General features: G+C 54.9%; 5 protein-coding genes across 13 annotated transcripts; 1 reads left to right on the forward strand and 4 right to left on the reverse strand.

The window, feature by feature from the left end:
- Positions 1 to 6,191: 6,191 nt before the first annotated feature.
- Positions 6,192 to 7,068, reverse strand: PHLDA3 (pleckstrin homology like domain family A member 3). The gene is made up of 2 exons (XM_075722487.1): positions 6,717 to 7,068; positions 6,192 to 6,313 (listed from the first exon to the last, which is right to left on the reverse strand). The coding sequence occupies exons 1-2, from the start codon at positions 7,066 to 7,068 to the stop codon at positions 6,192 to 6,194; spliced, it is 474 nt and encodes a 157-aa protein (XP_075578602.1).
- A 5,389-nt stretch (positions 7,069 to 12,457) lies between these two features.
- CSRP1 (cysteine and glycine rich protein 1) lies at positions 12,458 to 26,710 on the reverse strand. Of its 2 annotated transcripts, none has more exons than XM_075722379.1 (6): positions 26,686 to 26,710; positions 19,765 to 19,877; positions 15,545 to 15,713; positions 15,031 to 15,157; positions 13,075 to 13,168; positions 12,458 to 12,766 (listed from the first exon to the last, which is right to left on the reverse strand). In XM_075722379.1, the coding sequence occupies exons 2-6, from the start codon at positions 19,874 to 19,876 to the stop codon at positions 12,690 to 12,692; spliced, it is 579 nt and encodes a 192-aa protein (XP_075578494.1). In that variant the 5' UTR covers position 19,877; positions 26,686 to 26,710; the 3' UTR covers positions 12,458 to 12,689. The 2 variants fall into 2 exon arrangements, with proteins under 2 accessions (XP_075578494.1, XP_075578495.1); XM_075722380.1 differs by lacking the exon at positions 26,686 to 26,710 and adding an exon at positions 26,068 to 26,091.
- A 7,353-nt stretch (positions 26,711 to 34,063) lies between these two features.
- PPP1R12B (protein phosphatase 1 regulatory subunit 12B) lies at positions 34,064 to 157,416 on the forward strand. 7 transcript variants are annotated; one of them, XM_075722255.1, is made up of 25 exons: positions 34,064 to 34,351; positions 67,318 to 67,448; positions 69,577 to 69,695; positions 73,117 to 73,276; positions 75,702 to 75,846; positions 77,453 to 77,527; positions 79,991 to 80,070; positions 80,631 to 80,791; positions 85,176 to 85,289; positions 85,937 to 85,949; positions 88,485 to 88,668; positions 89,484 to 89,566; positions 91,285 to 91,410; positions 97,420 to 97,605; positions 110,541 to 110,631; positions 111,084 to 111,254; positions 111,960 to 112,143; positions 112,705 to 112,817; positions 115,213 to 115,257; positions 142,993 to 143,009; positions 143,517 to 143,661; positions 144,764 to 144,868; positions 145,135 to 145,188; positions 147,558 to 147,608; positions 157,330 to 157,416. In XM_075722255.1, the coding sequence occupies exons 1-25, from the start codon at positions 34,064 to 34,066 to the stop codon at positions 157,414 to 157,416; spliced, it is 2,928 nt and encodes a 975-aa protein (XP_075578370.1). The 7 variants fall into 7 exon arrangements, with proteins under 7 accessions (XP_075578370.1, XP_075578366.1, XP_075578368.1 ...); XM_075722251.1 differs by lacking the exon at positions 85,937 to 85,949 and adding an exon at positions 96,680 to 96,865 and having other exon boundaries at positions 85,176 to 85,285; positions 88,471 to 88,668; XM_075722253.1 differs by lacking the exon at positions 157,330 to 157,416 and adding an exon at positions 152,889 to 153,023.
- An 8,024-nt stretch (positions 157,417 to 165,440) lies between these two features.
- SYT2 (synaptotagmin 2) lies at positions 165,441 to 170,565 on the reverse strand. 2 transcript variants are annotated; one of them, XM_009486813.2, is made up of 8 exons: positions 170,400 to 170,565; positions 170,081 to 170,250; positions 168,466 to 168,582; positions 168,071 to 168,238; positions 167,741 to 167,908; positions 167,235 to 167,352; positions 166,332 to 166,465; positions 165,441 to 165,647 (listed from the first exon to the last, which is right to left on the reverse strand). In XM_009486813.2, the coding sequence occupies exons 1-8, from the start codon at positions 170,563 to 170,565 to the stop codon at positions 165,441 to 165,443; spliced, it is 1,248 nt and encodes a 415-aa protein (XP_009485088.1). The 2 variants fall into 2 exon arrangements, with proteins under 2 accessions (XP_009485088.1, XP_075578505.1); XM_075722390.1 differs by having other exon boundaries at positions 168,466 to 168,591.
- A 27,953-nt stretch (positions 170,566 to 198,518) lies between these two features.
- Positions 198,519 to 259,242, reverse strand: NAV1 (neuron navigator 1). Its single transcript, XM_075722572.1, is given in 33 exon segments — positions 198,519 to 198,614; positions 199,227 to 199,424; positions 199,644 to 199,762; positions 200,291 to 200,487; positions 200,761 to 200,832; positions 201,032 to 201,186; positions 201,294 to 201,529; positions 201,628 to 201,787; positions 201,950 to 202,045; positions 202,172 to 202,269; positions 202,486 to 202,660; positions 202,802 to 202,985; positions 203,053 to 203,264; positions 204,689 to 204,697; positions 205,109 to 205,230; positions 205,874 to 205,985; positions 206,169 to 206,252; positions 206,458 to 206,535; positions 206,629 to 206,652; positions 206,822 to 206,874; positions 207,419 to 207,589; positions 208,270 to 208,421; positions 208,599 to 208,640; positions 208,844 to 209,293; positions 209,408 to 210,101; positions 210,481 to 210,778; positions 210,991 to 211,129; positions 222,961 to 223,326; positions 226,866 to 226,968; positions 254,204 to 254,543; positions 254,545 to 254,930; positions 258,152 to 258,267; positions 258,656 to 259,242. Coding segments are annotated over 33 exon segments (6,324 nt in total).
- Positions 259,243 to 263,357: the final 4,115 nt, after the last annotated feature.

The raw sequence follows: 263,357 nt of genomic DNA on the forward strand, positions 1-263,357 counted from the left end.
GTTAGATGGATGTGGGCAGTTTCTTTCTCCCTCTGGACATGCTGAGTTCCTGGAGGGTGTTGGTGCTTCTTCATCATTGGGCATCAGCCCCACAACCATGGCTGGGGCTACCACACCTGCCCTCCGGCTTCAGGAGAGCTGCACTGGGGCCGCAGTGGTCCCTGGCTCCTTAAGATGTTGGGCCTCCAAACTCAAAGGTATCTGACCCCTGTAAGCAGTTCGGTTGCCCCACGTGAAGCCTATTTCCCTGAAGAAGCAGATGTGCAGCAGTGCTGGAGGGATCTCTTTCCTACCTCAAGGCCCCAGAGCCATCCCACCCATCCTGTCCTGGCCCTCTTCCAAGCACCGTCCTCATTTCGTCAATCCTGATGGCATTCACAAAGACAACGGGCTTCCCAGGGCACCCAGGACAGAGTTAGAAACAACAGCTGAGCCTCTGTTGTCCTTTGGGACCTCAAACACGTCCATCCCACCCCTCAGCTGCCACGCTCAGAGCCAGCCCCAAATGCCAGGGCAGATGGCAGGAGCCCGCCAGCTGCCTCAGGTTTCTCACGGGGCTGGGACGAAGGATGTCCCACAGGCTCATCTCAGGGTGGCAGGAGGTTTTCCGTCTGTGGAACAGTTCAGAGACACGGGGACATTGAGGTCACCTCCTACAAGCAAGGTGATTGCAAGGTTGCAGGACTGCAGCGTCCCTTTGCAATGAAGTCGTGAGGGTCCATGTGACTTGTCCTGATGAATCGGTCCCTGCCTGGGTGTTTCTCCTGCAGATCATCCGGCAGCTCTCACCCCTAATGAGCTGCCAGAAGGGATCCAGCTAGTCCCAACCGCTCCATCGATTTGTGACAGCAGAGGGTGACAGCCTCACGGGGATGCTCTCCAACAATCAATGCTTTTTGTACTCCTGCAAAGGATTTCCTCAGCCTGCTGCACCTGTGAGTCTTACCAAACCTGGGTGATGCCCCGAGGCGTCGAAGTGGAGCTGGCAGTGGGGACAGCGTGGAGATGGAAAGTGGACCAGGATTTGCATGATCATCACAGCCCAACCTGGGAACCAGCAAGGCTCCAGGCCAGACCCCAGACATGCCCCATGGGGCTGAGAGACCTCTCCCAGCTCGGGTCCCTGCCCTACTGATCTTCACCCCATTGCATCAGCCCCACCAGCCCCACCAGGTCTCCCGCTGCCTGGCAAGGCAGAGGGTCCTCACCCATTTGGGATCTGCTGCTCCATGACCTGGGCTCCCAGGGCGAGCACAGCTGCTCCTGCTGCCTGTCTTCTCCAGCCACGGCCTCCTGCTCCAGGAACCTCTACCTGGCTGGACACCCTCTTGCATGTGGTGCAGCTGTGGACAGTGCCTGTGTTCAGCCTCTTCATCCACGGGCATGAGACTTGCTTTTCCCACTTCGCACAGCTGCAGGCGGTAAATCCGTGTGGAAGCAGCTGTGGGGCTGGATCCAAAATCAGGACAATTTTCACAAAATGGGAGAACTATCTTCCACTTCTAGAAATGTTGTGGGACAAGTTATTTTTCTCAGCTTGAATGCTTTGGGGAGACTGGAAATGTTTGCAGAAGGTGCCAAAGCTGAGGAGGGGTCTCCCAAAGCTAACGGGTCCTTTACAAACAGCACATGCGCCCTGCCTGGTGCCACTGGCACATAGAAAAGTCTTCGTTAAATAAGGAGGAATTATCTACTTTGGGATAGTGGAGAGACGTTATTAAAATGGAGCTGAGCCACTCACTGAAGACTTCAACTTTCTGTGGTTTTGCCAAGTGACACATGAAACCTTCCCAATATTGATCTTGTTGACTCCTATAAACAAGAGGAGGATACTAGCTGTTCCGTCTGTGTTAATGGGCTGACACGGTTCAACAGCAATGTCAGTTTAAATATCCTAAAACCAGCCTGGTTTCAGCCTAAGGCAAAATATTTCACAGGAAAAAAAAAAAAAATACTATTCCCAATAATCCAAAATTTCAGGCCCAGGCAGGGACCCTGACACACTTTTTAGACATTTTCAGGGTATTTCCAGGCCTCCCTGTCTCTGGGACGCTTGACGCATCTCAGCATCCCCTTTGCTGCACGGCTGGGCTGAGCCACCCCCATCACCAGGGCAGCCTGGTGACCCCTGCTAGGGGACAGCGGGTGACGGACGGGTGCTGGCGTGTATTCAGCTCCGTTGCTGCCCTCTGCAGCTCCAGCCATGCCTGGCCACTATTTTTGTTTCTTCGTGTGGCACCAGATGGGGTGGTGAGCCCCTTCCCTCCCACCGGCTCCCGCAGCCCCAGCTCCACTGGTGGGTGATGCTCACAACCACATTCATCACCCACTGCCTCCTCCACCTCCCTGGGACACCCTCTCCAACACACCTCAGGACACTGGGCATGGGGAATTAACACACGTGCACTCCCTGCAGTCCATGCCTGGACCCCCCTCGGCATCCCAAGCTCTATGTTACGGACAACAGCATTTCTTCCTACACTCAAACTCACGAGGACTTTATTGGAGATGGCCAAACCCACTGCAGCAGTGGTGCAGATGGCCCGGCTGTTTGCTCCCCCAGAGCATGGGCGTGCCGACCTGGCAGGGCATGGGGCAGCTCTCCAGCCTGGCACTGCTTGGGGCAGGTTCTGGGTTCCAAAATAAAATCCAGTGATTTAGGAATTAAAATTAAGAATGATCAACAATGCAATAATTTTAGGAGCATCTGAAGGAAGCCAGACACTTGACCCAAAGCTGAAACAAAAATACTGCTTGCTACAACTGCGATTTTTTTTTTTCTTTTCATTTTTATCTGAGGAAAAACCATCCACAAACTACACCAATGTTTGCAGGAGAGGCGAGGCACTGCCAGCCTCCCCGCAGGGCACCCGGTAGTGGAGGAGGTACACACGGTCTCACCTGTCAAACAGCACTGGCACCACTGTGCCGCAAACCCCCGTCTCGGCAGCGTCCCCCCCACCTTCGCCGGCTGTCCCGGGGGAGTCCAGCCAGCCCCAAACTGACCCCAAAGCCAGGGCTGGGTGCTGGGATTTCATCAGGTGGAAAAAAGGGCCCTGAAGGTCCCCCTGCCACCTCCCCTGCACCCAACCGTACCCTCGTGGTGCTGCATGAAGGGTGCCAGCCCCAGCAGCCACGGGTGCTGGCAGAGCCCCTGGCCCCAGGGGCGGAGGCGCAGGGCAGCCCCCCTCCTGCACGGAGGAGCCCAGCACCGGGGCATCCTCCGAGCGGTGCGGGGAGGGTCGATGGAGCGGGGGCACCTCGGGGCTGGGAGCAGCAGAGCCGGCTTTTCAGGCTCCTGCCTTTGAACTCAGGCAGCTCCCGGGCACCTCTCTCCGTTTTGGGGCTCAGCGCTCAGCCCCAGCTCTGCTTGGTGTCCCCAGCACAGGGGTCCCCGGAGCCAGCCCCTCCTCGCAGCAGGAGCCGGCATGCTGGGGGGGGCTGCGAGGCCACATGCCTCCCAACCCTGTGCCGTGCCTGTTTCCCCATCTCCAGGGGCATTAGAAATGCTTCCCGTGCGTCCTCTCCCTGCTTTTCAGGCTGGCTGGAGGATCTCTGTGAGTTCCCTTGCATCCCTAACTCTGTGCAAATAGTCAGTTAAAATACTTTCACAGTGCTTGGTCTCCTGCAAGGCTCCTAGGGGGGCCCTTCTCCCCCCACGCTTGCTTTCCCCTGCACACCCAGTTGCTCTCTGAGCCCCTGCCTGCAGGAGATTTTCCCTCGGGTAAAATCATCCCATTTACCCAACTTCACCCATCAATGCTGAGCCCCATCCAGGCCAGCAACGTGCCCGCACCATGTTACTGGTGATGGAGGACGCTCCAGCCGCCGGCCCCAGCCCTGCTCGGCTGTCTGGCCGAGTCTCTTGGCTGTTTATTTGCTTTTCAGTCTCTGGGTGACCTTTTCCTCTGCATGAAAAATTCAGCGCTCACAGGCGGTGAGTGAAGCCATCCTGCCTCCCACCCACACGCCGCTGGCTCGGCTCTCACCCCCCGGCCCCTGCTCCCAGGGTCAGGCTGTGAATCCACCCGCCGAGGGTGGATCTGGCAGATTTGGGTGTCTGCGCAGGAGAAACTCCCAAACCTCGGGGGCTATGTGGTACAGGCAGGGGCTCTGGCAGGGTGATGAGCAGCTTGGGATGGGGATGGAAAACCTTGACCTTCCCCATGCCTGGACCTGAAATGCCCACACAGTGATTTGCCTTGCTCTTTCTGTCCCTCTCCCTCTATTAACCGCCTAAATGTCTCCCCAGCTCGTGGGTACCACGGCGTCTCTGCTGCCTCATCTGTCAGTGCACCATGGACACGTCCACGGCCAGGGCTGGCACTTACATGCACCCATCTTGACCATTTTCTTCCCCAGCTCCTTGCTGGCACTTGGAAAACAGAAAATATCTGTAGTGAGTGAGAGAGTAGAAAAGCTGAAAATGCAGAGTCAGGCCCCCAAAACTGGCTCAAAATTCAGAATACTTTGGAAAACCCCATGCACTGGTTGCTCCCACCCCTGGGTGCTGCCCTGCCGCAGCATGGGCTCAGGATGCTTACAGGACTTTGAATGAGCCTCACTGAATCCCCTGACTCCGGGGGCTGGGGATTTACGAGAAACCCTGGGACAGAGATCCTTGCCATGGAAATGCCGTGTGAGTGCCAGCACCTTCCTCTGACCACTGACAACTCCATTCCCTCTCGAAACGTGTGCGGGGACTCGGTCTGCGGGGGCTGGTCCATGCAGGGCTCCATGCCCAGAGCATCTCCCCGGGGGCGGGGGACCAGGTCCCACCATCCCTGGAGCCCAACGTGCTTCAGTCCCCCTGTCCCCGCCGCAGCTCAGGGACGGTGCAGAGCTCCGTCTGTGCGGGCTTTGGGTCCGGCTTCATCTGCACCCCCCCAGCTTGGACCCCCGCTTGCCTCTGCTCACAAGCAGGGGGGGTTCTCAGCAAACGAAGCTCTGAGGACCAGGGATAATGGCCAAGCAGGCTTCCTTGGGTGGAAAAACACCAAAATGCTTATTCTCAGGCTGCTCGGAAAAAGCCAGCACAAGCCTGGCCCTGCACGGTGAGCAGGCTCTGGCCGTGCCACTGTCCCTCCCCAAAGCCACCCCGGAGCTGCCCTGGCATGGGGACGGGCCTCCGTGGGCCCCAGTGGGGTCACCAATTCCCACGCAGCCGGGCAGTCTCCGGGAGGATCTGCAGCGCCTCCGGCCGCAGGGCTGGGGCTCAGGCTCCGGCTTGCGGAGCCCGGTGGCTCGAGGCGCTGGCGTCTGCGCTGCCTGTTGGGGCAAAGCCATCCCTTCGCCTGCCTGCCGTCCCTGCCTGCAAAGCCAGGCAGCGCTGCGCCCGGGTCGCCTGCCCACAAACCACCGTGGGAATCCCTGGGGACACGGGCACAGCGGGATGGGTGACTGGGGAGGCTCAGGGTGGCAGCAGGGGGCTTTGGAGCCCGACTGTGGGATGCCGGCTTATTTAGGGGGATGCCGGCTTATTTAGGGGGATGCCAACGACCAGCCAAGCTCTGTGCAGGATTTCTGTTCTCCCATACCCTGCGCGGTCCCACAAATCAAAGCAACACCAGGGTAAGCAGCAGAAGGTCCTGTTTGGGGACACTTTTGGTACAGGGAGTCGGGGTCCCCGTTGCCTTCCCCAGCATCCCCCATTAGCCCGAGGACAGCCCAGGGCAGGACAGCGTCCAGCAGCATGGCCACGTCACCGCGCCACCCAGGTATGGTGCCCCGAGGGGTCCCTGCTGCAGCAGCAGCTCTCCAGCCCCTTCTCAACAAGGGGCTCAGGGGGAGCCATGTCCCCGGGCACATCCATCTGTCCCAGTGTCACTGGCATTCGGGCAGAGCTCACTGTCACACGGCTTCCTTCGGGCTTGACCTCATCATCCCATCCCCTGTCCCGCAGGAGAGGCCCGGGGGTCCCCATCAGTCCACCAAGGTCCCGGCCATGTCAGCTGAAGGATGGTGGGCTCCCAGGCAGGGATGGCACCTGCTGCCATGTCCGGAGCCCCAGGTGGTGGCCCTGACGGTGTCCTTTGCCCCACCGTGCCAAGGGGATGTGGCTTGACCCCTGCAGCTGTGCCAGCCCAGCTCCTGCGGTGCCTCTGTCCTGCCACAGGACGGGGGGAGCCAGCGCCCGCGCTGGCCTCCCCGGGGCCACCATCCCCATCCCCGGGCCGCAGACAGCGGTGGCCTCACTTGCCCGCCGGGATCCCGTTCTCCCCACCGCCCGCCGAGCCGAGGACCACCTCCATCCTGCTCTTCGGATGCTGCGCGTCCGCGGGCTGTCCCACCGGGGCTGCGTCGAACTGCACCACTGCGGAGAGAAGGCGCTTGTTACCCACCCGGCCAGCACTGGGATGTGGGGCAGGATCCAGCCCCGAGGGGAGCTGGGGAGCTGAGCCAGCCGCGGTCCTCACTGCCATCTCACGTGCAAGATAGCAAAGAGCCCCACATCCCTTGGGGACGCGCCAGGCAGAGGGAGGGCGTTAGAAAGTCCCTCTCCAGGGACAGGGTAGGTGAAACCCAGCGGGGGATGCGAAGGGCAGAGCCCAGCCAGCAGGGGAGGACACGGAACCACCACCCTGCAGACCCATCCCCATCCATGGGACCCCCTCTGTGATGCCCATGGGGAAGCCGAACTGTTCGGAGATGGGACCCAGCAGCCATAGACCTCATCCTCCTGCACCCCGACCCACGGCACGGCGGGGGACTGGTACCTGCTCGGCAGCTGTGCCGGGCGCGGACGACCTGGATCGCCTGCTGGTTCTTGAAGCGGACGAGGCCCATGGTGATCTCGGCGTTCCAGCCCGGGTCCTCCTGGGCGCAGCGGAAATCAATCTCGTGGCTGTCGTCCATCACCACCGTGAAGTAGATGTGCCGCTCCTTCCACTCCACGCACTCCACTGCCTTCATGCGGGCGAAGCTCAGCTCCTTGCGCCGCGAGCCCTTGGGCTTGAAGAGCTGCAGCCCCTTCTCCGTCAGCAGGCACCGCTTCTTCTTCCAGAGCTGCAGCAGCCCCCCGCTCCGCTTCTCCAGCACCCCCTCTCTCAGCACCTTCTCGGGGGTCATAGCGGCACCTCGGCCCCCCAGGATCCTCAGCACCCTGTGTCGGTGCAGCCAGGCATCACCCGCCGGGGGATTTCCAGCCCCTCCACCTCGGAGCCGAGCTCCCCGGGGCCAGGACCCCCGCAGCAGCCGTGCTGCCCCTGGGGCACTCGCCGCCCTCCGCGCCCGGGCTCTCAGAGGGGGTGAGCGCTGGGGTCGCCCATGCCCAGCCCTGTTGCCAGGGCTCTGCTCCCTGCCCCGTGCAGCGTGTGGGATCCCCGGCGCCGCGCGCCCCAGGAGCTGTCGCTACATGCCCGGCCGCTCTCCCACTCGCATTCCTCCCCGCCTCGCCTGGCCCCTCCTGCCGTGCAGGCACCCTTCACGCCCAGGCGAAGCCCGGCCAGGCCCGGCGCAGCCCCGCTTCACCCGGGAGGCGTTTTCGGGGTGCCCGCAGGCAGGCGCTGCCCCCGGGGTCCTCGTGTGAACAGGCAGGGCGTGGGCACGGGCCTGCACGGCAGCGGTGCCAGGGCAGGGCTTGGAGGCTTCTGCACGGCAGCCCGGGCATGGGGTGCAGTGCCAGCTATTTGGGGGGCACAGTGCCAGCTGGCACAGGGCTGCAGGGTGCAGTGCCGGCTGGGATGGGGGGCTGTGGGGTGCAGCGCCAGCCAGGCACAGGGTTATGGGGTGCAGTCTTGTTTGCAGATGGGGGCTGCAGGGTGCAGTGCCGGTGGGGACAGGGGGCTGCGGGGTGTGGTGCCAGCCAGGCACAGGGTTATGGGGTGCAGTCTTGTTTGCAGATGGGGGCTGCAGGGTGCAGTGCCGGTGGGGACAGGGGGCTGCGGGGTGTGGTGCCAGCCAGGCACAGGGTTATGGGGTGCAGTCTGGCTTGCAGATGGGGGCTGCAGGGTGCAGTGCCGGCTGGGATGGGGGGCTGTGGGGTGCAGCGCCAGCCAGGCACAGGGTTATGGGGTGCAGTCTCGTTTGCAGATGGGGGCTGCAGGGTGCAGTGCCGGTGGGGACAGGGGGCTGCGGGGTGTGGTGCCAGCCAGGCACAGGGTTATGGGGTGCAGTCGCATTTGCAGATGGGGGCTGTAGGGTGCAGTGCCGGCTGGGATGGGGGGCTGTGGGGTGCGGTGCCAGCCAGGAAGGCACCGTGGGGTGCAGTTACAGCCAGGGCAGAGGGTTATGGGGTGCAGCGCCAGCTGGGACAGGGGGCTATGGGGACCCCTGGGTGGGGGCCCAGGAGGGCAGACACATGCGGACAGGAGATGTCTGGTGTCACCACCCCAAGATGGCTGTGTGGGGCTGCCCTGCAACGGGGACAGCCCTTGACACCCACCACCCCCGCGGCCCTGCACCCAAGGGTGCTGGCCCAGCCCTCAGCACACAGAGCTCCCGTTCCCCAAATCCCCTGGGACAGGGATTTGAAGCCCCCAGGCTGTCCCACAGCGAGGACCGGCACCCCCCAGCCTCGTGTGACCTGTGCGGGGGGGACGCTCCACCGGAGCGGGGCCGGGGCAGCACGGCACAGCCTGCTCCCGCCTAAGTCCACCCTCCCCTGCAGCGAAACACCCGTCTCCTTTCCAGTCCGTCTCGTTCCCGGCCACCGCAGCTTCGTCTGTTCCTGTGCCAGCACCTGCCGCAGAGGGGTTCACCGTGCCATGCCGGGCTGCCGGTGGGGACATCTGGGGCCTTCGTGCTGGCCGTGGGCTGCCAAAGGGGGTGATGGTCACAGGCTGCCGGGCGGCTGGATGTGCCCCCGGAGATGCTGAGGGTGCAGGTCCCTTTGCCCAGGTGAGGTCTGGAAGGGGAAAAAGTCCCCCCCGGGGGCACGCCGGGGTCATCGTCTGGGGCTGGCAGCCCGCAGGTCGGCCCGCGGTTCCCCGGCATGCAGCCGCTGCCCCGGCGCTCACCTCCCGAATAACCCTGCTCGTGCCCCTGCAGACCCCAACCCCCTGGGTGCCCCCCAGCTGGAGCCCCTCTCGCCCCAGCCCCTCCGTCGCCCCTGGTCCCTGCCGGGGGCATTGCCTGCAGCCGGCGTGGCCGGGGGGCAAGTCTGCAGCGCTGATGAGATGCACCTAATTATCCCTCATTAAGAGGGCAGGGCAGCGGCTGCGGGAGCCAGGAACTGGTTCGTGCTCCCCGGGGCCAACCTCGCCACGCTGGCAGAGATCCCGGGTGTCCCAGGAGACCCGGTTTCGTGACGTCAGGCGGCCCCGGGTCCCCTGCGGGCCTCGCCACCCCCGCAGCCAAAGGCAGCGCAGGGCCAGGCACAGCCGGGGGGGCCAGCACAGCCCCGGAGGTCACCCCTAGCACCCTAGCACTTTTGGAAGGGGCAGAGCAGATGTGTGGGTTCCCGCCCCAAAGGAGCATCCAAGGCTGTTTTCCCACGCACAGGTAAAGCTCAGCTCCAGGGATGCTGAGCCCTGGAAATTTGGGGGTGAGTAGTTTCGGGACTGTCGCTCCCGACTCTGCTCCAGCGAGCTGGGATGTCCGTAGGCACTTTTGGTTCACCAGCCAGCCCAATCTCCTTCCTCGCCACCCTGGGAAGAGCCAAGGGTTGCCACCCCCCCTGCCCCCAGAGGCCCCAGCTCCACTGCTCACTGCCTCTCCAGGCTCCAGCCACCGAGCGAAGGTCATTTTCCCATAGCCATGGATGTAAAGGAGCTTTGACAAAGTCTTTTTCTGCTCTGCTCTCCCCGGCTGTCCGTTCCCAGAACCGCAGGGCAGGAGGCTCGTCCTGCCGGGCTGCCCAGGAGGCCGCCGCCGCAGCTCCTGCCCTCCAGCAAACCCAACAGGACTCGCTGCGTCGGGCTGCCGGCAAGCAAAACGCTTTGCTCCACGGGCCGCCCGCAGTCCCCACGCATACCCCATCCGCAGAGCCCTGACGGGCAGCTAATGGGGCTGCCGGGGCTCAGCCGGGGGACGCCGTGCCCCGGGCTGGCTCAGCAGCCGCTGGGGTGACATTCCCACAAAGCGCTCACGGCCGGGACGGGGGGTGGCAGAGTGGCATCCCCTGCCAAAAGATCCCCCGGCACCGCTGGCCATGGGGCTCGGAGGGCTCCTGTCCGACCCCTTAGAGTGGCACCATCACCAGCAGCCTCGGGGCTGCAGGGTGCTTGGCCGCGAGCCGACCCTCTGGTTCGTCTCTTTGGAGGCAGGTTTGGGTCCCACAGCCCCTTTTCCAAGGGCTGGCAGCCCCCCATGCCGGCAGCAGGGGGGGGTGGGTGCTGCCGGGTGCAATGTGGCTCTGCTGCCTCTAAAGGGAGTTGGACAACACTTGGGTGCGGGTGTCCAGACAGGTCCGGCTGCCCAGCGCAGGGCCGTGCCCGTGCACGGGGAGCAGTAACCAGCAGAGGGTAGCAGATGGTCGCAGCCATCCCACCGCAGTTTGGGCAGGGGATGCCCAGAAATCTTCCCTAATCCCACCCTGCTCCTCCTGGGCCTTGCCCCACCACCTCCTCCAGCCCACCTCACGCCCTCTGCCTGGGCGTGCAGCCCCAGCGATGCCTGTCCTGGTCTCCCCATGCCGACACTGCGGATGTCGGTCCCTATCACCCCCTAAGCCGCTCTGAGGAGAACAGTGCAACTTCAGCAGGCAAGCAGCACCAACTGCAAACCCTCAGGGCAACGTCCCTGTCCCAGGACACTGCCCACGCTGTCACCTTGGACATTTGGGGCCGAAAGCTCAGCAGAGACCCACCAGCCTGGAGAAGAGAGGGCTTGGGAGACCAAACTTCAGTTTTCCACTACCTAGAGAAGGGTTGTGGAGAAGGGAGACACGGCAGCGCATGGCAAAAGGACAAGAGGCCATGGGCACAGGTGCCACAAGGGAAACTCTGATGCACATAAGGAAAATAACCTCCTCTGTGTGCACGGTGCATCGATGTGACAAGAACCATAGTGGTGGGACCTTCATCCTTAAAGGCTTTCCAAACTTGATTGGACCCCAGAGGCTCTGATCAACCTGACCTTTGATGCTAGCCCCGCTTTAAGCAGGAGGTTGGACTCAAGACCTCTTTGACCCCGTGAAACCCAAACTCGGCATTTTCTACTGGCTTTGACCAGGACCTCGACGGGGTCCATCACACTTGCGATACGTCGGTACCTCCCCTCTGTCTGACACAACCTCTACACGTATGGGAAAAAGAGACTAAAGAAAGACTTGTTCTGGCTTTATTGACTAAAAAGCGTTGCTGCCTGTGGCACATCCAGCTGAAATTCTGCAGCAGCACAGCATCCACCCCTCGCTCACGGAGAGAGCAGGCAGCTTCCTAACCCCCCACGCCTCCGCAGGGGAGCAGGGCCTCTGCCAGGCAAGGGAGCCAGGTTTCGGTCTCCACACCGAGGGTGGAACGTGAGCCCGCTGCGCTCCAGCTCCTGACCCACTACTGCACCCCTGAGCCTGGGCCATCTGCTCCGCGCGCCGAGTGCCATCTGCTATCACCTCACCAAATCCCAACCACAAAGCCCAGAGCAATGGGGCCTGGGTCCCAGGCTGGGAAACCTGGGGGGAGGGTTTCTGGAGATGCTTAAAGAGCGTACTCCCCCTCTCAGCTTCCAAAATGTCGTGTAAAAACTGAGGGCGTGATGAACGGGAGAAACTGTTTAAGTTGATAAAGGAGCCCAAATCCTGCCCCACGAAAGGATTTCTGCCTCTGTTGTGCTTCTCAAAACACTACCCATCCCATTTACTCAACCACAAATTTTATAACATTAAAAAAAACCCCAAAACTAAATTCCCTTTGGAGTTCACAACTGTAAGCTGCAGTGAGGCTGATCTTGTGGGTATGTCATACCGGTCAAACGAGAGAATCACAGAAAGCAAGTAAAGAGTTTAGATGAAAATGAATTAACCTGGGAAGCTGCCAAGCTGACGGCTTAATGATCCATGGCGCTGCTAAAAAGCCAGGGAGTAGGTGAAAAGTTGTTAATTATTCAGCACTGCTGGGCACGCCTGTTTGGAGAGGCGCCACTAACAGCACTGATAGGGGTTTCGATAGGGCGTGCACACGTGTTGTGCTACCGACACACCCAGGGTCTGTCCTGGGCCTCCCAGCGTCAAGCGCTGCTGCGGGGATGGTTATCCACCGCCGGAGCGGGGGACAGCTGGCCACAGCTGGGCCGTGTCACACCGCACAGAGCAGTTCCTGCCTTTGTGCTTTAATTGCAAGCCCTGATTGAAAACATTTCCTATCCTCCCTCTACCTCCCGGCCTCCAGCTCTGGTCAGCCAGTGCACCTCTCCAGCCCCAGATGGGAATAAATTCTGCGGCAAGGCCAGGCGTGGGTCAGCTTTGATGTTTATTGCTTGCTCGGTGGCACAGCATGGCACGGCTGAGCTTGCATCCCGGTGGGATGGGCAATGCGGAGCAGGACGTTTCGGGCACACGGGCCTTGCTGCAGATGGGTGCGAGCTGTCTCCCCGCCAGCACCCGCACCAGCAGGACCCGATGGGGACGATGCTGGGACTCCCACAGCTTCAGGGTGCGCTGGGTCAGGGCTGGGAGGAAGGGGCTCGTGCTGCGAAGCAGCGGGTGGTTATTCATGATGGTGAAGATGCTCACTGTGGGTGTGGGAAGGGTCGGGCAGCACAGGCTGGTCTGGACAAGCCCTGAGCGAGCAGAGAGCCCGGCTCCTGGTGCCTCACTGCGAGTGGACAAGCGCCCCGGCACCTTGCCCGAAGCCAAAGCCCTTGGGACCGAAGTTCTTGGCGTAGCAACCTGCAGAGGATGGGAAGGGAGAGACGGGTAAGGCCGGCAGCCGAACACAAGCAGGTCCTCCTCTTGAAGCAGGCACTGCCTAAACAGGACAGCGTTTGCTGTATTTGTCGGGCAAACAGAGCGGCCCCAGGCACAGCAGGAATCCCCCGGCCCCGTGGCCAGCCGGCGCAGCCAGCCCCCGTACACAGCTGCTGGGGCCACCACCTCCCCGAACCTCAGCCCCATCCTGGTTCCCTGCGCAGGGGTTTTCACCCCCTGCCTCCACCCTTCGGAGTGCAGCACAAGCCAGCGGGGAACGTGGCACTCACCTTTGCAGTAGATCTCCCCATCTTTGTCTGCCAGGGTGGTGGACTCCAGGCTTTTGCCGCACTTGGCACAGCGGAAGCAGGACTTGTGCCAGGACTGTGGGACAGGAGCAGAGCCTGGTCAGACAACACCCGGGGACAGGGCAGCAATGCTCTGGCTACCAAACGGGCTCACTTTTCTGTTTCTGACCCAAAGCGGCTGGCAAAGAGGTCTGAATGGGATGAAAGCTTTTCTCTGGGAAGAGCAGTCCTCCCAGCCCCAGGGGGAAGACACAGAGAGGAAACACCAGGTGTGGTCACTGCTGCCATGTTGATCTGGTTTTAGAGAGCTTTTACGCCGACCCGCAGCAGCCATTTGTACAATAATTTCTGCAATAATTTGTAAGGAGCAATCACCCCCCTCTTTGGAGACTGTCCTCTCTGAAGCACCGTGATAAATCCCGCGAGTTACCCAGCTGAGAGCCACTGCTGCTGTACGCTAGCCTGGGGGGTGGCAGCAGGGTTGGGGCACCTGCCCCGACACAACCACAGCTCCAAGGAAGGCAGCAAACAGATAGGAAGAATGCAGAAATCAGCCAGCGTTTAAAAATAAAACTCCCCCCACGACTCTGCCAGCCCTCTGGGGATAGATGAGCTCACAGCCTTTGAGCGACCTAGGGTAGCCAGAGCTGCTCACGGAGGAATTTAAATAAACACTCTGGAAAACATGAAACCTTTTTTGGAAGAAAATGTGAAATTAGCGGACTGGAGGAGGAGGCAGCACATGGAGTCATCCAGCAAACATTAGCACATGAAATACATGCTCTGGAATCCTCTCTGGGTTTGCTTGAGTGTAATTGCTTTGCCAGCTCCGGTTCCCCGTAAACATCCCTCCAGAAGCCTACCAGGAAGCTCAGCTCATGATTTTTAAAGGTAAGTTTGGCTTCTGACCCTGGGCTGACCCTCAACGTGTCCATCACATCCCTGCACTCCGGCTAGGCTATGATGATGCCAGGAGGCTCTTTCTGCTGACTCGATGCCTCCTTTCCTTGCTCTGGGGACAGAGGGCAAACACAGAAACCCCAGGGAGGACGGAGTGCAGCAGGGGTGACCCAGCGTCACCGGTGAGGCTTTCCCAGCACGGCCATCGCGTCCCCTGTGGCACAAAGCCAAGCAGCCTGACCCCGCTGCCTTGGCCAGCTCTGCACGAGTACCCGGCCGCGGAGGGAAGGCTGCTCCAAGGCAGGGACCGCACCCAGGGTCCCAGGGCTGACAGAGCAGAAGGCGTCCCCATGCCCTGCTAAGGCTTCCCAGAGCTGGGCCAGGATAAGGCCACAGCTCGGGACACAGAGGAGCCTGGTGAAGTGATGAACTTGACATAGGAAGTACCAGGGCTGTTGCAGAGCGTCCTTTACATCTGACCCTGAGCAGACCCAGTCCACCAGCAGAACAGCCCACGAGAGATGCACCGAGCCTGTGCCCACACCTCCAACCACCCTGCCCTGCCTATGGGCAGCGCTGACCACTGGAATTCATTCCCTGCCCGGAATTTGGGCTGCGGCATCCCAGCCTGTGGCAGAAGGTGGAGAAGGCTCGCTGGACGTTGCACTTGTTCAATTAGCGGTGGCAGTGGCCATGGCCACATCACTGCTCATCCTCCCAACACATCTAGCAGCAGGGACGTCCACTGTGACCTCTGCTGAGCACTGCTCTGAATATTTAGCATAAAATGCATTTCTCTCCCATCTACAAGTCTGTAAGAGTGATGCAGACTGGAGAACCTGGTTTCCAGGCATGCCCAGCTCTCCTTTTGGTGCCAGGCTTCCAGGTGAGCACAGCCACTGGACCCCAAGCCCAGCCCTGGCTGGAGGCGGTGGGCAGCCCAGCCTGCAGCAGCCCATGGGTCGGGTCAAGACCTTCTCTGAAGGTCTCCCTGCCACACAGCAACTTGTGGGGTCCACCCCCCCGACCCTTTCTTACCTTTCCAGCTCCAATCACCTTCTCTGCTGCATACACCGCTTGACCACAGCGAGGGCACCCATCAGAACCTCCGACTTTCTGGGCCATTCTGGATGCGTTAGGGTTGGTGGGTCGGTGGGGCTGGCCCCTGTGGGTGGGAGGGAGGTCATTATCATGGCTGCACAAGCAGGATGGAGGAAGGAAGAGCTAAGGGATCACAAATCCCAGCCCCGTTTTGAGGGGCCCGGAGCTTTAGGCACAATGTGTTGAGCCCTCACGGCTGCATGCTAGGAGGGGATGGGCAGCATGCTCAGGCAATGGGGACACGTCCCATCAAGCCCCATCCCACCCTGCAAACAGGGTTCAGGGGGTCTCCCCCCAAGGAGCAGAAAGGCAGGGCAGCCCACAGCACCGTCCAGATTAGGAACTGCTGGAAGTTCAGCACGGGCTACACAGTCAAGCATCGCAAGCGGACAGATGTGGGGGAGAAGGTGCCCACAACAGCCCCAGTTTCGAAAACAAGCGTTAAACTCACTCTTCATATTTGATTCCCAGAGACTCGCCCTTGTCAGTGCTCAGGGTCCCTGCTCCCTGCCCGTAGCCATAGCCCTTGGGGCCATACTTCTTGCCGTAGCAGGACTTGCAGTAGATCTCCTCTCCATGCACAGCAACAGTGGTGCTGTCCAAGTTCTTCTTACAGACCACTAGAAAAGAAGGGATGGTCGTGCCATTAGCCTGCGCATCCAGAGCTCGCTAATGAGCTGGAGAAAACAAGTCCTCACCCAGGGACAGTACAGCTCAGCTTTCAAGGAGCAAGGAAACCTGAGACAAGATCCTCCTTAAACGGAGTACATGGAAAACAGCCAGAGATAAGGATCACAACAAGAACATTGTCTGGCTTTAAAAGGAAGCAACCACCAAAGCTACAAGGTTGACACTAACCTCTTGATGCTGGTATCCTGGAGATGCACTTAACCCGGCGGGGGGTGGGGGGTGTTGAAATTTCCCTACAAATCACTGCGGGATTCACAAGCACAGGGATGGACATGCCCCACAGCAGCTCTGCCACACTCCTAGTCCACTGCAAATACGCAGCGATAGGCACTTGGGGGAAAGTAATGTAAGCAAATCTATTTTTCCTCGTGTTTAGACAGACTAAAAGCAGACCAGCAGCCATTTCCACAGCTGACGCACTGTAAATTTTTTGGCACATTACACTATTGCGCACAGTTGACTCTCCAGACTGCAAGACCACGACAGATGTTCATGCTAACCTGTGTCACCCCTGGTCCGTGACACGATTACAGTGTGTGCATAGGGCGGTCTCAGCTGAGGACGGCTAACTCAGCTGGGTGTTCGTGCCTTGGGGATCAATATGAGACGTAAGATGGGACAGGAGGAGACAGCAGCCAGGCTTGGGGTCCCAGCTGAGCCCATCCAGAGCTCGAGCTTGGTGCTGGGCTCAGGCCACACAGACTCTTCTCCTGATTTTTAGGTTTTCCTGACTTGCGTCCTAGCTCTGATCTCAGCCTCCATGTCAGCTTCCAAACCCCTCCTGGAACACGCCGCCCAGCGCCAAGGCTCCCAGCGGGCCGTTGGCCTCTTCGCCAGCAGAACAGCTTCTTGGCCTTTACCAATATCGCAGGAATGCAAACACAGCAGAGCTCTCTTGGAGCAGCGCAAACCACGGCACTAAATGCGGGGGTGAGAGGCAGCCTTCCTCAGCCCAATTACTAAATATGGTGCTTCTCCTCCGGGGCTGCAGAGAACCCCGTGTGCTGCTGCTGGGAGAAGGAGGTGGAAAGGGAAGCATCTCCTGCCACCTCAGGGGACCTGGCAGGGTCCTCCCCCAGCTACAGGCTCCGCTGTCCCACCACGGCAGGGCAGGGGATGAGTCCCTGTTGAGAAAGGCCAGCTCTGGTAAACCGGTCCCGTAGCTGCCAAGCTAAGGGCTTGGTGCTGGGGTTGTCTCTGCATTACGCTGGAGCTCATCAGGAGAAACGCTGCATTCAGACAGACCCCCCAGGCGGGTGTGGGCACTTTTACTGGCGGGTTTAAAGAGCTTTGTCCTAGGGGTGGGAGTGAATGATCTCAATGGCATCTGTCCTCTCCCACCCTGCTGGGTGGATTTAGAGCTCTAACCTAAGCTTTCACAGTCTCTCATCTGCATGAGCCACAGCAGCTTTGAGAGGCAGCAGAAAAATTCTTTCCCAGTCTGCTTCCTAGAAATCAGCCTCCAGCTCCCGGGTTTCTGCATTGCAGAAATTCCAGCGCACCGCACTCACCGAGTTAAGGACCCTTTGTTTTTCTAAGAGCAGCAGAGTTGTTCCACAAAACAATTAGACCAGAGCTGCTGGTACTTTCAGAGGCCAAATGGCCTCATTACAGTACATTTCTGCCGCGTACTATTGACTCAGTTGGATGGATGCCACTGAGTCAATCACCAAGTCACTCCCTGAGCCGATCTCCAGTTCTAGTGCACTGTGGTAGGTTTGGCTCCTTTTGATTATTTTTTCTGGCAGATCAGGTCAAAGTATTTGTTTTTCTCCCCTAAAGATAATGGCTTCAAGTTCCCTGAAGAGGCCCAAACGCAGCACTGGGGAACGGGCAGGGAACACAGGAGCTCGGTGCAGCTCAGCATCACCCACAGCCTGTGGCACAGGACCGGGAGCAGCAGGCAGCACTGCGGGCTGGCATGCAAGCCACGGCCTGAACTGGGGAGCCCACAGCCGGGACAGGCAGAACTGCTGGGGTACGTGCAGAGTGTGATCACGTACGTCTGCAAAGCACGGGGGCAGGAACCCCGGCTGTAGTTGGCTCTGGACCGCTCCCTGGTGACTTGCTTCCACGAGCAGACATGGGATGACCTTCTTCCCCGCTTTGGGTATTCCCTTCTTGAAGCAGGGATGAATCATGCCTTTTGCCTGATTTCATGGCTCTTGGAGGCCTGCCCCACACCCTGGGTGCCAGCATTGCACAGCAGAAGCTTTCCCTAAGCAATCCACCTCTGTGCACAGGGGTTGTGGAGAAGGGCAGATGCAGTGCAACGCAGTCTTAGTCCCCATACTGAGGTCCTACATTGACATGGACTCAAACGGCAAAAGCCAGTGGTGGGGGGGAGATGAGGGCAACATTCCCCACCCGCCTTATCTGAGGCTGCAGAAAAAACACAAACTTCCTGCTGCAGAGAGCAGCCGCAATAAGGACACAGCCTGCCACTCCCCTGCCCGCCCGGGGAAAGCCTCTCTGCAACTTCCCTTCTTAGTCCTTTCAAGCCAAAGCAAGGTTTCCAGCCTGGAAACTCCCACGTACAAGAGCTACCGGCCGTGCTGGCCACTCTTCACACTGCGCAGGGAGCAGGGACGCGGCAGCAGCCTCCCTCACATCTGCATCCATCTGTGCACGCTGCGTCCCAGGCAGGCTGGCCAAGAAGTATCCAGTATCCATGCCAGTGGACACGGGAGCACGGCAGGGATCAGCCCCATGAGGACACTGGTATTTCCCTGCTGGAATACATCTACTGAGATTAGTTCTAGCTGTGGGCCTGTTTATAGACCCTAGCTCTGCTTGCTACCCCTGTGGAAAAGATCACATCTGTGCTCCTTGCTGCAACAGGATGGTGCGACTGGGAACAGGGTACAGGGACCAGCTGAGAAATGTTAAACCTCAGTGGGACCTGGGCAGCTCTGAAGACACACTTCTACTCCTGCTGCTCTACGTTAGATGCAATGTGTTGATGAGCCATCAGCGGACACAGGCAACACGCACACTCCTGTTAGCACATGAGAATCACCAGTTCTGTTATGTGATAGTCTTCAAGGGCAGGGGACAGAAACCTGGTAAAACACAGGCTGAGGACAGCGGTCATCTTTTTATTCAAAGGTCCTGCAGCCCCCCTGGCTGCGGATGCCCCAGGTTTAAGGAGCTGCTCTCAGCAACGTGACCACTGTCCCCGCACTGCTGCCCTGGTACCCCAAAGGGACAGGAAGGGTGCCTGGGGACCCGCAGCGTGAACCCGAGAGGACTTGCAGGATGCTGCAGAGCAGGCAGAGGAGGGGACCTCTGCCCTGAGTCAATCCACGGCCAGACCCTGTCCTGCTGCCCTTCCCTGGAGGTGACGCTTGGGTCCAAACACACAGCAGAGACACCCTCCACAATAGCACGTTTCCAGGCAGGCCAGAGGTGACGTGTTAGCACTTCGCAGTAGGCCTTCCATCAGCAGAAGGGCCAGAACGGGACCACGCCTTCTTCCCGTCATCTCCTGGGACACGGGGGCAGATCCCATGCCAGTTCCCAAGGCCCAACCACCTTTTTAGTGTGGCAAAGCCACCTAGAAGTCTAAAGCTAGCATCACCTCAGAGCATTGCATGGGATGTGCCACCTCCTGCCACCATTGTTTGGGAAGTCCCTGTCTCACGCTCCAATCTTAAACATCTGGAGACAGTCTAGAGGACTCGGCCTAGCCCTCCCCCAGCGCAGGGACAGGCTAAGCCTTTGCGTGGGTGCTGGCTGAGGTCAGCCCTGACGGCTTGGACGGCCCCTGCTGTCCTGGGATGATCTGTGTTCCTTCAGCAGAACTAACTTCCAAGTCTGGAGAAAAGCAGAAAGCCGGCCGCACGGCTCCCGCAGCAGGGCTGTGCGCAGAGAAATCCTGAGGAGCGTTTACACAGCCCATAAACAGGACATGGTGGGGCGCCCAGCCGGCGGAGAGCCGGGAAGCAGGGCGGGAGGGGCGCGGGCAGGGCTAGTACTCACTGCACAAGAAGCAGGACTTGTGGAAGCTGCTGCCTTCACATTGCACCTCCTCGGCAAAGTACACTGCCTTCTGGCACACGCCACACTTCTTTCCTCCTCCCCAGTTTGGCATCCTGCAGAAAAAGCACAGGCAGAACCGGTGTCAGGGCGGGAGCTCAGGCAGGGCAGGAGGCGGGGATGGGGCAGAGCAAGGCCGCCGGAGCGGGCACCCGCCAACAGCGCTCCAGCAGCCGTTCCACATCCGCACATGCGGAGACCACCCACAGGTGTCTGCTGTTTGCACAGATTCACACAGCTGGTCGTTAGCAGAACTCAGGATGCCCACGGGACCCATCGCTACAGCACCCAGCAGTATCAGCTGCCTCCTAGGGACCACTGGTCCTGCCAGCCAGGAACAGCAGAAATCCCCCTGTCCTGGAAGCTGTGGGACCTCACAGCTCCTTTCTGTGCCAGGAAAAGGGAGGAAGCAGGACAACGATGAGAGACGGCGCTCACAGAGGTACCCACAGCGCCGGCACCTCATTAGATCACAGCCCTGCTACTACCCCTCGAGAGGGCAACGCAGCAATAGCCAGGGTGACTGATCCTTGGTGCTGGAGAGTGTACAGGTTGTCACCCCGCTGGAAACAGTTCCAGCTCCTTCTCCCTGCACCACTCTTCCACTTCTACCACGACAGGGCAGGGATATAGTCCAGGTTGCCCAAGGGGCAGGAGCTGACCCCTGATAGCACCAAACACAGCAGGCTCTGGCAAAGCATTCCCCACAGCATCACTAGCTTGTGCCTTGCCTGCTCACACGTCCCCCGTGCTCAGGTATCTCAGTCTCCTCCAGGACTGCAGGTAGCATCACAGAGGCTGGGAAATCAGCAGCCCCAGGGACACAAGCTCACATGCAGGGCAAACACTGAGCACCAGCCTAACCTACCATGCAGCTCCTTGGCAGGACATAAATGCTTCTATTTCTCTCTCCTCTTTCCTGAAACGTATCTGATGAAACATGATCAAGAGGCCCCTTGATCTGCAAATTTGCAGATAACCCCAAAATACTGTGAGCAGCTACGCAAGTAGCAGAGCTCCAACCCAGAGGGGCCTTGATACTTTTGAAGACCAGGCCAATATAAACCTCAAGGTATTCAAGCAACAAAGTCCTACAAGGAGATGCTGAGGGAGACAGGCTGGTTGACTGTGGCCAAGAGGAGGCTAAGGAGGATCTAACAGCAACCTATGGTTGCTACAAAGACAACAAAACACTTTTTGGTGGTGCCCAATGATATCAGAAAGGTCAACGGGCACAGCTCAGCTTGGGAGGTCTCTAGAGGCCTCTCTCCATCAACACTTCTGTGATTCTCCATCCTGTTCCTGCATGGGGACAAGCAGCAGAAGTCACCCTCCCTGCTGCAGGCACAGCTGTGTGCTTCCAACTCCTGAACCACTAAAGCAGCAGGACAAGGTCCCCAAAACCAAACACCATTTTCACACGACACCGTGTGCCCCCCCACAGCATGCGCGGGATCTCATCACCTCCCTTGGCTCAGCTGCACGGCTACGAGGAAGGGGATCTGGGTGTGCCGGGGCACAGCGGGGGCACAGCCTCTGAGCCTGCTCCTTGCAGCGGCTCCAAGTCCCTGGGTCACCTCGGGCAGCCGAGGCCCCATTGCCGGGTCTCCAGTCCCCCACCCAACGGCTGAGCCAGCGGCACTGCCCTGCCCGGCAGGCGGCTGGGGAGGTGGATGCTCAACACGGCAGGACTGGGGGCCACGCAAACGTCAGATGGAGCGATGAGGGAGGACGAAGCTCTGCAAACCCTCTGCTCACAGGCACAGCGAGACCTCTGCACCTTCCAGTATATGCGGCAGTTGAGCTCTTCCCTGCATGCGAGCATTTGGTCAGGCAGTGGAAGAGGGAAGTTGATCTCAGCCTGGTTATACGGGCAGGCAGGGCGCGGGTCAGGGCACGCTGAGGCTGCGCAGAGGCGCTGGCCCTGCTCTAGCCCGGCTGCAGCTCCCGGCTCTTGGATGCACGGAGGGTCTCGGCACAGGACAGACGGAGCTGTGCAGGGTGCCGGGAGCAGGGGCCGGAGGGGAGGCTGTGCCGGCTCCAGGGACCCCAAGAGCTGTGTTTGGGGTGTGATCCCAGCAGCCGGGAAGTCTCTTTTCCGAACACCCCGCAGGCTGGGCTTCCCTCCACTGCGCAGACTGCGCCAAATCCCTCCCTTCCAGTCTGACCATTCCAGTCCCAGCCTTTGCATTGCCTTAAAAGGACACAAACGGTTTCTCCCCAGAGCCTGTTTTTTCCCCCTGCACCAGGAGGAGGGCCTGACCTGGTTCAGGAGTTTCCTTGGAGGGCAGAAACATCCAGCAGCACCCCCCTGCCAGCCCAGGCAGCAGAGATGCCCGCGCCCGCACGGCGTAGGAGCCCACTGGTCCCTTTGCCACCCGCGCCCACCTGTGTCGGACCCCTCACCAGGAATAACACGACTCTGGATACAGTTTGTCTGGGTGCCCCATCCCTTTCCACACACGCCAGCTGGCAGAGCCCGTCTCTGGGACCCACCGGCCTTGATTTTGGTGGGCGGCCTCGTGCAGGCAGCCCCCTGCCCCGGTATTCCTGCCTCGGTACTCCTGCCGTCGCTCCCTGCTCCACAGCCTCCCCTTTGCCTCCACGGCACATTTTTTTCCCCTCTACAGCAGCAGCGAAGGAAGAGGCTCTGTTTGTCCTCAACAGCAGGGTTCAGCTGCCCAAACTGAGACATGGGCAGTGGTGACACCTCCTCTCTGCTGCCTGCAAGTCTATGGGGGAGAGAAGGTGCTTCTGGGTGAAGCTCATCTGATGTTTGCCACAGGAGATCAAGACCTTTTGCTGCTTATTTTCCTCCATCCACCATGGGAAAGTTGCAGGTGCCTCCACGCAGTTTAAACAACTTCACTGTGATTTTGGCAGGGGACTCCCGCCATGAAGCACCCAGCAGCACAGATGCAGCCCCAGCAAAGCCACATCCCAGCAAGACCTCCTGGCACTCGCCGGGATGGATTTTTTTATGGGGAGGGACCATCAAAATAATTTTGTCCTGGGGATACATGGGCTTGTGATAGCTCACAGCCGGGCACAGAGAAAGCCTGAGATAAGATTTAAGTTGCAGGGAATTCTGTTGTAGCCCACAACATATGCAGGCACATGCTGAGAGCCCGGCAGGCCACATGAGACCCCAAAAAGCAGTTTATGCTACAGGTCAGCATCAGCAGGAAAAAAAAAAAAAAAAAAGAATAGGAGCATCCTGCTTATGGAGCCTGGGACCTGCACCAGCCATCTCAGAAGCAAACTCCTTACAACAGCCATCTAGACAGACCCATCATCCCAAATCCCTAGTTAATGACGACTTTAAGACACATCACAGGGTTTGCAACCTTTTTGACATTTTTCAGAGTACTTTGCACCGTGGAGCTGAGCACCATATTCTGTCCAATTGCAACACGTACTGACCGCAGTCACACTTCTCCAAGTCACTATTAGACCCATGCAGAATGAGGAACAGGAGGTGACCGTTCTGCAGCCAAAGATCTCGCTGAGCACAGGCAAGAGAGACACCCAGGGCTGCCAAAAACTGAGGTTATTTTCCTCCCTCCTGCAGCTCCGCATCCCATGTACCACAGCGTCGCAGCAAACACAACCAGAGCCCTACAGACAGCATCATCTGTGCCAAGCATGCCTCAGCCCCGGAGATGGTCCATCATCTGCTCTGGATAAGGCAAGGGGCCTCAAAAAACAAGATCTCAACAGCTGCCTTGCTGGGAAGCACAGGCACAAGTGAGGCTTGCGCAGAACCACACAAGTCTGACACTTTTTGGAGATCAACTCTGATTTCAGTGTCTGGCGCCTGACACTGCAGCAGTGCCGTTCACCGGCTCAAGCGTAAGCTACAGACTCACTCACGTTTCAGATCAGCTTGTGTTGCACCAGTTTGGGAGGCAGTCTAAGCTACACTAAACAACGAGGCATAAACCAGTATGGAACCAGTACATCCTGGTGCTTTGGGATGTCACCTAACCCTGAGCTGCAAGGGAAAGCAGTGAGCAGATGAAGCCAAGCCATCAGGCACACGGCCACCCCCTCCTTACAGTGGGCTGAGGGATCAGCATGCTCGTGTCACTCCCACCAAAGCTGACAAACCACTGTCCTACCTGCCTGAGAGCAGCTGGTTTTTAACTGCTGGAGCTAAAGCAGCACCCGCTGCCGTGCGAACACAGCTTCCCTACGACAGGAGCACTCAGAGCAGTGCAGGTTCTCCTCCTTTGCCCTCTAATGAGCTTTACCTGCAGCCACTGGGATGTCAGCGCAACCGTTTGCGTTTCTGCAATAGCTGGAAAACCTTTCCCATGTATGTGCCCAGATGTTCTACTAAAATCCCACAGCAATTAATTCCAGAGCAATCACTTTGTGCTTGGAGGAGATCACTGAGGAACAGGAGACTCATGCTGGCCCATGTAAGAGGTTCTTTTTTTTCCCCCCAAAGGGAGTGTTAATACAAGTGGATGGCAGAAAAGCACCATTAGTGCTGCACAAAATTCACTCCTAACGATGTTCACAGCAGTCCACGCAGGATTATTACATGGCCTGGCACAGGGACAAATCAAAGGGGAGGAAACCATAGCAGGAGCCCCAAGCCCTGGGGTCCAATTATCGCCTTCCAGTTTAGAGAGCAGCTGGCACAGCCGTGAAACGAGCAGAAATTTGAAGAAGGAAGCACCAGACAGATGAGGCGTGCGGGCAGAGCAGAAAGGGACCAGCTCATGGAGATACATGTAACACCACGGGGGAAATCACCAGGACAGAGCATCAGGGGTTCAGCACCCGCAGCTGCGGTCGGGCCCGAGGGGGACTCTGCCCCAGACAAATGGCAACTGTCATGGAGCAGCCTTCACAGCGCCTGGGCATGAGCGCCCTACAAAAGGCAAGTGAGAACTGTCCCCCCTGCCCTGCAATCAGCTGGGTGGGGCAGCGACAGGAGACTCAGGGCTGCCAACAGTGTAATAAAGGAAGGTCATTTGTGATAGTGATGTCGAACCGGTGAGCAAGAGGAGAATGGGGTCCTGAGGCTGGTGAGCACTGGACGTGACAGAATGCTGAGCATCACCGTGGAGAAATCAAAGAACTGACCCAGGAGATGCAGCTGTATCAGATCAGACATCTCGGAGGGCTTTGCGTGAAGTGGAGGGCAGAAAGCGAGGAGGGTCCAAGCTCCAGAGTGATCCTCACACACGGCTCATCTGCTCCACAGCTCCCAAAGCAAGACAGCCAGGCTTTTGCTGCCGCCGCTAAGGCAGCCTTCAGGTTTGCTGTGCCAGGGAAGGGGCCAGCGCGAGGCCAGCACCGCGCCGAGCCGCCTGCCAGACGTGGCTATCGGCGAGCGCTCACCAGCCACGACGTGCCTGCGGACCAACACACCATTGCCTGTTGACCGCACTGCTCCCCAGATTTGCTTACAAAGGCAACTTGAAAGTTTCCTATCACAACTGAGGTCCTTGGAGAAAATCCCAATTTTATCCAGAACAAAAGCCAAAAGCATTTTCAGGTACACTAAGAAAAGCTACTGACTTCTGCAGGAATCAAAATGTGACCAAGCTCACTTCAGCTGTTGCAAAGCCCTTTCCTCCAGTCGGACACATCCTGGTCGTTTTGTGCTGCCTCACAGGAGCAGGGAGCAGAGCTCAGCCGCTCCAGAGGCGGGGGTCAGGCACCGACATCCCGGCCAGAGAGGCCCCGATCCAGGAGACGCCGGCTGCAAGCCCGAGGCTGGACAGACGCTGCCCGCTGACCCGCGGGAGCGGGGAAGGCACCACGCTGGCTGCGGAGCAGTGGCAAGCACCGAGCGACTTGCAAAGCAGCAAGTCCTCCCCGGGGCTAGGAGTGCCACACTGCGACACCTTTCCAGCCTCACCACCAAAATCCGCAAGAGCCAGGAGGCGCAGCATCCAAAGCCGATCTCACACCTACTACTACTTTAGCGCTTGCACCTTCTCACCAAGCACATCCCTCCCTGTACCTAATGCTCTGACTTGGCAGCAGCCGGTACTTTCGCCAAGCGCTAATTAACACCCCCTCCTACGCCCTGGCCCCGCTGCCAGCTCGGAGGTTTGGGAAGCAGCACCTGAAGCTGTGCTGAAGCGTGTGCCCAGCCAGGCCCTCAGCGATGCAAATCTCTTTACAGAGACACCAGTCCACGGCAGCGGAGCGGATCGAGCTGGCTCCGTCTCCCCGGGCGTAAGCTTTATTCAGGCTGCAAAGCGAAGCGACAGCAGAGCCCACCTTTTGGGAGGGGACGGGGCACAAGGACTCCGCTCGCAGCCCAGCCCAGGACCGGCACCCTGAGATTTCCCGTTGCAGAAGGGCACAGGAACGCTGAGTGGGGGTTAAGATTAACGCCAGCAGAAAGTTTGGCGTCCCAGTGGCAGCGCCCGCGCCGATGCCCGCTCCCCGCTGGGGCAGGGAAGTTCACCCGATCTGATGCAAGAGCTCCGGCTTCCGCATCTGGCGGCACGTACAGCCATGCTCGGGCCGTTCCGTGCCTCAGCGGGCCCCGCACCCGCACCCGCACCCGCACCCACCCACGGGCGCGCGGCGGGGTCTGCGCCCCTGCCCCTGCCCCTGCCCCTGCCCCTGCCCCTGCCCCGCATCGCCCCGCATCGCCCCGCAGGGGAGGGGAGGGGAGGGGAGGGCTGCGTGCGGGCAGCGGGGATGCAGCAGCCCGGAGGGATGGGGATGCAGCTGCCCCGGGAGGAGCGGCAAGCCCCCCGGGAGGAGCGGCAAGCCCCCCGGGAGGAGCGGCAAGCCCCCCGGGAGGAGCGGCAAGCCCCCCGGGAGGGGAGGGGAGGGGGCTGAGCTGGGCTCCGCGGGGCCCGGCGGCCGCCCCCGCCGCGCTCCTACCTGCAGCCGGGCCGGGTCGGTGCCGGGGCCGGGTCGGTGCCGGTGTTGGGGCCGGCGGCGCGCGGGGGCTTTTGCTGGCGGCGGGGGAGGGCGGGCCGGGGGCGGCGGCGGAGCGCGCGCAGCGCCGGCCCGCGCTGATGTCACGGCGGCCGCCGCCCCCCGGGGCCGCCCCAGGAGAGCAGCGGCGGCGCCGGCATCGCCCGCGGCCCCGGCAGCGGGGACCCCCCGGGCGCCGCCCCGCTGGCACCGGCGGCAGCCCCGGCCCCGCGGCTGGGCAGCCCCGGCCCCCTCCCGCGGCGGGGGGGGGTCTCCCGGGAACGTGGGTGCCACGCGTGGCGGTGGCAGCGCTCGGGCTTGGGCCGCTCCCTCCCTAGGCCGGGGGTGGCTGCGCCCGAGGAGCCGCAGAAGGTGCGGGGCGGGGGGGCGGGCGGCGCGGCTGCCGGGGGGGCCCCGCACGGCGACGCGGTGGCGGGCGGGGGCCGGGGGTCGGAAGCGGGGGGAAGGCTGGTGCGGGAGCTGCGGGGGGCTCCGAGCCCCGCGGGCCCGGGGCGGCCCCGGTGTCCGTGGGAGCAGGGGTGCGGCCCCCCCGCGCTGTCCCCGGCCCCCGCACCCCGCGTGAGCGCCCTCCGTGCCCGCAGCGCGGGAGCCGCCTGCGGGAAGCCCGGCCGCGGGCGCCTGCTGAGCTACCAAGCCGCTATTTCCATTTCTTCTTCTGTGCGTTTCTATGCCAGGGCAACGCAGGAGCCCACGAAGGCGCAGGACCGTGTAAAAAACACGCTAAGGCCCCGGGTGACGCCGTTTCCACGGTGGAGAGCCGAGGCTGGTCCGCGTGCACGCCTGCAGCGTGGCCCAGCACCAGTTTGTCTGTCAGACGCTGGCTGCTGCTGGGTGCTCGGTCCCAGTTTGTGTTTGGGTGTTCCTTGTGTGCTCGTCCCTGCCTGATTCTCAGCTTGCTGGGGTGCAAATTCCCCATCTCCATCCCCCTGGGAAACATCCGCCTGGATCCGGCCCCCACGGGCTCTCCCCCTCTGCCCGTGGAAGCTGGCTGCAGCAGGAGGGCAGGGAGGGGAGCGGGACACACACCACGATCCCCAGCAAACCCCCCACGGGGACGGGAACCTGGTGGCACCAGGTAGAGAAAGGGTCTTCCCTTTCTTAGGCATTCTTGGTGTCCTGGAAGATTCGAAGACGATTCAGTCCATCAAGACTCTGTCACCTGCACTTGGAGGCCAGCAAAAGGCAGCGCCTTCCAGGAGCAGCTCCCCAGGGAGCTCCGGGAGGGGCAGCCAGGAGAAGGGAACAGTTCTGCTGGTGCCTATAGCTGCTTCCCACCCCACCACAAGTCCCTGAGGCATCTGTGCTCCATGAGGATCCTCCGGCCCCTGTAGCGGGTGAGGATGGAGAGAAGCTGGATGCTCTGGTGCTCCTAATTGCTGTGGCCATGGACAGGGTTGTCAAGCCAGGCCAAGATGCAGTTAGCAAAAGCTGCTGTTTAATTTCTCTTGCCTGGGCTGGCCTTTCTCTACTTGAAAAATGTAAGTAGGCATTAAAGAAAAAAGGCAGCTGGCATGAAGAGGCTGTCTACTGCTCTCCGGGGCTCATGGGACCCTTCCTACTCATTCCCCTCCCTGAGCCACTGCGGCTCGCCCAGGGCGGGCAGCCTGGCTGCAGGATGGCTGAGGAGCCCAGGCTGCTCCGGCTGCTGGGAGCGCATTACTGAAATTGGGAGGAAGGGAGGAGGGCTGGGAGGGCAGCAGCAGGCAGGCGCTTCCTTTGGACCTAGAAAACTTTGGCATTAGATTCTACAGTAATTTTGCCCTGAACTCAGGGTAAGAAATTCCTGGTCCTGAGGGGACCAGGAGGTCACCGAGCACTGGGAATGAGGACATTCCCAGAGGGGAATGTGCTGCTCACGCCCTGTGTATAGGGAAGGCTTTCGTCACAGAGGACCAGGGTGCCTTTTGTCTTGCAAGTGGGAGAGGAGCCGCGCTGCCATGCCGGGTGTGCACAACGTGCATGGATGGCCATCGCTTGCTGGGGGAACCCAGCCCCTGACCGAGCACGGACAAGCAGAGCGGAGGTGACCTGAAGGACCCAGCCTTGCTGGGCATGGCCCGTCCAACAGCTTGGAGCACAGCAGGTCACCTCATCAGCCTGGAACATTAGGGACAGGTGGCATTAGGGACATATTAACCAGGCATTCAGGGCCCACCGAAGGGAACGTGTGTGTCTTAGTTAACAGGGTACAGCCATGTTACTGAGTGGGGCATTGCCAGTTGCCACGATGCACATTCGCACACTGTAAACAGGACAGAGCACCTTGACATCCCCCACTGCAGCTGGTCGTGATGGGTGCTGGTCGACAGTGGCTGAACATGAGCCAGCAGTGTGCCCAGGTGGCCAAGAAGGCCAACAGCATCCTGGCTTGTATCAGGAATAGTGTGGCCAGCAGGAGCAGGGAGGTGATTGTGCCCCTGTACTCGGCGCTGGTGAGGCCACACCTGGAATGCTGTGTCCAGTTTTGGGCCCCTCAGTACAAGAAGGACATTGAGGTGCTGGAGCGTGTCCAGAGAAGGGCAGCGGAGCTGGGGCAGGGTCTGGAGCACAGGGCTGGTGGGGAGCGGCTGAGGGAACTGGGGGTGTTCAGCCTGGAGAAGAGGAGGCTGAGGGGAGACCTGATCGCTCTGCAGCTCCTGGCAGGAGGGGGCAGGGAGGGGGGTGTTGGTCTCTTCTCCCAAGTAACAAGCGACAGGATGAGAGGAAATGACCTCAAGTTGCGCCAGGGGAAGTTCAGATTGGATATTAGGAAAAATTTCTTCACAGGAAGGGTTGTCAAGCACTGGAACAGGCTGCCCAGGGAAGTGGCGGAGTCACCATCCCTGGGGGTATTTAAAAGACGTGTAGATGTGGTGCTTGGGGACATGGTTTAGTGGTGGACTTGGCAGTGTTAGGTTAACGGTTGGACTTGATGTTCTTAAAGGCCTTTTCCAACCTGAATGATTCTATGATTCTGTGGTGGCCACAGACCTTCCACAGGGTTCCCCAAGGCCTTGTAGAGAGTTAGAGACATGCCCCAGAGCTGACATTGCCACAGCACGCGGGGATGAGCATCCTTTCCCCTGGAGGTTGGGAAACCTCTGCCAGATGACTCCGAGGATGTGTCGGTGCTCGAGGTGGTGCTGCAGATGCCAGCCTCCAGCAGATTCCAGCCTCCAGCAGATGCCGGCCCCCAGCGGACTTGGACAGACCTGCCCCCTCCAGCTGGCTTCCCACCCGTGTGAGGCAGGGGCTGTCAGGTTTTGGGGGCTCACATGCCCCTATTTCTTTTCTCCACGGGAGGTGGAGCGGGTGTATTAAAAGCTGGCCATCAGCTCCAGGGTCCCTGCATCCCAAAATTCAGGGTCCACTGCTGCAAACCCCGCTCTGATCTTCGCTCCGAGGCTGGTTGCTCTGGAGGGGGCTGGAGGAGGGCACCAGGCTTGCGGAGCGCATAAACCCATCCACGGCGGGCGAGTGCGGTCCAGGCCTGTCCCCTTCCCAGCACGGACGGCGGGACGCCTTGCCGTCTGGCAGAGGGACGCTCTCTGGGAGGGCAGAGTCCAGGGTTCCTCACACCTCGCCTCCCAGGGTCTCCCCACGCAGCAGACGTGCCCCTCTCGGGCTGAGCACCGCGGGGCTGGCCGTGCCTGTCCTTTCCCTCGGGCTGCTGCAGCCCCTGCACCCGCCCAGCGGCACCCAGCAGGCCCAGGGGTGCGGGACAGCAGAAGTTTTCTCTTCAGACTCCGGCGTGGGCACAGGGCGGGAGGCGCGGGCGGGTGCCGTGGGTCCCCATGCCATCTGGTGTCACACCGGCCGCGGGACGCGGGAGGGGGACAGGCTTCAGCCCGCCCCGCTCCGCAGGTCTGCCCGCGCCCCGGGCAGCTCGGGGTGCCACCTCCAGCTGGGAATTTTACCCGCTCCGGTTTTATTTCCAAAAAGAGCGGCTTCACGCAGCGTACTCTTGCACGCAAGGTTGCGGTTTAAGCGTGCCAGGTCTCACACGGCTGGGCGTTTGGGAACGGTCACGCCAGAGGATTAAACCAAACAGTGTCCTGGGCCAGCAGACTGGGACCAGAGGTGCCAAAAACAGTGACCAAAACCAATGAAGGCATCAAAAATGCTGTTAAGAGCTTGAAATAAAACCAGTTGTGTTCACAGGGTAATGTCAGGGCAGTCAAAACCTTCAGAGAGAGCGGAGTTCACAAGCTGCCCGAGTCTTGCATGCATCTACCACGGCTCTCACAGCTGGTGGCGTAAAACTATTTTTCAGTGAACATAAAGGAACCAAGAAATATTTTTTTTTTTTAACTTTGGAGAGACAGGCTACTGGCAGAAGTAAGAAGAACAAACCTAGACCATTCCAGAAAGTTATTTTATTTTATAAATAAAGCAGTTATTTGTAATAGAGCAGTTAAAGGAAATTCAGAGAGAGACTGAAAAGAAGGAAACTGGTACTTAAAGATATTGGCTGCTGGGAGCACACAGACATGGTTTTTGCTCAGGATCTGGGAGATGCATTGCCGAGCCACGCGTTCTCATGTTGATCATCCCGGGAGCAGACCTGGAATAATGAATTTTTGTTCAGAAACTCCCTGCTGAAATAGGAGGAAGGCCAGAGCTGGACTGAGTTTGAAGGGATAGATGATAGGAAAGCAGAGATGGGACAGTAGTCACACGTGTCAGGGATCCGGGGCGCCTGAGATGATGGAAGGATGGCAAGAGGCTTCTAGTCACAGCCAACAGCCTCCTCTTCCAGCCAAGTTTTTTTTTTTTGTCTGGGGATATATTCCATTTTCAGGAGAAGTCAGATCTGGAATAGGGCTGCATCCTTCTGGCTGCGATTGCTTTGGAGTGGAGGCAGTTTGCAGAAAGCAGACGTGACAGCCGATGTTTCCAGGAAGCACCGGCGTGCAGAGGGAATCCCGCGGGCTGGGGACACGTGCAAACCTGTGCAAAGCAGCGCTGCATCCCAGGAGCAACGGTAGGTAGGCCAGAAGTTTTGGGATCGCTGTTTGTGTGATTTACAGCCAGTTCTCATGCGACGTGGCTGTGCAGGACTTCTCGGCATCCAGAAGCTTAGTCAGATGTCCAGGAATCCTAGACAAATGCACAAAAGTCTCCAAATATGCCTGGGTAAAATTCCTGTCAGGAAAATAAAAGGCATGTTTTAAAAGCATAAGTGGCTGATAGTCTCAATCAGGCAGTTTTCGTGGGAGCATGGGGTGGTCTTGCCAGCTGCGGGGGCAGGCGGGATGCCCTCCCGCCCCGTTGCCACGTTGCACACAGGGAAGGCACTCACCAAACGGTCAGCTGCACCGCTAAGGTGGGTGTGCCCATCGCTGCGCAAGAGCGAAGGCCCACGGCAGCCTGGCGTGCAGCCAGAAGTAACGAAGTTCTTGAAGCAATGGATGCAAAGTCAAGGAGCTCCAGGCCTGGGCCAGCACGGACCCAGCACGCTCGTCATCGTGCATAACCGGCCCCGCTGGGACGAGTGCAACAGAAAGCACGGAAAGGCGGCAGCTGGTCACGCCGAACGGGACTCGGTACGCGCCCCGTCTCTGGCAGGCGCCGGGAGCGTGTGCTGAGGGATCCCGGCCTCCAGCAACCCACAGCCAAAGGCCTTTCTCGACCAAGGATGGTAACTTCATACTTATGACTCTTGACTGATTTACTGCCATTAATTTGTCCTGTCGCTTTTGAACCCACCTCAACAGCTAGCATCCTCACTGCCCTGCTGCCAGGAGCTCCATGCTAAACTGCGTGTGGCGTGAAGTGCTTTTCCTTGTTGCTCTTCTCTGAACCATTTCTGTACTAGTAATATATATAAAAAAAAAAAAATCCAGTTTTATAATTTTAGGCTGCTAATGAACCACGATCTGGCATTTCTATGAATATTTAATAGCCCTTTATGTGGCCCCTAACTGTTCATTAGAGTGGTTCCTGGTAATTTGCGTGCTGGTGGCATCAGATACACTGCGCTGTAGTTCCTGGGCTTTTCCCTGGAACTCTCTTGGAGACTGCTGGGGTTTTTTAAAACAAATGAGCAAATGCCATCTGGTCTGGGGGATTTGTCACCGATCGTTTAGCTCTGTGCTCGTTCTGCCATTCCTCTCAGGAACAATTTGAGGCAAATCCTCTGTCTGGCAGCTTGATGCCGCAGAATGACCCGAAGAAGAGGGGCAGCCCCTCCGCTCAGAATGCAAACCGTGCTCAGCGGTCTGCCGGGAGAGGCCGACCCCCAGCACCCTCAGGAGCTGACCCCCAGCACCCTCAGCAGCCGACACCCAGCACCCCAGCACCCCCCCAGCACCCCACCCCCCAGCCCCCCCAGCACCCCACCCCCCAGCCCCCCCAGCACCCCAGCCCTCCAGAACCCCCAGCACCCCCTGCAGTACCCCAGCACCCAGCACCCCCAGCACCCTCCCAGCACCCCAGCCCCCCAGCACCCCACCCCCAGCACCCCAGCACCCACCCCCAGCACCCTCAGCACCCCCAGCACCCACCCCCAGCACCCCCAGCACCCCACCCCCAGCACCCCAGCACCCACCCCCAGCACCCCCAGCACCCCCCCAGCACCCTCAGCACCCCCAGCACCCACCCCCAGCACCCCCAGCACCCACCCCCAGCACCCCAGCCCCCCCAGCACCCCCCCCCAGCGGGCCGGGCCGGGCGGGCCCCGCAGGGCGCTGCGAGCCGGACACAGCCACGAGAGGGGGCTCGGAGAAGGCGAACGGAGCCACCGCAACGATCGCGCCCGAGAGCGGTCGGGGTTCGCTTCGGCCCCGGCGGGCAGAGCTGGGCGGCAGCGGCCCGGCAGCCACCGGCAGCCGCCGGCCCCCACCGCGGGGGAGCAGCGGGACCCGCCGGGGGAGGGCCGGGCTCTGGGTGCGACCACGGGAAAACTGGAAACCGCCTCTCCGGAAGCCCGGCGCCCTCCCGGCCGCCGCACCGGCAGCTGCGTGGGCAGCGGGGGGGGCAGCCGGGCCGGCGGGGGGCGGTGGGGGGGGGGCAGCCGGGCCGGCCGGTGCCCGGGCGGGGGGCGGGGGGGGCGGGGCGCCGCGATGGCGGCCGGGCGGGAGGGCGGCGGCGCGCAGGGGCCGCCGGGAGCCGTAGTCCGGGGCGCGCCCAGGTGCGGCGGCGCGCAGGGGCCGCCGGGAGCCGCGCGCGCGCCGCGGGCAGGTGCGGCGCCGCCGGCCGGAACTACAAGTCCCGGGGTGCCGCGGGGCGCGCGCGGCGCGGGCGCGGCGGCGGAGCGGCGGCGAAGATGGCGGCGGGGGCGCTGCGCCCCGCTCCCGGCTGAGGCGCGGCGCGCTCCCTGCGCCTCAGTGCGGCGGCGGCGATGTCGGAGCCGGAGCACCTGGGCGGGAAGCGGGCCGAGTCGGCGCGGCTGCGGCGGGCCGAGCAGCTGCGGCGCTGGAAGGGCTCTCTGACCGAGCAGGAGCCGGTGGCGGCGGGGGGCGGCCGGGGCCGGCACCGCGGCGCCGGGGGGTCCCGCGTCCGCTTCGAGGAGGGAGCCGTCTTCCTGGCCGCCTGCTCCAGCGGCGACACGGAGGAGGTGAAGCGGCTGCTGGGCCGCGGCGCCCGCATCAACACCACCAACGTGGACGGGCTGACGGCCCTGCACCAGGTACGGCAGCCCGGGCTGGCGAGCGGGGGCAGCCGGGCCCGGGGGTCCCGTCCCTCCGCCTGCCGCCGGGCGAGGCCCCCCCCCCGCCGGGCACCGCGGCCGCAGCGGGCCCGAGCAGCCCCGGCCCGGGGCAGCGGGGGCTCCCGGCGGGGCAGCGCGGTGCCCGCAGCACCGGGAGCACCGGGAGGGGCGGCGGTGGGCACCGGGAGGGCTCCGGGCTGAGCCTCGTCCCGCGCGCTCAGCCCGTGTCTGCGGCGGGGCCGCGGCTGCCCGGTCGCTCCGCGGCTCGGCGCACCGGCTTCTCCCAGGGCTGTTAAGTAGCTTAATTAGCAAAATGAAGCGTTGGGCTGGCAGAGCTGCCAGCCTGGCTCGGTGGCCAATTTATTAATTTTTGGAAAACTCCTGGCTTCGTGCTTGGGGTCCGCTGAAACAGCAGCGGTACCGGGAAAATTTCCCGGGGGGGGTGTGGGGGGGCGGTTTTTGCAAGGTCAGAAGCGCCTTGTCAGCTCCTGTGTTTGTGTTACAGCGGAGTTGCCTTGAAACCCCCCAAGCTGCTCTTTGGCAGCCTTTGCAGAGACCGGAGAGTGCCTGCATCTCAGATAAGCGACGTAGGTTCTATTAATATTCATCCACATGTGCTGGGGAGCGCACAGAAGTGGTCGCAGAAGTTAGCGGCAGAGCCTTGCCTGTCTGGAAACCGGTGCTGCGTTTCATCTGTAGCCTTTGCTGTCGTGTAAATGAGCAGGAATGTGAGGGAGCATGTGAAATCGCTACCCTTCAATACTGGGAAACCTGTTGCGATCTGACTGATTCAGAATTTAGCAGGGCATGTGAAATCAGCGTCCCAGATTGTTGCATCTGGTCAGTGAGATGAATCTGATTTGAATCCGGGCCAGCCTCGGGAAGAAAATTTTCTTAGCTCAAGATCTCGTAGATTAAGCATGTAGTGTAGCGACGGGACCAGGAAAAGAAGCACAGTCCAGGAATAACATCTGGAAATAATGCGTTTGTAAAGAATAATGCTTTAATAGCACAAATAGCAGGACAGTAATTGAGTTGATTAGGCTTTCTTCTTTGCTGGGAGGGTGTTACTGAACTGAAGTGTTTGGGACATCTACAAGCTCGGCTCACAGGCTCGCTTGCTCGTGGCTGTCGGTGAACAAGGGGCAGTGATACCTGTTCATTTTGTTCTGGGGTTCCAAACACAAGTTATGAAGCAAAGAGCGTAGGAGCTTACAGACCATCAGGTTGAATAAGACTTCAGTTGGCAAAGCAGTGAACTTTGTATTGGCTCAGCTTTTTTTTATTTTTTTTTTTTTTGGTATAGCAATAGCAAATAAGTTACACTGCTTATCTAATCTCTAATATGGCATGCATACATTTATTATCAGATAAATAAGTAAATGTATAGACACTAGTAAGAGCCCGTTACTGAAGAGCTGGTTATTGAAAGCATTTTGACAAGCAAGAAGGCTGAATCTAAGGTGGATAGAAGTACGGTAGAGCTGGGGTGACTTCATGAGGGCTTTCCAGCCAGGATTGATGATGATCTCTCCAGAAGTATCCGGGTATCTTGCTGATGTACGTAATGTGACGCTTGGCCAAAAATGTATCGTGAACTACATTAGACTCATCAGACAAAGGGCGATTATTTCTGCAAGGTCAAACTTCTTGAATATATGGCAAGCCATATATTGACAAGCAGGCTGCAAATATAATTCTGTATATGTAAAGAATTGTGTCTTAGGAGTGAAGTATCGGGTAGCATTGAACAGGAACACCGAGGGCTTGATACTTGGAAGAGCTTTTGGGTGAGTGAGGAGTCAAGCAGACGCTGGCTGTACGAGCAAGTCTCTTACATGAAGTGTTTCTTCAGGAACTTTACAGGAAGGGAGGCTGACCTTACTTTGAATTTAATAAAAGCTTTGTTCCAATGTCCCGTTGATGTATTAACATTTTTCTCATCTGCGTATCTCGGGCAACACTGAAGAGTGCTGAGATGTTCTTGCACGCCCAAATGGAACAAGCGCTGATTTGTTAAGAGGTTTTGTTGTACGTGTGTATCTTGGGTCTGTAAATCTGTATCAGATGAAAATGTTTATTACCGTTTATTACCGTGGCTGAAGAGGTGGTTAGGAGTGCCTTATCGCTGAATGTGTCCAAAATGTGTTTGTTTTCATATTACTTGGGGAATGATACTGTCTATGGTAAGGTGTTGGTTGAGGGCCAGTTAGGTTGAGGGTCCCCTGAGTGCGGCTCGACAAATGAAATGAATGTGATACATGTGAGGATTTTTTTAATAACTTCTCTTAGTATTAGAAACAGAACATTATGAGATATAGGGCAGGTAGTAGTGACCGTCTGCTCTCGTGTAATACTTGTAAAACCAAATGGCCGTGCAGCAAGGAAGAAAATCTTACACATTAAAAAGAGTTTGCTTTGTTGAAGGAAAGATTGTGTAAATTTTTTTTTTTCTTTGGTTAGAGAACTTAATATTAAGTGAGACTTGCTCTGTACAAGCAAATGGAAGGGTTAACAAAGTCAATTGTCTTAATTTGTCAGAGTCAGCATCTGCTTCTACAAAACCTAAGACCAATCTTACAAATTGGTTTGAAGTGCACGGTGGCCCCAAATGTTGCGTGGCGTTCAACAAAGGTAAAATTACACTTTCTCTAGTATCTGGGCCACTGTGACTAAGAACCGTTGTGTACTTGCAGGGTGAGAAGCTGTCTTTGCTATTTATAGCTATGAAGCTGGATTTTGAAAATAACCATTTAAATTACAAGTGGTGTTTCTGAGCCTGCAGCTTGCGTCGTCTTCCTCTTTGGAGGCATCAGGTGCAGCATAAACCTACACCGCAGGCCAGCGCCCGTTATCTGTGCTGCGGCTTCAGGTACACGTGTGTCTGTACCCCAGTGCCTGCAAAATGCTTCTGGATGAGCATCAATCCCATATTTTCAGTGATTGACTTAATTCATTGAACATAGTGTATTTTTGGCAATGGTTTTGTGTCTGATGCAGAATGGAAAGGGAGATATTAGCTAAATGTGAGTGGACATTCAGAAATCATCAAGAAAACCGCTACCAGTGGGTGACACAACCTGTTGGTCACAGCTGAACTTTAGTGTTTGCAGACGGTGGGAAGGGGGCCTGAAACGCGCTCTCTTCCTCCTGAGTGCCAGATGGAACCGAAGCGTAAACTTTTACAAAAATTGAGTCTTAAGGGAAAAAAATTCTGATGCTTCTAGTTGGGAAGGCGTCGCCAAAGGTAATAGGCAATGCTTGTGTGTCTGTAAGGACTGGCTCACAAACGATGACAACAGAAAAGATTGTTTATCCTTTGTCTGCCCTTTGATTTACCTGCTGTTTGCCTGTTCTATGGAGAAGTGAGTTGCTCATGGAATAACTCCTGAGTTTCTGTCATTTACAATACTCTTGAAGTAGCTTGGCACTTGCGTTTGACTTATTTTCAGGTGCTGGGCACCTGTGGTTACTCAGAAGCTGCCTCACGAGAAGTCAGGTACTTTGTGCATGATTCTGGGTTGGATAGCGGAGGCTGGGACTCTGGCAGTCCCAGTTTAAGTTGCTCCTGCTTCTGAGCCAGAGCTGTAAAACTGCAGGCACGTCTAGTTGCTCTTCGGGGCTTTATCAAGTGGCATCCATGTCGGGCTAAGGCTGGTCGGTTTTTGGTTGCTGCTCAGCAAATTTGGCCCTTTACTCGCTTCCAAACGTTGTGTGCGGTCCTAGCGAAGCAGAAGGCGGCAGAATTTTTGGACAGTCCAAAAACACAGCCGGGGTGATCTGTTGCAGACCACTCGTCCTAATCACAGCAGTCTGGAGACTGTTGGAAGAATCATTGAGGTGCTAACACCGGAACAAAATCCGGGAGACTGAAGGGAGGGAAGAGAGGATTCTTATGTGGATTGGTGTTTTTTCTAGCTGGGACATGACTGCTAGAGAGCATGGAGCAAAGGGTTGGAACTGCAGTAGTGGCTGAAGCAGCCTGGGTTTGTTTTACAGGATGAGCGAGACAGATCCGACAGTCATTACCCACACAGTGCTCATGCGGCAACAGCTTCTAGGAGGAGTTTCTTAATCACCAAAAGGTAAAAGCTAGCTTCTGCATAGAAATGTGAGGATGTAACACAACGGACAGTGGCGCGAAAACTCTTGAATGAAGTATTCGGGTACTACATACACATACGTTTGGGGCATCACAGCTGTACTTTAGGGTAGTTTAGCTTCTGATCTTTTAATCGGTGATGATAGTGTCATACGTCAGGCTGCATTTTTTAAGATTGGGTGGCTGCATTGCCTAAAAATACATTAATCCTTGGAAGAAAGGTTATCTAGGGAGAGTCATACCTTTTCCACCGTACTCTGCAAAGTTCCTTCCTGAAGGTATGCTTCTGCCAATGAAAATAGAAGTTGCAAGCTGTTAGTACTGTATTTAACGCTGCTCATCAAACGGAAATATGACACTGTCAAAAATAGGGTTTATCACAAGGGTAATTGAAATACTGTTGTTTGGATTTCACTTATAAATGGGCGTACAATAGTACGTACTCTGAATAAAGTCAGAAAGCTTGGAAGCTACCTACAATACACCAGGAATTCATTAGATAAAGCTAGTTAAAATCTGAAGTGCTGTCTTACCAACCTAATGCTTTTATTTTCTTGCTTTTGGCTTACTCGGTCCCTTTTTTGGCTTCATGTTTTGTCCCTGTAGGTTAGTTCAATTGTCTGTCCCTCGCATCTCTATTTCAAAACAATCTCCTAAGCGGGCAGAATTAACTCTAGACTAAACAAACTAACCTTGAACCGAAATGAGCTGGAGCCTTGGAGAATTGCTGCTCCTTGCAGGAGTTGGAGGAGGTCTTCCTCTGTTTCTGTTGGGGCACTTTCTCAACTGGTTAGTTTGGCTTCTGGAAACCGAAGCCAACTGCAGCATTCACTCAGCTCCTGCATGCTGGGGGGAAACTTACTCTGGTTTAGTAAGTAGGTGGATATTTGTGATGGGAAGTGTGCATCTTCATTGTTTCCTTCCTCAGTCTCTGTCCTATCTAGTGATTAGATGAGTCAAGCTCTGTTGCTCCCCACAAACAGCGAGCGAGTGAACTGATAGGATTTTCAGCTGCGACTTCCTTTATGGCAGCAGCTAGACGTGATGACCCTGGTCCCTTAGTGCTGTCTGTGGAAAAGTTCTTGTCTCTACAGCAGCGCTGCTGGGCAGGCCACCGCTCTGGTCTCACGTGGAAATCTCCTTTGGGAAGTGAAGGTATTTTAAGGAAAGCTTGTTATACTTAATATAAGCTGAAAGCTTTCTGACTTTTGCAAATAAAATTCTTCAGCCTGCATTAGAGATGGAAACAAGTCTTTAATGCTGCATACTTGTCTGAATCAACACTGTTTGGTAAAATTGAAAGCCAGCTCAGCAAAACATGCGGGAATGAGCAATGAATGCAGTGCCTGGAACGGTCGCTGTTCCAGAGCGGTGTCTTGCATCTCCTGTTGGCATGGCTGAAACCCGCTGAAACGTTAAAAGGCAACGTTTATGTGCAGAACTCTCTCAGCTGTAACCTAGATGAAAGTACCGTCATCCTGGTGGTATTCTTGCAATTTATAATGCCTCTTGCTTATTTTAACGGGGAGCGTTAAGGGCTGGGAGCTGTTTCTGTTACAAACAGGTTTAGAGACTTAGAATTCAGATTAGGCACTGTGGGGCTTGTGAGACATCTTAAGTGCTGTGTGTTGTAATATACTGAGATAATAACTGACTAGTATTAAAATATAAGACTTTTGAGTTGGTATGCTAGCTCTCCATTGAGGATTATTATATACCGTAAGTCAGAAAGGCCTGTCAGACTGTGCATATTACAGTGGCCTTTTTAAGAAGGTTGGGAGAGGGGAATATTATGTAAGTGGTTGTATAAATTGAGATTTTTTTTTTCTTTCTAACTTTTGAATACAAATGGAGGCAGGGGCAGCATTAAATAGTCTGAAACGTCCACTCTGCTTTTTAAAAAAAGAAGTGTTTGTGCACAGGGCTGGGATAAAAAAAAAAGAGAAACCCAGACCCTTTCAGGGGAATAGCAGCCCCCACCCCCCAGTTGCAAGCTCTCCAAATGAGTGAGCTGTTTGACCTAGTGATAATGGTATGGCCCCAGCACGGTGAAGGTGCCCAGTATAAATCCTGGGATCTGAGTCTGCAGTTTATTTTCAGCTGTCCTTCTGAAGGGAGGTGCAACAGCTGTCCCTGCAATCTCCTTTATTGGGCTGCGGCAAACTGATCTGCACGGGGATGAAAGGTGCAGCTCGCAGGAGGAGGTGTTCAGTATGCCTTAGCAGGGAAATTTCAGTTTATAAGAATTTTGAGGGAATGATTTGGTAGGGATTTAGGTGCCTATTTTTACGGGGCTTACTTCAGCATGAATGGATTTAAGAACAACTTCATGGTGAGTATGGTCCATACAGGCCTGTGCAGAGAAATGTTTCAGGCTGCTGTCAGCTTCTTGAAAATGGAGGGCGATGGGATCTGCCTGCGCTGTTGGAGCTTTTGGGAGCATGACTGTGTGGTGGGGCTCCAACCTGCCCAGCAGGTTTGCCAATAGGTGCCAAATTTTATTTCCTCCCTTCGTTCCAGAGATGCATCTCCTACTGTGGTGGAACAGGACCATTCTTACAACATGTTTTTCAGAGGAAATTTGCGTTTCTAGATTCTCAGGCCAGGAGAATGATATCCCGCACGGCTGACAGCCGAATCCTGAGTCAGGCCTCTCTTTCCTCATCAAGCTGTTGACAATCACGAACATCAAAATTCTTGATTCAGACACCTACACAATTTCTCATGACAGCGTTCATTCATAATAATTACAATGTACAGTACTTACAAATTACTAGTATTTTAGAAAATACACCCATGTGCACTCTTGTTAAATATTTTCATGTTAAACAAATTTTTGAAAGATCAGTCTCCTTCCAGCTTTAAGGACTCGGCTTAAATATAGTCTTTGCTCATCTGAAAACAAATGAAAATTCACTCTTTAAGAGTAAACGGTGTCGTTTTTTTAATGCTGTTTTTTCTTAACAGCTTGTTTCCGTTGGCTGAAAAAAATAGAACAGTCTTAACTTGTAAGAGTCTCACTAGAAATGTTTCCATAATACAATCAGCTGACCTTGCAGAGGGACACAAGCAGTTTCAGCATTGCTTTTCCAGCATTCAGCCCTGCTCATAAATCTTTGTGAAATGTACAGAATGCAGAATGACCACCTGCCATTAGCCTTTTATGTGTCACTGCCTTTTCAGGGTAAAACTAGACCTGGCCCTTCTCTGATACTCTGAGCCAGAGCATTGATTTGGCACAGCGATTGCTCACCATCCATTTCTGGAATCTGTCTGAAGCCACCTCCTATTTATAATTTGCCATTCCTCACTGTCTTAGACAGTTAATGCCATTTCATTAAAGCTTTATGCTTTTTTGCATCTGAAATCATGTGATAGCAACAACTCGTAGTATCAGGCCTTGCCTAAGCGCACGTGCTGGTTTAGCAAGAGGTGACTCTAGCAGTGATTTAGTGAACTGATGCAACTTTGTGTGTGGGCTCTGCTGGCCTAACCTGGCTTACGTCTGTTTAGTTTGGACTTGTAAATATAATACCATAACCCAAACGGATGTAAGCCAGCTTGAAGCGGGGAGGGCCCGCACACGGAGCTGCGCCGAACTGACCGTAGTGTTTTTGCGCTTGAATTGGTGCATCCTGAAGTACTGCTGCAATGGTTTCGTTCTGAAGCCAAAGTGTGGAGCAGGGTTTCTCTTCCAGGATTTGAATTCGTATGAATTGTCAGCCTTACCCAAAACAATTATGGATTGATCTCGAGTGACAACTTGATACTTCATGCGAGACATGTTAATAGGGATTCTTCCCTTGGAAGATTTCTGGGGCAGGTGGACCCTGGCTCTACCAACAGAAATCATCAGAATATTTACCTTAAATACTGTTGTGGTTTTGGAGGATAAAATGTTCTAAATTTTTGTCAGAAGCCATTTTCCTACCCCATTTACTCTCTGGTTTCTCTAAGTGAGATGACATGCTCTCCAGCATAGACAGGTTTGGTGTTTTTTGTGGATAACAACCAAATCTGAGCTAAGTGGTTGCATTAGCACAGCCTGCACCTGTCCAGGAAGAGGCACGTATATATCCTGAGCCCGGGTAGGAATTTAACTGCACCCGTGACAGTCATACAAACACTACAGACTTGCCAAATGTCTGATTTAATTTTTTTTTTAAAGTGATGTGATCATGCCAGCAGAAGTTCCCGTGCTAGCAAACCGCATGCCCTTGCTTGAGTCTTTTAATGAACGTCGCAAGGGATGTTTGTACTGTTGGTATGATCTACACATTGCACTAATGTAACCAGTTCAGATACCAAAAATGATTACACTGGCAAAGATGCAAATGCTGCTTTCTAGCCTATTACCACACCACCTTCCTTTTTTGATGCAAGAGGTGGTTTTTAAGCAGTCTACAGCAAGTATTTCAAGCAGAATTATGAATACTGAGCTGAAATAGCTCTCTCAAGAGAAGGTTACAGAGTGCTGCTGACTTGCTTCTGAAGGAGGTAGCGTCTAGGTTAAACCTTCGAAGATGGTTTCATCACTTGGTGCTGGCTTTCAGTTCTTGTCTTGCTTTGTGCTTCTTCACTATGTTCCTAGGAAGCCAACTGAACTACACTGTGCTCCAGCCAGCTCACCTTACTGTGTGCCGATATCCCCATCAGTCTTGTTAGCCTTTAGGGGAATCTGTGTACCATGCACAAGCTTTGAAAGGTAGAAGTTGTGTTCAAAATTACTGTTTCAAAGACTTTTGAGAAGCAGAAAGTCAGCATTGCATGTCAGAGTCTCTTCCAGACAGTTATATTGATAGTCCATAAAAGCAGTTATCTTGACTGCCTCTCATCTGTCTGCTTTGCCTCTCTGAGAACTTGGCAGGGCTTTTTCTGCAGAGTTGCTTTACAGCCAGTTGCCCCAGTCTGTGCTGTTGCAAGGAGTTACTCTGTCTCAGGGGCAGGACTTTCTGTTTGCCTTGGTTGACCTTCACAAGGTCTCTGTCAGGCCGCTTCTCCAGCCTGTGTAGGTCCCTCTGAGAAGGATCTCCTGCCCCAGCCGCACCAACCAGTTTGATGTCATCTGCAAACTTGAGAGTTCTCTGTCCCATAATTGGTGTTAATCAAGTTTGTTAATAAAGACGTTGAATCGTATTGGCCCCAGTATCAACCCTGAGGGATGCCACTGGTAGTCAGCTGCCAGCTGGACTTTGTACGGCTGATCACCTTTTGAGCCTGATATTCTAGGCAATTTTCCATCACCTTATTGTTTGCTTCTGTAGTCCAGCTCTCGCCAATCTGCCTATTTAAGAATACTATCAGAAACAGTGTCAAAGGTGTACCACGCTCGCTTTCCCATCATCCGCCCAGCCAGCTTGTCATTGTGGAGGGCAATCAAGTTAGGCAAGATTTGCCACTGGTAAATCCGTGCTGGCTGTTCCCAGTCAGTACCACCTCCTGCACGCGGCTGGAAATAGCTTTCAGGATGATTTACTACATAGCCTTTCCAGGGACTACGGTGGGACCGACAGGCCTGTAGTTCCCCAGATCCTTCTTACGTGATGGGTGGTGTTTGCATGTCATCAGGAACCTCCCTTTGTCACCATGACCTTTGAAAGGTGACAGTGACTTTGCAGTGACATCAGCCAGCTCCCTCCTCAGCAGTGTCTGCATCCCACCCAGTCCCAAAAGTGATCCATGGCCATTCCTTCCCCTTTATTCCCTGGGCTGGGGCTCTGGTGCTGCACAGTGTAGCTTAGCATGACCAGTCTGCTTTTCCTGGGAACTGTCCTTCGTCCGTTCCTTCTAGCATGTGTGCCCGTCTTGTCGTACCAGACTTCTCAGCTGCAGTGCTTCTGTAGTATGCGCTGCATGAGACTTCAGCCTTACTTGCCTGTAGCTTTTTGCAGCGACTGCCAGACACTCGTGTACACAGCAAACTAAACATTTCTAGGATTTTTTCCTGATTTCCTCAACTCCCTGATTTCCCCCGCCACACCCCCTTTCTAAAAAAATTGAAGTTTTAAGGTGAGGTCCCGGCCAGGAGGGAAATAGGAGTGGTTCTTTCTAGTCCACTTGTCTCTTAACTTCTGCAAGACTGAACTCTGAAGGAACACGGCTGAGCAATTGCTAGTGAGCAATTGCTATCTCCTCATACCTGCCATGCCTTCCCTGCTTTTTGGTGCCAACTTGCACAATGACTTAACCAACAATTCAAAAACTGCTTATCTGTCAGCACCAGTTCAGTTTTAAGGCATGTCGTGACCTCTTTTCTTCAAGAGTAGACATGCAATAAGTAGTACTGCCAGGTAATATCTCCCAAGGGAGATGATGATTGTGGATTCCTGTTTCTTACTGCCACTTTGGTAGATGCTTCTTAACCATCTTGCAGTACAGACATCAGTGGCTCTTAAGGCTAGAGGTATTCTCTTATCTTTCTTGGCTGCCTTAGTTTTATTAATGGGCTTAGCAATTATCTTCCAGTTGCTGAAGAATGCTGCTTGCTGCTCCCATGTGCAGAATGGCTGACACCGTAGGAAATGCTATAAAGCAAGCTGAATGGTCATTTTTCGCTTGTGAGTCCACTTTAGTGGAGCCTTTTTTACTTTCAGTCGAGCTACCAATTTAATCACTGCTGCACTTTGAATATGAACTGTTGCTCTGTGCCATCTGAGCATGGAAGGGGGGTGCAGCAGGCACTAGGTATGGGGATGAGCGGCTGTAGCTGTTGCAGCCAGCCCGTGAGTGACGGCTGCTTGGTCCCTGTGGATCAGCTGCAAGAGCGAGCAGCCGTAAGCCGGCAGGGCTTAGCTCGCATCCTGGCAGAGAGCATGTCTTAGGGTGCAGCTTTGCTTAACCTTGGCACCCACACAAACTTGCGAAGAGTCGGACAGGGCTGTTCGGCGCCGTATGCCCAGCCTGTGCCCAGCAGACGGATGTGCTGCCCGGGGGAGCTGGGTTTAAGAAGTAGCTTTGGGTGCCAAACCTTTGTGCAGGCAAAGCACTGCTCCTGCCAGCAGGTGAGGAGACCTGGCTGGTAGGTAGGACTAAGCAGCTCCCGTGATTTGTAAACCAGCCTTTCTGCAGGCAGGGCAGTGAGGGGAGGGCGAGTTCTGGCAGCTTAAGTCCCTCCCTTGGGCCATGCTGAATAGCTTCTGGCGAGGAGCAGAAAGAACCGGTGAGGAAAATAGCACTGTTGGACAACAACTTGCTTTGTATTCCTTTTGCTAGTCCTGGGTGGGATCTGACTCCTGTTTGGTGTTCCTGGGCAGTTCCACCGGGTGCTGGCTGCTCCCGTGTCCCCTGGGTGTGCGTGCTGCTCTGGGGCAGCCCGGACGCTTTCTGGACCAGAGTGCTGCTCCAGGGCTTTGGACTGCCCCGGAGCTACTGGGCTGTCTCCAGTCCCCATGTCATTTGCCTACCCGCTGCCATTTGTTTCCCAGACCCTGTGTCACTTAGCTGCTCTCAGTCTAATTAATTTGGGGGAAAGCTGAAAGGCAGTAAGAGTCCCCTGCGGCTCCTCGGAGTCTGCACTTTTTGTCCAAGTGCCATCCCTACTGCGAGGCGAGCTGCGGCTTAGATGCTGGCTGTGTTAGACCTCCGTGCGAGGGCTCAGTAGATGAGCCTTCCAACTTTCAGGTGGGATTGTCCGCACCTCTCCTGCTAGGCTTTGCTTCCCTTCCCTGTTCACGCTCATGTTCCTCAGTCTCTCCTCTTATACATGAACTGGAAGGTGGAATATATTTAGAGAGGCAGGTGCATGAGGGTGAGTGTATTTGCTGCAGACAAATAGAAATTACGTAAACTTCTGCATATTGTATCTAAGGAACAGGGGGACTTTCAATAAAGCAAATTGAAAAGTGATGATTTAGGAGAATTCAAATCCTAATTATTTTAAAATTGGAAGAATGATACATTGTTCCTTGTGACATATCTTTTATATGGCATGGCCTGTGTGCTTTCTCCTCTCTAACACAAATCACCGTAATAGATCTATGCTGCATTCAGGGAACACACGGTATTGGGTTTTTTTCTGGGGGGTTATTGGGAGAGTCTGAATCTTAGATACTAAATAGTTTCAAATGACAGATCTGTCCCGGTTTTGCCATTGTGTGCTGAACAGTTTTGCATTGCTTCACAGCAATACTGTGTCTGCACGCCTTCAGTCTTTCCTGTATGAAGATCTTTTAAAATAAAAAAAAAAATTCAGCTTTCTGAGCTTTACCGAGCTGCAGTATTGATGACAGAAGAGATTCCAGAACTGCTCAGACAAATGAAAAGTGTCAGGTCTTCAGCACCAGCTGGTATTTGTTCAGGAGGAACTGGCATATGAAGTCTCTAAGCTATTACCCGCTGTGTATAACATATCCCTTCAAACAAACCAACTAGCAGAGGACCATCCCTGCAGCAGGACCATGTCAATGGGAATGACAGTTCTCCGGGCAGCACTAGTTTCCAAAAAGGACTCCAAGAAGAACCTGGGAAATGATGATCCCAAAGCAGTCAACAAGCATGTGGGGTGGAGAAATCTGTTTGAGGTGGTATGTTTGGATTTCCAGAATGCTTTTGACAAGGTCCCTCTATGGAAGCCCTAAGAAACAAAGCTGTTGTGAAATAGAGAGATCTTATAATTGATTAATTACTGTCTGAAAGAGCTAAAACAAAGGCTAGGAATGAAAGCTCCGTTTACAGGAAGAAGGGCGGTTATCCCATGCATCTCCTTTGGAGTCTGTGCCGCTCTGCACACCCATATGTGAGGTGGAAAAGGGAATAAAGAGTGAGGAACAGTTTGTTAATGGTGCTGCATATTCAGGATAATAAAATGAAAGCTGGCAGTGAAGGGTTTCACAATACTGGCTAATTTGGTGATAAAATGGCTGGCAAAATTTGGTCAGTAAATGGGAAGTAATGTTTATGGGGAAGCAGTAGATTCTAATCCAGCTGTCACAGGCTGGAAAAGGTTTTCAGGGGATTTAATGTGATAGCATGGAATTACTGCAGTGGGTAAAAAGCAAATCAAACATTAGGAATTATTAAGAAAGGGATAAATAAGTCATAAAGCCAGTATAAGTTCATGGTGCCCATCTGTGGATTAGTTTGTGCGGTCCTCTTTCTACCATCTCAAAAAAAAAAAATGTAGTCAATAGAAAGATACGGGAAATAACAGCAAGGTGATCAAAGTCGTGGAGTGGTTTCCGTACAAGGAAAGATCAAAACTGTCTACAATTCTTTCTAACTGGTGGAAAGCCACAAGCACGGATATGATACAGGTATCCAAAATTGTATGTAAGATGTGATTAGGTATGTTTGCTTTTTCCCACAAGGAAGAATTAAAGGACATCAGAATTTTAAAACATCTGTTTTTTCATCCAGTGTAAAATTCAGTTGTGGAACTAATTGCTTTAGAGCATAGTTCACTCCAAAAGCTTAGATAGTTCAGAAACTGCTTGATGGGTATAAATTCTATAAGTCTATAAGTTAAGCTACAGATTGCCAGGCTCTAGGATGGTGTGGCCGGAAGTTCCCTCTATAATATAATGAATAATTAAAAAGGCATTATTTATTACAGATTAGAGTCAAGAAGGGAAATAAGATAGGAGCAAATTAATAAGGCCAAATACCTTCTCAAATGTTAAAGCAATAGTTTTAAAATTAAAACCTGGTGATTTTTAGAAGGCTAAGTAATACTGTATTCCATAAATGGTGGGCAATTATGCTTTGTATTTAATAGGCAATTTTACTGAATTTTTGGGTAACTTGCTGCAGTGGCACGAAGGTTATATTTCATAGCATACTCTGACCTAGAAGAAAGACTGTGAATATGTATGGGATATCACCTTGCTAATCCATGAGTTTTTGAGCCTTTTTCTATTCCTGGCTTGCAGTAGCCTGAACTAACGCATCTGACTGAACACACAGTATCTAGGTGTTCTTGCAAAGCATGGATTTCATTTTTACTTCACGGTTTGCACTAGCTTTTCTTTTCTGTCTTGGATGACTGACAAACGCAATTTGACCTTCGCAGCCCTAAATGGTTTGTCTTTTAAACTGATATCACTTGAGTTATTCTGAACAAGCATTCCCTCACGCTGAAAAAGATAAGTGGTAAATTTGTCTGTCTCTTGATGAGAGACTTCAGGACCGTGCCAACCTGTATGCCAGCAGAGCCAAGGTTTAAACTTCAGAGCATATTGCATGAGTTATTTTTGATCCCTTATTAATAGCTGCTATAGGAGGAGCCCTATGCTTATGGCCAAATATTGTCTTATAGCTATTTTGAGTATTGGCTTGTCTTCAGCCTACAACTCAGTCGGTCCACAAAATCCATTCTTTTCCATTTAGTTTAGGTGCTGTTAATCTTTAAGAAAATTGTTCAATGTTGCAGAAAGTGAACAAGGAACAAAGAATTGATTGTAGTCATTGGGAGGGAATCCATGTGCTGACATTATGCCCAGCTTCCTGCAAATTGTGCTAGTGACTTAAAAATTCAAGCCCCGTCCAAAACAAGAACTGCTGCATTAGGGAAAATAAGACATTTTAATGTAATCTGATTCCAGGGTTATCTTTTAAAATACAGTGTTATGGCGATGAAACCCTGAGAGTCTTGGAGATTTGGGGATACCTGTTGTTGAGAAAGCTACCAGCTTTAACCACTCACCCCTTCTCCAGTCTATCTAAGCTGCTTTCCTAATCCTTTGGCTTCTTTGAGCAGTGTTCTCCTTTTCTGTGGTGCTGAAAGCTGCATCTCTTCCTCTACCATTTGTTTGTCTCTTTGTCATTTGCTCTTTCTGAGCCCAGCCTGTGCCGTCGCAGTGGTGAGGGCAGTCTGCCGCAGTTGTAGCGTTCCAGATGCGTGGCTGGAAGAGATCACAGAAGATGTTCTGGTCCGGTCCTCCGTGCTAAGGCGTGACCAGGTTTATCAGAGCTTCTTCCAAAAGACAGTTAGCTACTCCGTTCCTACACATCTTCACAAAAGGTTCGGCTGCACCTCCCCAGTAGCCAGCTCCAGCGCCTGGCAAGCCAAGCAGTTGGGAAGCATTTCTCAGTGTTTGACCCAATTCCACTTTCTTCCAAATGAAACCGAATTCTTTGTTTTCCTCTGGTTGCAATTGCTTTCCCTTTCATAATAGCCTTCCCACTACTGGAAGACTCTGTTCTCAAACTTTTTTTTCTTTTACCTAGATACAGTAAAGCTGGTTTATTTAACCTTTCCAACTAGTTGATGTCTTCTAAACCTGCAGTGAGCCTTGTTGTTCTCCTCTGGGCTTCTTAGGAGTGTGTTGCTTTCAAATTGAATGTGATACTTAAGTGGAGATCTCTCCAGCCCAAGAATAATTTTCTTCAGGGCCTTACTAGCAGCAGTTGTCTGTAATGTATTCCAGAGGGAGATTTGCTTTCTTCTTCAGCAGCACCCCACTGAGTCATCCAGCCAAGCCCAATTAAGGGGGGTGGGGATGGAGATGAGGGGATGGTAAAACAAAATTAGAAGTAATGGTGTAAATCATTAATGCTATAACACTATACTTAGCAAACGTTGCTTTGAAAGGCTAAGACCCGAAGCAAGCAGCGTGCTCCCTGCAGCGTGGGAGCCGTCGGAGCCGGTGCGGTGCCTTGGCCAAGAGCTGGCAGGGGCAGGGCTGCCCCGGCAGGAGCGAGGCCTGTCGCACAGCAGCACTGCATGGGAGCCATCGGAGCCGGCGCGGTGCCTTGGCCGAGAGCTGGCAGGAGCGAGGCCTGTCGCACAGCAGTGCAGCGTCAGAGCCGTCGGAGCCGGTGCCTTGGCCGAGAGCTGGCAGGAGCAGGGCTGCCGCGGCAGGAGCAGGCCTGTCGCACAGCAGCGCAGCGTCGGAGCCGGTGCGGTGCCTTGGTCGAGAGCTGGCAGGAGTGAGGCCTGTCGCGCAGCACTGCATGGGAGCCATCGGAGCCGGTGCCTTGGCCGAGAGCTGGCAGGAGCGAGGCCTGTCGCGCAGCACTGCATGGGAGCCGTTGGAGCCGTCGCCTTGGCCGAGAGCTGGCAGGGGCAGGGCTGCCGCGGCAGGAGCGAGGCCTGTCGCACAGCAGCGCCGTGGCTGGGCGGCTTTCGGCCTGGCCTCTCTCGAGTGGGTGTCTAGTCGGCGAGCCACTCGGCGCCGTGCCCTTTTTGTCCTTGTTTTGCCTTTAGATGCCTCCCGCCTAAGCGCAGGAATTTTCCCGTTTTGCTTTGTTGTAAGAACGTTTGTCGGGACCACTCTGAGCCTGGGTTCCGTTCCGTCGAGCTCTTGGCCTTCTCCGCTTTGGTTTCATCTCACACCAGTAAAACGTGATCTCCGTTTCTACGTCTTTGTTGAGCGGGAGGAACAAAGCTGGGCCTTGTTAGTCCGTGCGGATGAGACTTTCGGAGCAGCGTTTACGCAGGCTCAGGGTTTTGCAGCCTGTGCCGAATCCTGCGCTCTCCTACGTAGGGCGAGGCCCGGCCGGCGCAGCTGCGGCGGGTCGAGGTTGCAGCAGGGTGCGAAGCGGATGTAGAGCGAGTGTCCTGTTTTCCCCAAACCTTTTACAACTTTTTCTCTTCTTATCTTGCTGAATTCTTCTTTAGCCATTTTTTTTTTCCCAAAGCATTGTTTATTTCTGTGGCGCCCTACAAAGAGTATAAAACATATTTGTGATGCCACAGAAATCCATAAGTGCTTTTGGAAAATGGGGAAAGTTGTGTGGGGTTTTTTTTGCCATTGTTTTAAGTTAAGCTTTTTCTAATTCATGTCCCATTCACGTCTGCCACATCTTTTTTTAGTTGTGGAGACTGGAATTTCTTATGATACTGAAAATATAGTGTACCATTACATAGAGGCCTAATGATATTTTCTGTTTTGTTCTATTCCAGATAATTTCTAGAACTTGCTTTGATTTCTGAGCTTGGAGCTGATCTTTTCCTACAGCTATTTGTTATAATCCTAAGAGCTTTTTCCTGAATGGCAGTAATAAGCTCAGAGCCTTTCATTTTGTTACGTGATGTTAGGTGTATTTTTTGCCTGTGATTCACTCTACAGTTATCTGCATTGAATTTCATCTGCTCTTTTATCACCAGTTGCTCACTATTGTAAGATTCTTCTGCAAGTTCGTCCTTTACCCTCTTGAACAGTTTCATCAGCAAACTTTATCACCTCACTGATCGCCTCCTCTTCCAGATGCTTTATTTAATACAATAGGCGGCACAGACTTCAGGAAAGATTTCTGCAGAGATCTCCAGGAAGAAAATTTATCACTTATGCTGGTCTTCCCATCATGAAAACATGTTTAATCGTGCAAGGATCTTCCGTCTTACCTGTGCAATGCAGTGTCTTGAGGGGCCTGGCGAGAAGCCCCCACAGTCTCTGTGGATTGTATCAACCTGGATCTCCCTTGCCTTTGTGCTTATTTACCTTTCAAAGGACTCCAGTGGTTTTCTGTCATATGACTTCCTTCTGTAAAAGCCTCAGTGGCTCTTTTCCAATATATCACAAAATACCACAATTTCCATGATCCATGCATCCACTGTTCTCTATTATACCATCTGCTAATGTAAGCACTGGCAGCTTGGTTCTTTTTGGGTTTGATAAGATCTCCCTTTCTCTGTTCCAGGAGTTTCCTCACTTCCCAGTGATGACTCCTTTCCATCTTCTCAGCCAGACACTGAGACACTGGCCCCTTGTCTGCTTGTCTGGTCCTACACAGAGCTGGGATGCGATTTCCAAGAGTGATACCCAAGAAGTACTACTATCCAGCGTTCTAACATGAGCCATTTTGTTTCTTAGCCTCTCCTGGCTGTGCGTCTGCCATGCCTCCAGCAGGCCAGTTACCGCGCAGTCCGTGGTTACCACCACCCATCTGTCCGTATGCCTGATCACGAAATGACTTGCTCATGGCCCAGCTCTTGCTTCAAGCTGGGAACCCAGCCCACAACCAGGCGTGCATCCGTGGTCTGGGGGCCAGGCAGTCCTGTCCCAGCGAGACAGACCCGTGTGCAGGATGGTTCTCCCAGCCATCAGCTCACTGCTTCCTCCTGCGAGCTCTTCCTTTGCAGCTGGCACAGATGGGGCTGCATTGTGAGACCTCTGAAAGTCCTCCTGCATGATGCGCTTTGCTTCTCTCCCCTCTTCAGCAGAAATGGGGTGATCCACTCAGAAGTGAGACTGTTCCATGGCTCTCACAGCTGGGCTTTGTCAACAAACCTTGCCCCCTCCTAAATTTCTCCTGTTCACCATCCAGGTTATGGTACTTTGTTTCTGAGGATTACCTGTGCCACCCACCTGTGGGGCAGACTAATGCACAAGTGACACAGTGCAATAAACATGGAAATTGCCATCCTCTAGCTGGACTTCCACCAGGTTTTGTTTTGCTTTAAGGATGAGTAATTGCTGTAGGTCACCTGTAAACCTCGTCAGTCTGCCTGGCTGCTCCTTCTGTAAATGGTAGTTACAGAGGTGGAGAGCTTGCTCTGCCCCGCCACTCCTCCCTTTGCTGCATGCGTTCATTGCTCTATCCATTTCTGACTACATCCTTTTTTCGGCATCTGCTAGCCAGGGCTGTGTGACACTTAAGTCCTGACAGAGCACTCAACCAGGAGTTCATGCTGGGCTGCCAGTATCTAAACCATGCAGGGCATGTGCACGGCGTTGGAGCAAGTAACTGGGCTTATGTTGCTCTTCTGAAAACGTGAAAGTTTGTATCAGGTCTGTATTTCTTTGATCACAGAGACCACAGTTCTTGATTAGACTCTGTCATGGTTTAGCCCCAGCCAGCAACTCAGCACCATGCAGCCGCTCGCTCACTCCCCCTGCCCCAATGGGATGGGGGAGAGAATCGGAGGAGTAAGAGTGAGAAACACTCCTGGGTTGAGGTAAGAACAGTTTAGTAATTGAAATAAAGTAAAATAGTGATAATAACAATACACAAAGCAAGTGATGCACAATGCAATTGCTCACCACCCGCCGACCGATGCCCAGCCAGTTCCCAAGCAGCGATCGCTGCTCCCTGGCCAAGCCTCCCCAGTTTCTATACTGCCCATGACGCCGTATGGTATGGAATAGCCCTTTGGTCAGTTTGCATCAACTATTCTGGCTGTGCCCCCTCCCAGTTTCTTGTGAGCCTGGCAGAGCATGGGAAGCTGAAAAGTCCTTGACTGGCATAAGCAGTACTGAGCAACAACTAAACCATCAGTGTGTTATCAACATTCTTCTCCTACTAAATCCAAAACACAGCACTGTGCCTGCTACTAGGAAGAAAATTAACTCTATCCCAGCCAAAACCAGGACAGACTCAAAACGTCATTCATAGCGCTGGGGAAGGTTCACACCTTAGTTGTGTCCGTCTTTCAAACCAGCAAGGTATCTGGTGTCGTGCTTTAACAAGAGTTCAGTGCACGGCAGCATCACGTGCTTACAGCACTCAGTTACCCTATGAAAGCGTCTGTGCAGGGGTCTAGCAAAGAACTATCAGTCAAGCAGCACTTGTCCCTCTTCAGTGACCTTACCCTGCAGGTTGTTTTCTTTAATAGATCACTTGTTCTCGGTACCGTATTTGCCACCGCCTCTCTTTTTCCACCGGTAAACAGACTCCCCGACTTCTGTTTGGGCTGCTGACGGCAGCATGAGGGTGATGTGCTCAGAAGCCATCAGTGAATGATTTTGTTACTGGTGGCCATGCTGAGATTTGCTTTAGTTTGTTTCCCACAGGATTAAAAAACAACCAACCAACCCCCCAAACAACAAAGACACTTTCCTATGGATTGAGCAGCCCTAATAGTGTTGATTTTTTTTTCTTTTTTTCCTGTGAATAAAGGCAAGTTCAAATGAACTCTGCCTGAAAGTGTAGTTGATGTTTGAAAACTCATGCGAATTGGATTCTCAAGCATACCAAGCACACGTCTTTTTCCAGTATTGGGAGTTCTTGAAAAGTTTGTTACCCAAGAGATGTGCAGACTCTGTCACAGGACTGTGAACTCCTATATTCTTTCACCTACCACTCTGAAAATGCCAGCCAGAGTCCAGACCTGTGTTTAGATAGGGTTTTTTTGCTATGTTTTAATAAAATATATACCTTAACTTCTGCTGTAATAGCAAATGATATCAAGGTTTCACTAGCATTTATAAGAAAACATTTCCTTAAAGCTACAGCATGTTAAGTGATGTTGCAAGTCCAAGTGATTGCACTGGAAACAGAAATGCTTGCAAAATCTTAGCTATGGACCTGTCAGGAAGAAATGTGGAATCACTTTCTTTCTAAAAAGATCCTTTATCCAGCACCCTCTTTGTCTGCTCCATCATTTGTTACACTTCAGGGAAAATTCTGTGTCCTGTGTTTGACATGGTGCCTTTTCCTGCTGAGAATGACTTCATGGCAGCTGAGCCATGGTGGATACTGGTCTCTTGTTCAGTAGCGGGCAGGAAGAATGGCAAAACTTAGAAAAACCACTTGTTTATTTGAATGTGAAGCTCTGAGTTGCACAGGACTGGAAAATGACTGAGCAAGCTGCTACATGTCTGCCTAGTGATGATTTTTGCTGAGCCCCTAGGAGCACACAGAACTGCTACTTTGAGAGTATTTACCCACCTGAATCTTTAACTGTGAAGAAGAAAATTTAAATTTTCCCAGGCACTGCAAGGTTGGCAGTGAGAATGAATAAGTAGAACTATTGAGTGTATGTTTTTCTTTTTACAAACCAACTTTTTTTTTTCTTGCCACAAAGGTGAGATTCAGATCTTGAAATAAAACCTGGTGTGGCTGCAAGACAATGATGTGCATGAAAACCAAGGGCCTAATGTTCTGCTTCTGAATAAACTGTCTATGAATCCACCAAAGGAATCTCCTCTATCTTTTCACCTGCAGTCGTGTTGAGGTGTTTCTGCATACAGCCACTGTTTTTATCATCTTTGCCCTCATTTAGTGCTAATTGGGCACTTCCTGGCGTTTGCAGTTGCTCATGGTACTTCCCCTACATGAGGGTCTGTGAGGAAGAGCTGGGTTTCCGTGAAAGCAATACTAGCCCTGGTGTCACTTTGTTGCTTTCTCTGTTGAAAAAAAAGTTTTTCCCCGGGCCATGTCTGTCTGTCCTGACATAAGCAAGATGTCCAATGGTTATGCAGCAGCTTAAGACTATCTCAGTCCTGCCCTTCCTGCTGCTCTTGTCATATGCTTTTCATACCAGTGTAAGTGCTTGTCTGGTCCCACTGTCAGCCAGTTTAGCTCCTGGATCTGTTCAGCAGGGTATCAAGTGAGCGTCAGTGCCCCGTGCTGGGGCAGAGGGTCTGCTGGCCAGGTGTGAGACAGGGCAGGGCAAAGGCAGCCCTAGCTTCAGCCAGCAGAGCCTGCTGCAAAATCCTACCATGGCAGAGACTGAAGAAAGCCTGAAGTGACCAGCGGAGATTTCTCTTTGAGGTCTGTAGTTAGGTAACACAAATCCCATCTTTAGTTTGCCAAGCTGGAGCTAAAATAATTTGCAGCTGTTTTTCCATGTCTCTGACCAGTTATGAGAAGACCTAGAGGTACTTTTCCCGTAGAGGGTTGTTTGCTGGAGCACGGAGTGGCCCTGCCATGCCTTCCTACCTCATCTCGCCCTTCTCGCAGGTATGGTGCGAGTGGAGTAACCTCGCCAAGTGGGTTGAAAAGTGCTTTTCCCACCACCACCGCCTTATTGACAAAGTTAGTCTTCATTTGGCATTGGCCTTACCATGCTGCTCTGCAACCTCCAGTTGTCCTCGAGACAACGGGGCGAGTGTCAGCCCTGGGCTGCAGGAGACCATGCTAGTTTTGCTGAAGCTGATCTAAGGTTGCATCTTGGAAATTTAGAATATGTTTATGTAATATGGCATGTAATATGGCAGAAACTGCATATATATTTCACTTGCGTTATAAAAGTGCCTTTAGGAACTGTGTTAAAGAGGTACAGTAGCACCTGTAGAGCTGAAGAAAAGGGGGTTGTTAGCAAAACATTTCTTTGCTGAGCAAACCTGCAGCAGCTGAATTTCCTTTTTCCACAGAGGAGTGAAATGCTTGTGAGCTTTCTAATTATGAAATGTAGTTGTTTCAGCCAGAAACTAAAATTTCAGTAATTTAAGGGCAGGATTTTATATATACTGTCTTGATCCAGTGCCAGAGAGCACTGGCTTGGTGGGAGAGAAATGACATCCTTAGTGGTCAGAATGACTAAACTGATGAGACGTGAAAAGCTAATGCTGCTCTACACCATTAGAAAACTGGCAGTCCCTGCTTTTTAGTGACAGAAAGACTTCATTTTTAGTGTTGGCAGTTGGTCAAATACCGGACTCATCTCAAGATCTTCTCAGATGGTACAACGTATTGGCCTCCAACTGCTGTTGAAATAATGGGTATTAAAAATCATGTTGGAGTTAGGGGGATGAAGATGATGAAAAGGGAGTAACTCTGGTTTAGAGCTACGTGTTCTGGTCTGTGAATGCAAATGGCAAACCAGTCCATCGACTGTAGAGGAAAAGCACTATGGAAGTGGAAAATCACTGTATTGGGTCCTGTTTGAATGAGAGGTGAGTTAAGTGTAGGTTGCTGGACATAGGGGAACACAAATAATACGAGGCTGGAAGGGTTGGCATAAGGGGTTGATCCCTGTGGCTCTTTGCGCAGTGAAATACTTACATCCGTAGTCCTTCCTGATCTTCCTAGATTTCCAAAATGCTATTTGATTAGAAACATTAAATGAGGGGCAAAAAGATGGCAACCCTGCATGCCAACGCCTGCCGTCCTAGCAGAAGTAAAAGCAGGGCAATTTTGCTTTCTTCCCATTTTCTTCCTATTTCAGTAACATGGAGTGTGCGAGTGTCCAACAGACCTTCTCTTTCTTTACAGCAGTGGTTCCTCTTTATCCTAAAGGAGCAGTGTTGGAAGCTTTGGCATGCTGAGGGCTACCTCGGTGGAAGCAGATAATGTACCAGCCAGTGGTGAAGTGAGGCGTGGTGCTTCAGCGTTCCCTGGCAATACCATGGCTGCATAGCTAAAGCAGAAATCCTGATAATTATAAAGAATTCCGCAGACATTTAGCTAAGCCATCTATAGTCTAGTGCAGTAGATAGTTACATCTACCGCCTTCTAAATACGTTGATGTCCCCAGCGCATATATGAAGGTGTAGAGAGTTTCAAAATGTGGCTTCTATTCGAAGCAGTTCTCCACCTGACATTTCGTGCTGCTATTTCATCTTGAAAATGCTACATTCACGAAATAATTATGCCTTTGCACGTACTCCTCTCTTCCCTTGTGCTCTACTGGGTTTTTTGTTGTGCTAATCATTCTAAGAGATTTGTTGTTGGTTTCTTTTGATGACTGGCATGGATACTGCTGAGTACTTCTAGTTGTGGGTTTTTTTCCAATGGAAAAATCTGACATAATCCATATCTTTTCCTGCTTACATGAGAAGGATGACTCAACTGCTGTTAAAAAATGAAGCAACATAGCTAATTAATCAGATGAGAAAATGAATAATACCCTTTTTATCTCATTTCCCTTCCTTTCCCCCTGCTATCTTTAAAACAGAATTTACCTCTTTCTGCTCATTCTAATGCGATTGTGTCAGAATTAGATTTGCACAAGGATTTTAAAGCATAAAGATTTTAAAACGGGGTTCGTGGTACGGAAGTGCCTGTGCAGGATATCGTAGCCTAAGGACACCCTAAAGCTGGGGCTGAGAAGAGAGAAGGGAAGGTACAGAAGCTCCGTGTTTTTGCAGGAGCAACAGTAAGAGCTGTTTGTTGTTCCCAGAATCACTGGCGAGTGTAGTCTGTGCTGCTGGAGATAGAGGATCACTTGGAAGTGGAATTTTTGGTAGTGCTGGTTCTGACAAATGCCCCCTTAAGAGTAGAGCTGTGATCATGAGACACAATGGCAAGGTCATACCTTCCAGTGCTGACAATCGCTAGTGGTGACAGTTGCCGGGCTATTTTGGGAGTGCTTTTTTCTTTGTTTTCTGTGAACTCCTCTCTCTGTGTTCCCAGATTTAACCCTGATGCTGTTCAGCTGTCGTCGGCTTGCCTTCGTTTGTGGAGCGCTGGCTGGTTTGCAGTATATGTTGACATCATATATTTACTCTTACTTTGTATTCAGTGGAAGATTGACTCCCTTCATCTCCCGGCTAACCTTGCTCCATATATTTTAGACTTATGACAGGAGAACAGTAGAGAAGTAAGTCTTGTCATTTAATCCCTTTGACTGTGACCTATGTGTTGTGACAGCATGACTTAACTGGCCTGCTAATTCTTCCAGCCCAGTGTATTAACAGTTAACGTTGCTGCTGGTATCAGTGTCATCCTCTGGTTCGCAGTAACTCTTTAACCGTTTCTAAAACGCCTCAAAAAGCTCTAGTTGCACTAATCATATAGCATAAGGCTGTGGTAAAGAAAACCATCTCAAGCCTCAGGTTAAGGAGTGCCCTGGTAAATCTTGGCTCTTGGAGGTTTCTCATGTGACTGCTGGTAAGTCATTGAGGGTGGGATTCATCTCATCCTGTTGTAAATGGGTTTATGCTGGTCTGCAGGCAGAGGGAAAGGACAGGTACTGGGAGGGTAATACCTCCCACCTAGCTTAGACAGGCAACACCCTCTGGGTACATCTGTTTCTTTACACTTTGAAAATATGGATGAAATAAATCTTGGGCAAGGCAAGGTGCGGGAACATACAGCTGGGGCAGGAGGGACCCTGGCAACCTGGACTCAAACCTGCTTAAGCTGTTGTGGGGGTCTTGGGTTGAATTGAAGACTGCATTTGTATGCACACAGAGAATGTTCTGCTTTTAGTGCTTTTTATGGCCTGTATTCACTGCAGTAACTGGCTCTTCATTTAGCCCAAAGAGAACCTTTTAAGCAGTTTGAGTATGATGTGGATCTGTCCGATCTTGTAAAAAATGGTCCCACGGGCAGTGCTAGGAAAGGGTGTGCTTAGTTTGTATGAACAAAACCCACTTTTGTCACCCCATATCTAATGCAGAATCTTTTGTAGCTCATGGGTGGTGCAGCTTCTGCCACCCAAATGAGTCTAGGTCAGGTTTCTAGCATGAGAATATCATTTGGGAGGAGAAAACTAGAGGCTTGGGCACATAAAGCATCTAAGCAACGGAGGTGACTTGGTTCTGGATCAGAATGGCTGCAGACACATGACACAAATCTGTGTGTGCTAGTCCTTCCTCACCATTGTAAAGTTCCCTGGATTTACAAAGGATAAATACGAGTGTCTGTGTTTGCATATATGTAGCTACATGCACACGCATACATATCATAGACACGCTCATCGCAGCCTGGAAAGCTGGTGAGAAGTCACTGTAGAGCCTGCCTGGAGCAGGAGGCGTTAGACTAGAAGTCTCCTGAGGTCCTTTCCAACTGCAGTGATTCAGTGGTGTATACGTTGCTGTTCTTTACCTGACTGGCACTGTTGTGTATTGAGTACTGGGTGCTCTTTAAACAATTGGAGATGGTCCCTGCTCTGAGGATCTCGGTGTCTAAAACATAAACTGTTTCGCCATATGGAAGAATGGAGTGGCTTTCTGGGCAAACTGACGTATGGAGAAGGGTTCTGAAGAACAGGGATGCCAGGTTCCTGAAGAACAGAATGCCATACCGTGGATGTAGGGTTGTATGGAAGAATCTCAGAGGTGTTTGTTGATACTTTGACTTAAGAGTTACAGAAATTGGGATCAGTGATGGAACAGAGGGAGAGAAACCATGTCGGGGAGGGCTGGATGTATAAAGAGCTTTGAAGATGGTATCAACACTTGATTTCAGAGTTGGAGGAGAATCTGCTAAAAGAATTAATAATAAGAGTTTCATGAGCAATCTGATTTAACAGCAGCCTTTTGCACAGGCTAAGAGGTACCGTACTCCTGGGAGGCTCAAGAGATGAGTACTGGAGTAATTAAGAAGAGATGAAGCATGGCCTCTACTGGCCCGAGATCTCTAATACTCGATTAAAAAATCCGGCGTGTGTCCAACTAGCTAGTTTACGTATTGTATTGACGTGTGACAAGTGGAGCTGCCAAGTATGATTTCTATGTGGGAACCATGAGGACTGCTACCCGAGAATCCGACACGGTAGGATTACGAGATTTTCACTCTTCTGCACAGCAGAAGTCACTGAGATAGGGTTCTGTCACAAGACTGATGTGTTCATAGTAGAAACACGTAATGCAGGAACCAAGCCAGTAGCCCTTTCTTCTTTTCCTGCATCTTTCCTCCACCTCAAAAAAAATACATAGGTTCTCTTAAATTCTGACGGAGGGAGCGCCAGGGAATTAAATATAGCCAAAATTAAAACCACAGCAGTTATTACAGGTTTCCTGGCTGACTTTGATTTCAAGCTCTTGTATGCACACTGCTGCTATTTTATTACATGATCATATGACACTGGGTGATGTGCCATACTGTTTGTAAACTAAATATTTACTCAATGGGGCTGCATTTAGAAATGCAATGTGCTCTCAGCCAAGTTCACCCGTTAGGTGCGCTACTGTACGCAGTGCTACCGAGCTGTGCAGGTAGACGGCAGCTGAAGTGCGCGTGCTGCTGAGGAAGCTGTAGTGCTGCAATGTACAGCTGACACGCTGACAAGAACAGCTCTGCCTGAAGACAGTTGCACTGAATGTTCTTCACGTATTTATGTTAAACTACCGTAATACTGGGTAAGTTGTGGAGAAAACAGTTGCCTTAATGTGGGTGCCTGTGACGGCACTGCTGATGTGCAATTATTGCCACAGCTTCTGTTACTCTAGGTGTGTAACCATCCCTCTTTCTCCATGTAGAGGCAAAAAGGTGCTTCCCCCCGCCCCCCCGCTGATCCCAAGCAACTTCTTAGGAATTTGTCAGGTGCTTTAGTTGCTCTCTTCCCTGCTATCCTGTGTATGGTGGGAATGTAACACCAGTCATAGACTGGGGTTTTGCTAAATGTGATGCACCTCCTAGAAAGTGAGTGGTATTATAGTGTTTACACCTTGTTGGAACTTGATTCTTTGTCCTCTGAACCCCGTGGTCTCATCCCATCTGGCTCCTTTTACTCCGTGATCTTCCTACCTCTGTCCTGTGAGGGATGCCCAGGAGATATGCAAACCAAAAACCTTGGCAGGCAGTTGGAGCTGTTGCGTTGCTGATACTCATCAGAATTTCGACAACACTTGTGTGTTCTGTGTGCTCTGAGGAAGCAGCAAACACTGACAATACTATTATAATAATGAGGTTTCATTCAAGATAAAGATCAGATTTTTGTCTGGTCGTTGAACAAGCCTTGCCAGACGAGCAGAGTTTTGCAGAGTTGTTCTGTAACGTTTCCTGGTGTCCCCTGTTTCGTTATTGTAATGTAAACTTCATGCTTGAAAGAAGAATGCCTTGGCAATAGCTACTGGCAAAAAAAAAAAAAAAATAGGCAGTGAGTGGTGAGTGTCCCTGGCTGTAAAGGGCTACACCTGTTATCTCAGAGGGGAAAGCTAATATACATTATCTGCAAATTTTAGAAACTGAGTACTTCCTCCCTATGGAAAAACTGCTAAATGCTGGTCCCCTGCCAGGAGCTGAAGGAACACCGTGAGCTGTGGATGGAGATTTGCCCAGCGATGCCCGGGATTTAAATCGTATGAGCCAACTTTCTTTGAGCGGTTAGTGGGTAATTCTGGGCACTGGATGCAGTTTGCTTCAAAGACTGCTAAAACTGTAATACATTAGTGCTGCTCCAGAAGCACTTGGAGCTAACCAGCTGCCAAGAAAAATACAAGGATAGCAAGAGATTAGCCTGCTGAAGATCTCCGATTAGAGGGAAAGATAGTCACTGCGCACTCCCACCCTTGAAGGTTGCATTGTATCTTTTACAGAGAAAGAAGATAAAGAAGGAATTAAAAATTTAGATAGAAAAGTGCTGTGCTCTGTAGTTAACCTTGCTTTTAGCCTCTTCTACGTATGTAACCAAGCAGCTGAGGGTTAGCAGAGCCTAAAATTGAAAGAATTAAGCCTGTCCATGTATGTATTTTTCTTTACGCAAAGCAAATTTCAAGGGCAATTTAGGAGAGGGAGCGTTTCTTCACGTTAAATAACTAGGCACCGAAATGGCAACGTTACTTCTCAACCAACTTTCTTACACTTTCTTTCCTCCCTTTGGGGGCCGGAGGGGCAGGTGTCAGCTTTGTAATGTTGCTGTATGATGTACTTATTCTTACAATGTTCCCAAGGAGCACTGTATCAAATAAAAGAGGAGAACTTTGCATAGCGGTAGATCCTCTCGGGTTACTAAACTTAGCCACTCTCCTAAATTTAAGGTGGGAGGATTAATAGTACTTAAAAGGAGTAGACGTGTCCTCCTTTATTTCCTCTTTGTCCTCTTCTCCTTCCTCCGGTAACCTCAGGTGACCCATTTTGCTTAGCCAGAAGATGAACTTTACCCTCTGAATCTCAGTGAATGCTTTTTTCTTACATGGTGTTTTGCAGTGCTTAATTTTGGCAGGTACGCACAGTAAAACATGCAGCAGAGACTTTTCTGGAGGGGTATCGGCAGTCAGGGCTCTCAAAAATTTTAGGTGGGCAAGTGTGTGCCCTGAGTACTTCTAAACAGTGAGAATTTCTGTTCTTTAATTTATAGCTTGGTAAAATGATGTCGTGTATGAAACTATTAATACCATTAATGTGTGTGCAAGTATGAATTCTGTGATAACATACAAGTGTTAATCAGTTGGTACACAGAAATACATTGCAACCCCTAAAAGCTGCCATTTAATCTGTCATAACTTTTATACAAGTTTTCTAAAGTTCTTAAAGTTTAGAAGATCTTTAGAAATTACCAGTTTTACTCATTACCCCAATTTACTCATTATCCTCATAATTATTGCTCTAAGATGTGTTAAATATGTTGTAGCATATTAATATACAAGCGGTGTATTCTTTTAGGCTAACTGACTGAAAATGATGCAAATAATCCTATGTCTGGTAGTTTCTTACATGAGACAATGATGAGATTTTCAGAACTGAACAGGGGTTATTCAGTACCTCTGTCGAATACCATTTTCTGAAACTCCTTCTCCACCTTACTACTTAAACTCTTGGCCAATATGATTCGTATTATGTAGTGTTACAAAAATGCAAAAAATTCTTGCATCTCGATATTTCAGGCAGGCGAGAAGTCATACCTGCTAACGTTAATGCAGCCTCAAGTCATTTGAAAAACTGTTCATGTTACTCAACTCTGCTCATTTCTATTATTATGTGTCACTAACTAATATTAAAATAAATATTTGCCAAGCAGTGTCACATTGCTTGATCACAGAACTTGAACAGCATTTTTTCATGATACGTAGGTGCAGAAGGGTGGAGTGAGGGTTATTTTTCTTAGATATTAAAGAATACATTGCTGCTCCATTAAGGACTTAATACACCTTTGCGCTTGACTTTATGTTCGTGGCAAATGCAAACGGCAAGCATGAAATGCATTATGGTTCCCTTGGAAGCGAGCGAATGCCTGCTGTTGCCAGCACCCATGTAGCTTTGTCGCTTTGTCATCGTTTTATCTCTTCAGAAGCCAGGCGAGTCAAATTACTGCAGATTTCTGTGTAGGAACAGGTGGGGTTTGATCCCATTATCCCTTCTGTTTCTAGCATGCATTCCATAGGGACCATGTGAGACGGGGACCAGCAGAACAATGAGGCCAATAACAGGCAGAAATTTAAAAGGTGGTGGTGGCGGGGTGTGTCTTTTATGCACCTAAACAGATATTTAATTTTAGAGTCCAGTATATCCAGTGGCTTGAGCAAGAACTGGTCTTGTCTCTTGGCCAGTTCCCAGTATGTGCAGAGGTAGTGGGTGTACTTGGGTGGTTTAAATGATAAACAATGTAAATAGAATTCTCTATCAAATATGTACAAAGCTCATCATATAGAGACATTTTTCAGTCTAAAGTTAGATTTACACTCAAACTGCAGGTAATACTTAAACAAATACAGCAGAGCAGTAAGTATGCACAGGCACGAAATGTCTGCCTCACTGCTTTGTCAGAGCCACACTGATAAAATTCTTCGAGGCTATAATTCTTTAGTCAGAAGTGATCGTGCTCAAAAGAAACCACTGCGTAGGCGAACTTTTCTTGGCTATTCTCAGAGCAATACACTTTTAGATGAAGTCAGTTTTATTTAAAAAGTGATACCTAATGGTTGTGTTCCTGGGTTGAAATGTAACTAACTCATCGATAAGACTGTAAGTGTAATTTATATGAGGTGTGTTGGGGGAAAACTTGAAGTATATCACGGTAAATATGGAGGGCAATAAAATAGAGATTAGCTCTGAGTTTTGTAGGCTGAGACTTGAATTCCCCAAAAATTGCTCCTTGAACTAAAAGGGATTATTATGTTCCTCTGTGTATCCACATCCACCTCTGTGCATTGCATACTTCACCTTCCTACTGCATTTGATTGCGTTGTTATGGATGTAAGCCACTAACGTATTTGTTCGCATAGTTTGCAGGACTATGGAAATCAGGGGTGTATCCCTTCTAGAATATGTCTTAAAATTAATCACGTGCATATTGGGCACACATTAATCCCCCTGTACAGTAGGAATATTTGGCTTGTGTTTCCTGCTCTCATCACCCGCTGTGACTTCGAGGGTACATCTGTACTACTGCAGCAGGAGGCAAAAGTTGCAGCAAGAAGAATCCTGATTAGATAGTAGAAACGTGACCCACCGAGAGGATGGTGAAGCACTGGGACAGGGCCCAGACCGGCTGTGGAGTCTCCATCCTTGCAGACAGTGAAAACTGGCAGGAGCAGGCCCTGAGCAACCAGATCTGACATCAGATTTAGCTCTGCTTTGAGCAGGGGGTTGGACCAGACGATCTAAATAAAGAGGACCAAGGAACAAACCTTGCTCCTGAGGCTGGTGGTAGAGCCTAGTTTGCATCCACATTGCTCAGACCTAACCATGTCTTACCCCGTCGTGCTCGGACCCGGGACTCCTCCAACCTCAGTGGGATGCTCTTCAGTCCCCAAGATTTTTGTTTTGGCTTGTTGGTTTTTTTCTGGTTCTACTGCCTGAAATAATGTAAGGGAAGTCCCCCAGAGCTGGGTTTGCAGGATGAAGCTGTTTCGTGCCTGAGGGTGGGAGAGTGTTGATGGACTGAGCGGGGTGGATGGAGCCAACCCAGGAGCAGTCTCATCTGTTCTGGGTTTGGAGCAGTCCCTGAAGTAAAGTGTTTCTAGAATTATGCTTGTGCTTTTCTGGCAAAGATTAAGGTAAAACAGTCTAAAACAGGGCCAGGAAACATGCTAACACTTCAGCATAGGCTCCGTCAGGACTTGGGTGCTTGAGTCTGCTCCTGGGGCATCCTTTCCTAGTGCCATAGAGGTGCCTGTGATTGCAGGGTAACTGTACTAGGAGTTAGTTTTCTGGAACGTGCTTCCCTGGAGATTTAAAAGCTAGTCTTTTGCATGGCTACTTGTGAACCAAGCAAATATAGGAGTATCTTGTGTTTGCGGGGTAAAAGGCCTGGTTTGGGATTTGCAGTTGCAGTGGAATAACAAGAGTTGGATGTCCTGGATGTCCATGCCTCTCCTTTGGAACAGGCAGTGCAGCAGATGAACATGTTGGATAATATAGGATTGTCTCTTGGGGGGGTGGGGGTGGTTAGAGACAATTTCCTCATTTTCATTACTTGCTAGGACAGGAATGGATAGCCAGTGTTGCTCGTTTTAGAAGAACAATCATCTGGAAGTCATCTGGCTGCCATAACTGATAGATGTGCCCACATCAAGCTGTGCAAAAGGGTCAAGTGCTGAGATTTTGGAGGAATTTTGGCCAAGCTGATTCCCTCTCTAGTAGTGAGGAACTAGGTTGCTGCCTGTAAATGGACACACAGTAAAAGTCAGTCCTTTCGCCTCCTGGTCATGCTTGGTGCTTCTCAGCTGAGGCACGTGCATTTGGACGTATGTATTAAATTGCCAGCTCATCCTTAAATAGCAGCCTCCAGTGAACTGTAAACGCAATGCAGAACGTGCTGTAGCTGGGAATTTGAGGAAGGAGGAATTCCACCCAACAGAACTGCTGAGACTTGAAAATCTAGCTAGGTTTTCTTCTAGCAGCTTCAAAGCTAGCAGGTGTCTGTAAATGCAGGCTCTGGAATTAATACAGTGGCTAATAAAGGGTTGTTGTTCTCTTCAGTAGCTCACAGGGTCTGTAGAGCTAGCAGGGGAAGTCGCATTTTATTATACTCGAGGAAATGAATAGATACTGCTGAATAAAGAAGTTACTAACTTCTCTAAAATTCTGCTTTTGCTCTGGTTACATCTGATTACATCCAGTATACGGATGGTCTGCTTTAGTCAGGCTTCTCGAGCTCATGCTTTCCCTGCTCATCCCTACCACGAGATATCTCATTTCGTTCGTTGTTGTGACGTTATTTCATTGACATTTTGAGGGAACAGCGTAATCTCAATAAATACATAGATTGCCTTGCTTGGAGGAGTTTGATGCCATACCTAAAACTAATACAGATAGTTCATTTTACAGTGCGCCCGTGCGCCAGGGAGGTAACAGTGTGGGAGAGGGGAAGGAAACAGATGAATTGGTGAGAAGTGAAGCTTGAGCAAATTTAAAGGTTGTCCACTTGGGGACTCTCTGAGTTACAATTAATTTTTGCAAGTTCTGAAATTAATTCATTTTTGTTCACAAATTCATGCTACCTTAAGTTTTAAGGTGCGCTAGCTCACGGTGTGGGAAATTCAGCCCAGGAATTACCTGCTGCCAATAAACTGCCAATGGAGGTTGTACCCTTGATTTAACACCAACACCTTTTTTTTTTTTCCTTCCCTTCCCTTCCTCTTCTCTTCAATCCTCCCCTCCCCTGGATGTCCCCCCTCCCCTTCTCCCTCAGGCCTGTATAGATGAGAACCTGGACATGGTGAAGTTCCTTGTAGAAAACGGAGCCAATGTGAACCAGCAAGATAACGAGGGCTGGACCCCTCTCCACGCAGTGGCATCGTGTGGCTACCTGAACATAGCAGAGTGAGTGAGTTTCAGGCTGTTCTGGGTATTTATAACACTTTCCACGACTCCCTCTTTGGAGCAGATACACAGGCGATCGATGCTCTGAGACTTACACAATGTCTTGGGAAGCAATGCTGGAAATAGATGCATTTCTCCTGTTACTGAATTCTTAATTTGTGAGGACTAAGGTGGAGCCTGCAACTGGTTGCCTTTTGCTGATCCCATTACAGTGACTTATGATGCATTAGATACTCTCGCTACAATGCCAAGCAGAAGGGAAACACGGTGGCTGGCAGGCAGGGACGCTAATCCAGAGACGTGTAACGAAGCACAGCTCTGCTGCTGCTGGCTGCCTGCTGTGCGCTTCTGTCAGCAGGAAGCCCGTGTAGAATTTTAAGTGTTACCTGAGAGCAATTTGGGATTTTAGTCCTCTAACTGAAAAGAATTCTGTCTCTGTACAAAGTGTATGTTAGTGTAATTACATATATCTAGCTATTCCGGTGTAAACCCCAAATAGTAGATACATGGCGTACTATAAAACAATTCAAAGGGGGACTGCACCAATGCTTGCCCTTCTTCTGAGGCTTTGCAAAGCAGCTATGTTTTCTTACCATAGACAGGCCTATGTGAGCAGTACTGCAGTTGTGTGGAGACTTTGGAGAGAGAAATGCAATGTGCTGGGCTCCACCATCACCGATATGCCAACAGCATCGTTTCTTTTTCTTCAAATTCAGATCTTATGTTTCTGTTTCTTGCATACTGTCTGACAAAAGATGGAGAAGTAGATAAAAGTAACTGCTTGTTACTTAACCCACTTACAATTGGAGCATTATCTTCTTTTTTTGTTGTTGTTTTGTTTCCAACACAAGATACTGGGTTCAGTTTGGACATAACCAGGTGAAATTCTGCGGCCTGCCATAGAGAGATTAGATGATCTAGTGAGTACAAACATAAAATCCAGACGAAAGAAGAGACAGTAAATATAACACAGTTTTGTCCAGTAGATGTTTAAAGCAAAGCAGTAACCTGCTGTAAGTGACTCCCACAAAGATTTGACTCTTCTTGGCACAGTTTCTGATTCCAGGGTTTGAAATAACATTCCGCGTCTGATCTGAGCGTTCATTATGCTCACGAAGGACTAATAGTCTGTTTGTCCCAGAGAAGATACTGATACCAGGCTACTTGTTGTGCACCAACGAGTTGCTCTGAGATTTTGAGAGTTGCTCAAATATATGACTTGGAGCGCTAGAATAACTGGAACCAAAGAGCAGGCAAACGTAAATGGTAGTTTCCGTAGTGAAATCATTTTTCTGAGATAAAGGCTGCATTGTAGGTTAGAAGAATAAGGGAAAACAATAGTATTTCTCACGATAGTCCTCTACAGTATATTCTAAGCAAAAAAATATCTTCTGTGGCTCACTTATTTCTGTGTGTTGTACTCCTCCTGGAACAATTCTTAGCTCTTTGGATGATCCATTATCAGTTTGGTTTTTCTTCTTCCCAAATACTAGTTCTACAAATGAAAGATGATATTATTCTTTACCAGCCATACTGTGCTTGTGTATTTAGTCCACCACAGCTACCAAAATGTTACCAAAATTTGAATACTGATAACTATTTCTCAAAGGCATTGAAAATAAATTTTAAAACAAAACCAAGCAAAAATATCTTCTCCTACCTCACCCTTCTATATTTCGGTGTTTAAACAGATACTTCTTTCACTTCCCAGAATTTTACTGGTTACAAGATGTACAAGCCAAAGACAACGTTAATTGTTCTTGAAAGAAGTTCTGGTATAGTTATAAAAAGACTAATTAAAAATTTGATGATGGCTTGGCTTATCTTTTTATTATTATTATATCCTTTTTTTTCCTAAAAAAAAAAAAGGCGTATTCTGTCAGGTTAGTGCAAGAACTAGGGGTATTTGAATAACTAGAGAGAAACACAAACTGTGAGTCCAGTGGACCTTGCATTTAACAATTAACTTTTTTAGTCTAGAAATGTGATAAGAATAAGATACTCATTTGGTAATTGAACTTGAATGAGAAAGCCAAATATTTTGTTCCGCTACTTGGTTTTACTGTATAAGTCGCACTGAAGCCTGCACGCAAGGTCTAATAGATTGGCATGGGTCTCGTTCGCGTAGGTACTTAATTAGTCACGGAGCCAACGTGGCTGCTGTTAACAGTGAAGGCGAAGTCCCGTCTGACATCGCGGAGGAAGCAGCCATGAAGGACCTGCTGCTGGAACAAGTAAAGAAACAAGGTAAACCAGTAGCGGGGCTGAATATGTGAGTGATAGACCTCTACGAGTTTCTGTAAGAAAGTTCTGCTGGCTTACGCGCTGTAGGTGAAGAGATCTGAAACCTGGCCCAAGAGGCAGCAGGCGAATTTTGCTTTGGTAGCAGAGGGGAGGAGAGGCGGAAGGTTTGTGCGGTGCAGTCTGTCCTCAGCGGGATTGCTCATGGCCAGGCACCGCAGTACTGAAAGCTGGTTCATGAGATCTGTTTGCTTTTGAAGTGAGATGTAATTCTGGCCTCTGGTATCAATGCAAGGCCTTGTTTCACTGAGGCCTTGTAATACAGAGGTGAGATTTACAGCCCTGCCACCAGTAGGACCGGGAAATGAGTGTGCCTGGCCTGGAGCGACCGGCTTTGTCCTGGTCCTGCCCCAGACACCTCCGCAGCCCGTCCGCTCCGCAACCCGTCCGCTCCGCAGCCCGTCCGCTCCGCCGTTTCCCCTTTCTCATCAGGTGCGCCTGGCTGAGGGGCTGCTCTCTGCTGTCCCTGCAAAAACGTCACTGGTAGGAGAAACGTCTTGGGCAGTGTAACTTGTGGCTATGGTTAAGAAATGCTTCATCCGTGAAAAATTTTCTTCATGCTCATGAAATTAATCTGTGAGTGGTTAGGTGTCTGCACGTACACCTAAGAAGTTTAATCCCTATCTACGAAGTTCATCAGGAATGTTTTTGAAGGATGCATTTATCCCAGCTATGTGGGAAGTGAGGAACTGAGGCAAACTGAGCTGATGCAGCCCAAACTATCCACGCTGGCTCTTAGGGACTGCAAATCGGGCCTTGGGAAGAGAACGCTGACGGGCGTCTAATTCCTGCCCTCCGGCGCCTTGAGCGAGGCTGCGGAGGGGCTGGGGCCGGACTCTCAGAGCCGCACAGGACAGGGTGAGGAAGCAGTTGTAGGCTTGAACAAGGGACATTCTGACTGCATGTATATGCACATGGGGCAAAATGTTTCCCAGGAAAGTGCTGGAACAGCAACCCAAGGAACTTAGGGAATCTCCATCCTTGGAGGTAGTCAAAACCCAGCTGCACTCAGCTCGAGCAGCTCGATCTGGGATTGAAGTTGCCCTCCTTTGAGTAGGGGTTTGGGCTCGAGACCCCCAAAGAGTCTTTCCAGTCTAGATTATTTCATGGCTGCAGGTCGGTGTTGGGGCTGTTTGCATGCTGGTTTGAATCCAGCCTTCTCACAGATGTATTCTGCGTGGCACATGATGGTTACTTTATTTTTGAAGCTATTTTCAGGTATAGTTAGGAAGAGATCAGTCCCTTGCTGCTGTGTCAACTGTGTTGCTGTTCCTCTGGTGAGTTTGTAGCTGTCCGAGTGAGAGCTGGTTGTCGTTGGTGTTACTGTTCCTCTTGGAAAATTGATGTGGGATCATGTTCCTTCTGGTAAATAGAAAATTCACTTTCTAGTCTAGTGGTATTTGTGACAAGGGTATTCTTATTTCGTTCCCCTTTTCCCTCCACTTCGAAATAAGCTTGAGTAGCCCTCCTCCCTTGTATTTAGTCTGCTCACGTATTTAAAAAGAAGAATTGTGTCTACGGCCCGTGTTTGTTTTACTGAGCTGTCCGAACCATGCCTGTCTCCTCTCTGCAGTCAGACTTCCTTGGGTGCCCAGAAAGATCGAGATCCTTTCTTTACATCAGTGTAACTTGTCTCTCTTTAAAGTGGGTATCAAGAACTGTACTTGGTAATAATATGGTTGAAACCTCACGGGACACTAAGGCACTAATTCTGCCTCAGCTGCAGATATTTTGCCTGACACTTCTTGGGATTCTGCTGGGCTTTTTCATTGCTTCACCACATTAGCGGCGTCCTGCTAAGATGCCCTGAAACAACCATCTGTCTCCGCCAAGAAGCTTCCCATTGACACAGTTTAAAAGGATCGTGACTGCTGGAGTAAATGTGGTATAAACTTTAAATAAGCATCTGTCCAGCTCCGTAGCCTGTCTTCAGCGGTAGCTATAAGCAGATGCCTGCTGCAAACTGTAACAACAGGACGAGTGTGTATGATTCCCCTCCCAAACGTTTTCCCAGCATCCAGCCACTGTGCCTCAAGGAATTCCTGAGCCAGATGGGCTTTCTGTGAATCCCCTGTGGCTTTCTGTTTCATGAACTTGTGCAGTCCTTCTTGGGAACTCCTGGCATGTATAGCATTACGTTTAATAACTACAAATTTGTCTAATCCTTGTTCTGAAGCCAGTTGTATTTTTAATCTTTGCAGCATCCTGCAGTAATGGGTTTCACAATTCAGACTCTGAGTTGATAAGTGTTTTCTTTTGTTCTGTTTTAAACCTAATGCCCCATAATTTAATTGGGAATCATGTCATTCTTATACTGAAAGAACTAATCCATAGGGGCAGTTGCTCTTCAACACCCTTCTTGATTTTTGAGATTTGTCAGCTTCTCCTAAATATTTTTTCTTGAGTCAGTGAGCTCTATCTGATCAATCTTGTATGGAGTTGTGTTGTACTTCTGATTGATACACTGTCCTTACATGACCTTGTTATCATGAAAACAAGTCCAAGATAGTTTAGCCTCTTGTGGGTTTAGTGACAATTGACACAGCCCATCAGCCAGACCGCTCTGGCCTCTCCACATCGCAGCAGTTGTTTCCCAGGGTGGGAAACTTGTCCCTCTTGTTATTGGATAGCCCCATAGTCCGTAGCTGTTATACCAGATCTGCGTATTGATGAACTTACTCCATCTGACTTCATCTAAAGCAGATCTCTTAAGCCATCAGAGTGGATTTTTTTTTTTTTTGGCCTCCTGTCCCCAAAATGATTTAGAATTGTATTTTGTCAGAATTTGGTGGTTTGCTCGGTGGAATTAACTGAATACTTCTTTTGGCGTGCCTGGCACGAATGGCTCTGGTGCAGTACAGTTCTCTGTGTGTGCAGCTTGCAGATTGCACTGAATTTTGAGTGACCATACAGTTGGTGTTGTGCTGCTCTTGCAGGAGGTGTCTTAGGACCATGTCTTCAGATCTTCACTGTAGATTATACTTCACCATAGTTTAATTCAGTTTGTTAAGCTGTTGTTCATTACTTTGTTATTTCGATCTAGGACACTGCATATTTAGAATGCAATCATTCCACTCATAGTGCACAGTTCACAGTTGCGCTAGTAGTTAGTTGGGCTGGCTTGCAACCAGTGGCTCAACTTTCAGATTTTTTAAGTCAGACAGCTTTGAAGTCTCTGTCAATGATGCAGGAGTTCTCCCAGCTCCTAGAAGATGCTTTTGTTGATTTTTATTAATTTTTTTTTTGGTGTGGAAGATTACAAATAGTTTACTAATACTGTGTAGCAAATGAAACATAGGGTAAGTCTAACAAGTACATGAGAGCTTTCACTTGATAATCTCTCTTCTTCTATGCTTCACCCTCTTAGGTGTAGACCTAGACCTGGCAAGAAAAGAGGAAGAGCAGCAAATGCTACAGGATGCCCGCCAGTGGCTGAACAGCGGGAGAATTGAAGACATAAAGCAGCCTCGAACAGGTGCCACAGCTCTTCATGTTGCTGCGGCAAAGGGCTATTCTGAAGTCATGAGGTAGGAGCTCCTTCCCAGGGCTGATGCACTGAATTAAGGCTGGTTTTCTTAAGGAATACATATAGCTTTATAGTTGAGAGAAATTTGTTTCATACTGAGATTTTCAGGCTGCTGTTTCTCAAAAGGCCCTGTAGGTTTATGTGCTCGACCAGGGTGGTATAGAAATACATAGGCACTGGAAGATTCCCTTTCATACCTCTAGGCCTTTAAAATGATGAAAGCTTTTCAGAGAGTGAGATGTAAATTAGAAGGTTTAATTTTCACTATTAGAGTTTTAGGACTAGCAAGTTAAATGGTATTGGGGGATAAAAGTATAATTTCAGCCTGCAAAGTGACAGTACGTGCTGCATGACAATCACAAACACCCCAACAGTTTACATGACCAGTCTAGTGGAAAAATGCAGCGTCCACCCTATCTCCCTGTCCCCTGCTCCTTAATGCTATGGCTCCTGCAGCCGTCAGCGGTGACAGAGGATTCCAACACGTAACAGTTCTGCTTCTACTGCTCTGGCACCAACAAGCTTATGAGCAAAAACTTGCCCGGTGTAGTATTTCCTGGCAATAAAGCATTAATATTTTGACAGATAAGGTCAAATTAAGGTTTCCAACAGTAAAGTGTTCTTCTCTGCTCTTTATGTAAGGGTGGAGCTGCCCATAAACATCAGCAAGGTGACTCTATTGCCCACAGTAAACCCCCTTCTGGAAGCCTTCGTCTGTCTTGATCCTTAATTTCATACTTTCAAGCGGCATGACTTGATGTGCAAGAGCTGCTTCTTACCAAGCTCTAGTAATTCTGTTGTTCTCCATGTTTCCTATTTGTATTCATTCATTAGAACTTATAATTGAGTTAAGCTGTCTGTGCCTGTACCATGCCCAAGAACACTCATCTACCACAGCTCATGTGGAGTAGAAATGTAATGTTTCCTGAATTTGAGGTGTTGGTCCCGTGGCCTTTCAGTGGAGGGCTGTATGTCCAGTACTCGTGAATGAAGGCTGCATTCACTGTTTGCAGGGTGACTAGTTCTGGACAGCTACTCCTTGGCATTAATTGTTATAATGATAAACAGATCTCGCGGAGAGCTGACATTGTTTCACTCTTGTGTATTTTATGGCCACCCTGTAAGTTCAAATACAAAGCCTCAGTGACTTAAACCAAAGGGGCTGAAAGCCAGGAGCTAGCTAACTCTCAAATGAGACGTGGAATTTGTCTGTGACCTTGAGTCTCTTAGCAGCTATGTTCCTCCCTTTTGCCAGCTGGAAAATCAACATAAAGTCAGCACCTAATTTAAAATTTCTTTCACAGAGAAACACACTGCTGCTATAGGATGACTGTGTTTTATTTAGCACAGTAATGCATCGGTGTAGAGCTGCAGGAGTTTCAAAAATGTTGGTGCCATTCTGGGGTTGTGCTGCATTTCCCGTGTGCTGCAGACAGGTGGCTTTGGATGGTGGAGTTCCCCATGATGGAAACTTTCAGTAGCAGTTTTACCAGACTTGCGGAATTCCCCTGGGATGTTCTTCAATATTCAAGCCATTTTGGATAATAGTTTTGATACCTGAGCTGCTCAGTACTTTGATCTGATCACTGGTGTGCCACTGTGCATATGTCTCTGAAGCTTCAGACTACAATTGGCTCTTCTCTGTTTGTTTTGTTTTTAAATATTCAAGCTCCAGATGCTATGCAACACTAGCGCTCTGATCTGATAGAGAAGGGAGTGGGTGGAAGGTGCACAGCAGTAAATGCGATGCGAGGGCGTTCCCAGGCAAGTTCACTTGAGTAAGATTTGCTTTAACTGTGCAAGGACTGGTCTGCAAAAACTCATTTTGGGTTGTTTAACCCAAATGCGGGTTATTTAACTTAGAAATTTCACATCTGTCAATCACAGTTATGTCACCACTTCTTACCTGGCAGTCCTGCTGGCATCGTCTCCTTACGGACTGTTCCTGTGGTGTGGCCTCGTTCTCTGGTAGAACCAAGACTGAGCTCCAGTTACCAAATGTCCTTTCCATGCCAGGTGCTGTGCTTGGCTCCCTGTTACGGAGATGGCAGTCTGCAGAGATGTTGCTCACGTAGTGCCTCAGCAAGTCTGGTGTGTCTCATCCATTGGAGCAGGAGTTCAGACGGGGTCACTGATGCCAGATTAGCAATTAAGGTGTTCTCCCAGTTTAGGACATGCTGAAAGGGAACCTTATCAATTAGACACATTCCAGCAGGTTTTACAGCGAAGTCACTTTTCATTTACTGCCCTTTTCTGTTACAGTTGCAAGCGTATCGAGTGGGATGTTGCTTAGGTGAATAAACCAGCTCAGAAACTATGGGCTCATTGTGAACCACATTACCTACTCTGTGGCTCATGGTGTGAACTCTTCTGTGTTGAGAAGTCATTCTCAGGTGGGCAGAAATCAATATTGCTTCTTTCCTCAGGCTCTTGATCCAGGCTGGGTTTAATCTGAATGTCCAGGACAATGACGGCTGGACTCCGCTGCATGCTGCTGCACACTGGGGAGTGAAGGAAGCTTGCTCCATCCTGGCTGAGGCACTGTGCGACATGGACATCAGGAATAAGCTGGTTAGTATGCATGGATGTTGGCACAACTTAGCCAGATGAATATCAACTTTATTGCCTACCGCTTGATCCAACGCCATGACAAAGTTACACAGTGAGCAGTTCTCCTAGCTTGGGCACTGGAGCATTTAAAAGCGTCAGAAAATAAATAATCTTGACTGGAGGAAGGCAGAAAAGATTTCAAGTATTAGTGGAAAAGGTCAGTGACTAAACTTCAGGACTAAGATTGTAAGAAAGGATGGAGACTAATCTGTGTCTTCCTGTTCTAGTGTAATCCTGACAAATTAAACAACAACAAAGACGACAGTCTTGGAGTGCAAAATAATATGCTTATACTAAGGTATGAGGCACTGAAAACTAGTGAACCCTTGAGAAACTGCCAACTCAAAGTCTTTCCTGTTCTACTATATTGGTCGTAAAAAGGGAAATTGAAAAAAATGAGTCAGATTCGTGAGAAATGAGTAAAGAAAAATAGGATGGAAGGAAAAAAAAAGGAAAAGGAGAAAAAAAAATTCCTCTTCCATCGTAATAGAAGTTTGTCCTTGAAGAGCCCATGGATTTTCAAGAGCCGACGTGTGCTTGTCCAGCGTTGTTCTTTGCGTTCACCTCCCTGCTGCGATGTCCAGGCAGTGTCTGTGAACCGCTTCCTGCTGGAGTGGGTTCGGTTGTGCTGTGGCTGCTTCTGGGGGAGGAAATGAGGTTGTACGTACTTGGAACAGCACCGGGGAATGAAAGCAGGCGAGATAATTTGGTAGGAGAAATGTGGCACTGTATGGCTTGAGTGCATCTGTCTGTACTGGAAACCTATGTAAAAGAAATGGCTCTAGGAGAAGGAGCCGTTTTAGCATGGTGAGCTCTTTGGTGTCCAAAATATGTGGAATCTTTTTGTTTTAAGTGCCATCAGGTGCTTTTCCAAAGTGTGTGTGGCTTTTGTATTGTGCTGGACTTGAAAAGAAGCAGACGCGCTTGTATTTGCTGCATTCCTGCTCTTCCCACTCAAGGATTGTTACCTGGCTGGGTCAGGTGGCCAAGGCAACCCGTAGTTACTCGATCGCTAGCCAGCAGGTTTCATTATGTGGTGTTAATGAAATGGTTATTATAGCTTTAGTTATGGTGAAAATGTAACTGATTTCTTGGTTTGTGCCCCAAAGCGATTTTTTTTGGTTTGTTTTATTTTGTAAATGCCCATGGATGTGGAAGTGGCTCCCAAATTGTTTGGCATGCTGATGATTGGCAGCCTTTCAGGAGGTTCAAATACATAATGATACAGTAGAACAGGTTGGTTGCATTCCTTCTCAGTACAAGAGTGTCCTTTTTAGAAACCTGGAAACTCAAATATATTAGTCCTGGCTGTTAGATTTGACCAGCGGCAATCAGGGAACTGCACTTCCATGATTATGGAAGGATCGTGGATTGAGTTGTGAAACTACAATCGCTGTCGTGTGGCTTTCCCTGCTCTGGAGTGAAACGGAGTATGTTACTCAGCATTTGGGGAGGGAGGATGTGGAGCACATTCACTTTTGTTCTTCACTGGTAAATAGCGCTTTTTTTTTTTAATATTAACACCATGCCATATCAGATATCCTCTTGTCTTCTCTTACTGCATCAGGGCCAGACGCCATTCGACGTGGCCGATGAGGGACTAGTTGAGCATTTAGAAATGCTGCAGAAGAAACAGACTGTGGTGAGTTTCTGACAGATCATTTTCCACCTCTCCAATTACCTTTTCATGCATGGGTGTTCTCTAAGACATATGGCATCAACAGACGCAGGAAGCTGAGGCCCAGCTATTTTTTTTATGTTAGTCATTTGGAATCTATAATTACACCAATATTTTTAATAGCTAGAAATCTAGAAAACTGGATGACTGCATCAAGAAGGTCTTGATGATATGCAGAATTATTTAAACTGGTAAAGAATGTATAGTTCGTCTTTGGAATTGTTATTCTGCAGTTGCTTTTGTTAGCTGGCAAGCTCGCTAGCATCAAACTGCACTTTTCTTAATGAATGATTACCCAAGTCAACTTTGTGTTTGCATCTAAGGAAATATGCTGTCAGTGTTGAGAAAGATCTGTAACCATGTCTGCCTTTCTCACAGTAGGGAGACTTTTGATTGAGTGAGAAGAAATTATAAACTTCCGGGAATTCTGGACTAAAAAAATTGGTGATTTCAAAACCATATTAAATTGCCATTTCATAATGCAATGGAGATATTGGAAGGGGTTATAAGCAGAAAGTTGGCATAAAAAGGGAAAGCAAAAATATATCTTGATCAAAGTAAAGCAGAAAGTTGGGTTTGGGTTGCATTTTTTCCTATTTCACCTGTTCTACTCAATTATCTTATTTAGGTGCTTCCAAAAAACCAAACCAACCTTCTTTAAAAAAAATAAAAATCAGTAAGTATCGTTTAAAATGTTGGATTCAGAAACAGACATAATGAGAACACTGCTGATAAAACCCAGTAAAGTATTTTGAGGAACTGACAATGTGGGTGGTAGAACTCAAGCTCTGATCATAACACAGCTGCTGTCATCCTTAAATAGCATCCTTAACACTCACAGAAACGTCTAAAAAATTATTCAGCTTCTCCCTAAATGAGGTGTTGATAAATACTATCAGTGTTGTATTTTGGATTTCCTCCTGTGTCACTACATCAAGATTCTGCAGATAACTGCACTCCTTAGAAGAAAAGAAAAAGAAAAAGCAGAACAACAAGAATTTTTTTGGGTTGGGCGCTAGCCCATTTTTAGGCCTGCTTCGCAGGGGCTAGCAACCCCCCTTGTTCTCTATATAGTAGTACTATAAAAAGGCCTTCTCCATTTATTAAATTAGTGTAGCAAGCTGTAGTAGAACTGGGAAGAAGGCAAGAATCCAGACTTTATCGCACTTTTTTTAGTGGATATGATTTTTTTAATAGAAATGCCATTTTATCATGTGTGTTTATCATGTGCCATTTTTATAACTTAAAATAGAAAACTTACATTTGTTAAGGATGAAATAGGCAGTTCCACAACATTCCTCTAAGTACATTATTTCACTTTCAAAATGGCTCTCAAATCAGAACTTTTTTTAATCTAAAGCTTGTAGCAGAACAATATGGTGTCCTTGCTAAAAGATATGCTGCTGTTATTGGAGAGAAGAGGGGACTTTTTTTGCTGGAAGCAATTAATGTGCTTTGGGTTTGGATTTTTTTCCCCCAATCTCTGAATTACCTGTGAATGGAGCAGGTTGTTTCCTGCGCCTCCCTTTCCTGTGCTCCAGCAGTTTGTTCTATTTAACAACATGCTGTACCACAAATTTTGGCTCTGCTGGACTCCACGTGGCTTTTGCTGCATTCAGAATTTGCAGAGCTTTTGCTTCTTGTGCCTGGTGTCAGCTCCTATCAAAAGAGAAGGAATAACTAGGCTAGACATGACACAAAAGAGACAGCCTTAAAAGCCAGCCTCTAATTGCCATCCCTTTTTCTACCTCAACTGTGTCTGTGCTTCTAGAAGGTACTGAAACAATTTTTTGGTTACTGTTTTGTCCATCAGTGGTGACAAAATTAATATTGCTGTTCTCTGGGCAAAATATTTCCGTTGCTGTGGTGATCACAGGTATTCTTGTGTGATGACTTAGTGCTGGCATTTGAGGGATTTAAGAAGTGCCCCATCCTCATGGGAGAGCCGTCGGTTGCCTGTAAAGGGCATCCTTGAATGCTTTCCTCTGAGAGCAAGTAGATAGTAGTTACAAAGGCAGCAGATTTTTGACAGTCGAGCCTGATTTCATGGGCAAACGCATGTGGACAGACCTCCAGCGCTGCGTCTGCGTGGGCAGGTGCAGGGCAGTGGTGTGGAAGCCGGGATTTGACTCTGGGTCTCAGCAGGGACTGCTGCAGACTTCTCGGAAGGTTTTATTAAATTGCAGCTTGAGTCTAAGGGCATGCTGGGTGTGTAGCTGTGCCCTTATGGAGCTCTAGTCCAAGACATCCAGTGCTCTTGCAGATGTGCATCTGTTGAATGCTTGGCTTGTTAAACAAATCCACAGTATTTTTCATCTAACGAGGTTGGGATGACCTTATGCTGTGGTAATTATTGGATTGTGCTGAGGTGGCTTGTTAAGATGTCTCTTTTCATTCTTTCTCCAATTTTTTTGGACTTTTTGACAGTTGCGAAGTGAGAAGGAGACGAGGAATAAGCTAATTGAAGCTGACATGAACGGCAAGCCTCAAAGAGGACTCTTCACCAAGTATGTCTCTTTCCTCTGTTGAAAAGAAGCTGCACAGAGAGTGATGGGAGACCAGCCTCATCTGTTAGCAGTCAGCTGGCATCAGCTGGTTTTAAAGAAGTTCACTGCTGTTCACGTTCATTTCATGGTTTCTTTTAAATTTGAGCTCTCTCAAATACAGTTTTAGCTGTTTCTTAACATACCTGCTGAATAGTAGGACAGGAGTTGGGTTTGGCCCCCAGCTTCTGCTCTTGCTGAGTATCAGTTTGACCTTTGGGCTGAGAGCTGCACCTCTGCAGCTGCACAGCCATACAGCCCAGCTGACGGGTTGTGTTGCGCTAGGAAAAGAGACACCACGTTTTTTTGACCGAGAAATGCTTGCAAATTTAGGAAATGCGAGGCTGGCATTGGAATCCATGGCAAATCGGCAGTGCTGGAAATGCTGCGACATTGAGTCTGGAGATGGATTTTGTCCTTTTGCTTGTTCTGTATATAGCAAATCATGTCTGTGTGTTCCCGAGAAGTAGAACTCAGAAATAACTCGCTCGCCTGGCAGTCCTTAAAATTTTTGTGTCTTGCAGCAAAGAGAAGATCCTTTATGAGGAAGACACGCTGAAGTCCATGGAAATGGAGGAAGAGAACAAGGACTCCAGCAGTTCTAGTTCTGAAGAAGAAGAAGAAGAAGAAGAAGAAGAAGCTGAAGAAGATGAAGTTTCAGAATCAGATGCTGAAAAGGAGTCAGGTAAGACTTAGTACAGACTAGAATTTAATAGTTAGCCTAGCAATATTAGGGGATCAGTTTAAGAACTGCTTTTTTTTTTTTTTTTTTTTTTTTGGCTTAGTTGTTAAAGACATCCTGAAAGTCTTACTTCCAGTGTATATGTATAGAATATGGAGAACTCTGTAGCTAGTGTACTAAGAAAGCTGATCTAAATGCTGACTCTCAAGTCAGCATAATTTTTTAAAAAAAAAGCTGCAGATAGTATTTTAATTTTGACTTCCAGCTCACTTGAATTCAAGATAACACATTGTTCACAGGCTGTTCTTAAACAGTAGGTTTTTTCTTGTTGGCCGATTTCAGGATGAACACTTCAGTTACTATGAGATGGTAGAAATGCAATTGAACACGTAGGAAGGTAATAGCCTGTTGTATTTGGATCAGAGAAATGAAATGAAGGGCTGAAGCTGTTCTGTGTAATTATAGAGATGAGGAACTTCTTTCTGACTGTGATGTATAATAATTGCAGAACATAGTGGAAAATAAGGATTAAGTACATTGAGTCACGTTAGCCTTTACATTATAGCATATTGCTGGCATCCTACTTCCTTCGTTTCAGTCTCTTTTTCCATAATTTCTAAGGCTTCCTTAGTTTAAGCAGCATGTGTATATATATATATGTGCAGCACAGAAAGTTTAAATGAAGATACTTAGTTTTACAGTAAGCCAAGACTTATTTGTACTTAATGTTTCTGCAAAGAGAACTTGGACTATGATGTGTTTAATGGTTAAACTACATCAGCTTACTTGGCTTATATCCCAGGATACTTATAAGTAAGTCCTTGCAGAGAAGTGTAGTTTAAAGTTTTGTCCTGCTTCTTGTGCCAGTAAAATTGTCACCTGCATTCTAATTGTATCAATTACGATGTTTATCACAGCACGAGAGGTGTTGAGAATCCTGGCTGGTCTCTGCAGAGCTGGTAATTGCAGAAGCTGCGTGGGTATGACAGTGACACAGTGAAATGATCTTTTGGCTTTTGAATCAAGCAAATGCGGTGGAGAAGTCAGTGGTAGAAACAGGCATGAAGTAGGAGGCACATTTATTTGCTCCATGGATTTATGGGTTTACAAGGCGGCAGCCCTGTATAGCTATGTGCCAGTTCTTGTAAACATGGGAGGAACTTGACCAAAACACCTCTCACGTATGTATAGCTGTAAGAAGTGGAGCTGTGCGGTGTTTAACTGATTCAGGAACAGCCTAAGATCCTTCAGCAAGGGAAGTGTTACAGCACTCAGCATTAAATTTTGTGTAAAGTCAGAGCAGGTCTTTTTACTGAGTGAATTCACTGAGCAAAGCACATTATACTAATCTATTTCAAACCACTAAAGCTAAAACAAATTGAAGACAAAAAGCATTCAAGTAATGATTTAAGCATCAAGCTTCAGGTTTTGTTACCTGTGCTGTCCTTTTCTAGAGAGATTATTGGCTCCTTTGAGAAATTTCAATCAGAATTGAAACCTTACCTTGTAAATCTCTCAAATCTCTGATAAAATGAACGTCAACTTGTCCAGCTGGATGTAGACATCGTTGTCAGTTGTTGCATATGTGCGTAGGGTGCACATTTTCAATACTCTTTAAAACAAGGTTCATGAGATAACATCAGCCCACATGTTATAGGAGGACTCCAAAGAGAAATAGGGATGAAAATAGCTTTTCACAGAAAAGCATAAATGTCACAGTATTACTACTTTCAAACACAATCTTAAGAACAATTATGCTTTATTATCTGCTAGACATTTTAAATGCTTGGATGGATAATAGGAGGCATGTTTTTGAAAACATGGAAATTATTTCCTTATTCCTCTTCATTTTCTTCTGAGATTTAATACTCACATAGCTTTATGATTCTAAACAGTGCTGGACAGATAGAAGATGACTGTTGTCCTAAAGCGTTCAAACTCCGGGGGGGGGAAGCCAAAACATTGTTATGAGTGATCCTTTTTAAATTAAAAAAAAAAATTAACTCCTTTGGTAACTGAGCATAAGGTGGGCCAAAGTAGAAGCTGGCAGTATAACACAGAACTTTGCTTTTAAGGTATGTTTTGAAGGGTCTCAGGTTGCAATAAATTTGTGGAAATTGCAGAGAATGTGGGAGGAGAAGAAATTTGAAAAGGTGAGCTGTGAAATTGTTGGAGTGCCTCAGAGTACCATGTTTTTTACAGTCTGTAAGAAATTTGTGTTCTTCAAACAAAAGAAGCTAAGTGCAGTAATGCCATTTTATTCATCTTAAGGACAATTAACAATTTGGCATTGGGTTGTATATAAACAAGAGAAAGATCCGTATAAAATCCTGTGGTCATTATCTGTGCAGGTAACTATTACAATAGGTAATTATTGTGAATTAAAGCAGGCCAGGGAAGCTTTCAGTGTTTAGAAAAAATAAAGCAAGCAAAACAAAAAAAGGAACCCCCCTCAAAAAACCCTTAAGAAAAATGACATTTATGCCACATTAGAGAACTAAACTTTCAGTCTCGCCAAATTTGTTTTAGGGAGATGGAGCTAATCCTGACCTGTTCCCCTTGATTGGAATTCATAATGTTTATTGCTGAAATTTTAGTAAAACACAATGTGGGATCCTCCCCTAAAGACAGCGATGCCTATGGTCATGCAGTCTGTCACGCCGCCCGTACAAGGTACTTCTGCCTGTCCTTCATCTGCAATTGACTCCTTTTGGTCACATTGCTCACAGTTAGAGTTCTTTCCAGCCTGTCATTACCACTTAAGCTTGTGCCCTTGTAATTAGGTTTGACTTTAAAAGTTGACCCTTGTACTATAAACTTCCAGAACGGGCTACAGTCACCATCTAGCCCAGCCTGTAAAGCCTGCTGGCTGTCAGGTCAGGTCTGTCCTTCCCTTCCTGCAATGTCAAGGGTTCTCCTGTGTTTTACAGGCTTCACTCTCAAGAAATCGGCAAATGGCAAGCATGTAATTTTTTGTCTGTATGCATTTCCATGGACTGCTGAATGCCAGGTCAGGCCAGCAAGGAGAAATGGGTAGTAATCTACTGCCCCTTCCTAAAAGGGCTGCTTGAAAGTGCAGTGCCTCTGCATGTTAGGCTCAAGAAATGAAATACTCTGTTTAGATGACTTTGATGGAAGTTCTGAGATAACACAGAGAGAGGGAAAGGTGGCTGAGACTTCAATATCATGCAGACCTTGTGAAACTTCAGTATCACGCAGGGGAGATGCATCTTTGTCTCTTTAATTCTGGATCTGTCAGGCCTGCTAACTGCCTGTTATTTTTAAATGTTTCTCTTGGCTTGCTCTTTTCTGTTTACCATGTCCTTTGAATCCTATATTCTAGGAGTAAGAACATTTGTTTCAGAAAGATTGATCTTCGTGCTCCAAGGTGCCATCCTCACAGATGCTCCATACCAAACTGCTTTTTATATGTAATAGAAGATCTTTATTCACTGCACATACCTCATTTACTAGTACTGTTTGGGTGGTTACACATAAAATGACTTTGTTTTTTCAAAACCATGACTGTGTGAGGCACTCATAGCTGGGAGAGGAAAACATTGTTCTGTTGGTGTAGGCACATCATTTCTCAGGCACCTTGCATGTGGCTGTGTTTGGTAAAGTCTGTCTTCGAGTCCTGTGCACTCCTGTCAAGTGAACCTATTGCCTGAGACATAGTTTCTGCTTACTGTCCCCCTGGTAATGTCTGGTGGATGTTCTTATGTCAAGCATGGTGCATAGATACAAAAAAAGCATTTAATACTGGATGGTTGCACTTGTCTAACAAGCAAGGAGTCAGCTGTGAGCTTTGATAGTGTTTGCTTAGCTTGCTTTGAGCCCCGTTCAACATTTTTGTTGGGATTCAGTCCTAGCTTCCTGGAGAAAAACGGATTTTGCTGTAGAAGACCAGAAATTCTGCCCACCAGCATGAGCAACTGCAGCGGAACCATGCAATGAAATCCACCACCAGGCCCACTCGGGGACGCGTGCTATAATGCATACTTGCGTACTGCACTAGGGATGGCTTGTTCTGCTTTTCCTGAGTGTACAGGGAACAACAGTCCCTCAGAGGAAATAACATTGTGAATAAACAAAAAAAATCGGTTTGTCCTCCTTACGGTGCTTTCTGCAAAGATTTTGCTTGTCTGTGGGGATGAAGTTCAAAAGCTTTGCCTGACAAATGTATCCATCATGTTTTTCAGTAAGTAGAAAGCCTCCTTGCAGAAAGCCCTGGTTAGCCTTCGCACTGACATCATCTGTTTGATCTAAGGCGTACTGAGGTCACGGCAACTCGGAACTTGAGTTTAGTGCACACTGTGCTTGTAAAGAAGGGCCTTGGAAGTGCAATACTGAAACATTTGGTTTCTCTTCTTGTTTAAAATTGTAGAAAGGAAGGAAGAGCCCTTTGCCAACCACTCCAGCCATGAAACCAGGCCTAGCATCACTGAGCAAATACCACCACCCGAGCCCAACTCCTTCACTGCATCTGCCAGAAGAGTAAGTGAATTTGGAATCAATGGGGACTCCAACAGAGCTTGAGAGCAGTAGGTTTTTGTGGGAAATGGACTCTGATTTTCAGAGGAGTAGTAAGACCTGAATTTAGGAAAGCATGATAGTATCCAATTTTGATGAAGATGCTGTGTTAACAACAGTATAGGACTGGCACAAAGGAGGATGTCTGTACGATAAGGTTCCTCTTGAATCTCCTACCCTCTGAAGCAAATTGCACTGTTCACAAGAGAAACCCCTCTTCACCGCGAGTGCTTTGTGTCGCTGTCCGTTCTGAGACAGCTGATGCCAATCCCTTACCAGCAGGAGATCTTTCACCAAAGCTGGTTCCTGCTGATGTATCAGCAGTGAATTTGGCATCATCATCTGAAGTGCCTCTGACTTGCCAAACTCACTTGATTCAGTGGCGTGATGTTACAGCCCAGTAAGCAGAGAAGGTAAAGTTTGCATCTGACTAGCTAGCTAGGCTATGAAAGCTTTTTAAAGGTGAAGTAGAGTTACGGAAATGTTCCCTGAATTCTCCAGCTCTCACGTCACTCAGCTAGATGGCACCAGGAGACTCTCTTCTGCTGAGGACTGGTATCTTGTGCTTCTGGTTTCTTTTTGCACCAGAATACGGAGGACAGCTATACAGTGCAGGCACATTGCCAAAGTCTGAAGCACTAGGTACATGTTAGAGGGAAAATGTTTCTTGCTTAGTCACAATTTTTTATTTTTGATGCGCTACGGAGTCTAACTTCTCGTCCAGATCAAATGAAATAGAGCTCCTCTGGGCGTTGTTCAACTCAGGCTGACTTAGCAGGGGAAGTATTAAAGGGAGAAGGATACTGGGAAGTGTGAGCACTTCAGTTAACCTTTTCCCAGCTGCACAGTATTGTTCTCACTCATTTGAGCTTTTTAGCCCTGAATAAGGCTGTTAGGGTATAGAAGAGGACCTGTGTGCAAAGCAGTTACTAATTTGACTTCAGTCACTTAAGATCGGCTACTTTACCTTCTCTTACGTGTTCGATTCTTCTGTAACTCTTTTTGTCAGATTGGGTTTTATATGGGAAAATATGAGTGCTTGTGTTGCCCTCCATTTGTGGAGTATTACTATTCGCTGTTCCTATGCTGTTCAGAAATTACAGAAGGCAGCCTTTACTGTGGATTTGAGCTTTCTCTGAGGAAAGTGTCAAAACTACATTGAAGCGTTAGAGCTGCGTAGCTCCGTAGACTGGAAGTGCTAGAATTAGTGGAGTACAGATTAACTCTGTGCATCTGCATTAAAATAACATTAGCTGAGAAACACTGCTAAAATACTGCAGTGATAATTTTATCTTTGCAGTCTTGAGTCAAGAGTTTGAGAGCAGAGCTTCCCAGTAGCTTCATTTATTCTGGATAATGTCAGATATTTTGTGTTATGTAGAATGTGGTATAATAATGCTTATATCAGTTTTGACCGAAAGCCTTGTCTACCCCAGTATCCTGCCTTTGACAGTGACCATCAAAAGATACTAGAGAAGACAGAATCTAGGTGGACTTCTCTCCCACCTTCTAGCAATTTGCCTTTCAGGGATTTGCTGAACCTGTAGTATTTTTTGTATTCAGTACACCCTGTTAGACTTTTCGTCTGTGAATTTATGCAGTCATTTTTTAAGTGCCCATAATGTTTGGGATTCTGTAATGTCCAATGACAAAGGGTTCTTCGGCTTGATTACATATTGTACAGAGCTTCCTGCACCTGTTTCTTTAAGCCTACCACATGCTGGTTTTGTTTGCTGCCCCTAGTTTCTTTATGGGAAGGAACAAGGAATAATTTTCCTTATTCACCCTTTGGTCTGCCACTGAGGACTTTGTGTACCTTGGTCATATCTCAGCCTGGAGACTCCTGATACACTGAATAACTCATAAAAAAGCTCTCTTGCTCTACTCACTCTTGTTGCCTTTCTCTGAATCTCTTCCCCTTCTTCTATACTGCTTTTTGAGCTTGGAGCCAAGCTGTGTGTGATATCAAAGGTGTGATTGTACCCTGCAGTAACACAGAGGCATAATGGTGTTGTGTTTCACGTTCTATACATTTCCAATAATTCCTGTTGTATAGGAAATCAAGCAAACAAAACAACTCGTCTTTGTGGAAGCATCTCTTGCGGTGTCCAGGCTCCATTCTTGAATAGCAGTAGGCATCTTTTTGTAAGACTCGGTAGCGATAAATGAAGTTGTACATTTAAGCAGTTGTATATTTGAGGAATAATATATGCTTGTCAGAAGTGCCTCATGTTACAAAAAGCAGGAAGGAATATGTGGTTACCTGACCATGGAAAGGTTTAAGCTAGAAGGGGCCTCTGCAAGCCTGTAGTCCAGCCTCTTGCACAAAGCAGGGCCAACTTCAAGCCTGTGTCATGTTGCTTTGAACTACTTGAGCTCAGCTGAGTATTGAAAAGTCTCTGAGGATGGAGGTGCCCCACTGTCTTGCTCCCTGTCCCAGTGCAGCATTGCTCCTACCAGGAGGTATGTCTTCCTTCATGTCAATTGGGATTTCCCGTGTTGGAACTTGTATCTGTTCCTCCTTCTTTCACTGTAGACTGTTGAGAAGTTGTCTGGTTCGATAGCCTCTGTAATCCCCACCCCCCAAGTAGCAGAGCGATTAAATCCTTTCTTTGCCTTCTCTTTTCCATGCTAAACAAGCCAGGTTTCCTCAGTCTCTCCCTTTACATGTTGTGTGCTCCAGCTCCCTAATGATCTTAATGGCTTCTTCTGGACTCTCTCCAGTTTGATCTGTGTAAGGGTTTTATTTGCAGCTAGTCTCAAAAGAGCTGATTACTTTTTTTTGTTTTCTGCCTTTCTTGAATAATTCCCCCGTTCTAAACAGGTGCTAATAAAAGCTTCATTGTTCCTTATATTCTTTCTGCAAAGCTGGAGGAGGGCATTGTGTAGGCAAAGAGAGCTGCACGATGACACAAGATTTCTTTCATTGTCTGTCCTTGGGGATGAGGGCGCTACGGCAGTTTGCATCCCTGTGAGTTCACATTGAGCTGTGTCCTGTAATTAAGCTAAGCAAGAAATGAAAGTCACTCCATCTTACATTTACAGGTGTAGCCCAACAAGAATTGGGGCTTGTTGAAACACTTTCAAAACTTAGATTGTGCCTTGCAGTGCTCTTCCTTCTTCCCAATGTCCCTTTTTCTCCTCTACAGTTCAGTTGGCTCAGCAAGTCGGACGAGCAGAAGGATGAGTCACCTTCATCGTGGCGGCTGGGACTGCGGAAGACTGGCAGTCACAACATGTTGAGTGAAGTTGCTGCTACTCGTGAGGCGCAGAGAGATAAGACTTCTTCTATCTATCGTTCTTCGTCAAGTCCTCGGATATCTGCATTATTAGACAACAAAGAAAAGGTTTGGCTTTCAGCAAAGACGTTTTAGTGCTTCCCGGTTGAGCAGACTTTACCTCATAGGTTTAAAACCCCTTCCCTTTTGTTTTGAGTTATTGCTGGGTTTTGTATCCATAACAAACTTAGGTATCTTTCATTCTTTTTCTTTTGCAAATTATTCCTATCCTATCAGTTGTCCTGGCAGAACTGGAGTTCAGTTCTTCGACCTAATTCCTGCTCGGTTTGGAGTGGGCTGCCAGTGAACAAGGGCTGCCGGTCTGGCATGGCCCATTCTTTACCAGAAGATATCTAATCCAGACAGTAGCACATACCTGCAGTGGAAATTCTCCTTCACTGTCATCTGTATGGATTCCTCCTGGATCCACCAGCTGTATTTGTGAAACCTGTCCCATGTATTCACTAGCTGTAACTTTACTGCCCATGGATAGATGCCCCATCCCTGGAAACATTCAAGGTCAGGTTGGACGGGGCTCTGAGCAACCTGATCTAGTTGAAGATGTCCTTGCTTGTTGCAGGGGTGTTGGACTAGATGACCTTTAAAGGTCCCTTCCAACCCAAACTGTTCTATGATTCTCTGATTTATAAATAGTTCTGGTTAGAAGCCATTTTTATTTACTAGCATGCTCTTCAGGAAATCATTTTCAGAACTGATACTTTTATGCTGCGTTCTGCTTTGCCCAAGAAAATGCCTTAAATCAGTTGTCCTTAGACAGGAGAATGCTGTCTTGGTTGAAGAAATTTGAACATGAATTTAGTTGTCACTGAACGTGCTGGAAGTGTAACAGATGTGCAGTTGAGGTACTTCTTTTGCTTCACCAGGATAAAGACAACAAGAGCTATCTTGCCACAATAGCCCCCAGACGACTAAGCAGTACGAGCGATATAGAAGAAAAAGAAAACAGGTGAGACTGACTGAACTTAATGCTCAGCCTCTGTCCTGTCGATAGTTCCTCCAGAATACCTTTTTTTCTATATTCATGCTTCGTATTTTCTCAGCAGTCCCAAGTACATGGGAATTCCCAATATCGAGAGCTATCTCTGATCTATAAAAGTTCTGGTATCTTGCTTTTCATTTAGGTGAGCAGGGCAACAGGCTGGTTTCTCCACCCCTGTATTCATACATACATGGTCTTCATCCAGGAAACTAGATTTATGCATACTTTTTCCTTTTATATGCAAGTGCCTCATTTTGTAGCTGGCACCTACACTTGTACTTCTGTCACTTGCTCAGGAGTCACCTTCGGTCCCTTTGTTCACACATCTGTCATTTTTTGATTCACTTGAGTTTGTGAACTCCCTCGTGTATGGAACTGCTTCCATTGCAGGGGGTGTTTTTATGGTGAATGTGTGTAGTTGCCCCTGGACAGAACCACAGTATAAATGCTATAAATATCTACTATCTCAAGATATATTTGAGGAGCTAATCTCTACAAACAGGTTCTTCACAGTTTGTGCTGGAAGGAGTAAAATTTGAGCTTAGCCTCACTTCCAGCCAGTCCCACAACCGTGGTGGAGAGGCACATATAGAGAAGTCATTGTGAACTGTAATTGTTGTGAAGAAGTCACGGCAGATGACCACCCTGAGAGAATTTCAGCACAGTTTGAGATTCTTTGCTGATCTTTTGCTGGAACCTCCCTGCTGTGTTCTTGCTTAATCTCAGCCAGTCACTGTGATTTGGAATTTAGCCGACAATTTGCGTCTGTTGATAAGCTTGGGCGGTTTTGGCAGTGGCTCCTATTGAGTGGCATATCCAGCTGACTGCTGATAAGTGTCCTTTGCTGGGTAAAGTAGGGAATGAGGAGAACTGGCCCGCATGAACAGATGGTTCCCAGACATACTGCGTAGTACAGATTTTTCCCAATATTCTCTCCTTTCAAAACAGCTGAGTTTCACTTCATGGAACCCACAGGTGTCTGAAAGGGCATCAGCATGCACATGGCAATTGAAAAATGAAAAATAATTGCAGGCTGACGAGTTAATGGATTTGTGTTGCATCTGGTCCTGTCCAAGGCCAGAAAAGAATAGGACATACTGCTAAAGTGTGTGTTAGGAAAAGGAGCCCCGATTTCAGATAACTATGATAAATAGGACTACTAGTAATTTATTGATAACTTGTCAAGTAGTTTTAGATATTGCAAAATATTTTGTTGTTTGTTTTCTGCAGCTAAGCATAGCAAAGGATTTGCCATGCTGAATTGCTTTTCTGTCATTGCCTGGATACCTCAGAGAATAAAACCTTCCCCTGCAGTTGCAGTATCTGTCCATTTATGCAACGTTGTTTGATAGAAGGCGGCAGAGAGAATATCAAATAACGTTATTTAATATGTTAAATCACTTTTATGGACAATCGAAATTTCAGTTGCAAGTGTTCTGACTAAAAAGGGTCTTGTTTCTCTTTATGCAAAACATTACATCATCTGGTGATTCTTAAGCACTACAGCTGGCAGTAACAGACAGTGGTGGTAAGGCCAGAAGAGGTGTTTTGGTGGGTTGTGTCACCTGCGAGCGACGGTGCGCGTAGGTGTAAGGGAAGGATTTGTGTTGTGGAACTGTAAAGGAGCCAAAAGCAGACTCCAAAAGTTTTTTTATAAACAAACCTTGTGCTCTCTCCTGCATTAGAGAATCAGCTGTTAACCTAGTGCGGAGCGGCTCTTACACCCGGCAGCCGTGGAGGGATGAATCAAAGGGAAATGAAGCTCCCCATTCTGGTGCACCTACTACCTACGTATCTACCTACTTGAAAAGGTACGTCCAGTTGTGTCTTCCATGGGCTCCCAGGCAGTCAGTTCCGCTCTTAACATGCCTCCCAGACTTCAGCCTTCTGCTTGCCGCTTACTGCATCAGTGTAACTGGCCGTGGGACACTCTTCTGCTGAGAGCAGGAAATAAAAATTAAGATTTGCCGACATCTGTCATGCTAAATAGTATTTTTAAAGGCCATCATTTTTGTTGATTTGTAAGTTGCTGAACTGAATTTAAATACTCTTGCTCACATAATTCAATTGCAAAGTGTTTTCTCAGTTTTATGCTAGTATTATGGTTAGATAATAAAAATTGATCATAAAAAGAGAATAATTACAGTCTGAAAGCATTGTTCAAGTAGTTATTGACAGGTAAGTTGTAGCTCATCTCTAATTTTGTTTTATATTAGTCCATGTTCTTGTGCATGACTTACAGCACTTGCTAAGGAGTGAGACTGATGTCTCCAACCATTTTTTTTGTGGCAGTAAGGAAGCAGTTTCTGCACAGTGTATGTGAAATTGTAGAGGCTGATTGTTGGTAAACTAGCCAAGCAGAATTGGGAAAGCAGTCCTGTGCATAACTTCGTTAATTGGCAGTTTCTTTTACCGCTTTGGAAGGCAGAGGCTCAGTGAAGTACCAGATAATGCCTGTCTCTGAATGAGGTGAATTGTTTGCCTTAACGGAGCAAGGCATTCATACATTACTGAGTTTTCATCTCAGTTGTGAGAAGGAGGATCAGTCCTTTGTGCAAAGTACAGTTCCATCGCCTCACCTTTATTTTAGCTAACACTGGAAACCATCAAAACAGCATGTATAGACATGTCACGCTGCAAAGCCATTTGATCTGTGCTTAAGCAAAATGCAGAAATATTTCAAGGGCTTAGATTGTGTTTCACCAAATTCTAGACCCTGAACTAAATAACTATTCTGAAGACAGAACAATTGCTTGAGATATTTGGGAAGAGGCAGATTTTTTTGTGTTCTAGTGCTTATGCTGGTAGAGGTAAGTTGTGCTCAAGGATACGTCTGTCCAATTGCTGAGCATATACAGACCCATTTCCACAAAAGGTGAAACAGCCACTTCAAGCAGTAGACTTCTCCTGATCTGCTGATCCATTCCAGTGACTTCACATCTATCCTGGGACATGATGACAGGCCAACCTCCATAGCTTGTCTCTCTCCAAAGGCAGTCCGACAAGCTGCAGCTGATTACACTGGAAAACTTTTGCCTCTTGCTGCTGGCATGCCTTACTGCTCCCTAATCTGAGAGACCGTCCAGTCGCTAACGTCACTAACGTGGCTGTCCATTAAACGGCCAATGTTTGTAAAACTTTATCTCAGCTAATCCTGAACCAGATTTAGTATTCCATTCACATCGCTGTAATGTGTTTGGTTGGTTAAACTGTACAGAGACTAGCGAAGGTTTTGGCTGGCAGTGGTATTTCACTAATACCGATTTATTGTCACAGAGGCTGAATTCTGGCCTTTCGCAGGAGAGTGTTGGTTTACAAGCAGTTAGGGAATAGCTTTGCCTGGTAGGAATAAAGTGTATTTTTTTTAAAGAGATCAATGGTTTTGCATTGTATGTACAAACAGTAAAATCATGATCAGTTTGATCTCTATCCTGTATGGTTTTCTATAGAAGAGCACAGAGAAATTAAATATAATTGTATTGAACTTCTGATTTCTCCAGCCTTGTGCATCAGCCTCTAAGATGAGGAAGGCAACCTGGTTGCTTGTTAAAGGATGAGCTCTTTGTAATTTCCAAGTATTAACAAAACTCTGAACACAACTCCAAAAGATAAAAGCTCGTTCTGAGAGAGGAGTTAAAGTGAACGTGGCATACTTGGATGTTACTGGGAGGACAACTTCTGTACATCTGCATTTACCCTTTACCTTAGCATTTAACTAATCTCTATAAAGGTACCTGGTTATGTTCTGTAAGCGCTTTATACGACCCCCAAACAAAGAGTGAACAGCAGCAACAGATCATCTTAATATGTTGAAAATGGCTTTTCTTTTAAAAGGTGAAAAAATAACTTGCAGCAATGTTGCAAATGTTCTTCAGCTTTAGTTGAAGCAAATGTTAAAGCGCTATCTGTAGTAGTAGTGACTGTCATTCATTCTACTTTATGGGTGTACCACTAGCCCAAAAATTCACAGAACCCTGTTCTGACAGCCTGTTCTCCATTTCTGTGCATACTGGCCTTCAAACAGCCAGTTCACATCGCCTGTATGTGAAAGGATCTGGAGGAAAACCGGCATGGCAGATTGAATTAATTCACCATGCTTGCTTTGACATCAGCCACAAGAGATGTCTCACAGGAAGGGATCACACACACCAAAATGAAATCCCTTTTTCACACAGTTAGTTTCTCCTTCATTTTACGTATTTGCAGATTCACCTTCTTACTGGTTTTGTTCACATAAAAACCATCACAGCGAGTCAGGCCAGCAGTCCATACAGTCCAGACACTGTTTCTGACAGCAACTGGTTTGGAGGGACAAGTTGCAAAAGCTGGGATGACTCAAGAGCAGTCTTCCACCTCCCACATTCTCCTTGCTTCCAGCAATCAGGATGATTTTAGGAGCCAGGGGTCGTACTTAAACATTGTTCTTAACAGCCACCACTGTGGCCAGCTTCCATAAGCAAATCCTGTGTTGATCTCTGCAATACCCTATGGCAGTGTGTTCGAAAAAAAATACTTAGGTGTTTTGTGCAAACCTTTTTTTATTAGCATGTGTGGAAGCTTTTTAAGGTTTTGGAGCCTTTTAAGATTTTGAATTCTACTTGCTTTAGCTGTTTTCGGAAGTATTTTTTTTATTGATTTGAAATATTGCTTTCCATTTCATTGCTCATTCCCTGATGATTATGTTACGGTGATTATGTTAGAGAATGAGTAGCAGTGTGTCAGTGCCTTTTCTATTTCTAATGTTGAATTCTTTAGCATAAATTCATAATCCTCCTTTTTGCAGATTCATAAGAACACAGCTATTAATTAACAAGATTCCCTGGCTAACCATTTTCTTGCAATTTTCTGGTCCTGTTCACATCAAATGTGAACAACTGAATAAATGCTTTAGAGTCCTCCTCAAACTGCAGTGCCACCCATGCAAGGTGACACGGTGGGGAGGTGAACTCCTGTAGAGCTGGCAATGCCTTGGCTCCCTTCTTGTGAGCAGGGGTGTGTGCATGATGCCCCAGCACCGCATTTCTCCGCCCCGGGGCATGTGCGTGTAGGAGTTAGCACAACGCCATCGTCGTGCTCTTTTCCTCCATTCCTCCTTCTTCCCCTCTCGGCTCCCCCACATCTCTGCTCTACCAGGCACCGGGTGCTGCTTCCACCCTCTTGTCTCCCCTTTTCACCCATTACCTTTCCCTTCTGAAAGACAGTCCTTGTCAGGTCTTACTTAATAACCCTCCCGTGTCCTCCCTTCCTGACCAAGTTCCTTCTCTTTTTTGCAGCCACCCCTCGTGCCCCAGCCTCTCTGCCTTGGGGTCTCCTGGGACGGTGCCACATCAACCCTGCTCTCCCCAGGGTTGCCACCACATTTTCCCCTGCCGCTCCTCTTGTTCCTTCCCCTGGTGCACGCTCCACTTACCATCATCTTCTCAGTACACTCATTTCTGCAACTTCATGGCTGCTTGCTCTGCACGCCCACATCAGCCAGGCTTAGCTCCCCGCTCTCGCCCTCCTCCCAGCCCATCTCCAGGGCTTGGCCTTTCCCTCTGGTGCAGAGAGCCAAGAAGGGAGGCACTTGCTTCCAACAGGACTTCCTGCTCCCCAGTGCTCCGGGCAGAAGCCGGCTTTCCAGAGGAAGCTTTATTCAGGGTCCAGTGGAGGTTGCTACCTGGTGACAATAAGTTGCTTGTTCCTTTGTGACCTGGATATGGCAAGCAGCCATCAACTGAAGAGCCCAAGTGTAAGGCTGCTCCCCACGGACGCCTTCCAGGATGCCCCAGTCTCTCCTCTGGCCGTCTAGGGACCAGCTCCTTGTTCTGGGCTGGCTGGGGGCCTTGGCTTGTAAAACTGATTTGTAAACTGGGTGCCTAAGTGGATTGGACTGGCTCCTTCCTCCGACCCGTCCTTGGCTGTTGTCCTGCCCCTTTCAAGTTTTATTTCGTCCTTGGGCTGCTCTCTCTGACTGTGTGTTGACTTCCAGTTCCAGTCCGTTGTCCCTGGCTTTCCCATAAACCTGCAGCTCTTTGTCCTGTCTGCTTTTCCTCTAGGTCAGCTTTTATCCTGGTGCAGCCACTTTTCCCCATGCTCTATGTGCGCTGGCATGGGAGTCGGTAGGATGCAGGAGGTGAGAGGCAGCCTTCCAGCCTTCCTAGCCTTTGATCCTGCAGACAGCCCAGTCTGACCAGTAGCAACCAGGAATACCAGTTGCTGGGAAAGGCGTGGCAGGGTCCTAGGTCATGCACGCATGCTCGTTTGCTCTGTGCAGGCAACGAGCAGCCCGTATACGGGGCTCTGGCACATGCAATAAGGAGGTTTTGCCAGATTTCATCAAGTCTGTTTTTAGAGGTGTGCAACTTATCCCACTTAGGGTGGATTTCCTCTGAAAAAGCGAAAGGGTACATCCTCGTATGAGCGCCCTTCTCCTTTCCTCCTGTCTCTTCTCCAAAGTATGAGCACTTAAACACTTACAGCTTTTCAGTAATAATGGTTTTAAGGGTTTTGTTTTAAACTGGCAAAATACGTATTTCCCTTGCTCATTCTTGAATATTTTTTGGACAGTTTTGCTAGCTATTTTCCAGAAATACGGAGTTCGTGCCAAACATGCCTTAAAGAAAATTAAAGCCTGAACTGATCATCTTTGCCAAAGCTTTAAGCCACTGAAACAAGTTCTTAAAACTGGAAGTCCTGGGCATCTTTAGGAGGTGATGCAGCCAGACCTGCTTATGTCACTCTGTCCTTCCCTGCTTTAAGCAACCTCATCCTTGCTCATTGTTTCTGCCTCTCCCCAGAACACAGGGGTGCTCTGTGCGTGCCGCTTTCACCGCGGTAGTTTCTCCCTTCCCCGATCTTCACCGATTCGCCTCCACACCGTTACTCTCGCTGAAACTCGGCTGGGCTTAGCTAAGAGGGGTGCTGCTAGTGCTAGCCTGCGTGAGCGACCCGCAGCGACTCCGCTGTTCTCTAATCTCCTTGCAGACATTTTGCTAAGATGTAATACTTGCTCCCTTTCCAGCTGAGAGTCCAGCTGTGGTGATGTTCTGTTGAATATTTACTGTGCTCTGAAGGACGTGATTTTGTGATGTTTTACAGTGCTTCATTTGGTAGAAGTAGTGACCTCAGCAGTCCCTACATTTCAGCCAGTCGCAATACATCTCTAGCTACCTCACCCACTACCATTGGTTCATCTACCTCATTGGGCACCCCGTGGCAACCTGTCTCTTCCTGTCCCACATCTCTCGGTGCGAACACTACTGCATCAGCCCGCCAGTATACCAGGTAACGGCTCACAGCTGAGATAACGCTGCAGAAAATCAGCATTTGGGTTGGAAGTTCTGAATTCTGGAGTGGATTATGGATTGGAAATGTGCTTCCACGCAGGAAGCGCTGATTAGAAATCCCAGAATGGTTACGTTGGACGGTTTCAGTAGTGCGTATGCACCAGCAGGCAGCTAACAGCCCGTACGTGACCGTAGCTTCTTCGCTCACTGGAGTGGTCAATTGTGCCCTCTTGCTGCCCTGTTAGAGACACAGTGTGTTGCTCAGGCTGCTCTTGGGCGTTCAGTGTACAAGCTCTTGGAGTTCATTCCTTCTGCTTATTCACCAGGTACATTTTCTAATCATTTTTGCTACAAACAGGGCTGTGAAGACTGAATTCCTCCTGCTTATTCTTCTACAAGTTTTTAAAAACTCGTTTTAATGTGTGCTGTTCTCTACAAAAACACGAGTCTAGAACGAGGAGAATGAACTGTCGATGCTCCCTGGAGGTGGCTGGTCTCAGTCAGCAGTTGAGTTCACTTGCTTTGCTTTCCATTATGTCTTCTCTATTTCAGAGCCCCTTTCAGGCAACAAACTGATTCTGCTGTAGAGAAAAATACAGAGGGCATCTCTGCTAGCACCCCCCTAGGTGTAATCACAAATCGTGCTATACTCGGCTCTGCTAACGGTATTGCGAATGCCGGTGCTGCCTCCACTACAGGAAAGGACTTCTCAGCTGAGGAAGCCAGGGAGCGCAGAAGGTTAGTGAGCAGAGTGCCGGTGTGTGTTGGTCCTCCTCTCTCATCAGGTCTCGTGGTGGTGATGGGGGGGGTAAGAATGGTTCCTTAGGTGCTACGTGGAGTTAACAGGCTGCTGCTGCTGCTCCATCTTAAGGTTTTGAACCGAGTCATCACTGGACTGTACATTAAATTCAGTTTCATAATTTTCTACCTGTCTTTTCAGCCTCTCAGCCTTTTTCTTCAGTAGTCATCTCAGCTACTAATCTCAGTCCCTAAGGCTTCTATGTATAGAGGGACAGACAGCCCCGTAGCCGTTGGCAGCAGGTTCTGTAACGTGAATCCCATCCAAAAAAGAGCATTGGGCTGAGAGACATTCAGATAAAATCCCTCCCTCTGATTCTGCTCAGCTAAGTTTACGTATGCCCCGATGGAGACATCTTTGCTGTACAGGTTCCCTAGGTTCCCTCTGTAGCTAGTGGGAGAAAGCAAATGTTCCTGCAGCGTGCATTTCTTTTGATTGACTATAAGGGAAGACTTAGCACAGAGGTAGAAGTCTACCATGTGCAACCGAGGCTACTCCAGCAACAGCAGCGTTTTGAATTACTCTGAGTCTAGGCGGTGGTATCTCTTTCTTATTGTATGATCTTATTTTAAGACTGTGGAAATATAAATCTGGGGTAGCCAGTGCTCTTTTCAAAGGATATTTACCTTGGGTATTTAAGTGCAGAATATCAAATGATTGATATTTATTCCTGCAAACAGGTTAATTTTTGCAAAATCTGTCTCTTCTGCTGAAAGTAAATGGCAATAAATAAAACGCAGCAATGAACTGTGTATTTCTAACTAGCAACCAGTTTGTGGAGTGTTTTCAGCAATTGGATTCTTCCAAACTAAAATAATAACTTCTTAAAACACAGGCCTTCCTGAGTGGTGATAGTCCGCTGACATATTTTAAATGGCCTGAAGCCAAAGGATGTGAAAAGCAGTGATGGAAATTACCAGCTTGCACAGATACAGGTGGCGGAGCTCAGCAGTGCCGCGTAGTCTGCAGTCAGCCACGTGAACTCTCCCGCGGAGGGAGGGCGTGCTCGCTGCCGGCTTCTCCTGCCTGCAGCTGCAGCAGATCCAAGAAGGAAGGTGGTCTGTGCTATTTGGAAAATACTCAAACTTTTAATGCTGTTCAGGCAGCTTTTTTTCTTTTTTCCCAGAGCTAGCACAGGGAGTGCTTTGAAGGTATTGCAGGCGTTCTACATGAGCCACATTTATCAACTCGTTGCAGGGGCATAATTTGAAATAGCTACTGCAGAGTATCTTTGTCGGTAAGAACACTTATGTTTAATATTAGGAGTGCCTCTGTACGCTCCTTGTCATGTTGCTAGGGGTCACTTGGCTTGGCGTCGTGTGCGATTGAATTGAGATGGGCTGCCAAGAGATACTCCCGGTGCAAAGTGAGATTGTGCAAAAGAGGACAGAGTGAGTATTGTGCTTTCAGTTCCCACTTCAGACCGTTTCACAACACTGTCTCCATTTTGGCAAGCCCAGAATCAAGTTGCAGAAGCTTTAGATTTTTCCCTGGAGAAGTGGGCTCCACAAAACCCACCAGACTTCTGGCACTGCCTGCAGATGGGGAATTTGACTGTGATAGTACTTGCAGATGCCCAAAAGAGCATCTATTAATATTACTGCATTGGCATTTATTGCCGAATCAGTTTCTATAAATAATATAGAAGATCTGTTTAAGTCTCCTGCTTTTTTTTTTTTTTTTTTTTTTTTTTTTTGAGAACCATCTCCTATGAATTATGGTAATGTAAAGAGAAACACCAGAAAATTCCTCCCACCTTTAACTGATGCTTTGAAACTACTGAGAGGAAAAAAAGCGCAGCAATGATGCATTGTGCTTGTGGAGGAAACCTTAATTTATGAATGTATGTTCTAACAGCAGGATATACTGACTGGGGAACTGCCTGCACATTTTGAACTGGGAAACGTGGACCTGGAGAAGCAGAAGAGGTCACCTAAATGGGAAAAGCTTATTTTGGAAGGAGACCAATTCCAGTAAAATAAAATAAAAAAGGAAAATGGCCAACAATTGTCAGGGAAGCACTATATGGATTTCAGTTCCCACCGGCAGCTGTTGCAGTAGCATTTGGTCTGCTTCAGTGTTTCCAAAGCTGCAGCTTTCTCTTAGCAACAAAAACATAAACAAGCTTATCTAATATTAGATCACAGGGATGTCTCCTAACTTGTGGCCTTAAATTATCTGTGTGAAGCCAAAAGGTTAAAGCAGAAGAGGCTGCTGGGCCTGGGGAGGAACAACTAGCCAAGGGCTCCGGAGTGCTGTTTTGCATCCTTCGGTGGCCAGCACGCCTTACCCTGGCCCACCGCAGCGTTTCATCCGTGGTGTTTTACCTGCTGCTTGTTTGCTGGCTGAACTGGTCAGCAAGCGCTCCAGTAGCGGGATAATAGTGTGAATCACGCCTCATGTCGTTACAAAGGGGAGGAAAGAAAAAACCAGAAAAGGCAGCAGCGCCGGAGAGATGAGTCTGGAGGAGTGCCGTGCAGTCTGCCTACCCGGACGGGCCGAGGCCATCGCTGCCTGGTGGCAGGGCCACGTGTCTTGGACGTTCAGCCAAGCTGCTGCCGTGCGTATTTACGTGTGCCCCGCTGCACGTGCAGCCTCCCTTAATTCCGCTGCAGCACTGCGCTGTGCTGGTGCTGAGAGGCTGGAAACATGCCACCTTCCAGAGCCAGGATTTTTGCCAGGTGATTTCTATTTCCTTTTCATGGGAATTTTGGAGCTACTGATGAACATTGCCGTTTGGCCATTTTGGTGATCTCCTGCCAGCGTCAAATTGTCTCATGTTGCAGATGCATTTGTCTGGCTGAACTCAGAGCAGCGCTGGCTCTGCTAAGGGTGAATTCCAAGCGCGTGGATGCTGTGCCTACAGTCTCTCACGTAGACCCTTTCTGGTGCAACACTACCATCCTTTCAGTTTCCTCTTGGTGCAAGCAGGTGGTGGGGACTTGGGGGTGCTGTAGGGTGCAGCCTGCTGCTGGATTACCCGCCTTCATCCGGGATGACAGCGGCCTCTAGTGCTGCCGAAAGCTGCTTTGCAAAGTTCATCTGCGACCTTGTTCGTGTAGGTTCAGTGCAGGGCCCTGTGGCCACATCTTCTCCCGGGAGTCCCGTGCTGCAGCCCCTCTCGAGAGGGTTCCTGGTGTCCCACGGCTCCTGCGCGCTGAGGCTGCTGGTGGAGCTGCGTGGAGGGGCGTCTGCAGGAGGTCTTGGAACGTGACTTGTGCCGTGAGACGCCTGGTGCTAAAGGAAGGTCGGGGGGGTCTGGGTCTCGCTGGAGCCTTTCATGTTACATGAAAGTTTGGTTCCCAGGACAGACTGAAAGGCCACCACGCAGCCCGCAGCTCGTGGTTAGCTGCCACGGGGCACAAGGCAAGCTTTGCCCGAGAACTTCTGCAAGGTAGATCCCAAGTCTGTGTTCAGTTGTGTGACCAGTTTAAAAGGACACTCCTGAATTTGAAATCTGGGCTAGTTTTGTAAGAATTAGGATTTTAATTTGTCCTTCCTCCCCCGCCCCTTGTTTATACAATTGCATTCTGCAATTGTATTTGTTCTTCCTGTTCCTCAGGAAGGTTCCAGCAAGGTGGTAGCACTTGCCGTCAGGCAAGCTGTTAGAGACAGGAAGCACATCTCTCTTCCTTGTTTTCTCATGTGCTCTGACCAGTTTTTCAGATAAATTAAGAACAGGAGTGAGGTGGGCTTGTTTTCCTGGCAGCTTTGGGGCTGATGGCTGTGCTCAGCTTGGCTTCTTCCCCCCAAGTGTCCCCTAGAAATTTTTTTCAGATGAAGAAAGTTCACTGACGTGCAAGGTGAATGTGTCTAGCAAACATTTCTCTTTTCTGCTTCATTCCCAAGAGGAATTTATTTTTCATTCTTCATGCCTTCATTCTAAGGATCCAGCTGCTAATTATAGTAGCATATATTAATAATATATTAATAACTGAATCCTCCTCCACCAGTACTATTAGATGAACAATTTTTGGCAAGTCCTTTTACCTCGTGATTCTTGTCCTGTCCAAATTCAGAGCATGACTCCTCTAGGGTGGACACAGATGCCCAGTATGTCTGTTAACCCTTATTATCTGACAAAAAAATAAGAAACCCTGATCTCTGTAACAGTTAAACTATGGGATTTGCATTCAAGGGGTATTTAAATCTCGCTTGAGAGGAACTGGTAGTCAAAGCTGTGAGCTTTGTGTCGCTACCACCTTGGGGTTTTTTCAGTGGTATTTGGCTCTGTAATCCTTATCGCTGACTGACGTGGAGCTGAGCGGTCTTAATTCTCCTGGGAAGGGTCCCTGGGAAGCAGGGTGGTGGGGATACTCCGGCAAAGCTGCTGCATGGCAAGGGACAGATTCCTGTCCACGCTGCGCAGCGGACAACAGAAAGTTAAGAGGTCTCTCTCTTGTGAAGGGCTGAACAATCATCTGGCACCTGCTGCTGAAAGCATTTCTCTGCCATGCTTCTGCACTTAATCTCTTTCAGATAAAGTTGTCCTTTTTTTAAAAGGCTGCTGCTGCAGATGACGTGGGAGGGCAGCAATTCTGCTGCCCATCGGATTGTCCATGTTGGGAAGAGGCGAGATTGCTCCTGCTGTATCAGAAATCGGGCTGTATTTTTATTTGGAAAAAGGTCGAGGTGTGGGATGAGGGTCACTGCTGCTGAGCCTCGCTTCCTGTAAAGGCGGCGAGCAGGTGTGCTGCTGCGTGCTCAGCTGCCGACTGGCTTTATCCAGTGCGCAGGGGATGGGCGGGGGGGGAAATTTGGGCATTTGCTTTGGGCGGAGGAGCCCAAGCTGTAGGTTGGCCTGCTAACTCAAAGCAGGAATATATGCGGGATCCTCCAGGAATGGTCAAGGAAGCGAAGCAGGGACCACTTGAGCTAGCCAATGTGAAAGAACTGCAGCTTGACAGCATGGAGAAAGCGGAAGGTAACGCTGCCTTTTCCCATCCCTGTCTACATGCAAAATTTGTGTGCGGTTCCTCTTTACTTACTAATTGTAACCACTGACATGTTTCACGTATTTAATCCTTGTGTCTAACAGCACATTTGTCTAATGGCAAGTTCTGTAGCCAGGACCCCAGTTCCAGCTGGGTACCGTCACCTGGATGTTCAGGGTATGGACACCTACTAACTTCGACACGTTCAAATACTTTTCTGTGTCCAGAAATGGCCATTAAACTAAATACTACTGCCCAAAGTATTTGTGGAGATGGTGTGTGACGGTATAGCCGAGAGCTAATTCAGCACAAAATCAGCTATTCTGTTAAATTCTTTGCTCCACAGCACCGGCCCTTGGATGTTACAGGTGGAGAAGCCAGGTAGCCACCCTGGGATTTCTATAGGAAAAATTTTTGAGTAAATGGAATAAATCTTCTATCCCTGAGAATAGCGGACACTTGAAATTGAACCAAAGCCGCTGCCCCATGCTAAGAAATTGCAGTCTTAGCTCAGTAGGAAATGGAAATCTTTTATACATTATTAATGTTCGGCGATGGTTTCTGTGATTCGGCTGGGGCCGACTCGCGGCTGTCGTCTTGAAATGCCCGGGCAGCTCTCGGGGGCTGCTTCCACGAGGTGGCAGTGGAGGCTGCCTGGAGGGGCTTGCCAGCCAGCGCTTCTCAGGCTTATCTAGTTCCAGAGCTGAATCTTCTTTATCATCATCAAGTTTAGATTTTATTTTATTTTTGCAGTTGCAAAAGGCAATTTCCCAAATACTCAGATTTTTGCCGAGTGATTCTCCCTCTCCCCGCCCCAGGAATTTCCTGCCCTGTTTCAGACTGTAAACTAGCTTTTGGGAAGGCTGTAATAGGTCTGCTTCAGGTTGTTTAAAATGTCAGATTGTGTTGGCTCACTTGGAAATGAGAAATACTGATAGAGGCGGGACACTTGCATCTTTGCCTTCATTTCGTTCATCAGCTGGCAGGAGATGGAGTTTCATCCCACTCCGTTTCATGCAGCAGGTTTTTTTTAATGCAAAGATTCGGCCTCTGAGGACTGCAGACAGTAGCGCCCGTTGTTCCATGATGCAGTGACAAACTGCTCGGTGTTGGATATCGACACCCAACGTCCTATGCTGAACACAAACCAATTGCAGAATATTCCAGCCTGGACAGAAAGCTTGTGGCAGTCACAGCTAATGCATTCCGTAACTAAGGGGAAGTTTGGTAGGGAAGTGGTGTTGCTGGCTTGCTTTGGTTTGTGTTTGCAGCACCCTTCCCTTTTTCTGGAAGAATTTTAGAGGTCTAGGATCACAGCGAGAGCAAGCCTTCTCCAGACGAGGCAGCCAGTTTAAGGAGTGTGAGCACCGTGATGTTTGTTGCCTTTTCACTTTTTACCATGACATTGAGTGGCATTAGTTAATGCAAAGGGATAGCATTGATCACTTAAAAGCTTCCAATCTATGTGCCGTCTCCCCCAGCCCCAAACTTTGAGTTCTCAGTAGGTACCAGTGCTGTATTTTGCTCTTCTGGCAGAGGAAATACAGAGCACCTGGGCTGAGAGCGAGCAGGGCTGCGCTCCCACCTGGGTCTGCAATTAGAGCACCGCTCGCTTTGTACCGCGGTAGTCCAGCCTGCAGAGGACGTGCACTGAGCGAGCTGCTGTAGCAATACAGCCCAAAAGAAGCAGCTCTGCTTTCTGAAGGGCATAGGAAGAGATGAACATGGGCAGATGGGAAAGCACATACAAAATCATCAGGAACTGTATGATGGGAAGTGTTCTTAGAGCGTCAGCTGCCATACGTGTAACCTCAACCCATTGCAAACATCACATCAAAGAGTGAGTTTTGAGGAGGGATAAAGGGTACTTGTTGTTTTGATTAACAAGTGACAAAGATCACAAGTCTCTTAATCTCTCGGATCAGCACCTGAACGTGTTGAGCAAAGCAAAGCTGTTGCAAATAAAGAATTTCGTCTTGTGCTTGTTAACCTGCTAATCATACTGTAAATAGATGATTGAAATTCAGACTTTTAAACTTTCATGAGTTGAGAATTCACAGTCCAGATTGAAACACGACGACAGCTCACAACAGCCAGAACTAACTTGAGAGAGAAAAGCGAAGGCCTGAAAATGGTGAATACTCAGCCAAGCCTTTTTGAGCCAGCTGTGAAACCCTTCAAAAGCATGATCCTGAAATCTTGTTACACCTCTGTCCTCAGCTTATTTAATAACTCGGCGTTGTCTGGCTGCCTCTCCCCTCATTCCCAGCTCCAACACTTGCAGAGTCTGTCGTGTTGTCCTCCTCTCCTGCCTGTGGGATGGTCTTCTCAAGTTATAGTCGGCCAACTTTTCATGGCAGTTTCTCTAATGAGTATTTTTGGTTGCGGTGGGCCGATGCATAGAACGTGTTAGCGCAGGGATAAATACAGTGAAGAACTGAAACCTGTTGCTTGCTTGGATGAGAGAGCAGGAAAGGTTCTTTTCCTGACCGTTTCCATGTAATTGTCAGTGATTGACTTGCTGCTGGGTACATACCTTACTATCTAACTTAAGGAATTGTATTTTGGGAACTGCTGTCAGCATTGTTGCGCGCAAAACTTGTGCTCGCTTCTCTTCCCTCCCCCAGCTTATAGATAGTTTCTAAGCCAATGGCAAATTTCCAGTTTGCAGGAATGCATCGCTGGGATGCTGTACTTTTCCAGTTGTTTCCAGGGGAACAGTATCAGTACTTGAGGCTTTTGCTGGTTTTTTTTTTCTGTCTTCCTTTTTTCTCTCTGTGTGTGTATGTATGAGAGATAGAGAGGTATATATGTACGATGACGATTTTTGAAATTACTGCGGTGTTTGGAATAGTGATATTGTACTCTTAAGAAAAGCTATTCCAAATATTTTAGAGTCTGTGTATCTGTATGGCTGTCCGTATGCTGAACGTGCCTTTTTGTGTGCAGGAAGCCAAACCTGTGCCTGGCTCCCCTTACCTGTGTTATCCAGAGCTGCAAGAACCAAAAGTCTGTCCTGGCTTCCAAGAAAACTGTCACTGTAGTTTCTAGTCGAGTGAGTGTAGTTCAGAGTCATTCCTAAACTAGAAGGAGAGCCTGGGCTGAGATGAGAGCAGTTGGAGAGGGCCGGCGGAGCGGCGCCTGCCCATGGCAAGCTTTCCTCTAGAAGAGCCACATCGAGCATCGCCCCAGGTCACGACCAACAGTGCCGCATTCGCAGAGACCACACGCTCTAGAGTTACTGTTTGCCAGCTTGGATTCTTACTGCACTTGCTACCGGAACGTGGGTTTATTGGAGAAGGACCTGATGGAGATGGCGGGGAAAACCCGTCGTGGCCCGCTACAGCTCATGGGGGTGTGCATCTGAATTTTCGGTGTGCTGACAGCACGACGAAATGCCTTGACTCTGCTTTGACAAAAGGGCAGCTCTAGCATTTAATGAACATTTAGCTTCCAAATTTGTTGCCAAGTTCTGACGCACATAGGTGAGTGTCTTTTAGGCAAGTGCTTTCCCAGTGCTGGGTCACTGAAGTGTGAAAATGTAAAACCTCAGCAAGCCTTACAGATTCTTGGTGCTCCTGCTGGGACTGGCCGGTGTCGTTCTGCCAAAGGACTCTACGTGGTGGTCGATGGTGTTTGCCGCAAATGCTTCAATCTGTAAGTGCTTGAAGGAGTTCAGGAAGGAAAGGAAGGAGACCAGCATTGTAAAAAGAGTATCAGAAGCTTCTGTGTTTCTTGGAGAAATTAATCATCTGTTCTTGCTATCTGTGCACCAATTAATGGGATTGTCATTTCTTTTTCTGCATCGTTAACCCTTTACGTGGGAGGAGGTTCTCTCCACAGTATGTTCTTTTTTTTTTTTCCCTTTGGCACAGGTTCTCTAACATAAAAACTTGTTCTTGTTTTCTTGGTTTACCAGCTTGTATATCCAGGCTTACTATTGCCCTGGTCTGAATCTCCCCTCCTGTTAGTATTTTATTGCAGCTCCTTTTGCCTTGAGATGGTGATGAGTAGTTGGGATCCATCTTTGTGTTGCACTGTCCTGATTAAAAGAGTTAACAGAGAAAATAGGTGTTTTTTTGACAATAGGAAGAATTAAGTGGGAGCCAGATACATCATTCAGTTCCCAGCTTCTTTCTAGCTAATGCACGAATCAAAAGCTCGTAGCTGTCTTGTGGCAGCAGGACACACTTGTCTCTGTCTCTGGGAACTATAAACTTCAGCAGTGGTTTTGCTGACTCTCACGTACGCATCTCTAACAATTTATACTCTGCTGCTTGTACTTGCAACCAGAACTCTGGGAAAAATCTGTTCTGCTTTATGCGTGCCTTGAACTTGGCATGATGGCTGCTCTTATTTCATGCATCTCAGAGAAAGCTTATCGCAAGAAAATACAACGCATCGGACCGTTTCGCTGAAGATCTGCTTAGATCATGTGATATTTGCTTGAATTAATAGGATTGTACAGATGCTGCACTTCAGCAAGCAATGTGTTTCTTGAAAACATAATTAAAAACTCTGTGGATTGTTTACAGACTGCCTCATACCCCATTTGCTGTCTGTCCTCCGCAGCTTGCTGTGATCTGCAAGTTTTCTGCTTTGGAGAGCAGCGTATTGCTCTCCCTCTGTCATCCAGCCCAGCCTTGCTTTGTGCCTGCATCACACTTGCCATCTCCTTTCAGTGGATTTGTTCTCTCTTTCTTCCATCCCATTTAGCACACTCAGCCTCGTAAAATTCAGCTTGTAAGCAAAGTGAAGCATCACCTAAAATTGTAAAATCTGTCTTTATCCTCCCTCCCTCCCCCAGAGAAGAAAACAAAACACACACAAAAAACCCAAGTAGAGCAAAAATGTGATTGAATTGCCAGCAGGTATGGTGTCTGCTGTTTGCATTTGAAATATTTACAGCACAGCCACCTTCTTTCATCACCAGGAAAAGGCTGTCGCTGCTTAGTCGGGGAAACCAGCTATGTCACCGTGCGGTGGCTCTGCCGACTTGTTTCAGAAAATTCAGTTATCTCATGCTTGTAAAATGGCTTTGGGTGAGCTCCAAGAAGTGGGGAATTGTGTAAATGGAAAGAACCCAAAAGTTCGCAATCGATAAAGGCTGCAGCCCAAACTGAGCCACTCTGACTTGCAAAATGTGCTTGTCTGAAGATAAGTCACTGTTGCAGGTTGGACACGCAAAATTGCTAATGATGTTTTAACACATTCCTGGTCTTATATAAATTCTGGGAGAGCAGAGGAAAAAAGCCTGGGAGGATGACGGGGTAGGAGACACAAAATGATTTTTCTCTTGCTGTATCTGTACGCTGCTGCGCACAAAGCTGTAGCTACACGCTGAAACGAGGGGAATCCTGCAGCCTTGCTGAGCTCTGCAAACCCGGCTCTCCTGACCCCGCCACGAAGCCGCAGTGGCTCAGCAGAGCACGCCCGGCCTCCTGTTCAGCAGCTGACGCTGACCTGTTCGCCACAGCTCTGCCTAACCATTTTTGAAACTACTTTGAAAATGTGCTTTGTCCTCTCTCACGTCCTGCGGCAGGGAGTTCAGTATTATTTTATCGTGCGCAGAAGTACGTCAGCTGCCGTAAGCGTGACCTCGTGTTGCTCACACGTGCCAGGAGCGTTCCCGAACAGGCAGAGCGCGGCCCGCTGCGTACGTGCTGTTGTATGAGCTGCGTTCCCCCTCCTTGGGCAAAGGCAGGTCTCGTCTCTCCTCCTCTCGTTCCTATCATACGTGTGTAGCTCCTACACGCCTGGGTCCTTGTTGCAGAGTATGGGATGTGAATTCCACTGATTCAAAGCTGTTGCAGTAAACTGTCCATCTTACTTAGCTACAAATTTACTTGGTTTATATGTTTCAGGAACTATGGTTTGGTTTTTTTTTTTTTTACTACTCCTCTGAACTTAATTTGCAGTATATTTTGCAAATTTGTTCTTCCTGTAGGTGGCTTATTACTTCTGGATGCTGTGCAAATAGCAGCTCTTCTACTCATGTCAAAAGCTGCAGAAAATGCTTATTGTCTCCTTAATGTGCCATTACCTGGGTAGCACATATGCCCTGCATAAAGGAGAGCAGAAGAGAACTACTTGTCTGCAAAATTAGGAGTTGCACAGCTTTCTTTCATTAAAGAGCAGCTTTTTTTGTTCATAAACCAGCAAATTCTTGGGAGGCAATCACCCCTCTGAATTTTAGGTGCTTCCCGTGTTGGCGTATCCATCACAGCTAGTGTGTCTGGATAATCAGTGGGAAGCAATGAGCTCCTCTGCAATGTATTCACATGATCTGCGCTGGAGGCTCTTTCTGAAGGTGATAAATTGCACCCTGGAAGTGCAGTTCACCGAGCCTGGCCAGCTCGGATGCAGACGTCTCCGTTGTAGCCAGCTCCCAGAGCATGATTCATGTCCTCCAGAAGCCTGCAGTGCAGGCATCGCCAGCACAGACGATCGGTCCTTCGCACGCTCCTTGGAGTCTTTGGAGATCAGGGGAGTTTGGGGCATGACTTAGCGGGTCAAATACTTACACGAGTTTTAGGTGAGAAGTCTCTCATGTGTGCCTCACCAGCACTTGAAGTGCGAGGCGCCTCGCTCCCGTGGACGTGCCTCCAAATAGCCCAAGGAACCCCCCGTTAAGTGATGTGTCTCTGAGCGCTGGAGGTCAGGCTGCATTTGGCCGCACACCGAAATCAGCACTGAACCGAACACGAGATCGTGAAGGTGGATAAAAGCCATCATGGTAGAAGATTTTAGAATGATCCAGATTTGGTGATTCTTTGAGGTTTTGTCACAGTGCAGCAAAGTTAGTAATCTTTCTAATAAACGTCTTAACTTACTGGATCAGATGCAAAATCTGTTCAGCCGATTGCCTTTTCTGTGAAAGTGGTCTGTAGTGGAGAACCGGGAAAAGAGTCCAAGGACAAAGTAAGCGTACTCCTTGATAGGTCTTAATCCCTCGCTTGGCTAATTGTTCTTTGAACGCGTCTCGGTCTTTGATGCTCTCTTAACCTGTGGCAGTGATAGACCTAAACACGAACATTGCTTTCAGGCACCCTCATCCTTTTACGGTGAGACAGTGTTAATAATCGTTCCCTATTAAGCAGGCTGAAGAGTCCAATCTAATTAATCTTTCCTAAGATGGAAGCCACCCCACCAATACGGAAATCAGCCGTACTGCTGTGCGATCCCCGACTGCGGGAGCACTGCTGAATTCCTCTCCAGTTCCTCCACAGTGAATGCCAGTGCAGAGAGTTCAGTTTATGTATTTTCATGTGTGTAATTCTTTCGAAATCTCCCCAGTTTAATGAAATCCAGTGGTGACCAGCTCTGTATTTTAACTGTGTGGTTTTCAGTATTAAGGGACTTGGTTTATTCTGGTATGTGAAGGTTGCTTCTTTAATTTCATAGCTTTTTTCAAGGTGTTTTGTCTGTATAAGATGCCTGCAGTTCAGCCGTTTTCTAGCATGATGGATTTCATATTGATGAAGACAGCAGATTGCAGGAATATGATCATGAATATAATGACAGGAAGGAGGGTCTGAGGAATGTGCCAGTGCAGGATTTCTGTTCTTGAGATCTTTATCTGAATGAGAGGTGGTTTGGTGTTTTTTGGTTTGGTGGGTTGTTTTTTTTTTTAACTAATGATGCAATAAGACATGGAATGGGGCAAATAAAATATTAAATAGTGCACCTTTTTTTAACAAAACATGTCCAACACTAAAGAGTTTATGTAGAGACTCTGCGGAGAAAGTAATGTGAGCATTTTTGTATCGTGTGCTCATAAGGAAGTTGTCCCAAAGCAGAAGATGACAGTAGCCTTGGAGCTAAAATGATATTTGTCCATATGAAAAAAATATTTCAGCTCAAGATCTTGCAGACAGGAAGGCAGAGCGTGGCAGAGCATCTGTTTTTGTTTTAACCTCTCCTGCCCTTTTTTTTTCCAGGTCATATCTGACTCCGGTGCGGGATGAGGAAGCAGAATCGCTGAGGAAGGCACGATCCAGGCAGGCCCGGCAGACTCGCAGGTCTACGCAGGTAAAGCATGGAAATACTCACGTTTGTGTGTAGGATGAAGAGAGCTGATGTATAGAGAGGCAAGAATTTCTTTTGCTCTATTTTACTGCTTAGGACGAGGGGCTTGTCTACCCTCACACTGTTGGAGAGGTTCTGGCAAAAGTTCCTGCAAAACGTTATTGCAAAATACACCCCCCATCATACACAAGTTAGATTTCAAAGTTCTCATGTCTGCAGTATACCTGCCTTTTAGTCTGTAGCTTGATCACGTATATTTGGGTTGCTTTGAGTCAGTGATTAGTTGGTACACTGAGAAATGTGTTAAAGGCAACAGAATTCTTTTCTTTCTGTTAACATAAAGATGAAACATCAGCCTGGCCAGGTATAAGCCTGCTGGGCATTTTAAACTGACCTGGAAGACTTGAAATCTAATCGCATACATTTAAAAATTCTCTCTTTTACTTCCTCCCCAGGGTGTGACACTGACAGACCTTCAGGAGGCAGAGCGAACCTTTAGCCGGTCTCGGGCAGAGCGGCAAGCTCAGGAGCAGCAAAGCGAGAAAGCTGAGAGCTCTGAGCCTGCTGAGGACAGCAGCGAGAGGCAGGAGACCCGCTCACGGTGGAGCAGAAATACAGATGAGGAGGTGATCCTCCTGGCCTCACTTCCCGTTGTTTCAGAGTTAATGAAACCATTTAGGATAGCTGAGTTCAGGAGAAATTCTTTTGGGGATGTCTGTTTATTTTAAGGGGGGCAGACTTGCTGGAAAGAATCACACCGAGGAGTAGTACCTCACCTAGCGACCTGCACGAGGGATGTGGATTATGTAGGTGTTAGAGGTTAGCTGTTCCTTTGCTCTCTGCTGGGAATTTTACTTTGTCTTTTGCCAGAAAAAAAACCCCTGTGTAAATCACAGAAAGTGGAATGAGAAGGCTAATGATAGAAATGTGGCTTGGATCCATCCTTGCTGTGCAGACTGGACTGAGGCTTTGTGTTCGCATTTTTCCACAGACGTTCTGTGTGTAATGGAAAGCTAGAGAGACCAGTTTTCTCCCCCTGCCATCACTTCTGGTTTTTTACTCTAAATCATTCATTTCTATTAGATAACTTGTCTGTCCTGCCATTGGCAGTTCCCAGCGAGGGGAAAGTGCTTTCACGTTGTAGCTGTACAGTGCTTTTAAGATTCATCCCAGTCTGATGTAATGAACCTGATCTGGCGGGTGGAGGTGGTCGCTTCCAGCAGCAGTGAAGGCAATGTTACGCTCTGAAAGAGTACGCAGTTCCCTGAAATCCCAAATCTGCTAGTTCCTCTTCATTCTACTAACCTTTTGTCATGGTTCTTTGTTTATAGACTGTCTATCGGCGATTAAGGTGCCCAGGACACCCAGACAAACCTACGACACCTGTATCTCCATCGACGTCAGCACCTCTCCTTTACACAAGTTCCTACCTGACTCGAACAAATAAGTATCTAGGTCTTGACTCTGTGAACACCACAGACTTCAGAGGTGCAGCCACGGAGATGGAGAAAAATGGTATGTACCCAGGAGAATGAAGAACAGTCAAAGCTCAGGGATTTTCATGAGTTTTAGAACTTTCAATGTGTACAGAGAGAATAAGTTTACTTGTTATTCTGAGGGGAGCGGTATGGGGAGCTGCCACCTCACCAAACAAATCTTATTTGTTTAAATGGAAATCCTAATGTAGGATACAGCCTGTTGCTTGTAACAGAGAGGGATAAAAGGATGTTTTCCATTTTGGATAAGTAAATGAGATAGTAATCCATGGAGCATTTAGATTCTTAGAGCTGGGGGGAACGATTCTCCTAGTACAGTTTGTCCTCAGAACAGGAGTAAGTCAGGATGATTTGGGGAGAGCTGAGAGCCAGGGTGACCTCTCTGGGCTCTGATAAAGGAAGGAGTGTGAGTAACCAGATGTAGTAGGGCACTGAGATGCCATTTCATTTGGTTTAATAACTCCTTTGTAATATAACACAAGCCAAGATGACCTTGATCAGCTTGAAAAGAGCCCAGTACCTTAGGAAAAGCACAGATGTAAATCACTGAAACCAAAGCAGTCTTTCTTTGCTTGGCCAGAGTGCGAAGATCAGGATTTAGATGACAGATCTCCGAACAAACAGTCAATCCGAGAGAGGCGGCGGCCAAAAGAGAGGCGAAGAGGCACCGGCATCATTTTCTCAACAAAAGATGTAAGTCTGAGTTCCTTAGAGAAGGGAAACTCATTCTGTCGTATTCAGGGTGAATTTCCTTCCAGTTCCAAGCTTCAGATTCTTTCCTAAGTCAGTTTATTTCCCATTAGTCCTTCTGTCTCCGACTCTGTTCCAGACTGGCACTTCCAAAGGAATCACATCCCTGTTTGGCCCCTGTAGAACCCAGGCAGCAGGCCCTGGGAAGCCTGTTCTTGAGCCATAAATCAGATGATCCTTGCACAGTTGTAAAAGAGCCCACATGGGAGAAGAGAGATTAGAAGTCTAGTTTCTTTGGAAGAAGGCGGTCACGAGCCGCTGAAAGTATTTTCAAATTCCTCTGAGCCCAAATTTGGCTACACTTTAGGCCCCCTAGAAGGAAGACAATGAGGAGTAAAACCTGTGTCAGGATACCCTGACCAGCACCAGAGAACACACAGAGCAGAAATGCAGAAGAGCTGTCTGTGCTGTGGTCGTTTCTCTTAGTCCAGGTTTCAAAAGGATTTCTTCATTCTGAAGGAAGAAATCCAGCCCTCCTAACCTTGGTTAGAAACTCACGTAGGAAAACAGATCACCTTTTTCAGCAGGAGAATAAGTATTATGAAATCACGGTTAAGTAGTCTGCAACAATTCTAGTCCAGCTATGGACATATAGCCTTCCTCATACACCTCAGGGTAGAGGCTTCCTGCACAATACAATGAAAGAAAATCCTGTGGTCTTCCCTGTGGCAACAGTAGATATGTTGAATATTTGGAGTTACAGGCAAGTTGAACAGGGTCCTGCTGGAAACCTCAATTTCTATTGAAAGACTTGTTGCAAACACCCCCTTTTTATTATTTTCAAATGATTCTTACATTTTTTCATTTGCATGCTAAATGTGATTTTTTTTTTTTCTTTCTTTTTGGGGGCTTTTTTTGTTAAATGCTTTACAGCTTGCCCACTTGTCTTCCACGTCATTGTAGTAATATTACTAGCTTCAGAGCAGAAGGCAAGTCACTTCCCAGAGTTTTAGTTCATTTCCCCGTTGCCTCTATATGAAACCACAGCTAGAACTTCTCCAATACCTTGAGTTCAGTACGGAGTCGGATGTGATGCCATGGTAGTTCACCATTGCTCCATGAAATCCTGGTGCTGTTACAGAGAGGCTGTGTTAAGTGCAAGCTATCTGGGATAGAATCAGAATGGTTTGGGGTGGAAGGGACCTTTCAAGGTCATCCAGTCCACCCCCCCCTTCAGTGAGCAGGGACATCTACAACTCCACCGGGTTGCTCAGAGCCCCGTCGAACCTGATCTTGAATGTTGCCAGGGATGGGGCATCTACAGCCTCCCTGGGCAGCCTGTTCCAGTGTTTCACCACCCTCGTCATAAAATATTTCTTCCTTAAATCTAGTCAGAATCTACCTTCTTTTAGTTTAAAACCATTACCCCTTGTCCTGTCGCAACAGGCCCTACTAAAAAGTCTGTCCCCATCTTTCTTACAAGCCCCCTTTAAGTACTGGAAGGCCGCAATAAGGTCTCTCCGGAGTCTTCTCTTCTCCAGGCTGAACAACCCCAACTCTCAGCCTTTCCTCACAGGTGAGGTGTTCCAGCCCTCTGAACATTTTTGTGGCCGCCTTTGGACCTGCTCCAACAGGTCCATGGCTTTCCTGTGCTGAGGACCGCAAAGCTGGATGCAGGACTCCAGGTGGGGTCTCACCAGAGCAGAGCAGAGGGGCAGAATCCCCTCCCTCGACCTGCTGGCCACGCTGCTTTTGATGCAGCCCAGAAAGCCAACCGTATCCTGGGCTGCAAGCGTACATTGCCAGCTCATGTCTGGTTTTTCATCCCCCAGTACCCCCACGTCCTTCTCCGCAGGGCTGCTCTCAATCCCTTCATCCCCCAGCCTGTGTTGATACCGGGGGTTTCCCCAACCCCGGTGCAGGACCTTGCACTTGGCCTTGTCAAACCTCACGGGGTTTGCATGGGCCCGCTTCTTGAGCTTGTCCCGGTCCCTCTGAATGGCATGACTAGTCTTTCCTCCTGGAGTCTATTTGAAGTGGAGGATATTCTTTGAAAGTCAGTATTATGTCAACATTTCAGACGTGCAGTCCTCTGATCTATCAGATTTGTTCCCTAAATGTGTTAAGGAAATACTTCTACTGACTCTTCAGGAGCATTCAAATTACGGTAGCTATCTCAAGAGAGTAATTCTGGCCCCAGTACCAAGATCTTCTAATGGCCATTAGGTTACCAAACCTGATTTGATAATCAGCCAAAAGCATCTAGACAGGCATTTCTTTTGACAGAATTGTTCTTGGTGTTAACATCAAATCACAAGCAATAGATTATCTTTTATCCTGTGATAAAATTTTGTTGTCTCCAAGGCTGCCTAATTATATTGTTTGCTTTTCATCCTAGGATGATGATGAAGTTGATGGAAATGAGGAAGTGAAGGAAACTCGGGTAAGTGCAAACATGTCTAAATAGTTGGTGTTTCACTCTTGAGTGCTGGTGGCAAGAAGTCTTCTACGGCTTTACTCTAGTTTATATGAGAGATTCAGGCTCTGTTCAGGAGCCGGGTATGACCTGGGAGGTAGCTCTGAGTAGCAAATCGCTTACTGATTCTTGTCTGAAAGATAAAGAATATCTACAGACTGGCCTAAGTTCAGAAGCTGGCTCTTCGTGAGCTGCATAGGCAGTTCTCAAACCTGGAGGGACTGGAGCAGGAGCAGGGGTGAGTGCCTTGCTGAGAGCGCTGTCGGAAGCTGCCACGGCTGGGGAGCGTGGCTGTCAGGTGTCCCGAGGAGGGCGCGTGACCTTGTATCTCAGAGTCACCCTGACGCTGTTATTTTGGACAGTATGTTTTGTATTTCTAAAATCTGCACTCTTGTCTCCTCATGGATTTGTTTTCTTGCGGGAAATTGTCTCGGCAAGCAACACATCAGAGATTGTTCATTGTTCCCCTGTTCTTGCAATAGTCTCATCCTTCGAGGCCCTTTCTTTTCTTTTCTAATAATGATTGAGTCCTTCCAAATTGCCTTGGTTTCTTTTGGTTTTCTCTGTCTTTGTCTATTTGAGTCTGACAACATTACTTACTCTGACAATGTTAAAGCTAAATACATTTCCAAACTATTAAAGCATGATGTGCAAGACCTGGGAAAAATGGCACATTTAAGATTGCTTAGGGGTCAGCCTGCCTGCCAGAAAATGTTGAATTTATGGTAGTTTTTCCCCATACTTTGCAATTCAGGAGAGTGATTGAGACATCATTTTATTGAAAAGTTAACCGGTTCTTTGCTGAAAATTTTCAGTAACGCTCTTCAGAGTGTATTTTTGTTTTTCTTTTTGCAATACTCAGTAAAATGGGGCAAAGTCACGGTGAGCCTTGTGGGGACCAGCGACTCGTGTGGTGCTGGGATGGCTCTTGGCATGTGCTTGTCTTTCAGTGCCAGCCTTTGCTTTCCCAGTGCTTGCTGCGCAGTGTGAAACGTGGGATATTCCTTCCCACGGAAGCACCACCTGCTTTGAGTAGCCCAGCTCTTCCCATGGGGGTTTCTGTTCGTAGCAGTACACAGCTTCGTTAAATCTTCCACTTACCCTGCATGAAAGATTCAGCCATTTATCACCTTCAAAGTTGTTTTGACATTTCTGCCATCTCACAGTAAAACTGAAGGAGGGGTATTTTGTAACGTGTAAAAAGTAATAATAATAATAGGGACACCATCTTTCCAGCAGTCGTGTTTTGGACTTGCTGGGAATGTCTTGTTCTTCTGGGAAGTTGTCCCAGGTTAGCTAAATTAAGACAAAAGAGTATCTGAGGCTGCAGGTTTGGAGGCTTCCTAAAATTGCTGAAAAGTCTACGGAGCACAGTCCTCGCTGCTGTTGTAGATGGGTTAACTGCACTTCCTAAGAACCACCGTATGTTCCTGCCCAAAAATTCAGGGTCACCGAGTCTCTTATAATTAGTGATGCTGGTTTTCCCCAAGTTAATAGCAAGGAATTCTTTTGTCTTACACTTCCCACCATTTTCTTGTGGGTTCCCATCTAACAGCAGAGCAAGTTCCCTTCAGTGCCCTTGGCCCCTTCATGCGCGTGCTTTACGGCAACATTCCCCCGTTTTCTTACACACCTCGCCTATCTGAGACCCTGGTTTAGACTCTCTTTTCACTCTGATGGAGCTGGTTTTCCCATTCTCCCAGTCCTCTTGTTTTTATCTAGTTTCCAGTTCATTTTCTTTACTGCTTGCCTCCTGTGTCTCGTCACTTGATCACTCTTCCCCAGTTTATTTTACTTCTGTCCTGGTTTTGGCCCACAACAACATCCAAATTGGAGAGATTTCTGTCCTGCTAACTGGCCATCAGTTTGGCAAGAGCCACAGAGCAGCTCCTTGCTTTTGGTTCTAGTATCAAGTGGGAAGTGCAATTAATAATCATTAATTCATCAATAACAATAATAATTATAATTCTAGAATGGTAGGTGCCACCATCAGAGTTGTGAACTTGAACACACTAAAGTGTCCCATTTTGGTTGCAGACCCTCACCAAAGACTGTCCTAATTTCAGAAGAGCAGTTTGGGTTTTTTTCTTTCAGTGTTTGTATCTTGGCTGACATTAGGAAGATTTTCATGGGAGCCAAAAAAGGCCCTACTTGAATTCCCTCCTCCAGACTATGCAGCGCTGGAGTTTAGCAAAGGGAAGGTAGATGCAATTTTTGAAAAAGAGGCAAATACATGTTGTTCTCATTCTCAGAAGTGGATGAATTATTTTGGCTGAAACTTAGGAGCACCAGCGTGGGAAACCAGCCCAGACGCTTTGGCTGAGCTTAGGCAGCTGCGAGCAGTCTCGTAAGAGGATGCGTCAGGCAGCCTTCACGTGTTTCACCGACCCCGCCTTCCTCCTTGCGATGCAGACTGCTTGGGCGCGTTGTGGAAAGTTGGAAGAGCAGACAAAGTTTTATTGTGGAATAAATGTTCAAGGGCACAAGGACTTCAGCTGGAAAAAGCCTCTGGGAAAGCGGCTTTAGGAGAGTTTTCTGCATGGTTCCACTGGGAAGGATGTGTAGAGGAAAGAGTCTGTTCGGTCTGGGGAAACCTGAGCTCAAACCAGAGGTGGGGGAAAAATGTTTGGCCACAGTCTAGTCTCTCTTTCTCAGAAATTAAAAATTGTGAGAGTCCAGAAGATCCCATTAGCAGTGCCAGTCCGAGCCACGTGGGTAGGCGGGCACCAGGAAACCTTTCCTGCTCCCGGCAAGGCAGTGACTCTGAAATGCCGGCGAGAACTCGGTCGTGGTGGGGCAGCGAGTACCAGTGCAGTACAGTCGGTGCAGGTAGAAACCAGCGGCTCTAGTCTGGGATGCAGCATTTGAAGGCTAATGGTGAAAACTAAAGAGAATGGTTCGATGTTACATTTTGGAGAGGGTTTTCCTTATCCCTGGCTCTTCTGGCTTTGACTTACACCTGACTTTGGCCATCACTATTACACAGCAGGAGAAACTGGGAACAGATCTGAGGACAAGTGTATTTTAAGTGACATACCATACACAACAGAAACAGAAAAATGTTTGTAATCATTTAAAGAATTTTATCTCCTTGCCTTTCTCTTTAGTGGCATGACAAATGTGCCTCACCTGTGTGTTAGATAGTTCATCAAGGGAAAGCTTTAAATACCGGGGAACGCACTGAGTGTCATGTTGGTAAAGTAACAATTTCTGGGCAGTAAAAGTGTCATAGAAAACATCTGTTCTCATGAACTTCTTCTAGGACAGTCTGTATAGCACAGTATAAAACTGAGACTTTAATGGAATTAACTTTTATACAGGAATAACTCTGAAACATATGATTATGGATTATGATCACAGTAAGTGTATTAAATAGGCTCCATTCTTGTCTCTCTGTACTTTGATTTACGAAACACGAGTGTTTTGAATTCTGCAAAACACTATTCAAGCTCACTCTGTTTTGTAAGTGTTACGTGTTCTGCCTAGTTGTACTATTAACATGAAATCACCAGATGCAACTGGGTACTAATAAAAGCTAAATCTCTATCTTAGAAACACTGAATTTCTAAGGTTGATTCCATGAATTCTAAGGGAAGACCAATGAACTGGAAAATTCCTTATGCAAACTAAATGTCTTAATGTTATAGCTGTTTGGGAGTTACAGCTTGGGAGTCCTGATTTTGGTATGTTCTATTTCTCACCTATATTTTTGCTTTTAGTGGCATTTTATCTTCTACAGAGACTTCCAGTTTAGCTTTTGTAATCGTGCTGTTTACCTTTTTTGAAAGATGGATTTGATAAACAACTAAAAGATCAGAAACAGCTTTAGCTGGTGTCTTGTGACTTGCCTGTTGTAGCCAGACTGCGTGTATCGGGAGCCCTAGGAGTCCAGGCAGCTACCCCAGCTCCCGCTGTTTTATTGCCCCCTTCCCCGCGGCAGCACAGTGGAGCACGGTGCTGGCAGGCTGCACACATGCCTGTGGACTGTCTTTGAAGCTAAGGAAGGCTCCGGGTCCTGCTTTCTGGACTCAGATTGCCTAATAAGGTAAGGTATGTCTTCACGGCCGCGCTGCTCTGCCGAGACACAAGGGAAAGTTGACCACTGAAAGGGAACAAAAGAGGGTGAGCTTCTTGCTAGCTGATAAGAAAATAAAATCTTTTCATCTAGGTGGCACTACACGGTACTCTTCATCCTCTGCCTTATCGCTGCTAGCCCAGGGTCCCTTTGGGGACTAAGGATGCAAGCGTTTGTCCCTGGTTTTACCCCTGAATATTTACTTCTAGCATAGATGCGGAGTGACGTGGGAGGAAGCGAGCTGGCCCATGTCCAGGGTAACGTAGGTGGTACTGTGTGTCACTTGCGTGACTACGGTTAAATTAGAGAGCGTTTAATTATGTGTAACGTAAGGCTGTGAGAGATTGGCTCTGTTTAGTCCTGTTCATAAACAAAACGCTGTAATGGGTTGTGTATGCCGCGGGGAAAGGGGATCTTTAATACGTGTATAACTAGCAATATAAAGTTGAGTCTGAAGTAGCAGCAAATTGCTGCAAGAGCATGAGCTAGTTTTTTGCCACAGAGCTTTAAATATGGTGAAGAACAGTTTTATTGTTTGGAGTGCCCTGGGTTCTTTGGGAGGTGGAGGGGGAAGACACTACAGAAATTTAAATTCATTCTGCAAATACTTCTAGAAAAAATTTTCACGTCTGCACAGATGATTTGCCTCATGATTTCTCCAGCCTAATATGCTTGTGTTGTTTTTCCTTAACCTTGATGTTTTGAGAAGGGCATCAAGCCTGCTGTCTACTGTCCCCGTTGATCCAGCATTTCAGTCATCGGCATGGCTGCCCAGCTCCTATTTACGGCTCTGGGAAAACATTGTTTGTGCTTAAAGCCAAGCGATCCAAGCCCGCTATGTAGACTGCAGGGTTACAGCTAAATGCGTTCAGGTTAATTCCTCTAATTCACCAAGTTGCTGAATTAGGAAGGTGTAATGTGAAGCAGTGCCCATGATGGAGATGAGTAACACAAAACCAGCTAAAATCCGATCTGCCAGTCCCAGGAAGATGAAGCAAAATAGCGAGTCCTCCAGGAACGATTTACAAGGTCATGGACTCTTAACTATTTGAGGTAACTTTATGCTTTCACTTCTTGTTTAGTAAATTACTCACAATTCAGTGTAGTCTGAGGTGACTAATCTTTCAGTTGTCAGCAAGTAATTTTTCCTGGAGCGGCGGAGCCGATGCTAGCGATGCGTCGGGTACCCGCCAGATACCTTGGCTTTTGCTGGCATCGCTGGGAGGCCGGCGCCGTCAGTTCGGATCACCCTATTTCACCCCAGGGTCCTGTCCCTTTGCCTGCACGGCCGCTATCTCACAGGTGTCCCGCATCCTTCTGCTTTCTTCCCAGAAGGAACGGGGAGCGGTGTGATGGTCCCGGTGGCGGCAGGATCAGCGCCATGCCTGTGTGTCTCCCGCTCTCGTGCCGTGTGGATGCAGCGCGGCCCCTTGGCCTGAGGAGCAGTGCTGCTCCCTGGACCGCATCCCAAAGACGGGATAAATCTAACTGTTGCTTTACGTCCAGTGGTGTTTATCATTTTTGAGTTTTTGAAGGTTAACAGCATGTGTTTGTGCTTATACGGGTAATGGAGCGTCATGTTAACTTTTGTTTAAAACTGTCAAACTCCTATCGTGACACGCTCAAAACTGGAAAGGGAAAGTATTTCGAACTGCTCCACTACTCATAGCAGGTTCTCCGCCCCTCCGGGAGCTGGCGATCGCACTGTGTTGTCAGCCTTCCAGCAGGCCCCGGGGAGGATGTCTCTCCTGATGTAATTGAAGACATCCTACAAAAAATCCCCTCTGCTGGATTAAAATTCCTGCGCGCAGCAGTAGATGTCCGGGCAGCCCTTCGCGCTGTGCCGCGGCGACGCGGCTGGCTGCCTCGGAGGACAGGTGAATTGCGCGTGGGCAGGCGGAGGTGGCTGCAGCGGCCGCAGCTCGAGTCTGTCGTGCTGGGGGTTCCTTTCCGAAGCCCTTCTCGCCACTCTGCCGGTGGGTGCTGCCTGGGGGCTCCGTGGCGGAGCCCCCGTGAAGCCGGCAGTCCTTGTTGCCTGCACGTACGGCGCAGGCTGGTGCGGTCCCGTGTTTAGGTAGTAAATGATTTCTCTCCCAGATACGTCCAGAAGGAGCAAAAAGCAGAAGCTGTATTGCCAGATGGCTAACAAGGAATTGAAGAGTAATCTAAATTTGTTTGGAAAACTGAAGTCCAATTCCCTGGCAATAAAACATCCTTTGGAAACTGCCACTGTAGGAAAAATTGTGTGTTCCAGTGATGCAAGTATGGCGATGCTGTTTGTCCCCCTTGTCTTTAAAAGGTCACTTTTTGTTCTGAGTTCATATCCTCCCACATGCTTTTCTTCGGAAAAAGCCTCATATTTGGAAAGTCATTGTTAGTGTTTTGCTTTTGGACATGGAGTTGCCTGCTGGAAGTAACATTGCTTGGCAGAAGCTACTTCATTATTTGGTATGTCAAGATGGAGAATTCTTAAGCTGCAAAACTTCTTCCTGGCAGGAATTTCCCAGCAGCTTTGGTTTAATTCACACCTCGGCACGTTTTTGTTACTCATTATAGTAGGTACCTAGCATGTAGCTAACGCTGGCCACTGTTGTGGGTTGGGGTTTTTTTTATATATATATATAAATAAATATATATATATAGTATATAAAAATATATAATTATTTTTTTTTAGAGAGAGATATAGAGGCTTTTTTCATTGCTCCTAGATTTCATCCTGGGGAGTGAACGTAGCCTTCTGCAGCACAGTCCGCTGCTGCTGACGGAAGGCCAGCAATAGGCTTGAAGCGCAGTCGGACAGCGACGTACTGACGCTACACAGCTGTTTGGCCAGTGGCACTAGAATGCTGGTTTGTGTCAGCCGGCTCTTGCCACAGGCAAGCTAACAGAAAGGTTTTATAGCTGTGGAGCGGCTGGGGCGGGCGGGAGGTATGCAGAATCTGATGAATTTAGATAAAGAGCAAAATGGATCATGACTCTGTTGTGAGTGCCCCGAGATTTCTGTTTCTCTATGTCATATTTTGGAAAGTCCCTTAGCTTGAAATAGCTATGTGTTTACATCTGGTTCTTATATTAGTGTTTGCTTTCTCAGTTTCCCTGTCATGGCCTGTTAATATCTTTGCAAATTTCTGCTGCATTCCTCCTTTGTAACTCACTGTGTTTGTGCTTCTTCATCCTTTGCAAGAAAGCTGGCTCGGGAAGAGGGAACCTGTCAGTAAAACACTTGCGGAGCGCGACTGCCGAACTACTTCAACTGGAAAATATTATGTTCTAACACTGCTTTATCCTTAATGGTAGTAACTGGCTGAAATCACTCGATTTTTGGTGTGCGCAGTGCTCTAAACTGGACTTCTGAGTGGACAGTATCTCTCCAGATTTTATCATGCTGCTTTTTCTTTTTTTGTTTTGAACAAAACATGGTGTTGAGTTCAGGAAAGAAGCCTGACTGTGAAAAGCCAGAGCCAGCTTTTGGGTGGGCATGAAACAAATTATCTGTAGACATCAGTCTTCCCACTGGCGTGTAGACATCGTGAGGATTATGGCATGAAAACACACAGCGCTGGGGTCCCCCAGGCCTCCGGCTTTGTAACCGTGGTTGCATTTACAGCCTTGAACGGAATCAAATCTGTGGTCTCGGAGACACTTTTGGCAAAGCAGTGACTGCCACATCTGTCTCCCTCTAATGGGAGGCTGTTGCTGCAGCGTTGTTTTCTCGTTGCCGATTATTGCTGCCGTTGCCCTCCCTTTCTGTAAGCTCTCGCCATCATCCCTGCTGCAGATGACGAACTCAAGATAATGAAATGCTTCTCCCTCTTCTGCAATCTTTTCTTTAAATGCAGTTCTCAATTTGTGAAGTTAGGGAGGTCCCCAGAGGTGTTGGTGAACACCCCTGCTTCCCGTCCTGTTACAAACACTGGATTTGAGTGTTCAAGGCACCTTGTCCATTCTTCCAAAAACTCAGTTCAGCTCTGCAGAACTGCTGGAAGACTCCTCTCCTGCATGCATAGTTTGGCACTTACAGGTGCTAAAATGATGTTCCTGTGCTCAGAATGGTGCTGTTTTAACCCTCTTCGCTACTGATTTTTATTTTCTATATTTGTAAGAAAGCAAAAAGAAAAACATGTTGAAGTTTTATGTTTAAAATGTGCTATTCTCAGCCCACACTAAAATTACCTGCTCCTACTGCTTCGTGCTAACCCAGGTATGCCTAACGGGTATAGCTTCCAGCCTTTTTATGATAAATTTAGTGATGGGAATAAGAAGTGGGGGAAATATGATGCTGTATGTGCAATTATAGAGAGTCAGCTGCCCTGTGTGTGTTTGGGAGGAGAGGAAGATCCTTTCCTTCTGCTTCCTATCTGCGAGACTTAACGCCAGATCTGCTCATGGGAATCCTAGTCAGTGCACTGCAGAGGAAAGCCTGTTCGCTCCTACGGTTTGTATTCCATTTATGGCAAACTGCTGCAGTGCCTTCACATCACGTTTACAACACAGCTTATTGCCTGGCCAGTAATTTCTTTGCTACAGCCCTTCAGCCTTCTGTTGCCGAACATAACCGTTACTGCCTTTTTCAGTTCTAAATAAACCTTGCAAAGCTATAATTGAACTTGTTAAAGCTTGCATATAATTTTAAAGTGATTTATTTACAGTGTTTTGAAGTGGTTTTTATATAGCATGTATTTTCAATCAACTTTTCATTATCCAAAATAATAGTGGGTTGGGTGTTACAGTGAATACAGCTGCTACAGCTTTGAACCTGAGTTGTCCCACGTAACAGCAGCCGCTCTTCAGCCCTCTGGATTCTTACAGTTCATAGATAATGGAGTGTTAGCTGTACAAAAAAGAAGGTTTGTTATTACAGCTTTTAAAGACTGGCTTTTCACTGCATCTTCTGAGTTAAGTAACAGTGCTGCTAATTCCAAATCCACTCTCTGTGCACTGAAATGAACAGTTTCTCTACAGAACCAGCAGAATTCCGTTGCACAAAAAGCGATGGCTACAGTGAATCAAGATGGGACAGCAGGAGGGTTAACAAGACTCAGCCTTTTCTTTGCAGGTGAATTCCTTTCCACATGTTTTGGTAATACTCTAGAGACTTTATATGGTGAGATCCCACGTAGAGGAAGAACCGACTGGTGTGCCGGTACCCGAGGTGCAGCGAGCACCGGCACTGTAGCCTTTCGTCTGACTGTGGAGCCCTGCATGTTAAAACAAACCGGTATTCCGGGCTTGTCAGACCCGGGCTCAGATTGATCACGGGCTTTTCGCGTCTGACTTGAACGTTATCAGAAGACAAGTGCAAGGCAAGTAAGGAAATCGCCTAGGGACAAAGCAGTGGTACCGTTTAGTGTGTGCAAAGACTGGGCGTTATTTAGGGCTCAAATAATCACAAATAGAGGACATCCTGAGGTGAAGGGAATCACAGGATTTATTAAACTTTGCCCCCAGTAAAAATGTTATTACAAAGGGGAGGTACAGTACTCTTAGACTATGGATTTCAGTTTTGTATGCCAATCCAGTAACACAAAAGCAATAGAAAATCTAATCTTGACTCTGTTCTCTGTAGCCTGCATCAATTGTTCAATAGTTAATGGGGTTTTCATGTTTAAAGTAAGTTTCTCTGGATTTTTTACAGAACTACTTCAGACCCAGAACAATTATTTTATGGGAATACAGTGCTTTGTAGCCTGGCTCTTGGAAACAGCTGCCAGGAGAGTTTATTTCGCTCTTTCTCCAGAGAGGTGTCATGCGAATAAATGTGGCTTTAGAATTGATTTAAGTATTGCATAAAATATGAATTGCACATTTAGGTGTTTCCCTGGACAGGAACGTGACTCAACACACAAACAGCGCACGCTGTTCCTGCAGGTGGGAAATCCAGAAGTGAGGGTTGTGAAGATTTTTTTAATTGAATAGCAACTCAACTCTGAAAGGGGGTACCAGCGGTGTCTGGGGTTGCATTACGCAGTTCGGGGGAGTTCTCTGCCTCTCAAAGAAAAAAGAGCAGAATGATCTGAGCAGTAGGTTCAGAGGAAAACATGAAGCGTGTCGCCTCTCGCTGCTCATCCAGTTGGGCTGCAGTTCGCATCTTGCGTCCCTGCAGCACGGCCCCGTTGTGCTTGCATTGCTTGGCTCAGCGTAGGAGAGGGTCACAGAAAGGGCTGTGCCACCGGTGAGACCCCATCCTCAAGGGCTGGGTGTGTTAGTCCCAACGTAGCTGAAACCATTCTCTGGCGCCGAGGCCAGCTGGCGAGGAGGGCTCATCCCTGCTACCGGACCCTCTTACCCTCCAAATCGGTGTGGCTGCGTCCAAGGCGCCTGGTGGGAACGCTCCCCGCGAGGGCCCGGGCTGTGCGTGGAGGAGTGTTGGTTGGCCACAGACAAGACCGTGTCAGAGACCTTCCGGCAGCTCAGTGGTCCGCAGGCGTGCGTGCTGGGGGGCAGGGATGGCCCCTGATGGTGTTGAACTTCACAGATGAAGCCAAGGAGGCCCTGCGGGAAGGCGCGTGGTGTGGAGAGCATCCTGGTGCCGCGTGGCCCCGGTTCGTGTCTTCAGCTCGGGCCTCCCTCAGCTGAGCCTGGTGTAGCTGGAGGCAGCGCCGTGCTCTTGGGTACGTGCCTGCGCTGCGGAGGTGGGGGGTTCGGCTACGACTGAAAGAGGTCGGCTGAGTTCAGTGATGCACAAGAGTGTGGTCAAGCTGATGCAGAAGATGACAGCTAGGACTTTCAGAAGATAGTTTGGGGATAATTTGTTCCAAAAATACCAACTACTCTCCCTCATCCTTCAAGTTTTATTAGAATTCTGGTCTCCCAAGAGGGCTTCTCCTTCCCTTCTCTGCGTTCCCAGAGAACGTGCCGTGGGCTCGCGTCACCTGCGAGCATCTCTGCAGCTCTGGCTTTAACTCCTGCCTTCGTTTCCCGTTTTTGTCTGCTGCAGGTTGGAAAGTTACAGTGCTGCTTAAGTTTGTTTTATCAGTGTCACATTCTGTAGGCGAAGACTTTCAACACAAATAAAAGGGGTGTCTGGCTTTTCCCCTCAAATATTTAGCTCGGGGCTTCATCCTTTTTCAGGTATGTCGTTTTCTTGGATATGGGTCCTCCTCTCTAACTAACTAAAACAACTGGGTATAAACAACATTACCAAAGAAAAGGAGAGGACAGCCATCTCAAAGGAAAAGGAAAGGTGTCTGAAAAGGGTGATCACAGTAAAGACCATTGCCCTAAGTGTAGGAAATATGCTGTACTGTAGTACACTTGTGCTGCTGTACTCCAGGACGAGAAGAACCTTTAAGGTGATGTTGCCCAGAAATACGCCGCAGCATGGAGTTACAGCCTGGGCAGTCTCGGTGTGTCCGGGGGTTGTGGAAGTGCTCGTGGAAGATGGGGTTTTTGCAAGTCTTTCTGGTAGCTGTATAAAACTCCTTTGCCCAGTAAGCAGCACCACAGCTACAGCACAGAGCAGGCTGCTCTTTCTTACTGAAGAATATCCTTAACACAGAAACAGCCAGATCTAAACCATGACCTTGGATCGTCAGGACAGCAGCACTGCAAAAGAAGAGCCGGGTTTCATACTCACACAGGGGAAAACTTGCAAGCAAACTGTACAAAATGGCAGGAAGAAACCCCTAAATTAGGCACCTTTGTTGAAATAATGATGAAACCCAGTGTGTTTTGCCATATTGCATCTCGTTCTGCTGTCTTTCTCCAGGCTAATAAGGATACTAATTCTCATACCACCCCTTCTTTTTAAAATGCGTTATTGTCCACCAAGATGCATTTTGTCAATCTGTGAGGCATCTGCACTGGATGACTAATTAACTTTTAATTAGTAGGGAATAGAAAGCTCAGTTTTTGTTTTGGTTTGAGGCTCGAGCTGTGAGTTCTGAAATGTTGATTTTTTGGAGCTTTCTCACCCCTCCTCATCAGAATCCAGACCGTGGAGGGATGCGGCAGCAGTTCATTTAGGCCTGGATGGGAGGGGAAGCAAAACCCTGCAATTTAGAGCTGTTGAACTCCACCTTGGTGACTAAGCTGGGCTTTGTCAGCCTTGTAATGGTGATTGAGACACTCCAGTCTGCTGGTGGCCGCACGGGTTAGCCCGGTTTCAATTACTCCTACGGTTTTGAAACCCCAGAAACTAAGACTAGGGCAGAAGGATCACGTGCGTGTGCAAGTTCTATAAATAAGCAGTTAAAATGTCTGAATTACCTTGTTGTCGCTGTACGGCCGCCGGACTCGGAGTGCTGGGAGAGGTGGAGGGTGGGGGTGATGAGGGCAACAGATGGAAGCTGGAAAGATCAAGGTCCTGCCACAGTCTCCTGGAGCAGCGGGGTGCCTGTCACTACCTTCTTGTGTGTCTGGACTTAATTTCCATACCTATAAAAGGGAATGCAGAAATATTGCCGGGCAGAATGAGACCTCTCCAAACTTTTCTCCCCCCCTCCCCTCCTGCAGTCAGTGAATAATGAATCTCCTCCTTCCCCATGATGAGGGATCAAGTAGAAACCTGATCTCCAGGTGACTTTTCTAGAGACGGACAACCCCGCAGCCCCACTTCCCTCTCTCCATGGTCACACAGTGATGCTGCATCGCCCCTGGATAGTGAAGATGCTGGATGGCAGGAGAAACGAACGCAGCTGCTGTTCCAGGCACCCTTCCCCAGCTATGGATGTCAGTAAAACTACACAGTTGCCAAGCAGCGTGCAAAAATGGGGCAGTATTTCAGATCAACAGAGAGAGACCCAAGTGTAGTAATACTCTTAAGATATTTTTATGTAGATACTCTTCTGCACTTGTTAGGAAATGTTTCGTGATGCAGCAGCCTGTGGAGCTGGAGCAGAACTTGCGGTGCAGATAGGTTAACCCCAGGCACGCAGCGACTTGGTCAGCAGCCGGTTCGGGTGGGCGTGAATGAGGCTGGATGAGGACGCGTCCCTCGGGGTGGTACTGGTGCGTTAATGCTGCTGCGCTGGAGCCGGGCCAGGGCAGATACCTGGGCTCTTGTCTTTCCAGCAAAGAAAAAAACGTGGATTTGCAACCTTACAGTTGCAAGACTGTATTTATGTATGTAAGCTATTAAATCGGTGCACCCACTGCGTGTTTGAGGGCATTTTTCAAATGAACATCCCGTGTGTTTATTTAGATGGGACGTGAGGGACACGCACTTGCCTTTGCAGCGAACAGTCTTGCCATCTCCGAGACGCCGCAGAGCGTGGTGGCTTCCCAGTGAGCTGGCTTGTGCAGCAGCCGCACAGCTCAGCAAAGTTTGAAGTTTGTTGAGAGAGGTGCATGCTCTCCCCACCCTTCTTCCTTTCCTCCAAGCTCCTCTCCCCTCCTCCTCAATCCCAAACGCTCGTTTGAATGCGTGTGCGTTACACAAGCTCTGCGTCGCCTTCTCACAGCTCCAAACAGGCTTATAAGCAAACAACAAAAATCCTGTTTTGCTGCATGAGTGTGTCCTCCCTTTAATGGTATGAACTGCTCCGTGTCCTTTAAAATATCTCCCTTTGTCACAGCCGCAAAACGCGTGCTGGAATTTAAGCTTTGCAAAGTGCCATCGATTTGCCTCCGACCTCCCGCTCGCAGCCCGCCAGGCCTTGGGAGCTTGTAAGTTATTTTCTTTTCTCCCCCTGCACGCCCCCCCCTTTTTTTTTTCCTTTTTCTTTTCTTTTTTTTTTTCCCCCCTTTTTTCCCTACAAGTAGCAGCCCAAATCCCAAGCTGAAAGCGAATCGCTGCTGCTGGCTGCCCTCCAGCATTCCTCGCGGAGCGAGTCAGGATCTGGAATGTCAGAAGGCAGTGGCGGGGAGGGCCGGGAGAAGCCTGCGCGTGGGTAACGGCGCCCGGGAGGAGGAGGACGGAACAAAACACAACTTCATCTGGACTGCCCCTTTCCAAACCAGCGTTAGTTCCTGATTTATGCTTTTGTGTTTCGCTTAAAGCATGCAGCTCTGCGCAGTGACGGCAGAGAGCTTGCAGCAGCACTCCAGAGTAAAACAGGGTTTGGGTTTCTTTTTTTTTTTTTTTTTGCCTTTTTTTTTCCTTTTTTTTTTTTTTTTTTGGCAAAAGCTTCATGTGTAGATAAAGCCAGCCGGTTTTCCGGTTGAGCCGGGAGGTTTTGCCTCCTGCAGATCTGGGGGGAGATCGCTCTGGTCCTGCGGCACACGCTCTGGATGAGGGGAAATGTCCTTTCGTGGAGAAGTCGGGACGGGGCCCGGCCGGTGAGGCTGGCGCGGAGCAGCGCCCGGCGCTGGAGCACAGCGAGTCCTTGACACTTTCTCTTCTTCTTCTTGGACAAGAAGCATTGTGGAGCCTCAGCTCTCCCTGCAGGAGATTAATGCCTAAAATTATACACCCTAAACAGCAGGGTTTAATTACCAGAGCTGTGAATAGTTTAATTAGTTTGTTCTGACCTTGGAAGAAGGACCTGCCCGGCGCCGTAGAGCGACAGGAGAGCAAGACTTGTATTGCTTCCCGCAGACACCCAGCCCGAGAGGCCATGTCGTCCTTGTACACCAGGAGTAAAGAATACACTCGCAGCAGGAAGTCTCAGTCAGATTCTCCCCCGTCCTCTCCTTCCCCGATCGCAAAGACACTCAGAGTAAGCAGCCTTTTCCTTTCTGTATTAGACGGAGACCTGCTCGGCACATGCCCCGAGCGGAGGCCGGTGGTGGTGGTTTGTTATCTTACCCTTGGAGACCTGTGGCTGTGGTTTGCTTTGCAAAGAGCGTGGTTTGGACGAACGTTGGGAAGGTCCCTCTGCAGCAACAGGTTTTGAGCAAGCTGCACGAGCCCTTGCACTGGGATTCTCTGTGTTAGCGGCTGTAGGGAGTTGCTGCGACGGTAGTTTCTGCCGTACCCTGCTTTTCCCAGAAACGTTGCTCCCCTGGTAGGCTGTGGCTGGCAGAACACCTCGCCGACAAAAATGAGGCAAAACCTGACCGGCTCGTTAAACGCTGCTCTTCCCAGAAACGCCTGACGTTGCTGGTGAAGCAGGGTTTGCTGTCCGGCTTTCACCCTCGGGGCTGCGCTGCCCTGTGGTGTAGGTTCGTAATTTCAACAGCCACCAAAAAACCCACACCTGTAGCAGGAGGCGAGGCGAGGCCGCTGACTAGTCCTCCTCAAACCAGAGCTGGCGTCCCCCTCCACCGAGGCATTTGGAACTTGGGAACATTTGTAACGCTACTGCTCGTGGTGCCGCAGTCCCGTGAAGGGCTATCACGAAACTCTCCGGGTCCCCGTCGTTGCACGGGCAGTCCCTTCGCCATCCAGAAATATTGCCATGCCAGAGGCAAAGCCTGGAGGAATTAGTGTGGAAAAGGCAGGCTAATTTTAGATGTAAGCATTAAATTAATCTGAGCGCTGGTGTTTGCTCACATCAGATCTGCATCGTCTGCTCCTTTTGAAGTGACAGATCTTAGTCTGGAAAAAGCATTGCCCGAAATAATGTGAAAAGGGTTTTAACCCGCTGCTGTGGTGTTAATGGAAGCAGTCCCTGACCTCTGGAACCTCAGCCTCCGTGGCTTTCACGGCTGCTGGTTGCCCCCGGGCTGTTAACTCTTTAAGCCAGGAGCCCGACTCTGTGCTTTCTTCCCATCTGCAGTCAGAGTATCTCTGGGGAGTCTTTAGATAATCTAAAGCCATCCCCTGTGTGCTTAGATGGACTTTCTTCATCAGTTTTTACAGCTGTGCCTACCATTCCTCAGGAAATTGCCACGGTATTGATAACCAGCTTAATAGCAGGTGGGGAACCTTTCAAATGTGCTCTTACTCATAGAGTAAGGCTGAAAGTGTTTTAATTTCTTTCAAAACCCGAGTTTTTTAAGATCAGCCGCGTTTGGCGTACACAGACAGACGCATTTCCCCCGCCTTACGCGTCTGGGCATCGAAACAAGTGACGGACATCTCGCAAGAGCCGCGGCTGCTGTGTTCACGGTGCGTGCCGCTCTGCTTTGGCGCGGGCTGTCGGGAGGTGCTGGCTCCCTGTGGACAGCCGCGACGGGATGGCAGGCTGCTGGCGGCCCCGTGGGCGCTGCGGGCGGCGGTGGGAGCTCTCGGGCGAGTCAGAGGCCGACTGCTTAGAGCAGCCATGGGCTTGATGCGGGGGCTCGCTAACAGAGACGGCAATTTGGAAACCGTTGCTTTTTATGCTCAAGTATTACTATCAAGTGACTTGGTGAAAACATGGCCCATAAAAGGTGATGCTCCTGCATCCCGTATTCCGCTTAGCGTGGATAGGAGGGTACGGAAAGGCGCCAGCTGGGCATGGGAGGGCCTGGAGAAGAGCTTCCCTCAGCTTCTCCTGGCAGCGGGGGTTTGGTGAAAGCAGAGACGTGAGCACGGAGATCTAGGTGGTTCTTGCAATAGTGATGGTAACGCCAGCCGTGGCTGCAGCGCGTGGATGCGGGAGCGGCCGGAGCGGCAGCGCAGCACTGTTGACTCACGAGTCGGTATAGGAAGCAGTCCTGGTGCTGTCTGCGTTACGGAAATAGCCCGTGCCTTAAAAGGCTGATTAAGGAAGGATTTACTTCAGGCTAAAACGAAGTATCTGAGTTAACTGTTTTTCCAAGACAGAGTAATTCTACCGTGAGCAAGAGAAACAATGGAGAGTGGTTTTCTGTGGATTTGTCCCATGTGTGTATTCCCCCCCCATGCCCATGGTAACAGCAACTCTTGCCGCAGGGTGCCACCAGCCTTAATAAAACCGGTAGGAATGTGATATCTTGGAGTCTTTTATCTTTCCATCCAGTCAAGATTGATACCAGCAGACCTGTGGACTCTAAATGCTCCCAGCTGAGCAGGGGTGCGAAACCACATGAGCAGGCAGGGAGCCTCACGCATGGTACAGACAGGGAAAAAACCTCTTAGAAAACCAAGCAAAGCAAAGGTTTTACTTATTAAGGTATCGGTGCCAAGCAGCTGCATTCGGAGTCATTTGCAGAGCAGTTTCCTATGGCATTCCCTGCTGCACTGGCCCTGCTGCTTGTAACATCCTCCTTAGGTGTTGTGATAATATTGCGCATGGTTTTTTCCACCTTGAATTGATGGCATCTCCCCAAATGCTCGGCTGAGGAGGGCGAGCGCTTCGCAATGAACTCACACAAGTCGTAAGAAAGGCAGTATCCTTGAATAGGGCACGGGAGCGAAAGGCAGAGGAGATTCTGGTGCGCGCGGGGTGCTGGGTGTGACCGCCTCCACGTGCAAGGGCAGCGCTGTCCTCTTGCCCCTCAACCTCCGCAAGCAAAGACGCTTAATTTCTTGTGTCACAACAGAACAGCCCAGAATTATCGTCACCAATACAGACATAGCCAAGTAAATCCTGTTAAATCACCCAGGGTAAGCGTTGCTAGCTCCACCTTTTCATTGCTTTAATGAGGATGTTGCTAGAAAGTGGAAACTGCAATTCCCCTTGAAATCAATTCAGATCATCCTGTCATTTGGCAAAAGCTTCCATTTTTGTGGTGGTGGGTACCTTTTCATCACAAGTTTTGCACCGTACAGTTTTAGCTCATGGTTTCTCTTCCTCAAAAAAATAGTATTCACATAGTCAGTTCCAAGGCTGTAATACGCAACCCATGGTATGAAGCCTGTCGTGCATAAATAAGCAAATAAATGGCAGGATTGGAAGGATGAAGGTGAAAGCAAGGACTGAATTTTCTTTTTTTCCTCTTTTTATTTATTTTTTTTTTTAAATCCTATTTATGCTGGGCCACTTGGCTTTTTTCATAGGCAATACCCTTTAGTTTATGTTTAGGCTTATCCATCTGTTCGTTGTGGTGCTTCATAGCCCTTGCGTTTCTCCATAGGATATCGGTTAGGTGGGAAAATGAAAGCTAAGGAGAGCGCACGACCCCAACTTACTGCACAGATTTTAACTGTGCAGTTGTTTCCCACCTCTTTGCCAACCAACCTTCCTTTCTTTTACAGGCTGCTCCTTCTTGTCTTGTCATCCAATATTTTTTGCTATAAAAGAGACCATCAAAACTTAAAACCCTCGTCAGCGTGCGTGTGTGCTGCTCGTTTGATAGTGGCTGCATCCCTCTGGCTGCCATCGCTTGGTGGTTGTTGCTTGCTCCTTGAGAGACCCTACATAATTCTTGTTGTTCCGGCCATGTTCGCAGTTTCGCTACAAGGCTTTTTCCCCTCTGATGTTAGATCGCTCCCTCATTAAGCCACCTTCAGCGCTTATTAAGCTTTCCAGCTGATTTTTTTGTCAGTAAGGGCTCAGCAATAAAGTTTTAAGTATACTCAGTGGTCCGTACTGATTGATTTTATTCTGCCTTTCATTGGAGTGTCTGAAGGAGCCGCGCTAAGCGGAATACGGGATGCAGGAGCATCACCTTTTATGGGCCATATGTTTTCACCAAGTCACTTGATAGTAGTACTTGAGCATAAAAAGCAACAGTTTCCAAATTGCCGTCTCTGTTAGCGAGCCTCCACATCAAGCCCATGGCTGCTCTAAGCAGTGATTACCGTGGCAGCAAATGCATCTAATCTGGGTGCAGGTTTTGATGTGGACACGAACGTCTAGAATCCAAAGCAAATCTTAAAGAAAAAAACCCTAATGCACAAAAATGGTAGACATCTGAGCTGCAGGTGTTTGGCATGCAAATAAAACCAGCATGGTTTGGATATTAATACATAAATAATGGTATAAAATCTTAGAGGTCTGGTAATGTGACCAGACTTCTTTTGATCAGTGAGAGATGTCCAGGAGTGCTGAGAGGTTGGTAGAAATGCCTGTTCAGATTACAGCCTTCGTAGAGTTTAGAATATAAATGTGTCCGACAGTCATTTTTTCCTCTGTGAGTGCTTTTGCAACAGGTTTAATCCCATTTCAGATATTCATGGTAACAGGTTTATTCTCACATTAGGTAGACCTGTACGAATCGTTTGGCTTGCTGTGCTGCTGCTGCAAATACGTTAGAGAGTAAAGAGCATTATCAGAACATTTCTCCAGGAACCTTTCCTTTCCTGGGTTTCCATTTAGTAGCTTGGACTCATTCTAGTTCTGATAAAAATGATGCTGCATAAATTGAAATGGGGTCAAATAAGTTGTCTCATGACACTTTCTAATTTCTGGATTGCTGACTAGTTACGCAGTATCTGCAGAAATTATTATCTCCTCTCCCATTAGCCAACGAAAAATGTGGGATACTGAAACTTAAACTTTAAGGCAATTAACCCTAGTCTGTGTTCTTCAGCACCCTGATTTGTTTATCACTGGTTATTTCTCAAGCGTCATGTTCTTTAGATTGGTATCAGTATGAAATCCTTCTGGGTTCTGTTTGTTCTCTGGTTTTTTTGAGTTGTCCTCTGTAAATATCCATATCTGGAAGCGTCTCGGGAGCTTCTAGTCATTCTTAGGGCACCACCCATCAGATGTTCCTGGCTGCGGCTCCGTAGCCAGGCGATGCTCCTGTCTCTGGCTGCATCTGCATGTATAAATAAAACGGGTCAGGGCACGTGCTGTGACCCACGGGGTAAGTGGTTTGTGTCCCTGTGGCTAAACTTCTCCAGCTCTCCTCCCTTCCGAGGAACAGAGAGAATTGATCCAAGCCAAAGCTGTAGCAGGGAGTCTGTTAACTATTAAAGGATCTGAATGGTCGTGGGTGGTTCAGAAAGCAGCACACGATGTAACACTACAGCCTCGTTCAAAACTCCCATTTTGACCCTCTGCTGCCTGGTCAGTGGTGGATGTCTTTGAAGCTGGTTAAGCAGCCAGAGGGCAATCGCTTGTGATGGCTCAGCTTTTGAAACCATTGCCCGTCGCAGGGCAGGGAGGCCAGAAGGTCAGAGGACAACTGGAGGTTGCACCAGCCCAGGGAATCGGTCTGGACTGTGGAAGGGGTGAAAGAAGGTATCTTTAATTTGGGTCAGCTCATGGTACAGCCACAAAACCAAGCGCGTTGGCCCAGCTGAGGCAGGGAGGTGCTGTGGGATGGGAATGAGCGGCCACGGGAAGCGATGGGAAGAGTGGGTGGAAACTCTGTAGGCAGCAAACCACTTCAAACTGCTGAACTGGAAACCAGTGTTTACTTCTGTTGCAGGAGCCCATTATAGTCTTGTTTTTCATGAAATGAATACAAATCCGTAGAAAACAGGGCTAGAAGATCAGTCCGTCCGCTTCCCCAGGGCACCAGCAGCGGGACCTGTGCTCTTCCTGACAGACGTGTCCTGTGCTTGCAGACTTCCACCAGTGGAGACGGTGCCTCAGGCACTGGAGCTGCAGCCGGTGGTCCAAGGAAAACATACGGACCTTGGGGAATTGTTAGGTGGTTGTTGGGTTGAGGGAGGTTGTTGGGTTGTGGCTTGGTTGTGGTTTGGTGGTTTTTTGGTTTTTTTTTTTTTTTTACAATGAATTGCAAATTCTTTTTAATGACCTCAAATTGCTGAGGTTACTATTGCAGTTCAGTAGAAGTAAGATCTTTGGAGCAGAGGTCCTCCAATAGATGAGAGTAGCTCCAGGTTCAGATCGCTGGCTGGCAGCGGGTCTGGAGCTGTTCTAGACCGAAACAAACGTGGGGGGGAAGAGAGAGACAGCGTGAACTGCCTTAATTCTAACAGCGCAGGGTGCTTTGCGTGATGCAGATGGGTCAGCAGAGCTAAAGCAGCCCTGATCGCTCTTCTGTGCAAGCGCTGCCTGTGGCCGTAGCGGCTGTCACGGGGGTGCCGTGTGGCTGCAGGAGGTGTTGGCCAGATTCTGGAGCATGCTTCATGCCGAAAAGTTGGCGGGTTGGCTTTAGGCAGCTTGAATCCTGGCCGGTGGCCAAATAGGTGTTTAAATACCTGCTGATAACACCTGGCAAAGTCCTGGTAGAGCGTTTGCAGGGGCAGGGAAGACGTTGCCTGCAGACCTGTGGCGTTCTCGTACTGAAGAAATTTAGGATCAGATATCTTCTATCTTTGTGTCACTTGGCCGTTTGGCTTTTATTTTCTCATGTCTGGAGAGTTTTGTCTACGATCACGTCACTTTGCAAAATTAAATTTTTCGCCAATAAAATTTGTTCCCTTAGAAAAGAAGGAAAAAAATAAGAGCAACAAAGCCGGGTTTCTGAATTGTGGCCTTTACTAAATTAAAATACAATCCAGCTTGACGTTTTACGTGGTGAGTTTTATCCCCAAGAGACAGCGGTAATAAACTGCAGCTGCTGCGAAGCCAACGGGCCACGAGAGGCACGGGGAACTGAGGCACCGGCTGGCAATCACGCAAAGCAGCGTACAACTGCAGAAGGTTTAGATGTGTTTGGGATGGCGGGAGATGCGGTCGTCGATCTATTACAGCCGTATGTATTTGTTTCTGATTAAGTACGTGCTAGCCGTACTGAAAATGATGTGATCTGTTGCAGCCAGCTGCCAAAGCCACTATTCCATCTTGGAGAACCTCTTAATATTATGCTTCAGTAACAGCAGGTTTTATTAAGCAAAGTTTATTGATTTATAGTTTGTGAAAACATATTTTGCATCAGGCTTTTGGGAGTTGGAGGTTATATGGAGGTGGTTTGGCTACACTGGATTATTAATCATATCAGTGGGATTTTGTAATCCTTGCATTTGCACAAATGCGAACTTGGGCTGGAAGGCAGCGCTGTTCATCGCGTCGGCTGTAGCTAACAGGGCGCTGTAGCAAACCACGGCTCTCGGGTCAGCAGAGCAGCTTTCCGAGGGAGGCGGTGACCTCAAAAACTGTTATCAAAAGCAGAGTTCAACCAGACCTTCTAATTATTGCGCACCCACTGGAAAACCAAACTTGACCCCAGCCATAGCTGACTTGAAAGACAAATGTGGCTGCAGGGGGACGCCGGTCTGAGCTGCACCCGGTGGGGAGGGGGCTGAGGCGTAGCAGGCAGCCGCCTGGCTTCTCCTCCTTCCAGCTCAGCTCTTCTGTGCCGGCTCCGGGAGGACCTCTGCCCGCAGCAGGGCGACACACCGGAGAGGCTGTCCTTCTTCCAGCTGCTCTGCATCAGCGCAGCCGAGCACACGAACCCGTGGAGGTGCAGGAGCAGCAGAGCTACGTAACTGCAGGACCAGGGTGGCTTTTGCGTATGAGAGGGGAAGAGCTGGCCCCAAAAGCAGCTGGCTTTATTTTGTGTTCAATTTCGAAAACAAACAGGACTCACCAGGAGGATGCTTGCCAGCACAAGAATAAAATTCAAGAAGTTCCTAAAACTTTCCCTCTTGGTTAAGGAAAGGGAGGACAGCGGGGCTGGAGCTGTGTGCCAGGATCTTGGTACGCGGTGGTTATTTAATAGCAAGCGCTGATCAAGACCTCTGAGGCAAAACACACCAAAATAAGTTCCTTGAGAACTATCTTAAAATAGTGCACATTTTCCTGAGGTTGGCCAGTTGGAGATAAAGCAGCATAAAATGTTCCCAAAGCATCTATTTTTTTCTTCTTCTTTTTTTTTTTTTTTTTTTTAAACAATGTAAATAGTAGACTTTTTCTGCCTTTGCTGGGTCAGATCCCAGCCGCAGAAGAACGCAATTGGAAGCAATTAGGCCAATTTCTGACTTGGCAAGAGCAGTGGCCGATCCCCCTTTTGGCACTGCATTGCAGGGCTGCATTTTATCTAAACCTTCCACCAGGAATTTGGTTTTAATTATATTTTACTGAACTCCTAACAGCTGTAAAAGTTTCTGAGTTTTTAAGGGAAGGCTCCAGCCCTCCACAGTCCAAGTACATTTCTAAAATCAAAACCGGACGGCATTCCTGGTGCTGGGCAGCGTCCGGGCGAGGGCCTTTTCCTTGGGATTGACCGCCGTCAGCACAGAGGGAGCTGGGGGGCTCAGGAGAAAGCGCTTGCACGGGGAGGGGCCGTGCAGCGTGGTCTCTTTGCGCCTTTCCTCAGGTCCCGTCTCGCATGTCCCGCGTTTTGCCAGCCCACCTGGGCTGAGTCGACTCAGCAAAGCTATCCGAGCCCCTTCGCTGTCCTCCGCCAGCGCTGCGGGAATGTGCTGCCCACCATGGGATGGACGGGAGGAAAGATGACGAGCTCTCAGGGGAGAGGTCTAAGAGCTGAGGATTACAGAAACTTGCAAGCACACCTGCAAGCACTCTGTGCTTTTCAGTTTTCCTTTAACAGTCACTGCCCTGGGTGCCTCGGTGCTCTGTAGCAGGAGTGCCGGGGGCTCAGCGCGCTGCCGTGCTGGTTTCTGAATCAGGACAGCCGCCTCAGTGCCTGGCTTTTCCCTGGGGTCCTCTTCCCCCCGCCCCAAGCCCTGCAGCGATATGACCCTGTTTAGATTGCAGGATGGATAATTTCACAACCTGATGCTTCCCTGGCTGTTAATGTTTCTAGTCAAACTTGGGATCCCAAGGGAAATGAAGGAGTCTGGGCAAAACTGGCAGTGCTGTTCCATATTTGCCAGGGGAAGAAAAAAAACCCCAATGCGTACATACAGTCGATACAGCAGTTTCTCAGCATCCCCTTTTTAACCTGAGCAGATTGCACAGTATTCTTTCAAAAAGTCAGGAAGGGAAAGCCCTTTCTTGCACCAGCTTAGTCGATAAGCGCACGTTTAGTGCCTTGGCTCTTGTTTCCCTGTTTATCCCCAACTTCTCTTTCCAGAAATGAAGGAGGGAGAGTTTTGTCCTTCACCTTCTGACTCTGCCCTCGGAGTTTCCAGCTCTGGGACGGCCTCTCCGAGCAGATACAACCTTCGTTGCTACTTAATAGGCAGTGCAATGAGTCAGCTAATGCTGCAGAAGTTGAAATGAATATTTTGTGGCTGTTTTAGAAGGAGGGGCGGTGAGTGGAGGAGAGGCGGGTGCTGAGCGGATGGTGCAGGCGCAGCTGGAAGCACGTGGCAAGGGTTTCCAAGGGTGCTGTGGCCAAAAGCAGAGCAGAACTGAGCCGTAAAGATGCTGGTTTCTACTGAAAATATGTCTCCAATGTGATGTCCCCGTGGCCTCTGGAAATGTTTGTCTGTCTTTGAGCAAATAGCAGGGATGTCTCGGTTAAGCGCCCAGTCCAACGTTTGCATGTAGATAGATACCTCAGATACCTCCGCACCGCGCAGCCGCCTCCCAGGAGTACGAGGTTTTAGTCGTCGTTTTGTTTAACTCGCCCCTTCGGGCACCAACGCCTCTCTTTGTGCTAAGAACTGCTGCTTTCCATGTCACCTCTTTTAGTTGGAGCCCTTTTTTGAAGGTGGTGCAAAGTGGAACTTTTTTTTTCCCCAGGATTTTTTTCCCCTCCTCCATCATTATTTTAAAAAAAAAAAAAAAGAAACACCTGAATAAGCTGCTCCTTGACATATCAGCACAAACACTGGCCTTTGTGCAAAAACCAGGAAAACATTGAGCCAGAAATTGATTTAAAACAAAATTAATACACCTGCCCTCCTTCTTGAAAGAGCAGCAAGTAGAAGACTGATCCGCTGATGAAAACTGTTCTGCAACTTTCGTTATGGCCCGGACACTTCCAGCAGCTGCTGTAACATCTCATTCAGGCTCTGCTTTCCAGACCTCAGCCTTTATCCAGTTCCTCTGAAGCTTAATCATCTTTGTCTCAAAAATACCACTTTTAACTGAAACAATGTGGAAGAGGCACCCGAAAATTGAAGGGTGAGGGAAAGACGCCGGCTTTCCCAACAGCTGCGAGCGCAGAGATTTCCTGTAGCTCCGTGCTGTTTCTGCAAGACGCTGGAGTCGTTTTGTGGTGCAGAGATGTGCTTTAAATGAGCCCAAAGGGAGACAAAGTCGCGGGAGAAGTCACTGAGCACTGAGGAATACCCAGGTTCTGGCCGGGAGGTCCCGGCGCCGCCGCGTGCCGGGGAGGCAGGCGGTCGCCGCAGGGTTGCTCTGCTCCAACGCCAGCGGCGGTGGGGATGCTCGCAGGTCCGCCTGTCTCATCAGGCATCTCTGCCTCTTTGGAGACACCGGGACCATTGCAGCCTGAAACGATTCTTCTCACAATCCATCACAGGAAGGTTTTAAATACAGTGAAGCTGGGTTTTGTTTTTCCCTTTGCCATTCCCAGCAGATACGTTTAAAGCGATTCCTCTCTTATCCCACCCTTCCTTTGCAGAAGCGCACCCCTGCTCTCTCTGCCTATGGAAATTATTAGTTTCTTTGGGGGGAAAAAAAGACAAAGATTATTTTTCCCTCCCGCTGGAAGCACACAGGCTGGCTTGGGGACCTGCTCAGGTTTTATTGCATGGTTTCCACATCGCCTTGCCCAGCCGCGTGTGGACTTCCTCAGCGCTGTTCAAATACATCAGCAGGTGCGTTTGTTGAAATAAATGCAAGCTTGATATTAAATGGATTACTTGCCTAGCCGTTTGTCATCGTAAGAAAAGTCGTCACGGAAAGGGATTAGCATGAAGTGCACAAATAACTTCCACCAAGAGGCTTGTTAATCGCTTCCTAATACCCCTCTCCCGCTCAACAGGGGAGGCTGGGTCGCTGGGCCAAAATTCAAAGGGAGCTGTCAGGCAGCTGAGGTTTTTAACTGGCAAATGTCGGAAGCTCAGCTAACAAAAGACCATGGAGACATCAGCCAGCGTGTTTGTGGCTGAAAACGGGAAATCTTTCTAACGCTAGCCCTGCGCCAGGGGCCAGCCCTACGGAAACTGCTTCCCAGCTTACGGGCTTTGAGCTTGGCACGGAGGGCGGCCCAGGCCGCGGCTCCTTGGACGAGCAGGCGGGTGTCCCTGTGCCAGCCGCAGGCAGCTGCCGGCGCTTGGCCCCACGAGGAGCTTCCCAGACAGCATCCAGCATCACCTGTGGAAGCGCAGCAGGGCTTAGCCGTGGGGAAAGCTGTCTGCTGCCTCCCTGGGCTGGCTGCTCACCCGTGTGATGCAGAGAAAGCTTTTGTGCGTGGAGAGAGGGTTAGAGCAAATGCAATCGTGCGGGGCTGGACCCGGTGCCGTGGCTCAGGACCCATGGCAGCACCGGGATGGGCTCCTGGAGCTTCGGTGAGCGTCTCTGCAGCACGGGGCTGGCACCCAGGCCTGCCCCGGGAGTCCGCTGAGGGTGGCCCTGCAGGCGCAGCTCTAGGGAGAACGTCCTAATCGATCGCAGGGCTTGATCGTCCTTTTGAGTTTTGCATCTAGCAGCTTTGGCTGAATGTGTTGTCCATCTGTGAGGCTTCAAATGTGCCGGGATTCTTCAGCTTGTTCCTTGCTTGCTGGTCAAATCGCTGCGTCTCGTGTCGGAGGGCTGTGTTGCAGAGCGCGCGGGGATTGCCGATTCCTTGGGGAGGCTCCTGTCTTGAATCCCGATTCAAGATGAGGGTTACGTTAGGACAGGCTGAGTTAAAAACTTAATAGCTAGGTATACGTAATACGCAGCCGGGTCCCCGTGTCCTGGTGAGCGGAGGGCAGCGTTGCAGGCAGGCTGGGCGCAGTCCCTGTGGCTCTGGGACCTGTGGTCCTCTGGCTTTGAGCAGAGAGATTGCAGGGTCGCTTGTCTACCGTCCCTCTGCGTGTAATGGGGTGATTAATTCAGCTGTCTGTGGCGTGCGTGCTCCCAGACACCCGCCCGGTAATCAGAGGCGTCGTCTGGGTGCCAGGCAGGAGCAGGAGGTCTGAAGTCTTCAAACGCTGGGGTGCCAGGCAGGCAGCAAATCTGCCACCCAGCGAGGCGTTCAGCACCGGATTTAGTGGTGTAGCTAGGCAGCGCGCGCTCCAACACGAGCATGGCTGGGCACTAAAACCCCGACCCCTCGTCTTCTCCGTAACGTCCTTCCTGCGCCGACTCCCGCACTTACTAAAAAGGACCGGGGGAAATTACTGGTAGCGCCTGCCAGGTGGTTTGTGCTCACTCAGAGAAATGATGCTGCTAATAAAGCTAGCAGGGGCATATCAGGCTCAATTCCCAGTTGCAGGGAGTGAAAAAGAGTTTGACTGCCCCTTGGATGTGAGTAAGCGTCTGCCAGGCAGAGGAGCGCCCGGGCAGGAGGAGGCAGGTCTGCGGTGGATCCTGCAGGACAGCCCTGCCCTCACCCTTCGATTTCTGCGACTGGGGGCTGCAGCGAAGGCAGCGTTGAGCACAGCACAGGGGTGGTTTGGATGCTGATGGGGAAAGAAGAACCTAACACACGCTTCAACCAACACGGCCGCCCTTTGGCTGGTGTAAGGCTCCTCTCGCGCAGCTCCTGCTGTGTATCGCTTGCCACGGTGAAGCTTCTCTTCATGGGGGAGGTGCTTGCCCATGGAGAGCAAGTGCCGTTTGGGATTTCCTGAAGTTCAACACAAATACGCGGTGAGCTCTGCCTGTCATGGTCCATTAGTCCCTCTCACCCACATCATGCATAGGACAGTGATCAAAGTCAGGAAGAATAATTTGATTTAAAAAGGGAGACAATAGATTAGTTTTGGTTCAAAGGAATGGATTTTAATTCTGGAAACTGGGATTTGAAGAACAAGGTTCAGTAGTTTTTAGGTTAGCAAAAGAAATGAAGTCTGAAATGCTTCAGAAAAGCTGAAGCAGTTTAAAAGATTCAGGCAGGGATCGGTGATTCCCAGTTTGGGCATGGGAAATAATGCTGCTTAGCTTGTGTGAGCTAGGTGCTGGTGTCAGAGGTAGGAAATTGCTGCTGCGTGGTAGCTCTGCAGTTCTTGAATTGAACCTTTAATTCTCCTCGTTATTAATTCCCTTTTTCTTTCTTCTTTTTGTTTCCTTCAGCATGAAAGACTTTCCAGGTAAGAATTTTATTTTTTGGAGTTTTTTCTATTTAATATTTATTGACAGCGTATTTTTGTATGGCTTTGGGGATTCCCTGTGCTTCAAATCAACAGCATATGCTGAAGCTGGTACTGGCCATTTGGTTCCTACCTTAGCTCAACTGTTGGGCCAGTTTGCTTTCATCCTTTGCTCCCCAAATTATTTAACAGCTACTCTGCAGAGAGGAAAAACCCCTCTGTGCGCTATCAGAGATGGAGGCCATTCGCACCGTGGAGGTGAGAGGTCCATGGGGAATTTCTGCCCGTTTGGGGCTTGGGCTGATAGCCACTGGATTTTTTCCTTTTTTAAATGGCGGTGGCTGCCCACCTTCCGCAGCGATGCCCTGCTCGGGGCGGGGGGTGCGCTCAGCCGTCCCAGCGCCTGCGCTCGCTGGGTCGGCCACGGCCTCGAGTCCCGGCCGGTCGGGCTCATGCTGGCTGTCCCAAACAGCGGCTCCAGGGTGCTAGGTCTTCATCGCGTTTTAGGTTGGAAGCAGCTACGAACCCTACCACCAGTGACTCCTACAGTGATCGTGCCTCCAGCCGCTCCAGTGCCTACACCCGGAGGGAGAACCGGTTAGCCGCCCTCAGCAGCAGAGCAGAAGAGGAGAGTAACAGGGACTATAAAAAAGTAGGATTTTTTTAAATGTATTATTTTCACTGTGTGCACTTTAGAAGCTGCCTGCTTCTGCAGAAACCTGCACTGAGAGTCTTTGGAAAGAAAGAGAAAAAGTTTATTTTCATTTTCTCTGTTTCCATTGCTTTTGGAAGTCACACCGGCCTTTTTCAAATGCATCAGCCCTTCAGAGGGTCAAAAAAGGACAAGGGGTGAAAGGACAGGGTGCAAAATCAGATATCTGGGGGAGGGGGATTGAGGAGTCAGGCTGGAGAAATGCTGGGAGGGATTTGAAAGGAGCAAGAAAAGATACTGTTGAGCATGCCGGCAGGGCTCAAGCATGCATATCCCCATGGAATTATTTTTGCTGCTATAACATTCCAGAATTATTTTTTGGATAATCTCTGAAACTTTCAGCGTAATCCTTGAAAGGCAGTAATACGGACTGCCATGCACATCTACTATCAAAGCAAAGACCGTATGAAAAGTAAACAGATTAAGATGACCTTAATTCAGAAATTACTATGATGCTGAAACGCCTGGCCTGGTAAGCAGCCCCCACTCCTCATGGACGCGTCTGGCCAGAAGAGGCAGGCGGTATGCCCGGTTTGTCCTTGCAGTGGGTTGGAACTTCTGCTTGTTTGAAGGAAGTGAAGGCAAAAAAATCCATTTTGGAGTGGCCTAAAATTGTCCTCCTTTCTCCTCCTCCTCAAACTAAAAGCAACTGGGATGTGTTGTGTTGGAGAGCGCAACAGAATGGCAGGTTCAGATACATCCAGCATACACAACTTAGCGCTTCATTATGCTTGGTGGTTTACCTAAATTAAAAACATCCCTTTTCTTTGCCTCTTGGCTGTATTTAAACACCCTACAAAATTAAACAGCTGTTTTGTTACTATATATGAATTATTTTATATGAATTTACACAAGTAAAGCATCCAAACTAGGCCCGTTTGCCCTTCTCCTAACGTGCCGAGACAGGGGAGCGATGCAAACCCCGCAGCTGCCTCTGCTCAGCGCTGAGGACGCGTCTGCTCGGAGTAGGGCGGCAGAACTGGGTCTGTGCGGCGGCCGAAGAGCAGCCTGGTTAATTGAAACCTTTTGTTTCGTATTTCAGTTATATGAAAGCGCCCTGTCTGAAAATCAAAAGCTGAAGTCAAAACTGCAAGAAGCCCAGCTTGAGTTGGCTGACATCAAATCAAAGTTGGAAAAAGCAGCCCAGGTAAGGCAAAAAGCAGCTCCTAGACTGGAGGAACTGAGCACTGGCCCATGACAAGCCAGTGCACGTTCCGGTATGGGAAAGGATTTAGCTCTTGGGAGGGAAGGGGCTACAGAGGAAACTGTTATTTTTCACAGAAATAAGTGTGAGTGATTCTGTAAAGACTGCTTCCTCTCCGGGCAAGTCCATCTGTAGGCTATCTAGGCCTTTGAGCAGCATCCTGCGAATGCCTCTCAGTTTTAATAGCTTTCTATTTTTAATTTACATAGCAGAAGCAGGAGAAAACTTCTGACCGGTCCAGCATGCTGGAGATGGAGAAAAGGGTATGTGTCTGCTTTCTTCTGAGTCGGAATCTTTGCCTCGTGTTGCTCTGCAGGGCATAGTAATTTCTTGAAGGAAAGTGTTAATTAAAAGATAAGTTATATTTTTGCCTTGTGGAGCAGTGCACACTGGTAATTGTGTTCTAACCTTTTCAGTGTCTGAGACTTTTCTGCTCTCTTTGCAAATCAGCTTAGTTCTGATTTCTTTCTTTTGTTGTAGGAAGTTGCGGGCCAACGAATTGTACTGTATCGTGCTAAGAGGCTGTTGGTCCATTATGCTGTAAAATATTCTTGATCCTTATAAATAAAGACTGTTTGGGGGCAGGGCAGGGAACAAAGCAAAATACTAGCTGGGTGTCTGTCTTGTGATTATACTTGAAATCTGAATGTTTTAATGCTCATTCCTCTTAATTGAGCAGTCAGATTCATTGCAGTAAACTAAGCTGAACGGGCAGTGTCTGGCTAAATCTCTGCCTTAATTGTCCGTAGCTTCGGTCAGCTTGGAAGGGACCTGAGGAGGTCTGTAGTGCATCCCAGCGGAGTCAACCGCATTACTCAGGGCTTTGTCCCATCATTTCATGAAGACCTCTAAGTGTTGAGTTTCCACAGCTGCAGCCCCTTCTTCCAGTCCTTAACTATCCTCATAGTCAATTTTTCCCTTATATCTACTCAAAACTTCCCCTGCTTCAGCTGATGGCCATTACTGCTCATTCTCCCACCACAGCCTCAGTGGTTAATTAAAGCTGGAGCCTGGCTCCAGTATCTCGGTAACGTCCACTTACACGTTGGAGGGTTGCCTGAAGTGGAGTTTCCTCCTAAAGCGTTTCATCTCCTCGATCTGTAGGAGCTTTGCTGGGTGGTCGAGCCGTGTGTTTAAATTCAGTTCCTACCGTGAGACTTTAATTAATTATGTGTAAACGCTTCCCGGGGTTTGCCACGTGTAGTCTGGAGGAGGTGACGTTCCGGGTGCCCGCTTTGGGCAGAGGCAGCAGAGCACGCCAGCGCGCAGCACAGCGCGCGGTACGCCTGCCGGTGTACACCTACGGGTGCCGGGCGCTGGCTGCTGAAGTTACCGAGGTTGCTGAAGCTGAGCTGGTGCTCAGGCCATGGCACCGCCGTGTAAGCTCAGCTGGGCACCTCTGCACCAGCCTGAACCCCGAGACTGAGAGTCTCGACGCATTGATCCGTGTGGGCCTGGTTCCTGGGTGAAGCAGGCTGAGCAGGGTTAGCGAACGTGCAACCATCACTGTCACCTGAACGTAGCTGCTGGGGAAGTCATGACATGGGTGGAGCTTTTCTTTTGGAAGAGGAGGAGTGTGGCAGTCAGAGCACTTGCCCTGAGCGGACATCCCCAACCAGAGGGAGCTCGCGCCACGCGTCCCATCTACCACCCGTGTGGTGATTCCAAGCTGGGGCAACGTCCTGCAATCGCTTTTGTTGAATTAGGATCACGACAGCCACAAGTACAGGTTTCTGAGAGTTAGAGAGAAAAAAAGTGCCCGGCTGTTCTCAGTGAGGATGGCATTAACTGTTTCCAGGACAGCTTATGAATCCCTGGATGAAGTGTCTTGTGGACAAGAAGTGACCCAGAGCCCATCGTCCATGGCCACACTCGGAGCTGTGTTTTCCTCGCTCTCCTGGCCTCATGTTTCTTTGCGGAGGGCAAAGGAGCGGGACAGAGAGTGTAAAGCCTGTTCCTGACCCACGTTTGCCATGTCCTGCTGCTCGGTGCGCTCTCCTGGGATGGTTTGAGCCCTCTCGTGTCGAAAAAGTCATCGATGGAGTCCGGGTCTCTCCCTCTAGGCAAGGGCTCTAGCTGTCTGCTGAGGGCACCGCCAGTACTCGCATGGCAAAGCCTGCCAGTGTAATTGTCCATTTCCAAAATATACTGAAAGCAGTCAGCTTTACAGCTTTGAAGCCCTAAATTAACCTGGGAGAAGCAGAATTTGCAGGCACCTTGCCCTGTTCGCTGTTTCTTATTTAAATGACAGGCTCGGTGGGTTTTCTCATTGCCTCCTTTAGTGGGCTGCAGTTAAATCCATGGCTTCACCTACAGAGCTCAAAATCGCGTTACATCAGAAAGTCCTGAAGACTGGGATCACTAAAGGTGGGGGGATAGCTTCACTGGAGGGCTGTGAAGGGAGCTCAGGCTCAGGACATCTGCCGAAACGGGCCCTGCGTATCGCCTGCTGGTTTACCAGCTGCCCGGTCCCATCTGATCAGCTCCTGGTTGTGACCTGTGTGTTACTTTGAGATGCTTTTCAGTGCTCCTACAGAAATACAAGACTCTTATTTTTCTTTAAAAGAAAATGTGCTGTAAGTTTTTCTTTTAAATCCTTGTGACCATCTTTGTTATGAATCCTTGTAAACAGGAGAAGCGAGCCCTGGAGCGGAAACTTTCTGAAATGGAAGAGGAGATGAAGGTAGGAAATAATCTATTCACTCTATTCCGCTTTTTATGCTTTGTATTAATGTCTTTTAGGATTGTAACCCAGGGGTAGGATATTAAAGGCGCACATGGGAAGGGACTTGGGTTACCTCTGAACATGTTCCTTTACGCAGTCAGAACTTACTTTAATGGACATGTTCTCCAAACATGAAATGCTAATAAAACTGTCCTATTATCATTCATCTGATCGCACCATATGTTTAGTTTGTTACGCTGTTTGATCTGAAAACTGTGAAAGCTGTTCTCCTTAAATGCTCTCCAAAACTAACCTTTTGTGGCATCGATGAGTTTCAGTGTGCTGATCCTCTGTGCTCTGAATAGTCTGCAGCCCAAGTTAAGCCGTTGTGGTTCTCTCCAGATGGGTAAGAAGACAAAGCTGGCTTTTGAGATCACGCACACTAGCCAGGAAAAAACACAGAGTGATTGTATTTCTGAACTCCCTTCCTAAAGCATGTTACTGGAAGGCTGTGTCAGTAAGTCAGCCTGGAATAGATTTCAGCAAAGAGGAATTTGCTTCCTGGTGAAATGTGCAGCATGGCTTACTGTCACGAGACATCCGCCACCGACTGCTCCTTCACGTTCTCCTCTCTCTCGTGGCATTGCTGCAAAGGATGGTTCTCCTCCTGCCGTGGCTTGGATGCCCTGCGAGCACGGGGCTAGCGGGGAGCACAGCAGAGCAGGAAGCAGAGTGGTTTGCTGCCATTTTACGCTGTATTTTAGTGCTCGTATTCACAGAATGCCCCCCTTTGCTCTGTGCCCTGCGCTTTCATTCCCTTTGAGCATGACCCAGGTGGGACCAAGCTACTTTAAGGAGGAAGGACCCCATCTGAGAGCGGTGAGCTCTCCCGGCATGGTGCACTGATGGAAACGATTTCCTGGCACCCTGGAGGAGGTTCCAACTTTATGTTTCTGTTTCAAGCTTCATATATTTACCAAGCATACATCTTTGAAAGGACCCGTTGGCTTGTGCTGCATCTTCTACTGCAATAAGTAGCAGAATGATTTGGTGGAGTCTTACTGTAAAGGCCCTCTTGTTCTTTCACGGAGGAGAAAATAAGTGTGGATGTGCTAGCCAGAAGGGGAAGGAGAAAGGACTGAATATGCCGAAATTCCAAATTCTTTGTTCACTTTAACTCCAGAAAGACCTTCCTGTAATTACAGAAATATGGCCTTCAAAAGAAAATGCAGACAGTAGCAGTTTGTGTTGTTTCTTCAGCTATGCAGATCACTCTGCAGATCAGCTCAGTCCACGGAGTAAAAAGACAAATTGGTGTCCTCTAGCGGCCTGTTGGTTTTGAGCATTTATATTGGTTCGGAAAGCAATTAATGAGAGAAGGTGCCTGTAGGAACTGTTGGACGCAGCCAGAGCGCCTCTCGTTTGGGTGGTGCGGAGCTACAGACTGATGGAAGCCAAGATGGTGCAAAAAGAGAAGCACTGCTAGAAGTTTGACATGTTCTTATATTGCCCTGAAGCTGCTGGTCACTGCTGGAGACGTGAGCTGAAGGAGCCTGTGGTCTAGCTGAAAATGAGCTATCAGGTCCTCAAGAGTGATACTTACTCTTTGCTCTCTGCTGCGTTCTTGCTGCATGGAACAACCAAAGAGGCCTTTTGTTAGCAGAATAAATAGATGTGAAATTTGAAAATAGTCTTCTGCGGTTATGCCACTAGTTTTTGCAAAAACTCAAAGCATGGGGTGAGTACCTGCTTGCGCTGTGACATGTCTTTCTTGACAGCCACTCAATAAAGGAGTATAAAATCTCTGAAGATAAAGAAGTTGAACTGAACAAGTCCATAAGGAAAGCACTTTCACGTCCACTTACACCATGCCTTAAAGCGGGAGAGTCAGCCCAGCTGTGTTTACCTAGAATGAGATAACCTCCGCAGAGCATCTGTGTTAATCCCTAGTGTGGAAGTTGAGCCAGGAAAACAAATCTATTCCTTCTGGTTGGACGTTCATTCCTGCCTCTTGTGCTCGCTGAATAGCTGTCGAGCAGAATCAGAAGGAATAAGCGACTTAAGCAGATCCACCAGTTTCATTTAACGTGGAGAGCAGCAACGGGAAACAACCAAACATGCCAGGTTATTAAGTCTCAGGTAGTAGTGTGGGGTTTGGGATTCTTCCCACTCGTCTTTGAATTGAACCAGTCCAGCATGGCTCACATCCACCTTTTTGATCCTGGGGTGCCTGTGTCCAGTTTCTGTGCATCAGATGGCCTGGCCAGGGCTTTCCTCTTGCAGCTGACTTCCTAGGAAGAGGAGGCACAGCAGTGGTCACGGGAAGGTCCTGGGTTTCTGTAACAGAAATACTTTGTACATCAGGCCATGCTTGAGGTAACGAGCTTTGTTCTTTTCATGGGTTTAACCACTGCTAACGAAGCAATCAAGAAACAGAGAGGAGCAGGACAAACTCAGTGGTCCCAAAGAAGTCTTTGGTGCCAGAGCTGCTCCTGCAGACCTGCTCTTGCGAAGGTGAGAGCGGTGCAGCATTTTCCTAAGTGACTGCAGAATTTGACTGGAGATACAACAACTTGGCTGAGGAAGGAGAAAGAAAATTAGCATTTGCACTGAACTGAATTCAATGCCAAGTGCCTGAGGTCCCAACTTAACACAGCAATTTTTCTTGAAGGTCACAGACGCTTCTTTATTCCGTAGCAGCACTGCACCTCCTGGCTTTGTACACTGTGCATGCTTTGGCATTTTTATTTCCCCTAGTGTTGCAGGCATGAAATCCTTTAATTGAAGGCAGGTACAGCTGAACTGAGAAACCTGCTTTTGGTAAGCCAAGTATCAAGCAGAGTGATAAGCAATCACAGCAGTATCGTCCAGATTCTGGTCTTCGCCCTTGGCTTCAGTCCCAGCTTCCCAGCCTTTGCTAGGTTTCTTGGATAAATAGAAGGCTGTCCTACCTGCAGCACACACACATTTTTACATAAGTGATCCTTTTTATCGTCTGTGGCAGCGTGCTGAGGCTGAGCTGCATCTGATTGTGCCATGCTGAGGTTTCGTGCTATAATGGTATGGAAAAATAGAGGTGGTCTCTAAAATGATCACAATCCTTTCTATCCTGCATAGCACGGCACCCCATTTTACATATGTTTGATGTTTTCTGCCAGCCAGATGCTCAGCTGTGTTCCCTGTGATAAAACAGAGGACGTTTATAATCCATGATACCACCAAAAGAAATGGCTTTTCCAGTATGAACCATCCTCCAGCAGCTCCTGGGTGTGATTTACCCCAGGACAGAGGTGTGATGTCCGTCTGTGTCCTCACCGAGCGCGGGAGAAGTCAGCACAGCTCGGGTGGGTTAAGTGATGGATAGATGGCTGAGATTTGGTGAGTGGGGGTCTCACTGCCGAGATGTCCCTGAGTGTTCCTGCGGTTTGCTGGCTGTAGCTCTGTCTCAGGACCTGTTGGTTTATCCAGTGTTGGAATTGCGTCGTTGGCGTGGTCCAAGTAGCAGGAGCTGCTTTGTCAGTTTGATACCCTCGGGGGGCTCAAACCCCATGCTTTGCTGACTCCCTGCACTCACCTGCCTTGCTTCTGTTGGTTTTGCAAGACTTGTGGACAAGGTATCTTGATTCCTTAATGGGGAGCAGAGGTAGTGCTTTTGGGTAGCTAGAATCGAGCTGATGGATGGGGGCTACACGAAATGCTTCTCTTTTATGCAGGAATGAGCCCTTGGACAAAATGTCCTGGGATACAGCAGGTTCCTTGCCAACTGCAGCCAGCTCCATGTCGTGCAAGTTGGGTGGAAGTCCATGCAAGTTCTTCATATCACAGTAGATTTGCCTGTGCTGCTTCTGGTTAAGGACAGTGACCTCCCATTGAGCACTTCCTGCTAATTAAATGGAAGAATGGAATCCCCTTCCCAGTAGATCTTTCCCTCCATCTCTTCCCTGCCGTCGCAAGCGCATGATTAGGAGGACACAGGGAAGAGCATGTTGGTTTGTGGGCAGGACAGAAGCTGCTTTGGTTCTGGGCTGGGATTTTTTCACTTGAACTTAAAACTACTCTTCTCGCAGATGTTTCCCTTCCTGCCTTCCCCCTGCCCAGTGTCTGTGCCCCCTCCACCATGGAGGAGAATTTCTCATTCAGGTGGCCCCGCTGCCCGACAAGCTGTTGGGAGGACAGAGGAACGGGATGCTGCTCAGAAAGCAGCTCTGCAGCCCTCAGCATGTCCTGGCACCCGCACTTGATATAAATGTCCAGCACATGGTTTCGCTTTAGCATCACTGGGAAGAATGTCGTCCTTGTAGCAATGGTGATGTCTGCATGGCTTTTACCATCTTCTCATTTTGCCTTCCTCAGTGCTTTTATGTTCTGTATCTCCCCGTTGCTGCTATACCTGTGCTAGCCCCAGCTCTGGGGCTCGATTTCTATACTGTCCTTTGCCCACTTGTTTCTTTTCTGACCAGGAATGCCATGTTTTCGTGTGCCTCCTGTGTAAGATGCTGTCATTCAAACTCCTCTAGTTAAAATGAGTGGTTTAAGGTTCTGACTTTCCACCTCTGGAGATCAGAGATGAATTGAGCCCCATGACAGAGAAGAGTTGAATTGGGGCAGGGATGAAAAACCCACACACGCCCCAGACCTTCTGGCAGGGCTGAAGCCCGAGCAGACCCAAGAGCCATCATTCAGGTGCCGCAGGGACGAGGGGTGCGAGCAGACGCGGTACGTGTCTCGGTGGTCTGCTGGGGCAGTGACACTTCAGGTGCTTCAGTCTGCGCCTTTCAAATCTCCCGTGGAGCTCTGCTCGCTCTTTGCTGCACTAGACTGCTTTAGCTTTTAGAGATACATGAAGAAAAGGAGTTTTAAAGAAATTCTCAGTTGCCAGCAGTGTTTTCAAAGCCTGCATAGGTGGTAAGTCAATGGTGAGAGTTCTCACAGTAGTTCCTATGTCCAGGGGCTGTGTGCTGCTGGAGCTTACTGTCTGGGTAAACTAGAATATAGTTTACCAGTCTCTCTCTGCAAGAGACTGTCCTGCTTTGTGGTGGGAAATCCCTTTGTTTGACCCTTTTAAAGGCTTTGGGGGCCCCTGGAGAAAGGGATGGTTCCCAAAACATCCTCAGTGTGTTGTAAGGCTTTCCCCATACGCATCTGAGCTGCTGCCCATCCAGCACTCATTGCTACTAATTTTTCTTTTACTCTTTTTTTCTTTTACTGCTTGTGGACTAAATTCACGTTTCTGTGCCCTTTTGTCTTCGTGGTGTGTTTTCTCTGTATTTTTCTGTCCACTCCTCTCACTCTCTGCAGAATCTCCACCAGCTCAAACAGATTCACACTCTGAGGCAGATGAATGAGCAACTGCTGGCTGAAAACAGGGCTCTGACCCGGGTCGTAGCCAGACTTTCTCTGCCTGCCAAGCCCTCCGAATCAGAGGAGCTGTAGCTGCTTTCCCGCCGGCTCATCTCGCCTCCCTCTTCCACTCTTCCAGGCAGGTCTCCACTCCCTTGGCCGGGCTGCTTCCCCTCGCCTCGTTGCTCTCAAGGGCATCTGATGAAGCTTGCAGCTCAAAAGCAGCATGTGGCAAAGGATCCTCCCAACGCCGAAAGCATGGTTACTGCCCAGCTGAAGGCAGGGTTTCGCTGGAGACCGTTCGGTCCTGCTGACTGCTGCTCTGCTTGGCAGATGACGCTGACCTCGCTGTTCTACTAACCGCCCGCATCGGGGGGGTTGCCTTGTCCCTGTGGATGGGGTCCGCGTCTCCCGTCATCCAGGAGAGAAATAGGACGGGCTCCCTGCCTTGATGTGAAGGCATAGAGTTGGGTGGATGGCACTGAGATGGCTACTGAGGAGCGGTGGATCCGCTGCTTCCCCGTGGCTTAACACTGGCAAATGGCTTTGGGGTGGCTTCTCAGTGCCAACGGGTTAGCCAGCAGCCCCTTCCCCATGGCCTTGCCTCGAAATAGGTGGTTTATGCTATGTGTCTGCTCATAATACAATCCTTTTTTAATTGGACTTAGTTCAGTGAGAAGCTGGCACCCAGAAAATAAGATTGTCCAAAGTCAGAATGAACAATCTCATAAATTTCTAGGGATGTTATGAAAAGTGCACATTTTAGACAGGAAAGTGATTTTTAGAAAACCTACAGCTGGGCAGTCCTCAGCAGGTTCTCTTGGTCACCTGAGCGAAGAGAACAAGCTCCTTCCTTCATTCTAAAGAGAGACTGAGTTCAGTTTTTGAGTCTGAGTTCACACGCTGCAGCGTCCCCTCTGCCTCCCGCGGTCTGGCTACGAGGCAGGTGAAGCCATCGGAGGCCGACCAGATGCGCTTGCTTTTTTCATCTTGTGCTTTAAATTCAGTGCAAAGTAATCAGCGTTTGAAATGCAAGGACAAGCCTTCCGTAAGCTTTGCCTTCGCGCATCGCGCAGTTCAATTACATCCTTTCCTGCTACTTCATTGGTTCGGTGCTAAAATAAAGCTGTAAATGCTTCTTTCTCAGGGCCCTACCTGTCTTTTGCAGGTTAGTAGGGACACTCAGGCCCCTTCAGACAGCTATTTTGTTTAAAAAAGGAAGAAGCAGTATGCTCTCGTGGGCTATAAAGTATTTATACTTTAATAAAAAAATCTATTCTTAGCACACAAATTATATCAAGGATGATTAACCGTAGAAACCAACTAACCAGGGGAACTGTGGCTTCCCCTTTCCAGGAGTCTCAGTTCAAGACCACGTGTGTGTCACGGGGGCTGGGGATTGCAGGGGGGGTTGTATTATGTGGCCTGAATTGTGCAGATGGTCAGATTAAATGGTCTCACTATTTTTCTGGTTTAAATCTGTGAAAGTGTTCTCGAACCTGTCACTGACTCGTTCCTTCTCACAAGCGGTGAGTTTAAGTCATTCTCCTTCCCAACGTGCTTTGAGATCTGAGAGGGAAAATCGAAACGATTTCCAGAGTCAGAGAAATAATGTTCCACAAACTGTAAGTCACCAGTCTCCCTTCTTCTCCTAGGAAATATTTGCATTATCGCTTCGCCCTGCTAATACCCGTCTGCTCTGAACTGCCTCATCTCTCGTGCAGGCTGGCCGAGACGTGGGTGGACCGATCCTGCCCACCTTGCTTGTAGGTTTGCAGTTCACTGCTGGGGTCCGAGCTGGAGAAGAGCCATGTGTCAGCAAGCCCTGCTGCTTTTTTTTCAACTCTTTTAGTAGGTCTAACACAGGATGTTGCTGGTACCTGTAAACCTTGTTTCACTGGTGTCTGTAGACATCACAGCTATACAGTAATGTCAGTGTTTTAAACTCTGACAGATCTACCACGCTCTTGCAGCAGTGGTGCTTTTCAAAGAATCTCATTTTCCAAAATCCACCTAATTTCTGAAGTGCCACCTTCTCCAGTGTCACAAGTAACACACAGCACTGCTGCCTCGGACCAGCCTCTAGCCTGAAACTCCCTTTGCGACGATGCTGCATCACGGTCAGCTTCACCGTCCCCTGCGGGCTGTGCCGCATCCCTCCTTACCCTTTCCAATGAGACGCTTGTAAAGCTTCAGTTCTCAGGCCCCTGCATTACCAGCCTGCTTCACGTGCAGTTTGTTTTACCCGACTTGAGGCTGCTTTGCTTCGAAGGGAGGAGTGCCCTTGGCCGGGAGGAATGAAATTTTATAAGGTTGATTTTTAGTTTTCAGAAAGCTTTATTGGAAACTGATGGAGTGGGGTTACAGCTGGGAAACTTTCAAGAAGTGTGCGCTTTACATGTACTTAGGCTCCTTCCTTTTCGAATAAATTGCCAGCGTTGCATTGAAGCATGTGTGTAAGGCGTAGCCACCATCAGAGCTTCCAGTAAGCTGTAGAACCAGGATGGTTGCTCTCTGATGTTGCTTCTGGGAACCTGTGACAGGTTATCTCTACCAAAGCAAGTGGCAGAACTTCATATCACTACCTTATTGCAGTGATGGACACGTGCAGGACCGTAAGGACACCCCAGGCAGTGACACAGAGAGGACAGGGACTGTCCCCCTGCAGACCCCAGCAGGTGCTTGAACTGTCGCAGTGCAGCGGACTGGCAGGCACCGTGCTGTGTTGTGGGTGTTAGGTGAAGCTCAGGAGGAGTGCAGAGTGAGACAGCAAGCGCTCTTCCCGTTTCTCGAGGCTCCTGAGAAATTTCTCTAGGCTCACTTTGGCGATGGCGATGCCCTGAGAAATTGCACGAGGAGCCATGCCTGCTGTTCTGGTGACAGCCCTGTCACGGAGGTGTGCCTGGCGCACCACCACTGCGTGCAGTCAGACACTTCTGAGCATCGCTACCTGGAGCTCCAGCCAGCCCATCGCATAGCTTTACCCTTTCCCCGATATCCCGCCATGCTGCACTTTCCCCCTCCTCTCTCTTGCAAAACCTCCCGTCTGGAGCATCCAGCGCCAGCGGGGACGGGGTTGGGCGCGCTGGGGCCAGGCATGGCTTGGCCTGACTCCGGACGGAGGGAATTGCTGCAGCAGGAGCGGCGGGAGCTGGCGTCTGCCCCGGGAGCTGCCTGCGCTCGGTGGCGGTGGTCATGGAGGGGCTGCAGGTGAGAGGAACGGGCAGGAGGTTGTGGTCAGAGCTGAAACGCCAGCTTAGGAGGAAGGAGAAGGTTTAGTGGGAATTTTGAATTTGAGGGAATTCCTCTAAGATCCCCCTGGAGTCATCGCTGAGCTCATACTGGTGCCGTTCGTGCCTGCATCCTGGCGCTCCATCCCCGCTCCTGACCCCTGCTCCTGACCCCGCTCCATCCTGGCGTGCTCCAGCAGGCTCTGGGGCTGGTCGCCCTCAGGGCTGCTGGCCCCCGCGGCGCGCGTTTCACCTCTGTGTCACACCCCGAGACACGGGCACGGGGTCTCCCCCCAGCCCCCGAACGGCTGGGACGGGCCCCTGAAGGTCACCCACCCGCAGGGTGGGAGGCAAGGGGAGTCGGGAGCGTTCCTTTGCAATGAGAAAGGCTGGAAAGGTCTTGTCGAAGCTATTTCTTCCTCTGTTTCCAATTCAAAGCTCTGGCTTTTGTCTGTGTTGTGCCCCTTGGTTGAGCTCCAGCCTTAACCACTGAGCACTGAGGGGGTATCTCCAGTATTTCCAGTGTCAGCATGTTCTGCCAGTCCTCTGGCTGTGCCATGCGCGTTTGCATTAAACATCTATGGGATCCCAAGGAGATTGGGGTTTATTCTAAAGAGATTTTGCAAGCCAGGCTTGGTCCAGTCCTGAGTGAGAATTTCAAACCTTTGTCTTCCCCTCTAGTCCTTGGTAAAATGGAAAAAATAAATCAGAAAACACAGCTTTATAGTTTTCTGCCGAGCCCTACGTAGCTTCTGGGAACAGCTTTGGGATGAAACAGCTCAGAAATGGTTCCTGCCCTCCCAACCTGGTCCTGACCTAGCGCTGGGGCCGTGGCATCGCTTCTCACCACGGGCTTTCCCAGCTCCGGGGGCTCCCTGGCTCTTTGCTCAAGTACCCTCTCGACCCCTGCACACCTGATGCCCAGTTTGTAAAAATCCTGGAGATGTTACAGAGGGATTACCGATGGTAGAAGTGCGCTGGGTGGAGGGTGTACGGTAAGGAAAGCTCTGCAGGCTGCTGTGGCACATCAGGGTGAGGACGCAAGCCAAGCATCCAGCTGCTGCCCCGGCCGCAGGGTTGCCACGTCCCGGCTGTTCCCCCTGCGCCGTGGGGCTTGTCCAGCCGGCCGCATGGAGTTGTAATCCCGCCTTGTCTTTGTCTCTCTGCAGATTTTGACAGAGCTGAAGTCGGACAACCAAAGGCTGAAGGACGAGAACGGAGCCCTCATTCGTGTCATCAGCAAGCTCTCCAAATAGGAAGCCTGAGCAAAGGCAGGACGAAGAGGGGTGCCCTGCACAGCTGCCAACCCTCCACCAAGCCCTCCCCCCTCTTTTCCTCCTGTCAGAAGTACAGCAAGCGTTTCAGCCATGGGATCAATCTGTCACACCTGCCTTGCCCTGCCCTTTGCTGTACATTCCCTTTCTGCCCTTCGTTCCCCCACACCACACGCCCCTGCCATTTTAGTCTTTTTAATTTAAGCATGTTGTGGTATCTCGGACATTTTATTCGAGGGAGAAGAGAAACGTGAGGACTGGGTTTGAGCTGCCAAAACTTCTTCTTCCAGAAGCCCAGTATTTGGTGTTGGACTCCAATCTGGAGTAGGTAGCTCCTACTTTAAAAAGTGACGCCTAAAGAACTAATCCAGCATATCCAAGCCCTTCACAGGTGGGAAACGTGAATGTGGGCTGGGACTCTGAGGATGCACATCAACCCACCCGAGATGTGGGACTCTGGTTAAAATATGATGCTGTGAAAGCCACCGGGGCTGATTTCTGTAACAGGCTGACGGCAGCTGCTTTGCACAGAGACCTTCTCCTTTCGCCCCAGTAGACCGAGTCTTTAACATGAGATTTCGAACCCGTTCAGTAACATTGGTGCTGACTCTCAGCATCAGAGCCCTTATCCCTCGCCCTGCCTTTCCTCCGCAGTCTGGGTGATTTGGTATCGCGTTGTATCCTTCCAGAGCTCCTGTCTCAGTATTCAGTAGCATCTGCTAATCACATCTGGACTCTTGCTCCTCGGGATAGGATGTATCACAGATACTTGCCAAGCTTTCTGAAGGACAAGTTTGAACCCCTAGAGATCCCCTGCTGCTTTCACATGCAGATGAGCATGAACAACCTTGCAGTTCTGCCCACACCAGAAACCAGCCTCCCCGTCCTAACAGCCATCTGGGACATTTTCCTGCTATCTTCATGAAGGCAGAGCCCTGCAGAGGAGTCTGGTCTGGTATTTTCAGGGACCTTGCTTTGATTTGCAGCAGGAGGCTGACCAAGTGAAAGGCAGTACTGGTTTGTAGAGAGCGGGGATGCCAGAGTCCAGTCCCACCCCCTCATCTGTTGGAGAAGCAGCTTGGCGCAGCTGGGTTTCAAGGCAGGGGAGCATGAAGCGGTGATCACTTGTCCTCCCGCATGCCTTGGAAAGGTGTGGGTGCATTGGTGTCAGAGGGACAAGGAGCTACCCTTGGGCATGCTCATAACCCTATCGCTAGGATAGAAGTCTTTTAATCTGTCAAAAGCTTGCAATAAGCCTTGACCTTGAAGGAAACCTCAAAAAAACCCCACCCTCTTTAATGTTATACATACTCAGAACAGTTTGAAATTGTTCTCTCTATGGGCATTTCGACAGCGGCTCCTCTACGTGCTGTATGATTTTGATGATGGCAGCAGTAACCTGCCATCAGATCTGTTGAGCTTCCCCTTAATAGACTCCTCTCGAACGATACCTTCCCTCTCAGAGACTTCTTGCTGTGTCCAAACCACTTTCTCATCCACATCCTTCCATATTTGTCTTTTCATTCCCTTTGTCCTTTGATTTCCCTGTTCCATCTGGCTGGGAGTTGGGAGTCTCAGTCACTGAACTTGGAGATTGCCGTGAAGAAGTTCTACCTATGTTCCTGGGCACCTCTGCTGACTGTGGGCTCGCAGCTCCCGCCGGGCTGGTGGGACTTTCCGCTACGAGAGAGAGAGATGGGATACTTGAACATGAGCATAATTCTTGACCTTGCTCAACAGGGTAAAATTTATCTCTATCAGTCAGTCCTGGGGCTTTTTGGAACCTTTTGCTGGTTATGGCTTCAGAAAGTGTGTTTATTTTCCTCTCCCTTCGTTTTTTTTCTTTGGATTTTTTTTTTTTCTAATTCTCCATTTTTTTTCCCCTTCCCCTCCCCGTCCTGCCTGTTTCCACCTGTCTAGCTCTTCATAGAGCTGCCGGTTTTTCCCCAGGCAGCTCTGGACAGAGGTTCCTCTTCCACCGCTCTTCAGCCAGCGGAGTTACTTGTGCACGGCACGAGATGCCGTTTCTCCTGGTACACTGAGGCCCTTCCTCTGCTGCTGTGCTTTGGGGAGGAAGAGACCAAAGCTGGTAATGGCATCAGGGTTTCTGCAGAGCACTGCCTAAGCCAGGCACCCTTTTTATATTACTTTATTTTAACCCTGCTATATTTAACAGCTTTAAGTCTTGAGATCCGGTCAATGCTTTTTCTGCACGCTGTTCCCACTTGGTGCACTCTTTATGTGAGTAGTTCTGCAATTCTTGATGTTTTTTCTCTTGGTGACCCACTCCTCGCTTCAGACTTGGGCTCTCTCAGCTCTAAACAGGAGTCCAGTCCCTTCTGTGCCACCCAGAGAAGAAGATGCTCGTCTGCTGGGGCTGCTGGTGGCTGGCGCAGCGCTGGCGTGCCAACGCGCGCGTCTCGGGTCGTGCATCCCAGCAGGACGAGGGACGAGATTTCAGATTAAAGATCCTGTTCTTCTCGTGAGGCAGGTTCCTGGCAGCGTGAAGAAGCCTGGTATCTGTTCTAGGGAGAGGGTTCAACCCAATCTGACAAATCCATCCTGCACTGACGTTTTGCCCCTTCCTAGCAGGACACTCATTGCGTTTTATCCTGAGAACAGTATGCAAAGGGTGCGGAAGGCTTAATCCCTCTGCGTGGCACCTTGCAAAGCCAAACCACTTTAGATGAAGTGTCTGCTTAGCACTGGATGATCCCCCTGAACTCTGACTAGGGTAGAGGACCCACCAACAGTTTAGTCTTGCTGACTAGCCAAAGCTGTGAGTATTTCGTGATGACGATGCAATTGCAAACCAAATTCTTGAGAATGAATTTCTTTGGTCTCAATGCCTGACATAACCAGTGCACTGAGGAGGTAACGAATAGGACACCTTGCGCTCTGCGCTTGGGACAGAGTGCAAAGCAAGCAGTTTTTAAAACTGATCCCTATTTGAACCAGAGCATTTGCCAGACATGATCTCCATTGGAGAACACAAGCTTTTTTTCTAAGCAATTGCTTGGGGTGAATTCATTTTTATTGCTTGGGGTGAACCCGCCTATTGTGGCTGCGAGTTTGATGATGGCTCTTTGTAAATAAACTCCTTGGAGAAGCAGGACTAGCTTACAAGATGGGGAGAGAATGTATTTTTATGCAACTTTTGAGTGGCCTTTCAAACCCTGAGATGAATGATTTGTTTTACTGGTTGTTGTTATATAGTATTATAAGTATTATGTGTTTGAAAGTTTGGGAATAATATTCACATCTATGATGCTTGTAAACACAACAGTATTTATAAATGAATAAAATAAGAGTTGATAAAACAGAAGCTTTGACTTTGCTTCCACCTTTCTGGAGCTGCAAGTTGTTTGGCCTAAAATGCCCCATTTCTCCCACAATTTCCATAGCACGACCGTATCAGTCGTCTATAAAAGCACAAATGCTCTGCGGCTACGAACCTGCTGCGGTTACGACGCGGGAAAGGCAACGCTCCCCTGCGTGCTGGTTCAGCGAAAGCTCAAATGACGGAACTGTGGCTGCACGTCCCCGAAAGCCACCACCAGCCGGGAAGGTGACCGGGAGAGGGTCCCATCCGACGCCTCTGAACCACACCAGGGTTCAGGCCCATCTGCCCCCGTGATGCCAAGCCCTGTATTTGCTCTGCTCAGGAGCTTGGTCAGGACAAACGCGTAGCAAAGATGCGGGCTCTGGTGCCACATCTTGGAGCCTTTGTCCCGAGTGAGGTTGCTAGAAATCTCTGCATACTTCAGTCTTCAGAGGCGGTTACTGCAGCTTGAGCTCTTCCCCTTGGGTTTAGGGGCATCCAGCACCTCTGCAAAGCAGGGCAGGACCTAAACATGGATCTGTGGGCCGAACTGTATGTGTTGGGGGTGAAGAATTTGGTGGGGACCTTTGATACCTTCCCACCTGCACCCCACGTCTGGGCCAGTCGCGATCAGCCAGGGCACCAGGGCTCGAGGCTGCCTGGAGACATCCCCACCGTGCGCGTGAGCACACATGTGTTTCGGGGGGACCTCACGGGGTTCCCCTCGCCCCCATCCCTCCGTCATCCCTGGGCTCACGGCCGCGGGACCTGCCCCCCTGCCACGGACACCCCGCTGAGCCCCGGCAGCAAGACCAGAAGGGAACCAGGGCTCCTTTCAGCTCGTTTCTTTAATAAGGAGACAGATATCATTACAAAATAACCATTTAACGATAAGAGACGGAAACAACAGAGTCCACACGAGAGGAAGGGGCTTTAAAAGCAGCTTCCCGTCGGAGCCGAGCGCTGCGGGGGCCGGGACGGGGCAGAGCGGGGCTGGCGCGGGGGGTCCTTCGCTCCAGGAACCGCCCGAGCCTGGGACTCCCAGAGGAGCTGCTTCTCCCTCCCACATTTGGGGGAAAAAAGGAAAAGAAAGCCGAGTTTGTTGCCAAGCCTCGTGGATTTGCTTCCTTTTAACCCCAAGAGACCAAATCCGAGCGTCTCCGTGGCACGGCTGGGCTTGCACCAAGGTGCGACCGGGAGAGGGGAAACCGGCTCTCGTCCCCAAAATGGAAACCACCCGACCAGACACGGCAAAAATAACCCAAATCGCTCCAAAAAGCCTTTTCGCCACCAGATCTTCACCACATCCCAGCCTTTCCACTGCAGAAATGCCGACGACAGATCAGCCCCGGCCTCTGTGCCCAGCCCTGCCCCGTCCCCTCACCCAGCGTGGCGGTGGCATCCTTGGCCACCGAGGCGGTGGCCGATGCGGCTCATCCGGGCAGCCTGGCTCCGCCGCTGAGCCCCACGAAACCAGCGGGGACGGTGGACACACAGGGGAAGGGGGGTCACAGCTCACCTGTGGGCCCATCCCCGTGGGGTCCCGGCACACCGTGGTCTAATATGGCTTCTAAAGTTGCTCTGACGGTGAAATGCACCAACGCGACACAGGACGCTGAAGCCACGATGTTGCCGCTACCCGGCCGCGGTATAAATACGACAAGATACAGGGACAAGACACACATGGAAGTCATGGCTGCGTCGGTGACAGCTCACCCTCCGCTGGCAGGACTGGCTTGGCATGCTTTGCTTCTTGGCGTTATTTTCTTCTTTTACATGGTTTTATTATTTTTTTTATTTGGGGGAAAATAATCAGGGTGGTGGAGAGCACTCAAGCAATGAGTTTTGTTCGTCGCCGTCTCTGCCTCGCTGGAGAAACATCGTCGGGATGGAGGTGCCGGCGGCGGCGAGCAGTGGGGCAGAGCGTGCAGTGCCGCACTCGGCTTGAACCATGCTGCTGCTGCTATGTGGCTGCATCTCATGCACTGTTCGTGGTCTATACAGCTATGTCTCCAGTTATTTTTAACTACACACAACTAAGGGGGGGCTGGGGGCAGAGGCAGCGCAGATGGCTTTACTATGTTGGTTATTGTTCCCTTTTTTATTAAAAAAAAATTAAATTATGTATTAAAGTCACAGTTTCCCCAGCCCCGAGGCTTAAAGAGTCCGAATGGAACCAGCTGGGTGGGACCTCTGCTCCGGGGTGAGACCCTGGGCGATGCGGCGGGTCTGGGGGTGCAGGGGGAGGGTGGGTGTGCATGGGGGGGGTGCATGTGGGGGTGCACAGGTGGGTGTGCAGGCGTGCGTGTGCACCTCCGCCTGCTTCCCAAGGAAAGCTGCGGGGCCGTGCACGCTTGCAGACCGCCAACAGGAGGATTTTAGTGCGCTTTTTTCCAGTTCCTTCTTCTTTAACCCATTCCCACATAAGGCAAACGCCCCCCTGGACTTCGAAACGAGACCGAGTCGAGAGACCGAATCCTGCCAGTGCCCCCAGCCGAGGGGCATCAGCTGCCCCCAGCTCCCCGTGAACTAAAAGCACTCCAAGATTTCTTCTCCCTTTGGCTACATGAGCAGGGCAGGAAAAGGCGCTAATTAAAGCTGGAGATGGCCCTGCGGGACTGCTCGCTTGATGACCCCCAGAGCCCCTGCAGCCCAGCATGGCCCCGGTGCCACCGCCCCCAGCCCGGCCGAGCTGCAGCTCCAGCAGCCGTGCTGGGCCCCAGGGCACGGGCCAGGCGCAGCCGAGGCGGTGGTGGTGGTGGATGTGGTCTGTGGAGGTCTCCAGTCCAACCTCCCCCACCACCACACCGTGGCTTGGCGAACCGAGCCCCGAACCTCCCCAGGGACGGAGACGCCCCTCCCTGGGGACCCGTCCCAGGGCTGCACGTCCCTCCAGGGGAAGGGGCTCGTCCCCGTGTCCAACCTGAACCCCCTGAGCTGTGGCTGCCACCAAGTCTCCCATCGTTCCCCCACCTCCAGCCAGGGCTGAGATGCCCTTTGGGAAGCAGGGGTGGCAGGGAGCTGCCGAAGCATCCAACGGCACCGGGGCAAGCTCAGTTTTGGCTCTTTGTCCCCAGGCTCGGGACGCCCTGCACTGAGGTTCCAGCCCGGGCATTGGACCCCCCAGAGCAGCATCCCCAATGCCCGGGACATCCCCGGCTGCACCCCAGAGCTCTGCTTCTCCACCTCAAGCCCCCCTCGCTGAAGATGCAACGCCCTTCGCTGCCTAAGTCTGCCGAAACCCTGCAAAACCGAGTGCAGGAAAGTGAAGTGGAGCCGGGAGCATGAGGCTGCTGGGAGTCACAGCCGGGACAGGGACACCAGCTCATGCCAGTGCTCCAGTACAGACTGGGCTGAACTGGGCAGGGCTGCTGGACCCTCTGCCCAGCTGCAGGGAACAACATTGGCTTGTCCAGCTCAGGGGCTTGGTCCTGGTTCATCCCACGGTGGGAGAGGTGGCCTGGAGAAGCTCTTGCCCACTGTCAGGGACATGAATATGGCTTATACCCCCGAGGGGAGCAGGATGGGGTGGATTCAGCAGCCAACAGCCTGGTGGGGAGCAGCAGCTCAGGGGTGTTGGGGGCCTTGGTCCCTTGTTGGCCACGGGCTTGCTCTCACCCTCCCCACCGGTGGTGGGATGTGGTGGTGGGGCTGGAGCTCCCTCCCCATAACCCCCGGCTGCCCCAAGGCTGTGCTGGGGTGCCCATGGGGGGCTCAGCCCTGGGGACACGTGACGGCCTTTGGGGAGGCTCCTGGCACCACTCTGGGGGGCTGCCCCCCTCACATTTGGAGACCTCTCAGCGTAAGCCTGACTTGCGGAAGCATCTTGATCTACAGGTTTCAACCAAGCATGGTGGGACACACATGCAAATCGCCCAGCGCTGTCCTCGCTTGGCCTCTGGGGACATGATGGCCACCCGGCAGAGGTGGTGGTGGTCCTCACTGCGCTGCCGTTGCGTGCACATCCCACCGTGTGTCTCCTCAGAACAGACCCCCTGGGGCTCCCCGTGCTCAGATGGCCCCCGCGGCTCCAGCTGCAACGCTGACGGCTCGGCACCCCACCACCATGCCGGCCGCAGCGGGGCTCCACCATCCCTGCAAACTTCTCCCCAGAAGACGCCAAACTGGAGCTGGCCGGGGTCACTTGGCATCCATGGCTCTCACCCTTCCCGAGCGGAGAGAGGCAGAGCAGGAGCGGGAGGCGCCTGGGTCTCCTGCAGAGGCTCTTCTCCACCGTTTTGATGTCCATGCCCCACGCAAGCACAGTGGGTCTGGTCATCCCGTGCTGTCAGGCGCCGGTGTCACCTCCACGCAACGTTCAACAGTTCCGCATGTGAACCCCAGGGAAGGACGGCAGCAGTGATGCTGCAGGCTGGTGACGCGGCCGCCGGGGAATGTCCCAGGCGTGACGGTGGCTTTGCACCTGGAAGGGATGGCAGGCGGAGGCGATGGGACATGCAGAAGGGAGCAATGCTGAAGAACAAAAAGAACCATCCGTGTCTTTAACCTCTTCCCCTGGAAGCTATTGGGACTGTCTGGAAACCCTTCCACAGCCATCAAAGGGTATTTCAGCTTAAAACAGAACAAAAGAAACCAAAACCAAAGGTTGCGTAACTGAGGTATCAGTAGCTCTGGGTCGCTTTGACTGTCAGCAGTGCTGTGCTGCGCTGGCCGGCAGATCTTCCTATTTGTTTTTCCCAAGAGCTGCATCTACTTCTTCCTCTGGCTTCAGCGAGTGCCACTGGGCAATGGGCCGCCGGGGGTTGGCTAGCATGTCGGACCAATGCCGCAGCTCCGTGCCAGTGGCGTTGCAGCCCGTGAAGATCTTGCCGATGGCTTCGTTCTTCCCCAGCTTGTCATAGTCCAGCACTGTGATGACCACCTGCACTTTCTGAAGGAGGAAAGCTTCTTTAGAGGGGCAGAAAGACGCAGCGGCCGTGATGGCTCCACGGCCTCCATGCTGTCCCCAGCCCCAGGACAGCTCGGCAGGGTGCCCCAGGGATCCCCCAAGGCTGAGCCCCACCATGGCCCATTTTGGGTCAGGGTCCCCTCCATGCCCATAGCTCCCTCCTCTTCCTTCCCAGAGGATCCTGGGGTGGCAGAGCCGTGGTGGGGGCCCAGCTCATCCTGACGTGGCCACCGGGGAAAGGGCAGCAGGAGGTGGTGTGGGGCTCGGCAAGAGCTGCGGGCTACAGGGCTGCAGGGGCTAGGGCAGGACATGGAGGGGCAGAAGACACCCACCAATGGTCCAAAATGCCCCTAGGACCACACGGGGGTCCCTGCTACAGCTGGGGTGAGCACTATAGGGCCAGGAGCAGAGGAAAGCCCCATTCCTGCTGCGAGCTGAGGCTGGGGGTGCATCTCCCACGGGTGCTGCCCAGCCTCCCACCTCTGCGCCTGCATCAGCTGCCCTCAGCATCAGCCCAAGCCCAGGTTGGGACTGGACATATTTTACAGGTGAGCAGACCAGAAGCTCAGCAGGAGCCGCTCAGGCTGGTGGGAAGGCTGGGACAACTGCGGGACTTCTCCCATCACCCCCACCCTGCCTGCCTCCCAGGGAAGTCATTGGACAAACCTGTATCTGCTCAAAGGGGATCTCAAAGCTGAAGGACTCATTGAAGTAGGGGTTCAGGGTCTTCTTCTTGACTGTGGTCTTCTTCTTCTTCAACCTCTTGCCATTCTGCAGCAGGTGGATCTTCACGTAGGGATCTGGGCGGGGCAGGACAGTCCATCAGCCAGGGCTGAGCTGCCCAGGAGAAGCCTCAGCCCAGGATGAGATTCACCGTGGGGTAAGGAGGCCCTCACAAATAAAGGTGCTCTGAGGTTTGTGGATGGAGGCCAAAGCCAAAATATTTGGGCTGGAGAGGATTTGTGGGAGCAACTGGCCAAGGGATGGAGGTCTTCTGCATCCTGTGGGTCTCCTTGTAGGAGGGCTGGGGACAGTGGAGTGACACCAGCAGGTGCTGGCCTATCACCCCCATTTCTGGAGCAGGACACCCCAGCAACAAAGCTGAACCCTTCCAGCTGTGCAGGTACCGCTCTTCCCCTGGTTAAGGCAGGTCTGGAGAGAGCTGAGGGCCCCTGGGCAGAGCGCTCAGCCCTGGGGTGGAGATGGGAAGACTCTTCTAGCATAAAACATGCTGTGACTGAGGTCCTCAGCCCCAGGTCGAGGAGGAGCAGGAGCAAATGGCAGAGGAGCATTTTCACCACCCAGGTCCTGCAGCATCCTGGCCCTGGACACAGTGGCGGACCAAATTCAGTATATCCTTCCTGAGGGTCGGGGGGCTCATCCCATCCCCATCTCCCCTCACCCCCCAGCCATACCTTGGGCTGCCTCCAATGCAGGAGGTCCCAGGCACTGGGGGGGGGTCCTTCCCCAAGCCCTGCCAGACTGATGGCCCCAGTGTCTTTCCCCAACAAAGGATGCTGAGAGCCCCACGGTGGGGCAGGAGGAGGATGCTCACAAGCCGGCACCCACCTGAGAGCCCCCCGACATCCATTTTCTTCAGATTCTTGGCCTCCAGGATGCAGACAGTGAGTTTCCCAGCCGTGGGCACGTACCGGAGGGAGATGCAGATATCTCCTAGTTTCTCTGGCTGCCAAGCAGAGCAGGGAGCAGATATCAAAGCCTTGCCAGTGCATCATACTGCAGTGTTGGGACATGGGCCCGCATGCAGGTCCCCCCAAACCCTGCTCAACCTTCGATGCAGGCATGAGCTGGCACCCCGTGCACCAGCACAAGGATTTGATCACCCAAGACACTCCTACTCTTCATTTTTGTTACAGAAAGGCTTTTGCACGGGATAACAACAGGGGCAGATCCTGCCCAGCGCTCATGGCTGGGACATGCTTGCCCTTCAGGTGGGACCCCACAGCAACCGCCACCCCGAGCACTGTGGGATGGCCCAGAAAGCAGCACACATCTCAACCCCCCTGGCCAAGGGTTTCAGCTGGCCAAGGGCCATGCACCGGCCCTGCTCACACCTCCTCCTTCTCGCCACTCTGCAGGTCCCGCCACTCCTCGATGGGCTGGCCCAGGTCCACCGTGTTCATGGGCACCTTCACCTCACCGATGATGTCGTGCTTGGAGAAGCGATCGAAGTCATAGATGGCCATCACCAGCGTCTTCCCACCCAGTTCCTGGTAGGGGACCTGCACAAAGAGGGCCACCGGGCTGGCAACAGGCTCAGAGGAGCCCAAACCAGGACCACCCACTCCCAGCAGTGAGAGTCAAAGTACGGGACCAGGACACGGTCAGGGGGAAAGATGGGAGTGGGAGAGAAGATCTTGTGTTGTGGGTAGGAAGGGGCTCACCTTGAAGGTGAAGGTCTCGTTGAAGGCAGGGTTGAGTGTCTTCTTCTGCACTTTGGTCTCGTACTTTTTCTTCTTGTCAGGGAGCAGGAACACCTTGACGTACGGGTCTGAGGTGCCACCCATGTCCAAAGCTGGCAGTTCGGCAGCTTGGAGGATCCCCACTGTCAGCTGGAGGGGGGAGAGGGGTGTCTTCAGCAAGACCACCCAGCTACGCGCTGCAGATGCCAAGGGCTTGTCTCCAGCCCAACGTGGGGCAGAACTCCCCATGGCACAGCACCCAGCTCCCCACTCCCTCCTGTGCCACCCAGGTCCAACAGGGAGGCGTCTCTCAAATACCCTCCCTGGGCAAACCCCACTCGCCCATCTCCTCAGCCGAGCCCTGGCCCCTCCATCACCTGGTTCGCCTGGAAATCGTAGTCCAGCGAGAACTGCAGCTTGCCAAGGTTCTCTGGCTCCTTCTCCTCCTCCTCACCTTCCCCCTCTGTCAGACCCATCTCTGCATCATCGTCGTCCTGTTGGTCCTGGAACAGCAGCCGAGGTGCCTGGCTCAGCGGCAGGGTCACAGCCCAGAATCCCTGTCCCCACACTGCTGGGGGATCTCTGGCACCCCAACCCTCCCGGCTTCTCAGCCCCCAGGGTTCTGCTCACGAGGGGCAAGGAGACCCCCTGTGCTGGGGACATGAAGCACCGGTAGAGCTGCCCTGGGGTGGCACCAGCTCTGCCCACAACCATGCAGCTGCAGGGAAGCCCCTGGGCTGCTCAGGCTGGTCCAGCCGAGGCCACCTCAGGGTGCTGGGACACAGGGTCAGCTCCAGTGGGGGGAGGTTTGGTGCTTGTATGGGGGGATGCATGCAAGCAACCTACTGCAAATGGTGCTGGGATACTCTACCCCCCCCAGCCCATGCCTGGGGGAGCACTGTAGTCAGTGCTAAGGGCTTAGCAGGGCCATTTTATTAATTTCTTACTAGAGATACAACCTGATTCTCCTATGCCTAAGGCAAAGCCACCCCTCTCCATGCCTCGCCAAGCCATGGTCCATGGGGTGGGAGCCCCAGCTCCTTATCACCTCTCTGACATTTCCCCAGGTCCCCTGTCCCACCCTGGAAGCAGCCAATGGAGAAGGAGGCTCACGGTGGCACCTACCGTGGAGAGTGTCCCAGGACGGAGCGGGAACACGCAGAGAGGGCAGCAGGGAGCGAGGGCAGTGAGAGCAGCGGCAGGGAAGAGAGCTACGTTACAGAGAGCATCGACAAGGGACCCACGGCGAAGTGGGGAATCAGGGTTTGTACGGCCCCGTCAAGCTCCAGGGATGGCAGCCCTCGCCCTCCTTCAGGGAATTCCACCCCACATCTCCCACCACCGTGGGGGCAGGCAGATGGGCAGCTATGATGGAGCATCTCCACTCAGCGCTCATCTCTCCAGCCCTGCCTGCCCGTGGTGCCCACATGGCTCTGATGAGCAGGACCAGACGCCCAGAGTCGCCCACCCACTCCAAAAGGCCCTGGGTCAGGGCCATTGAAATGGCCGGGATGGCCCCAAAGCCTCCTTCCTGCTGCCCCCCCAGGATGGAGATACAGCCCCAGCTCTGCTCTGTGCACCAGCACCTGCCTCCTGAGCACTGGCTTTTTTGGGGCCCTAAACTGGCGGGTGTATTGGCCTCGTGGTCCTCCCGTCTCAGCTAAAGGTACAGCTCAATGAAGTGAGGGCAACTCAGAGGAAGGCAGGGAGACATAAGGGATTAAATTAACATTTGCTGGTTCAGGTGAAGCATTGGCAGATCCAGGCCAGCTTGAGCCTGGTCCCATCCAGGCCTGGGGCACTGGAGGGGGATGGTGCTGCTGTCTCAGCTGCAGGCTCATGTCTGCACTCTCCCATCCCAGGATCCTGGTGGCTCCATCCCCCTCTGCCACCTGAGCTACGAGTGTCCCGACACAGTTCATAACCCAACCGGAGGGATCATCCTACAACACCAAGCGCAGGACAAGGCCAAGCGGTCCAGAAGGACGTCACCTGGTTGCCCGACTTCATGTCCTTCATGTTCATGGCGTTCTTCATGCCTTTGCCCTTCTCCTTCTTGTTCTTCTTCTTCTTGCAGCAGCACTTCTTGCAGATGCAGAAGCAGCAGGTGAGGATGAGGAGTCCAGCTACCACCGCGATGGCAATGAGGGCCCAGGGCGGCACTGCAGGCAAAAGCCGGCATCATCGTCAGCCCCACAGCTCCCTCCCAGCCCCAGCCACCCCACTGCCTCGTCCCACATGCTGCACTGGGACCGGAGCGGTGGTGGGGTGATGAGGAGTATGATACCTGGAAAAGGAGGCGGCTACTCACAGGGAATCTTGTTGAGCTCATTCATGAACTTGTCCTTCAGCTGGGTGAACATGTCCTCCTTGCTCTCGCCTGGCCCCACAGCCTCGGTGGAGTTCTCCATCGTGGTCATGGGTATCGTGGTGGCCGTGGCCTCCGGGGCCATCATGGATGCTTGCTTGAACGTCATGGTGGGTCAGGGGCTCCCTGAAACACGACGGTGCCTCAGTGGTCACCCAGGTCCCTGCTGCCCCCACCCCTCCCCATGCCCAGGCTGCATCCCTGAGCAGCGTCTGCACCAAGGACATCTGCATTGACAGCGGGGCTACAACAGGGCGCTTGATCTTCTGCTGGAGGGGCGTAGAGCCCAATGGCTATGAAGGACAGGAGGGTCCAGACACCTGGATTCCCTCACAGGCAATGGGAAGCCCAGTCGACCCCCACGTTTCCCAACCCTTGACATCTCCAAAGCCACTGGGAGCATCACCCAGATTCACATCAATGCTGGTGCCAGCTCAGAGCCTCCTGGGGACACAGAGGCCACTCCTAGGGGGAGGTCGCCTGGCGAGGCCCCATGGGATGAGGGAAGGGGTGTTTGCATCCCCAGGAGAGATCAGCAAGGTTAGTTTGGACAAAGCCATCCCCCCCGCCTCCCCCTTTTCTCAAGCAGGGCCCCATCAGGCACCTGCAGACCCAACACCTGACAGCAGCCAGACCTCGCTTTATGCAGGGACCCAGCGCTGGTGTGGGACCCTCAGGACTTGCTCCCAGCCCTGGGAGAGCTTCCAAGGATGGGAATGGGAGAGGAGCAGCACACTGCTCTTCCGCCAGCCCCAGGGCACATTTTCAGGATGGATGAAAGCAGGGAAGAGCCAGCTCTACACAGCCATGGAGGGCTCAGCGTGCACGTCAAAGGGTCAGCCCTTTCACCATGTCACAGGTACCATGTCCTGGGTGGCTCAAGGCTCCTGTCCGACCCTGCAGAGCCCAGCTCCTCCAGCCAGCTCTGCTCCTTGATGGGGCACAGGGAAGGTGCTCGGTTCACTGCCAGGGATGCAGCACAGCCCGCTGTGCTCAGCACCCACCAAGGATGGGGACACCCACACCACAGTCTTGCAAATGTGGCATTCATTCCTGCAAGCAAAGCTGGCACAAAGTGCCTCCACAACCCAGCTCTGGACCCAAAGCGCCTCCACAACCCAGCTCTGGACCCAAAGAGCCTCCATAACCCAGCTCTGGACCCAAAGCGCCTCCACAACCCAGCTCTGGACCCAAAGAGCCTCCACAACCCAGCTCTGGACCCAAAGAGCCTCCATAACCCAGCTCTGGACCCAAAGTGCCTCCACAACCCAGCTCTGGACCCAAAGTGCCTCCACAACCCAGCTCCATCTCCAAGGAGCCTCCATGACCCAGCTCTGGACCCAAGGAAGTGCCTCTCGAACTCAGCAGAAGGCAAGCCTGCAAAGGGAAAAAAATCAGAGCAGGCAAGAAGCCAAGGGAATTGATGGTGCTGGGAGAGGTAAGGAGAATAAAAGGCTATGCAGAGGGGGAAGCAGAGATGAGCAGGAGTGCAGATAACTGAGGAAGGAGTTTTTGGGGGCACATGAGCTCTGGCATGGGGGGAACCCCCTCTCCTGCATCTCTTCTGCCCACTCAGTGAAGCCTCGTCCCCCAGTGCTGGCTGCTCCTCTGTCCTTCCCGCAGCAGCGGAAAAGGAGTGTTCTCGCCTCAAAAAGTCGGCCAGAGAGACCTGGGGATGCTCCTGCCCTGAAACGGCGCTGCCATGCTGTCTCCAGCTGCCTCTCGGGTGAATCGTGCATTGAGTTACCCAGCGCTCAGCTCTGCACCCCCACACCTTCCTCCTGTGCCGCCGCTCCCGGTGCTGGCGGGGGGACAGCGGTGGGGGGCCGGAGAGACCCCACGTGAGGCAGAGGCAGCCCTTCTCACACCGAAACGGGCTAGCCACATCACTCCCACCTCGCCAAAGTCTGTGCCGCGAGCACAGGCTTCGCCACCCCAACACCTCTGCTTAGGAAAATCTACAGACACCAGCGGCAGGGCTGAGGTTTCCAGGGCTGCCGGCAGCACCTGGTTGACTTAAAAACCAGGCTGTGGCAGGTCTTGCTCCTTGGGGGAAGGTCCCCAGCCCCACACCGGATCCCCCATCGTCCCAGCCGCAGAAGCTGATCTGGGCTGCGGCACGACCCCTCCCTGCAGCATCCCAGCGCCACGGGCTAGCCGGGAGCATCACCTCTCCTTTCATCCTTCATCCCTTCCAACAGCAGCATTTGCAGTGGGAATGCAAAAAGTAAACAGAAAGGCATCCGGCACCGGCACTGCCGGGAGCAGCAGGACCCCCGGCAGCCGTGCAGGGCCCAGGGTGGCTGCAGAAACCCCTTTGCTGGCTCACGGGTGGGTTCAGCCTCTCCCCACACACATCTCTGTGCGTGGCAAGCCGGGCGGCATCCCAGACTGGGAGTAAAACTTGGCATGAGCTCCTTTGGGATCAAGCTCTTGGAGGCAGAGCTGCTGGGATCCATCCCAGCCAGGCAGAGGAAAGAGCTGCAGTAAATAACCCTTCTGCAGGTGGGGAGCTTGGGGCTATTCTTTAACTGGTTTGGGGGCTTTTTTTGGGTCCTTCCTAGATTTTGAAACCCTGTGTGTGTTTTCCACAGCCACGTGTATCGGAAACTCACTCGAAAAGTGCAAGAAGTGACTCCCAGCAGTGCAGTTTGTCCGGGAGGGTTGGGAGCCCACAAAACACCCGTCTATTGCAAATGCACCAAATCAGGTGCCAAATTGCAACAGCAAAGACAACGCTCAGCTGGAAACACTGCCGGTGCCCATCGACGGAGGTTTTGCAGGCACTTTTTTGCAAGCCCACACCACCTCTGGGCATCTCCAAGAGCTGCTCCAGTAGCCAGACCCTACAATCAAACAGCTACGGGATGCACCGATTACTTTTTCTCCATGTTTTTAATGAGCTCGGCATCTTCCTGACGCCACAAAAGTTTCAGGAAAGGCAGGAGGCAAAACAAGCAAACCCCAAAGACATGGTTTTGGTTGAGCACGTGCTTTAGGGGACCTGGGCCAGGAATTTTGGTTGCTTGAGGTTATCAACCCACAACTTGGCCAGGACACAGAATTGACAACAGGCCAGAAAATGCCATCCCTGGGCGAGTCCCACAGACCCCGTCCCCCTGCGTTGGGGCAGGAGGGCGGCGGAGGACCAGTGCTCACGCTCACACGGCACAGCAGCGAGGGAATGGAGACATGTCCTTGTCACACAGCGCATGAAGATGGTTGGATGAGACCAGCCAAGACACCAACATCTATCTCACTAGCTTCCCAGAGGCTCTTTCAAGCCTCCCAGGTTTTTCTTGCAGTCACCACTACATCCCAGCTTCAAGGCTTTTGGGTGGATGCTGGGGTCCAGTCCTGCTCTGTGCCCACGGTGGATGAAGGACTTTGATGGCATCAGAAGGGACTCAGCCAGGGGTGTCTTGTCTTGGCTGGGTACATCCTGCAGCGCAGCCAAGGAGGATGCTCGGGGCTGTCTCTGTGGTGTGGGCCGGGTCCCAGAGGACACCACAGGGTCCCTCCACCCGAGGCAACACCAGATCCCTGCCTGACCTCAGGCCTCATGCGCAGGACAGTAATTTAGAGGATGCAACCACGAGGTCCTGGACCTCAAGAGCATCCCTGCTCCCCAGCCTGCAGCTCTGAGACCAGCATGGACCATAATCCCCAGCTCCTCCTGTGGATTTATCCATCCTGGCTGTCTGTGGAGGTCAACCTGCTTGGACCTGCTCTGCACAGAGCCCCCCAAACATGCTGAGCATCTAAGAGGCTCTCCATGCTCCACCAGCTCCTTGTCCTGCCCTTGGACCTCGGACATGGCCACCTTCATTCCCCACGGAGTGGCTGAAACCACCGCAAACACCAGGATCAGCATCACACGGCCACGATGCGGTGCCAACTCCCCATAACCGGGCGGCGGATGGCACTGGAGCAAGGTGCTGGCGGTGCCCCACAGCCACCACGTCCTGCTCCGGGGTGAGTCAGGAGCTGCTGTAGACCCCACCCCACTGAGGGTTATTTAACGCAGACGACTACGAGGGCTTCCCAAAGCCTTCCAGCGGCCGAGGACACCCAGCCACCTTTCATTTTTTCACCTGTCTGCTGGAGTCACTGGCAGTGCCGGCAGCTCAACAGCCCCAGGGCCGGGCAGCACCGGGCGCTGCGGACGTCCTTGCAAGCTGGCCCGCTGGGAAGAAGGGGTTTGCCTGGGTTCCCCTTTTTTATGGGGTGACAGGGATGGGGACAGGATGCTGTCCCCTGCTTGCCACGTGGCCAGCAGCTCCCCACAGCCCTGCTATGATCTCACAGACGCTTTTCATCCCATAAAACCAGCCCTTGGACGGGGTTTTTACCCTCATGGGGCAGCCAGAGCACTTCCAGGCGGGGCTCTTGCTGCAAGGAGAGCAACACGAGGGGGTTTTTCCCTGTCGCGGCGCTGGGGTTTGCTAGGAGGAAAGCAACGCTGCCGGAGGAGCCGGCAGCAGGTGAGCAGATGCTGCCGGGGCAGTTTGGACGCTTTCCAGCTCGCTGCAGGCAAGGCAGCATTTTTGCAATGCTGGCTCCCTGACCTGACCTGTATTTCTGTGCAAATGGCAATCGCTGCCAAAGCGGGACGGGGCGAGCTCTGCAGGCAGCTGGGTTTGGGAAGAAGGAAAAGGCCAGGCAGGGCTGAGCACCCAGGGTGGGGGATGCTGCCGCCTGCCCCTCGCCCCAAGCAACGGCACCCAAGAGCTGCAAGGCAGCGGCTTTGCAGGGGCCCCGGGCACGGGCAGTGCCCCTCTCCTGCCCCCCAGGTGCCGGATCCTGCACCCCAGGTCTGGGGCAGGTTGAGTCCTGCCTCTGCCCTGCACCCACCGACACAGGGCAGGGGGTTCCAGGCCCCCGACGCCCTGCAAGCTCCCACGGGTGCGCTGCAAGGCTGGGGGGTGCAAAGCAAGGGTGCGAGCGGGGTGTGCAGTGCCGTGGGGTGGGGGGACCCTACGGGAGCTCCCTGCCACAACGCAGCCCATGGCACCCGCTCCGCACCCAAACGTGCGGCACAGGGCGGGCAGCACCCAGTGTGGGGCACCCGGCCAAGCCAACCCCGCTCCAGCACCCACGGCCTCAGGCACCCGGCGCAGCGCTGCCCTCCGGGATGGGGGGGCTCCCCGTGCTGCAGGCTCGGGGCTGCGGCAGCCCCGCTGCAGCGCTCTGCAGCACTACCAGGCGCAGGCTGCAATTGCGATGCTGCTCACATCCTGCTGCACAGGCGGCCCCGGCCCAGCAGAGCTGCGATCCTCGGGAACGGGGCAGCGTGGAGGGGCGCACCAAGGAGCGCAGGGTGCTGAGCACCTGCAGCATGGTGCGTGCTTCGGCCTCTGTGTGCACACATGTGCGAGTGCTTGTGCACAGGGAGGGATGCAAAGGCTTGGGCTGTGTGTGTCTGCGCATGTGCGAGTACACGGGTAAGGGGTGTGCGTGTGTGCAACTGCTTGTGCATGGGATATGCAAGTGTGTATGAGGGTGTGCACACTTAACAAGTGCTTGTGCAGTGTGCAAGCATGCATGTGCATGCACTTGTGCACAGGGTATGCATGCATATGTGTGTGGGTGGCAGTGCTTGTGCCCAGGCAGTGCCTGCACATATGTGTGTGCAAGTGCTGACAGGTGTGTGCACATGCCCATACACCTGTATGAGCACATCTGCTCACGGATGTGTCAGGGTGCAAGTGCTTGTGCACACGTGCAGCACTCGTGTGGCTCTGCAAGCACTCGTACAGGTGGGTGTGCGTGTACCCACATGGGTGTGTGCACACCAGTGTTGCAGTCTGTGTAAGAGCTTGCACGTAGATGTTTGTGCACATGTCCTCTGCATGCCAGCGTGCATGTGTGTGCACAGCTGCTCGTGGGCCATGTTTGCACGTGTGTGCATGAGTGTGCACGCTGCTGGAAGGGGCCGGTGCACAGTGCATGGAGCACCTATGCATTTGTGTGCCTGCAAACCCCTGTGCGTTGGGGGGGGCACCGAGAGAGCGTGTCCCCCCCAGTGCCACCACGAGCAGCTGCTGATTGATTTCTGGAAATAATTTATAACGCAATAAGGACAAACCCTCCCAGCAGGTGCAGGAACCCTGGGCGACGGGGGGACCACAGCGGGATGAGCTGCGGCGGGGACGAGCTGCGGCGCGGGTGCTTGGCCAGGGGCAATGCTGCTTTGGGGGTTACCTGGGGGGCTTTGGGGCACTGCCCAGGGCTGGGGGGGTGTGGGCCGCATCAGGCCTTGCTGAGGTGTCTGTCTTCAAACAGAGTGAGCTAATTAGCATCGTTAATTGCACCATCACCTGCCCCAGCAGCCTACTTGCTCCCTGGGTGCTGGGAGAGCTGAGGAGTGGGGAAACTGAGGCACAGGAGGGGCTGGGGGGGGGTGCAGGCTCGAGGGGACGCTGTTGCTGCCCCCCGCCTGCGTCCCTGTGAGCCCCACAGGACCCTGCAGCCCCTGCCATGGGGCGGGGGGGCTGATGCTGCCCCCCACGTGAGGGGCCAGGGCTGGACAGCGTGGGCAGGGGGTGGGGTGCCATGGGGCAGGCCGAGGGGGGCAGCGTGTGGGGCAGGAGGGCAGGCTGTGGGGCAGCGCGTCCTTGGGCCTGTCCCCTCTCTGCCACCGCCCCACCGGGTGTCCTTGGTCCCGTCCCCCGTCCCCACCACGCAGGGTGCAGATACGGGCCAGCAGAACCCCTCGGCTGCGGGTGCAAAGCCGCTCCCGGCCCGCGGCGCAGGCTCCGGGCAGAAGCGCCGGTCCCCGCACGCTGACCCTGGCCCACCACCCTGCCCGATGCCAGGCCAGGCCACCCCGCTGCTGCCGGGAGGGCGTCGAGGCAGCCGAGCGGCGCGGGGGCCTCGGCCGGCGGCACTGCAATGCAGTCCTGCTCGGGCTCTGCTTGCCTTTTGTTTTTTTTCTTCTTTTGCAATTTTTCTTTTTTTTTTTTTTTTTTTTTCCCCTCCTTTTTGCAAGCTGCGGCAGCCACTGGCAGGGCTGGGGCGGCCATCGGAGCCGTCCCTGCTGCAGGTGGGAAGGGAGCTCAGCCCCCGCCGTCCCTGCTGTCCCCGAAACACCGCTCAGCTGCCCCCGCCGAGGACATTCGCTGGGATTCCTCCAGTGCTTGAAGTTCTCTCTTTATTCCTCCTGCAAAACTGCGCTGGTTTGGAGCTGCCCCCGCCGCTCCCCACCATCCCTCCACCAAGACCACAGTGGCTTAAGGACATAAATAAATGAAGAGGGTTATAAATAGCCATTTCTGTCGGTGCTTGGCCCAAGAACCAGCAGGGGTTAAGGCATCATTAATAAATACTGGCTGGGAAGGGGAGGGTGCTGGCTGGGAAGGGGCTCTCGCCACCCCCCACCCCCAACCCTGCACCCCCTTGCTCCGGACCCCCAATGCATGACCCCCTGCACCCCATGGTGCATTACCCCGAGCCCCCCAACGCATCACCCCCACGGTGCATTTCCCCCCACAGCCCCTAATGCATCCCCTCTGCACCCCCGGGGCATTATCCTGCACCTGCAGTGCAGCACCTCAAATGCACTGCAGCACCCCAAACCCACTGCAGCACCCCAAACCCACCGCAGCACCCCAAATGCACCGCAGCACCCCGCAGCCCACAGGACATTATCCAGCAGCTTCCCAGACCCCCTAACACATCACCCCCGACCCCCCCAGTGCACAACCCTGCACGACGCATCGCCCCCAGACCTAACACATCCCCTGCACCCCGCGGCGCGGCGCCCTGTATCCCCAGTGCATCATCCCCCCCGCCCCGCGATGCGTGGCCCCCCCAGCTGGTGGCCCCCCAGCTGCAAACATCTGGCCTAGAAGTAGGCACCAGGTCCCATCTCCAGCACAGCCCCCAGGGCCGCATGCAGCAAACCCCCTCCAGGCTCATCCCCCATCACCGCCAAAACCCTACCCTGACCCCCCCCAGTGAGCCCGTACTGAAGCTGAGCCGAGCCCAAAACCGGCCCCGTCGGGGCTTTGGCCCCTTGCTGGTGTAAACCCCTCTGGCTCCATCGCCCTTGCAGGGGCTCTGCTGATTTACACCCTGGGGGGGAGCTGGCTCCGGCTCAGCCATGCTCCAAAGGGACGAACCCCGCTCCCCCGTTCACACAGAGCCAGCGCAATTAAAGGCCGGGCTGGGTTTCGTTTGCCGGCAGCGCCCCAAGATGCGGTGGGATGGCAATCCCAGGCTGGAGCCGGTGATCCCATCCCCATCCATCCCCAGGGCTTTTCCTGTATTGGAAAAAGCAGTTTTGACCCTGGAAAAATCCCTTTCACGAGCCCTTCATCCCTCCTCCTCCTGCAAAATGTTCTGTCCCAGAGAGCCCCCAGGCTGCTGCCAGCCAAGGGATTTGGGGCGTCCCCGACACCGGTCCCTTGGGCAGAGCAGCGCGGGTACCCGCGGCCCCGGGCAGGGGATCGTCCGCCTCCGCACCCACCGACGGGCCAGGGCGGGAGGTGGATGGAGAGGGGAGCTCGGAGGCACGAATTCCTCGGCTGGGGTGGGGGTTTTTGGGGACCACACAGGGAGAAGCGGGGTGTGCGGATGAGCGATGGGTGTCTTCACCCACCGGCAAAATCACCCCTGCTGGGTTACGCAGACAGGCTGGTTAAAAAGGGGAAAACAGCAAGGTTTGCACTATTAAAAAAAAAAAAAAAAAAAAAAGCATTTGCCCACCACGATTGCCCCGCGCCTCCTCAGGACCCCTCTCCTCCAGCCCCCCTGCTGCGCTCCTGCCCTTGCCAGCCGAGACACTGCGTGAAGGACCAGAGCCAGGAAGGGAATTTGGGGATGTAGGGAAGGAGCGGGACGTCCCGGGCCACAGCAGCACCCAGGCAAGCTCAGCACCCCCCGGCGGGGTGGGGGATTTTGGGGGATCCAGCTGCTGGAAACCCCCCCGCTCCTCTGCGGGGGCAGCTTTGGCAGCCGAAACGTCTCGCCTCCGGGGAGGCAAAGCCTGCCGCAACGACGGAGGGCAGAAAGCGGCAACAAATCAAGATTAATGATGCTGAGGCAGCAATTAGCAGCAGCAGCCGCTGCCCGAGCGCCAGGCTGGGCTGCGGGCAGGCGGGGGGGGGCCCGACCCCCGGCTCTCCCTTCCCAGGCTGCTGGGTGCTGGCTTGTCCCGGGGAGACCCCCATCTTCATTAGCTAACGAAGGGCTGCTGCCGTCGCGGGCCCGGAGCAACGCACTACCGCTCCTTTACAGGATGGCAAAGCCGGGGCTGCGGCGCCCATTAAGCCCAGGGGCTGTACGTTGTCCTGCGGGGACGGAGACGTGGTGACCCCCCAGCCCTCCATGAACGTCAGCTTTGGGACCCCAAAACCTGCACCGCCCCGTGCCAGGGCTTGGATGACCAGCAGTGAAACTCCCAAACTGGTCCCGAAGGGGAGCCCCCTCCCAGCCCAGTGTCGGCAGGAAGCCTGAGCACTACGGAGCTGGCACGTTCCTGCGATGCATCCCGGGGGCAAGCAGGGATTTCGGGGTAGGGCTGAGATATTTGGCAGTGCCGCAGCCAGATCTTGATGCCGGCAGCTCTTTTGCTCCCAGGAACAGTTGCCCAAGGACCAGGGGGGAGATCCCATCTCTGCCGGACCCGCAGAGGCAATGACTGCGCATCCCTCCGGCTTTTCACACAAGTCAAGACCCCCCCAGCACTCCCATGGTTTTGGGACCGATGCATCCGGCAGAGGGGATGTGCCAGGCCAGAGTTTCAGCTCGCAGCAATGGGATAGGAGAGTCTAATTAAGGCAAAAACATGAGTTGGCTTCTAACGGTCATTTAATTAGGAGAATTTCTGCCAAGGGATGTGCGGAGGCATGGGAAGACCGAGGGAGCAGGGAGAAGGAGGGGGAGCTGGGGACAGGGCCGCTGCAGGACCCCGGTGTGAAGGGGCTCTGCAAGGACCCAGCCCAGCAAACCCCAGCCCCACGCCCCTTCCCCAGCCCCGGCACAAACCCCCAACAGCAGCGTGAGCGGTGCCGGCTCAGACCCTCCGTGTACCCCGGGGCTCGGGGAGCGCTTCCCCACCACCCACACCTCGCTCCTGGTTTACACTGGTGACGGCGAGGGGAGTTTCCTCTCCTCCAGCCCCGCGCTTTTCACGGGAGAATATTTACACCGGGCTGGGAAACGGGTGCCAGCAGCAGCATGGGCGAGGGGGTGTGATGGAGCAAGGATGCGCACCAGGGGACGTGAGCTGCTGAGACATCACCCACGGAGAGACGCGCTCCCGTCCCCCCACCCGAGTACGAGCGGGTGCCATCGGCCAGACCCCCCCGAGCCCTCCGGCCCTCACAGCCCCGAACGGCTGCCTGGGCTAGCAATGCCGCTGCCAGCGCCCACTGGGCCCCGTGGTGCTGCTCACCGTACTGCTGGCCGGGCTCCGACGGCACCTCCGTCGTCGGATGGGAACCGGAGCCGGCTTGCACCCTCCTTCCCCGCCGAGGCACGCCGCGCTCGCTGCCTCTCATCAGCAGCCGGCACCCAGCTCATCTAATTAAAAATAATGATGTGCTGGGGCTCAGCGCCCCGACCGCAGGCCTTTCCCCAGGAGATGAGTAATTGGGGGGGGGGGGGGGGCACCATGCTGGAGAATTACACAGTTCCTGTAAAAATCTGATGAGCTGCCCGGCTGGCGGTGAGCCCACCTCCTGCACATCCCCACAGCCCCGCTCTGCCACATAGTCACATCCAGGGTCCCCACCCTCGGCCCAAGCTGGAGGCACCGGGGATGGACACTGCAAATACAGGCAGGGCCAGGGACCCCGTGGTGAGCTCCTGGGACCCCACGTGCCGGGATTCGGGCCCATCACCACAGAACCCCCGGCCTTGCGGAAGGGGACCCAGCCCCGGGCTCACGGGGGAGATCTTGTAAAATAAAAAATTAAAAAATAAATGCAAGGACTGGCAGTTTAGGAGGCTGGCACCTGCCTTTGATAGAGGACCTGCTCTCATGTCACAGCGGTTGCGTTATTTACAGCAAAACCAAGAGACGCCTAACAGTTAAATGCAGTCTTAAAGGTAGCCTTCATCCATCATTCGGGTACCAGATTAATGGCTTCTGATGCTCACAAGACAAAATGAGCAGCTCCTGCTGCCGCGGCTCCCACCGTCCCAGCTGCACCACTGAACAGCTAAAGCTCAATGCCCCCGCGGGGCTGGGCGTGCAAGGAGCTGGGCAGGGGGCGATCCCATCCTGCGCCCCCCGCTCGGCTCCCCAGCATCCCCCCCTGCAGCAGCATCACCCCAGCGCGGCACCTGCCCGGCAGCCAGGCACCCTGCCAGGTACCGGGGCCCCCCGGCTGCTGGCGGGTGCCCCCCCGCAAAGCGTTGCACCCCCCCGGGGCTGCTCGCGGAGCTGCCGGGTTTGTCCCAACCTGGGGACGCCTCCCTGCACGGGGACTGCCGCTGGCACCCGCCGGCGTCAGGGTGCCGGGACAGGCAGCTCAGGGGTTTTCTGTGCCTTCGCCTCTAAAATCGGGACAGCACCGAGGTGAGATGGGGGAAGAGGCGAGCGACAGCACGTGGTGCCTGCGCCTGCTTCGGCAGGAGAGGGGGCCCGCGACCGGGCGCTCAGAGCCTTGCCTGGCACCCATGGGTGCTGCTCCCCCAGCCCACCCTTCCCCGGAGGGGTCAGGCCCCGGCTATCCCTCGCCTCCGGCGTCGCTGCTGCCCCAGCAGCAAAGGAAGGACGGGAGGGAGCTGAAACTGGGCTGGTGCCAGGGCTCCCCGGGAGCTGGGCAGGCGCTGCAGCAGCCGCTCCCCCCGAGCCAGCCGGCGTTTCGGTGCCAGCAGCGAAGGGGCCGGCGAGCACCTTCTCCCCCCTCCCCACTATGGTGCTCAGCTCTGCACTTTCGCCCGGTGCTGCCGCAATGCTTCGGAGACCCCCACGGAAGGCAGCCGCCTTGCTAATTAGCCGGGAACAAACGAGAGATTGTGCCGAGGGACCTGCTTATACAGCCACGGATCTTGGCACCAGCAGAAGCCAAGGGCCCCCTCGCCCCGGGCACACCGGGAGCAGCCCGCGGCCTCTCCAGCCCCCGGTGTGCTGGCACAAGCGCGGTCCCGTGCCGGGGAGGGGACGGGCCACCCACGTCCTTCCTACCACGGGGAGGCTGCAGGGGCTGCCGGCACTGCTCGCCCTCAGCACTTCATCTAGAGGGTTTCGGCGCATGCCGCATGCCGCCACGGCGCGCATGGAAAAGGCACCTGGAGACGCTGGAGAGCACGGTCCCCGAGGACACCAGAGCTTCCCATACGGCACCAGCCGCCGCAACCGAGCCCCGGTGAACCGCTGGGCTCACCCCAACCCCAGCCAGCGCAGGCAGCCCGCCCTTGGCGCACGGAGCTGCAAACGGCCAAAAACGCCTCCCAAAAAAAATAGGGAACGGGCAGTGCCGGCACCTGGCCCACTCCCCAGCACCAGTGATGCTGTGGCGGCCGTGCCTTGCTCTGCTGGTGAGACCAGGAAAATAGGGCAACAGAAGGCAATGGGCTGAGTTATTCTGGCACTCTGAAGGCACCACATGGCCGAGAGCGCCCGAATCCTGCCCGCCCAGGTCAGCGCTGCTCGGCCTGCAACGCTGCCCTGCTGCCGGCACTCCCTGGCCACGGCCCCGCGCAGCAGCCATGGCTCCTGATCAATATGGGGAGAGAAAAAAGAAGCCAGACAAGCTCCTGGGGAAGAGCCAGAAGCTGCTCCAGGCGAGAGCTGAGACAAGGCGGATCGATCCGAGACGGGAGACAGGGGAGCGCACGCCCTGCGCTGCCCACGAGCTAACGAACGCAGGCTAAACGAGCGGACGCGAGCCACGGGGTGCCACTTCCCAGGGGGAGGCTCCATGTGCCCGTCGGGCTGCAGCCCCCAGTGAGGTCCCCGAAGCACCCAGCCAAGCACGGGGCAGTGATGGGCCGGTGTCAGACACCCAGAACCGGCTCCTGGCTCCGGGGAGCCCCCAGCAATGCTCGACCTTCTGGCCTCCTCTGGGCCAGCCGGGGCTCAGTGCCCGGGGCCCGGCTGCCTCTGGGAGCGATGCTGGCGGCTGCTTGCCCAGCTCCAAGGCACAGAGAGCCCCGGGGCAGAGTACGGCCCTGTGTCCCCAGGGCCACCCGCCCTGGCAGCATTTGGGGTGAGAAAGGGGACGGCGGAGGCGTGACGATGGCAGCATCGGTGGGGACGCAGCACCACGCCAGCCCAGGGGGATTTAATCGTGACGTGAAGCACCGCCAAGGCCAGGACACCGGGAACCAACTCCCACGGATAAACCTCGTGCAGATGGAGAAAGGCCGCCGTGAGAGCCAGGAGCCCAGCCCTGGCGATGGGCATGGCACCCCGTGCACCGCGGCGGGGTCCTCTGCTCCTCCCGGGCCCCTCCAAGCTGCGTCCCAACGTTGCTCCGGGTGTTTTGGGGGCACAAGCACAACGGCACACGCTTTTGGGGCTGCACAGAGGAGCTGCTCTGCCGGTGCCCCCCAGGGAAGGCTATCCCCCCACCGGAACAGCCCAGAGAGCTGCAAAGCACCCTGGCTCCCGGTGTCCAGCACCTGCTCCTGGACCAGCGCCGGCAGCCACCGTCCCTTCCGAGGGTCCCCCGTGGCCGGGGCCACCAGGCCGGGAGGGTCTCCCTCAGGCTCTCACGCAGCACAAACCAGCGGCTGAGCCCGGCACGGCCACGCCGCAGTTCATTGCGGCACAAGGCAGTGGCTGCGCCAGGCTGCTGGCAGCGATGCAGGGCTCGTGCGTGGGCGGCAGCAGGCACACGCCGGCGCCTTCGCTCCAGGCACTAACCCGGCTCTCCCCGGGCTTCGCTCCCAGGAGACAATCCCCGTAACTTCCCTGGGAGCAGAGCGAGACAGCGTCAGAGCCCCGCGGGGCGTCCACGTGCTTGTAAATCCACGCACAGCACTGAAATTTGGGGTTGTTTTCCTCCTTGAATCCTCCGCTCAAGGCTGATGGGAGCAGCGGTGCCACCTTGGGGATCCCCGGTCCCTGCAGCCCTGTCACAGCGTGTCCCCGGGGACGTCCCGCGTGCCGCAGGAGAAGGCGGCAGGCATCTCCCCCAGCACGCCGCGACGCTGCCGAGCAGCTCAGAGGCTGGTCCCAGCTCTGGGGGGGTTTGGCAGGGTCACGTCGGCGGGAGGCACCGCAGCGGGTTCACGGGCAGTGAGGGACGCCTCAACCCACGCCAGCACAGCCGTAGCATCAGGTGCTGGCTCAGCTCTGCCGACCCCACACCAGCCTGGTGTATCTCGGGCATCCCTGCTGCCCACAGACACCCACCCGTCCCCGTGGGTTCAGCCCGGTCCCCGAGCAGCTCCCCGGGTCCCCCGGCAGCGGGACGATCCCCCAGGCCACCTCCAGCTCAGCACGGGCTCGGGGCGGGACGTGCCCAAGCGCAGCACCGCATCTGCCCCAGCGCCCGCCTGCCCCTCGTGCCACAAGCACCCACTTCGCTCCCGGCTTCCCCGTGTCCCCTGGGGACGCACCAGCCCAGAGCCCACACCTGCCGCACCCTTGCAGGGTTGGGAAGAGCCGTGGAGCGAGAAACACCCTGGATTAATTAAAACACACCAGCTCTCCTTAAGATGCACGACGTGAAGGATGCCCCCAGAGCCAGCTGCGGTTCCCCCCTCCCAAAGCCGCGGCACAGGCTGCAGCACCGGCAGAGCCACCCCGGGGTGACCGGGAGCTCTGCCAGCCTCCAACCCCGCTGTCAGACTGGCATCGGTACCGGGAGCACCGCGATTCCTCCTCCAGGCACCGGAGCAGATTAAACACCGCTCAACTTCCAGCACCTGGGACTGGGACGTGGCAGCCCCCGAGCCCGGGGCAGGGCTGGGATCCCGCACCCCAGGGTCGGCAGGGACGGCACAGGGCCAGCGCCGTCCCCGGCTGTAGGATTACACCGGTACGGGGCATCTCGGATTCCAGCCACACGCTGCCTAATTTACGGTTTAATTAATAAATGGGGAATTATGCTGAGTTTATCCAATACTTTTGGACGCGTGATGTTATCAAAATCCCATTACTGATGAAGGAAGGCATGAAGAGCAAAATTAGCTTTGGCATCTGAAACACTTCAGTCGATGCGATAACACAATTATTAGGGCCAATAACCAAGGAGCACTTTGGGGAACATGGGCTCTGGCAGGAGCTGAGCCGAGGGCAGCCGTAGCCCGGCACAGGGACAAGCCAGGGAACAGCCGGGTTTTCACCGGGGAGGGAAAGGCCGACTGCAGCCAAGGACAAAAGCATTTTGCCAGAGCACTTACCAGCGGCTCTGGGTATCGGCACAGGCAAAGTGCCGGCGGCCACTGGGCTGAGGGGGAGCACGGCTGGGCACAGCACCGAGCTCCACTGCCAGGGGGTAGGGAAGAAAAAAATAGAAGATTTGAAAACCAGCGGGCACTGGGTCCCATTTATTTGCTTCAAGGCATCGATCCTGCTGGAGGACATCACGGCTGCCAGCTCGCAGCTCTCCTGCGCAGCCCGGAGAAGGAGAAACTCAAGTCATAATTAGGAGCTGCAGTCATCCGGCTCCTGGAGCTGGGGCTTTGCCAAAACCACCGCAAGCTGGAGGAAGGGCCTGCTCCCACCCCTCAGGGGGTGAGCAGGAGTCCCGGCTTGCTTCGGTGGCCTTTAGCTCAAGGCCAGCGGCCGTCCCCGGCGCTCACGGAACAGGAGGCAGCTCCCCAGGGAGCGGCCAGCAGCAAATGCTGCCGCTGCACCATCCCACTGCGCCTGGCGGGCACAGCTTCGCGCGGGCGACTCGCCGGCAGAAAGGCAGCTGATTTGCAACCCCCCTCCCCAGCCATACGTATATAAGGATACATACGTATATATGTAAAAGGAAATATTAAGGATATATATGTATATATTCACGTGTCCTCCCTCCTCCCGTGACTCCAGGCGGCACCGGGCACTGCGCGGCAGAGGGGTGCAGAGCCAGGGCTGCCGGCGGCGATGCAGTGCAGCCGATACTGGCTCACTGCTGCTGCTACCGCCGGGCTAACGGGTGGCGAGGGACTCGTCCTTGCCCTGCAGAATCGGGGGCACTGGGGCTTCGGGCTGGCTCCCGGCAAACACGGCCCCAGCGCTCGCCACGGGGGGTTGGGAGAGCCGGGCTCGGCGCCGGGTGATCGGGCAAGGTCAGACCCGTTTCTGCGCTTCACCCAGATGCAAGAAGGGGACAGGGCATCGCTCCGAGAGGGGTTTGAGGTTTGGGGGGGATGTTTTACGGGATGGTGCTTTTCCTGAGCAGCACAGGTGATGTCCCACTGTCACTGCTGGCCTCAATGACCTTGGGTGCATCACCTCCCCGGTGCCCCACGCTCCCCCGGCACACAGACCACCACAAGCCACGCTGCTTCCCACCAAGACCCTCCAGCCAAAAGCACCCAAGCGCAGCAAAGGCACAGAGCACCGGCCACCCCGCGGGTGCCCCGGGGCTCCGGCAGCCCCCGGCAGCACGCGGCCAAGGCGCTGCGCTAGCGAGGAATAATGCAGCAGGCGGGAGACGACTCCTGCCGGTGGCTGCGCTTCCGTACAGCGTGCACAGGAGTGACATCGCTGCAGCAGCACCTCGGCGCACAATAAATGAGAGCCTTCGCTCCAGGACTGAAGTTTTCACTGCTGCAGAGGAGCAGGCGGGGAGTCCTTCAGCACCCTGCAGCTGCCACGGCGCAGGGAGACTTCACCGACAGACACCCCGCAGCGGGTGACACCCCGCAGCACCCGCTGCCCCGGCCACTCTCACCTGGAGGACAGGAGAGTGCTGCGTCGAGGAGCGCCCAGTGCAGGGGGACACACAGACGCACCGGCATGGTTGGGGACCACGAAGTGATGCGTGACACAGGCGCGTGTCCTCCCTGCCCCGTGCCACAGTCACCTTGCAATATTGCCTGTCCCCTGCGCAATTTGCGGAGCTCTTTCGGGATCCCTCCCGCCCCTCTTTGAAAGTAGGCTGCAGGCAGCAGCAAGGTGCTGGGCACAGCTCCGACGCAGCTGTGGGTGCAAAGGCTGCAGCACCCCGACGCTGCCGCCCCCGGCTCTGGGGTGAGCCCCTCCTCGGCGCTGCACCCCGACGGCATGCAGCGAGCGCGAGAAGTGAAGGAGGGTACCGGAGCTTGCTGCAACCGCGGCGGGGAAATTCAGTCCGGAGAAGGGACTGGCTGGAGCTGGCTCCTGGCCAGGCCGCTACGGAGAAGCCGCCGGTGCAGCGGGGCCTGTGGCCGCCCACAACCAGAGTCACACTGCTTCCACCGGTTTCCAGCACCAGGGCACGTTCCCCGCACTGCACCGGGGACAGCCCCGCGCCCCCCAGCCACCCCCCAGGGCCAGAACCCCAAGGGCACCTGCGGTCGGGCGCACGCACGGATGCGGAGCTGGAGCATCCCTCGGCACCCAGAGGGCACCTCTGACCCGGCGGCTTGGCCCTGCACCCCTGGGGTGGCCCCGCATCCCGGGGGGGTCCCACGTCCTCGGGGGGGGGGTCCCACGTCCTCGGGGGGGGGGGGGGGGGCCACGTCCTCGAGGGGGGGGGGGGGCCCACGTCCTCGAGGGGGGGGGGGGGGGCCCTGGGTGCCCCCCGCCAGCTCCTCAGCGCCCTGCGCCAGCGGCTGCACCCAGCTCCATCCCCCCAGGCTCTGCCCCCGCTGCCTCCGGGGCGCAGCACCCCACGGGCAGCCCCGGGGCGCCGGGCACGGCGGGGAGCTGGGAGCGGCGCCCCGGGAGGGGACCGCGGGGACAGCGCCGACCCCGGCCCCGGGACACGGCGGAGGGGGGGGGGGGGGTCTGCAGCGGCCGGGCCAGCCCGGGCACCGCACCGGGGACGGTCGCGCCTCGGGCAGCGGCCCCGGGACCGGCCCCGGGACGGGGCTCGGCGGGAGCGCGGGCCGCCCCGTCCCGCTGAGCCGGCACCGCTGCGGCACCGGGGAGAAACTTGGGCGGAGCGGGCGGACACTCACCGGGGCGGGCGGACACTCACCGGGGCAGTGCGGGGCGGTGCGGGCGGAGCAGGGCGGCGGGACCGGCGCGGGCGCTGCGGCAGCCCCGGCCCCTCCGGGCTCGCGTGCGGCGGCTCCGCGCCGGCTCCGCCCCCCGCCGGAGGCCCCGCCCCCAGGACCGCCCCCCGGGGGGGGGAGGGGGCTGCCCGCGGCGCGTGCGGGGGCGGCACCGCCCACCGGGGTCTCCTCGCGCCCTCGCCTCGCGGCGGGCACCGCGCAATGGCCGCCCCGCATCGGGGGGACCTCGACCCGTCACCCCTCGGCACAGTGACCTCACACCCGTCACCCCTCGTCAGAGTGACCTCACACCCGTCACCCCTCGGCAGAGTGACCTCACACGTGTCACCCCTCAGCAGAGTGACCTCACACCCGTCACCCCTCGGCACAGTGACCTCACATCCGTCACCCCTCGGCACAGTGACCTCACACCCGTCACCCCTCGGCACAGTGACCTCACATCCGTCACCCCTCATCAGAGTGACCTCACACCCGTCACCCCTCGGCAGAGTGACCTCACACGCGTCACCCCTCAGCAGAGTGACCTCACACCCGTCACCCCTCGGCACAGTGACCTCACATCCGTCACCCCTCGTCAGAGTGACCTCACACCCGTCACCCCTCGGCACAGTGACCTCACATCCGTCACCCCTCGGCACAGTGACCTCACACCCGTCACCCCTCGGCACAGTGACCTCACATCCGTCACCCCTCGGCACAGTGACCTCACACCCGTCACCCCTCGGCACAGTGACCTCACATCCGTCACCCCTCATCAGAGTGACCTCACACCCGTCACCCCTCGGCACAGTGACCTCACATCCGTCACCCCTCATCAGAGTGACCTCACACCCGTCACCCCTCAGCAGAGTGACCTCACACCCGTCACCCCTCGGCACAGTGACCTCACATCCGTCACCCCTCGTCAGAGTGACCTCACACCCGTCACCCCTCGGCACAGTGACCTCACATCTGTCACCCCTCATCAGAGTGACCTCACACCCGTCACCCCTCGGCAGAGTGACCTCACACGCGTCACCCCTCAGCAGAGTGACCTCACACCCGTCACCCCTCAGCACAGTGACCTCACATCCGTCACCCCTCGGCACAGTGACCTCACACCCATCACCCCTTATCAGAGTGACCTCCCACCCGTCACCCCTTATTGGTCACCTCACACCGGTCACCTCACGATGGTCACCTCACACAGGTCAACTCACTACTGTCACCTCGCACTGGTCACCCCTCATCAGGGTGACCTCACACCCATCACTCTTTATCGGTCACCTCCCACCAGTCACGCCACGATGGTCACCTCGCACAGGTCACCCCTTATCAGAGTCACCTCACACCCGTCACCCCTTATCGGTACCTCACACCGGTCACCTCACGATGGTCACTTCACACAGCTCAACTCACTACTGTCACCTCGCACAGGTCACACCTTATCAGTCACCTCACACCCGTCACCCCTCATCAGTCACCTACCACCAGTCTCCTCATGATGGTCACCTTGCACAGGTCAACTCACTACTGTCACCTCGCACTGGTCACCCGTCAGAGCGACCTCACACCGGTCACCCCTTATCAGTCACCTCACACCAGTCACCTCGCACAGGTCACCCCTCATTGGGGTGGCCTCCCACCGGTCACTCTTTATCAGTTGCCTCACACCAGTCACCTCACAATGGTCACCTCGCACAGGTCAACTCACTACTCTCACCTCACACCGGTCACCCCTTATCGGTCACCTCACACCCATCACTATCGGTCACCTCACACCGGTCACCTCACGCAGGTCAACTTACAATGGTCACCTCACTACTGTCACCTCACACCTGTCATCCCTCATCAGGGTGACCTCACACCATTCACCTCACACAGGTCACCAAGCAATGGTCACTTCACTACTGTCACCTCGCACCTGTTACCCTTCACTGGGGTGATCTCACACCGGTCACCCCTTGTCGGTTACCTCACAAGCCGTCAGCTCGCACTGGTCACCCCTCATCGGTCACCTCAAACTGGTCACCTTCCATTAGTCACCTCACACGGTCACCTCACCCCTGTCACCCCTCATCGAGGTTACCTCACACCAGCCACCTCACGCTGGTCACTCCTTATCGGTCACCTTGCATCAGTCACCTCATAGCGGTCATGCCTCATCAGGGTGGCTCACACCGGTCACCTCACACCTGTCACCCCCCCATCAGTCACCTCACACTCATCACCTCACACTGGTAACCCCTCATCGATCATCTCACATCCATCACCTCCCATCGGTCACCTCACACCCGTCACCTCATACTGGTCACCCCTCATCAGTCACCTTGCACCGGTCACCTCCCATCGGTCACCTCACAGTGGTCCCCTCACCCGTCACCTTGCACTGGTCACCCCTCACTGGTCCCCTCACACCCATCTCCTTGCACTGGTCACCCCTCACTGGTCCCCTCACCCGTCACCTTGCACCGGTCACCCCTCACTGGTCCCCTCACACCCGTCACCTTGCACCGGTCACCTCGACACCGGTCACCCCCCGTCAGTAACGTCACACCGGTCACCTCCCGGCCATCAGCTCTCATCGGTCACCTCGCCCTGTGCCGGTCTGTTCACAGCAGCCCCCTCCCACCAGTGACCGCGCACAGGTCACCTTGCGCCGGTCCCCCACACCCGCCACGGCTGCACCCACCACAGAGACCCGGAGCCATGACCGGGGCCCTGCCATGGCCACAGGAGGGGGGTGGGTGAGGGGTGGCAGCCCCGCTGTGCCACCCCCACCGTACCACCCCCCGATCCGGAGGGCTCCTGGGAACCCGGCTTTGAATTTGGGGCCAAACCAGCAAGAAACAGCTGATGGGAGTCACGTGAGGAGCCCGGGCGAGGCGCAGGGGGCGGCCGGTGGCGGCCAGTTTGCCCTCGCTGTGGGTTCCCCGTCCCCCTCAGCTGGGGTCCTGAGCGGGGAAGGGGACCCTGGGCACCCACCCCTTGCTCCCTGCAGCCGAGCCGGGGATAGGGACCCTGCGGGACCACCCCAAACCCGCCCCCGCCGGGGGTCCCCCACCTCCACGCCGGCAGCGCCCAGGCGGGCACTGCCCGTTAGTTGAATTAAACCAGAGGCTGGTCAGTGTTCGTGCTTGGCAGCACAAGCAGAGGCTGTTCCAGCTCAAGTGGTGGTGGGCACGGGCCAGCCCCGTCGCGCCGGAGGGAAGGGAAGGTTGGGCCGGGGGGTCCCCATGTGCCGCTGCCAGCACAGACGGTGCCTGGAGCGGGGAGGGGGACCCTGGGGTCCCGGCCCAGCTGGGAGCTGCAGCACCTCCAGCTGCTGCACACCCCAGGTCCCCACGGGCCCTCTGGGCACTGGGTGCACCCCTGGGTGCAAAGTGGCTGTGACAGCTCACCCTGCACCCCCCAAAATGGAATCACCTCTAAATTGGAGATAAGGGTTTGGTGGGTGGACCACTCAATGGATGAGGAACTGGCTGGATGGCCACATCCAAAGAGTTACAGTCAACATCTCAATGTCCAAATGGAAACCAGTAACGAGTGGTGTCCCTCAAGGGTCCACACTGGCACCACTACTGGTTCCTATCTTCATTGACAACACAGCGGGATCGAGCGCACCCTCAGCAAGTCTGCAGGGGACACCAAGCTGAGGGGTGCGGTTGATAGGCTTGAGGGAAGGGATGTCATCCAGAGCGACCTTGACAGGCTGGAGGAGCGGGCCCACACGACGCTCGTCAAGTTCAACAAGGCCAAGTGCAAGGTCCTGCACCTGGGTCGGGGCACCCCCCTCCTCAGTACAGACTGGGGATGGAGGGGTGGAGAGCAGCGCTGCAGAGGAGGACCTGGGGGTACTGGTGGGTGACAAACGGGACGTGAGCCAGCAGCATGTGCTTGCAGCCCAGAAAGCCAACCGTACCCTGGGCTGCGTCACAAGAAGTGCAGCTTCTCCCCCTCTGCTCTGCCCTTGAGGCCCCCCCTGCGTCACTGCGTTCAGCTCTGGGGTCCCCAGTGCAAAAAGGACACGGACCTGCTCGAGTGGATCCAGAGGAGGCCACGGAAATGGTTTGAGGGCTGGAGCCCCTCTCCTGCGAGGCCAGGCTGAGGGAGTTGGGGTTGCTCAGCCTGGAGAAGAGAGGGCTCCGGGGAGACCTTAGTGCGGCCTTCCAGTGCTTAAAGGGGGCTTCTAGGACATTGGGAAGAAATGTTTTACTATGAGGGTGGTGGGCCACTGGAGCAGGTTGCCCAGAGAAGTTGCGGATGCCCCATCCCTGGAAGTGTTCAAGGGCAGGCTGGACGGGGCTTTGAGCACCCTGATCCAGTGAGAGACGTCCCTGCCCATTGCAGGGGCGGTGGAACTAGACCAGCCCAAACCATGCTGTGGTTCTGTGAAAACGGGCTGTTTCCCTGGGGAGGGAGATGCTGTTGGCGCAAGGGCTGTGGGTCGCCCTGGGAGGAGCTGCTGGGCGCTGCTCTCTCGACACTGGGTGCTGCTGTACCTAGACGGGTGCTGCAGCCCGGGGGTGCTGCTGCGCGTGCCAGGCGCGGTGCCCGAGGGATGCTGTGCCTGATGGCCGAGGTTGCACGCCCGGCGCCGTGGTACACACGTGCGGTACCTGGCAGGTGCTGCTGCACATCCTGGGTGCTGTGCATGCACGGTGGCTGCACCCAACATGTCCAGGGGCTACTGGGGTCCCTGTGCCCTGCGTGAGGGCGGGGTGTCCTGCACCTCCCTGCCGCCCTCCCAGCCCCGCACCAGCCACCCTGCAGCGCAGACACCCAAGAGCTCCCACCAGCTACTGAAGGCCGGGGAAGGGACCCTGCATGGGGGCCACACCCCCACTACAGCGCCAAGCCCATGGGTGCTGTTTCCCGAACTGACGGGACCCTCCCCTGCCTGTCACCCTTGAAACATGCAGCTGAGGTTTCCCCAACGCGGGTGTCCGGCTGAAGGCAAAGCGTCGGTATCGCCCCTGCATGGTCCTTCTGCATCCCCCCCGTGCCCGGGGACCGGTTCCTCCGGCTCACTGGCTCTGTGCCACGGCTGCCAGGCTGAAACCCCCATGGGGCCACCACACACAGGGCCCGGTGCCGGCACAGGACCCTTCTGCCGCACCGCTGCCCGCTCGTCCTGCCCGCTCGTGCTGCCTGCACAGGGCCACAGAGCAAGCACAGGCTGGGGAGCGTGCACACGCCGTCTCTGCGGATGAGGGGCCGTGGCTCCCCAAAACCTGTCCCGCTCTCCAGGCTCAGGATTGCACCCACTGGTGATGAACTTACTTGAACCCACCCGCTGGACAGGAGCGCGGCGCCGCTGGGAAGTGCCCTCTCCTGGCCTTGCAGCCTGTTACAACTCATCACCACCCTGTGATTAATTAATGGCTCCTGGAGCGCCCGTCCCCGCTGCAGCATCGCTCTCCGCAGGGTGCCTGCTGCCCCGTAGGAGCCCGTCACCGCATGGAACATGGCTTCCACGCCACCCCGGCGAGGAGCGGGATCTCCCTTCCCCTCGGCTGGCACCGCAGCCTCACCCCCACGCCCTGCCGCAGGGCAGAGCACCCGTCGCTGCTCGAGGGACGCGTCCCACAACCGTGCCCGTGCCGGGGATGCGGGGCGGCATCCGTCACCACCGCGTCCCTTTCAAAGGGGAGATGGGGACCTGCCTGGAGAGGCGAAAGGGGCCTGGTGGGGATGCCCACCCACCCCGAGCCCCCCACTCCTCCCTGCACACCCCAGGTCCCATCTGCTCCTCCTGTCCCGGGAGAGGGATCCCCCGCTTTCGGCATCTTGCAGAACTGCCAGGATTTCAAGGCGGGAGCATTTCTGCACGCTCCGGACTCGACAGGAGCGCCATCTTGGAGGAGGGGTCCCCGACACAGCATCCTGCACAACAGCTGAGATTTCCAACCAGGAGCGTTTCTACAGAGCACCCTTCCTGGATTTTGCAGGAGGGCGACCACCGAGGACGGGGGTAGAGACGTGGCAGTGCAAGCACGACTGCCCTACCCCCATCGCGCGCAGGGACGGGCCCGCGGCCTCCCGGACACAGGACCAGCAGCCAGGCGGTACAGGAGATAACTTTATTGAATCCAATGGTGTTAGACAGACGACCGAGAAGAGACATGCCGGTTGGCGCGGGCAGCGTGGGCAGCAGGAGCTGACTTGGCGCAGGGCTGGATTTGTTTCTGTCTTTCGTAATTTCCTCAAGCCTTTTCCTGGCTTCCTTTTATACTTCTTTTAAAATTTCTTTTAAGTAAAAACAACTGATTGTGGAAAGAGTCCAGATGGTGTTTGTTCCCTATGATTGTTCCCGCAGCTATGTACAACGTGGGGTTGGGTCTCAACATCAGGTATAAAATGGAGCGAGTTTACAAACTTGGAGGAGGCAAGGAAAAAGCAAAGACAGACAGGCGAGAGCAGTAGAAATCTGGACCAAAATCTTAAAGAGAAATTTAAAAAGTGCTATAAAACCCCTCGGCAGGAATACCATGCAGATAAGAAACACAAAACCCAGTCAATTACACAGATCATCTAAAACAGGAATTTGTCCATTTCGTCCTTTATTTAATTAAAAAAAGGTTGTTTGTTTTTAATAGAAAAAAGCTAAAATTGTAAGGTTCAGGCCACCAGGCAGAGCAGCTCGAGGGGGCAGGAGGGCGAGGCGCTGGCATCTCCCAGCTCCAGCCCCTCCGGTGGGCTCCTGGCGCTCCCAGGGGCCACGGGCACCCTTGGGGGCAACCGGCACCCTTGGGGGTGACAGGCACCCTGGGGGTCACAGGCACCCTGGGGGGTGATGGGCACCCTGGGGGTCACAGGCACCCTTGGGGGTGACGGGTACCCTGGGGGGCGACAGGCACCCCTGGGGGGTGACAGGCACCTTTGGGAGGTGACGGGCTCCTTTGGGGGTCACAGGCACCCTTGGGGTGATGGGCTCCTACGGGGCAGCAGGCACCCTTGGGGTGATGGGTGCCCTTAGGGGCAGCAGGCACCTTCGGGGGTGACAGGCACCCTTGGGGTGGCAGGGGGGTGTTAGTGCAATCCTTGGGCCCGTCCCCCGGGGCACAGAGGGGCTCAGCCCACAGCCAGCGGCAGCCTGGGGGGACGCCTGGTCCCCAGGTGCCCCCGAGAGCCGCCACGCCTGGGGACACGGGGTGCTCGGTGTAAGCCAGGAGGAACCCCTCAGGGCCCGTCCCCTCCAGCCAGCTAAGCCCAGCGAAAGCCCCCCCCAGCACCATCCCAGGGCACTCCCGCTGCCACGGCCCCGGCCCCTCCCGTCCCCCTCGGGGACTCCTGATTTACACCGCAGCGTGCCACCCGCCTCCAGCGCGCCCCGGCTGAGGCTACGGGGAAAGGGGAGCCCCGCACGCGGAAAGGATGGGGCAAACCCCCGGCAAACAGGCTGGGGGACAGCGGGCAGTGCAGCCCTGTGCGAGCCGGTGATGGGGACAGTTTGGTCGATGCTTTGGTGGCTCCGTGGGGGTGTCAGAAAAGAAAGCCAGGCCCAGCCGAGGCTGCCTGCAGGCCATGCAAAGCGAGAGGGACTCACTCAGGGCACCCAGGCATGGCACTGCCCGGGCGCGGGGCAGCCCCCAAAGGTGCACCGTGCCCTGGGCACCGGAGCCCCGAGGAGGGCGAGAGGGGCTGGAGAGGAGAGCCGGGTGCCCATGCCGGCCTCGAGCGGCTGCTGAGCCGGTGTCTTGTACAATCAGAAAAGAAGTCAGCACAGCACAGTTATCACAGAGTACAAAAAAAAAAAAAAACAAAACCCCCAAAAAAAGAAAGAGGCGCAGGGCCAGGCCCCACCAACTCACGCAGGGCATTCGACTACAGACCTATTTACAGCGAGTCCTTAGCCGACGGCGGCAACACAAGAGAAGGCAGAGGGAAAGCCCTAGCGTCCAAGCCAGCGTGGGGAGGGACGTCCCTGTGCAAAGGGGCCGGGCTGGCCGGCCCCGCGCGGCAGTGGGGAGATGGCAGGGAGGCTGTCGGACAGACGGACGAGTGAGCACCATGGGTCGCACGCGCCGCGGCCGGGATGCGTCGGCCGGCCCCGGGCGGCAAGGCAAGACGCACCGGCCGAGAAAGCACCAAGGGCAGAGGTGGCAGCTGCCTCCAAGGGGCACCGGCGGCAAGGCCAGGCCTCGGAGGAGATGCCTGTTTTTGGAGGGTTGCGAGGCGTCCCTGAAGGCCACACCAGCGGCAGCACAGAGGGGCTGAGGCTGCCCGGTCCCCAGCCTGGTAGGGCTCAGGGACCGGAGGGGCTCAGCACAGCGGGCCCTGGGGTCACCTCTCCCCAAAAGGCTCCCCAGGCCCCCAGCTGAGTGCGGGAGCCGAGCCGGATGGCAGCGGAGGGGAGCAGGGGGGCCCTGGTGGGCTCAGGGAGAGAGGTGCTGGCCCAGCGGAGCACCCTGCAGCCATGCTTGGGGACAGGTGAGCGAGGGGGCACGAAGGCAGCAGCCCCAGCTTGGCAGCGCTCAGGCCAGTGCCAGCACCCCAGTCCCATCCCGGCCCAGCTGGCTCTGGGGACAGTCATAGCCCACTGCAGCCGGAGCGGGCTGCGACAGCGCCAGCCCAAGCCCCACGTTCCCGCTTCCCGCACGGCCGGGGATTAAGGCACCGCGGCAGCACCGGGGCTGATCCCCTCCGTGCCAGGAGCCTCGGCTGTGACATTTGCGGGGCCAAGGGGACATGGGGCAGCCCTAGGGGGGCCCAGAGCACCGACACGGGACACAGTGAGACCTTGCCAGGCCATGGGGCTCCCCCAGAGCCTTGGGGAGCCAGTGGCATGGGGACTACCCCAGGCACAGCTCACCAACCTGCACCCCCAGGCCTGGCAGCACCGAGGGGACATGGGGCAGGCTGTGTCCCCAGCACCGAGGGGACGTGGGGCAGGCTGTGTCCCCAGCACCGAGGGGACATGGGGCAGGCGTCCAGCTGCCCAGAGATGGGGCAGCAGCACCCTCCCCCTGCCCGGGCCTCAGCCAGTGCTGGGTGCCTTGGGGAGGGGATGCCTGTGGCACCCCGGCCTGGTAGGAGACCCCGTCCCCAGGGCCAGACTCTGCCTTGTGTTTTTGGGGAGGGGGGAGGCACCAGGCAAGGGGCTGCTCTGGGAGCATCCCACTACCACCGGCTGCCAGGTCCCATCTCAGCCAAGCTGTGAGGCCCCGGGAGGTGGGTTCAGGGACTGGAGATCGTCCAGTGAGCACCAGTTTCGTGACAGAGGTGGTTTGAGTGGTGGAACCAACAGCTGCAAAAGAAACCAAAGGGAAAGGGAGCTGCTTACAGGGAAGCGGTGGGCACCACGCCACGGGCTCCAGGCCAGAAGAGCAAAGAACCAGAACAAAAAAGGGACCAAAGCAAAGTCTGGACTCGGCCAAAGGAAAATGGGAGGGGGGAAACAAAATAAAATAACCAAAGCAGGGTTTATTGGGCTGTCCTGGTCACAGCAGCTGCCATGCAGGTGAAATGGGGAATGTACAAAGACAGCGGCGAGAGCCGCGCTCCTTCTCGGCCAGCGCGAGGCAAGCGCTTCCCGCAGCAGCGGCTCCCTCGTCACCTGCCCTCGGCTACGCCTGGCCGGGCGGAGAGGGAGCTGCAGCCCCTCGCACCCACGCTCTCGTCCTGCGGCCACGTGCTCCTCCTGCGTCCCCCAGCTCTGGCCCAGGTGGCTCCCGCGGGGTCCCTGCCCCACGCAGGGGCCTTCCTGCGGCTCCCAGGAGCGGGGGCTCAGCCACATCGGTCGCCCTGGCCCCAAAGCCCGAGAGTTTGCAATAGAGACAGAAAAAAACCAAGAAGAGAAACCAGGATTCTCCTACCCCCTGGGTCGGGAGGGGAGACGGCACCTCGCGCTCTCCCATGGATGAGCCGAGCTTCCCCACACTCTGCCGGGACGCGCCGGAGCCCCGGTCCTCTCTGCTCGCTCGCCAGCCCCGCGCTCCGGGATACCAAAGGAAAAGGAGAGCAGCCCGGCAGGAGCGGTGGCTGGCGACGGCTCCCCTCTGCCTGGGCCGGCATGTCCGGGCCTCACAGAGTCGACTGCAGGTCGGGATCCACCATGGTCTCGCGGTCTGGAGACTCGATGTAGTTGGCGGCTTCCTGGAGCTTCAGCAGCATGGCCATCTGCGGGGAGAGGAGCGTGGCACCCAGCCCCAGGGGGACCAGAGCTCCAGGGATGCCCTGGGGAAGCCAAGGCCACCAGGCCCTCCTTGCCCTCCCATACAAACCAGCCACCCCAAGAAGCTCCTTAGAGAGTAAAGCAAAGCCCACAGATGCTGCAAAATCCCTCCCTGTCACCAGGATCTGGCCTTGGGCACAGCTGGGGTGCTCAAGGCTGAGCATGGCAAAGCAGTGTGGGGTGACAGGCCCCGGCACGTCAGCTGTGGCAGCCTGCTTCTGCTAGCAGCCTCTCCGGGTGATGCACCGGGACACGTACGTGTAAGCCCCAGTCTGTGTGTGCCTGTGTGTGACTCTGCGTGTGGACACGATGCCCCATGGAGCGCCACACCGTGCCCATTCGCTGGCACATCACAATGTGCCTCGGTGTGCAGCCTGCCCGCCGGTGCCACCACCCGGCACCCACCGCTCCTCCCAGGAGTGCAAAATGTTTCTGCATCCCCAAATCAGGCTTTTTACACTGAAAAATAACTGGGAGAGCAAAGCTCCACCTTGCTCTCCCCTCTCCACCAGCACCGCCCGGCCCACCTCCCAGCGCCCGGCGCAGCAGGGCCATACCAGAGGGTCCGAGTCCAGGGAGCTGGGCGTCGTGTCTTTGACGGTGCGCTCCTCGGGAGGGGAAACGGTGCTGTGGGGGCCAATGGTGGGTGGGGGCAGGTGGTACAGCTTGGACTGGTCCTGCTGTGCTGACGGCCAGGGCAGGGTGTCCCGCACCCACTCCACGGGGTCCTCCCAGGCTGCCTTCTGCCCGTGGACCTGCAGGCAGGGAGCAAGCGGCAGCCGCCTCTTCAGCACGTGCCAGAGCCTGTAACGTGGCACCCCGAGCCCCCCCGGGACAGGGCAGGGACTGACAGAGATGGCACCTGTGCCCAAAACCCCAGCACCATCCTGCTTCCCGCCCCATCAGACTGCTGCATCATCATGTCCCCAAGCACTGCTGGTTTGCGTTCCCACGTGCCAGGCGGCTCTGGGTACCTTGAGCCCATCTTTTGCCCCCTCCTGCAGGTAAGGGATGATGGAGTTGTTCCACAGATCGATGAACCAGGTCCGGAAATCCTCAATTCCAACGGGGCAGGACAGGAAGAAACAGGGACCTGCAGGGAAAGGCAGAGAGCGAAAATAGGAGCTGGGTTCTCCTGCTCCAGTCACTGGCCCCACGGCAGCAGAGCACCAAGGTGGACAAGCCTGGCTGCACCGGGTGCCCTGGGCTCAATCACCTCCTGGGAGCAGTGTCCGGGCAGCATCTGCCCACACATGGGCAGAAAGCAAGCTCGCAAGCAAGTAATGGGGCTGCTAAGTTCAATCTACCCCCCAAAAGCATGGTGAGGCAAAGGGAGACCTGCCTGGGAGAACACGGCTCCTCCGTGCCCGAGGAAGGGCGCCAGTAAGGCAGGCAGCCTTGGCTGACACCGTGGTGACAGCTCCCATGGGGCACAGGAACGCACACCACGCCGGCAGGAGCCACACCTGTGCGCATCGCCCACCGGCCTTTGGTTGCGTGGGACTGGGGGACACGGGGCAGCACGTCAGCCCCCCAAGCTCCTTTGGGAGGGTTTTGCCCCAGTCCCTGGGGGCTCCCAGCAGCATGAGGCAGAGGAGGGAGGTGTGCGGCAAGGCCATACCGATGAGGAAGTCGGAGGTGCTGTGTTTCTCCAGGAAGGTGTGCAAGTGGTACCACAGCTTGGGCACCCAGTCCAGCACGCGCAGCAGCTCCTCCTTGTTGGCATTGACGTCTGTGTCCGACTCCAGCAGCTTCCGCCGCAGGTAGCGCACCAGGAAGCCGTTGGCTGGCTCCACGTTGTTCGAGAAGGTCAGCATCCTGGGGGAAACTCAGGTGGTCAGGGCTGGGTCTCCACACAAGCTGTCCTGCTCCCCAGCACCCTCGGGGGACCTCCTAGCACCCCCACAAGGCATGTGCCCAAGGCTGGGGCATCAGCTCTTCCTGGGATGGCAGGGACAGGCCTGGGGCTCGGTCCCGGTCAGGGTCCCCAGTCACAGGATGTGTCCCCAGGACTGCCCAAGGGTAGGAGTGGTGGCCTCTGCCCCCCGCCCAACCCCACGGGGATGGTCCCCAGGGATGTACGATTCCCACCTGAAGCTGAGATGGAGGCCATGGTTTGGGGTCATCTTCACAGGCTGGTTGGTGGTCCCAATGATGTAGGGGCTGAGTGACAGAAAGAGATGGATCCATGAGAAAAAGCACCCTGCGCCACCCCTGCCCGTGGCAGAGTTGATCTGAGTGCAGCAGACACACGCAGCCATGCAGCCTCATCCCCACGAGCCCAGGGATCTTGCTGAGAGCAGTGGGGAGCATGCATGTGCCCGGGAGACTGCGCCGGAGGAGGGTGCAGTGGGACTCTCACCATTTGTGGTACTTGCAGGTGAGCGCACCGTTGACGAGCTCGCTGATGGAGCCCGCCTCGCTGAGGTCATCTAGGAGGATCACCAGCGGCACATCCGCCATGCCCGTCTCCCGGTCAATCTGGTTGGCCAGGTTGGAGAGGTACAGCTGCAGGTCCTGCAACGAAGGGGCCGGGTGTCACACATGGGGCCACGGCACGGCTGCCAACGGGGACCACAGCACCAGTGCCAACAGGGACATTGCTGGCTGCTGCAGGCCCTCACCTTGCAGGACTGCTGGTGCATGTTGAAGGTGCTGACGATGCCCTCGGTGACATCCCGACCCGAGCGTTCCACCAAGTACTCGGCCAGGCGGTTGGTCAGGTAGGTCTTGCCGGTGCCGCTGGGTCCCGAGAGGATGAGCCGCCGGTGCTTCAGCAGCAGGCTGATGTAATGCTGCATCATGGGCTTGGGGATGAGCGTCTCGAACACTAGGCTGTCCACACACTTCTCCTTCAAGCCTGCAGGCAGGGGAGGGCTGAGGGTCCCGCTAATGCCCCACGACACCGTGAGACAGAGGGAAGATGGGACAGCAATGGAGCCTCTCCACCACACTCACCTTTGAGCGTCACGACGATGCTGGTCAGGCCCCGGCGGCACAGCGGCAGCTCTGGCGGCTCTGCGTCTAGGACCCGCTTGATGTGGCTAATGCTGTAGCCGTAGACGGACTCGGTGCTGAGCCCCAGTGTGGAAGCAGGATCCATCTTGGTGATGTAATCCTATGTGGACAAGGACAGGGCTGTCAGTGCTCCCGAGGGCAGGGAGCAAACAGTGCTCAACAGCTCCAGGAGACCCTGGTAAGGACCTGGGCCAGGGAGCATCAGGCATGGTGGAGCAGTGTAAAAGGATGGCTCTCTGAAGAGGGGTCCTCATGCTCCTACCTTGAAGACCTGGCAGACAGCCTCATCCAGCATCTTCCAGTCCACCTTCCCGCTCACCTTGGTCCAGCCCAGGAAAAATTCCTGCTGCTTGAGGTCCTAGGAGCCAAGGCAGAGGTGTGCAGAGCTGGAGCACCGCATCCAGCCCCAGAGAGGCATTCTCTGCCCCTTGTCCAGGGCCATGGCACTGGGACAGGTCAGGCTCCCCAGACAGCCCACACTTACCCCCTTGATGATGTGCTGGGGCGGCATGCGCACCACAATCCGCAGAGTCAGCTCGTCCTTCTGGGTGCCAGCGCTGACAGCATCCATGGGGGACACATCTAGGGACAGAGCAGTGAGGCTGTGCCGGCAGGGAGAGCCGAGCCACCGGGCCGGACCGTGCCCAGCCTCAGCCAAATCCTGCTGTGGCCGATCCTGGCACCAGCGGCACGACAGATCCCCGTGCACAGCTGCCTCAGGTGAGCAGCAGCACGTTCCCACCACACACACGTCTGTCCCAGCCCTTCCCCATCTGCCAGCAGTTCCATCACCCCTACCTGCGTCCCCCAGGCTGGGGCTGAAGGCATGGCCAAGGGTGAGGCCCAGGGAGCGCCGCGGTGAAGAGGAGGCCGACGTGCTCGTGATGTGGCCGGGAACGGAGCCTGGCACTGCCGAGGGCCCCGGAGCCACTTTGAGCCGGTCATTCTCGGCCTTCAGGAGATCTACCTCCAGCTGGGGGAGAACCAGTTACGGCAAAGGGTGAGGAGCTGGACGCCGGCTAGCATCCCGGGGCTGCAGCACGGCTGTCGGGGTGCAGGGACTTTGGCCACCCAAGTGCTCAGAGCCAGCCGGGCTTCTGGCAGTGGTCCTCACCTGCATATTGTGCATGGTCTCCCGCAGCTGCTCCAGCTGGTGGGCCGAGTTGAGGGCCTCCAGGCGGATGTCCGTCAGCTTCATCTCCTTCTCCCACAGCTCTGACCGCAGCTCTGACACCTCCTTCTTCTCCGGCTCGCCCTCACCGTGGGCCTGGAAGAGCCTGGCCCAAGGGAGAGACAGTCTTGCACGTGTCCAGGGCAGGAGCCTGCAGCCCCCAAGACCGGCCCTCCCGACCCTGTGCTGCCCACCACGGCCCCACGTACTCAGCTGTGTCGATGCCCACAGAGGAGGACGTGGAGGATTTGATGGAGGGCGAGGCAGTCTCTGTGGAGCCATGCTGCAGCTTGGGGGAGGAGGGGGCCGACGAGTCCGGCGTGGCGATCTCCTCGATGTCCGAGTAGGACGAGGCTGATTTGGGTCCCTTCTTGATGCTGAAGGCCTTGTTGAAGGAGCTGCGTAGCTACGGGAGACGGAAATGTTCTTGTTAGGGACAACCCGACAGTGCAACCGTGCAAGCAGAGACCCGGCCCCATCCTGCCCCGGGCCACCGTCCGCCCAGGACCCACAGTCTGAGCTGGAACCAGTAACACCACATCCATCACCGAGGCAGCGCTGTGCCCACCACTGCCCCGGGGAAGGCACCAGCCTGACCCCGCTCCGCTGGCACAGCTGACGGATGTTGGTGCACAGCCCTCCGTGCCACACTCCAGCCCCAGCCTGCACGGGGCCAAACAGCCCCAGAGTGGGACCCGCGTCCTGGTCAGGCTTCCCCCAGCCCTGCTCCCCCCCAGCACCCACATCAGGGTGTTCAGGCACTGCACCAGCACCCTGGTCCTTCGGGAAGGGCCGACTCCATCCTCACATTCACCCCACCACCACCCTCCCAGCAAGTGGCGCTTTGGGGGACATCCTCCCCTCCAGCCGCTGCAGAGCCGTGGTCCTGGTGCAAGGGGACAATTTCAGCCCACACCCCCCTCCGCCCTGTGGGGTCCTCCTGGAAGGGCAGAGGGCCAGTCAACCCCCACGAGATGTCACCGGGGTCCCGGCCGGGCATGCAGCATGCACACAGCACACACACAGCAGTGAGCAGGTGAGCGTCGTGCCGAGGCCAGGGAGGGCGGATGGACACTGCACAGGGGCCAAACCAGGCCTGGCTCCCGCTTAAGTGCCACCAGCCTGCGGGAGAGCAGCAGGAGGGCACCCGGGGCTCACCCCGTGTCCCCTGGAGAGCCAGGGCCTGCTCTGAGGGGAGATGGGAGGAAGAGGGGATGGAGAACAGGCAAGATCCGGCCCAGCTCCCAGAGGCACCAGGCAGGCGGGTCTGGTGTGTCCCCAACAGCGAAAGCGTTGCATTTCAGCATAAAAAAACCAAGCGGGTGTTGGGCTCTGCTGATGGCGGGAGAGCAGGGGAGCACTGGGACCCATGTGGGTCCTGACGGGGACAGAGCCACTTGGGGCCACATCAGGCCAGCCCTGGCAATGTGGAGATGGGCAGCACCATGCCCCGGTGCCACAGGCAGGGGTGCAGCGGGGTCCCCATCCCAAAAGATCTGGCTACAGGGAGCCAGGAGAGTGCCTGCATTCCCCGGGCCAGGAAAGGGCTGTCCCCATCTGTGGGACAGGTCCCCATCCAAGCCCTTCCTGCTGCCTCAGGGCTGCTCGGGGCAGTTCAGCCCCTCTGTGTGGGTGCATGTTTTGGCCTTAACATCCAAGGAAGCAGCCAAGGTGTGCGCAGCCTGGCTGGGGGCCCTGGGATGGCCCGTGCTGGGGGTTAGTACCAGTGGGATGGATGGGATGGGTAGTGTTATGAGCACAGTCCCACAAAATGGAGCAAGGGCCCTGGCTGGGCACGGCATGGGGTGGAGGGGACGGTGTAGGACTTACCTCGTACACCTGGAAAAAAAGGGTTGAGGTCAGCATAGGGGGAGAGAAACAAAACAAAGCAAGACTTAATCACACGTCCAGCTTGGAGCTGCTTGGTGCAGGGAAGGGGCTGCCTGGCCAAGGTGTCTGGCTCCCCACATGGGCAGAGGGGAGACGTGGGGAAACCACAAGGGTGCAGGCATGCAGGACCAGGGCTGCAAAACTCCCAGAGGGGCTGGAGAAGTCCTGGCCAGCACATCAAGACACAGATCCATGGTGGCTACATGCTCCTTGCCAGTGCTGTCCCCAGGGGACACAGGGGACCAGCACCACAATGCCAAGGTAGGCCGAGAGCAGCTGGCTCGTGGGGCTGACCCTGGCCAGACCCTGCCAGCAGCTCCCCAAGCCCCGCTCCTCCTCCCAGCGCCTCATCCAACCCACCCAGCTCTTCTTCTTCTTCTTCTTGGCGTCAGCATCCTTGCTGCTGCCGATGCTGGAGTGGCTGGTGATGCTGTTGAGGCTGGAGATACTGTCAGAGGAGTTCTGCCGCTTGATGCGCAGCTCTGGGGCCAGCGAGAAAAGCAGGAGACACCAGGAAAGGAGGTATCAGCAAACTGCATCTGCCCCAATGCCAGAGCCACCTGCACTCTCCTCCCTGCACCCCTTCCCTTCTCCCACCCAAACACCTTCTGAGCTCTCGGAGCCACCTCGTAAGGTGAGGCGGGGCTCAGACACCACACAGGCGCTGCCATTTGGGACAGTGACCCCAAACCCCAGAGCACACATCCTTCTGCTGCTGCCCCAGGCCACCTCCCTGCCAGCACCCTGCACTCACATTGGTGTTTCAGGGCTAGAAACAGCACTCATGGGAACAAAGCCAGGACCAGCAGCCAAAACTGGGCTGCTGGCAAAGGGCTCGGTGAAGAGGTATCCTGGGGAGGACGACCATCCCGTCACCCCCAGGCACCAGCACCGAGATCTCCTGCAGTGACAGCTCTGGCCGTCTGACCAGATGCTCAGGGGTCCCAGGAGGGGAAGAGCTGCTGCCCGGGGGACCCTGCCTCCCGTCTGAGCATCCCACTGGAGCAAGGGGAGCCCTGGGGCCCTGTGCCAGCCCCGGGCAGGAGCAGCCCAGCTGGGCTTGGGCGAGGGGCTCAGGAAGGGCTGCAAACCCACCCAGTGCGGGGGTGGCGAGCCATGCCTTACCTTTGGGGGTGACATCGGTGCCATTCAGGGCGCCCTGGATGACAGCTTGGGCCTCCGAGTTCTTCTTCTTCAGGAAGTCGATGGTCTCTCGCAGGTCCAGCAGCTCCGTGTCCTGGGGGAGCACAGCCGGGAACCATGGAGCACGTTCCAATGGCACAGGGCCCACCCGGGAGCACCCTTTGGGCGGGCAGTGCCGCAGCAGGCTCACCCAAGCCCAGCATCCCCCAGCCCCATGAGCACCCTCCCGCACCACCAGTGCCCCCCAGGGCCCCCTTGGCACCCCCACAGCACCCACCTTCTCCTCAGCGGTCTCAGCCAAGTGCCGCAGGCGGGATGTCATGCTCACCAGGCTCTGCTCAAAAGCCGCCACCAGGTTGGCCTGGGAGAGGCAGAGAAATGGGTGAGCACCCACGCCTAGGCGAGCACCCGCGGCCACGCGAGCACCCACGGCCGGGTGTGGGATACGAGAGGCCGGAGAGGGGAAATCAAGGCTCTCGCGGGTGCAGGCTGGCACCAGCCCCACGCACTGCGGGGACACAGAGCGGCATGGCCTGCAGCGAGCAGCGGCTGCTGCAGGGACTCACATTAGCAGACAGCTGGGACGTCAGGGTGGCCACCTTCTCCTGCGAGGACTCCAGCTCACGGCGCAGCTTGCGGATTTGCTGTGGGGAGAGAGTGGAGGGAGTGAGAGGGGCCAGGCACTCGCCCTCGCCGCAGCAGCAGGGGCGGGTGACGAGCAGAGGGCACGGGCTCACCTCAGACTGCATCTTCTCCTCAGCCTGTCAGCACGAGAGCAGAGAGAGACAGACAGACAGAAGCAGGCAGTCAAAAGGGCAGCGAGGCAAGGACAGGCTCGGCACAAGGCAGAGGCATGCACAGAGCCCCCCCATTCCCACCCGGGCCCCCCCAGCCATGCACAAAGCGGCGCAGCACGGAGGCGGCTCTTACGGAGGAGTAGGTGGAGGACGCGCTCGAGGCCAGGGACAGCACCGATCCATGAACTGCAACAGAATAAAACCCGGCACGTCAGGGTGCCCCAGGCCAGCGGCATCCCCAGGGGCTGCAGGAGCAGGGCACAGCAGGGCGCAGGGGACAGAGCTCCCAGCGGAGGCGGGCTCTGGGGGGGCCAGGGATGGCAGCTGCTCAGCACTGCCCGTTTCTCGGCACGTGGCTGGCGAAGTGCCTGGGCACACAGCCCGCAGCAGGGCGTGGGGAGCACCCTCCACCTGCACCTTCCTCTCCGGCTGAGCCCGGGGGCTCTGCCACCCTCCCTGGCTGCCTGGGTCCCCCCCTCCCTTGTGCCACAACATCCTGGGGCCAACCCAGGGACCCCAGGCGGGCTGTGGCCCAGAGCAGATCAGTGCAGAGGGGTCCACCACAGCCCTCGGGGCTGCCGTCCCCTGCTCTGATGCCGAGGACGGGATACACAAACCCATCTGACAGTGCCGCAGCAGCGCCAGGAGGAAGGGACAAGCATGTGGGGAGCCCTGCCGCCACCCTGCCTGGAGCCGCCTTCGCCAGGGCCGGAGCGCAGCACGCTCTCACCGTCGTCCACAGGGTCCCGGAAGGAGCCCGAGCGGATCATGCCCTTGGGCTTGTCGGCCAGGGAGAGAGTGCTGCCCATCTGGGACGTACTGTACAGCTCGAAGGTGGAGTCGTGGGTGGGGATGCTGTTGGAGCGGGTGATCCGCGGGGTTGCGGCAGCAGTGGGGCTCACTGCAAGGAGAAGGCGGGGGAGAAGCAGGGTCAGAGCCACGCCAGGGACCTGGGACCAGGACGGGGAAGCAGGGCGAGGAGCAATCCACGAGAGCTGGGGTACAGAGAGGAAGCAGGGATTGTGGTCCCAAAGCAGGGGGGCTGGGGGAAAGCTAAAATGCAGATCTACGCTGGGAAGACCAGTGCCAAGGTAACCACAGGGCCGAGAAAAAAATGCATTGCCCCATGGCAAAGCGGGCACCACCATGCCAGAGGCAGTCACCTCTGAGTGCAGGAGGGGAGCACCTCATCACCCACTGCCCCCCACCAGCAGCCCCAACCCATCTGCCTGCACCCCCCAAACCCTCTGGGAACACATCGGTCCTGGCAAGAGCAGGGCAGGGCTCACCCCTTGCCCTGCCAGGCACCCCTCGAGGAGCAGGGGGCTGTGGGCAGAGCCCCGAGGGTGGATGAGACACCCTGAAGCAGACGTGATGGACATCCCTGGTCCCTGGGCACAACCCAGCACCTCGGTGGGCCAAAAGCACCAGGCACTGGGGGTTAGGGCTGCTGGGGGTGTCGAGGAGAAAGCAGCATCCAGGGCAGCATCAGCAAGTCGCACGGGGAGCACGGGGCGGTGGGGAGCAGGAGGGACAGGGCTCGCCGCAAGCGGAAGGGGGCTGGCAGCGGAGGGCACTGACCGATGCTGGTGAGCGGACCCTTCCCAACCAGTGCCATGGGGAGGGCAGGGGGCGAGGGCAGCTCCTGCTGGTCGTCTGACTCCAGGAGCCCGCTGCTGACGGCATGCGAATGGCGCCGCTCCTTGGCCTCCTCCTGGGAGTGGAGCTGGTACCTGGGGAGCGGAGCAGAGACAGGCATGGCGAGGTGGACCAGCACCATCCTGGCTCCTGGCCGCTGCACTGCGGCCCAGCCTCCCCGGCACGGAGGGCACCGCCAGCTCCCTGCGGAAAGCTCCACAGGCCCACCCTCCCTCCCCAGCACTGTCCAAAAGTGATTCAGGCTCTTTTACCTCAACCCCTTCTTGGGCAGTGTGTTCCTGTCGCGGTTGGCACTGGAAGGGAAGGAAAGATCAGTCACATCCTTGCACAGACGAGGGAAGGTGCCGTGGGGGTTCAGCCGTGGGGACAGCAGGCTTTTCCCCAGAAGTGTAGCAGGAAGAGCCCCGAAGCAGGCAAAGGTCACGGCAGGGTGGCAGGGAGGGATCTGAGCCCGCAGAGGTGCGTCGGCAGCCCCATGCCCTCCCTCCAGCCATACCTGTCCAGATGTGCGAGCCGAGGGCTCCCGCTCCAGCCGAGCTCCCCTGCCTCCTCCTCCTCCTCCGTGCCGGCGGGGGGTGCGGCAGCAGGGGCAGGGGTGGTGGTGCTGCCCCCCGAAAAGGCACTGGGCAGGCTCATGGGCATCTGCAGGGACTCCATGCTGCGGTGCAGGCCTGAGAGCTTGGGGTACATCCTGCCCTCCTTGGGGACGCTGAAGCCACCCATGAGCTCCAGGCCCTGGGAGAAGCTGGCCGAGTTGATGTTGAGGATGGGGGCAGGACTGGGGCTGAAGCAGGGTGCGAGATGCCCGCCGGCCGGGTGCAGGTCCTGGAGCTTGGCAGTGTGTGGAGGGTGTAGCTCGCTGGAGGAGGGGAGGTCCAGGCTGTTGGAGTTGACCTTGTCCAAGTTGGCCAGCGAGGGAGGCTTCACATAGGTCTTGGCAGCCGCTCTGGAGGAGGGAAAATGGGTGAGGAAGCAGGTGAGACTGGGGTGCTGAGCACGGCTGGGTGCTGGGCACAGCCGTGCCGGGCACCTGCTGCCCTCAGAGGTGGAAGGGTCATACCTGAGCGGTGTGGGGGGCAGCTCAGCCACCTTGGCCGCTGGCGGGAGGTTGGCCTGGGCTTTTGGGGTGCTCTCAGGCGAGCTGACGCTCTTCAGCGTCCCACACTCAGAGTCAAGCGCCACTGCCTTGGCCTTGGCCTTCTCCTTCTCGCGGTCCGTCTGGTTCACAGGGGCCGGCGTGCCACGGCCGGCACCGATCTTGGATGGTTCCTTGAGTCGCGACACCGAGATGCTGCCCTGCTTGGTGCTCAGCAGGCTGGGATCGATGCTGCTGCTGACCGGCCGGTTCGCGCCGCGGCCACCAGTCACGCTCATGGAGCTGGACTTGGCTGGCCGGGGCAGGCTGCGGTACTGGATGTTGGAACGAGCCCCTGGGGCCAGGAAGCCGGGCTCAGCTGTGTTGGAGACGTCCAGGCTTGTCTTCCTCCCGCTGACCGGCTTGACGGGGATGCCGGAGCTCTTCTGGATCTTGCCGAGCGTGGCTGAGCCCCCGGCCTGCATGACGGTGGCCGTGCCAGTGGTGGGAGCCGGTTTCTTATAGCCAAAGGAGCTGGAGGCCGAGGGGCGCGTGAGACCCGAGGGTGGCTTCTTGGCGTCGGCGATGCGGTCGCGGCCGGCATCAGAGGAGGAGCGCTGCAGGCCTGTGCTCTTCACAGACAGCTTGCTCTTGTCGGTGGCTTTGGTCTCGGGCTTGCCTGGTGGGCAGGGAAGGACGGGTTAGTGTCCCAGGAGGCTCTGGGGACATCTGGGTGCCAACTAGCTCAGATCGGACACCAGCACTGGAGATGCAGGGACGTGATGCAGATGAGGGACATGCCACTGTCTAGATATTGCGGCAGAGCCACGGCCAGGTGCCCGGTGCACCCACCCAGCCCGAGCCTGGTGCATGGGGCCAGACCCACAGCCTGCCGGCAGGGACGCACCGCCCTGCCACCCCCGCCAGCCCCCGCCCTGCTGGGCCTGAGTGCAGGCACAGGGCGTCCCGCGGGCGACGTGCTCGGGGAAGGCCCACAAAGATGCCACCCAACCCTCTCCCCACCAGAGAAGCTGGACCCTACCCGGATCGGGTCTCACCTGCCACTTTGAGGGTGCTCTGGGCCGTGTGGGTGATGGGGGAGGTCACGGCCACCGGAGGGGTCTTGCCCTTCTTCAGTGAGCCTGGGGTGCCCAGGCTGACGGGCTTCTTCAGCTCGCCGCCCTTGGGCCCCTCCTCACCGCCCTCCGAGGGCTCCCGCCGCCACTTGGAGGAGCCGTGCTCCATCTTGAGGCTGCTGCTGTCGTAGTCCAGCTTCTTGGGTGCCTTGTCCTCACCCTCCCCGTACCAGCTCAGCCCACTCTCTGCCAGCGAGCGCTTCTCCGAGTCCGTGCGCAGCTGCAGGCAGAGCAGAGTCAGGGGTGCTCCTGACACCCACCCCAAACCCATCCCCAGGGAGCACCAGCCAGCTGGGAGAGGGATGCACCAGACACCATGTGCCGTGCCTCAGTTTCCCCACGCCAGCACCCCCCATCCCCTCCCTCTCAGAGTGGCTGCGGCACCAAGCCGGGCCCGGCGCTAGCAAGGGTGCGGGCACCATGGGCACCTACCGCTATGGCCGAGTTCCTGCGCGAGGCGGTGGGGGTGGAGGGCAGGGAGTTGAGCGAGGAGCTGGCGTTGAACTCCTCTGAGCTGAGGTTGTCAGAGGCATCGCTGAGGCCGCTGCTGATGGAGCTGCTCTCATCCCAGCTGCAAGGGCAGAGACAACATCAGCCCCCTGCCCAGCCCCAGCCCTGCCCGGCGGGTCCTGCCACCCGTGGGATTTCCCCGCTCCGGGGGCTGCCGGGGCACAAACCTCAGCTCCCGGCAGCGCCTGCTGCAGGGCCATGACAGGGAGCTGGCACTCAGCGGCTGTGGCTGGCTCCGGCCCAGCCTGGCACAGGCTCGGTGCCCCGCAGCAGACAAGCCCCAGTGACCCCACGCCACCCTGATAAGGCCCCTGTGGGCGTTTTCTGGGGATGGAGGGTACCAGCACAGCACAGGGAGGTCAGCGCCTACGCCGGCAGAGCTGGCAGCACCGCAGTTGGCCCCAAGCCCCCTGCAACCTGCCCCGTCGAGAGGGTCGGGACGATTGCCGGAAAGGGCAGGGACCAGCTGGAGTAAACTAAAGAGCCACCACGCAGCATCCACCCTTCCTCGGGTGGTCCCCACCCACCGCCTCGCTGCAGCCTGCTCCCCCCAGTCCAGCACCCAGCACCCACAGTGGGCACAGGCAGCAGGTACGGGCACCACTGCCATGCCAGGGCAGCTGCTCCGTGCCGGGGGCTCAGTGGACCGTGCACAAGCCCATCTCCAGGGCTGTCAGTCAGCACTGCGCCAGGGCAGCAGCTGCCCGTGCCCCCCACGGGCCTGGCCAGCTCTGCAGCGTGGGGCTGTGCCCACGGCAATCCAGCACAGACGGGCACAGAGCGTTTTCCAGCAGGATGAGCACGGCCCCTTTCAGGTCAGCAGCTGAGTAGGTCAGCAAGGCCCCGCAGCCTCCGAGGGGGCTGCCAGAGGCTGGGGGTGACAAGCAGTGGCGAAGGAGAAGGGAGCAGAGCCGGGGGGCTGCAGCCAGCACCGGTCCCTGCCAGAGATGCCCGTTCCCCGACACTGGGGCCACAGAGGTGCAGGAGGAGCCCGTAAGCACCAGAGCCCCAGCAGCTGGTGAAGCTGCTTAGCATCACCCACTGTGACCCTGGCTGAGCTGGGGACAGGGCAGTGTGGCCTGGCAGAGCGGAGGGCTCCTGCTGGGCACCTCTGCCAACAAGGGTGCCAGGGCACAAGCAACAGCCGCCACCACCAGCTCTGGGATGCCCAAACCTCAGGCCAGAGCAACGCAGGCAGCTCCAGCACCCTCCAAGCAGCCCCGTGTGCCCTGCTCTTCCCAGACATCGGGGACTGGCCAGAGCTAGGATGGACACAGCCCCCTGCATCCCCCTGGCAGCTTCTGGGCAGAGCCCTGCAGGCACTGCTGCCCAGGAAGGGATTTAATTACAACCGCGTGCCCGGGACGTGCTGCTGAGCTGCCCAGCTCCAAGCATCTCCCACCACCAGCCCCTGTGCTGAGGGTAACTTCTCACCAGGACAGAAATCCCCATCCCAGAGCACGAAGCAAAGCTCCTCTCCCAGGCTGGCACCATTCTTGCAGCAGGCAGCACTGGGAGCAAGGCAGGGCTTTGGCGAGCTGCGTGCTACCGGCACATGGCGGTGACCAAATACGGTGCTGGGTCTCTTCAGCTTGGCTTTCGTGGCCCAGCAGGGCAAACCCCAAATGCTCTCCCAGCCTTGGACGGGAAGCCCCTGCTGCCCCGGCGCCAGGCATCTGGAGAGTCCCGGAGAAACAGGCACAGGGCCGGGGGCTGAACCGGGGCAGGAGGTGATCCCAGATCCTCCCTAGCAACCCCATGCCAAGGAAGGGCAACGCCGAAGGTCACAGGAGACATCCCAAAAGCACTCAAGCCACGGGGTGAGGCCTGGGAGCCAGCCGCCCGCTGTGGGGTGTCTCTGGCTCCCTTATGAGGCACACAGCTGCCACACCGAGGGGTCCCCAAAACCGGCATGCGTACGCGGTAGCCGGCACAGCAAGGAAAGCCGCAACTCAGGCTGCACCGCAGCACCGACAGCCCCTCGGCAAACACAAACTCTGAGAGCACAGCCGAGTCCTAGCACCCTGGTCCTGCCGGCCGAGGCCACCCGAGAGCCCCCGCAGACCCCAAAGGGAGGGCGGCCATGCCGCAGCGTCATGCTGGGGGCTACAACTCAATTGCTGCTTTGTGCTCCAGCCCCTCCATCTTACACAGAGCGATTCCCCACCTCCCTTCAGCCGGCGCCGCACCAAACCACGCTGACCCGCCAGCCCCGCGCCCCTCTGCGCCGGCAGCTCCCGGGGAACCGAGCCCCACGGGCAGCGGCGGCTGCGGCACCGCGATCGTCCCGCAGCGCTGCCCCGCACCGGCCGGGCGGGCGGGAACGCGGCCCCGGCCGAAGGGTCCCGAGCGGCCCCGGTGCTGCGCCCCCGACCCCGACCGCGACCCGAGGGGGTGGCGGCGGCCGGGGGGCAGCAGGGGACGGCCCTGGCCCACGGCGCGGTGCGAGGGGCTGCGTGGGGCTGCTCCGCTCCGCGCCCCCCCGCCCGGGCACGCAGCCCGGCACCCCGGTGCCCGCCGCCGGCCGGGGGTACCGGAGCCCCGGGAGCCCCGCGGGGGCCGGCGCGGCCGCGCTGCAGGTGCGAGGCGGGGGCCGGGGGGCTCGTCCCGCTCCCGGGCCCGGCGGGGCCGCCCCGATGCTGCGGTGCCGGGCGCGGCCGCGCTGCCCGGGTCCCCCCTTCCCCCCCGCGGCGCGGCCGAGACAAAGCAGCGCCCGCGGTGCGGCCCCGGGGCGCGGGGCTTTGTCTGCCGGGGCCGGGCTCCGGCCGCCCGCCCGCCCCGCCCGGCGCCGGCCCCGCTGCGGTGCCCCCCGTGCCCGGTACCTGCTGGCCAGGCGCGGGGCGCGGCGCGGCCCCCCCGCCCGCAGCATGGTGCTGCCCGCGGCCCCGCCGGGCGCGGCGGGAGGGGCGGGAGGGGCGGCGGGACCGCCCCGCGCTGCCCGCGCCTTAAAGCGGCAGCGGCCCCGGCACGGCCTCCCCGCGCCGCTGCCCCCGAGCCCCGCCGGGGTGGGCCCGGGGTCCCGGCTCCCGGCCCCGCCGCTCCCAGTGCCCCCCGCCCCCAGCGCACAGCCCCGCGGCCCCGCATCCGGCGCCCCCCGCCCACGGCCCCCCGCCCCCGGTGCCCCCCAGCCGCAGCCCGGCACCCCCGGCTGCCCCCAGGGCCCCCCGGCTGCCCCCAGGGCCCCCAGCCCACACTCACGTCCCCACAGGCAGCACCAGTGCCCCCCAGTCCAGCCCACACGTGGCACCAGTGCCCCCAGGCCATCCCGCTCCTGGCCCCAGCGTCCCCCAAACCCCCCCAGTCCCCCCCCCGGCTGCGGGCCCCGCGGGGGGCTCTGCCCCTGCCCAGCCCCGCGGGGGGCCGGGGCGGCTGCTCCCCACAGCCCCGGCTCCTGCGAGGGCACCCACGCCTGCACCGCTCTGCGCCGCATCGACCGAAAAGCCGATTTCTGCCCTTTTTTCTTTCTCTCTCGCATGAGAGCGGGAGCTGCGCCCCAGGGCAGGGTCCTCGCCGGGATGGTGACCCCGGGGACACCTCTGCCCGCCCAGCCATGGCGGGCAGAGAGGGTTAACTGCAGCCTTGGCAAAACAGACCCGGTCCCTGCGGACTGGGAAATAAGTAATTCCTTCCTCACGCCTTCCTCTGCGAAGCAACGGCAACGCCTCTTGGCTCCCTCCCCGCCGCGCAGCCGGGAGGGCCGGGGATGCAGGACTTCGGTGCCCGACCATCCCCGTACCCACCGATCAGACCCTGCCCGCACCCACCATCGCCACAGCGGCTCTCGGCCCTCGGCCGGAGCTCTCAGCCGGGAGGCCGGCGGTGTCACCGCCCCGGCGCGGTGCGGTACCTCCCGCAGGCGGCCGGCCCTGCCGTGGGGTGATGGCCCCACGTCGGTGTGCGCCAATGGGTGCGGCGGCACGGGCCGTCCAGCATCGCACCCCCGCGGTCCCTCCGGCCTGGCACGCCGCCGGATGCTGTCCCCTCCCGCCGCTCCTCCTGGCCGGCTGCCCCGGCCCCACCACGGCCGGCTCGGGCAGCACTTGGAGGAGCAGCTCTGGCTTCCACTGGGCCCAGATCTGCACTTGGGGTGCCCATGGCGGCAGGGGGGAGCCAGCCTGGCACAGCAGCCACCAGGAAAGGCAGCTTTGACCCTGCCAGAGCCGTGAGTCGGGTGCAAGAAAATGGTGCAGAACCGCCGCTGGCCACAGCAGCCCTGCCGCGGTGGCACACACGCACACGTGCAATGCCCCGCCAGCACCAGACCCCTTCACAGAGGAGCACCCCCAGCCCATTTCTCAGCAGCAGCTGCTTTTGGAGCCAGAGGGTTTGAAGTCTCCCTGCTTCACCCGTCTCATGCCGGCACACCCGCCCGCAAGCCAGGCAGACCCACCGGCACTAGCCGGGGCTCCCGGCACTTGTGTCCTGCCAGGCTGGTGCTGTCGAACCCCCACCGCCCGCCCCAAGTCCACCCCAGATTAAAGCGAGCCCCTCTTGGTCCGCCCCGGCCCTTTTCTCCTGCTCTGCCGTGGTCGCTGCAGGGGAGGAAATATGGGGCTTGCACTGGGGGGTCTCCACACCCCACATCCCTGGGTCGCTGGCACCGAGGGGGCTCTGTGGACGTGCCCCATTACAGCCTCACCCTGCTCTGGCAGGACCCGTGAGGAAACCATGGGCACAGCCGGGGCTCTTCCCTCCCTCCCCTTCTCCTCCACTTAATGGGGCAGAAAAACCAATTAGCTGCATAAATCACGATCGGGGGGGGTTGGGGACTCCCCGCGGGCACGGGCAGGGGTGGCTCTGCTTCCCCCTCACAGGAACCGCCTGTCTCCCATCTCAGGAACCGCCTCAGGGCATCACGACACCCATACCCCCTTCCCAGGCTCCCTCAGGATCCCACAGCCCCCTGCACGCCCCCCATGCCCCTTTAACAGCCCCGACCCCCCAGGATCCCTAGAGAACCCTGCAGATTCACTTACAACCTCCCAGATTTCTCTAAGTTCTCCCCAGACCCCCCTAAACCCCTGTGTACCCCCCAGTGCCCCCCAAACCCCCAGGTACCCCCCCAGATAGCGCCAGCCCCCACCACCAGCCCGGCTACCCTGACCCCAGGTGCTTCCCGCTTGCACTTCGGGTACCGGGACCTGGCACCCTTCACTAAAGCCGCGCTCAGAGGAACGGGGGGCTGCAGAGACCTTGCAGATGGGGAAACTGAGGCAGGGAAGGGGGCCTGACTCGCCTGAGCTCACCCAGCAGAAGAGGATCAGCGTCACATCCCAGCAGCTGCTCCAGTCCCCCGTCCCCCGGGCAGCACTGCCTCTGGTCCCCCAGCCCCCCAGGTCCCCGAGAGGTGCGGGGGACTCCCCCCACGGGAACGCAGAGCGTGTGTGGCCCCCGCGAGGGGGGACCCGTGGCCAGGCTGCGCCTCCGCTCCAGCTCTGCGCTGCCGACGCAGTAATAGCAGGGTCCGATTTCCCTGAGGCGGCGAGGCCGATGCCGTGGGGGTGTCAGCCAGCGCTCGCCCGCCGGCAGCAATGAGATCAGCCGCGGACCCCAACCACATGCCGGGCCGCCATGCCAGCAGGCTGCTGAGCTCAGCCGGCCCCGCTGCGGGGGGAACAACGCGAGGTCACCCCCTGCCCCCCCCCGAGCTGTGGAAACCCCAGAGGAAGTGTGTCCCCGTGCGGGGATCTCCATCTGTTTCGGGAAGGGTGACACACGAAGCCGCGCTCGGGCCCACTGCGGTGGCACGGCAGGCTGCGGCGGCTGCGTGTGGTGGTCAGAGAGTCCCAGGGCAGCACCGGGGTGGGGGAGCAGCGTGACTCAGCCTGCTTGCGAAATTCCTATTTTTCCCGTTGTCTGGATGAGCCGGTGGCCTCGGACACCTCCGCCCGCAGCGGCCGGGCCCCTTCGCAGGCGGCAGGGTAGCACGTGGCAGGCAGCAAAGCCAGGACTTGAGCTCCCCAGGCAGCAAGCAGGCAGGCAGCCGGGTTTGGGGGGCAGATCCCCCCGAGCAGCTCTCCCCAGGGCGTGTGGGCGTGCGAGGTCCAGCCCTGGGCTCAGCTCTGCTCCGTGTCCGTGCCCAGGCCCACCAACGAGCCGCGGAGGCCAGCAGCTTCCCAAATCCTCGGCATGCGCTGACCCCTGGGTGCCCCGCACCCTCTGAGCCCCGTAACCCCAGGATCCCCTTCCCAAAACACGCTTCGTGCAGCCACTGGCACAGCAGCCCAGCCCGGGCAGTCCCAGGGGTCAGGGTCACCGCTGGACACCTGGACCCGAACCCCAAAATAAGGAGCCGGCTGGCACGCAGCGCAGAGGAAGGGCGCTTCGATGGTGGCGGTGCCCAGTGGGGTTTTGGGGCCCCTTTCTGGGCCCGTCCCCTGTCCCCAGCCGGAGGGAGGAACCCCGCCGAGCCCCGGCACGCGGCGCAGCGCAGCAAATATTTATCCAACACCGCTCCCTGCCGCCACCCCGGCCGGCTGGGCTGAGGCCCCGTACACACGCCGGGCCACGTGCGGGGCCAGGGCCATGCCCCGCGGGATGTCCCCGACGAGCAATGACTTCACGGGCTCGCCGGGACGGCGGCGAGGGGTCAGGCTGGACCGGCCAAAGCCGAGCGAGGGGCGTTCGAGGGAAGGGAGCAGAGCGCCAGCGCCAATCCTGCTCGGAGCCGAGAGGAGGGCGGCCGCTCCCCCGCCGCTCTCGGGGAGCGGAGCCAAACATCTGCTCCCACCTCCGGGCTGCGCCGAGCTCAAGTAGCTGCGAGGAAGCCGGAGCCAGGCCAGCCGGAGCGTGGCGGGTGCCCCCTCAAGAGCATCCCTCCCGGAGGAATGCTGCTGGGAGCCCCCAGGCCTGCTGGGGAGAAGCAGGCCCTGCAGCGCCTGGCTGCCAGCAGCACCATCGCGGTGGCCTGGGACGGTGCCCGGGGCGTACTGTGAGCTGGGGACATGTGCCCATCCCCGAGCCGCGCGGTGCCCTGTGGTCCTGACGCCAACGGCTGCTGCCATGGCTCCATTTCATGCCCACAAAGAGTCAGGGCAGTACCCCGCTCACGGGGGTGCGGGTGCTGCCACCACTGCGGTGGCAGGCAATGCCACCTCCCTTTCCACCCCCAACAAAAAACAAGGCCCCAAAGGATACCCCCAAATCGCAGCGGTCCCAGGGTCACACAAGGACTTCCCCAGAGCACTGAAAGCCCCAGGGGACATGCACAGCCTCGGGGACCAGCTCCAGTGATGCCTGCACGCCCGAGGCCCTGCAGCACGCCCGGATCATCAGCGCTCCCTCAGCCACCGCAACGAGAAGGCGCCGACTCAGCAGCCAGCCCCACTCGGTCCCTCTCCGCTCTCCTGGCCCTGTGCTTGGGGATGGCAGGATCGGGCCTGCAGCAGCTGTGCTCTGCCGGAGGGGCAGGATGAGTCCCGCCTGGGCGTCCCCATGGGATTCTGCCACCGCGGGGTATTTGAGCAGCTCCAAGGATGGAGCCAGCTTGTCCCAATTTGTCCCTGGGGACCTGAGCTGGGGAGCTGCCCATCCCACAAGCACCACCTTGGGGTGCATGGCTGAGCTGAGGTTTCATGTCCCCATGGGTCACCTTGTGTACCAGAGCCAGGGAGACGCGCTCCTCCTCCTCTGCACCTCGCAAACCCCATGGAGAGTGGCTGTGCCCTGCCCCGACCCGCTCGCAGCCGGCAGGGCGGAACGAGGGAAACTGCGGCACAGGCGATGCCACACAAAAGGTCCCTTCGACCCCCACCCGCTGCCCTGCGGTGCCCTGCAGCACGCAGCGCACCACGGCGAGGTGCTCGGACCCTGCTGAGCCCTTGGCACTGGGCGCGGTGCCCGACAGACCCCTCCCGGGACACCCAGAGCACCCCAGTGCCCTTGCGGCAGCGTCGCCGCTCGTGGGGACGGGCCGGAGGATGAAGGGTCTGACAAAAGGAGGGTGGCGGAAAGGACGACATCATGCAGGGCGTGGCGGGGCAAAGCAGGGACGAGCAGACACTCTTGCATGCCCTCAGGCTAGAATCCTGTCCTGCGTGGGATGGGGGAAGCCCCATGGCCTCAGGCAGGCAGGGCTGGGGGGTGGGAGCCAGCGCACCCCACCAGCTCCGGACCACGGCAAAGCCTCGCAGCACCCCGCTCACTCCTCCCCGCGTCCCGAATGGCCCCAGGGAACACCCGGGGGTGACGCACGCTCACCCGCTCCTGCGCCAGCACCCAGGACCCGCCAGAGCTGCTCACATCAGGTCCCCGAGCACACACAGCACGGGGCAGCCGCAGCGACGTGCAGCCGCACTGCACTGCCAGGGGACCGGCAGCTCCACGTGGAGGAGGTGGCACCACTCGCACATGCAGGACGTGGCCGGAACGAAACCGGGCAAAACCTGGCTTGAACATCCCCGCTCAGGTGCTCTTCGCCTCCTCCACTGCCGCCTGATTCATGCGCAGGTCTGCACATGAAGGCGCCCACGCTGCTGCATCACGGCCCCAGCACTGCGCTGCGGCCGTACGGCCACGCAGGTCCCCCGGCAGCGGGTGGCCGCACGTTGTGGACCTCCCGGTGGGGTGACCTTGGTGGGGTGACCTTGGTGGGGTGACCTCCAGGGTCCGGGGAACATCCCCAGCCTGGCCAGGGTGGGAAAGCGTCACCAGCAGCACCGCACCCCTCCACGGGCAGGGAGCAGCGAGCGGCACGCTGAGCAGTGCCGGGTAGAAACCTGAGTCAACAGAGGCCAAGGAAGGGAGCAAAGATCTTTCAGTGCTGGGGAAACAGCCCAGGGGTTGGTGCTGTCCCTGCCTGCACCCTGCCCAGGCCCCAAGGACAGGCAGGGCAAGAGAGCAGCACCATCCCAGCGAAGGCTGCAGTGTTAAGCAGAGCTCGCTGCCTCCCCCAGGCCCTTCAGACACCACGGTGTGGCAGTGGCGTGGGCGCATCCCGGCGGGGCTGCTCCCAGCCCCGGCTGTGCCGGGGCCCCGCCAGCCAAGGGCTGCCCTGCTGCAGAGCACAAGGAGGATACGGTGACTCCTGGAACAAAAGAAGGGCCTCGCTGCCAAACATGAAGGGCAAAGCCGGAGCTTTCCACCCCCCAAAAGCAGCAGCAGGCTGCTGGTGGAGAGCCGTGAGTGCAGGCGGGTGGGCACGGCTGCGCAAGGAGCCAGGATGCCGGTACATTCGGCTGGTACAGAAACGCTTCTGGGCCCCAGGGTGTCCCCAGCCGATCCCTGCTCTCACCACCAGACCTGATCATCCCACCCCCAACCTGAGCTGGGCCCCAGGACCCCGCTGCCTTCTCAGCTGGGCTCCCCCCAACCACCCCCCTGCCAAATTCACCCCGATACCCCCACGGACAGTCCCCACACCCCGGCCGTGCCTCACCTACCTCAGCCCTCTCTCCCTCCAGGCTGCTTCCCCAGTGAGCCTTGGGGATGCCGGGTCCCACCCCACGGCCCCGCACGTCTCCGAGGGGGACGTGCCGCTGCGTCCTCCGAGCTGGCTCTGACCCACTGCCCTACAAGCCGGGGTGCGCGCCGGCGCGGTGCAGGGAGGCGCTGGCCCGGCGGCCCGGGCTCGAGGGCTGACGGCCCCATCTGCAGCGCTCGGCTCCTGCCCGGTGCATTAGCCGCACGGGGAGACGGGGCCTGGGGCAGTATTTGCTTTCTAGGTCAGAGCCAGCCGAGGAGGCTGGATGAGGGGCTGCGCTGGATGAGTGCTCCCAGCCGGCAAGGCAGCTCCTCGCCCCGGTCGGCTCTGGGGAGGAGGGGATGCCCCTGCTCCCCTGCCCTGGCTCCGCACCCAGAGCCCAGGCTCCTGGACAGGGCACCCTGGCCTCCCCCAGCACCCAGCTGGTGACAGCGGCCCCACCACGCTCTGGGGGACCCTGCCCCATGGAGGGGCCGTGGGAGACGGAGCTGTGACGAGGTCACCGGACAGCCCTGTGTGCCATCAACATCACGGTGACGTGGCTGATCCCCAGGACATGTCCCTGTGGATAAGAGGGTCCTGTGCTGCCCCGGGTGCCCTCCTGCACCCATCCCTGGGGAGAGGTACCCAGCACAGAGCAGCCAGCACAGAGCACCCGGTCTGCCCCTGCACCCACCGACAGGATGCCAGGGATTTCCCTTGGAGCACAGCCAGGGCATCACACTGGGGAGCCGGTGCAGGAACAGGGGCTGTGGCACCCAGCCGCGGCGGTGCCAGCCCAGCTTGCCGTGGCGCTGAAAGCCTGGCCCACACCAGGGGACTGTGGTGCTGCCAGGGCCTCACGGGAGGCTCAGCCACACAGGGCTCCATTCCGAAAGCTTGGCCCTTCCCGGGAGCAGGAGCAGACCCTGTTTGGGGCAGTGCAAGGGGCTGAGCCCAGGGAAGGACCTGCCAGGGCTGACCCTGCCCGCACTCTGCCTGCTCAGGGGCTGATGGAGACGAAAAGATGCTCCAGCTCACCCCTCCCGGCACTGCCTCCACAGCAAGGGCACCCCAAGGTTATCCGCCTGCACGAGCAGCTCCGAGACGAGACAAGGAGGGAGACAGGGAGCAGTGGAGCCCTTCATCCCCACAGCCAGACCTGCTGTGGCCCCAGCTGTCCAGGGCAGCCCAAAGCCACCCCGTTGTCCATCACACCCCGCGGTCCAGTGGCCGGTGGCAGAAGGCAGCGATGTGCCACCTTTGGCTGCCAAGCGACAGGTTACGGTGCCCAGGAGGGGTCCACGCTGAGCCAGCACAAGGCACCCTGTTCATAAGCACAGGCAGCCCCCCAAGGTCACCCCACGAGCCTGTGCGGAGGAGGGGTCTGGCGCCCGCAGTGCCGTGGACGCTCTCACCCCCGAGCTGGAGCATTGCAGGGCAGAGGCCAGCACAGGCACCCCTCGGCGTGCGTCCCCCCCAGCTGTAACGTGTGCCTCTGGGCCACGTCTGGGGAGCGCTGGCCCCCGGGCTGGGTGTGAAGCCATGGGCTGTGCTCTACCCTGCAACGAGCTGACGTGACTACGGCCACACCAGGAGGGCCGGAGCAGCACTGTCAGGAGGCCAAATACCTCCTCCTGCTCTGGGACAACTCAAACGCCAGAGTTATTTATTTTCTCCTGTGCTGAAACAGGAAACCTCCAACATGCTGAAACCCTGGACCCTTGCCAGAGCCAGGGGCACCTCAACAGCGCAGCAGGAAGTGGACACATGTGGAAAGAAAATGTGAGCCCTGGGCGTGCTGGGTTGTGCCCACCTGCCAGGAGATGCCCCTGGCCCCGCGAGTGGAGGGACAGAGGCCAACGGGGTCCCAGAGGAGGGGACCCCGCTCAGCAGCGCATCCTGCTCCACCACGGTGCCACCCATCAGCCACAAAACCTTGGTGCCCAGTTCTCGCTGGGGTGCTGAGACTTGACCTAGCCTGTCCCACTGTGGGCCACCAGCACTCCCGGCTGGACACAGGACGTCCCTGCAGTGCCAGGGTCAGAGGCAGCAGCTCAGACCCGCTGGTGTAAACTGGGAGAGTGCTTCTGAAAGCGGCAGCATTTACATCAGCAGGGCTCTGGCCTAGGGCTCCTGCAGCCACACACTGTGCGCTCTTCTCAGCCCCCTGCTCTGGGAACACCCAGACCAAGCTGGATACTTCCCACACACTGGGAGAGCAGCACGCCCCAGCTCAGGGGCTCGCTGGCCCCGAGAAGCCCCGGCTGGCCCAGCACCACCAGCACTGCAAGGGCTACACTGCCTCACCAGCAGGAAAGCACCTCCTGGGATGCAGGGATGCGATCCACCCAGCCAGATCAGCCGTGATGTACGTGCTCCTCCATCCATCCCTGCTGCGCCTGGTGCCCCTCCGCCGCCGGCCGAACAGGAGGTGGTGAAACCTCCAGGAGAGCCCCGGTCTGGGAACGAGCCCCGGCGCGGGCACTTACCCCGTGGTGATGTCGTCATCCTCTGTCAGGGTCTTCCCCATCAGATCACTGTCGCTCATGTAGCCCGACTTCAGCTCCACGTCATCAGTGTCCAGGGCCTCGACCAGCTCCAGGCGGGAGATGTGGCTCAGCTTGCTGGGGCTGCGCATGGGCATGGTGTGCGAGTAGTGCGCCCGCTCGCCATGCATGTACCAGCTGGGGGTGCCCTCGGAGCGGCAGGTCCCCCCGACCGACGGCGCATCCCCCGCCTGCAGGCGCGGGCTCGACTGCCCGTAGCGCCAGGACAGCGGAGAGGAGCGGTTGGACAGGCTGGAGACGCTCCGGGGGTTGGCTTCATCACTGTCGTAGCAGGTCATCTCCAGGGAGCTGTGAGGACAGGGTGCAGCGGGGTTAGGGCTGGGCATGGCAGGCAGCAGAGGTCTGTGCCCTGCCTCACCTGCCCCAAACCGGGGCTGCAAGTGCTCAGAAAACAAAATTGCCCATTTTGGGGCAGCCAGGCAAGGCCAGAGGCTCCCAGGAGTGTGGGCGCAGGGACGCTGTCTGCCCTGACCCCCTCCATCTCAGCTGGCAGGGGACAGTCCCCTCCGGCCTGCCTGGTGCCAGCACGGCGTCCCACGCTCCAGGACCCGCTGGGACGCCCACACCACCTGCACCCACCGGTGTTTGGTGGTGCCATTTCTCCGCAGGGACTGTGGAGCGGGACGTGGGGTGTGATGGGGAGGTCTGTGCCTCCCTACAGCCCCAACCACCCCATAGAGGCAATGCTCCCGCACAGCCCCATCCGCCCGCCTCGGTGCAGGGGCTGCGGGTGCCACCAGGACCGGCTGCAAACACGCCATGGGAGAGGGGTCTGGACCTCTCTGGAGACCGGCCCCGGCCCCAACCCGAGTTGTGCTGAACCCCACTAATAGGGAGCCTTTAGTGGAAAGCCTAGACGTGCTCCCCTGTGCCTGGGCTGCTCTTCCTCGGCCACTTCCCACCCAGCATCTCAACGCCCGCACCCCAGTATCACCCCAGACCCAGGACAGGATGAACTGGGGTGGTGGCACACTGATGCCAGGGAACGTGGCAGTGGGCCATGCCAGGGAGCGGAGGCTGTGAGCGAAAGGATGCTGAGGGGCGAACCAGGGCCCAGGTCCCTGCATCAGCATCCCACACTGAACCCCTGCAGAGTGGGCCTCTATGTCTGGGCAGGAGGGGACGCCCCGAGACAGGGCTGCCCGGCCCACGGGGCTGCCTGCAAGCGTGCTGCTCTGCAGCCAGCCCAGAGCCCACGAGCACATCAGGAACAGAGGAGAGTTCAGTTACTCCCCGCACCCCTCAGGGTGTATTTTGGGCAAACGGCATGTCGGGGAGTGATGCTGAGACTAAATTTAGACACCAAAAATGATTACTTCTTGGAGCAGCTACTTGGGAACCCACAGCCCTCAACTTGGCTCCAAACGTTACTATCAGCGAGCTATTCCCTAGCTTGGATTAAACGTTCCTGCAGGAGCACCAAAAGCCAAACCCTGGCTGCAGTACTGAATTTAAAACAGGGAACTACATAAAAAACTAGGAAGTTTGTTAAAGCAGAACTAAAAGGGGCAGCTAAAAGGGTTTAGTTTTTGTCGGCAGCACAAAGGCTATTTAAGGATGTTCTGCGGGCGGCTTGGAGCAGATGCAAACCATGTCTGCAAGCAGGACTGAAGCAAGCCCCCAAGGAAGCTCATGCAGCCCTGCAGCCGGGTGCAAAGGATGATGTATTTCAGGAACAAAGTTGCGTTCTAGCAAGGAAACAGCAAAGGCTGAGCCCCCAGCCGCTGGACAGGAGAACACAGGGAGGAGAACAAGAGAAACTTGAGGAATAGTTTGTGGAAGGAATAAAGAGAGAGCCTGAAGTGGCTACAGGGACACCGGCGATGTGGGGCACATCCAGAGGACCGCGGATGACATCTGTATGGGACACACTTGTCGGAAGCGTTTCCGAGAGCAGGATTAGCGGGTACGTGTGTAATTACAACATACGAGGGAAGAGCTGACACAGCTTTGGTAAAGGAAAATCTGGCTCACAACTGCGGTGGAGCTCCTGGAGGGATGCAGGGAGCACGCTGCCGAGGCCGCTGCAGGCTGCCAGAAGGCGGTAGATGAGTGCCCTCACCAAAGGCAGATTAAGCTTCCAAATAAACTCAGCTGCCATGGGATAAGAGGGAAGATCCTCATGTATTTCAGAACCACTTACGGGACAGAACACAGGGGTAGGCATCCCTGCGCTATCAACAGTCGTTGTCTTCCGTGGCAGGAATCCCGCTGAGGCCTCTGCCACGCGATGTACTCATAACTCATCAAGAAAAGGAAGTGATAGCGCAACGTCAAAACCCACGAGCAATGCTAATTTAATCACCCTTAATATCCTCGCCCTATTTCCCTAAGACCAGGGCTGACAGAGGATTTGCAAAGGAGCTGAGCGCTGGGGCGAGAAGGCGGCGAAGGCGGCGGGTGACGTTTGACACAGATGAATGCAAAGCGAACGCAGAGCAAACGTGAAGCGAACGCGAAGCGAACACAAAGCAGCCCTGACTCGACATGAGCAGCGCCAGGCTGTGAACCAGCTCCTATGCTGAGCAAAGGGATGGCAGAGCTGTAATGGGTAATTCCAGGAAACAGCCAGCTCGGGGAATATCGCTGTGCAAATCCCACTGCCCCAGCGCTCTGCTGCCTCCGGATCGGAAAAGATCTGGAAAGTGCAGCAAGGACAAGCAAGGTCTAGATGGGCTTCTGGGTTAAGAAGAGCTAAATCAAGCGGGGTGCTTCTTCCTGGGCGAAGCTGATCGAGGGGCGACACAGGGAAGGTCTGTAATGATGAGCGGTGGGTGAAGTGGGGGGAGGAAGCTGCTGGTTTTTGTCCCTTCCAACACAAAAATGAGGATCAAGGGAGACCGCGAGGTGGCAACAAACACCAGGAGAAGGACGTTCGCCGCATCCTCGGCTTTCCTGACTCACCGACACCCGACAGCCGCTCTGCAAAGCCCAGGCTTCGTAAGGCGGCTGCACCAGCGGGGTGGGGTCCGGGAGGGTGCCCTGGGGAGATGCCCCCTCCCCACCCGCTGCCCCCGGCCCGCTGCTGGCGGGGTCTGGGCCCTTCAGCCCCGACGGGGAGCCAGGCAGGAGGCTGGAGGTGCCGTGCAGACCCCGAGCACGTCCGGAGCAGAGCAGTAACCCTGCAGTGGTCTCAAGTGAGAGAGACGGGGGGGACACAGGTAGTCCCAGGCATGTGTCAGAGAGACCTCTGGACACAGGTAGGCACGCCGCTCCGGTTCACCACCCAGCAGACACCCTGCCAGCCCCGCCGTCCCCCCAGCTGCAACCCTGGGGTGCTGCCAGCCCTGGTCTGGGCAGGGTACCCCACCTCTGCCCGTGGGCTGCCGGGCACATGGTCAGCTCTGTCTGAGGGTTTCTCCACTGTCACCTCTACATAGAGTAGAGAAACTGAGTCACGGATGAGGATGGAGCCTGTGGTCCAAACCTGGGCAGGCGCAGGGGATGCCTTCACCTCTGGCTGTCCATACGTGGACACCCGACCACCAGGATCAGACCCCCTTGGGTCTGGGGGCAACCAGCTCCCCTCAGTGCCACCCCCTCCCACCCCACTGCCCCAGAGCACGCGAGGCAGTGTGGGGCCCAGAGCACTGCCAGGGACAGGGCTCTGCCGCAGCCCTGCGCACGACACCCCATGGATTTGGGGGCATCTCTCCAAGGCCCCATGCGCAGGGTCCCCAGGCCACGGGGCACAGCCGGCTCCTTCCCACCCACACGGCCCTCGCCTGGAGCAGAGCCGCTTCCCGGCTGCCCCGGCCTCCCTTGCTGCGCCAGGAGGGACACTGGTTGTGGGGAAGGGATGGTGGGGTCCGGTGTCGGGGCCTCACCTGTGAGACACCTGAGAGCCCCTCAGGCTGGACATGGTCTCCTCCAGGTTCTGCCGAAGGTCCAGCACATTCTGCACCGTCCTCTTCCTCTGGGACTCGGGGTCTGCAGAGAGATGAGGCGGCGGCTTTAAAGGGATGAATGGCTCCAGCACCCCCCGCCCGCGGCTGTGCCCACCAGCTCTCGCCCTGCCCGCTGGGAGGGGACAGGGCAGGGCTGGCGCCGGGCTGGAGCCGCACCACCATGAAATGCCACCCCCAAGGGTGCTGCAGCTGGGACGGGGATGTCTGGTCCAGAAAGGACGAGCTGGGAGGGACCAAGCGGGGCTACAGGACCCACGCAGGTGACCAGAGGCCAGCTACAGTCAGGCGACCCCAAAGCACTGGGACCCTGCTCCATGCGACCACGCAGGAGCAGCCGTCCTGGGAGAACGTCCCCAAACCTGCCCCTGCATCCCCCAGGCCCCGGGGGTGCTCCGGCCCGGGGACACGGGCGCTGCAGCAGCACCGCTCAGTGCGCAGCCAGCAGGAGCCGAGGAGATGTCGGGGAGTGGTGCAAGCTGAGCCCTGCTCCTGCCTCATGCCCGGGGAGAGGTGGCTGCTTCTGCTGGGCGCTGCAGCAGCCGGTGGGACCGAGCTCCCCACGGGCACGGCCCAGGGCTGGAAACCCCCGAGCTCCAGCTGCCCCGCGACTTCTGCAGGTGTGTGCACCCACAGCACGGGCGTGCATGTGCGCACGCAGGTACGCACCCCCCAACCTGCACGTGTGAACATGCATGTACCTGCACCACAACCACCTGTGCTCACGCGTGTGTATACAGGCATGCACATCCACACATGTGTGCGTACACACCTGCAAACACACATGCACACCTGCACACACATGCGTGTGCACACACACCCCCAGAGACACACACGCATGTGCACACACACACGTATGCACACACACAGAGGAGGGGGTCACTCCTGGCACAGCCGTGGCAGCGCTGCTGGGCTCGGGGCCACGGCTCCAGCCCCCGCGCCCCTGACCCACTCGCGTGCATCCCCGGCGGCTAACAGCCATGCCACCGCGGCTTTGATCCCCGATTTCAAGCCTTTCAGCCGCAGCTTGCCACTGAACCACAGTGACAGCGGGCGCCAGGGACGCTGGATGTGGCTCCTCCTAATGTAACGTGGCAACCAGCGCTTCAGGATTTGCAACGGCACTGTGCAAGCTGCAGCGACGCAGGGACCGGGGGGACACAGCCAGCACACTCCGGCAGGCTCCCCGCAACGGCACGGCCACACGCCTGGCAAATACGCAGGGCTCACGTCCCATTGTCCCCATCACACACCAACCGTGCCACCGGACACGCTGCAGGCAGCACCCATGGGTGATGCTGCCCCATCCCCGCGCTCTGCTCACCCACCAGCCCAGGCAGGAGCACCTCAAACCAGCGAAGCGGCTCTGATTTATGTGTGACCCTGGAAGGTGGTGACGAGCGGTAACAGCCCCGATGAGACAGGTTAAATCAAGCAGGTTAAAGCCAGTTGTAGATGAGGGTAAGAGGGCTGGTGAGCCCACGGGGCACCCAACATGGCCAGCACATGCTGTCGCGTAAGGATACCCGGCCCTGCGTGTGTCTGATCACCCTGGTCCAGCTCCCAGAGCAAGGCTTAGCAGGGGGCAAGTCAGGAACCTGTTATTAAATCTTTGCTGTGGCTCATGCGTGTTGGAGTTAATCAAAGGCACAGAGCCTCCGACCGGTGCCCCAGAGCCTGAGGAGGAGGGTGTGCAGGCAGCAAGGCCGAGGGCTGGAGGGCTGGAGCAGAGGGGGCTGCGCACGTGGAGCCAGGGCACGGAGGAGGCTCGAGGGGCCCTTGGTGCCAAAGGCTGGCGCCCACCCTGCTCTGCGGCGGGGGACGAGGGGACTCTGTGCCCCTCTGGGGGGGGCAGGCAGAAAGGGCCGTGTTGGCAGATCAGGGGCACCTCAACGCTGCCAGGTCCTGCCCTTGGGCTGCCTAGAAAGATGAATTTTCAGGCTTGAAATGGCAGAGCAGAAAGCTGAGGCCAAGTCTGCTGCTGCCACATGTGCAGTCTGTAGAGCTATGTAAGATTTTGGAGGGGAGGCACATCCGAACCGTGGGGAAGGGCAATAAAACACCTACCAGCGTCCCCAAGCGGGTCCATGCAGGGAAGGACTCGGCACCCTCAGCTCCTCCACCCTGGCCGCATTTGGTGGGTGCCGTCCACCCTGAGCCCAGCTCCCGCAGCCGGGGATGGCGGCACGCACACCCCGGCAGCACCGCATCCCTGTGGGCTGGGGCGGAACCGAGCAGGATGGGATGGAAGAGCCACCGTTGTCCCCTGGTGCCACCAGCAGCTCCCACCCCCCTGCCAGCTCGGCATCGTGCTCCTCCTGGGCATGGCTCCCTCCCAAAAACACCCCGGCTGCCTCCCCCGTGGCCACCCGCAGCGGCTCCCCCAGGCACGAAGCCAGCACTTGGGCCTGGCGCTGCCTCCTCCCCGGGCGCCGCTGCCAGCGGGGCGGCTACAGCCACCCCCACCCCACGGAGCAGCGGGGCCGGGGCGAGCGCTCGCTGCGTCCCCCGCGCGAGGCCGGAGGGGCCAGCATGTGGGTGCCACCTCCCCCTGCACCCTCAGTGCTGCTGGGGGCCCCCCGCAGCGAGGATCCCCAGGGCACCCAAGGTGAGAAGCAGCGCCCAAGGCTTGGGTGCCTGGCGGGGGCTGGAGGGCGCTTCAGCCCCGCTGCTTCAGGGCGATGGCCCTGACGCCCACCCCAGCTTCACCCGTGGCGCTGTCGGCCATCCGTGCCCGGCACACTTTGCTCTCCTGGCCCCCGTATTCGGGTGACAGTCCAGGGCGCTCTACCCTCTGGAGCCGCCCCAGGAAGAGCAGCAGCTCTCACCTGGGAAAGGGCCAAGCTGGGGCTCGAGGAGCTGCTCACCCACCTCTGGCACACATCCCACCGGCTGCATCGCTGCCAGCGCTGATGTGCCACCGCCTGTCCCCACTGTGCTGGGCCGGGGCGGTGACACCAGGCCCCCCGCAGCCCACTTTCCAGGTGCAGCGAGGGGCCAGGGGCTGTCTCAGGGCTGGCTGAGCCGCAGCGTGCCAGAGCTGAGCCGAAACCGGAGCCGCTGGGAGAGCCTGGAGTGTGGGAACGGCAGGAGCGCGCTGGATTCCTCCCTGCATCGATTTAGCAAGCTTCCCGCAGCCAGATGTTTCCAGCTGCCGGAGCGGGGAGCAGCAGGGACGGTTCAGCCTGTGCTGCAGAAGGGTCAGTCGGACACCCTGCCTTGGCCGGGCTCATTCTCCTGGCAGCGATGGCCAGGACGTGTCCCCCAGTGTTCCCCGCTCTGCCGGGGCTGCAGGCTCGGGGACCGAACGTTCCCCCCACCCCGGCTCCAGGCTGGCTTGCAGCCCTGTTCGCAGCTCTCTGCCGCTCTCGCAGGCTCCGTCCTGCTGTCAGGGAGGGATGGGGGTGCTGGCTCCGGCCCTGTGCTCCCCTAGCCCAGCCACGCAGAGGAGGGCAGCCCCGAGATGCAGCCACTGTCCCCAAGCCCTGCGCAGGGAGCCCACCAGCCCCACTGCCTGAGTCGCTCTCCCCTGCGCCAGGCTGGGTCTAACCTGCCCTTGCCGGCTCCCTGTCCTGCCCTCGGCTGCAGCGGTGCTTGGGCAGCTCTCTCGGCCCCCCCCCGCTGCTCCTTTCTTAACTGAGCGCTCTCAGTGCTCTCTCCAACATCAGCAAACACAATACAGCTCCACTTCGCGCACGGGGAAACTGAGGCACAAAGTCCTAGCGCAGCCCCGACCACCCCATCGTCTGCAAGCGCTCTCCCACAGGCCTCCATCGCCTGCCTCAGCTGCCTGCTGCACGACGGTGGATGCCGGCACAGCGACCTGGCACCGTGGGTGCCCAGCCCCGACCCACGCGCTGCCCATCGCTCCTGTCTCCTGCCCTGCACCACTGGGGAAGCAGCAGGTGCCCTTGCTGAGAGAAGGAGCAGCGGTGAGGTGGGATGTGGGACTGGAGGCAGCCAAGGAGGACGAAGAGGAGGAGGAGGAAGGAGAGAGCTGTGCTGCAAAGGGCTGGCTCAGGGCAAGGTGCTGCGTGCTGCAGGTCTGACTGTGCCGGACACTGCAGAGCCAGGGCCAGAAGAAACTGGGGAACTCCAGGTTGTGCTCACATCCAGCCCTTCCCATCACCTCCCAGAGCGAGCGGTGGCAGCTCCTCTACCTGCACGACGGGGTGCAGCCGCGTCACCACAGCCGGGCGCTGCCGACGTGGCCAAATACGTCAAGGAATGGGGAAATTATCAACTCCAAATGGTTCATGACAGCTCATTTCAAAGGAGCATGTGGCCAACAGCTCCCGCTGGGGCCAGGCAGAGCCGCGTCCACAGGACACGTGTGCCCCATGTGCCTTGGCAGAGAAACCCGCGCGCGTGTGTGTGCCGCCCGAGCGCTTGTTTGCATCATGCGTATGTTCATGTGTGGGCCACATGGTAGCAAAACCCCTCTGCCTGCAGAAAGGTGCGTGTGTGCGTGTGCACGCCTGTGCCTGCGACCCTGCACGTGTGCCCACGTGTACGTACGCAGGCACGAGGATGGCAGCAGCCGACGCCAGCATGGGCACGAGCGTGCTAGGCTTGCATGGATGCACCGTCTGTGCCTGTGTTCATATGCTCAGCGTGAGCACGGCACTCAGACGCGTGTTTTCTTGCCCCCCACGACCCAACTGGTCGTGTTTCAGAAGATCAGACTCAGAAAGGACTGCTGGCGACCCAGTAGAGATTTTAATGGCAAGCGGGAATTTGCTGTAAAAGGCTTCATGGTGTTTCTGAGTCATTACGGTGGGCCCCTGTTACACAGTAGCTGCAACGAATTTCCCCAGGCCATGAAACATTTTTAACTGGTTGCTCAATTCCTTCCAGCGCATTGAAAAATACACTCATAAACCATTCTCCTGGGGCTGTGAGACTCCTCCAGCCCAGCCGAGCTCCCCAGCTCCCAAACCCTCACACAGATACACTCTTCCCCACTGCGCTGCCTCAGCCCGTGCTCCCAGCTGCATTTATGAATGAATCAGCGCAGGCATCATTTTGCTGGTATTTTCCTTGCAAACCCTCCACTCCAGCACCCAGAGCCTGCCGCAGCCGGGCTGCTGGCCCATGGGGAGATCCTGAGCCTGGTGCAAACCTTGCCGAGCCCTGCGGGTTCCCAGCTTACACCCCGCAGCGTGCGATTTGGTTACCGGTGTCTTGGCGTGTCGACAGCAGAGTCTTTCCATATGGAGTAAAATGGCTTTATCTTGCATTTCTTACATCCAGCTCTGATTCACACTCCCGGACGGCCGGGCAGGGGGATGGTCGCAACCTGCAATCCTTCTCCCTGTGGCTTAATTAATTCTCTTCCTCCCCGCTAACAGCTACCAAACAGGCTAAATGAGCAGCGGAGATGGCTGACAGGGCTTTGTGGGGTGACTGCCAGGTCCGCAGTGTTTGCTTCCACCATCGACCTTGTTTTCCAGCCCGGCCCCATCCCTGCAATCCCTGCGTGCTACCCACAGGGAGGTACCAGGACCCCCCAAAACCACCCCTCTCCCTCAGGAGATGCCCCAGGGCACCTCGGCTGGGCAGGGCGCATCCCCCCCACCCAGTGCCCCAGGAGGGCACCTCGCCCTTTCCTGCAAACCTGTTGCCCCAACGCGTTGGAAGGCAGCAGGTTCGTTAGCACTCGTGGTTTAACTGCTTTACTTGCCAGGGGCTTGTTGGTGTGAGCTGACGGCTGGCTGCTAAGCCCCTCCTGCAGCAGCGTCAGGACTGGGTCCTGCTCCCCAAGGGACAGGGACAGGGCTGGGAGCCCTGTGCCATCCAGCACCCTGGTAATGCGGCACCTGGGTACCCAGATGGCCGACCGGCACCTCCGAAACACCCCGAGCAGACTGCCAGCGAGAAGCACGGCCACCATCCCCTGGATGAAGGCAGCAGCCCCCAGGCTGATGGAGCTGGAGGTGCTCTTCCCCGGGGACACAGAGGCACAGCCTCCTGCTGACAGGGACAGGGGACGTGCAGGGGATGCCACAGATACCTGAGGAGGTGTCCCCATCCCTGACTCCAGCCAGCGCAGGCTGGGCTCCCTGCTTGCTGCTGCCCTGCACGTAGCCCTGCGACCCCGGTGGGATGCAGGCTGCAGGGAGTAGGCTGGATGCAGCCCAGCGCATCCAGCACGCACCCTTGGCAGAGGGAGGAAAGGCCAAACAGCAAGAGGCAGGGCAGGCAATGGGGTTAGAGCGGGCAGTGCCGGCAGGGACACCGTGCCCCACGCACAGTCCGAGCCTCCCAGGGAGCACCAGCTCCTGCGGGCGCATGACAAGAGAAGCAGCGGGGGCAGGACCCCACTTTGGCACAGCCACCCCATGAATCACACCTTGCTGGACCCTTCTGCAAGACAGCGTGGCTCTGCAGGAGGCTCCAAAGGTGGCTGCAGCAGGGAAGGAAGCCCCTTCCCCTGCCTGCACCCGCTGTCCCCATCGTCGCAGCTGGCACAGGCTGGGGCAGCCCCACACCATGCGTGAGGGCCATCAGCTCCCCGCTGGCAGGCAAGAAGAGAAAATTAGCAGTGGCGCAGCGGTGACAGGCCAAGACTTCAGCCGAATCAGCACTTCTGGGGCAATCGCTGCTGCTAAGCCTTGCGAATCGCTGCTTGTAACGAGGGCAGGGCTGAGAGACCTGGAGCCTGGACCCCGTCCGGCTCCAGTGAGCCAAGCTTTTAAAAGGATTCAGACTTTCTCAGGCTAGAGCAGCCATAAATCTAGTTAATTGGGTCTCTCCCATATACAAGTTTCCAAATGAACCCGCTGGAGAGATCCAGACCGGGCCTCCAGCCCATTTGTGGGTTTTTCTTTCAATGGATGCTGCACTTGGCCCCAAACCACCCCACCTGCGCATCCAAATTACAGCTCCCTTTTCAGCAGTGAGAGCCTCTAGCTGCTCAGCGCCCCGTGCATCCCACCTCCGCGCCGCCCTCCACTCCCCCACACTGATGGGCTGGGAGCGCCCAAAATCCCTCGTGTCGGGGCAGACCCTGCTCCTGCACACGCGGCGCTGCGCACCCCTGCAGCACAGCTGTCTCCAAAGCTGCTCCTGCAAAGCGTCGGAGGAGCTGGGAGCATCCCAACACCCCATTCCCAGCACCGCGGTTCTCCAAAGCAACCCAAAGGAAATGCCTGTGCAGTTTGGGAAGGAGGGGGGTCACAGACGGCGGGCGGATGGGCAGGATCCATGCACCAAGGGGTGCCCTGAGGCCCACGAGAGCCTCCGGAGACCGGCACACGCAGCGGCAGAAACGCACGGTGACACTAACTGCCCGGTTGACAGCCCTGGGACTGCAGGCACGTGGAGATGGCATCACCAGCGGTCACCGCACCTGGGGCCTGTCCTAAGCCGGGGCCCTTGCAGAGTGGGGTCAGGCCGGTCATGCAGCGCTCTCTGCCTCAGTTTCCCCCCCGGAGTTTGCTGTCCCCCCGGGAGTCAGCGTTATCGGGGTGCGCCAGCGCCGTGCTGGCCAGCAGCGTGGCACAGCTGCGCCCAGCCCGGGGATTTCAGGTGCCCCAAACGCTCCGCACATGACACCTTTAATGCAGCCACCAGCAGACATTCAAGGCGATGCTGCAGGCCCTATACAAAAAAAAAAAAAAAAAGCCAGAAAGGGGGGTGGGGGGGAACCACCCGGCAAAGCAGAAGGTGCAGACGGGCCCCGGCTCGGAGGCCCCAGAGCAGCCGGCAGCAGCGGGTTCACGCTCCCCACACGTCACCAGACACAGGTCGGACATTGTGGAAATTCAAAATTCCAGATGGCTCTTTTTGGGTGGGTTTTTTTTTTTTTCCTTGCCTCATTTCCAAGGCAACAAGACTCGCTGTCATCTGCTAGTTGCCATAGAGATTTCACCTGATTCTGCTTCAGCGGAAGAGAAAGCCGGGCGAGCTCACTGCTGCCGAGGAGCCACGAGCCACGACCGCCTTCAAACTTACTGGGAAGAGCAGAGATAAATGGGGCTTTATAAGACGGAGGCAATGGGCTGATTCAGAGGATCAAAGGAAGGAACTGCGGGTTTCTATAGCACAAATCAGCCCTTCACTTAACTGCTTCGGTGCCCTCCAGATGTGCCTTACATCTGGGGACGTTGCCAGCCCCCACTCCTGGCTTTGCCTGGTGGAGGAGGGGGACGTGGGCGCAGGGGGAATCCTGCACCCGCTTCTGGCTGCATCTTGAGGACCAGGCAGGGATCCCACGGTGTGACGGAGGGCATGGGGCCGACGGCCGGTCACGGCCACATCCTTCCTCCCGTAACTACCCTCCCTCGCTGTGCACAACCCTCCTCCAAAGCCCCCGGGGCCCAGAGGGCGAGCAAGCCGAGGGGAGCACGGGGCAAATGCAGAAGCAGCCAGGGAGGGGGGAGACGCTTGGGCAAGGGTGGAGACGGCCAGGAGCTGTGCTCGGCACGGCTCGGCTGCCATGAACCTGGGGGTTAAGCACCACATGCCCCCAGGGGAGCCACACGCAGCCAAGACAGCGCTTGTTCCATGTCGGGCACCGGTGCCATCTCAACAGCCGCGTTATTGCCAAGGATCCTCCACGTAGATGGTGTGGACGTGTCCGTGCCCTGAGCCCGGTAGCAGCATGTGGTTCGCAGTCATTCCCCTCAGACCCGTGCTCGCCCCAAGGTCCTGCAGCAGCTTCTCAAGTGCCTGCCCCGCTCCCAGGCACAACTGGGCTGCCCAGGCCTGGGCACATCGCCGGCGTAACGCCCCGCACCACTGCACCCCCAGCCACGCGCACCCGTCCCCTTCTCCAGTTGGTCTGGGAATAAAAGCCCAGGTGAGAACCCAGCGCCGTGGGGCTTCACAGGCCTTCCCACGAGCAGGGCAGCCACCCAAGCTCAGGTAAGGAGTGTCGACTCAAGAGCTCCCCGATCTGCGACAGCAGCCCTTGGACTCACAGTCAGATGCCCCGAATGAGCAGATCTGATGCCTCAAGGGAGCCAGCGCACCCTGCCTGGGGCTCCCTTTTGCTGAGGACACCGAACCCCCTGGGCACAGGAGAAGATCCCTGGCGCTGGCAGGATGCTCACGGGCGGCAGTCACCCCCGGGAGCGCAGCGGGCAGAGGTCCCCACGCTCACCCCTCCCCGCCGGGCACCCAGGCCGGGCTGAAAGGGCGTTTATCCGACCCAGGAGCTGGTCCCTTCCCCAGCCCACGTCCCTGTACCAGGGCCAGCGGGGAAGGGCCCGGCCGGGCAGCTCTTGGCTCGAGTTGGCTTCGTTTTGCAGGGAGAACAGTCATTAGCAGAGCCAAACTCCCCATTCCCAGCCAGAATACGGCCATGCTTGGGGAAGCTTTATATTCACACAGACAAACAACTCACATTTGCTTTTTAACTGTTGGAATTGCACCCACTGGGACGGAGCGAACAGGGAGCCTTTTGTCCCCCTCGCCTTGTGACTGCGAGCTTTGTGCAGAGCAATGCGTTGCAAACACAATTCTCCCCAGCCTCAGCTGGGCTCTGGTAGACACTTGGTCTGTCTGTCCATCACCAGATCAGCCAAAGAGCCCTCGTGCATCTCCAGCAAGAATGCAAAATGTCCTCCCTGGCTCCCCTGCCAGCCGCAGCCTGCAGAGCTGCTCTGCACTGAGCTGCTTATCAGAGCCACCAAGACAGACCCAAAACGCAGCCAGTGCTGGAGGAAGGCAGTGGCTCTTCGCCTCGCCGAGTAACGGGGGTGGGAAACCAAAGTTGCAGGGGGCTACGGGCAGCAGAGCTGCTCACTCAGGTTACAGCTCGCCTGGGAGCAAGGGAAAGCAGCTCCGAGCATGGAAAATCCCAGCATGGCACAGACACAAAGATCATGAACTTCCAGGGAAGGTTCCCAAGTCACCTCCCAGACAGGGGGTCTCTGAAGACCTCCAGCCCATTGCCGAGCTCCTGAACGTCAGAGCTGGCAAGGCACTCGCCAAGCTGCCCAGAGCTGCCACCCTGGAGAGGGGCAGGGGACCGCCTGCCCGGAGCAGGACACGTCCCTGAGGCATGGGCTGAACCTGGGCTGCCCGGGGATGAGCTCCAGAAGAACAGGACCCCTGCGGCGCTGCTCTCCTCCAAACCCTCAGCCTTGGGAAGGGGCTCAGCGCTTGCGAGCTCACCCTGGGCTCTCTGCAAAGCCCAGGGGACGCCAGTCCATGAGGGTCTGGCCGCGGGCAGGGCCGGACCCCAGGGAAGGTCATCAGCCATTGCACGAGGTGGTCCCCCAAGAGCACCTCGAGACTGGAGCCGGGGCAGAAGGCAGCGCACCTCGGGCTCCCCCAGCCCCGGGGGGTGAACCCAGCTTAAACGAGTTCCAGGCTCGTTAGTGGAGCTATTGTTGCCACCTCCCACGGGAGGAGGGAGATAACCGAGGCTATTTTTGCTTCCATCTGGGGAATCATTTCCCTCCAACATGTACTGCCACGATGCTAATTTTTAAGCTGATGATTAATTGATGTCAGGCTCATTACGGGGCCAACGGATCCCCCTTCCCCAGGAGCCCCAAGGACGGGGGGGGGACATGTTTTGACAGATGTCGTTTGAGCCACGTGTGAGTGACGTCCTAACAACGGAGGAAAATAGGAGCCATTACCATGGAAAGCCCTGGAAATGGGAAGGGAAGTGCCTGCACGCGACCCCGGCGCCCTTCCCTGCACACCCTCTAATCAGCCCTTCACGCTCTGCCCTGGCGGTTACCAGGGTTTTGCTCCCGGAGATAAACGGCCATTGTGCGAGCGCGGGGGTAATTGAATCTCCTGCCTGCGGCGCGGGCAGCAGGGAGGGCTCGGCCTTTCTTCTCCCCCCGCCCCAGCCTCGCAGGAGGGCCAGGTGCCAAATTCACTCTGGCACCGGGCGCAGCAGCCTGCAGAGAGCCGGAAACAAGTCCCCTGCACACACGATCACCGGGATCCCGCAAAGCTTAGGGTCTCCCTCCACCTGCGGTCCCCCTGCAGTGAGGTGGGTGAGCGCTGGCGGGGTGCCCGGGGGTGCTGGTCCTACCAGGCACCGCGGCAAGATTCACTGCCTGAAAATCGTAGCAGCATCTGCAATAGCAACCCAGGCGAGGCTGATGACTGAGGTGCACATCGCACGTTTCGGAGTCCCTTCGATCCGCCCCACCAGCGGCATGCTGCCCAGGTGACGTTCGTCCTGAAGCAAACCCACTGTGCTCTCCCAAAGTCAAACTGTACACAGTGAGCGGCGGGAGGTTTGCTGGCACTGTGGCTCCGACAGCAAAACACCGAAATCCTGCGGCTGGTCCCCCCGACCCTCCATGCAGCCAACAGGAACCAGCAGCTCCGAGGTTCCTGCCCAGAGGTGGGACAGGGCATCCCGGTAACTCAGTGGAGAGCCTGGGCTGACCCAAATTAGCACAGGTGAACCTTGCTCTCCTGCCCACTGCGCCTGCTCCCCCAGGGCCACCCCCCGCTGCAGTAAGGGAGGGCAGAGCATTGCACCCCTGTCTCACCCAGCAGCACGCTGCCCACCCCATGAACGCTGCCATTTTCTCTGCCGGCACCGTTACCTCCTCCTCCGGACCTGCCCAGGGAAGGTGCCTTCCCTTCACTGGAGCCGGGAGCAGTGCCGGCCCCGTGCACCTCTCCCCATCCTGCAGCCGCCTCCATCCTGCTCCTCCTGCAGCCCCACATGCAGCACAGCGGCTGCAGTGACACCCAGGTTTCGTCCTGCCACCTGGCAACGCTGCCCCGCATCCCCTTGCCAGGGAGATGCTGGGTCTCCGCCGGGGAGGTCAGCAGCACCGGTCTCCCCCCATCCATCTTCAGCATCGCCAAATCCTCCACCAGCTTCAGAGTCCATGCTGCTGATCTGGCAGCGCTATTATTACGAACTTGTTTTAATTGCTGCGCAGTGCCTCGAGCACCCTTCACAGGGCGAGGGATGCGTATGAATAAATTGTCTATTCTTAGCCCTGATGGTTCCCTGTTGGGAGCGCAGGGGCGAGGGCTCGGTGCGCTCGGCAGCAGGACCCGCGCCGTCCTCCGGCTGCTTCCCAACCTGCTCCACCTCTCACAGTGCCCTTGGTGGGTTCCCACCACCGGGAAAAGGTTTTCTTGAGCAGCAGTTGCATTTTTCCCACCAAAGGGGATTTGCAGAGAAGGAAGATCCTGTCTCCTTCAGGAAATCTGGGTGTGCCCCAGGAGGGAAGGGGATGCTTGGGACCAGAAAGCTCTGTGCCACCACCACGGGAGCTGCCACTCGGTCCCTGCTCTCCTCCCCGGACCCCAAAGCCCACAGCACCCCTGCCCAGGTGCCCCAGTGGGGCTGGGGGACGGCGTGGAGGAAGAGTGCTCGTCACCTCAAATCCATCACCTGCGTTACAGCGAGGGGAGGGACTCTGACACACTTTAGGACTCAATGCAAAGAACCGCTGTTCCACCCCACAAGTCCACGTTTTACTGCGGGCTTGGCAGTGCCAGGGATGGGCAGGGCAGAAAACGCTCTGAAAAAAGGCATCAGCACCGACAGGAGGGATTTCAGCGGAGCATCCCGGCTCCCCGTGTGCCAGCTCCCACCGCCGCCCTCGCCATGCACCCGCCGACACCAAGGGCTGAGTGACGCGCGGTGACAGCGGCCACGAGCCCCCAGACACATCGGCTCTCTCGGATGTTAAACAGGAGAGCGGACACTCGCCTCCGAACCCCCGCGCAGCGACAAGCCCCTGTCCCCCGTGTGCTGCAGGAACCGTTTAAGCATGCCAAGAGCATGCCAAGTTACACGCCCCAGCTCGGACGGTTTAGGATCCCCCCCGCCGAGCTGGAGACAATGCCGTTCCCCGCGCCGCCAAAGTGCCAAGCGCACGGCTGTCCCGCAGGCAGCACTCTCCCAAGGACACAACCCTCCGAGGACGGCACAGTGGGCTCTCCGGCAGCACTGCAGCCAGGATTTAGCCCCTCTAAGACGTCCCACCTCCGCGCAACGGCCGCCTGCACTGGACGAGCCCTCTCCACCGTGGGAAGCAGCACTGCAATGTGCTTTGAGCTCTTCTCCCCACATTTGCTGCGGGGGCCTGTCCAAGCACTGACGATGTGCAGCCCAGAGCCACAACCGCTGCAGGAAAAGCCGAGCCAATACTACAGCTTGGGGGAAAGCATCAGCCAAAAGTCACTCAAACAAGGAAGCGATTTGTCGTCTTCTGGCTGCGCTTCCCCCTGACAAAGGAGCGTGGAGAAGGGAAGTCAGCTGTGATCACGTGCGGCGTACCGACCGAGCGACCACCGAATCGGCAACTGGGAGCGCTCACACCAGGAGCCTGACAGATAAAACAGAACAGGGGAAAAAGGATGAAAAAAGAAATGCCATGTGACCCCTCGCTCGATCCAAGCCAGGCATCGCATCCAACAGCTCTGAATATGAAATACACACAATGAGCTCCAGTGAGTAATTAATCCCTTCAGGAACACTGTAAGTGATTGCAGACAGTTTACCAAGAAAAAAAATTGGCAAGTCATTGAAAAAATTACCATAAAATGTTTCTTTTTCTGCTCCAGTATGAAATACAATGAGATCTGCTAGGAGATCTCTCTGCTCTGCAAAATTTGAAGGCGATGGATTTAAGCTGTTTTTCTAACAACACTCCACCTACCTGCCAAACGATGGCTGTGAGAAACCAGCGCGACCCAAGCCGGAGCGGCGAGAGCAGCCGCCTCCAACGGCTCTCACCACCTCGCCTCGGCGTCGGTGGGGCAGGAGGGATGATTTCTGCAGGGGACGAAGCGCTGCACAGGAAGGTGTCCACAGCACCTCACAGCTGCATCGCCGATTCAAACCCTCCGGAGGCCTTTTGCAGGTCAGAAGTACGGGAAGTGCCAGCAGCAGCGCTGGGCATAAACCTGGCTTATGGAGCAGGACAAACCCTCCCAGTGATGGCATTTTGGGCTCCCTGGTGATGCTCAGCTACACGAGCCATCCCCCTTCGCCTGCCTCCACCTCCACTCCCCGGCCCCGTGCTCCCTCTCGCCTCCTTCGCCTGCTCCAGCGTTAAGCAGCCGGCCCTCCAGCTGGAGGGCGAAGAGCCAGAGGGCTCCGATTTGGGCCCCATTCCGGCCCATCGCACCCAAAGCCCTGCCTCTGCTCGGTGCCCTGCATGAATGGGCAAGGAACCACATCTGTCCACATCCGCCCGCGTGCAAAGCCACCGCGTACAGGTGACCAACCCTGACATCCCCCGTGGACAAACGGACAGGCACCCGGAGGCATCTGCGGGGGGGGGGTCTGTCCCCTGACCCAGCCTCCGCACCCCCCTCCGGGGAGCACCGACCCACAACACAGCAAGGGAAGAATTCAAGGGCACTGCAGTTGCCTTTTACTTTCATATGTCCGTGGTATTTTTCAACCATTTTTCTACTTGTAAAACTGGGGTTTATTAAAAAGAGCATTAGGAAAGGTATTTTCTCCTGTCGATAAAATGACTTAAAATGAGTTGGAATTTCAAAATTAAAAACACACCCTAAACTTTCACTTCCACTTGAAATCACTCTGGTTTTGAAAACAGACTTTTTTTCCCCCGTGTCCTCTCCTGGGTTTTCCCCATGTCCTCTCCTGGGTTTTCCCCCTCTTTCCTGTTCTCTCCTCACCGTGTTTTTGTTTAAAAATTCATCAGGCCAGGGAAAAATTCTGGGGCAGGAAAAGAGGGAAGGAAAAAAAAAGAAAAAAAAGCGGAAGAAACTGTGGCTTTTGCAAACCCATCTCTGCACAGGGGAGAGCAGCGCTCCAGACTTTCCTTCCTCCTCTTGGAAAGCGAGAGGCGCTCAGAAGGACGAGGGAGTATCATGTATTAACCAACCTCCCGCACACCCTCAGCAGCGGATGCAGCCCGGTTGACCCTCCGCAGAGCCCTGCAACTCTCTCTGGGCTAACGTGGCTCCCCCAGCACGGCTGCCAGCCTCAGCCGGGGAAAAAGGGATGGATGAGCCAGGAAAATCACCCTGCGCGTCAGTGTGGGACACAGCCCCCTCCGGCACTGACCGCAAACCCCGGCTGCTGCTCCCAGCTGAGCTCGCAGAGACCTGAACAGCTCATACCAGGGCTCTCGCTCCGACGAGCCGAGTGCCACAGCGTGTCCGGCCACGGTGCGGCTCTGAGCTGGACGCTGGTTGATGTGAGGCGCATCCCACGCACAACACTGATTTGGGAAAGGACCGAGATGTACCCAGACGCTGTTACTGGGCGGCAAGGTCGCTCCCTGCACCAGCACGCCGTGCCCAGCGGCCGCAGATGCCGAACGTGGGGTGCTGCCGCAGTGGCAGGGACATCCTGTGTCCCTGAGTGTCCCTGCAGTTTCAGGGGTTGCTCCCACCCCAGGCTGATCCCGCTCTGCAGCGCCAGAGCTTCCCCACTACAACGTGCATTTTAAGGACAGCTGCTGCGCTCTCCGCGCAGGACGCGTGTAACGTCTGCTTACGAGCGAGAACGCTCTGCAAGGGGATGAAAAGCTACATGGAAATGGAAGATCATTACCATGATCTCCTTGGAAACATCCCATCAGAGCAAGTTTTTCTTCCTCCTTCTTCTCTCTCCCCATGTGCACGAATTCTGGCACCCCGTGCGTCGCTTGGCGTTGCCTCAGCACTGTGGGTCCAAAATGCAGGCGTCTGATTTCTAAAGCCATTGTCTAGGATGTGCTATTGAGCTGTAAAACATGGATGGTTTGGGATGGAAAACAGGCATCTCTTGCAATACAAAAAGAAGCTGGCAACCCAGATTTGATTTGTCTTTGAAGCTATAGAGAATCTCAACCAAACAAAATTTGCTTTATTCCCACAAAGGGAACAAGAATCTTAGCAACAAAACAAATCAGCACCTCTGCCCCCTGAACACAACGATGAGCAAACCGAGAGCCGAGCAAAGGGAATGCGGCTTCGCCCCGCTGGTCACTGCTGCGGCGTGGAGCAGCTGGTTTTGGAAAGCAGCACGGCAGCATTGTATGTGTTAACGTGCTCCACTTGGGAATGCGAGGCTGGAAAAGCTGCTTTGCAAATTTACTCTTGATTCGGAGCTCTGGGTTTCTCTCCTCCTTGCGTGCCGTTACATTTTGCAAGAGCTCATGCAGCTGGTTCAAGGCAGGGAGGTTTTCAGGAACCCCAAGAGTTTCACCAGTTCTAGCACAATGACTATTTGCCGACACCCCGGAAAATTTATTACTTGCTATTCGCTTTCAAAAGTAAGCAGGGCCGGGAAGCACACAGCAGTGCAAACAGCAGCTGAGCTGAGATCTAATCCTGCCCCCAGGTTACCGTACTTTCCCCACGACTAATAAGCTATCTGATGGGAGGCGACCTCCCACCGCAAGCAACGCTGCCACGCAATTTCTGCTTGCAAAGGGTTTTCGGAGCAGCTTTAAAATCCCAACCTCCAGGCCCCGCTCTGCACAGCCCTGAAAGCATCTTGCAGGCTACAGGAAGAGATTCCCTCGCTCATCCCCCATGCTGCTTTATGAGCAGGGCTGTTCCCCTCCCTTTGCAGGAACCGGCCACATGTTCTCCATCTGGGAGCAGATGCCCATGAGCCAATAAGCTCAACTTGGAAAACTAACTGAAAATAGCACAAAATTTCTGAGCGCTCTACAGACCACAGCCGGATGATGGATATTAGTGCTCCAGCAGCACCGGGACGCTGTTTGGCACAGCGCAGCAAAAGCACAGCTAAAAGGGTCCAGGGAAATGAAAATGAGATGGCTGAAGGTGCTGCTGCCTGAGCGGCTGCCCTCTTCCAGATGTTCTTGCCTGTAAGGAAGGAGGGTCTCAGTCTGCTGGTAAATCAGTCCCCAAACTGCTGCTGTGCTCAGCCTGGAGCATTGCAGGACACTAGCTCTGTCCCTCCCGCATCCCTGAAACCGCTGGGGGACATTCTGGTCTCCAAGGTAAAACCAAGCAGCCACAGGGCTGCTGTAGCTCTGTCAGGCTGTAAGGGCTCCCTTGCAGCTGTACTGGCGTGGGCAGCAGTGCGATGGGCCGTGCCTCTTCTGCTCTGACGCAGGGCAAAGTCCTGGGAGAAAGGCTGAGACACCACGCAGGGCAGGAACCCTTGCTGCCCCATCACAGCGGTGCCTGCGGCACCACCGGCGCAGGACTGAGGAGCAGGAGGTCTGGGGTTTGTTCTGGGTGTTGCCGTTCCCCACGGGGTCAGGATGCAGCCAGCTTTTGAGTGCATTTAAACCACTCGACAGCGGGAGACAGGAGGTCCAGACAGTGATATATCCAGCCTCAAACCAACCTGGGGTGAGCCATCAAAATGGAATTTGCCAAAAGACAACGCGCTGATGATCTGTGAGCCCCCAGCTATGTACAGCCCGAGGCACGCAAGACTCAGGTCTGCGGCTGGGAGTCAGGCAAATGTCGGTGCTTCCCCTTGGCCAGCGATCACACAACACGTCCTCCAGGCCGAGCAGGATTCTAACCCTATGCCAAGTCTATGTCCCTGTTATTTGGGAGGGAAGCCACCGCTACCAGGAGCCAACAGGTCCCTTGCACACTGGCAGCTCTGCTCCCAGGACCCCTCATTGTTGCCCTGGGTGACTCCAACTCCCTGCAAGGGTTTTTGTTACATTTTTAAATGAACTTGAGGTCTGTGGGAGGCACAGGAGTGCAGGGCAGCCATCTTCCACGGTGCCTGGCAGCGGCTGGAGCAGCACCGGAGGAAAGGCCACGGGCTGTCCCCATTGACTCCCCACTGCTGCTGGCCTTCAGCAGCCTCATCTTCCCCAGCCCAGCGGGACAGGAAAGCAGCACAGCGAGCGCCAACAGAGCGAGACTCAATTCACTCCCACCTTTTGGTCCGCAGCCACATCAAGCCCAGTGAAGCCCAGCTGCGGCACGAGGCCGACTCCTTGGGAACAGGCACGCGCCTCTCTGGGCTCACAGCAGCAACGCTTCCAGGACGCTGTCTGTCCGTCTTCCCTGCTGGGACGGAGACAAGCTAAACTTCATTATTTCCCTTGCTTTTGCTCTGTGCATTGGGAGTTTGGAGCTGTCTCCTCGTCACTCCCTTGGTGCAGTGGAAGTCAGGAGGCTAAAGGCAAGGTGGCTGCAAAAGGCCACAGCTGGGTGGCCGCAGGCCCTGCGCTCGTGGTGGCTGCAGCACCCATGGCCCCACATCGGTCCTGCCCTGGCAGAGCCGGGCACTCCCAGGTCCCAGCCCCAATCTCTCAAACGCCTTTCCTCCTGGTTTTAACGCGGTGGGGGACTCAGTTGACCCCACTCCTGCAAAGCAGCGCTTCCACCTCAGAGCCTGCCAAAACGCTCTGCCTTGCCCAGCTCCACCGCCGCCGGGTTTGCTCATGACGCTGTACTCGCCCTGGCAAAGCCTTCTCCAGCTTCTGAGCCACCAAGGCTGGGAGAAGCCTCGGGATGTGGGAGCGGGCGCCTGTGAGGCTGACAGGGTGTCCCCCACGGCACCACACTGGGAACCGGCTGGGGAGGGACGTGCTCGCCCCATCGAATGGCCCACAGCGTGTTTTCTGCCAGCCCTGGCTCACCTCAGGGAGCTCCCGCGCCAACAGCAATCGATGCGAATTAGCCGCTATCTTTCTTCCACTTGTTTGCATCAGCTTGGAAATTTAATGCCAAGTCAGAGATAAAGAGAACTGGAAACACCCGGACAGCACCTAACACTTCCAGCCCGAGGGGTTCATTAAAGAGATGAGTTTCAACACTGCAGGGCCCAGCCCGAACAGCAGGTTCCCTTGCCTTGCTCCCCAAGTACCTCCCTCCCTGCCAGCGCCCGCATCTCCCCACACACTGGGCTACGAACGGGAAGGGCTGCTCTCCATGGGGGAGGGGGGTTAGGGAGCCCAAACCGTGCCCACACGTGAAGGGGTCCCCACCACGCTCCCCACAAAATGCTGACAGCGTCCTGCCAAGGACGGGGCCGCGCAGCCGCACCACGACAAACCAGCTGATGCCCCAGGCTAGAAAAAATACGGGTAAACTCCTTTTCATGTCGATCTGGGCTGGCACAGGACCAAGACTTACCCTACGCCGACACGCCTGAGACGACGAAGCTGCGCATGGGCAACGGACGCGTGATTTTGAGAAGTGTCTCATCAGTGAGTTATTCTCAGCCCACGGCTATGCTGAAAGCTCACACGGCTATAAATAGCCAGCAATGGAGCCGTACCTGAGTCACAGCTTTGAACGTGCTTCACGGCTGCTCACCGAATCAGGAGAGCCGGGCTGCTGAGTGCAGGGGCTGAGGCAGTGCCGGCACTGGGGACGTTTCAGTCCCACTGAAAAAGCACAGAGGTGTAAGCTTCACAAAAGCTCAGCTTTAGCCAGCCTGGGCTCCCAGTAGAGCCAGTAAGGGCTGGGTTTGGCCAGGACCGTGCACTTCATAAGGGCACTATCGAAGAAGCTTGTCTGGTTGCAGGGTCTCACTGCCAGCTTTGTCACACTTGGCGACACAACCTTGCACAAGATGTGCAGAAGTGGGACATGCAGCAACCCCAGATCCCAACCACGCAGGCTGGTGCCCAGCGGGGCTGGCACTAGAAATAAAAGTGGTTCAGCCTTTCCCTGGTGCTAAAGGCGTGGTGTTGCCCCTCTGCCATGCTGCAGTTATGACATTTCCCCCAGCTCACACACCGCAGGCTTCAGCACCCGCAGCACAGCTCTTCCCATTTTCCTAGGTCGCATGAGAACGACCACAACCTCCGGCAGCTTCAACGAGCTGCAGAGGACCTCGGCCACAAGCCATCCTTCCAGCTCACCGAGCAGGAGAGGTTCCCATCCCACAGCCAAAGCCAGCCAACCGGCTGGTGAGCCAACGGAGCTGGCATGGAGCCCAGCCCTCCCGCCATGTCACCTGTGGCTGCAAGTCAGGCACGCAACCTGCCGAGGGAACCGCGGCTTCGTGAGCCTGGCACGAAATCCCAAATTCCAGATCCTAACTGAAAGTCACCTCCTGGGTTCCCTTTAGAAGGTCCCTCCCTAGCCAGCTCACCATCCCCTCCTTGCCCGCACTGCTACTGGGCAAGATCCAGCCTGGGGGAAATGTGAGGACAGAGCAGCCCTGCCTTTACATCTTCAGAAATTAATTCCTGGATTTGCCATAAATTCCCTCTGTTATTTCAGGAGGATGCTTCAAGCCAGACCCTTGCAGGTACATTGGCCAGGGGAAGGTTACAAGGTGCTCGCCTCGTGACGAGCAGGAGGGCTCTAGGACAGAGGTAAGGTGGCTGACATGAAACCAAAGAGCGATGTGGAGTGAGTAAGCATCACCGATGCCTACGTCAGCTAGCTGTGCAAAACCCTGTGCTCCCTACAGCTCACATATTCACGAAGGTGGAGGCACACGTCCCCGCTGCAGGACGCGCCTGCGTCTCACCGGGCAGCGCGGAGGCACGTGCCTGCCCGTGGTCTGCCCACGCAGCACCTCCAGGGAGCTCACGCACCACGCTGGCCCCTGCGCCGGGGCCACGGGGCTCTCGAGCCACCTCCCTGCTGGAAGGCTGCTCCCAGGAGCGAGGAAAACGTCCTGCCTGGCCACGCTGCGCTTGTGCTAAGCTCCCCTACGCAGATTCCAGCAGCTCCTTCCAGCGGGAGATGAATCTCAGCCCTTCTCCTGAATTAATAAAAAATACATTACTGCCTCAATTGGACAAGACAAATAACAGTGTAAGGAATGAAAGAAATGCTCGAGCGAAGCAAAACATGGAAGAAATGGATTAGAAGAAAGGCAAGCAGATCAGCGGGTGCGCTGGGCACTGCTCTTCAGTGTCACACCCGCCTTGACACAGGCATATCTCCATTTGCACAGCTTCTAATCTCAGCCCTGCAATGCAGCATCCCCTGCCTTCCCAGCTCCCCTCCGTGCTCGGCTCCCCGGCTCTGAGCTGCAATGCAGCAGCGTGGGAAAGCCCTGCTCCCCCTTCGCCCTGCGCCCCTCTGTGAGGCAGCGCCGAGCCTCCTGGGCCTCCTCACCTCGCACATACTCTGCCTTCCCGAGCTCACCGCTTCCCAGCCGGAGAAACAGCAACCCCTCCCCTGGCTCCCTCGGGAGAGCTGCTTCATGTGCCCGGAGGAGGACATGACTTTGCAGGGTAGGGCATACAGCAGAATCGCACTGTATCCGATATCCTGCGTCCCTACAGCTCTGCACAAGACACCTTCGAGGTGCGAAGCCTGGAGAGGACAAGGACTAAGCCACCCCCGAAGGACAGAGCCATCCCCGCGAGTGGACCCAGACTCAGCAGCTTCACTGCTGGGCTCTAACCGCAGCTGCTGCTGGTACCAGAAACACCGCACACACGCGCGGCCCTGGGACATCGCTGCCACCGCGCACGCAGGGCACCAAATGCCACACGTGCGGTGGCACAAAGGATGCTCTGGACTGGACAAGTGACCAGTTTGGAGGACGTGTCAGTGGGTCAGCCCAACACTGCTGAGCCAGGAGAGTGGCGTGGGCTGACCCTGAGACCGCAGCCCTACAGAAAACCACAGCCCCACAGAAAACCACAGCCCCACAGAAAACCGCCTGGTTACCCCCAGGCAGGCCCGCAGCTCAGCCAGGCAAGCCGGGAGGCACACGCTGACCACGGCAGACGGGCTGGCACTCGAGAGTGGTGCCACTCACAGGTTACACACCTCGGAGTGTGCACGCTCTGGCTCTGCGCTGAGCTGGAACAAATCCTCCCCCGTGCAGCGGGCACAAGCATCAACCAAGTGCTGTCCTCGGATGCTCGAGTGAGAGCAGGCAGGGAGGACCAGGAAAATTGTTGTCTGGCACCACGAGAGGCCGCATAGGAAGGCAGCGAGTTGGCAACCTCAACAGATATAACAGGGTGATGGCAGAGGGAACTCGTGCCAGAGAAGGGCTGTGGGCAGAGACACGTGCTGCCAAAAAGCCATGAAAAGCCAAAGATGCAAAGCTGGAGACAGGGGGCATCAGGAAGGAACTCTCCAGAAGGACCCAGAAGTGCCACCAGTTCCCCGAGTGCCACCACTGCTCACGAGGCACCTGGACGGGCAGGACCCACGGGTGTGCTTCTGCGAGAGCAAACCACCCAGCAGCCCCCCGCAGTCGCTCTTGGGGGACAGGAGGGCCCTCAGGGGACATCGCCCAGGCCCCACTGTGGTCACATCCCACCAGCAGATCCCAAACAGCACTTCCAGAATTGCATACAATTCTGCATTCATTTACGTATTTTCTCAGTGAACAAATGTTGGATTTGGGGGAAAGATACAGGCAGCCACTGAGAAAGTCCCATTTGAAGAGCAATTTTCAGGCTCTTTGGGGAAGAATTTGTTTCAGCAGTGAATCCTCAAATATTTTTGCCTTCAAGAGTTTGCTCTGCTACTTTTCCATGGGAAAGTTCGACAAACAAATCTGGATTTTTTTGTTTTTTTTAAAGCACTTTTTCTACACTGCCATTATCACTGGGAACACGGCACATCCCAAACAGCTTCAGCAGAAGCTCCGGGGCCCTCGGGTCACGTTTCCAGACCTTCTCCCCAGTCACCGCAGCCATCTCAGCCAGAGAGAGGAGACACCTACTACTCACTGTACACGACCGCGTACCTCTCCCCTTTCTCCTCACCCCCACCCCGAATGCAGGAGTCCAGCTCCGCAGCCAGAAGGAAATAAATCCCCACCCCAACGACCTCGTCACACGGGCGCCATCACACAGGGGCCTTAAGAGAGGAATAACGTTAGTGTGACAGTGATATCGGGACAGCCACACTGCTTTACGAGGCAATAACCCATTCCCGTCACCATGAAGAGCTACTTGGTCTCTGACCTCCTTACGGTCTGCTGCCAGGGAGCCTGGCTATTGCTGCACAGCGCTGCAACGGGCCCGTTAGCGCTTAATTAACCAGCCAGGAACACCATGGGGCAGAGGCAGGAACGCCGTGGGGCAGAGGTGCTCCTTTTAATCCCATACCATATGCCTGGCTAGCAAGGACAGTCACCAGGAGGGGATCTCCTTGGGAAGGGATACCTTGGTGAGACCGTCTCTGCCAGAGCCAGGAACGTGCTCGCACGGGATGTGTCAGACACCAGCCAAGCGTCTTTCCTGCGCTGTGGTTTCTTTTTTAAACCGACCGCAGTCAGACGCGACGTGAAGCTCCTGCCCTTCAAGGAGCCCATCTGCCTGTACCAGCCCCTTGGCTCTCCTCCCCGCCACCGACGGGCTGCTGGCACCAGCTGCCCAGCCAGCCGCCAGCCCCGGCATACCGGGGTCTGCCCTGCCTGCGTGTCGGCACCACGGAGGTACCGGGTCTCCGCGGGCACGTGCTGCCCAGCGAGGACATCCCCGCTGCGCTGCGCAGGGAAGGGCGGCACTGCCCACCTGCTGCAGGGCTGAGACGGGCTGTGGCTGCACCTGAGGAGTTTGGCAAGGCTGCAAAGACTCCTGCAGCATTTCGGGGAACACCATCTCCCCTGGGATCACACGTGTGTCCGCCTGGGCTCTGGCCCATGCAACACCCGCTGCTTATTCACTTATGCGAATTAGCAGCCACTTAAGAGGCACCATATACAGCAAGAGATGGACAAGGAAATGGCTGCAGAAAGTAACTGCAGGATCTTGGAGGTGCTCTGGGGACCTCTAGGTAAGTGCAGCGATCATGCTGGGCACCGCACCCCAGTGCTAACGAACTCGCATGCAGCCCGTATGCGCCTCTGCACCTGCATGCTCTTGTCCGCTGCACGCGAAGACGAGCACGGCAAGCTTTGTATAGCGAGCTCTTCCACCACGTTGGCCACACTTCCTCCGTACCCTTCATCCTGTGGCTGGGCGCTGGTGTAATTAGCAACCCCAGCTGCCAGCCAGCTTTGATGAGAAGCCTTAGTCTTTGGTTGATGTGAAATGTGTAATTTGGATGATGGAAATAGCCTCTACAAAGCACATGTGGTTGCTGTGTCCCAGTGACCTCTCCCATCTTGCGCAGGCTGCTCTGCTTTAAACGTGGTTACATCTCCAGCAGCTCTACAAAGGCTTCGGTGCCATCAAACAGATGACACAGCGGCAGCAAGTGAATGAAAGGTAATATTTGGCCACCACTAAATAAACTGTATTTTTGGCCAGCAGAGGCTTGGGAGTGCTTCTGGCAGGAGGAGCACGAGGTGGAGATGAGAACTGGGGTGTGGAGACCAAAGAGGCACAAGGTCTCTGCAAGCCATCGTGTCTGGCGGAGCAGGGAGCTCAGGTTAGGCAGAGGCAGCGCAGGGTTCTCAGCACAGGTCAACAGTTCAAGGACAACACTGGAAGTCCCTGCAACTCCGGCCTCTTTCTTCCCAGCGCAAACCAAGCTTGCAGGTCTTCTCGTGCCACTCTGGATAGGGTGCCCTCCAGCAAACACGGCCAAACAGCTCAGGCTGATGTTTCTCTTGCCGAAGGGATCCATGAGAACAGCAGAGAAACCTTCCCTCCCTCCCAAGCACCTCCTGTAGCAACCAGGAGAAAGCCCCTCTCCTGGTCCTACTCACCAGCCCTAGCAGGGTGTGAAGCCCACTCTCCTGAGCAAGGGGGATCCTGTCCCTCCTGGCTCCATCCCCACCGCAGGAACAACCTCTCCCTTGGAAGCCAGGCTGTGGAAGATACTGTCCCCCCTGGAGAAGGTTTCATCTGCCTGGATCACACCAGACAAGCAGCAAAGGGGCCAAGCCAGAAGCTCAGCGTGTGTCCAGGCTCACGCACCCCAGTCATGGTTCTGCTGCCGGCACACACGAAGTGACGGAGCAGCCACCACCACTGCCACACTGCTCCCTCCTCTGCACACCCCCAAGCTCCTGTCGGCATCCCCACCACACAGGCTGTCAGGGACGTGCCAGGTCATGGATGGCTTGGTTAAGCAGGTACGACTCAACAGCACAACTCCCATGACCATGAGAAGTGCAGCCCCATGGAAGGAAAGCGACGTTTCAGCAGGGTTAAGCTCCTGTCCTGTCCACCCCATGTCCACCCCACGCACTGTCCCTACCCGACTCTGGACAACCAGCCCTCAGTCCCCACCGCGGGAAGCCTGGCAGTCCGTACACCATGGAAAATTATCTACTTCAGCAAATACACAGAGCAGGGGACTTCAGAGGACAGATTTGCAGTGTTTGGCCCTCACGGACCAGCTGACCAAGCCTTCAGATGGTAAGTGCGGTCCAAAGGCATACTCAACACCGCCCAAGGTGAAGGTCAGCCCTGTGGTCCTGAAGCAGGCCCTGACGCAGGCAGGGGCTCGGCAACCACCCCAGAAACCAAAGCAGGTGCTGGGGGCGCTTCCGCAACCCACGGTCTTCCTCAGCGTGTGCACAAGTCCCTGTCCTGCAGGCAGGATCTCTGGTACTCCAGCAAGGGCCACAAACCAGGAGTCACTCCCACGTGGGCCAGTCCTGCACCCTCAGGGAAGCTGCAAGAATTTCTCTTGGGGCTGCTGAGGAAAACCCCATCTAAGAGCAGAGCACCACAGGGGGACACCAAGATCCCCCCAGGCATGCCAACACCAGTGGGTGGAGATCCATTAGTCCCAGAAGTGGCAAATCCTCCCACAATCCTGCCCTGCTCCCATGGCATCTGGTGTCACCCCGGCATTAGGGCTGAGGATGGATGTCCATGAACCCAGCCGCGGGACCACCGGGGCAGCCTGAGCCCTCGCAGCCCCGGCTGCAAGGCTGAACTCACATGTCCAGCCTGCTCATCCTCACAGTCTGCCTGCCCACGCCTCGAGCGAGCTCACTCTGTGGCTTTCCACAAGCTGCTTGTGCAGCCCCAGCGAGCCCCGGGATGCTCCAGCAGCTGGGGCAGCCCCTGCCAGGGAGGGGGCTGGGCAGGGTGCGCACCACCGCTGCTGCTCCCGTGGCTGCGCACGGCCGGGGGCCGAGGGCGATGGCCTGGGAGGCTCCGTGCCTGTGTGCCGGCACGCCCCGGCGCACGCTGTGCCAGAGCCCTGCGCTGGAGCAGGGACTGTGACACCCCAAAGGTTCCTGGAGCGGCAGGGTATGCAGCAGGGAACCGGACTGAGCAAGCACGGCTTTACGGGTGCCTGACTCTGGCACGTACTCCAGCTCGCTCCACCTCTCCAACCACCCCCCAGCCCCCAGTCAGGGTGAATCTCTCCCCTTTCTCCCCATGGCAGAGCTCTGCTCACAATGCAGCTCGGAGAAGGCGTCTCAAGGCAGCTCTCCAAGCATCAGAGAAGCTCCTGGCCCCCTAAAAGGGCGTCCCAGGCACGGAACTTGAAGGGACTGGACACACCAGGGCTCCCAGCCCTGCCTGTACAGCTGCTCCCCCCTGCCACCAACCACCACGGCTTTAAACCCGGCTAGCTCGGCCCCGGGAGCACCGTGACAGCTGTGCAGAGCTTGTTTGCCACGTTCTCACACCGCTTTGCCAGACCAAACGGGGCTCTTTCGATCCGCCAGCCCCGCGCGGTCCTTGTGCAGCCGAGCCCGCTGAGCCCACGGGCGCTGCCGGTCGGGACGCAGGGGCGAGCGGGCTGCAGCAGGAAGCAGAGGGCTCCCGAGGCCGCCACGGTTTCCTAGAGATCAGCACGCAGCCGCGAGGGAAACGCGAGGGCTGGGCACGCCTGTACCGAGACCCGGCATCGCAGCCCACGAGCGGGGCAGCGGGTCCCGAGATCAGAGGCACGGCCGGCGCCGGGGGCCAGCGCTCGTTGCTCTGATGAAAACCCATCGTGCGCACAACGAGCTCTCGACCGTGCAGGCTCGGGGATCAAACACGCCGGGACAGCGAGACGGAGGCGGCCACGGGCTGAAACCGGCTCACGCGCAGCCTGTGACAGGACCCTTGGAGGACGCCAAAGACCTCGGAGGGGCTCTGGATGGGAAGCCTCCCGCCCAAAGCGCAGGTGGCAGCGCGGACCCTACGCACGGCACCTCCGCCGGCAGCCTCCCGGCGAGAGTGGCCAAGGTCAAGCCCCGGGGCGAGCCACCCCGACGGCGGGGAGCGGCCGCGGCACCTGGCCGGGCAACCTCCATCGTCTTTGGCGGGCTGCAGAGACAAGGGGTGACCGAAAAGACCCGCGGGGCAGGGCGAGCTCGACCGCCACCTGCCATTCCTCCTCGCGAGGAGGCCGGAGCCAAGGCAAGAGCCGGCGGCGTGCCGGCCCTTGGGCTGGCCGACGGCGCCTTCTCCCTCAGCACCCCTTCTCCCCCGCCCCAGCGCCGGGGACGCCTCCGGCGGGTCCCTGCCCGGGTGACGGGAGCCCCCGCAGGCCCAGCGGCCCGGCCCCCGCCATTTCCCCATCCCCTGACGGCGAGGCCGGCGGGGCGCAATGGCCGCACTCACCCAGCATCTGGCTGAAGAGCAGCTGCTCCAGGTCGCCCAGCACCGTCACCACCAGCTCGGGGTCCACCTTCAGGTAGGGCTTCTCCTCGGCGCCCGCCGCCGCCGGCCCCTTCCCGCCCAGCAGCTCGTCGTCGCACTTGCCGCCGCCGCCCGCCTCGGGGGCCTTGCTGAGGGGCTTCACCTCCGCGTAGGGCCCGCGGGGGATGCGGCTGGGCTTGCCGGCGGGCGGCGGCTTGGCGGGGCCGGCGGGGCGCGGCGGCAGCAGCGAGTGCTCGGAGCGGGACAGGCTCCGCGACATGGCGGGCGCCTCCCGGCCGCGGGGGCCGCCGCCGCCCCGGCCGCCCCCCCCCCGCCGCCGCCCCCGTTGCCGCCGCCTTGGCCATGTCGTCGCTCCAGCGGGGCTCGTACAGCTGCCGCTTCTTCTCGGCGTCGGTGAGGAAGGCCAGGTTGGTGAGCGACTTCTGCTTGCGCAGGTTGGAGCCGGCCGGCAGCCGCCCCTCCGCGCTGCTCGCCTTGAAGACGCGCAGCTCCGCGCCCCGCGGCCCCGCCGCCGCCGCCGCCGACTTCGCCCGCTTCGGCATCACCGCGCCGCCGTCGGGGCCCCGCCGGTAGCCGCGCTCCTCCTCGCCCAGCTCCACGTCGGGAAGGCTCTTGAGGTTGCTCCCCAGCATCCCCGCGCTGCAACCATTTAACCCGCCGGGCGCTGCTGCTGTCGCTGCTGCTGCTGCTGCGGCACCGAGGACACACCGGGCGAGAGAGAGAGAGAAGCGCCGTCAGCGCCCGCCCCGCCGGGGCGGAGCGGAGCGAGACGGGGAGGAGATGGGGCGGGGGGGGGGGGTGGTGAGCGGCGCGGCCCCACCTCGCCGCTCCGCCGCCGGCGGGACGCTGCGAACCAGCGGAATGTCAGGGGCAAACAAAAAGGGCCCGCCCTCCTCCGCTCGCGGCTGGCGCGGGCAGGGGGCGGGGCGCGGCGCGCGCGCCCGCGGCGGGGAGGGAGGGGAGGGGGCGCGCGCCGCGGGGCGGGGGCGCGCGGCGGCAGCGGGGCCGGGCGGGGACCCCCGGGCCGTGCGGGACCCGCAGCACCGCGGGGCAGCTCGGGCGCAGCGGGACCCCCGGGGGCGAGGGGCGAGGATGGCGGGCGCGGTGCTGCGCGCGCCCCCGCCCGTGCCCCCCACGTCGAGCCGGCCGCGGCCCCCGCCAGCCCCGGCACCGCACCCCGGCCGCGACACCGCACCCCCGGCCCTGACACCGCACCCCCGGCCCTGACACCGCACCCCAGCCCTGACACCGCACCCCAGTCCCGACACCGCACCCCAGTCCTGACACCGCACCCCAGCCCTGACACCGCACCCCGGCCCCGACACCGCACCCCAGCCCTGACACCGCACCCCCAGCCCTGACACCGCACCCCAGCCCTGACACCGCACCCCCAGCCCCGACACCGCACCCCAGCCCTGACACCGCACCCCAGTCCCGACACTGCACCCCAGCCCTGACACCGCACCCCAGTCCCGACACCGCACCCCAGCCCTGACACCGCACCCCAGTCCCGACACCGCACCCCCAGCCCCGACACTGCACCCCGGCTCCAACACCGCACCCCCAGCCCCGACACCGCACCCCAGCCCTGACACCGCACCCCAGTCCCGACACTGCACCCCAGCCCTGACACCGCACCCCAGTCCCGACACCGCACCCCAGTCCCGACACCGCACCCCCGGCCCCGACACTGCACCCCGGCTCCAACACCGCACCCCCAGCCCCGACACCGCACCCCAGTCCTGACACCGCACCCCCGCCCCGACACCGCACCCCAGTCCTGACACCGCACCCCAGCCCTGACACCGCACCCCAGTCCCGACACTGCACCCCAGCCCTGACACCGCACCCCAGTCCCGACACCGCACCCCAGTCCCGACACCGCACCCCCGGCCCCGACACTGCACCCCGGCTCCAACACCGCACCCCCAGCCCCGACACCGCACCCCAGCCCTGACACCGCACCCCAGTCCCGACACTGCACCCCAGCCCTGACACCGCACCCCAGTCCCGACACCGCACCCCAGCCCCGACATCGCACCCCGGCCCCGACACTGCACCCCAGCCCTGACACCGCACCCCAGCCCTGACACCGCACCCCAGTCCCGACACCGCACCCCGGCCCTGACACCGCACCCCAGTCCCGACACCGCACCCCGGCCCTGACACCGCACCCCAGTCCCGACACCGCACCCCGGCCCTGACACTGCACCCCAGCCCCAGCACGGCCCAAACTTCCCCGTTTCACCCCAGAGGGTGCAGGAAGGGCCCAGGTGGCCCCAGGAGCCCCCCCAGGGACGCTGTGGCCCCCGAACCCAGTGGGGCCTCTCCAGTGATCCGGGGGAATGAAGGGGGGAAAAAAGAGGGGGAGCGGGATCTGGTTATCATCATTTTTCGTTAATTACCCGTCCCTTGGGAGGGGTGAATTAAGTCTATTTGGTGACCTCACGCAGGCTGCCATGGCAACCGCTGGAAAATATTGCATTAGAGCCCATCGCTGCGCTGCCGAGATAAGGAGCCAGCAGGGCCGGGGGCGGCGCGAGCCCCCCGGCCGCCCCCCCGTACGGCAGCGCGGCTGCCCCGGGTGATTTGGGGTGCAGCCTGTGGCGATGCCGAGGAGCCCCGACACAACCTGGCCTGGATGGGACGGCAAAGCGTGCCAAGAAAAGAAGAGCGTTCTGCACCGAAAAGTGCTGCTGGGGCGGGACGGGTGCACAAGCCGCCCTGCTGCACCCCAAAGATGCCCTGAGTTTGGGGGGGGCTGTTGTACCCCTCGCTGAGCTACGAAGCTATTGCCTGGGTGTCGGACCGGCTGCGGGGGGAAACTTGTGGGGCCATGTCATTTTGGGGCTGGCGGGGTGACCAGTGTCCCCTCCCAACGTCCCCTGTCCCCTCTGGCCGGGCCCAGCAGAGCCCCAGAAGGTGCCATGGCACCCGGGGGAGGCGTGGAGCAAGGGAAAGGATCCGGCCCTTTCCCCAGCACCGAACCCGCTCGGCCTCATTCCAAAACCTCCCCCAAGGCGAGCAGGGCAGCTGCGCTGGGAGTACGCCAGCCCGGCTCGCTCCCCTCCTGCTTTCTCCTGGAAAACCCTCCCGCCCGCTGCCGGTTTCAGTGCTTCCCAAATCAGGGCTCAGCGCTGAACCCCGCTACCCTCTGGCTGCGCGGCGGCAGGGCCGGGACCCCCGCTGCAGCGCCAGGCTCTGTCAGGAGCCACCGCGGCTCTGACCGACTTCTGTCCCTTCGAATCACCCGGCAAAGCTCCCCGCTCTTTTTTTCCCCTTCCCTGCACATCCCTGGAGCATCCCACCATTCTCCACTGCCGCTGCCCTGGCAACCGCCGCCCCAGCATCCCCTCCAGCAGCCGCCCCCCCAAAATCTCCCCCCAAAAGCAAGCAGCAGAGGGGGTCGGGGTGTCCCCAACATTGCAGCAGGGAGCTCGCACTCAGGCTCATTCACCCCCCAAGAAAGGGGGTGTCCCCACCATGGGTGCAGGGAGCCAGCGGTGTGGCGGCACCCGCCTCCGCTCCGGCTCTCTGCCGGCTTCTTGGAAATGGGTCATTCCTGGAGCTCGCTGGGAAACTGGGAAGAGGAGGGAAAGGAGCGAAGCGGGGCCATGTCCCGGTGGCATCACCGGAGCCACTGCAGGGGATGCCGACGTGGCTCCTGCGGCCGGGTCAGGCTGCGCCGCTGGGTGTAGTTTTTTGGCCACAGTGGCCACCGGATGCGGCAGCTGCAGCCGTGCTGCTCCCAGGGGACTCGGGGCACCTCCTCTGTGGGGGTACCCCCCACCGCCCTCCAGCCCCGGCTCCCATTTGGGCACAGGGCCACGGGGGGCTGAGCTCCTGCATGAGCCTCTGCCCCCGGCACTGTCGCGGCAGCCCCCGGCAGGACCCCCCGTCCCTGCCAACCCCCCCTGGACTCACTCCGGCCTCGGCGTTTGGGGTCGGGGTCAGGTCCCTCCACAGGAGCGGGGCACTCGTCACCCAGGGACGGGGCACTCTCCTCCTCCGGGTCCTCCTGCAGCCTGGGGGGCAGAGGGGGGGGTGAGGGGGGGGGGGAGCAAGGGTGCATTGTGGGGTGCAGCCAGCTGGGGACCCCCAGGAGATGGGAACACAGTGCCTTGGGCTCTGCCAGGGTTTTGGGGACACTGGTCTCATGGCAAGGGGGGTCCCAGGGCACCCCGTTCCCCACTGAACCCATCCCCTGCCCCACACCAACTCCCATGGGTGCCCCAGGAACCCCCAGCACCCCAAACCTGGTGGGAACCCTCCTTTTGGGACAGAGCCCCCAGACCCAACCCCACCATTCCCCATGGCCACCCCCGCCATGCCTGCCTGCCCCCCCCTGTCCCCACGTCCCCCTGTCCCCACGTGCCCCCACCGCCCCGTGCCCCCCTGTCCCCAGGGACTCACCGGTACTGGAAGGGTGCCACGGTGGCGGTGACAGGGTGGCTGTGTGGGGGGCCTGAGGAGAAGGTGATGGCCCCCGACCCAAATACGGGACCCCTGCCCTGTGAGCCACCGTGGGGCTCATCCCCTGTCCCTGCCATGGCCGCCCCACCGCCCTTCCCAGGGGACCCTCCCGGCTGCCCCCTGGCCCTGCCCTGTGCTGGGGGAGCTTTGGGCAGCTCGGCGGGCTCCCCCACCCTGCCTGCCCCTCTCCTCCCGCTGCCCGCTGCCTCTGGCCACTTCCCAGGGAACACTGGGGGTCTCGCCGGGGCTTTCTGCCCCCCACGGGGGGGGACGCTGGGGCTGCTTTCCCTGCGCTCGGCCGGCTCACGGCCCGCGGCTCTGCCAGCGCCTTTGGGCCTGAGGGTCTTGGGGCTGGGGGCCGGCGCCTTCCCCAGCCGGGGGGACGGAGCCCCGTGGGGGACGGGGGGTCCCGGGGTGCTCAGCAGGTCCGTGACATGCAGCTTGCCATGGGCTACGGCACGGGGCACCGGGATGGCGGAGGTGTAGTGGCTGCGGCTGGCGGGGTTGACGTTGGCCATCCCGTTCATCCTGGCGAGGTGTCTGCCCGCGAGGCTGTGGGGGGAGAGGAACGTTGAGCAGGGCCCGGCACGGCGAGGGGGTGGGCATGGGGGGGCACCCACATCCCCTTGGCCACACCGGGCCCTGGTCTTGGACCCCACTAAGCGTGGGTGCTCAATGTCCCCACCCCGGGAGGAGGCTGCTGCATCCCACACCCCAGGCTGAGGACATACGTGATGTCCCCCCAAGAGGGAGCCACAGGGCCAGGACAGGGACCTTCCCCAGGACCCTGTGCAGCCCCATCCCCGTGTCCCCAGGTCCCTGCAGCAAGGCCACATGGGCACAGACCCTCACCAGTTAGGGCTGCACCACAGGCAGGATGGGCCCCTCTTGGCCACCCAAAACCTTCTTCTGGTCCCCAAAACCACCTCCTGGACATCCAAGACCAACTCCTGGTCACCTGAGGCCATCTCCTGGCCACCTAAGACCATCTCCTGGTCATCCAAGACCAACTCCCGGTCACTCAAGACCATCTCCCAGCCACCTGAGACCATCTGACCACCCAAGACCACCTTCCAGTAGCACGAGGACCACCTCTGTCACCCCATTCCTCAGGCTGTTACTGGTGTCTGAGCCCCATCTCTGCCCTCCCCATCCCCAACGTCCCCCCATGTGGTGCCAACCACCCCATCTCTCCATGCTCTCATCTTGCCCCGCAGTGAGTCTCCCTGGCACCACCACCCAGACAGTGCCCTGTGTCCCCTTGCCTTGGTGTTTCGCTCCGTGCGGATGAGGACGGGGGCTCAGCGCACCACCCCATCCACCCAAAGCACCCACAGGCAGGCAGGGCCGTCTTTGCCACCACCAGTGACAGGGACATCGGCACGGTTGCAGTGAGTGGAGAAGCTCATCCCTCCCACAAGCTTTGTCCAGGCAGGCAGAGCAGACCTCAGCAAGAAAATCAGCCATGGAGCAGAGCTCCATCTCCAACCATCTCCCACCTGCAGCTCTCGAGAAAAAAACCCTCAAAACTAAAAAAAGATTTTCTCCAGGGGATGGAGTGCTCTCTAGAAAAACGGGGAGATGTGGCTCCCCAGAAGCCTGTGCCAACCTCTGCCCCCTCGCCCCCGTACAGCCGCAGTGAACCGAAAGGCAAAGAGGCACCAGGTGCCACAAATCTCCCGGGACACACATTTTGCTGGTTGCTCCAGCATGGTTTCGCTCAGCCTCCTTAAAGAAAACCTCCATGGAGGGGAGCGGAAGTTTTTTGGGGTCCCTGAGCATCCTAGGGGGGACCATCAGCTCCAGGTCAGCCACCCACGGTCCCTGTCACCCACGGCGGGGTTCCTCTCCCCCCGTGCTGGCCTAGGGCCGGGTGGGTGCAGCGAGCACAAGCGGGTCTTTGTGCAGCTGCTCCAGCGAGCGTGTTCGGGCTGTGCTGGAGCCGCATGAAGCCGTTCCCGGCGGGCTGGGGGGACGCTGCCGCCCAGGTACAGGGCCGCACACAAGCCGCTCTGTTTGCAGCCCAGGGCCAGCAGCCTGGCCAGCCTTTCAAACCACCCGGCCAAGACGGAGCTTCCCCAGAGCTGGAGAAGGTTTCTTGGCAAGCCGTGGGGTGCAGGGGGACGGCTCCGATCACCCCCGATGGGAACAGCACCCAGCCTCAGCCCTGCACCCATTGCATCTCCCGGCTGAGGGTGTTGCATGAGCAAGGTCCAACAATGCCCCAAACTGCCCATTTTGCCTCTTCCCCAACCTACAGCTGCCCTGAGCCTGGCTCCCCCCAGGCTTTTGGGAGTCTGCAAGGACCAAGCCCTTGCCCCACATCCCCCCCAGCAAGGACCCCCCCCGGGGTGGCCACGTCCCTGCCACGGCAGTGCTCGGGAGAACACACCCAAATTCCCTTTTGCCAGACCCACATGAGCTGGATTCACTTGATTACAAAGCCACGGGTCACGGGAGAAGGGCTGATGCAGCAGGCAAGATCTAGGCATCGCAGCGCCAGCTCCAGCGCCAGCCAGGGGCTACAAAGGTCTTTTCAAGGCACTGTTAATTAAGGGAAGAGGGAACCACCACACACAGCTCTGGGCTTGCTCTCGCTGAAGCCTTTGAAACAGCCGGGGAGGTTTTCTCTCTCCCCACATCCCGGCTGAGACGTCTCTGCCTCCGCTCGCCGTGGCCATGGCCCCGAGTCAGGGCACCGGTGGATGGAGGGAGCCCTGGGACAAGGTGCTCGGGGGGTCTCTGGGACAGATCTGTCCTGGAGCCGCTGCATGGGGTGAGATGGGGACAGGCACCGCTGCTCTGTCACACCCTGTGCTGGCAAATACGTCTGGATCCGGCCCCGGTGGGCAACCACAGCCCCCAGTGAGGGGCCCTGTGCTGGCCCCAGCCCACACCCGAGGGTGCTGCGGGGCGGGCAGCAGGAGCCAGGCGGGCGCCATGCGGGGCTTTCCCTGCACCCGTGGGATTTCCTTGCACCCACACAGGTCACTCCTGGGAGCAAGGTGGCCAGCGCTCAGCACCCAGCACCAGCCAGGAGCTGGAGACCAGCTCATCCTCAGGGGCACAACGCTCCCAACCCCGCCTTTGCAGGCCACCAGCAGCAAATTTCAGCAGCAACCGTCTCCCCTCAGCTCTTCAGCCCTTTCCCAGGCTGTACCCCACAACCCACACTTTACAAACCCCAGTTTTGCACTTTTTTTTCTCTTTAACCCAGCCCCTTGCCCCAGGAGTGCTGTGCCTGGGGGCGGAGCAGGTCACAGCCTTGAGCTGCACCATACCTTGTGCAAAAGCCAGTGGGGTCAACCTTCCTCCCCATAAGCGCGAGGATGCCCGGGATGGAGCCGAGAGCCAGCGAAGCTCCAGCCTCGCGGACACGAGTGGTTAAACCACTGCCGCAAACTCACCTATTGCACCCTCGAGGTCCCTTGCACAAACGCCTCCAGCCCCAGGGGCTGCTGCTGATGGGTTTTCTCCTAATGCGGAGGGAGATCATCTGCCACTGCCTCCATAAAGCCGGTCCCGAGCTCCTCTTCAACCAACTCAGAGGCAAAAAAAATTCATCTAGTTTTATGCTACGACCTTACTTTCACCAGCACCCTCTGAGTATCACCAGCATGCAACACCCCTCCAGCCCCGCCTGCTCACCAGGCACGTGGCATCGGGGCTGTAACCAGGTTTTACAGAGCTTTTTTTCCAGTCTATTCACTTTGGATTTCTCTCTCGTGGACACAACTTCCATTCCTCCCCTCTGAGCCCACCAGCTGCCACTTCGCTGCAATGCCGCGGCTGCAGCAGAAGCCAAAGCTGCCACGTTGGCCACAAAAAAATGAATCCTTCTCTTGTGCTCACAGGGCTGAGGTTTCCCAGGAGATGCCAGCGCCTGCTGGGAGCCAGGCTCTGGAGCCATCCCCTCCCCACAGCACACACCTCGGGGGGCTCCAAGGACACCCATCGCTTCGCTGTGCCCGGCTAAGCATGGGTGACCCCTCCTCAGGCTTCACCCTGCTTTAGAGACGCCAGGGGCTTCCCCGGGGCCGGGCAAGGTGAGATGTGGATGCGGCCTCGCTCCCCCGGGCTGAAACACCAGCTGGACCGAAAGGGATAAATGGAAGCAGGTCCCACCAAGTCCCTATTTGCCCCCATCAGCCCCAGGAGAAGCCGCTCCTGTGCCAAGCAGGCCTCCTACTCATCCCATCATTTTATTAATGAGCACAAACTAAAACCATTCCTGGGAGAGATTTGGCCTGTTCTTCCAAACAAATTCTTCATTTGCCTCCAGATTGATTTCTACTCCATCCAGACTCTGGCCCCAGGGACCCGTCCCCCTGGCGTGTGCCCCGCGTCCCGCAGCAGCAGGGGAGCGGGCGAGTGCCGCGTCACGCTGCGTCACGCTGGCGTCCGCCGCCGCTTTGCCTGGCTAAAGCAGGTTACGGCTTGACCTAGATAGACACGGGCAGCTCCTTTGCAATTAGCTTGAAAGGGAAACGACTTTCTCCTGTAATGCAACCCGGCCGTAGGGCCTCCGTGTCCCCGGAACAGCTCTCGGGAATTGGCTGCTCCTCGCCTTCTGGGTAATGTGAGCACCATAAATTTGCATCCGATGTTTTAATTTGGTACTTCCAGCTGTCAGGTGGGTTTT

The sequence above is a fragment of the Pelecanus crispus genome, chromosome 17 (genome assembly GCF_030463565.1).
Source record: "Pelecanus crispus isolate bPelCri1 chromosome 17, bPelCri1.pri, whole genome shotgun sequence".
NCBI classification, from domain to species: Eukaryota; Metazoa; Chordata; class Aves; order Pelecaniformes; family Pelecanidae; genus Pelecanus; species Pelecanus crispus.

Coding starts and splice junctions, on each gene's coding strand:
- SYT2 (XM_075722390.1), bottom strand. CDS start 170,565: ATGACGTTCAAGCAAGCATCCATGATGGCCCCGGAGGCCACGGCCACC. Junction 170,251..170,399: donor TGAGCTCAACAAGATTCCCT/GTGAGTAGCCGC, acceptor TTTTGCCTGCAG/TGCCGCCCTGGGCCCTCATT. Junction 166,466..167,234: donor GGATGTCGGGGGGCTCTCAG/GTGGGTGCCGGC, acceptor TGCCCCGCCCAG/ATCCCTACGTGAAGATCCAC.
- CSRP1 (XM_075722379.1), bottom strand. CDS start 19,876: ATGCCAAACTGGGGAGGAGGAAAGAAGTGTGGCGTGTGCCAGAAGGCA. Junction 15,714..19,764: donor CAAGTCCTGCTTCTTGTGCA/GTGAGTACTAGC, acceptor CTTCTTTTCTAG/TGGTCTGTAAGAAGAACTTG. Junction 12,767..13,074: donor TGGGGAGATCTACTGCAAAG/GTGAGTGCCACG, acceptor CATCCTCTGCAG/GTTGCTACGCCAAGAACTTC.
- PHLDA3 (XM_075722487.1), bottom strand. CDS start 7,068: ATGACCCCCGAGAAGGTGCTGAGAGAGGGGGTGCTGGAGAAGCGGAGC. Junction 6,314..6,716: donor CCGGCACAGCTGCCGAGCAG/GTACCAGTCCCC, acceptor TTCTCTCCGCAG/TGGTGCAGTTCGACGCAGCC.
- PPP1R12B (XM_075722250.1), top strand. CDS start 34,064: ATGTCGGAGCCGGAGCACCTGGGCGGGAAGCGGGCCGAGTCGGCGCGG. Junction 67,449..69,576: donor GGCTACCTGAACATAGCAGA/GTGAGTGAGTTT, acceptor TCGTTCGCGTAG/GTACTTAATTAGTCACGGAG. Junction 145,189..147,557: donor TGCTGGAGATGGAGAAAAGG/GTATGTGTCTGC, acceptor CCTTGTAAACAG/GAGAAGCGAGCCCTGGAGCG.